The sequence below is a fragment of the Spea bombifrons genome, chromosome 2 (genome assembly GCF_027358695.1).
Source record: "Spea bombifrons isolate aSpeBom1 chromosome 2, aSpeBom1.2.pri, whole genome shotgun sequence".
Lineage (NCBI taxonomy): Eukaryota > Metazoa > Chordata > Amphibia > Anura > Pelobatidae > Spea > Spea bombifrons.
Window position 1 is genome coordinate 23,894,786 of NC_071088.1, and position 283,538 is coordinate 24,178,323.

Below are 283,538 nucleotides of genomic sequence, written 5' to 3' on the forward strand. Positions count from 1 at the left end.
GGTGTGCAGATTTAGCTCCACCCCTCATTTGCGAGTGAGTGGCTGTGCAGCCATAGCTCCGCCCCTCATCTTGGAGTGAGTGGTTCTGCAGATTTAGCCCCACCCCTCATATGAAAGTGAGGAAGAGCAGAATCGTGCCACTGCCTCAGCAGTCCCCTGAAGGCCCAGGGGAGGTGGCCTTTTCTCTCACCCCCTCCCATAAACAATCGCTACCGGTTTTTAGGGGCTTCGCGGTGAATCATATCATATTTTTAGTAATGTAAAGCACAAACATGAAACTCTCCACATGTGGTGCAAGTTGATTTGCAACCTAAAAGCAATATATATATATATATATATATATATATATATATATATATGTATATATAATATACATACACACGCACGCACGCACGCACAGACCCTGACATAGCCTCTACATACACAGATCATACACTCTCTTAATGTCTCCCTATCTTCTCCGGCCACCACTTCCGTGTACCGTCTCCTTTCCCGCAGCTCGGCTTCTGGTTCCTCTGGTTTCTTCGTCCGCTTGTCCCAGCTTGGTTATGGAATGGGGGAGACGCTGTCCCCGTGGTGCACACCGTGGCTCCATCCTGCGGAAGTACTCCAAGAAGCCAGAATATTGTAGACAGATTTGCAGAGAAAGAGAAGCGTTTCCAAAAATCCGTCTGCAATATTCTGGCTTTTTGGAGTACATGCGCAAAAGGGCGGAGCCACGAGAACAGCCTCTCCTCTAATCAGGGGAAAAGGTGTGCACAGAGCCTCCTCCCTTTTTTGAAAGTACCCGGAAAACTGAACTGATACCGGAGGGAGGGGGACAAAGGACAAAGACACAAGAACAAGAAGAGCGAAGACAAGAAGTGGAGCTGCAGGAGAAGTCGACAGGGACCCGGACGTGGTCGGCAGAATGCACAAGTCTACTGGTGACGTAAGGTGCAGCATACTATATACTAAAACATGTCTCAGATTTACATAAAACATGGCTTACGCATGGAGTTGTGAAACGATCCGCTTATATAAGTTGTGGTCTGTATATATATATGTATATATTTATATATATATATATATATACCGTATTTGCTCGATTATAAGACGAGGTTTTTTCCAGAGCAAATGCTCTGAAAAATACCCCTCGTCTTATAATCGGGGTCGTCTTCTAATCAGACCCCAAAAAAATGGCTGGGGCCATGCTGCTTACCGGTCGCGAGCAGCGTCTCTTCCGTTAGAAGCAGGAGGACAGGAAGCTTGTAGCTTCCTCACAGAACTCTATCTCCCCCTCCCTCCTCTGGGGGCGGGGCCAGAGAAGTTGCTGGTACAGCCGGTCCCCTGCAGAAGTCTTCGAGTGAGAGATCTGCAGTTCAGGTAAGGGGGTGGGGGAGGGTTTTTGGGTAAGTATGTGTGTGAATGTGTGTTTGTGTGTGATAGCATGGGTGTGTAAGGGGGGTGGGGGTTGTAGCATGGCATAGGGAGGCTGTAATCCCACTACTATCATCCCCAGGTTCCAGCATGTACTGGCTGCCTTGGCTTGATAGGAGTGTGATTGCTGTTAGCAGCAATCACACTCCTATCAAGCCAAGGCAGCCAGTACATGCTGGGTTAAAAGGCATATCATGGGGCTGAGTGGCATATAGGGGGTTAAAATGCATTTCTGGACCTCCAGAAATGCATTTTAACCCCCTATATGCCACTCAGCCCCATGATATGCATATATACCTCCAGAAATGCATTTTAACCCCCTATATGCCACTCAGCCCCATGATATGCCTTTTAACCCAGAGTGGCATATAGGGGTATAAGGCATATCATGGGGCAGAGTGGCAAATAGGGGGGGTATAAAGCATTTCTGGGGGCAGAGTGGCATAACTGGGGGGGGGCAGGTTGGCAAATAAAAGGAAATTTAAAAAATATATTTACATGAATTAATATTTACTGGTAAAACTTTTTTTCCTATAGGGTCGTCTTATATTCAGGCTTTTTGTTTTTTTCCTAAATTAATATTTTGATTTTGGGGGGTCGTTTTATAATCTGGGTCGTCTTATAATCGAGCAAATACGGTATATATATCTAATGTGCATAGCGAGTCCTCCATCCTATTTACCATACAATGATAAAATTCCTGTATTTGTCACGAGCAGCATTGCGCGTCTTGGCATTAATGATCCTAAGTGCAAATTTCATGATCTACAGCCCAACACGCCAATCTGTGAAAGGCCGTTTTAACTCCTGGCCAAGTACACGACAACTTGGCGTGTGACCTTACCATGTGATAAGGAATGAGGGTTCTTTTCCTAGAAAGGTGTGAAGGCAGTGCGGAGAGTATTTCGTATGACGTACTGGAGGATTTGCGTGTGGGCAACCCCATACCTCAGCTAGAATTTAAATCATTACGGACTAATTATATATACGGAAGCTTCTCATGTTCAGCCATCAGTTGCCTTTTAGGTCCAGCTTTCCAAAGACGCGGTTATTTTATTATTCAGACGCGTTACCCCTGGTAACACGTATATCGAGCCAATAAACAGGACACACATCAGCCAGTTTCAATGCAGCTTTATAAACACAAATGTATTTCACACGAGACAAAACGTGACCAAACAAAAAACAGATTGCCGTGTTTTACATCTCCTAGCGTGTGCTAGTATGAAGAAACCTGTATAAACGTATATTCTGGCCCAGATTATAATGAATAAAACATATCAATATATGATAGATATACTGTATACACACAGACATGATACACTAACCAACACGCAAAACAAACAAATAAAATACACAAAAAACAGGGTATACACAATGACTCCCATAATGCACCAAAAGCACTGAGTCAACGTATAAGTTGTAAACCGTTGAGTAAACATTGAGCTTGTGGTATAAATGCCTTCTAAGTTGTATTTTCGGTACATATTTATTTATATGATATATTTTATTATATTACAATTCCTCCTTTTTTGGCACTGCTAGGATGCTGCCCCATATTGTATTATTTTGCAGTTGTAATTTTATTTAACTCTTCAGGCACCATAATGTCCCAGTCATTACATGGCAATATGAAATGTTGAAAGTTTTCACTTAAATGCTCTCTAATGAAAGAAATGGCCGAGAAGCACACGGACTGAGGCTATCGAGTATAATTGAGGGGTTTTTATTGTCTGTTCATAGGTTGTTAAACTACAAACCCCATAATCCTCTGGCGGACTGGGTATCACATGAGTTTTAGTAATTTAGTAATAAGACTTTGATGCATGATTCCAAATACTCTCAAAAATATCACCTGCACTACAATATCTAAACAGACCAATATACTACAAAGTCTTAATAAATGCCCCAAAGTACGTTTTAACAGCTGTACGCGGGTCAGTTTATTGGTCCAAGGCATAAACGAGGCTCTAAAACCGGAATGGGATCTCGCTACGGATTTTTAAGAACAGTTTTGAAATTGTAAAAATAAACTGGTTGAGCCCAGATGTGTTTTTTTTTAATGTATCTGTTTAGTAATGAATAAGAAAATATGAATCATGCACTGCATTATTTTATTAGACTAAATAAGTATAAAATGATAAAATTCCATTTTCACTCGATTGTGATTAGGAATACACACCCCATCGGGAACCAAATGCGTCACGCTCGCCAGATTTTGGCGCCTTGATTTATAATAAAAGTTTATTTGAAATTTAATTAAAATGTGTAAAAATGTATCCACATAAAAATAGTCAATGTGATTTTTTTTTTTTTATATGAAAATGTGTTTGCTGGCAATCAAAACGCGAAGATGTTATAAGGGCGCTTGAGGACCAAGGGGGAGAAAGTACTCGGTTTGCCGACAGGCCAAAAAAAATGGCTTCTGGCTTACGGGACGTCGTACAAACAGCTCATACCGTGTGGAAAAATCATTGCTTGAGATGTCTTAAAATTATTAAAAAAAAACAAAAAACTTTTAACAGCTATATAAATCATACAAAATTCTGTCCGGTTGACATTGGAATGAAATGTTTGTTCACCTCCCAAAAATACCCACAACACTGTAAAAAAAATACATCCGCGATCAGCTGAGGGATGGAGTCTTGTACGCCGTTATTTCTGAAAGGTAAATTGGTCAATGAATTCATTTTGCTCGCCGTGCACTTTACATAAAGCTTCATATTCTACACGATATCTGGAAGATAAATGAAGAAGAAGTAATGTGATCAAACATCGTATGACTAATGCTCAGCGTCATTGTAATCCATTTACTGGAGTATTAATAGTGACCATCAAATGCAACACAACAGGTTTGTGGTGGGTTGCCTCTTGCTCTACCTACAGGGTATGGCTGACAACAGGTTAAGAATCACCTATAGTCTCCATGGAGCCATTGTATCAAAACAGGATGGATTCTCAGTAGAGGTAAAAAGACCCAACTCCAAGCAGCTCTGAATAACATGAGCAACTCCAAGACTTGATGATTTTTTTAAGGTAAACACAGACCCGCCATCTGACCCCGGTCTCCACGCTGAGGTGAGATCTCGATAGTTTGTGAAGTTCTCTTATAGAAGGTTTTTGATTTAGTTAGGTGGCTAAGAACCCAAGTTTAGAGAATGGACCTGTCAGTCCCGGAAACATTTACAGCTTATTGAGAGATGGGAAGACCCAGATAGTAAATTATAACATATAAACATACCATAAATATAGTCTTGAATAAAGATAAGGAATATAAAACAATTTGTCTCCTCAGATGCCATAACCAATAATCTGTGTAATATCCAATATATATAACCAATAATCTGTGTAATATCCAATATATATAACCAATAATCTGTGTAATATCCAATAATCTGTGTAATATCCAATATATATATATATAACCAATAATCTGTGTAATAATATCCAATATATATAACCAATAATCTGTGTAATATCCAATAATCTGTGTAATATCCAATATATATATATAACCAATAATCTGTGTAATAATATCCAATATATATAACCAATAATCTGTGTAATATCCAATATATATAACCAATAATCTGTGTAATATCCAATAATCTGTGTAATATCCAATATATATATATAACCAATAATCTGTGTAATAATATCCAATATATATAACCAATAATCTGTGTAATATCCAATAATCTGTGTAATATCCAATATATATATATAACCAATAATCTGTGTAATAATATCCAATATATATAACCAATAATCTGTGTAATATCCAATATATATATATAACCAATAATCTGTGTAATATCCAATAATCTGTGTAATATCCAATTTAAAACGAGAGATGCCATTAGAGAGACTTATTTCCATAGATTATTTATTATTTTACATTCCCACCAGATACATCTATATGTTCATCAGAACTACTATATATCAGTCTGTAGAATATTTCCTACAGATTGACACAATGTACCGAAGTCTTGGACATCTCTATTGCCCTAAACCAGGGGTGTCCAAGTTTTTTGTGCAGTGGGCCACTTCATCAGAAATGTATATGTGCGTGGGCCGCACTCATTTTTCACTGAGAGAAAACATGGCCTTTTAGCTTTATAATTTTATGGAAAAAAAAAAAAATAGACAGAATCTTAACTCCTCAGCATCCATATGTACTGGATAAAGATGGCATCAGTGCTCGACAGATAATACAACTGGGATTCCATTACAAAACCTTTACTTTTCCTCCCACTGACGAAAGTCTTGTCCTCTGAAGTGACTACAAATTCAGGAGGGCGTTTTATCTCTTAATAAGTAAAAATTAAATAGTCCTATTTATTCATACAGTAAGTAAAGTACCAGGAAACAGATGACCAAACACACACCAGGACATGCTCTGCCACACCGACACCCAAACACACACCAGGACAGGCTCTGCCACACCGACACCCAAACACACACCAGGACAGGCTCTGCCACACCGACACCCAAACACACACCAGGACAGGCTCTGCCACACGGACACCCAAACTAGCAACAGGTGGTACTCTCGCTCTATAATAAATTTGCAGGTTTTCAAATTCTCGTCCTTGCTAATAAGTCGACGAGGTCTTCTAATAAGTTTATCGTGCCAATCACCTTGAAGAAGTCTGCGGTGAGACAAAAAAAAAGTCTAGCTCTCCACACAGTTCCAACATTTTTTGGAAGATCAAATTTCTTTTTGCTTACTTAACATTCTCACCATCAAAGAAACCGCAAATCTACCCGGGTAATACCGGCTCGAGTACATGCTTTTAAGTTTAGATTTGTCACTGAATATTTAGGAAATTCAATGTTTTTATCTCTAGGAGCTAGCAGCAGGTTCCTTCCAAATGTACAGCTTTTAACGAAATTCATTTTATTACACGAAAGGGACCCTCTAACCATCATACACATTTATATCACATATGATAGCTTCCCCCCCCCACCTTAAATGAACATTTTATTTATGAAGGGTTCATAACCCTTCAAGCTTCTTGGCTTGGAGGGGATGCATTTGGCTCGATCTTTCCAAACAATGCCAACGACCTAAAACCTACCTTTCCTGCTGCATCTTCTTCTCTGCTACTAAAGCTTGTAGCTGCTGCTGCATGGCTTCTCTTTGTTTGGTTATGGATTTTAGTAAATTCCGAGCACCGATAACCTGGAAAAGCAAATGACTCCCGTTTTATTTTCTGAAATACCGCTTTCTTAACATTTTGGGCAGCGAAAGCTATAGAGTTCCACGCACAACCCTCATAGCCGCGCTACACCCGTTGTGAAGAACATGAACTCGATTCCAACAAAAGAAACAAAATACGAGTACGGAAAAAAAAGACGTCGTCTTTATGTACCATGCAAATAAGTCATCGCAACATTTTAAATAAAAATAATGTTTCTAAATATTAAAAATTTTAAAATAAATCAAGAAAATAACATCAGCATTGGCAGCAGGTTAATACAATTTAGGTACTGCCCCAAAGCAATGCTTTTTTTCCTTATTAATGTTGAATCAGCCTGGGCTTTTCTATCAGCACTGTCATATATCTGGAATATATTTACTGGGAATAAAGTTCTAAACTGATCCAAAATATGGAGCAGTCATTTCTCATACAGTCTGGATGGCACTGTGTGTATATTTCGCAATGTTACCCATTTCACAAGATATGTAACGCTATGTGTGCTTTGTGTTTGCCAAGCTGATTGAATCAAATCAACGAGCAGACAAGGGACTGTTCCCAAGACCCAATACAGGATAAAGTCCATCTTTTAAAACACTATCACTGGAATGGATTAATGTACTCTGGTATATTCAGTGTATTTCTTGTACATCTACACAATACAGAGCAGGTAAGAATCCATACATGGCAAGCCAAGAGTCTATAGGCATCGTAGCCGAGGACCAGAAAACTGGATTTGAAAAAAATTATATATATAATATAACACAAATTATCTATTTTCTTTCTTAAAACTGCCATGGACGGGAAATCTAGAAGAACTTTCAGCCCGGTGGTTTACAAAATGATATTGTAATTTAGTTTGAGATAAAAAAAAAAGTCCATCAACTTCAATCTTGATCAGAGCCGGCCTTAGGTGTTCTGGCGCCCTGTGCGGACTACTCGTCTGGCGCCCCCCCATCCCAAAAAAAGAAAGGAATCAAAACTTGTAACAAAACCCCAATCACTATATACTACGCCAAACATTGATGTGGTGTAGGCCTACCACTTCATTGTCTGGCTTAGTAGTAGGGATGCACCGAAACGAATTCTGGACTGAAACCAAAAGTGCAGCATTTACCTGGCCGAAACCGAATATGACCCCCCCCACACACCATAACACATAACAAAACAATTAAATAACAATATTTATATATATATATATATATATATATATATATATATGATTAACAGCAATCACATTCTTATCATGCCCGCAAGATTCCAGGATGTACTCGTAGACTACTTGGCATGATAGGAGTATGATTGCCCTATGTACCCCGTCTCACTCCCTTCTCCCTATCTACCCCCACCTAACTATCTACCCTCTCCCTCTTTGAAGTTCACTTACCTTTCAGAAGTCCTGCGGTGAGGGTGCAAGGCCTCTGCCTCCCAGCTCTGCCACTGTATGGAACAGTATAGCGTGATGGGAGTTATGATGTACTTTAGAGCATAATTATATAATGAAAAATACATTGGAAATGGTACAGCATAACACCCATCACTCTCACACCCTTACCAATCCACACACACATACACCAATCCACACACATACACCAATCCACACACACATACACCAATCCACACATACACCAATCCACACATACACCAATCCACACATATACACCAATCCACACATATACACCAATCCACTCCACACATATACACCAATCCACACACATACACCAATCCACACACATACACCAATCCACACATATACACCAATCCACTCCACACATATACACCAATCCACACACATACACCAATCCACTCTACACATATACACCAATCCACACATATACACCAATCCACTCCACACATATACACCAATCCACATATATACACCAATCCACACACACATACACCAATCCACACATATACCAATCCACACATATACACCAATCCACACATATACACCAATCCACACATATATACCAATCCACACATATACACCAATCCACACGCATACCAATCCACACACATATACACCAATCCACACATATACACCAATCCACACATATACACCAATCCACACGCATACCAATCCACACATATACACCAGTCCACACATATATACCAATCCACACATATATACCAAACCACACATATACACCAATCCACACATATATACACCAATCCACACATATATACACCAATCCACACATATACACCAATCCACACATATACACCAAACCACACATATACACCAAACCACACATATATACTAATCCACACATATACCAAACCACACATATATACCAAACCACACATATATACCAATCCACTCTCACTGTCACTCTATGCTTTCCTACCTTTCCTCTTTCAGTTTCTTTGCCTCCTCTTCGCTCTTCTTCTTAGTTCTTCTGTCTTCTCTTCTTCCGGGTCAGAGGGCACGGAGACCGGTGGGCGCGGCTTCAGTGCTGTGCGCCGGGATCTGACAGCAAACCCCGGCGCACAGCAGCTGTTGCCGCGGGGATCACAAGGGAGCGGTATCGGAGGTCTGTTAAAGACCTCCGATACTGCTCCCTTGCGAGCCTGCTCCTCCAGCGGCGGACATTACTCTGGAGGGGTGCCGGGTGCCCCCATACTGGCGGCAGCGGACCCCGCGGCGGCAGGGGCGTCGGACCGCGCTGCGGCGGTCCCCGCGGCGGCAGTGGCGTCGGACCGCGCTGCGGCGGCGGAGGACACCGCGGCGGCGCCCCCTGGAGTGTGGCGCCCTGTGCGGTCGCACAGGTCGCACACCCCAAAGGCCGGCCCTGATCTTGATTAAGAAGGCAAAACCCCCCAGTTATTTTCTCTAAAAGGGGAAAAAAAAACCTCCCCGACTCTAAAAATAACAATCTAATTTTTTATTGGATCAATAAATAACTTATTACATTCTTATTAACCTTTATATTCCTGAACATTGTACTTTGATAAGAAAATATATCGAATCAATCTAACCCATATTTAAAGGCGTTTATTATCATAGCATAAACTCTGTAGGTAGTGACTTCCAAGTCTTCATTGAACCCTTTTCTTTGCATTCAGTGGCAACTGGATAGTTTTCCATTAATAAAAAGTCTCTGAACTTTATTTTGAAGCTCATTTTCAATATTGCATAATCATCTCTCTTTCTCTTTTACAGAAAGTAACCTTTTATGTGGAACTAACTGCGGCGTTGATCACTTTATTTATTTATTTATTTTTTTTAATATGGGCACCTCTCGCACCAAAATCAATCTTTTGGCTCCATGCCAGACAAGACGGAATCATTGGTGATCAAAGTGGAAAAAGGATGTATATCATCTAGCCCTGGGGTTTTATCCATTTTAACATCATTTAGCAGCTTTTTCATCTTGTCCTGTATCAGCCAATCACATGATTGCTGCAAGTTTGCAACCCAGTAGGCATTCGTTTCTTAACAGGTATACACGGAGGCAAATATTTTAAATGTATATCTTATTTATTTTTACTTTTTTATTTTTTTTTAACAATTCTTACCTTCATTTTTTCAGTCTCTGTTTCTTTAGCAAGCTGGTCGACAAGATCGATTAATCCTCCCACTGTATTCTGGAAATGGCCAACTTCTGCAAACAGATAATCCAAAGAGTGTTACTGATGCAAACGTTAAATCATGAGGACAGGTCAATAACGTGTTGCGGTACTGATGATATTATATTCTTGGAACACACTTTCATTGGGTTGAGTGGAGCAAGCGAGCGAAGCATATTTCAGCACATTTCTAGAACACAATTAACAAAAAAGGGTGATAAAACCTTGATTAGATATGTATAATATATATATCTCACTTACACTACTCCCCCCTGCCACGCTACTGCCTATCTTCTGCCGTCTTTAATCTGGTACCCTAAGATTTCCTGTGGAAGTGCCGTGCATCACGTGACCCAGCTGGGAGCCTCGTGGCCCCTGCTACTCCATATCCCAGCGGGAAAGCATAGGGTACCAGATTCATGATGGCTACCCTGCAAAATTCTACAAGACAAACACACTGACTCGAAATCATACTCACTGCGGTAATCGATAGAGCGGCTTAGTCTTAATCACCCACACTGAGAACTTGACTAACGCAGTTCTATGAAGGAAAGGGTTTCATTGGACAAGCTTTGCTAGAAACAATCAATGTGGTGTTTTGGCAGGTAGAGTCACCCAACATATCATGACAGCCTAATCCCATTGTACAGCGCTATGGAATTTGATGGCACTATATAAAACAATAAATAATAATAATAATGCCAGCCAGTGCTATAGAATTGTTTATTGGAACAAAATTAAATACAATTCCTCAACAAAAAAATCTACATTACTGTATAGAGCACTCACTTTAACACTAAAATACTTGCTTTTGTGTGGGATTCCCCTTTAAGTGCTATAGAGGATATATATATATAATATATTATATATATTATTTGTCTCTTTATTCATGACTTACTGTCTACAAAATCACGACATTCATCTTTCAGTTCTGTTGTTTGTTGCAGGACTTCGGGATCTAAGATGCGCAGCTTGTTCAGGTCATCGAAGTGTAGCCCAGCTTCTGACAACGTGTCTGTCGCCATCGCTCGGGAAAATCACCCAGTTATTCTGTGTATAGAATATGACATCAGAAGGTTAATTACAACTAAACTGATTCTTCACTGATGCAGATTAGTTATTCTCAAATATTTCTTCTTCTTATATGAATACGATTGACAAAGCAGGCAGAACATGCACGCCTACATTGGGAGGCTTCATCCAACCCCCAAAATAAAATGAATATTTATTTATGATTAATAGGTGATCTTATCCCAGTTTGAGTTTTTGCACCTAATTAAGAATGATCAGTAAAGGCACCACTGTCTGATAGGGGAAAATGTGATCCTACAAATGGGTGCTTTTACCATCTGTGTGATCAAGTGTTAAATGTACTAATTCCTCCCCAATGCACGCCTCATGTGGTTACCAAAGGTAGTGCAGTTCTGTCCATCTAGTGGCCAGTTGTAGGAGGGCTGGATAGCATCTGGTCCTCCAGCTGTTTTTAAGCTACAGCTCCCATTATGCTCAGGCAGCGACTTCTTGGCCATTAATGAAGCTGAAGCTCAACAGCATGAAGGGGATTACAGGATTCACGTCTCCGAATTACAGCTAAATATTTGGATTTATTTCTAGCATCATTCATTCATTACATCATCAATATCATCAATAATTAACCACCGTCACTGCAGCACACATCACGTAATAAAAGCAAATGATATTACCGAAGCTGAAACCTTCCGGGCAGACGCTATCCCAGAGCTCGGTCCTCTGTTCATCCAGCCGCTCGGGCCTCGCTCTGTCGCGAATTCCGGCTGCCACGGAGACCGCTGGTTACTGTTTACGAACGTCACTTCCTGGAAAGCATTTCGGGGACCATAGCGACAATAGTCTGAGGAGTCCTGAGCCGCCATCTTTCTCCAGGGAGTGTTCCCACAATAACAGTACAGAGTCAGAGCTCTTTAATCAATACACGTATTTCATCCTGCGTTTTTACTTTTTCGTTATTCCACGAGACTACTAGAGAGTTTTGTGACTATTTCCGCACACTGTATGTTAATAAGGAGTATGTATTTTTAAAGGGAAATGCTACGTCACTCAAATGTACGGGTAACGGGTATACAATAGCAAGCCAGTAAAATGGTTCGAGCATAATGTCAGGCTATAGGTGATAAAGCTCACCGCACCAAACAGAAACCCTTTTCGTGGTGCATTGTGGGAATCGCTGTGCAATTGCGCGCTTTCTTAAGACATTTCTATGGTAAACGACTGGGCTTGAGGACTACATGTCCCATTGTGCAACGCATCATATAGTTCTAAGCACAAGAGACGCCGACAATCACGCCCCACTATGTGAGAGACGGACGCTCGGAGTAGGCGTTTGGTCTGATAGCCATATTTATTAAGGGACATTATATCTCTTGTTTTTAGATCTCTTTTCGGTCATTGGGAGGTTTCTGTGGCAACTGATACCGGAAATGAGCTCATGCAGTGGGGAAAAAAATAATGGGAGAAGCTGCGGGGAGCTGAGCTTGGAGGATCCTGTACGTGAGGCTGGTGGCGGAGCCTGGAGAAGCAGGTGTGTGGAAGTGTCTGCGGGTAGGGGAATGATAACACGGAGGCCTTAGAACTCCATAACAGATGGTTTAAGTAAATAAATGGGGTCGCATCCACTGTAATGTGATGCACTTCTTCTTATGTCCTGTTTACACATTGTACAGTGCTATGGAATATAATAGCGCTATATAAGTTATTATAGGAATAGGTGACCATATCTGCTAAAAGAGCAGTGTTAGTGAACTCTGATTAAAGTAGAGCGATCTGCTCAAACTCTTCATTGATTTGTACGAATAAGTAAATGTCAGTTAACAGATATTGCTTTAATAAGAGCAGTCATATCACAAATACAGCGCTGTTTCCATGGTGATTGCTCCACATTTGGAACCTTGCGTAAATAATTGTACGCTATAAATATGACCAACAGTCGGCTATCGGTTTGGTCCGTTAGGGTATTTGACACGGGGTGGGCCGTTATATATTTAAGTTGGTGGTCACATGAAAATAGTAAGAGCTTTATCTGTTGTAGGGGGTTTGAATTAGTTTTCATGGCTCATCATCCTTGTTTAGCTTGTTATTCTCCAACCGGTGGCCCGCTAGCTGAACGTGGTCCTAGTTATTTACATGGATCTTGCCAAAGACCCTTAACTTCTGCTCTATAACACCATTAATGATTAATGATGTTAAAAGGGGTATCTGGATTCACTTGGGCGTGTATGGGTGTATTTCACATAATCCCATCATTTTAGTTTTATAAAATTACACAAATCATGGTATACACTCTAATAATCTAATTACAGGCACTCTTTCTGTTTCTTCTTCCATCCATAAATAATTGGCGGAAACAGGATGATTAACGTATCTGAACTGGGATTTCCAGCTCTTAATGTTAGCACACGAGGTGTCTCCCAAAGGGATTTGGAGGAAATGTGTGTTTAGAGAAAACGAGTGACTTGACTGCTTCGCTGAAGCGTTCTTGTATTTTGAGGTTTGGTTCCACCTCGGTTTTATAGGACACTAAAAAGAGGTGGCTCTCCAAAGCACATGAAAGTAAAGATGGATAAAAGAGTCTTTAAAGAAGAGCAGAATAAACGCAAGGATTAGGATTCAATCCATGATATAGAAAAAAAAACAGTGAGTTTGACATAATTTGCTCTTGTGATCTCTCTCTAAATCAGTGACCTCACTGGACATTATTAGGAGCTCAAAGGAAGCTAATAGCTTTGTGGCTTGGAGTTCTTTTATTACATAGACCAGTTAATATATCATTTGTTACATCGGTCACTCGATAAACATACAGAAGCAAAGGGGAATTCAATGTCGTTCTTGTATTGAACTCCAAGCAGCAGGGCCAGGTTAGGACGCTTCAAGCAGGAGATCGTTTGGACCTTATCTGGCCGGACGGTTGATTAGCCATAGACTGCGAGATGCAATTGCTCAAGAAAATATTCATAAAGTTGTGGTTTTATACAGTTATTGTTTCATATTTAGGACTTTATTTTTAACTGCTTGTCGTCGTTTTTGGTACAACTAAACTTGGAAGAAGGCTGTGTGCCGTTTTATTGTCAGGACTGATCGTTAATTTTAAAATTTCATTGTTGTTTCCTCTCTGCTGCTGATCATTAGGGTGAAAAAGTGTGGAAAGTTAGCAGGCACCCATATGCTGCTAACTTGAAAGGCCTTCCGCTTGCAGCATCCCACCACGGCGGCACACGTGAAGCCCACTGTGTGCAGAGTCATCGTCTATTTGCAGAGAGAGATGTCCGGAGACACTTGCCTGACAGCCATGTGCCCAGCTTCGGGTGCCAAGCCGAAAACATACAGCTTTAAAGGGGGCTGTCTGGGGAACAAGTATGTGCGGCTCAATGTTGGAGGTTCCTTGTACTACACCACGGTTCAGGTTCTCACAAGGCATGACACCATGTTGAAAGCCATGTTTAGCGGCCGTATGGAGGTCCTCACTGACAAAGAAGGTGAGATAATTACACCCTTGTTGTTCTAGTAATGTTACTGGCTGTACTTTTCCTGACAAGCAATGTATTTTTAAGAGCTTGACATTGGGAAGGATGGTACAGGCGGACATGCGTATGTATTAAGGTAAGAGGTCTTCTGAGAAGCCATTAACCTCTATGGTCTACGGATAGACCGCACTGTAACTGCTTTCAGGAATCAGGCCTGAGCCAGAATTATAATCAATGCCTTTTCCTGTTTTTGAAACAGTTTGATATCCTTACACTTTTGTTGTTCGAGGGCCGGTTTTCTGTATGTGTCCATGCAGTTATTTGTGCCGGGAACATTTTGAAACTGGTTTTTGTTTTCATAGAGCTGCCTTTGATCTATATCTTAATCCAGTGTCTGTGTTTAAAATGTACAGTACCAGCCAGTGACACGCATAACCAGTAAGCCTTTCATTTATGGGCCACCCGGAAACCTCGGGGCCACGGCTTTAAGCTACCGGTGCTCTCCAACTTTGCTTTTTCCTGAATTCTGTACTCCAGCGCTGATTATAATCGGTCTATACCGAGCAATTATAAAGAAGAAAAGACACATTTTCCTGAATAGTTGGTATGTGCCTGTCGGAAAGCACAGTCCTTATCCTAACATAAACATGGTGAGAGTCGCTCGTCCATGTAATCCCACCGCAGGAAACAATGACTAAATCCTCCGTATGGAACAAAGTTATGGTTCAGCTGAAAACCGTCTCTTGTATTCTTCTACCGTCCTGCTCTCTTGCTGAATAACGTAGATGTTTGTACGGTGAGCTGGTCAGGTACGGTGCAGAAGTGCAAAGTGATTAGAGCCTTGAATGTGTCTGCGCTTAACATGTTAATTGCTTGTTACTGGAAAGGAACAATTTAGGACATTCCTTCTACATGACTGCATGTTTTCCCACGAGTTCCACATTTTACCAACGGTAACTTATTTTACTATTTCAGTACTCATCTAATCAATTGTGTCTTATTAAGGAGTTTAGTTGGTTAAAAAAATTAACACCTTTTTCTCCTGATAATCCTGAAAACCACTTCTATAATTATAATATAATTAATATATATTATATTATATTATATTAGTGTATGCACATTCAGGAGAAATGCTTTGCTTTTTGTTTGTATTAGCGGTGAATCGGATTTTCCTAGCCGTCCTTTAGCAGGTTTTCGTATCGTGTAGCAGTTCCCGGATACTGGTTCTGACCAAGTCCTCATCTCGGCTGCACATTTCAAGGACCGCTTTACTCTGACTTTAGAATAAGCTATTACGTAGAAACAGTACTTTTGAACCAAGTGTTGTTTTCATGCAGCCGTGGCACTAAATAAATTGGCGTTTGTTAATCCTAATCCTTGGTCGTGTTGAATGCTATCCGCTTCTATGGCAATGGTCCGCAACACTTTTCACCGTCGGCCTGTGAGTAATGGGAGTGGTAGTCCAATGCATGCTGGCTGACCTTGCTGCAGAGCGTTGTGCAGATGTTAAGGAATGAACACAGTGCTCATTCATAGATCTTTGGATCTTAGTATAACTGCAGAACCAATAGTCAAAATGACGTAGTGATTTGGTTGATATTCTTTGACACGGTATGACGTGGCAGCTTGGGAACAGAAATGAAACCATTTACGATGCTTATTGTAGGATCATTTTTCAAGTGCTCCACTTTTTCTACAGGTTGGATTCTAATTGACCGATGCGGTAAACACTTCGGGACCATATTGAACTACCTTAGAGATGACGCTATTGCACTCCCAAAGAACAGACATGAGATCAAGGAGCTAATGGCAGAAGCCAAATATTACCTCATTCAGGGCTTGGTAGACCGGTGCCAGACAGCGTTACAGGTGAGGATTAGCCCACAATACACATTCCAAAGGCGTGTGACACGTGGTGATCTCATCATGCAGGGGCTCAGCTCATCAGTGCTTTCATCAAAGCTGAACAATTAAAGACTCACAAAGGCAACATTGTTTGAAATACATCAGGCTGAATACGAGTATAAGCATTTGCTTCCATAATATGCAAATTTATTTAAAGTCGCTGTCCTCACTAGTAAAGACGCATGATAATAAATATATATTAATTAAAGGAGCACTTAACCTTAGTTTCATGCTCAATGTCTATGGTGCATTTTGCATGGGCTTCAGTGCATTATACTGCATGCAAATTATAACCGGTATGGTTTAGGTATTAGAATAGAAAATAAGACTAGTTATCTCGCATGTAGGAATGTTTAGGCTTGCATAGCGCTTGTTCCTCCCATCTTTTTGTTTTATTGTTGCTTTGTTATTCAAGTAACATAGTTTAAAGTGCACTAAAATGAACTGTTTCCATTTAACTTAAAAAAAAATAATATATATATATATATATATATATCTTATATAAAACAATATATTTTGTGGATTTTTTTCCAGGATAAGAATGATTCATATGAAGCTGTCTGTAACATACCTATTATTACATCACCTAAAGAAGAAGAAAAACTGATTGAGTCATCTGCCAAGGTTGTCACTCAGTTGTCACTCAGTATGGGAAATTACATTGATTGTAGACCTGTGCAAATAGAACAAAATGATTTGGACAAGTTTTGGTCCATTCATTTTTGGACAAACTAATTTCCTGCCCTTTCAGTTCAGAAGAAAATTTGAGTGTATTTGACATTCGAAAACAAAGTTTGTTGTCCCTCAGCCTCATTAACTCTTTCATTGTCACACACTTTCATTCACACTCTCTGAATGTCTCCCTACCTTCCCCGCCATCAGCTTCTGTGTCCCTGTCTCCTTGACGCACAGCTCCCCTTCTTGTTCTTCTGTCTTCTTCCTTTGCCCGCTTCTCAGTACACATGGCCTTCATGGAGAGGCCATGTCCACAGAGAAGCGGACGAAGAAAGAAGACTGAAGAACAAGAAGGGGGGCTGCGCATCAAGGACACAGGGACACACAAACAAAAATTCTGAGCCCTTTGTTTAGTTTTCGTTTGTTATGTTGGGGTCCCTTCTCGTTTTTGAAATGGCAAATTTTGGTAAAATCCCCATTTTGTACAAATCGGAATGCACAAGTCTAATTTGTTGGGCGTGGACTGGGTTTTCAGGGTGTTTGCTGGCCAGCGAGAGTTAACATTTAAACTGTGTGATGCTGTTGTGTATGATATGGGGCCAGTGCAGCCTGTCTTCTAGATGTGATATTAGGGAGATGAGATGTTCTACGAACTCACATCTTTAAATAAAAGCTAATCCCTGCCAATAAACCCATTTTTAAAAAAAATTCTTCTGTGTAAACTGTTCAAGTATATGTTTTTTGGACTATAGGCCCAAAAATCAAGTCTGTACTATACAATAAAATAATTATTACTTAAATATGCAAAATCTGTAGCAGCTCCCTGGGCTCGTCTATTGAGCTCTGCAGGGTCCATAGAAGCTTGAATCATGCCAAATTGAATGTTAGAGGGTCTGCTGGGTTCAACTGCCAAATTCCTACTGGGATTAATGGGAAACCAGTTTTCAGATAGTTTAATGGCTGCCTAATTTAGCCATGCGGGATTTGTAATTTTGTGGTCTGTATAAACCCTATGATTATTCTGGGATTTGCAAAGTTGTGTCATCACAATATCAGATACTGTAACAGTCCAATCTGTATAAAGTTTAGACCTACTGATATTGGTGTTGCATTAGTTGTTTGAGGCCACTATATAATCCCAATCTCATCTTTTTATGTTTCTCTCCAGCCTGTGGTCAAACTGCTGTACAACAGAAGCAATAACAAGTACTCTTACACAAGGTGGGTTATTCATAGACTGTGGAAAATCCATAATGTTTATTCATGTGTGTAAACCTGGATGTTTGAGACTGGAACTAAATGTACAGGTCACAGAATTGGGTAGAAAACAAATATAAAATAATTGAGTATTTCATATATTTTTCTTCTTTTCCACTACTGTAGCAACTCTGATGACAACCTTTTGAAAAACATCGAGCTGTTTGACAAGCTCTCCCTTCGCTTCAATGGACGTGTGCTATTTATCAAGGATGTGATTGGTGATGAGATCTGCTGCTGGTCCTTTTACGGCCAGGGACGCAAGCTAGCGGAAGTATGCTGCACCTCCATTGTATATGCAACCGAGAAAAAACAGACTAAGGTACTCGATATTCTTCTGGCAACTACTTTATTTTATTAGAAGTCGTTTGTAAAGTAGATAATTGCTTTCCCAACCTGGATGTAATTAGTAACACAGATAAGTATTTGTTTTATGTTAAAACAAAGTGTTTTCTTATATGCCAGTAATTGTCTTAACCAACAATAAATCTTAAGCTTCCTATTATACTACACATGTTAACTTCACTTGGGGTTTGCAGTATTCTCTGCAAAGAGGAAAACCCAGCATTACAGAAAAGTGATATGAATGCTTTGGTGAAGCTGTATAGGAAATGAAACTGTCCCTTTAAATGTAGGGTTGTTTTAGCGAAGAAACTAAGTGTATATGAGCAACCTTCCACTGTCATTGAGGACTGGAAACTAGTCTTTATTCTAGAAAAAGCAGCCATGTCACAGGAATATTACCGTAAACTAATTTTAAAGTATTATAATAAGATTTGTTTTACACATTATTTTATGTATCCATTGTACAGCACTACGGAATATGATGGCACTATATAAAGCAATAAATATTAATGATGTATGAGTGCTAGACAGCTATTTAAAGTGATAGATTAGTTTTTATGCTGAAATTAGTTTTTCTTCATGGCTTTGCTAGGTTGAATTCCCAGAGGCGCGAATCTATGAAGAGACTCTGAATGTGTTGCTGTACGAGACCCCCCGGGTGCCTGATAACTCTCTGCTGGAAGCCACAAGCCGAACACGAAGCCAGGCATGCCACAGCGAAGACGACGAAGGTTTCGAGCTCCGGGACCGCGTGCGCCGTATTCACGTCAAACGATACAGCACGTATGATGATCGGCAGCTCGGTCATCAGTCATCTCACAGGGACTGACTCCGGTCTGGAAACGCAGCAAAGAGCCTCTCTCTGCTTAGTTTTAGCCAAAAACCTCTTTGCAGGACATAATTATCGTTTCCTTGCAATTTAATTCTTACACATGATGTAATATTATCCGCACTGCGGTTTAATGTGAAGCTTGTTTTATTTGGAAAGTGCCATGGATTCCGTTAAGCCTGTTAGATGGAGCAGGGAAAATATTTTGTTTCCTAGCGAACTCTTCTTTGAAAGCAGGATGTTCCATTTGTCCGACACCTATAAATATCTGCTACTGGCTTCTTTTCCATGAGAATCTTAAAACATCTGCTCATCATATTTTTATCATTGCTTATGATTTCATCTCAGTTACCCACAACAGTTAATAATAGTTATGGTGCAGGTTTGACTATTTAAATGCACCGCTATCTCAGATTGTAGCCATTGTTTTTTTTTTTTAAAGGCATTTGCCTGATTTTGACCCTTTTTAAAGTACCAAAACTTCAGGATTTAGTCACCTTAGCGTTTTAATGATTGTGCACATGGATTCATTGGAGAACACCAGCAGTGCCTTATTCTATAAGCAAGCACAGGTATTTACACACATTAATGACGCGCATGCAAGCAATTATAGTCTGCCATGAAAAATGGTTAGTGTCCATAGGCACGGTATGAAGCGTTGGCATGAGAAGTCTTTTAGTTCGCCGTGTATATGGGACTGCAGTAGAACAAGAGCTAGAGATAACAGAATTTCCGAGAAATAAAACCATTTTGCGTGTAATTCCGTTCTCCTTGGATACATTGCAGGTTTTGACTCTATATAGAGTTAGTTGGATGTGGAGCTACTTCTATAGCTTCGGTGAGAATTACGTTTTTTTACTAAGCTTAACTTGATAAAATATTTTTTAATGTTTTATTACTAGCTTTTTAACAGTAATACCTCTAAGCATGACATTTTGTTGCTATGTTGATGATAAAGCCAGAAGAGGTGATTTGGAAAAGACCACTGACCTCTCCTTAACCACTAGTTTAGAAGTAACATTGGTTGCTTTTTAGGGGCAGATATTTTTTTTTTTTGTATATAAAAAGTGAATCTTGACCATAAAGTTTGTTTTTAAGCTTAATGGTTAAATCTCACTTCACCTTCAGCAGAAAACCCCGAAGCACAGCTTTTAGGGGAAATATACTGTGTTTAGGGCCATATGTTTTAAATTTCCCATTGTAGCTCTCCACTCTGATATGTTATCTACTCCTACAGTACCTACAGAATAATAGTTACCTCCTTGAGTACTTCAGTTACAACTATAGAAGATCTCATACTCCAATATCAGTCTTAATTTAAAAAAATATTTTACGTTTTAATTTTTATATCTTGGATATACTTTTCCTTGTAAGACTTGATGTGCTGAGCTGTGTCAGTCCTTGTTGCTGTAGTTAAGTTTTTCGCCGGATATGTTTTTAAGAAACGTGCAGATACTCTTTGCCGCTCTGCGGTAGGTATCCGGTGAAATCATATCTCGCTATTTGGACCTTTTGGGTTTTTAAATATGAAGTCTTCCAAAAGAAATGGGTTTTGTCCATTTTGTAGTAATTACATTATCAATTTTGTTAAAACTCGGATGTAAATATCCAGCTATACTGATAAGTCCCCCGCCAGATGTTTCTTGCAGGCTCCCTTGTTTCTGCTCCCGAGTGCCCTCTATTTACGGTTTAAGATACAGCAGAAAAGGCATATTTTTATCTAGAAAATGTACAGACAGAGAGATTTACTAAGAGGTTTGTTGAGTTTCATGTTATAATATAGATTGGCTCCTACCTCATAGTACAGTTTGTTAGCTATGTTTGTTTTCTTAACATTCCTGGTGTCCAAATCGATATGCCTTTGGAGGCGAGGGGGGTTAGATGTAGGGCAGGACTGCCCCAAAAACCAGGATAATGAGGAAGCATGCATTTGAGTAGATTATATATATCGCGTAAACCTGTTTGCACTATACATTTACTAACAATTCATTTTAAACAATTCATTATCCTGATGCACTTTTTGAAAGGACTGCTTTAAAGTGGCATCAAACTTTTGGAAGTAGTCCAAGGTTACTTAAGACACAGGCAAATTCTTCAGGGAAAATAAAGTAGTGCGCTGCCATCTTCTGGGGTAGCTGCCGGGCTAGAGACAGAAACCCAAATAAATTGGCATGGGTGGTTTTCACACAGATTTGTAAAGTAAAAGGCACTCACTGTGTTACTTGACAGTTTCCACCAAATCACATTGTACAGAAATAGTTGATCATAGAAAGCAGCCTGGAACTTCTAAAGCGCCGTCGGCAAACACAGAAAGCTGTCGAAAATAACATTGGTGTCTTCGAAAGCAGACTTTTTAAAATGATTGTTTTTTCATGGGTTCTGGCTCTTTACATTTGCATGGTCACATTTTTACCATTGCCTATGATGTATTTTGAGGAATTATGCAACTCATTTCATTGCAAGATAGCATTTCATTTTCTTTTTACGTTCAATGAGAGGATATACTCAGCCATGTTTAAGACTTAGAGAACACAAACTTCTTAAACTAAGTTATTTAACCCTAAAGAAATTCTTGTAAATGTTTGACTGGAAAAAACACTAACTTTTTAATAACAATAAAGAATGTGTTTTCACGCGCGTGTCCGTCTGTTTATTCCCCAAGTTCTTTAACGGTGAACTGTAACATTGTGCATGTCATGCAGAAGTACAGCAAGTAAGTGCATGGTACATAAATAGCAATTGGATAGTAAAGACAATTTTAGTAAATGCACATAAGGGATGGTATTTACAGATTAAACGTGACATAAACCCACATAGGTGTATTCCTATTGATGATTGGTCCAGACAGCATTTGTTAGGGTGGGGAAGTAGCGAATGTCCTGAGACAGGTCAGGTAAACTAAATGCCTCCAAATTAGTTCCGGTGAAAATAAGCCAACTTTTGGGAACATGGAAATATTAAAGAGACAGACTGATGTCACCGCCACCCCCTCTGAAGAAGAATACATATTAAAATGAAGGGGAAAAAATCCCTGCCCTTACCTGACAGAAGAAAAGCTCCTGCTGCAGCAGCTCAGAGGTTTCATGCCAGGAAAGCATTCCCATTGAAGTCGGTGAGAAGGCTTGCCGCGCATGAACACTGGGATCTGGACAGATGTCCACCCACCTGCAGCTTTCGCAGAGCCAATGCTCCTCTGAAATGTCCAATTCAGCCTTATTTTCATATTTAAAGCATGTCGGAGTCCGAACGCATACTTTAGTTATTAGCTTTAGAAAACAAATCTTCTGTCTGAGCTTGTCCCCGACTGCCTCTGCTGAAAGCAAGGACTACTTGTATGCATACTTTGTGTACATGCTCGGTAGTACTCCTTTCTAGCCATCAGAGCTGATGTTTAACTAGCATCCGTACAACTGGCTGCAGCGGGAGTGCTAATGAGCATTTTACATGAAGGATCCATAGCTTCTCGAACTATATAAAAGAAATTTAAAGTAATATTGACTCTAGATTAGTCTGTCAATTATAGTCTTGTCATATTCCCTTAATATATGTATTGTAATAAATTGCTGGCGCTATATAAATACAAGATGATGATAACATCTGATCGCTGGCTTTAGGCGGTGGTCAGTCCATGAAGTAGGCAGCCTAGTGTAGCTGATCGCTACCATAAACCTACTGCATAAAAAAATGTTGGTGATTGGGGCCCGATGATCTATTGTAGCCTGGAAAAGAAGAAGCAACAGAGGTGCAAGAAGGTTAGATACTTGCGGAAATTACTTTTTTTAGCCCCATTTTTTTTAACATTATTATTCAATTTAACTCCATCTCAAGTGTGCCCCAGCAAGTTGTTGTGTACTATCAGCTATGTACATACACATATAATGATACATTTACCAAGAGGGATTGGGTCTTTAAAAAAAAAGTTACGGTTATTTATTTTTCTTAGCTTTATACTTTAAAAGCTTTTATACTATATACTATCTTAATTTGTTGCGAAAATATATCTTTCTCTATATAACGTGTAAACGGCTTATGTGGTTCCAATCTAGCTATTGCAGAACTATGAAAATTGATATAGCTTTCTCCATGAAAAAAAGTGTCCCCTTCCCTGGCACTCAGACGGTTAAGGATTTATAAACATGCAGCAGCATGTATTGGGTTTTATAGTCTTAGGAAATGTGTTAAACCAATTGATTTGGTTGGTTTTGGGTCCTCTAGTGCCATCTAGTGGCCTTGGTGTATATACAAAATAGTAATCATTACACATTCATCTACATCTATCGTGCAAGCCAGAATTCTTGTAGTAATAACGCTTACTATTATCTAATTCTTAGCAGAGGGGTTTTCCATCACTTTTTTTCTAACCATACCCATTACAATATATATGTATAAAAAAGTCACCTTCCCAATTTCTTCTATTTCTGCTATTTTGTCCCATTTAATGTTTTCAAATCATACAACTTATTTTGATATAATGACAAAGGTAACGTGAACAACTGCAAAATGCAGCTTTTAAATGATCATTTCATGAAGGTAGAGCTCAAAACCCATATCACACATTTGAAAAAGTTATCGCCTCTGTAAACCTAATAACTGGTTGTGACACCCTTGGCGGCTACAACTGCAATCAAACGTTTGCAATAACTGGCAATGAGTCTTTTACATCGCCGCGGAGGGATTCTGTCCCACTCTACTAGGCAGAATTGTTTTAAATCAGGCACACTGGAGGGATTTCGAGCATGAACTGCATTTTAAGGTCACGCCACAAAGTCAGGACTTTAACTGGGCCACTAGGAAATTAATACATTTTGTTTCATTCAGAGGTGGACTTGATTGTGTGCTTCAGATCATTGTCCTGCTGAATAACCCAACTGCGCTTGATCTACAGGTAGAAAGCAGAATTCACGGTTCCATCAATTATAGCAAGTCACACAGGTCCTAAAGAAGCCCCAAACCTTCCATCAATTCCGACTGTTGGCATGATGCTCGTATTGAGGAATGCTGAGTTAGCTTTATGCCAAATGTAATGTGACCCATGTGTTCCAAAAAGTTCCACTTTTAACACATCAGTCCACAGAATATTATCACAAAAGTCTTAGGGGTCATCAAGACATTTTTTTAGGCAAATGTGAGACAAGCCTTTTGTGGTTTTCACCTTGCAGTTCTTCCTTGGATGCCATTTTTGCAGACTCCTTTTCTTGTGGAATCGTGAGCAGTTCTTTACATGTTCCTCTGGATTATTTTGTGATCTCCTGGATGATTGGTTGATGCGCTTGTGTCAACCAATCATCCAGTGATCTCCTGGATGATTGGTTGACACTTTTTTTAAATCACTCTCGCGGAACTCACCAATACAAGCAATTGCACTTAACAATGTTGCGCTTGCATCACTACTAAAAACACGCTTAATTTTTGTCAGCACAGTCATGCATATTAAAATTATCCAACACATTGAATTGAATTCCCATGAGGCTCAGCCAGACATACTACTTCCATGATGCTGGCTGAGCGTCATGGAACGTGCAGTTTACAGTAGATAAAGCTGCAGAATTAAAGCTGTGAATTACAATTCTATTGATGTTCTGCCAGCCAGGTGTCCACCATGACTAGGCATTGTGGGAGTTGTGAAAACACCTGTCCCATCATCCGCTGTTAACTACAGTTCATATGAGGCTCAGCTAGACATACTGTTTCCACGAGGAAGCCAATGTTTTCCAATTTAACATCGCTGTTCACCTGAGGTTTGCCAAAGAGCTCCTTGACGCTCCACAACACTTCTGGGACTGTGGACTGATTAAACTAAGGTTGAATCGTTTGGGAAGAACACGCAGCACTACGTATGGCGTGAAAAGGGCACTCCATTCCAACATGAAATCATCCCAGTAGGGAAGTAAGTTGGAAGGAGCTGCATTGCTGTCTCTGGGACCGGTCAGCTTGTCATCATTGACGAAGCATTGAATTCCCAAGTTTATGAAGGTATCATGCAGAATAATGTCAGGATGATTATCAGCCACCTGAAGATCAGTAAAAGGTATGTAATGCAGCAGGACAATTGCCCTAAACACCAAAGTAAATCTACTATGGAATTGGCCAGTGGTCTCCCCTGGCCAAGTTGCGGCACCAGGATTTTAAAAGTCGGTACGAGCGACTCTATTGGTCGCCAGCAGGGTCTATCAAAGCTGCAGCGTAGTGCGTACCAAGTTAACCCTGTATTAACCCCTTCTGCAAAAAAAAACGAAAAAAATGAACACGAAGAATGTACACGAAGAGTTGGCTCAATAAATACAATAATTATTCTTGAATGAATGAAAGCAAAATTGTCACAGAAATCAGACAAATATCACTTTCAGAGATATCTATCTATCTATATCTATCTATCTATCTATCTATCTATCTATCTATCTATCTATCTATCTATCTATCTATCTATCCATCTATCTAACTTTAAATTCTGTCATTTTGCTTGTTTACTTTTATTATTCCTAAGGTTGTGTGACAAGGTGTCAAAGCCACAAACTTAACAGGTTGTTACGGGCTGAAAAGTGTGAAAAGTGGGAAAAAAGGCATTACTCAAAGCAAGATGTACAAAACAAATTAACAGAGGATGTCAGATGAAGGTAAAAGTGAAGATGTATGATGTGTTTTACCCCACGGGCTTAATTATTAACAGGAACAAACACCTTGAAGTCACGTTTTCAAAAGGAGAATCGACTCATTAACTCATTAACAATTACTTAGATCAAGCCCAGGTGAAACATCAAAAAGATCTTAAAACTCCAAAGTAAAACCGAAAACATCATTAAATAAAATTGAAATGCAAAAGAAGAAAGCGCTTTTCTATAGTGCCTAGTAAACTTATTCACCCTTTAGACTTTGCTGCATTTTGTTACTGCATAGAATTTAAATTGCTTTAATGCCATTATTTAGCATTTGATTTAATCAACACACTTAGGCGATAAGAATATTTTTACTTGTGACAAGTGTTAAACACAATTATTGGTGGCATAAGTATTCACTCAAGTGCACACTGCCCCACTATGCTTTTTTGTATAGATGATGTTTTCGATCTTTTGGGTTTATTCACTAAAAAGAGGTTAGACAGCAGAGTTTGCAGGGCAGTTGTTTCTTTTCCAACTCCTTGACTTCACTATACATTAGGAAGGTCCAGCCCCAGTGACCTTCTGCTGCAAGAAGAGCTTGGCTGGCCTGTATACTGTATAGGTAAATCAGACAGAGCTCTACAAAGGTTCCTTCTTTTGAATTGTACATTATACAAGGCCAGCTCAGCCTTCCACACAGGTGAAACTTACTGCCGTTGGCCCTTCATAATGAATATTGAGGTATGGTGAAAACCACGATTCTCCAGCAAACTTTCCTGCTATATGTCCCTTTAGTGAATAAACCCCATATTCGTTTATGCCTATTTGGTATCATCAAACCATAACCGATTTCAATATGTGTCTCTCATGATCCATTTGGCAAAATCCAAACATGATATATAAATATCTATATAACATCCTTTTTTTCTTGCAATAGCTTTCTCCAGACCACTCTTCCACCAAGACTGGTTTCTCTTGTTGCAGATCTTTTTTGCTGCTTCAGTTACAGCTGGCCTCATGGTCGCTCCTCTGATTAATGCCCTCCCTATCTGGTTTACAGCTTCCCCTATGTATAATAATGGCTGTACCGAATTCTTTCCCTTGACTAGAATGCAAGTTCTTCTGAGCATGTGCAAGTGTACTGACGAACGCTTCCTGTTTTCAGTAGAAGTAGCTGGGGGAGGAATTAAAAGAGACAGAAGTCTCATTTTCTAACTCAAATAACAAAATGCAATCCACTATACAATTAACATAGCGACAGGGCCTGAGTGCTTCTTTTAAGCAATCAATTCTTTTGTTTTTGTTTAAATGATTGTGTAAAATAAAATGATGGGTTATTTTGCTTGGGCCTGTGACATTTCAATTGTAGGTTCTAACCCTATAATATATGTAAAGGACTATGTGTGTAAATATTTATGTGACGCACTGTATATCATCCCATTTCACCAAAATAGGATTCATTTTTCTATACAAAATATTAGGTTTGGGATTTATACAAAGGCACAAATAAAGCATGATATTTTATTAGCTTTATTGTATTGGAATAAACTATTAACACAATGGGTACTATCACTTTCTTCTTCCTAATACAGAATGGATTGAGCATCATATTGAATAATGGTACCTAGTTGTCTCTGTATTTCAATGGCCTGGCAGCTGCCAATAAAAACATACAAATAGATAATTAATTTTCATGCAATTCCACAAGGATAATATAGCCAAACGCAGCACTAAAAGCGAGGATTGGCTTAGTAAAAGCTTGCGGTGAGGTCCCTCTTTACCCAATATTTTGTCACTTGTAATTTTGTAATATCCTTTGAATGTATGTATTGTAAGAAGCGCTGCGTAAATTGTTGGCGGTAAATAAATAAAAGCTTATAATAATACTGACAAGCTAGAGATCGTTTTCATCTTCTTTATCAGCAAAATAGAAGCTTTCACACACGGCAAAGCACAAAACACCTAGTACTATTATCGAACAAACATGTTCAATATGCAGTATATTGATCATTTCATTGGTGTTTAATGTGCTATTTTCCCTATAATTGTGCAAATATCCACTATTGATTTTTTTTTCCCAAAGGTTAAAGATGCTAGCAATTCCCAATGAAACACTTTGGAAATCTTGATACTACGTTAACCATTCAATACACAATGTTGTGAAATTATTAAAGGCAAATCATTATTTCAATGACCTGCTTACACTACAGACAACTTCCAAGGCGTTCAAAAGAAGATACATTAATTAATTATTTATATTAAAAAAGTCAATAACGACACAAGTCCCCAGACAAAAGAATTGTGGAAATGTAAATGAATGACAACATACATGCAGAGGAACTCTTTCTTCCATCACATACTCCCCAACACCCCAATCCACCCATAGTAAACACCTTTGCGCACCGCTTTGTGGCTGTATAAAAAAATGACACTGTACCCCCCGCGTACCCAAGATCATGGAATCGTAGAAAGTAAGAAACTATTTTATTTTGGTTATTTGTAAAGAAAATGATTGTGCCATGCTGCAAAAGTTAATTGAATGGCAAACCCACTGTGACCTCCACTAGTCCCACAAGTGTTTACAATCTATAATGACCCTGTGCAAGTCTCACATCATGAAACACATACACACAGCACAGAGAACGTACTTTTTTTAAAATATAACTAACACTTGAGCCAGCTGCAAGCGTAAATTGCCTGTTCCAAGGTCGCAACAGAATTATCTCTTGACGGATATGCATTACTCCCTTTGACATGGCCTGTAAAATCATAAGCTGCTCTGAAAAGAAAATATTCTTATGTATTTTTTAATAGTTTTAGTTATCACTAATGCTTTTGCTGATTTGAAATGAAAATTCATTTGGAATTTAAAAAATGATCTAATGCTTTGTCCTTGGATATTACAATTTTGTTCCTTGGAGGTTACAATTTTATCTATTCTCTCTATTAGTAGGTTTACATAAAAAGTTAATTGTGAGTGTGGTGCCACAAAAAAATAGAGAAACAATTATTTAAAATATTGAAAATACCGAACACACAGTATATTTTAGCGTGCATGTTACCAATGCCGTGACATAAGATGGTTCTGTAGGAAGGAACCGAGAAGGTCTCATCCTCAAAAGCATGATTCACAAATCAATCTGGCCTAGGGAGCCAGATCCAGGGGCAGTAGTTCCTCTGCTGCAAAAAACATTGAGGAGATCACCTTCTAGGCTCCTTGGTGTGCCATTTCTCAAGGGAGATCACTGATCTCCCCAGCTGGCCAATTTATAGTACAGAGGACTGTGCTCAGCAGTGAGGATGGTGACCACCAAGGTGGAGCTGCCATGGGAATAACCCAAGGTAAAGCCATTACTACACAAGAACATGGTCAATTGAATTTCACTGTTTTTTACCACTGCAACAACTTTAATGTTTCTTTCAAATATGTGGGCATCTAGGGTTGTACGGCTACATACCAGGGCCCTGACATAGCAGCGGATGTTTTCCAGAACAAAACAAAGTGATATCCTGCAGGCACCCTGGAGCAGGCATGAGACGAAAGTGCAGGATGCTGCAGGCTGGGAGTAGGGAAGATAAGCAGAGTAACAGCTGAAACATAGCAAGCACGGGGGACAGAACAAGGAACAGGGAGACCGAGCAAGAAACGTAGCCAGACAAGACATACATGTACAGGACACAACAAAGGACAGGGAACAAGGCAAGAAACACAGGGGATGGAGAGAGGAGCCGGGATAGTCAGACGCTTCTCCTTTAAGCAAGGATAGGATATCTTAACTGGGACATGGGGAGAGGAGAGAGGAACAGAGATCCTCAGATGATTCAGGGAAAAGAGGGCAAAGGCACATAAGAGACAGAAAAACGTGAATACAGGAACTAGCCTAGGACTATGTTATAACAATTGGAGATTCCATCACATCTTATGGCCATAGTATGCTTAGCCCACCACTACGCCAAAGTACTCCAATATTCGGTGGGTCCTAGCGCTAAACCCTGCCTACTGAATTATTAATAAGTTGAAACTTAACATTAAATATATACACAGAACAGAGATGGACATACCTTTAGACTGCTAACTGAGACAAACAGTCTGAAGCTGAAGCTAAGAGCAGGACTGAAACTCTAGAATCAGAAGTTCAGGACAGAGCATAAGGAAATCAAGGAATGGATTACAGCCAAGGGGGAACTGTAGCGAGACAGGGGAACTGTAGCAAGACAGGGGAACTAGAGAGAAGCAGCTCCGCAGCCTGAATGGGACCTGACAGCTTGCTTTCCTTGTATAGAGGAAATTTGCCTTGCGTTTTGGTTCTGGACTGCCCTTGTGGGCATGATCAGACTCATATGTCGATGGAGATTTTTTATCTGTAATGGCACATGTAAGCTAAAAGTTTGAGAGTCTTCTGGGTAGGAACACAACGTCTGTTCTCAGTTGAGTTGTTTTCAGGGAAAAATCTCCATAGGTACACTGGGAGTGCCAGAGAGCTACACGTAGCTGGCAAGACATCTGTCATATAAGAACATTTGATATTAATGGTTTCTACTGCATAGACAAATCAATAATTTGTGATTCGTAGCCTCTATGAACTTTCAGTTTTTTTTCTATTTCAATGACAGTACTGCACATTACAACCACTGGGGCTTTTAATACAAAATAAATAAGTTGTAAGCTGTAACAGATAAATGAGCTGTAATTCATTATTCGATTTTTCTCTAAGGTTGTTAACTGACCACTTGAGAAGTATGATCATCTTTACAATTTACAGTTTACCAAGTCTCAGAAAATGGAAGTAAAGTAAACACTGTAAAAAGTAATAAACTGCAAACATTACATTTTTTTCCACCAGTAGCATTCCATCTCTGTCTGGTGAAACCTAATAACTGAAACTATCCAAACAGATCTCTAATAAAAACTGGCACAGTAATAAAAAGTTTTAGAAAGCCTGGAGGCTTGGTGATTTATTATACCCACTTAACACGGCTCTTATTCAATATTCAGCTAAAAGAAATCCCAAAGCATTGGATTGTGATGATTTTTATTCCAATAAGGTTATTTAATATAAAGAAAATAAGTTTGAAAAGGAAAGCATATTGTAATATGAACTGAACTGAGGTCCTACCATGACTGTAAAGGTGGTCCTTGGAGATGTGTGTGATAAGATAAGTGTGTGACGGAACAAAACATATAGTCATTTAGAGGATGGCAAAGGGAGTTGTACATGATTTACTTGCATAACCTTTCCTACCGGACAGCAGTATCGCCTGGACACTTACTCCTTTTTTGATGAAGAAGAATCCATGTAAACAATGCTTGCCTACAAATCAAATGCTGGCTCCCCTTTAAAATAAACCTTATTTATATCCATGCATAAGATCAAGGTTATGGCATAAGTGAAGATGCAGGTGTTGTGTTTAAATATACTTAAGATAAACTTTAAGACCAATTGACGTTTTATTGGACTCATATCATTAGTTATGATTATTATGATCATTATTGTTTAGTTTTGTTAATTGTGCAAGTATTGCTTTTATATACACTTTTCTGTAAGTTTCCATTTCTATTGATACTTCTGTTATTATTAATGATGCTAAAGATGATAGTTTATTAACAAAGTTTTCATACGTTCCATGTGTGGTCATCTAATCTGTCCTTGGCATTGTCAGCAAGGTTATTGAAACATATGCTCAACTATATCAAGACATGTTTTTTGATGGCTCAACGGAAGAAGTACAAATAAGTAAGCAAATGCTTTTTCTTTTTTTCAACATTTTTATTATATTTTCAATAACGCAAGCAATAAATACAGGAGTTCTTTCATCATAGTAACAATAGTATGGAATGTCTGCAACATACCACTATTATTGTTGTAAACAAGTGTTATACAATAAAAGTGCATACGATTAATACATTTCAGTGAAGTACATCCTCTTTTCGTCATTGTTAAATATGTTGTTCTGTTAACCTTTTTCAAATGTGTAAAGGACTTTCTAAATAACTGCCTTCTTTTTATATATATTTCCAACCACTAGTTTTAACTCCTCTTGGTGAAGTCATACACTGAGTTAAAATGCACTGAAGCTCCTTATTCTCCACTGTTTAATGTATGAAACTGTTTGCGATTTCCTATTGAAGAACAGCTAACATCTGGCCGCAGCGTTTTTTTCACAAAAAAAAACGCCGTGTGGCCAGTGGCGACTCTAGAAACAATATATAGGGGGGGCACACAAGATACCACAGTCAAACTGGGGGGGCATTAATAATTTCCACCATTAAATCATACCACTGAAAAAACACACACATTATATATATATATATATTGCCAAAAAGTAATGTGCTATGGAATGATACTTTTGTTATTGGACAATACAATACTTGATCATTCAACATGGGAAGCCTGAAGCCACAATTTAGTACGACTAATCCTTGAAATCCTTTAAACAACACAATACCTTAACTTTTGCACTAAATGATTTGCATGTATAGATCAATTGAAATTCACTTGTGATCTCAGCACTGAAGGTATATATCAAATAAACAGAATCAGACATACAAATCCTGTATTTGCAGGTATACAATAATAATATATGAAACGTAGCATCGCAGGTATAGATCAAATAAATACATGGAAACAGCATTTCAGGTATTAATCAACTGAACAAGACATACAAACCCTGTATTTGCAGGTATACATAAATAATGTATGTATGGAAACATAGCATAGCAGATATGGATCTACAGAAGAACACACAAACCCAGCTTTGCAGGTATAGATCAATTGGAATTCACATAAAAACACAGCATTAATGGTATATTTAAAACCCCCTAAATTACAGGCATAGATCACAGGTTGCACACCCAGATAACACACATACGATTTGCCATCTTTGTCCCATATACACCCTGCCTGTGCCATCTTGGTCCCCAAGGCTCAAACATCCTGCAAGTGCCATCTTTGCCCTTCCACAATTATACATCTATGATACGCACAATCACATTAACTCATGCTCTCCCTCATTCAGACAAATCATCCACATATTAACGCATGCTCTCCCTCATTCAGACAATTCATCCACATATTAACTCATGCTCTCCCTTATTCAGACAATTCATCCACATATTAACTCATGCTCTCCCTCATTCAGACAATTCATCCACATATTAACTCATGCTCTCCCTCACTCAGACAATTCATCCATTTTAAGAAACTACACCCCTTGGAGCTTCAAATGACGGGCTACATGTATTTCTAGGACAAAAGTTGAGTGCACAAATAATGATGGAATATGTCGCTTTGGCTAGAAAATATGTTTTTTCTAACCATAGCGACATGTTCATTTGTGTCTTGCGCACTCCAGGTTTGTACTAGAAACACATGCAGCCCCTCATTTGATGGGATGTCTTTTTGCAAATGTGTACTTTTTGTGCCATAATTTAACTTCCTACGTGAGCAGTAATGCCACGTCAAGGCTTCAACCCTAATTACTGACCATTCACACGCCTTTCATATCTCCATTCACTCGCAGAAGCACACACCATACTTTAAATACATTCACTCACAGAAGCACACACCATTCTTTCCCCTTACAATCCCAAAGAAATGATGGTAAAGGGAGAAAAAAAATCACTTTTACAGCAAAAATAAGTTTTGCAGTAAAAATGCAAGGCGCTCCAGCGATGAGATGGTTACTCACGTACCGCACAGGCTAAATGGCTGATTTAAATAATATTTGCAGTTCATCAGGATTTCAAAAATTGCCTCCCTCTACCGTTGGCTAAATTTAACCCCATGATCAAAGGGATCATAGGATTAAAAATTAGTATCGGCCATTTTTAAAAAGGGAATGTGACTTTTTATAGCTATATGATCGCTGTGGTAACATTGGCTACCACAGTGATCATTTAGCTAGAATACTTAAACTTTTTTTTTTTTTTTTTAAGTTAAACTACTTTATGTTTAAATAATTTAATTTGGGGGTCTCTAGGCAATTTTGATCTTTTTATCTGCCTTTAGAGACCCCCAAATCATTTTTTTTACATTTTTATTTTTTTAACTTAATATTTTTTATTATTTTTTTTACAATCTATATACTGTTGGAAAGGCGAGGCGATTACCTTTCCAACGGTATATGTTGGGGGTATGTAGCTGCTTAGATGCCTGAGATACAGGCATCTAAGCAGCATGCCCCCATCCCTCTTTAACTGACAATTGTCAGTTGTTAATAAAGTTGCGCGGTGACATCATCGCGTCATTGCGCGAGACGTCACCGGCAGATCGGGTGGCCCCGGTGATGCCCTTCAGTTTGAGGGGCAGATCGCCGGGGTAGGTGGTGATGGAGGTCCACAGACCTCCATCAAGGTAAGGTAGTGCTAGTGACGGCATGGTGCCGTCGTTAGCACCTGACTGGGACTGCTAGCGGCGGCACCATGCCGTCGTTAGCAGTCAAGGGGTTACAAATTCGGCGGGGGGGGGCAACAGGGGGGGCAAGGAATAACCTAGGGGGGGCAATTGCCCCCCCTTGCCCCCCTGTAGCGACGCCACTGCGTGTGGCTGAATTGGCGTTTTTATGGGCGTTTTTAGCAAAAAAAAACCAAGTGGAAACCTAGCCTAAGTAATGCCATGCATTAGCAGAGTATGAGCATGTCTTATGTACTTTCAAGACAATAAAAAACTTAACAAATTTAATGCACCAAAGAAAGAAAAAAAAACACCCAACAAATGCATAGAGGAGTTTAAAGAGTATAATGTGAACAAATTAATAATTTCAATATAGTATAAAATTTATTAAGTTTGTACCAGCATTCAAAGGATTATATTTTAAAACATATTTAATTGCTGTGTTTGTTCCAGTATGTTTTTTGAGATATTTGTGGTTTTCCTGCCAAAACTCAATGTTTTTAAATTAAACTTCTTGCCTAAACCTATTGGTTTCTATTGTTCTTTGCAGAAGTTATTTTTCTTTTTAGAAATTAAAGTGAATCCATAATATGCACTTTAATGCACATGATAGATATACTTTCATTTAATCTTCAAGTTGAAACCCCTTTTCAAAAGACAGGTATTTTTTTTACCTTATATTCTGGATAATGTCATTAATGACAACATGCATAACTTCACAACACAATGTTCTTTAAGATTAAGGCTTTCTAATGAGTGTTGCATTTGTCATTATTTTAGCAGCTCTTTTGTGGAATGTCAAGCAATCTATGAAATTAGTTCAATAAAGTAAAATGATGCTTTGGTTTCATGACTCATCAGTCTGTTTTACCCCAAGATGTGCCAAACTGGTATTTTTACATTAATTCCTATATGTCAAATTTGCAACTCAATATTTGGTAAAGTATCCGTCATATGCAACCCACGGAGAATAGACTTTTGGCTAAAGGATCGTTATCATCAGATCTACCAGTTAAAGGTTGCTGTTGTTAAAGAGAGCTTGGCTGTTTTTTTGGCTAATAAAACCCTATTTCCTTTCAAAATGACTACAATTTAAAACATTAAATTAATCCTACACAAAACTACACCTTTAGCCTCATTCATAGATGAATCCAGTCCATTTCCCTACAAGACATTGAAGCAGGATCTGATTTTAGATTCATACATCACAATGGGTCTGCATCTAAGTCATAACTCTAACGTATTGATCAGTAACAAAGTAAACATCAGTAACATATGAATAGTAATGTTCGCAGCTGAATCACACCTTTAGGATTGTACCTGGATAAAAATGAGCCAATATATGGCAGATGTTCTCTTTTTGTATACAAATCAACATAGTGACAAGCGTGAACTCCATCACCATCATATCGAAGAAGAAAAAAAGAAGAAAACCACCAGACAATACACATGATTGCTAAAAAGCAGTTATCATCGAAATCCCACATGCTGGGTAACAATTTGTCTTTGTGTTCAATATTTATAAAACTTCACACAAAAGCCACATGAATCTATTCATCACACAAATACAGTGAAGTAACAAAAAGGCAATTAAAGAGCCCAGCAAAATATTATTAAGTTTGGAGTCCTATCAGTGTTCCCCCCGCTGCATGTATTTAGTGAACTATCTAGGGTTGCCATATCAGCCATTTTTTTCAAGGACACACATATTTTAGCAACATGTAGAGATTAGATATATTCTTGCAGAACTGTCCAATAAGTCACCCCAGAACCATCCCAGTATTAGCCTTAGTAAAGGGTAAAGGCCAGCAAGCATGCCTTGTGTCATCCCACTGATAAAACTTCCTACATGTCTGACTATGTGAAGCTGAAACGGTCTTTCAGGCTCACTGAGCGCATCCAGAGTGGCACTAGGTCTTTAGGGTCCCCATGTGAAGGGGAACCACATCTCTCCCACATCCCTGAACTGCCCCTTAGACCAATGGGACCATTTATCAGCTGCCTAATATGATACATAATAGCAGCACCCCTGAGCCCCTCACCTTCAGAGAAGCTGCTAACCATGGATGAACATATTTCACCACGTTTGGACAAATTTGTCCCTCAACATAGTTAAAGCTCTCACAGAGTTGTCAGAGGAGGAACAGAATATAGTGAGTAATAGTATCTATTTTCTAGATGTCGCTTGTGGGACTTGTCAACTGCAAAACTGGGAAAATGAGTCCCTAGTCTTTCTCTGGAATCACACGCCCCGATCTGGGGATATGTGGTCCATTCATTCCTTCCATGACCAAAGCTAGAGGCTGTATCTTCTTGGTCATCCTCAAGAGATGGAGGTGATGGCCAAATGGCTGACCCACCTCCCCCATCAAAACAGAAGTCTTCAGCGACCGGCTCCAATGCAGCACTTCCAGTGAACAAAACCATGTAAAATCAAACATACGCAGAAAAACCACAAAAATGTGCCATGTGCAATCTGATGTGAACCTGTTGTATCCGTAATTTATGAGAACCCTTACAGCCTGACAGTAGCTATCAAGGTTATAATCCATAGGTGAATGGGCAAATTATCTCTGCCACAGGGGCAAGAACTGACATATTCTGCATTAATTAGATGACACTTGAACCTCCAGATTGCTGCACTGTGGATTATGATTTCCACTTTGGATCCAAGTAATTTAAGAAATAGGTTGTCAAAGATGGAGATAGAGGGAACACTGCATATTTTAGGAGTATAAGGGTCATCTCTACAAAACCACTTAAGTACAGCAAAAAAACAAGAATTCAGGATCCATAGAATTATTAAAGTATAAAAAACATATTTAATGCCACCGTGATACACCAGTATCCGGCAATCATTCTGAGCTCTCCAGAGAGGGATATTAGGGGTGCAAAGAGGAGTAGTGGGATTTAGGGCATAAACTAGGACACTTTGGAGGTATGCCCTTACCGGCCCTCCCCTGCCAACTGCTCCAGTTAAAATCACCCAACATTGGCCTTGCAGGTGGGAGCAAATACTTCCCCATGTATTTATTGTTTTATATAGTGCCGTCATATTCCATATACGATGGTGCTATAGAATTATTAATATAAATAATAATATATGTTATATGAATATGGTACATGTCCCAGTAGCTACAAGCATACACCTCCATCACTGAGAGGTCCCAGGCATCTGCATCCAGCCACCACCTCTCTCCGGAAGCTACTCCACACTATTTCACAACGGGTCCTTCCTTAGCCATAATGTGGTGGTTGCTATGGAGACGGTTTGGACGCGTTTAGCCTGCCTCTTTAAAGCTAGTGAGTGCGCCGCAGCCCGTGCCGGGGCGGGGCCGAGAGGACGGAGGAAAGGGGGGACACAGCCCCCCTTGATGTGACGTCACGGCGAGTTCTAGGGAATGACAGCGCCAGCAGCAGCAGCAGTAGAAGAAGCAGAAGGGGAGCATCAGGGAGGGAACAGATCATCGGTCTCAGACAGGCACTGGGGCTCGGGGTATTAACCAAGGCTGCTAAGAGCATCATCTGCCCCCCTAGCATCAGCATCTCACTGAAGGCACCATGAGCTGCTCAGATGATAGTACCAAGGAGAAGCTTCTATGGAACGTCAAGAAGGAGGTAAGGACCTCATACACATGGGCTACATGCATATGTATACAGAGGGAGCTAGAAGGCTGCAGAGGGAGACACCTAGCTTTAGTAGAGTTCATTGATTACACTGATGCACACTGATCTGATGTACAGATAGTGTATACTGTCGGTGTACAAGCCGTTATTGTGTTAATATGTAGATTGGAGCTCTGGTTTGGTATTAATGTACACTTAAATATTCAGTGTTTGAAAGGTAGCTGTAAGTGCTCGTATCATGTAGCCATATGAATTATGTCCATGGATCATGATAACATTTAGCAATGTGTACACATTCATTCTGCATTGGTGATGACGTCAAGCATAGACAAACGGTCATCACCAAACAAAGCCACACTGGGAGACAGGAACACCTTATGATGCTGATTTATAATTGCAGAGTAAATGTCCAGAGAACTGATTGAGGAGATCTATGTATATTTACATATAATGTACTCCGTCTCATTGTGGCCATATGTTTAGTTACAATTTATCAAGCTGTTTTTTTTGTCATAATAAACTGCTCAAAACCTAAACATGAAGAATACAGACTGTCAGATCTGAAAGGATGTTGGTGGAACTTTTGCAGATCTCCCACATTTTCATCCTTAATCTAGATGATTGTCCAAAATAATACTGTAGGGGACAGGATATCTACTACTCTTCATTCAACTAAAAACCCTACAATCCACCTGTGTTCAAGCAAATGCACACTTGTTGATGTATGACACTTGTTAGACAATAATACCCCCTTACTCATTGATGCAGATTCATAGCTCTTCCTTGTTAATATGTATTTGATTTATCCAGAATAAAAACCTTACGACGACCAAATTGGGAGCTGTTATTAAATTGCAACTACCATGAGCCTGAAATAATAATAATAATAATAATAATAATAATAATAATTCCAGTCAGTCTGGAGGTTGATCGTCTTTGGTTTAGACACCTTGTGCTTTATCAGAGGTACATACATGATCCAGACAGAGATGACTTGTACCCAAGGCTCCATCATAGAAACCAGTTTGTGGATAACCTGAATCTCCTTATTCCTTGTGAGTTATGGCTGCATGTGTATTAGTCAACCGGTCCATAACCAGATACTTTCTTGCGCTCAAAAATCAAATCTTGGTTTCTGGTGACTTTGAATAATAGAGATCAGTAAACCAATCTTCTGCTCAGCATCATTTTAAGATGTTCTTCAAGGCTACGTGGTCAACTGGTAACAAAATCATTCATTTTAACCATTTGAATCAAAGGGGTGTTTAATGTTATGTAAACTGGAGCCCTTGGTAGATGCAACATATTTCAGAAGAGTATATATATATATATATATATATATATATATATAATGAGAAATGGATGCATTTGTTCTTGTTGATCTACGTGGATAGATACATCCTCCTTAGACACGTTAATTGTGCTGGCATTAAATCCGTTGTAGTCTGTTAAATAATTTTTGATCGTATTCCTTGATGTTTCAGAAATGGGGAAGGTTAAATGGATTGTATGCATTTCTTAGGTACTTAAAACCAAAGAACTTCAATAAATGATAATGCCGAGTAACCCATGGCATTTCAGCTGATGCATATTGCATACTACAACTTTTATTACGCAGAGCCGTCATTGGGCCAGTGGTTGCCAAACGAAGCTCCAGTGCTCAGGAGCTTTCAAATACATATCTAATGTCTTACGTCTGGGGGCGGGAGAGAATAAGTCACGATAAGATCACGAGAACAGGGCCATCTTCTTCTTCGGTACCAGTATATTTTAATATGCGTTATTGTTATTTTTGTCAGCTATTGTAACAGCGGAATGGAATCTGCTAGCACTATATATATATATATATATTAATAAAAAAAAAGTAATGTCATGTCACGCATTTACAAACTGTCCTAAATTCTCAATAATAGTACATTACTTTAGGCTTTTGGACATCAATTCAGTTCGGCATATTGAATTAATGAGTGCTTTTTGAGCACCTACGCATATTACAGGTGTTCTGCACTCAAAGTGTGAATCATGCTCTAAATGTTTCCTAATGTGTATGTCAAAACGATCCCCTTTTTCACTCTTTCTTTCTCGCTCTCTCTTTCTTTTTTTAGCAGCGTTTAGTAACGACGTGACGTAAGATCATAATAAGGAGCGTTTTACTCTAGCCGCCGCTGGTCACTGGACAAGGCTGAATCCCTATTTGCATGAATCCATCAGTCTCCATAAATACATTGATCACATCCCTGGCGTGCTGCTTTCACGCAGTCCGCCCCGATAAGGGTTCGTGCTTTTCAGTAACCAGCTGCTCTGCCAATTAAAGGGGAACTGTCATGTCTGAGCTAACTGAATCCATCAATGAAAACCATCTCTTGTGAGATATGAGATGTATTATCTTAATTTAAAAGTGCATTTGAAGTTTATTGATTTAAATTCGATGAAATATAGAATTTGACAGCAGATAAGTACCATTCTACCCACCTAGTCGGCCCATATTATCCATCAGCCAGAGCATTTCATGTGAAGTGCTCTTTATTTCCTATGATCCCTTACAGACAATTTTATTGGAATTATATTCTCAGCCATTGTAGGTATTTGTAACAAGCTTCTTAGACTCGGCAGTGTCTTAGCAGACTGCAATTAGACCTACATGCAGTCCATTGCAAAGTTGTTTCCCCAAAGGCATGATATGGCATGAAGATGGCAGCTCTCACATACAGCACAACATAAAACAGAGATTTATTTTGCTGTCCTTTTTTCCATCTTAATTGCACATTGGAGTGCATTTTGCATAGAATCCAGTGCATTTTACTGCAAGCACATTGCTGCAGCCATTCTTTTTTTTCCCAGTATTATTTAACTCCTCCCCCAGCTGCCTTTATGGAAAGCAGGGTGCATACCCGGATATGCTCCTTGCTCGTGCTCAGTAGAACTCCTCATTTCAGTAACTAAAGATTGCACACAGTTATACGCATTAGAGTACATGCAAAAATAAAAATACAGTTTTGGAGACTATTACTTTAACAGACTTTAAAAAGCTGAATATAAATCGTCCTTTTTAAAATCTTACTTATCCTTTCTGTGAGATAATGTCCCCTGTCAACACACAATGACACGCTTGACACATAGTAGTGTGAATGGCTGGTAATTTTACTGATAATATAAGTAATAGACCAATCATCTCACACAGAGCTGTTAGCCTGGCCCTATATCAAAACTATCATTTAATCATTTTTATTCAGCATAAGTTCCATGGATGCCTGGTTATTGGATATTTGGAGCAGAAAACCCCTTCCAACATTGTACTTACCTTAAGGAGAAACAGCAGCTCCAATGCTGCAACTCACCGCCCCCTCTTTTTTCTCTCCAGAAACAGGAGCCCTTTCTGCGCTGGCGCACACAGTGTCTCATTAGATCCCATGAAACACATGTACAAGCCAGCGCTACAGTACAGCATGCGTGTACTGCTAGGCATAGGATGATTGGTGTGCCTCTTGAAAGGTTCTGTATTTTTTATGTCACTTGACCTTCAGACCTTCATATAAAATGACAGATCCAATAACGTGTGTATGTTTAACAAACAGTGTTTTGTCAGCACCTTTGAAAAAACATTTTCAGAGCAACTTTGAAATATACTGAAAAATATGGCATATAAAAAAAAAGATATATATATATATAAAAAAATATTTTAGAGACTAACATATCCATGTTTTTTATAATTATTTTAGGGCTATTGACAGTCCCTTCTTCCTTTTTTTAAAGACGTGATTGCTGGGCATGAGAGCTCTAAAAGACACATTAATGCGTTTATAAACAGGAGAGAATGTGTTCTTAAATAAAATTGTGTAAGCAACAGATTTTTTTTTCTGAATACCTTAATTATTGACCTAAATAGCTATCAATAGTCCCCGCAAAGCTCCGTCCCGATCCATACTTCTAATCAGATGTACAGATTGCCCACTTGGGTGGTTAGGATCCCCGGTGTACCGCTACACAATGGGAGATCTTTACGCTATGATGACACAGCCTCCATAGACTTCACACACACGGTAACACATCCAGACACACCTGAACATACACAAGCACACACACTGATGCCTAAACAAACACACACTAACATACACATACACACAGTAGCACACTCAGACACACACTCACATAAACAGACACACTACTATACCCAGATACACACATTAACATACCCCAGAAAACACAGACACACACTAACAAACACACAAACTAACATACCCGGGCACACTAACATATCCAGACATGCGGTGTTACCTTACCCAGTCCTAAAGAACATGCCTTGGGACGGGAAATTGTCTTCCCTGTCAAAGTGCCACCTGGATCCGTGTAAGGGCCAGTTCTGGGTCCTGCCATCCCAGGAGGTGGAGGGGACTAGGGGCGGTGCCCTTGGTCAGGCTCCAAAGGTAAATACACCAATACATTTAACCATACCTTAGTTGACTATTTGAAATGTTGGGAGCTATGAGCCAAGGAGATACCGTTAGCCTTCAAGCCACTGTTTTGCGATATTCATTTTATGTTACCAAGTAGTAGTAGTAGGTAGAGCGAGAGAGTAGTGGGGTAGTAGATAAATGGAACATCCTGCCAACAAAAGTGGTAGAGGCTAATACAGGAATATTAACATGCATGGGATAGGCATAAAGCTATACTGAACCTTAGATGCCAAGGACTGAGTAAGGTCTGAGTATCCACATCAGGGAAAATGGGCAGACTTGAATGGGCGAATGGTTGTTTTCTGCTGTTAGGTTCTATGTTTTTATCTGGCTTAATGATGTAGGTATATGCAGTGCTATTGAGAGGTTGACATTAAATGTTAATACATAAAAATGACTGACTTAATTCAGTTTTACATTAATAAATCACCCGCTTTGGAAATGATGTGCACATCCATAGTCACTTGCACTGTGTAAACATTTGCTCTCCATTGAACTAATGTCCGTGAACAAGTATTTGGAATTAAGCGGTATGGCGGCTTAAATCATTTTATTATAAAGATGAATTTCTGTAGTAGATGTAATATGCCATGTAGACTAATTTGTGAGCCAAAAAAAATTGTTCAGCTCACCTAAGCATGTCAGGCTAATGAATATCGCACAATCTTTTAAGATACACTTTCTTTAAGCTAGAAGTATTAGTTCAGTAAGGAAGGGGCCATTGTGAGATTGCTCCACTATTCGGGTATTTTGACATATCTAAATTTCATTGGGTGTCCTTCCTGCGAAGGAAAATTATAAAAAAAAAATCCAAGGGACTGAAATTATTTTAAAGGGTATGTAGTGCAAAAGCAATGTGTTTTTCGCTACCTAATCACTTTGTTAGGAGACTGCTTGCCATTACTTCAGTTAAAGACAACTATGTATGATCCAGACATTGTGAATGACCCCCACCTGGTCCCTAAATACTGTGGTGGGAATCGGATCCTTGGCACTCTAGCAGAAGTTGTGCAAGTACCAGTATGACAGCCCCTACAGAGTGTTTCTCACCTTCTTAATTCCTTTAAAATGCTTCAGCCTGCAGGATTAATGCAAATGTGTTGCCAGCTGTTGTGAAAGGTCCAGGGATGATTTTCAGCCCAAGTTTACTCCTGGTCTAGAGGAGTCTCTTTGTGTCTCTGCAGCCGCAAAGCTCCTATATTATAGCTCCCCAAGGGCATACCTAGTGTAGTTGACCCTTGGAGGGATGTTATATTTGGCACCCCCCCAGTAACATATGCACCGGCACACATTTCACACACATGCCAACACACCCCCACACCCTCAAGGTAACACACACTTACACAAACCTACACATACACATTCATGCTCACATACACACCCATGCTCACACACAAGCATTTGCACATCCATGCTTACACACACTTACACCCCCATGCCCACACACAACGATTTCACATACATGCAAACACATTCTTACATATACACATTCATGCTGACACACTTACACATACACATCCATACTCACACACATACATGCTCACATACAAACATTTACACATACCTGTTTACACACACTTATACATATGCATTCATGCTCACACACAAACATTTACACATACATGCTCACTTACACACACACACCCCTGCTCACACACCGACTTACACATAAATGCTCACACACAAACATCTACACTCACATGCTCACACACACTTTAACATACACACCCATGCTCACACATTTACCTAAACACATCCCTGCTTACACTTATAGATACACATCCATGCTTACACACACACTCATGCTCAAACACACTTACACATCCGTGCTCACAAACACACAAATATATCCATGCTCACAAATTTACACATACACATTCATGCCGACACACAAAACACATAAATACAAGATCACACACAAATAGTTATACACTCTAACACCCTTCCTTACCTCAGTGGCAGCAGCTTTCTCTCTGGCACACACATTGTGCGAGCATGGACAAGGATGACCCCTCCTGTCCCCAAATACACCACTGCAGCTTCCTCACACTGTGAGTAGGGGAGCGATGCTTGGCCACACTCACTCCCCACCTATTTCCTGCCCACTCAAGGCTTGTCTGGCACTACACCCTGGTAAAGCTACTCCACCAGAGAAGGAAGAGTTTTGGATTGCCCACCCTGGGGAGTTCCCAGGTATGTTTGTTCTGTAAAGTAACCATACGCAGATGAGATATATTTGAGGACATTTTATTCCTAGAGGCTTTTTCAACTAAAAAAGGAAAACATTTTTAACGCGTTTTTCTTTATGTACCTTGGTTGTCAGTGTCTTTGATACTAGGGTATACTTGGTATTACAATAGCAGCACAGAATGGAAATAATATAAAGTATGCCATAATAATATCAACAAATATATTTAATGTACAATTTTCATTTAAAGTGGAGGTGATTGATGTCTCAGAATTACATATCAAAAGGCAGTATGTGTTATTCTTGTTTCTCATCTGTAGTTGTACCCTATGGCATGTTGTTTTCATTTAACATTTTTTTCCCTGCAGAGTTTTGCCCAAGGCATGCAATAATTATGTTATTGATACTCACCAGCTACAGTCACAAGTGCTTTACTACATTAGCCTGAATGATTAATGCATTCAGTTTTTATTACACACATTTTTGTACGTATGTCACAAAGACCCTTATTCCTGGGTACTACAATATCACTCATCCTTTTTTGTTCAATTAGATGCATGTGAAAGGAAGAATAAGAGAGTTAAAAGGGACACTCTAGCTTTCAGGAAACCTCCTGAACAAAGTATGGATATTAAAAAGACAGTATAAAATCCCTCATACCCCACTATAAAAGAATGGATATATAATTATTCTGTAAGTACTTTTATATGCATTCATCCAAAACAAACAAAATAAAAAATAAAGCAGTTACCTGACAAAGAAGAAGCTGCCCTCCTCCTCTATGGTATGGCTGTTCTTGCCACTGATTGGCTGCTTGAAGCAGTCAATCAGTGGCAGTAATATGCCCCCATTGATCTCACATGGGAGTATATCACATGCAGGTTCATGTGTTTGGTGCGCGTGGCATTTAGCTGGAGAAGGTGGGTAAAGAACAAATGTATGTTCTGTTGAATCCCCACCATTGCATTTGCAAAACGGACCACACAAAAATGTATAGGCATCATGCAGCTATTATATACATTGATGTGCATATGATGCCTGGAGTATCCCTTTGAAGTATTTCATCAGTGCTTGAATATGCATTTTTTAAAACAGCCCCCAAAAATCTAAATGTTTCTCTACCTTCTCTGCCCGCCACTTCCACTTCTGCCAACCACTTCCTCATCATCTTGTCCTTCTTCTATCTCCTATTTTCGTCTGCATCTTCTGGGGTGACATCCTGTCGCCTGATCCTCCAATTGGGTGGGATGTCACAGAAAGCACCTCCATTTTGCCCTAAGGTGAACCCCCCCAAATCACGGGCTTTCCCCCAAATCAGGTTGACATCCTCCCACTCGATTGGAGGGTCGTTAGAGAGGATATCACCGGAAGCACCTTCGTTTGTCGCGTCAGGTTATGTCCACGGAGATGTCAGCGAAAATAGAAGATAAAGGAAGGAAGATGCAGAAGTGGTTGGGAGAGAAGGTAGGGAAACACTTAGAGACTGTGAGAGAGTGAATGATATGTTCCTCTTGTAGAAATACATTTATGGAACATTAAGGCAATCCAACAAACAATTTATAAAATCTCTCTGACATAACAGAGTTAATATGAAGGCATTAAATACACATATCATGTTAATGCTTTCCAAAGCTTTTCTGATGTCATGTTGTGTTCTCCAAATAACAAACAATGTGGCACATCCTTCGTAAATTTACTTTTATAATGTCATGTATGTAGGCATGTACACATTGTATGTCATGGTCCTTGGATAAATAATGCACACATGTATGTATAATAGTGCATTTACAACCTTAATGTTGAAGCGCTAATGAAAACACTTTTTCATTATTCTTATGATGTGCTTGTATTATATAACATTTCTGGTGCCACGTGTCTCCATTTTGAATGTTACTCCACCACGGCTAAGCAGAGGATTAGTATGACAAGCCATTTTAGGAGTCAAAGTATTGATAAACCTTCAGCCGGTATTAGTTGCTATGGACAGAGTCAGGGCTGGTAATGTTAATCTGGCTGCACAGGAGATGAGTGGAATCCTTGCTTAATGTGCACTTGCTTTTCACTTAGCCCATGGTCTCAGCTGTGCTCTGAATGCTTCACAGAACCAACAAATTAACTTATAGGCAAGATTCTGTGCTGGAAAGAGCCGGAAAGCATCGCCTTGCCTTCAACAAGGTCGTGGCATGTATGGGATTATGTATAAAGAGTGACTACTTAAAGTGGACTTATCGCCATAGGAACCAATGCAGTCTCTTTGCTCATTGGAACATTCTTTATTTTAATATATGAAACCATAATTATATAACTCATGCTGATCTAAGAAGGAATCACTGCTGACTTTTCAGATAAGTAGAATGAATCATATGGGGCAAGGACCATACCTAGGAGTCCTCCATATTTCCTCTATAGGCTATGGAAATTAGACCTCAATGCTGGGCATCTGGGCTAGGCCCACTTACGACCCCTTCAAGTCTATTTTGGAAGACCCCCCCATGTCTTGTCTTATATGGAGCAAGGGAAGGGAGGGTTCTGTGGCTTGATTATGGACAGCAGGACCAGGAGTGATATATATTACCGAAACTACTGATTAGTTTGAATATTTTGCCACAGGCACACATTGTTTAGAAAGCCCATTCTATTAAAGATAGAATTTTTGGGCCTATCACCTCTTTTTTTCTCATCAGAAGATTAATTATATCATAGATCTTGTCTTGCACGGTGATTAAGGTGCATAAATTACCCCTTAGAGCAGAACGAAGAATATTCTACCCAAAAGAAAAACAAGGAATGGACAATCTGTTCCCGAAATGCCTTACTTATAAAACTAATCAGAAACCATTAGATAACAGAGTGCGCTATTTCATATTTAAGTAGAAAAACAAATAATTCAGGAAACTAATTTAATATTAAGAAATGCTAATTTATCAGATTAAAACCATGGTAACAGATCTAAAGTAACATTTTCCTATTCCTGTTATATGCTGCCTTTAAACCATTTTCTTAGCGAACAAATGATATATTCTCTTTAGCCATTTCAGAATCTGCATCTTGGTGCTTCTGTTCTTTTAACATATTGTTGGAAAAATATCTTGGCAGAGCGATGTAATAATTTTCTGCTTCCTTTGTGTTAGATGGTTGATGTAAGATGATACTGTCACCTACATAGTTTTTTCGTTATGAATCACCATTACCCAGTATATTGAAGTACAAATTACAGGGTGGAAGATAATTGGAACGGCCTCCCATCAGAAGTGGTACAGGCTAATACGGTGAGGGAATTTAAATATGCATGGGATAGGTGCAACGCTGTCATGAATCAAAGATAAGGCCAAGACTAATTAAGGTCTGAGTCTATATATATCAGAAAAAAAATCATTAGACTAACTGGGCTGAATGGTTCTTATCTGCCGTCAATTTCTATGTTTCCATGTTACAGATTAAGAACTGGAAGAAGCCAAGAAGCCAACCATGTAACTTGGGCCAACATCGTCTATAGGGCACATAGGGCAAAAACCCAGTGGTCCGCTTGGACATGGCCTATTTTTCATATACAGATATCAACATTTGAGCTGATCCGGGTTTCATTTTAAACCCAGTTAACATTAATGCACACTCGACAGCTCCAGCACACACGCTACCACTTAAAGGTGTTTGGTTCAAACATTAATTGCGCTCTCTACCATGTTAAGCAAATAGATCAGAGCAAATGTGTCATTTTATTCTTTCCTCTAAAGGTTTAATAGCATAAAATAACATAGATGTTTTAAGAAGCATTTTTATTTCAACATCCTGTTATTTCTTCCTTCTGTGTCACATGAAAATAAAGCATTTTCTTTAAAAAAAAGTATATTAATAAGGCATTCAGCAGTACTATCAATTACGTCTCCGGCATTGCACATATTGGTTATAAGAATATATTGCAAATGAAATATAACATCTTCAGTGCACTGAACTAAAGTAACCCACAACCTTTATTCATGAATTGATTTTTGTGGGAATGCAAATACACAGCAGGAAAATACCTGAATTGGTTTTTGTTTCAAATATAGGCTTATGTGGATTTACGTAGGCTGAGTAATGATAATTCAGACAGAATAATTAGTTTCAATGCCACTAGTAGGATATTATAACACAATTAAGACTATATTGGTACTTTAACAATGAAAAAAATGGTAAAAAATCAAAGGAAAATGAAACAAAAAATTAATGTGTTTAATTCAAAAGGGGACTAACTTGAACAGCGCAGAGCTCATGTGAAGGGAGAGGAGTGGAGCTTAGTTAAAAATCTGCATGAAAAGTTGGGTTTACTTGATGAACGTGTGTGAGAAGTAGGCCTTAAATGGGTGCGAGCAGAGAACGACTTGGGAGAGTTCAAACGAGCTTATCTGGAGAAAAAGATGTTACAAGCTAAATAAAAGAGGTGAAAGGGGTACTGACTATAACAGAGGGGTTAAACAGAAGCGTCTTTGATGGAGGTTTGTAAGAATGGCAGCAGCATTGCTAGGCCAGTGGTAATAAGAAAAGCATGGGTTGGAGCGGTGATCTAAAGCAACAAGGATGAGACAAGGATGAAAATGAGAAGAATTGAGCAATTCTAGTTGGGAGAGAGGAACAAGGGTGATAAGTTTCGGTAGAGAAAGAAATGGAATGAGGGGGGCTGTAATGCTATGGGACAAAAAGACTTAAATATATGGGGGGGGGAATGGCGAGAGGGAGAGAACGTAGAAGATGAAAAGAGAAAACTAAGAAGGGCATATTGTGACAAAATTGGGAAGTATGAAGAAGGAGAAAGTGTGAAAATGTTGGCGTTAAAGAGAAAGGTATATGTGTATAAAAGAGCGTGGGGAAAATGTATGCCGAGAGGAGAGAAAATCTTTTCTGGTTTGGGGTGGCCAGCAATGCACTGCAACACTGCCACACATGTTAATTTAGTTCATTTGGATCTGAGCCTGCCCTGGATGTTGGCCACATATAAGCTTTATAATTTGTTAGATATCACTTATTAAATGCCCATGTGTTTCCAAAAAATAATTATTCAATCAAGTAAAACTTGATTCTTGAGTAAAAGTCTAATTCTTTATTTTCTTCTGGGAACAGATATTTTTCATATGATGCATGAAAGGTTATAAAATAGGTTTAAAAATTAAAAAAAATACTTCCTCAAAGTTTCTGTGTTTAAAAAGAATATGAAAGAAAAAATAGAGCCATTTAGAACTGCGCTCAGCGCTGAGAACACTCAATTAACTAAATCAGGTGTTGATAAATTCTGATAGACAGCACACGAAACACAAATAAAATAAACAAATCGGTACAGATTACTGAGCATCTGGATGTTAATGGAAAATTTAGTTCCTACAGCGGGAAACAAATATATAATGGAACAACATATAAGCAAATATATAATAGAATAAATATGTGCAAATTAGCAGGACTGGACTCATGGACATCTTTAAATATACCAACGTGTCCGCCATAGTTGTAAACATCCACTGTTTAGATATGCAGCATACGTCAAAATAGAGAAGTTGCCATATCTGAAGTGTAGTCATTCAATAGGAGCTTCAAAGCATCACGCAGCAGTCCCCAATGAATAACAGTCCTGCATAACAGGCAAATGATCTTACTGTAACAAAGCATTCGAATCCTCAGACACTTGTTACTATATATCTCCAGCATGAAAGGCTACATAAATATGTATCAAGAGTAGTTGCTCAAAATGCCATAAATATAAGTCCTTTTCACAATAATGACGGCTCATGTTAGGATGATTGACGTGTGTTTCACCATTAGCGGATCTAATCACCATCGTAATCGATTAGTTATTTATAAGTGTATATCAAATATGTTTATACATTTCAAAAAACGATCAAATCCAGTGCTCAGTAGTGAATATTAATTTTACAAATAAATCTATCAGAATTTATCAATACCTGACTGGATGTTTTCAGCTCCGAGTGCAGTTCGAAACGGCTCTCCTTTTTTCCTTTCATATTCTTTCTATATTATTTTGTGAACCGTCTGCACGCCTCTGTACTTTTGAGGCTGAGCGACAAACGTATTTATTTGTCTATTAGCGCCACCACTCTCCATTAAATATTTAGGTCTATTTGCCTTGGATACTATAAAATAAATGTCTAAGTGGAAAACCACGTTTAAGTCTGCAACATTATTACACGCTTCTACGTGTTACATGTAAAGCCTTCGCATGAGCCTTGACAATGGATACAGACAAACGGATACAGTAATTTAGCCAATAACAGCTTCCAATATCATGGAATCCATTGGGGATAATTTATAAAAAAGCAATTCTGGCGCTTAGAAAGTGGTCTTATCACCATAGCAACCAGTGGAATGCTCCTGCTGCTTGGACCATTCTGTTGGTTGCTATGGTAAGACCACTTTTCAAGCTTTAATTGCTCTTTATAAAAAACCCTCATTGTTCTCCTTAACACAGGGAAGGTCAGCTGAGCTGTTCTGTAAATGCTTATATGTAAGCTACGAAATATATCTGACACTATAATTTAAGAAGAAAGGTCTAAAACCTGTGAAAAATTACTTGCAAATGATTATTTTGTTATTTAGTGTATTATTTGAAACTCTTTCTTAAACTTGTACTTCAAGCTGTTCATAAAAAGGTATATTTTGTGTTAAAGATCTTCTAGATTGCAAGCTTTTTTGAACAAGGCCCATGTCACGCTCTGTTTGTTTTCATATTGTTTTGTCCCAACTTTGCGGAATATGATGGCATTATATAAATCACTAATACCGTATTTGCTCGATTATAAGACGAGGTTTTTTTCAGAGCAAATGCTCTGAAAAATACCCCTCGTCTTATAATCGGGGTCGTCTTCTAATCAGACCTCAAATAGAGGTCTGATTAGGAGACTAAGATCCAGATCCCCCGCACCGCTGCAGGGGACCTGGATCCTCCTGTCGTCGCCCCCCCCCCCACACACACACTTACCGGTGCTTCCGGAGGTGAAGTTGGCAGCGGGGGTTTGTATGCGTCCGTCGCAAATACCTTCCCCGACTGTCAGAGATGAGAGTTCCAGAGTTCCTGATCTCTGACAGCCGGGGAAGGTATTTGCGACGGACGCATACAAACCCCAGCTGCCAACTCCACCTCCTTCCGGCTGCCGCGGAATGAGACGTCAACCCGCTGCCCCGGCAATACAGCAGGAAATTGGAAGCACCGGTAAGTAAGTGTGTGTGTGTGTGTGTGTGTGTGTGTGTGTGTGTGTGTGTGTGTGTGTGTGTGTGTAGGGCATTTCTGGAATGCCTTACACCCCTATATGCCACTCTGGCACTTAGGGGGTTAAAAGGCATATTATGGGGCAGAGTGGCATATAGGGAGGTATAAGGCATTTCAGGAGGCAGAGTGGCGTTAAGGGGGCATTTAATAGAGCACTCTGCCTCCTGAAATGCCTTATACCTCCCTATATGCCACTCTGCCCCATAATATGCCTTTTAACCCCCTAAATGCCAGAGTGGCATATAGGGGTATAAGGCATTTCTGGAGGCAGAGTGCTCTATATAATGCCTTTTAACTCCCTTAATGCCACTCTGCCTCCTGGAATGCCTTATACCTCCCTATATGCCACTCTGCCCCATAATATGCATTTTAACCCCCTAAATGCCAGAATGGGATATAGGGGTATAAGGCATTTCTGGAGGCAGAGTGGCACATAGGGGGTCAAAAGGCATACCATGGGGCACAGTGGCATATAGAGGGTTAAAAGGCATATCATGGGCCACAGTGCCATATTGGTGTGGCAAGCCTGGGGGCAGATGTGCGTAACTGGGGGACAGGTTGGAAAATACAAGAAATAAAAACAAAAAAAAAATATTTTTCTCAATCATAGCTTTTATTAAAAAAAATAGTTTACATGAATTAACATTTACTGGTAAAACTTTTTTCCTTTAGGGTCGTCTTATATTCAGGCTTTTTCTTTTTTTCCTAAGTTAATATTCAGATTTTGGGGGGTCGTCTTATAATCAGGGTCGTCTTATAATCGAGCAAATACGGTAATAAAGGAACCCTTTTGGAAAAAAATACTCAAATAGAAAATTATTGGCATCTGAATGATATGCATAATATAAAGATGCTAGGTGCACTGCGAATGAATACTCTAATCTCATTCTTTGGGAGAATAGAACATTTTATGAGAAATTTATGAATTCCAAGTGATTGTGTCAGTACAGAGTTGGTCTTCTAAGAAGGCCTTTGCATTTTTATTAACCAACTAGGCAGTAAGTTCCAGGAAAACCATAAGCCCTAAATGTTTCTTTATCGCAAATGAACAATTGATGATCTTTTGTAAGTCTAGAATTTCATCAATATAAGGCTAACATTTATGCAACTAGGTATTGCAATATATAAGGGGAGGGTTGCCAGGGGGAAATAAAGCCCCTTCCCCTAATGGTAGAGAGTGCACTTGCACACACATGCACACCCCCGGACCAGCATGTCCCTGTAATATATATATATATATATATATATATATATAAATTTCTCCCCCTCCATATGCTACCATCATAATACATCAACCTCATGACCTTTTCACCATGTAATTAAATATATCCCCCTCCTAAATACCTTGCCATTATATAAATAGATGCCTGATACGGTATGTTGGGAAGTATATTTTAAGACAAAGTTATAGGTTTTATTTAGTTTGAGTATAATTTACATTTGCAATACCTAATGTTTAGTAGGCATGTTGAACCGCATCTTACATTTTGTGAAGCATATACAAATCAGTGGCCAAATTATGCATCACAGTGGGCCGGGGCCGTCCGAGCATTTAGAATTAAATTTCATGGGAGAAGAACCATAAGGCTCATCTATTTTAAATAGCTTAATACAAAAAGCTGCTATAGTAGCCAATATTATCTAGTAGACATGTACAAATGGACCACAAACGATTTGGACAACTTGTTTAGTTAGTTTTTGGCCCGTTTATTTTCGGGCAACAAATTTCCTTTACTGCAAATTCATTTCAGCTGAAAATTTGGGGGCATTGTTCATTCGGGAACAAACTCGTTACCCAGTGCCCACATTAACACTAGCTCAGTCTCACTCATTCTCTCATTCTTTCACACTCTCACTGAAAATATAAAATAAACACACAGCCAGTGCAGTGTATATTACTACTTTGTAAGCACAAAAATGTTATAGAATGAGAGTACCCTAATGTGAAGCTCATACTTAAAAAACACGCCATATAATTTCCAGTTACTTGTAAAGGCTCCCATATTTTACCATGAGGTTGTGCAAGTGTTTATTAGTGGCCGCCTCAGGGAGGTGTATACAGATGGAGCCATGAGCATTTAATGTTGTGCTGGAATCGAATGCTGAATGCTTCCCTTGGTGCACATTTCCATTATAAGAGCAAGTGATCAAAGCAGCTGTGTATGATAATGGATTACGTTATACTTCAGTTTAACTCCCATTCTGACACTGATGCGCTTTTTACTACCCCATTCTTTTTTTAGCCTAATTAGATTGTCATCCACACATCCAAATTGTTACACATTTTTAGGTCACCTAAGGAATTCTGTGAATGTCGTTCTTCTCATAGATTATACGCTTGCAAGAGGCCCTTTTTTACCTACTGTTACAGTATGTTTGAATGTGTGATGTTATTGTCAATTTTGTATTTTGCCAATTTTAATATTATTGTTAATTTTCACTCTCCTTCTTAATGCCGAGGGTATCTTGTAGCTCTTCTGAAAACGTACCTGCCAAATCCACTGGCTTTTCATCAGTAGGTTTCAGGGTTTTGAGGGACCCTGGAGACTGTAGCCAACGAGTCATAGAAAATGTTAATGGAAGATGGTAATTATTGTTTTGTAATTCAAGTTAATCATAATTGGGGAGGACCCCGTCAAATGTAGCAAACTTGCACAAACTAAATATAATAAAATAAGCAAATTGAAGAAAAAGTGAAATGGGGGTCCACCAGGAACTCCAACTTACCAAGAGGGGGTCAATGATTGTCCCTCTCTTCCTCCATTCCTTACATGGTGGAGTGAGGGGTAATTAAATAACGGTGGGATAGAGGTTAGTGTATAAAGAATGCCCCTAAGGGGGCAACTTTGGCCTCCCACCCCTACCCATTGGGTTGATTGGGTTAAGAATAAATTCCCATTTGAAGGTGCATACTATAAACTCAGCCATGCTCCTTTCTTTCATCCCTGTGATGTGAAATTGAATACAAGTTGACTGACCAATCAACATCTTAATGAATCAACCCAAGCTATGCTTTTAATGAACCAGCCATGAAAATCATGTTTGCTTCAGTGTCGTATTCTTGTTGCGTTAAAGTGGTGTTTTCATGAAACAGCTGCTACCACAGTTACTGTATGGTACCTCCCCGAACAGCACAGGTCCTGTATTTTAACCCATAATTAAACATGGCCATATATTTACTTGTAGAGCCAAGGACTATTTGTTCACTGGGAGTTTATACTGGGACAACCAGGGGCATTATAGTGGATAATATACTTTATATACAAAGTATGGGTCAGTACAAAAATATATTGGTCATTTTTTTAGATTTCAACTAGGCTGATATCTCTTTGCCCCAAGTACCAGGGTTTTTACATTGATCTTAAGGACTCACGGCGAGTGTCTAAATTCTCAGGGTCACAAGGCCTGGAGCTTACTGTTTTGTATTCTACTTTGATTTAATATAAAATCATCTCAGTTGGTGATTTTTTTCACTAATGCATCATTCCGAATCTGCACAAAACCCTTAGTCAGACTCTGCAACTTGCCCTGCACGGTACCTGAATCGGAAGATGGGTCTCTTCTATAGAGTATGGTTTCTAGTTTAAATAAAGACATTAGAAAATCTTTCCTAAAAATAAAACGACATAGGTAACCTATGACACCTGTTCAATGTAAATGGGACCCCAGTGTAATCCATTTACATGCCTTGTTAATGCGCATAATAGAGATAAGACAGCATACTGTAACTTGCCTCAATAGCTCTGAATGAATTAGGTACGCAGCTCCTCTTTATTCAACTAAATGATTAGTTGTCGCTGTGTACATCGGGACTTATCTGAGAGCTTTGTAATGATTCACAAATAGCCTCGTGAAAAGAAAATAAAATACTGCGGTGCTCTTACTGGAAGTGACAGCATGAAATGAAAAGAACAGTTTGAATATAAGAATTGGTTAATATACAACATACAGAGCAGGATAATGCAACAACATTCTTCAACAAATGCTCAGTTCTATATTGACTGTATCATCGATCTTCACGCAACAAAAACTGCATTAAACAATCAGGCATATCTCCGCTCTTTCAGATAAACATAAGCACATATTTCAAGATGGCTAAAACATGTTATCTTATATAACCTTAAAGATTACAGCAGTACAGCACTTTTACTGTAAAAAAAGAATAATTTCTAATCTTACATGTACACCACCCATCCCCCAATATCTAGCCAACTTATTTCAGGAGCTGTCGCACTCTAGCAATGTTTTAATTAAAATATTGAGCTATATCTGCAATTTTGAAGTCTTTTTCTTCCATTGTGCTATTGTGCTTTCAACTCAACAACTTTGAAATGCATTGTGAAGGAACAGCCCTAGCAAGGGTTGGCCTAGGCCTTCATAATGTATAGTTTAATTTGTAAGGCGATTTTCAATAATTCTCACTGATTTTACTATGCATTATACATGGTAAACAAACAACTTATATATTCTTCATATTGCTGTCTAATATCACATTATTATATATATAATATTCAGCTATCCTGCAACCTCTTGCTTTAGTGAATCAACCCCAGACAGTCATGGACAGCAACTGGTTAAAGTTTATGTAAAACCTAGTGTATCAACTGATTTATAACTGTATAGTTATAAATCAGCATTAGTGTAGCCCTCAGCCACCGAGCAACAATGACCAGACTTAGTCATGTTGCAATGGTAAACCGTTCTCAGCTGGAGTCTCTACCTACTTGAATAGATTGAATATGATATATTCCCTATAAAGAAATTGTAACAGAAGTCTATGCATATAGATCTTTTGTTTCATGTCGATATATGGCTTGGGAAAGAGAAGTAAGCGGTACCACTCTCGAGGCACTATTTGTCTTTCAACCATTCCAAAAGACCCAGCATCTTATTGTTGCTCACATAAAAGGTGTCTTATAGAAAGACAATGCGTCCTTACTAATGTCACATTAAACCATGCCGTTGTGTGTATTTCATTTAATAATAACTAATACAAATGTATGATATTACAAATTAATGCAAAAAAGGTTAGAAGGGTTCATCGCCGTAATTTATTATAGAATGTGTTGACCCATTGAGAAAATTTTAGCCATTATAATTGTATTCGCATAGACAATGTTCATCAATTATGGCAAGGGTTACTAATAATGAAGAACGTGGGGATCTGCTTGGCTCGTGTTGCATCTCTCATTATGTAACATTATTTGTGATAAAATTATAGAAACATAGATTCTTACACAAGATAAGGATCTAGTATGTGTGGTCTACAATGTTTACAATAAGCCTTTTTTTTCCCGGTAGCGTTGCTTGTCTATATCAGGCATTTTTGAGCCATGTGGACTCATTGCATACATGGTCAGGTCTGGTCATCCTGAGCATAAAAACTAAACATCTGATCCATCGCAGCTTGTAAACTGGATCTGGTGTTGATCACGTTCATTGAATTATTTGAATTCTAACATTTATTTCTATTGTAGTATAGCACTAATTCAGATTGTGCTTGCATTGCTGTCGCTGGATGACCAAAAGAGGTGGGATTTCACTTTTCTATGAAAGCAAGCAGTTCGCAGCCATTGGGTTAGTTGGGATGTGTCATTATCCTTAATAAAGTGTTTAATGTGAAGCCACTCCAGAGAGTGACTTATACAGAAGATTAAGAATGTTTCTAATGAATCTGATGCCAGCTATACCTACTTAATGAATTCTATGTGATTCCTGTCTGTGCTGGCTTTATATCTGCGTCTGTCTGTTCCAAACCCTCTGGGCCTTTTTAAAAGAAGAAAAAAGAATAGCTTATTAGAATTATCTGAAGGAAGTCGGGTATTAGTTATGCATGGAAAGCAGCCCAGCCTTCCTCTGTTAGATGGGAAACCAACCAGAACTGAGGTCACAATGTGGGTTTCCAGAGATTTTCTTGCAGCTTTTGCCCTCTCACTCTACCCACTTGCTAAACAGGACAGCTACAGGTCAAGTGTGAAGGGTCCTCGAATTGTTTTGCTGTTGACATATTAGATTAAGTTAAGATTCACTGGGCAGTTTACAATTATGGAAATATATGTTCCTGAGAACTGGAAAAATCTCAAGACTCCCTTGTTTTTAGAGATGTGGCTCTGTGGTTTATGGAATTGAGTAAGACATTTTAAAGCAAGGTTTGTATTTTATGGAAAGAAACGTATTTATTAAAAATATATTGTTACCTAGAACTTCTTATCATATTTTTACCATATACTTGTTCAACCACGATCCCCCTTTTTGTGTACATATAGGGCTTTATTTTTATAGCTATACTGCAACAAATTGTGCATCACATGGCATAATAGATTGTAAGCTCGTTTGAGCAGGGCCCTTTTGTTTCTGTAACTTTTGTTTCTGGAAGTGAAAAGTTACTGATATAATCTTGGAATGATATAAAATAAATGGTAAAAAGCAACGTTCCTTGCTGGCTTGATTCAGCATGTTGGCTCAATATGTATTTTTGGGGTAGAATGACCTGGTCATCCCTACCCAGATCTCAACTGAGGGGCTGGTCAATGTAACAACTCCATTACAACACCTGGGGGGAATAGCTTCATGAAGGGTGGGGCTAGCCACATGTACAGGCATGATGAACCAACCATGAGGCAGGGAGTAGAGGGAGAAGTTGGCTAGGGACCCGATAAAGTTCTCATCAAAACGTAAAAAAAATATTTTTAGATACTAATATAAAAATCCATTGTGTGATTAACCACTAAGGTAGCTGTATAGGAATATATGGCCTGCTTAGCCATGTGCAATAACAAATCATCTATAAATTATATATACTACCAAGGCACACATTAAAAAACTAAATGTATTTCTGCACTCCCAGAGAAGAATAAGGGAGTAAAAAATTATACCCCAAAACTTAATTGCCTCAAAGATTCACATTTGTATCATTGCTAAACCAGAAGAAGCATAATCTGCATGATAAGAGAAGACTAAGCCAATTAAAATTAGAATCAGTTACATCATTCATGTAAGAATCGATCTTACACACGCCAGCACAAATACATAGAAACATAGAATTTGACGGCCCATATTTTCTGATGTAAACGCTGAGACCTAGATAGTCCTTGATCTTGTCTCCAGAATAGCTTTATGCCTGCCCCATGGATGTTTAAATTCCCTTACTGTATTAGCCTCTACAACATCTGCTGGGAGGCTGTTACATTTATTTACCACCATCTCGGTAAAGTAAAACTTCCTTACATCTAAACCTCTGACCTTGTTAATAATACCTTCCAGGGGGCAAGAGTGGAAAAAAGTATATAATTGGCAAGTATTGGGTAGATTGGTTCTGAAGAAAGCTGGTCAATGGTCCATCATTACACCTAGTGGAATACCCTTCCTTGTTCACTCGGTACAAGAACCTTGAAGAACATCCAAGAGGTAGAGAATTAGTCAATGATAAAACAACCAGCTTTTCCTGGGGGTTACACTTCAGCAAAGTCAGCAAACTGCATTTGGAAATCAATCCTTCATGAGCTCACACAGACATTTATAGGAAATATCAACAAATACATCATCTTTCCTTTAGCTTTATGATTCTAATGTATCCAAAAGCTTATGACATGTAGCTTGATGGTATGTATGTTACTTATTGACAAATTACATAATTTATAGCAATTTGGATTGATACCTTTGTAAACAAAAATCCACATGTATTTACTTGATGCATTCACATCAAATCACTTCCATCAAATAAACCTTAGCAGGTCTGTCATTTTAGTTATTCTCTGAAGATTTGAACACATAAAAATAACTTAAACATTTAAGAAGCTTTTTAAGTTTCTGTGACAGCGGCCTATCAGTATCTGGTTTTGTGTCACATGACATCCAAAAATTACAAACAAAAATTAATAAGTCTAATTTTACTTGATTAAAGAATTATTCCTGGGGATGTGTTGAGACCTGCTATTTCTCTTGGTTGTGAGGATATGACTTCCTGGTTCCATATTCACGCAGATACTCGAGCTTTGAAGTTCTCTGCTCTAATGTGGTTTATGGCCCCCTCGCACGGACCTTTCACCCCTCACGCTGCTCCCATCACTATGCGGCCATCAGATTGTTGGAAATCTAATCTAAACGGCCACTGGGTGCTGATGCTGCCGGCCGGCGCTACTGTAATACTTTATTTATTTATTTTTAATATGGCAAGCAGATCCGGCATATTAAATAAATAAAAAAAGGATTAAAGTAGCTCCGGCCGGCGGCATCAGCACCCAGCGGCCGTTTAGATCAGTTTTCCAGCAGTCTGATGGCCGCATAGTGATGGGAGCAGCGTGAGGGGTGAAAGGTGAGTGCGAGGGGGCGGAGCTTTCACCCCTCACGCTGCTCCCATCACTATGCGGCCATCAGACTGCTGGAAGACTGATCTAAACGGCCGATGCCTGCTGATGCCGCCGTCCGGAGCTACTTTAATACTTTTTTTTTTCATTTAATAGCCGATCCGGCTTGCCATATTAAATTTTTTTTAAAAAAAGTATTAAAGTAGCTCCGGCCGGCGGCATCAGCACCCAGTAGCCGTTTAGATCAGTTTTCCAGCAATCTGATGGCCGCATAGTGATGGGAGCAGCGTGAGGGGTGAAAGCTCCGCCCCCTCGAGCTCAGACTGCTGGAGCACCGGATGTCGTGTCACTGACATCCTGTATACATAGAAAACAGTCTGTTGCTACCTGGGGATGGAGGTCTAGACCCCCCAACAGTGGAAGTAGAAGGTTAGTAAACCAATTTATTTTTGTACAAGCTATATAATATTTTTTTGTATTCGCTAAAAACAAAAAAATAGGTATGTGTGTGTGTGTATGTAAGTGTGTCCCCAGTGTCACTTCTGTCCCCAATCAGCCCCCCATGTCATTGCTGTCCCCAATCAGCCCCTCCCAGCGTCACCTCGTTCCACTTTCGACCCCCCATGTCATTGCTGTCCCCATTCAGCTCCCAAGTGTCACCTCTGTTCCCAATCAGCCCCTCCCAGTGTCACCTCTGTCCCCCTTCAGCCCCCGTGTCATTGCTGTCCCCATTCAGCGCTACAGTGCCACCTCTGTCCCCAATCAGCTCCTCCCAGTGTCACCTCTGTGGGCTGATTCGTGGCACAACGGGCCATTTCACTTGACTTGCCCCCCAGGCCTTAGGCTGCCAGCCCTCCCCTGTTGCTATGTATGACCAACTGAAGCCCAGCTAGGAAAGACCTTTGAGTTGACAACAGATTAAGAGCTATTGGTTGCATGTATGTATGTTCCAGAAATAATGTCACAAAACCGGAAATACAAATACACTCAAAAAGTTACCATTCCAGTACATGCATATTTTTTAACATTGGGTGTATGTTACCATATCTGTAAACCATAGATATAAAACCATCTTATCATGGGGAATATATTATTTATTTATTTTTTAAATAAAAAGCTTAGGTGATGAAAGGTCACTGTGAATATATATAGTTTTTTCTCTTTGTAGTTCCCATGTGTGAATTGTTGGGTTCTTACAAATGTCAGGCGAAGACCTTTCCACTAGCAAGCACCTGGCTCTTTGATTTATTTTTCATAGGAAGGAATAAGTGAAGGAAAGCAAAATTTCTAAAAGGAACAACAATAAATCTGGGTGCATCTTATTTCTAGAGACAACCTTAGGGTCTGAGTATTGTCATACTTCTGTGTGAACATGGGAATGGAACTTTTCCTCAGTAGAAGTTGGAAGTCCAGATGTTACTTACCTTTGACCTCTAGCAATATACTAATTTTCCATTTCTCATTTGTTCATGTTTTATTCCAACCTCTGCATTTTACATTCAAGCTACTGTATAATTTAAATTAATGATCAAATGGTTAAACATTTGTTCCACAATTTAATTAATTTCAGAAATATCACCCTAATGCAACCTGTTTACTTGCACATATTAAGCAGTAAAAATGTTTTTTTTTGTTAGAGAGTTACAGAAGCAAATTAGAACCCGATAGAGACAAATGCCCCTGGAAGTGTTCACGTTTTGATGAGCTGCCAGTGCTGCTTGGATGTGCTGGAGACAAACTGTGGCTTACTTGTCACATTACTTATTAAAGGAACTCAGAAGGAGAGATGCCACGACTTGCTTCATTGTCAAAGCCAAGAAAGTTTTGGCATACTGAATGTGTTCATGAGTTAAGTTGCTCATCTTCTGCTGTGCCTTATGCACAGTATGTATCAGAAAAACACATTTCTATCAAATTAAATAAAATGTTTCCTTTGATCTCCTACATTATCTGGTTGCTGCTGTCTCACAATTATTAAAGGGGGCACAGTTTTTAAGCTGACATTAATTCACGATTGCTGTAAGCAAGATAAATCCAGGTCTAATCAGCAACGTCTCTGGACCAGGGCTGAGAAAAGTATTACAAATTTTTTTGCTGGCGTAACCTTAAAGAGGAAGGTTTTTTTGCCTCCTTAAGCTGTAACTGGCATATGAGAAAACAGTTTCCAATGAAACGAGTTTATTGAGAGCTGAATTTATTGAACAGTTTACAGTATAATAGGAGGAGAGCGACAATAAGCAGTCATATAATAAAATAGGATCAGACTGGTGATCACATTAGGCATGATGACATAGGTGCGCAGACAGATGAATATGCAAATACACGATAAGTTTTTATGCCCACATGGTGTGCATATCCAGATAATGGCTGCACGCTACAGCGGCAGATCAATTGAATATGGGGCGCAGGTGGCCAGTTCAGGCCTGATAATAAATACAGTAGTCTACTGACATTTTCATTGGGGTACAATTGGTATGAATATCACATCATGGAACTCTTACAAGGTCTTTCTTGAATGTCACCATGGCCAAGAATGATCCAATAAGGATATGAGTATCCAGCATGTGAGTATACACATAGGTTCTCATAAATTATGTGCTGCATGTTCTGCACATCCCTATAGATACATACAAGCTGTGATTTGGTCTTGTCTTTGATCATAAAGACACTTAGACACTAAAGACATATATTTAAAAATATTACATATATTTCTTGGGGACATTTATATCCCAGGAAACTCAGATGTGGAAATAAAAGTTACCTATTCCCACCAATTTCTCATTCATCTCTATGAAGGCTTACGGCTTGTCACCTTTTGATAGCTTACCAGTGGTTTGCTGACACGTGTTCTCTCATTTGTAAATGTCTGCTGTTTTAAACACAACCTTTGAGCACAGCATATGGCTAGAAGAGCATGAACCCAAGCTCTAGCTAATGCAAATGAAACTTAAAACAGCATAGAACCAGCAATTGTTTATGGTTTTGGCGAGTCAAAAGGCCCTTCAGGAGACAGTCCCAGTTGTCATGCATTGTCCTATAGTGCCATGTACATACCAGGGAACTTGTGGGCTCCGGCTACCCGGAGCCTTCCCTTGCAGGATGCGGCCAGGACTGCCCACTGACTTCAGGGGTGGTCCCGCCGACATTGGTGGGCGTTCGGATGTCATAAGAAACACCCCCATTTAACGGGGAAATTGGTGGGGACTGGGGCGTGTCAGGACCCCACTCCTGCAACCCGGAGGATTCAGGTGTCGACCTGGAGAACCAGAGAAGCCATGCTTCTCACGGAGTCTTCGGACGAAATTCCCAGGAATGCCCTTGTAGCTTCTCCACTGTCCCACTTTTGGGGCATTGGGGATCGTGGGCTGGTGGGGGAAAACCTCTGATGTTCTCTAGGAGTCCCAGGGAGCTGTAAAATAAATAGAGGTCCTCCATTGTAGCTCCTATATGGCCACCTTGTTATTCTCTGATGCCACATCTCTGACCCCACCAATTTGGACACCTGAGATGCTGGTGGGTATGCAATATGGCTGCCTGGGTTCTGCAGACATGCGCTCTATCACTTAGACTGACTTCTGTTATATCACGGGATGCTGTTACGCGCACAGCATTGTGTGACATGGTACACCGAATTGTGAATGTTTACGCAGCCCACCCAGCAGCTATGTTTGTCATTTTTAACCATCAGTTTTGACAAGACCATTAAACATTCTTACTTATCTTTTACCTGTTGCTTGCCTACTGACTAGCACAATGTATAGGTAAAAAGTTACCCCCTACAAACATTTTCAATGACAAGTGTACTTTAATGGGTTAAAGTTGTAGCTGTTACTCATTCTGTTTGCACGCAGTTGCCATACATAATTGTATTTTACTTCATCATTTTCTTTATGTATTGCATTATGGTTTTTTTTAATCTCCATTTTATTTTTGTAATGGTTCTAAATGATATTCATTTTCAGCTTGTTCCTGTGTGTGGGCAGAGAAATATGTTTGTATGAAAACTTGTTTTTCAACCTGCTGTGATGTGATGATGTAGCCCCCGGAGCAAGCTGATGATCTAGATAACCTCTTTTAGGTTTTAAAGGCAGAAATGTTTCCAAATGGTTTGGAGGTTTTTTTCACATAACTTCCACTCCATTACTCCCTTCTGGATAATTGTTTTTGTTTTATATACTCCATTTTTTTACCTTAATAGCTTGATTTAAAAGACGTGTTTTTTACGTTTTTGAAATCTTGACCTTTTTTTAACTTTAGAAAAAGATATCCAACAAGTAAAACATAGGTATTTGTAAATTGCAGTCGTGGCTTGTGTATAAATTGGATTACTCACTTTAATTCCAATATGCTATTGCAACATCACTGCTTCAGATATGATTGGCATGAACATTGGCAGCAAAGGGCTCTGCTCATAAAGTTACAGGTTGGTAAAACGTACAGCAGTGTGTACCCAAATCATGCAAAAATACCAGAGTATTACACATATTTTGTATTTGTCAGTGACGAATTCTAGCCTAGGCCAACTAGGCATTGGACGGAAGATTTTCTCCTGCAAAACTGAGGAGAAAATCTCCTTCCTGGGTGATGTCCTGTTGCTCAATAGGCCAGTTATAGTGGAAATCTCTGAGTTTTCCCAACTGGCCCATTTAGACTGCATTAAGTTAAGATGGTGGCTGTGGGTCAACCCTAGGCACCGCCAAAGCTAAATACACCAATTGTACTTGTTATAATCTATATCTACAATATAACATCACATAAAATAAGTAAGCTTAGATAAAACAATAACAAGTCAATAATCACTGCCATGATTTCTAAGAGGGCAAGAGGGTCACCTGCTCCAGGTGCCACTAGGTTTACGCCATTTAATTATTTCCCATGTGCTGTACTGGGGAAGCTCTTTACATTTTTTCAGCTCAAAACATTCCTAATTCCGGTTATTATTTGTGCTGTTCTTAATGCCTGTTTTGGTAACTATTCGAAATATATACTGTTTGTACACGCAAGCATACAATAATTTGCCGACTTGAATGCAGCTGAGCTTAGATTGTACGATAAATAGCTTTTTTTTGAAGTGGACCTTGAAATGAATGGAAATGAATTCTTTTCTGCGTTGCTAAGGTGTGACAGAGGGACTTGTGTTATGTTTCAGGCTTATGACATCAGAGGAGAAGGCAGAACGATTAGAATTTCAGATACAGTTCTGTGCGAATTGACGTTCTCTTAATTTATTGCCATTGAGGTCATTACATTTTTTAATTAAGAATTCCAGACCTTTGAGAATATCTCCTCTATTTACTAAATTACTATCGAAATGCAATCAAAGTAGTCTTCTGTAACAGTCTCATTTCCCATATTACAGCAGGCACAGATACATCCAAAACCGAGTTTGTTAAATATTACATTAAAAGACTGCCTTTTCTTTTATTACTGAATTTATCTCACGATGAAATAGTGATGATTTGGCCATTTTTCTACAGGAGCAACAGGAGCATTATGTTTTGGTAAAATTCTCTGCATTCTTTGTTTCTGTATATGAAGGGATAGAGAAAAAAATATAGCAAGTCAGAGGCCTACATACCAATGTATAGATTCCCCACATTACTTCATAGTACTACTCTTCATCCACATTACATGGGTTACAGGGTAACATCACAATATGCTTTTCCGACTGAATGCCCAATCTCTGTCGGTGTTCTGCAAGCACAGTCTTTAGAATTGGAAGACTGGTGGAGACAAACCAGCCAGGAGGAAAATCACACACATGGAGAGATATAGAGAGCAACGCAAAACGCAGGTTATAATTTTTCATAGGCAACTACTGCCAAGCATCAGATTTCATGGTCCATTGCAGGTTTGCATAACTGTAGCTTTAGACAAGATTGCTCTATCAACCTTCACAAAACTTGTACGGACACTTTGCTTATCCCTGACTATAAAGAGCATATGTATTTTAAATAGATATAATATATTTCCCTGAGTAAGAAGCTTCTAATGGATTGAAGATTCCATTCAGCGCGTGCTATCTGCACTTTCTAATCTCAGATCTCAGATCTGTCTTGGGCGTTGGTGGTATTTAAAGAATATTGATGTAGCATCTCGGCTAAGTGAAAGATACACAAAGCAGGTCTTGTGCCTTTTCCATCTAGCCGTATTGTACAGGATTACCAGTGAGTCATAGTAAACCATTTTTGATTTCTGATTCATTTGTTATGTAGAACATATCCCAAGTGTATGTGTGCGTTAGTTTCATTATCCTCCTGACGTCTGCCCTGGCATCCTTTGCTCCTTATGTGATTATTAATAGCAGGAGGATATTGGAGGAATGGCGTTCCTGTCCCTGTCTAAAGTCATTGGCACATAATATATCAACGTGATAAACTAAGTAATTTCCTCCACCAGGTCCATAGCCATTAACAAAGCCCTACTAGAGTGGGCACTGCTGTAGGTGTATTAATTTTTAACTTTAAACACGATTCATCTATCTTTATCTCACAGCAGAAGTTTTATTGGTTACTAAAGTGAGTGAATTTAAACATGGATTAGGCATTAAGCTCTAATGATCAAGGAGCAAATGAGGCTTCAGGAAAAATTAATTTAATAAGCTGTATCTGTAGTTAAAAATCTAGCTTCTTATTTAGGTTTTTTTACTTTTTAATTGCAAAATGTTTTTCCTTTTCATTCATTTAATAGGCTTATGTCTATTTCTCCAGTTTTTGTACGTTTATGTTATAATTAGTTTTGTTATTTTGTGATTAGTTTAGTGTGGGACAAGGGCCCCTACTTGACAGATTCTGTTTTCTTATATTACCGGTGTTCTCTAGTATGGAGATAATGCTGGTCTAAGCATCTTGCTATATATATATAATACAAGTTCAATTAACTGCCTGTTGTCCACTAATCACTAGATGAGCACATGAAACAGGACATTGTCAAGCAGTCCTAATTGGTTAATCATTATGCACACAGAACAGGAGTACAGGCTGGGTTCTGAATTGCATACCGGCAATTAGGTTTTACTTGAGCTGCCAGGATTAGTTCACTCTGCTGGTGTTAAATCATAAATAGTGGAAATAGACGAAAAAGGCATATCTCTCTAAACACTGCTGCACATTGGTAGTGTCAGATACCCAACAGCCTACTGTAAGCATGCATATTATATATGAATATGTTCCCAATTACAAAGCGGTTAACCTTATCAAGTTTCGTGTCAGCCTTAAAAACCCTTAAAATTTGTTAGGAGATTTATTGGTGAAAACTCCCTAAACAGAGACATAAAAAGCAGATAAGAGCAGTGTGGCTCATGTAGTTTCTCACTGCTGTAGGATCTCAGAGGTCTCACTCTTTAGGAGGCATGGTTCCACTTTTGGCCCCAAATCCCCCTGTCCCTCTTTCCTCCCACAATGGTTTTCTTTTCTATTATGTCAAAATATTTGTGTATGAGTATGTATATTTCAGTATGAGCAATGAGTGTTCTATCAGTGTAGTAGAGACCCTGGCAGGTTTTCCTTGACTGCTTCATCATCATTGACAACACTTAAGGAACTTCAAAGAACTGCTTCCTGGTCACTGTGGCATTAGTAAAGAGGGCGACCAGAGTGAGAAGGAAAAATAAATATAATATGACATTAAAAAAGAAATAAAGATTAAAAAAATACAAATTGTAATTTTACCATGAAATTATCAGGGTACCTTGTAGTTACAAGAGGACTACTTAGTCCTCAAGAAGGTCTCTAGTTCTGTTTGAATTTAAACATTTACATGTAGTTTAGCAGTCGTTCCTGTTTCTATCAGTTGTCACCCTCTCAGTATAATCAGGCAGTCTGAATAATTGAAATCAGTTACCTGTATTATATGGGTTCCCTGTGTAACACTAAGTATTGCAACTTGATGAAACCCATTGTAGATTTGCTGTCCTCTATTACCTTAGGCTAATAATATATTTCCCTGTGGAAGACAGCCGGGGTCCATCTTTGTAAAGAAAGATGTAATTAATGGATTGTTTCAAGGGATGTGTACAAAGTTAGAGTAGAGCATACTGATTGATCATGTTCTTGATTAAAGAAGATATACTAAAAGAAGTCAAGTTTACATTAGCTGTGAACCTATTGTTCAGGATCGTTGTGGCAGTGTTACGAACAGGGTCCATACAGACGACTGTAATGACCCAGAACACCCAAAAATGGTCTTCAGGAGTTATTGCACAGTAGCGGAGTCGAACAGGGCCTGGTACAAGGTAACCACACTCCCCCGTGCGTGCAGCACCTAGGGTTGTGCAGCCATATACGAGGGCCCTAACATAGCAGCAGATGTTGTCCGGAACAAACCAGAATGATATCCTGTAGGCACCCTGCAGCAGACATGAGACATGGCACAACAGAGAAATGAGCAGGATGCTGCAGGCTGGGAGTAGGGAAGCTAAGCAGAGTAACAGCAGAAACATAGCAAGCAAGGGGGACAGAACAAGGAACAGGGAGACCGAGCAAGAAACACAGCTAGACAAGACATACACGGTACAGAACACAACAAAGGACAGGGAACAAGGCAAGGAATATAGGGGATGGAGTGAGAAGCCTAGATCCTCAGACGCTTCTCCTTTAAGCAAGGATAGGATATCATATACTGAGACATGGGGAGAAGAGAGAGGAACCAAGATCCTCAGATGATTCAGGGAAAAGAGGGCAAAGGTACATAAAAGAAATACAGGACTAGCCTAGGACTATATGATAACAATTGGAGATTCAGTTACATCTTATGGCCATAGTATGCTTAGCCCACCACTACGCCAAAGTACTCCAATGTATGGTGGGCCCTAGCACTAAACCCTGCCTACCGAATTATTAATAAACTGAAACTAAACATTGACTCTAAACACAAAACCAAGAAGGACATATCTTTACACTGCAGACTGAGACAAACATAACAAATGGGTGGAGCACACCTTATAAATGAAACAGAGCTGAAGATAAGAGCAGGACTGGAATCAAAGAATCAGAAGTACAGGACAGAGCATAAGGAAATCTAATAATGGATTAAAGCAAAGGGGGAACTGTAGTGAGACAGGGGAACTGTAGTGAGACAAGGGGAAACTAGAGAGAAGCAGCTCTGCAGCCTGAATGGGGCCTGACAGGCAGCTTATACTAAATCTCTAGTAGACTTTTCATCTGTGACAGTAGGAAAGAGAGAGCTGTATTCCTCTGGGCTGAGGAGGGTGCCACATTAGGGTCCAAATGCACTTAATCCACCATATAAGAGGTCAGTAGTGAAAACGCTTGGCTGTGTAATACAAACAGGGGGAGGGTACTTGTTTTAAGCATTTGTGAATGTTCAGTGATTCTGTGTATACTGTGAGTCAGATGTGCTCTGGGGTGTAGACTACGTCTCATCCCTCCATTCATTGAATTTCCAACTCTAACCAGTTTATTTATTGCCTGTTACATACCAGTCTTGGCTGGGGTGGGGGGAAGGGTTTACAATGTGCTAAAGCTATTACCGTGAGTTGAAGAAGGTCAGTGTAATTAGAAGGTTTTTAAATATGATGTGGCATCATCTTGACATAATATTATGAGCAAGGCTGAGATTTAAATCTCATTGGTAGAGAGATGAGTCATTGTCCATTACGCTGAAGGCTTGCTAAATTTCCTCTGAAGATCTGCCTTCTGATTCTAGACATCTAATACGGTTCTGTAATAAGTGCCATAATGTCTTGTGTTTATAGATTACTTTCAAAAGACACTGGACACCATGGACCTGTTCCCTAGTTTACACAGTTTGCAATCTGAAAAATGTAAAATGCTTTAATTGTATACAGATACCAAAATTATAGTTAAGGAAATGTTCTTTGATGTACCCCCACTATCTATATGTCACGTTTCATATGTTTTAAAGATATGTAGTATATCTCTTCCTCTTGAAGGATCCGGAAGACCATGTTTGGGACTAATTGTACACCAGTCTTAGTGCCACTGCTCTGTGTATAAAACCAAAATGACCATGCCCAGGAACCCTCATATGGAAGGCTACCAAAGCTGCCCTCTTTTGGCAGAGTGGCTTTGTGAGGGATGGGGCCAGCTGTACTTGGAGGCAGGGCTAGCCACATATTCAGTCTTAAGTGGGAAGGAAGTAGGTGAAAGTGGGCATGGACAGCCATTTGCTCCCTGCCCAGAGAAAGAGTAAAATTTAAAATCACTCAGACACCCAGGAAAGTAGCACTTTACTCAAAGATTCCAGGTCTAATGTGGAAAGTTCTTACGCATAAAAATGACTTATGCAGTGATCTCTGTTCATCGATTACATTTTCATGTGTAATAAATTAATTGATAAGGCTGCAAGGTCTGAACTGAACTAGATTTTCTCTTCTCGCTTTGAAGAACACCTTTCAATAAACCTGCTAGCTGCATGGGTTTCTTAACATTTAGAAACACCACCAGCTAATGCAACAGGATTCCCGTTACTTGAGTTGTTGTTACTCACAAGTGTTGTTACTTGACATTTTTTTGTTTTCTTTAAAGTTCTTGGGTTAGTCCCTTATTTTAAATATATCATTTATCTCATTCCCTCTCCTAAATAACAGCACTTGACGATGCTGCAGCCTTAACCTGATCAGTTTGTTTTCCTAGACCCATATACTATGGCTAACGAGTGACTTGGGATGTTTTCTGTTTTGACTCAGTATTGATTAAGACTTGTTAAAAGGGTGATTTTTATTCCAGAATCAGAAATGTATTCAATGTACCAAATAATTGGTAACCAGTTATGTAACATTACATTTGCTTCTTTCTTTCTTGGTGTGCCCTTTCTCTTCTTCTAGACATTTGGCTGTGAGCACTGTTTTTTTTTAATAATAATAATAATAATAATAATAATAATAATAATAGATAGATAGATAGATAGATAGATATGTGAAAATCTCAGTTCTGTTCCTTACAAATATATATTTCATATTTTTTCTCCATTGTTCTTATATCACTATATAGAACCCAAGCTATGTGAATAGCCCTCAAAGACAATAAACAACAGATTAGGTGATTTTTTCAGCACCTGCTGAATAGAAGGCTACATTTTATTATTTGTGTTATGAGCTAGTCCCCGCACTTACATATATATATATATATATATATATGTAAAACTCTCACACATTGCCCTGAAGATTGTACATTGAAAAGAGTTGGTGCTCACCAGTAATGTCAGGAAAATAAAAGGAAAGGCTTTGTAGTTGATGAACATGGTTTTTCTTTGTAGAAGAGTTTCTTTGAATATACTAATGATTGGAAAAAGGAGTATGTATTATACCGCGTAAAATTATCTTTTTGAAGACCAAAGGACTGCAATGTTTTTTTACATGTAAATAATGTACTTGGTGATGTTTTGATACTTCTATTTGTTCACATGGCTGATATAATATATATATATTTTTTCCCCAAAATGGGTTATTAAACGAAGAATGGAGTGATATATTTTATTGGACTAACATGGAAAAAGATGTAGACTCACATAGGTTTTCGAGACCTCAGATGTCTCTTCTTCAGATGGTGGTGTGCCACAGAACAGACACACACACACGTATATGGATATTATGATATTTATCAGATGAGTACTTAAGGCACAAGCATTGTCACTCACCATCCAAATCTGGGAGAGGGGTCACTAAGATTTATATCATTATAGTGCTTAAGTAATAACAGTTGAATTTGAGTCATATTTATTGTGATATCTAAATTGTTTGTTCTAAATGTATGACTTAACTGTAAATATTAGAAACTGTATGTTCTTACACATGGTGCACGTATTCCTATTGCCAGTTTAGTTTAATTGAAATTGTACAATTTCTGATACGATTGTTACAGTAAATGGGTTTTTATAGCCCTGATATGTTTGTTTACTTTTCAAAACTTGCAAGGGCAATGGGCTGAAAAGAAACAATAATAGGAAAATTAGTAGTAACATTTGATATATAATATAATATGAGCCCATTTTTCTAAATCATTTGTAAGGTGGAGTTTCAGTGTATAAGGTGTATGTAACTTTTCTGTGGGTAACACCTTATAGAAGGTTTCTGTAAATTTAAGGCCGTGTTAAATATTCACTATATGACCAAAAGTATGTGGACAGATTATTGAGTATTGAGAGGTGTTTCAGCCACACTCATTGCTAGCAGGTGTAGAAAATCAAGCACATAGGCAGCGGTCTGCATGGGCAAACATTGGTAGTAGAATGGGTCATACTGAAAAGCTGAAGTGCTCAATGGTACTGTGATAGGATGCCCCCTTGGCAACATGCCAGTTTGGGAATTTTTTGTGGCCTGCTAGATCTGTATATTTCTTTGCACCAGTTTGGAGAAACCGTCCTTACTTTAAAAAGAAGTCCCCCTTTCTGCAAAGAGTCCTCTCTTTGCAGAAAATACATTTGTAAATTCAGAGGCGGGCTGGCCTGTGGGGTAAGTTGGGCTTTAAAGACCTGTCTGACTTGGATTCGGGAATTTGGCAGGGTCATGTTGCCCATGGTGAAAGTGCCACTGCTTGCATGTGCAAGTAGCTAGAAGGAACACTCCGGCACTCCATAATGTTTTTTTTATTCTATTTTAAAATTACTTAAAGAATGCAAGTAGTTTTTGGTTATTTATCTTGAATTTGTGTCACCTGGAACAGTAAGTGTGTCATCTGGCACAAAACTTTGAATACAAGGCAAGCAGAGGGGAGCAGCCTGAGCATATCTGTTTATTAAAGTTTATCAATCTATCATTGCTGACAGAGAATTATCAGAGTTGTTGTTTGTAAACAACCTAAACATGACAGTTCTCGTAAGGGTGAAAATTCAGGTTGCACAGCTGGTAAGGATGTTGGGCAAGGGACGAGAATCTGGATCCTGACAGCTTCTTGGCCGAGGCACATAGCAGCATGCTAACAATAACAGCATGTAAACGTCAGCCTAGAATACCTACATATACATGAAAGACCAGAGAGATCAAGGCAGATGTTTCCCCGGTCTTTCTTTTTGCTTCAGGATCACTAGCACAACCTCTCACAGTGACATCATACAGCGACATCAACATTTACCAGAGAGATACATGCTTAGGAACACTTAAACATGGGAAGGAACAAAGCCTTTAACAAGGGATGCAGTCTATAAAAACATGGGGAAAATCACAGTAGTAACGTAGTAACGCCAGTACGTCCATTAAAAGCACAAAACTTTATTGGTCTTCACACATCCATAAGAACAGGACAAAGACTCAGCATCTGACGCGTTTCACCCATATGGGCTTAATCATATCTGCTCAGTTGCTTTTTTCTTTGATGCCGGAGGGGAAACCGGAAATCGGTGGCAAGAAAGGAGAGTAAAATTGTACCTTTCAGACAGAGCTGGCCCTTACATGGTGGGTCCATGGGATACAAGTGCCACTTTTACAGGGTCAGCAATTTGCATTTGCATGTGTGTGTCTGGGTATGTTAGCGTGGTGACTGTGTGTGTCTGGGTGTGTTAGCGTGGTGACTGTGTGTGTGTCTGGGTGTGTTAGCGTGGTGACTGTGTGTGTCTGGGTATGCTAGTGTGGTGACCATATGTCCCTGCATTCAAAGTAAGCACTGTTTTTTTAATATTACAAGTCCAAATCATAGCCCTATGTAGTCAATATTATACAAATCCGCATAATACCGGTAAATCCTGGTCCCCTGCCTATTCACATTGAATGTGACAAATGTGGCATACCATGTGCTGCCAGATCTCATCATGAACAATTAAAATTTCTCATTGTCTGTGGATCTGCAGTCATGTTATCAACTGTTTCTCTGTGTGCTATTTTGTGGGCTATATTAGAGCAATTTTAGTAGGCAGTCGTTTAGGGTGCTAATATATAGCATCTTCCAAAACATTTTCTTGAAGGCTAAAAAAACAATTACTGATGTCTTTTACAAGCTGTTAAACCATTTTTGTTTGTCATCCTCTAGATTGTATGCTTGCAAGCAGGGCCATAATTATTTATTGGTTTGTCTTAATCTGTCAATTCTAGTTTTGTCATGCTAATTGAATGTATGTATTGTAAGAAGTGCTGTATAATATGTTACCGCTATAGAAATAAAAAATATAATAATAATAATGTAGCTTTTCAATGTGTGATAAGCTAAATAGATCGCAAGCGATCAAACTTTAGCAACAAAAAGAATGTATTTTTTATGTTCCCCAATCCACGTCCATTTTTAAATATATTAGGTGGTGTAGAGCCTTTACTTATGTTTTGATTTTATACTTAGATAAGATTAGATATATTTATAGGAGATGAATGAGATAATTGAACAGATCTATTTATTAGAAGACAGTCACATCTATTTTAGTTTCCTTTAATTGCCTATTAATAGCAACAGAGGAGGTCTTCGGAACCTTGTCCAATTGTGCTCCTAAGTAGAGGCTTTTCTTTTTCTTATTAACAGTGTCGTTTTGTAAATTGGTTAATTCTTTGGTTGCCTGGATACGTAATTGGTTAATGAGTGTGGCTACATGGCTGTCAAATGAGACTTAGATTAGGAGATCAATCTTCTGTTTAAGGGCAGTAGGAATATGTTCTACAAATGATTTTCTGTAGACTCTTGGTGGACACTGGTCATCTTCAGGTTAACAATTACAGGCTCACTGTATCTACATTACAAACAGATGTTCATTTTATTCAAATGTCTCTGCTCAGTTCTAAGAGCATTTACCTCCTCTTTTACTTTTATGAAATCCAGCATTACTTTTATGAATTCAAGAACAAAGTGTGATCTCTGAATATTTAGAATTCCTCAAAAGACATAAAAATGTTTTTCCTCCATGTTGACTAACGACCGAGCAGTAGTTTTCATATCTTTTTTGTAGATGCATTTTTGTGTTCTGATGCCCTCCTGTTATATATTATTAAGCTAAAATTGTAAATACATTATTCTTAGTGATAACATTTAACTTATATTTCCTTTCAATTTTTTGTAGGTGAAGCAGATTATGGAAGAAGCTGTTACAAGGAAGTTTGTACATGAAGATAGCAGCCACATAATTGCTCTGTGTGGTAAGTAGACTTGAATAGTAGTTTTAGTAATCATGACATGATGGAAGGATGCAGCACAATTTCAACCAGGTTCGACGACCTTTCTCAGTAATCCCAGGAATGTCTGATTGAATGAAAACACTACTTTGTCAAGTGACCCTCTTAATGTCCAGGGTTTGGCATTAAGGCAAAGTAAGAAGATGTGTTTATCACTTACATGTGTCTATCTTACCCCTATGTATATTGATGTACAGCTACAAAGTTAGGAAAATGGTTGGGGTTAATCAGGGATTAAGAACCCAGAATTTGTTTAAACAAATAATGTTATCCCTGGTGACCTACCACATGCTAGTTATAGTGCCTAGCTAAATAAAGCAAAAACCTTATACAGTGGTGTATTTAGATTTTGTGCTGCTCTAGGCCCGACTAAACTCACAAGCTCCCTAATCTCCACTTTCTCCTCTTTGAGTTCCACCTCTTCTTTGTGCTCAAACAATTTAACAGTGCCACCTTTGTCCCCATACAGCTTAACAGTGCCATCTTTGTCTCCATACAGCTTAACAGTGACACCTTTGTGTCCAAATAACTTAACAGTGCCATCGTTGTGCCCAATCAGCTTGTCTCTGATATCTTTAGTTAGCCAATAAATGGTATCATTTTAACTATACTTTTCTCCTGTTTTCTCAACGGCTAACACGGTACAAAACCTTTTTATCATCTTTGCCCTAGACACCTTAACAGTGTAATCGTTATGCCCAAATAGCTTGTCTCTGGCATCTTTGTCCCAAAACAGCTTAACAATGCCATGTTTGTGCTCAGACAGCTTAATAGTGGCATCTTTGTGCCCAAACAGCTTGTCTCTGACATATTTGTCCCCAAACGGCTTAGCAAAACCATATCTGTCCCAAAACAGTGCCATATCTGTCCCAAAAGAGCTTAACAGTGCCCTATTTGTGCCCAAACAACTTAACAGTGCCATCTTTATGCCCAAACAGGGCTCTGTCATCCTTGTCTCCAAACAGTTTCCCAGCGTCAACTTTGTCCTTAAACAGCTTCCCAGTACCATCTTTGTCCCCGTCAGCTTGTCTCTGCTTAACAGTGCAGCTTAACAGTGCCAATCATGCTCACACACTTATACATACATATACATACATTCTCACATACAAACACTTATACACCCTAACGTACATATAGTCAGACATGCACACTCCCGTCCTTTCCCTCTCCCTCATCCACTCATTCACCCTGCTACCTCAAGCACATCTTTGCTTCTGGCTGTGAGCCAGGACCTTTACGTTACATGACCCTGCTACATTGGCGGGGGAGGGCGGTGATCCGCCTTGGGTGACATTTATCAGGGGATCCCACATTAGCACACAGGGACAAGCTGCCCCGGGCCAGTCCAAAATTGTTCACAAATGGCTGGTCCTGTTTGCCAATGTGGCATCTCCCCCTAGGAGGCATAGGGCAGACTACGCAATTGCCCTTTAACAGCTGGTAAAGTGGTAAAGTGTAAATGATGCATGTCTAGCATCTCTCTATTTCTGCCCCTCTACTTTTCACATCCATGTCAAAAAGCATTGCCACTAACTTAATTAATTGACAGGGACAAAGCCAATCTTTGGTTTGCCATATTACCCATTGTTTACATTTGCTTTTAGATTGTAAACTGTCAGGAGTAGGGCCCTCCTCATCTTCAGTCTTAGGGTGTCATTGTTAGCCTAGCCTTACTGTTCAGTACATAGTATACATGTTGTATATAGATACAAGATAACATTGCATACTTCTAACAGAAAAAAATACCAGTTTGGACGAATAAAAAATATGATTTTAATAAAGTATCTTCTATACCACCTTCTGTACAAATACAATTTTGTAAGCCATTATGGTGCTTACGTTATAAGCACTTTCTTTACTTTTGATTGTATTAATATATTTTTTTAGGATGGTTGGAAAGCACTACAAACGAGGGTGGGTTTTGGCTGGAATACTTTGGTAGCTTTCCATGGTGCTGAAAATGTCTAATTTTTTGCTGAAAACTCCTACATGGTATAATGAAAAAGCTCAGTGTACATCATCCTTTGCAGATGTATCATTTCGGATTTGCATGCCTTGTTCTAAATTGTTATTATTATAACCTTTTATTTACACAATACCAACAATTTACACTGAGAAACTAGAACAGACAGACTGATACATTAGGGAGAGGGTCCTCCCTGTGAGCTTACAATCTAAATACAGCGTACTATAGAAGGTTAAGCTTATGTTACCACAACTAACTCTCATCTGATTTCCCATAAACTATATAAAATTACATGAGAACATTGTTGAGGTTTCTCCCTTAACTTCGAAAGATGACATATTTATAGCACTGACTTCTATGGAAAAACATATGCATGTCAGTTTTCATAATATCCTGGTTTATTGATACAAATTAGTTACTTTTTTAAGTGGTTTATGCTCCGCAAGAGAAGATCAAAATGAACAGACAATAAGGGGATCAGGCTAAGTGTCACATTTTGTGTATAGTGCCTGATTTTACTATTAAATTCCACAGAACTATCACAAAGTGATCACACTCTCTGTGTGTTAAACCCACTTCTGGTGTTTATTGCCAAAAAGCTCCATTTTGGTTTCATCTGACCATAGAACCCAATCCCATCTCAAGCCCCAGTAGTGTCTGGCAAACTGAAGGCAGCTGAGTTTGTTTTTTGAGAGGCTTTTTTCTTGAAACCAAACAACTTGTGATGTAGGTGAGGCCGGATTGTAGTTTTGGAGACTTTCTGACGTAAGACACAACTAACTTCTGCAGTTCTCCAGCTGTGATTCTCTGAGATTTCTTGGCACTCGAACCATCTTCATAGTGTGTTGAGACAATATAGACACATGTCCTCTTCCAGGTGGATTCATAACATTTTCAGTTGACTGTAACTTTATAATTATTGCCCTGATGGTGCAAATGGGAATCTTCAATGCTTTTGCTATTTCCTCATAGCCACTTCCCATTTTGTGAAGCTCACTAACCTTTTGCTGCACATCACAGTTATTTTCCTTGGTTATTACCCATTGTGATGATTGATTAAGGGGATTTGTTACCTAATATTTATACCGCTGTGAAACAGGAAGTCATGGTTAAACAATTTCCTGTTCCGTAACCCAGGTGTACTAAAAATGTAAAATATTACTGGGAATATACCTATACTATATTCTTCTCATATGAATTCTTAGGGGTGCCAAGAATTGTGACACATATATATTTAACTTTTTTTTGACAAACCTGTGTTGTGTTTTCAAGTGTTTAATATCCATGAGAGTAGTTTTGTGTATTATTTGAAGAAAAGATCAAAGGGTTAAATAAAGGACATTTTTTCTGAGCCTTCTTTGCTCATGTTTACCAAGGGTGCCAATATTTGTGGAGGGCATTGTACTTTGTCTACATTATTTGTTGCTAAGGGGAGTATCTTGACATTTTCAAATAATGATAAGTAATACAGTCTACTTGAAGAGTAATATGCCTCTTTTCCCTTTGGCGTTAAAGGAATAAAGTCATAATGTTTGGGTTGGTTTGCTTTGCGTCAGAGAACACAGGAGTGATTTCTATGCTATTTTCAGGAGTCTTCGCTATTATAAAGCAAGGTCGCAGGGTGAACAGGATTCCTGAGTCAGAGTGACGGGAATGGACTCCATGCATACAGAGATTTTTTTTTCCCTTTGATCTCTTCCGCTTGTTAATCCCTTTTTTTTCTTTCCTCATTAACGTGACTAAAGCATTGCTTTTAGCAGCAGAGTACACAGTGTACCTGCATCTTAGTGTTGAGAACAAGGTCTAATCAGCATACTATGAGCACGAAATGGCACTTTGTACATGAATAAAAAAGGCTAACAGACTAAAACTGGAAACATTTTTATGAGTCTGACATTTTACCAGAAAAAGACCTTACTTTGTCAACCCATATAGTACAGTTTAAGATGATCACCAATATAGTGCCTATTTCTTATCTCATTTAAGGATCTGCTGAAAGGTAATAAAAAAAAACGATCTTGGTAATGGTAAAACTATAGGGTATTTTACATATCATAAACACAGTAAGTCACAACAAGCTAAATTGTTTCTGATGACTTTTTAGGATGGTTATGTTTAGCCTTTGGGTCATAGGCTTAGATGTAACATAAGGAAGTTTTACTTTACTGAGGGGGTGATAGATAAATTAAAAAACCCTTGCAGCAGATGTAGTAGAGGTTAATCCAGTAAAGGATTTTAAACATGTGTGGGACAGGCATAAAGCACTGTACAGTGCTACAGAATATGGTGGTGCTATATAAATATATAATCAGATTGTTCAACAAGGTTCAAAAAAAGATTTATTATAGTACTGTAAACTTTGTTATCTGTGCTGGAATTTGGAAGGCTTCATTCTTTATACAAACTAAACTGTTAAACTTCATAAACCAAATCGTCAGCAAAGCAGTTTTACTCACCGAAAACAAAAATCATAAACTATAGGAAGTTTAAAGAAACTAATTTAGTTATGCTTCAAAGTATGATGTGACCTTTAGACCTTTCGTTACCAGCCACAACAGCAGAGCTGCTCAGGAGCTGAGCTGCAGCCATCTTTCTCCCTTCCAGCGGAAGTGCTATATGGTTAACTGTACATACAAAAGTTTAGTTAAAGACCAAAGCCTTGAGTTTCCCGTAAAATGCAATAACTTGCCCTGCAGCAAAAACAAAGTTGCAGTCATACAACAAGTAACGCAAATAAGAAAAAAAAGGAAACGTAATATCAGATCACTGCCTTTAGGCAGAAATTAGTTCATGGAGCAGGCAGCTTAATATGGCTGCTTGTACTATGGCAATCAAGTATGAAATCAGCTGGCTAGCATGATTCCTTGTTCAGGAACTAGTTGCTGTGACATAACCTGTTCCTTTCCAACCCTTGATATAAAAAAGTTAAATAATAAAAACTTAGACATACTAAATTTATTTGGATAAACTTACTTTTTCCTATGGCAAAACTACCGTATGAAAATTGCCCGAGCCTCCCACAGGGAAAAAAATCTTCTGCACGCACAGCAATCATAGAGTTAAATTAAACGCCGGGGGGGGGGGTGTTGTAAATTAGATACCTCAGTCTATTTTGCTTGTAGCCCCTGAAAAACTGCTTTTGTGTTAAGTGGCCTGTTATATCAATGGCTTGAATCTGCAGTGTAAACAAGGCTATGAAGCTATGGTAACTGGCTGAATCTTACTTTAAAAGGAAAAGATCACCTAAGCGCAGTTCTTTACTCCTAAAGATCGATAATGCGTTTTAAGTAAATAAAGTATTAATCAACCCTGTTTGTTATAATCACCTGGTAGATACAGAAATACAAAAATAAGGTATTGTTTCTTTATTTTCAAAAATGTTTCAAACATTTTAGTGATGATGTGAATAGCAAGTTGTTTGCTTTCTGTGTAATCATTACCTAGATTGTATTTGACCTGCCATTTGCATTACACGGTAATTACCTTCCAGGCCCTTAAATGCTCTGGTGTTTCCTTTATATTTATCCTAAGAATCCCTGACATGGGTTTTGTAGATTTGCTTTGTTTTGCAGTATTTACTGAAAATGTATTATACATTTTATTCATCTTTAATATAGTGCACTCCGTGAAGATCCTCTGCTTTGCTATTTGTTTATTTGTAATATTGAATTCTTGGAAATAAATAAATAAAGCGGGTGAAGTAGTTTACTAATGTGGTAAATTATGTATTGTATAATGGATTGGCAGCATTTCTAATATGTTGTGTGTATGAATAATAATCAGCTTCTTTAAGAAGACTGTGGTGTGTAGAAAATACTTTTCCACTTTTTTCTAGTAATATCTAGAGGTACAGAAACCATATTGCACTGGATAAGACACATAAAGAGAAAACGATTATATCATTTAAATACTTTATAGCCATATTGGTCTAGAACCTTTGTAGCTGGAGAACACTACAAAAGAAGACAGTCCTAGAATAGATCTAAATATAATAGTTACTCTTTTCCAAGGACAAAATTAATAGATCGCTATGTTCTGAAGAGTACTGGCGAGATAAGAGTTGTGAAATATGTGATCATTGTTCTGTATGAATAGCAATATGATACATAGTCTTGTGCTAGTTCTACCTATATATTTCTACAAACATGTAGAGTATAAACACCAGTACAGAGTATTAAAAATCCACCTTATATGAATACATTTGGAGCATGCATCACAGCTTCCTGTTCTTATGATTATTTCTCTCCATTAAAGTTTTTTCTGCCCTGTTGTTGATTTCTTCAAGCAGCCTTTATAATGGCGGGGTGAAGAAAAGGAAGAGAACCTTAGGAGAGGAAATTGATTAGATAAAGCTGGTCCTGCCCCAGGCTGCCACTGATCTCAACTTCCATGATGAAATTAAATATTCTCAAAACATTTGTGCTGATAAACTAACATAAAGCACAAATTATAAGTAGTATCAGTACATTTCTCCTGTTCGTCCTCTTCTGTGTCCTCACGTACATGACAGAAAGTCATGGATCTCAGTTTCAGAGGTCATGCAATTTTCTCTGACCACCAGTTGCTGTGAAAAAAAAGGAATGGTGAAGATAGTTGTGCAGTTTTGGTATTAGGAACGACAAGCCTGGAAGCCTTTCATTGTCGAGAATATATTATGCTAATTATATTGTAGAAAAGAAGAATGAGATATGCCTACAGGTTTAAAAGATCAAAATCTGTCTTCTCAGCTGTGTTGATTAAAAAAAGCCTGGTGGCATGTCTGAGCCTCCTGCTTGTTTTGTCTGTTTGTGTACACGTTCTCAGCTGCAGCCTGCGCTCTTAGTCATGGCAGTCCTCCATCATATTGAGAAACCAGCGGGGTTCTGAGGGTTACGCAGGATGCTTTCTGGATAACATGGAGGATCATTTTGAGCCCTCTTAGTAAATAAAACACCCGTACTTTTTCAAGCAATCGGAGCCTGTATAAAAAAATAAGAAAGTCTTTAAGGATAAAGCTGTATTAGTTACTTGCTGTTTCAGTTATGCCGTTTGCAACATGTAAGGCTGATGTAATTGATAATTCTTATATTCTGGCATGCGCTCGGTTGAGTTGTTCGCAAACTTCTACCCTTCAGTGATCTCAGTGATTGGGGTCCATCCCAACTGTAAAGGTGAGTCCAGACATGGACTTCTTTGCTGACTTGTTCCTAGAGGGATACCAACCATGCTCAACTGACTAGCATGTGTTTACACTACTCCAGCCGAGGCTTGACATTGCACATAGTGATCTTCGGCTTTTGTAGAACTGCTCGACGAGGGAAACCCTTTTCATGAAGCCCCTGACGCAGTTTGCTTGTGCTGACGTTGCTTCTAGAGACAGTTTGGAACTCTGTCGTGAGCGATGGTAAAGAGGACAGGTGATTTTTATGTACTACATGCATCAGCATTTGGCAGCCCCATTTGGCATTTGGCAGTATTGAGTTGAGTTGTTTCAGACAAACCCATTGTGAACAGGAGTATAAAATCAAGCACATAGGCAGTCATCTCCATAGACAAACATTGACTGTAGAATGGATGGTACTACATCATGACTTCTAGTTCTTGGTATGCATCTTTATTTGAATCTGCTTTCCTCTTGGACTTGACTTGAGTTTTCATTGAGTTCAGCTACTAAGCCAAGTATGTCTTTGTTAAAAGTCTAGTCCTAGTGAGCTGACAAAATACACTTCTTAGTTGCTATAATTACATTTTCACTATTTTAAAAGAAAAAAACAGATTTATCTTTAGTTTTTCCACATTTTTCTTATATATTTGACATTTCAAGTGTACCTCAAATATCCAGACGAGTTTAACTGTTTTTGCAGTAAAGATATGATAAAATAGTGAACCTTACATATGTTGTTTGCATCTTCTTCTTGTCACTAAAGAAGTAAAAACTGAAAATTGTTTTAATGAAAAGTGGATACAATGGATTTTTTTTATGGTCGATGTGTTTTATTTGCTTCTACTTCATGAAGGGGTAGACGTCTTGCTTTCACTAGTGACGGGAGCTAATTCCATTGAAAGGTAGCTTCTATTTGGATTATTTTATTATTCATGAATTAGCATAGTCTTTCCTCCTAAATTGATTTGAATATGTTGACACAAACCAAAAGCCGACACAAATTGGATCAGTTTGCAATGGTAAATCACTGCCATGGTTCTTAAAAAGTGTGAATATATTAGTTAATCAAGCATGAGCTGTCCACGAATTCTGGTGCATTAGTATTAAAATTATTATGAGAACATTCAACACATTTATAACTGGAGAAAATCATTTTTTTAATTGACGTAATTGAGCTAAACTGAATATTCTTGTGGGTTACTATAGGGGTGAGTACACAAAAGAGTTAAAAAAGCTGGTTAACTTAATCTTCATACCCTAATAATGCCATGTTATTAATTAAAGGATTTGTTGTACTGTGTGTTAGATCTTTGTCATTAAGGCTGAACTCCTGGTCCAGGGCTCATAATATAATGTGATTTGGGATTTAATTACCTCCTCTGCCTGGAGCCTGTGCTGAATTGTTTATTTTGTTTATATGTTACCTCCATTCTTCATCTGCTCTGTAAAACTCAAATATTAGCCTGCTGACTAGGTTTTATTGTTATAAAGAACTAGATAGATTTATTTCATTCTCCATGCTCTGATAATCCCTGGTTTTATCTTTTTTGTTATAATGTATTTATCTTTTGCTGATTTGCTGTTTTAAATCAACCCGTCATCAAATGGGTTTTGCTGCTCCAAAGGTGTAAGCCCTATTTTGGAAATATAGTGTGTGTATATATATACATATATATATATATCAGCGTTTTCAGTGTTTTTATTGAGCCTTTATGAAGAAAGAAATCAAATTGTTGAGACCAATTAGCAAAAGAACCCATTAGAGGAAACCACTAGAGTAATGTGCAAACACACTCTAACAAATCTGAATTTAGGTGCATGATATCATTTCTCCCAAACCGAGAAATAACCTTACAACCTATAATTGTATTCCTGCGACACATAACAAATCAACTAATGCAAACTGTGAACAAAGGTAAGGAAGAGAAGGCACCTAAATAGCCCTTCAGACAGGTACTGTGCTGTGTTTATGACCCTACTGCAGTAGCCCCACCAGAAGAGGGATAAAAAGTGTAATGTATAAATAAAAAGTGCAGTACATCACAGCGGTATAACACTTAAAGCGATGTATTGCTGTTATGCACTGAGGACTTCTGGGACTGTGTGCTAAGTGTTACTGGACTATATATTTAATATATTTAACCCTTTGTGCGCTAGGGATCGGGGCACATTTTTCCTCTTTTGGGAGGCTGGGCCAATTTTCATAGATTTGCTATAGGTAGCAGTGAAAAGTACATTATTTTCTAAAAATCCCCCTTAGTAAATATATCATGTACATGTAGATCGACATAGATGTAGATTGCACACAAAGACAGTGTAGATGATAAGATAAAGACACAGGGGAACTGCAGTCCACAAAACGTCATACTTTTCTGGGGGTTTTTTGTGTTTTGTTTAAGAAAAATAACTTTATTAAACTGTAGTCTTTTTTAACATTTTTTTTATTTGGTGGGGTTAGAGTGGTGTTGAGGACACCAGATGATCTCACAATGTGTGACGTATTTTTCTCCCTAAGACTCAGTTACTATGGTAGCAAGCAGCCGTATTCCCCTGTCTCCTCTATGCACTGATTGGTGCCTAAAGGTAAAATGTTAGCTTGTTTAATGTTTATCAACTTATGAGAAGTAATTCTAAAAAAAAGTTATTTTTTTGGAAAAAATACACCTCTTACTAAAACTGGCAGAAAAACTTTTCAAAATGTGTCCAATATAAAAATAAGAGTTTTCTTTATACCAAGGAAAAAGTGCTTTCTAATTGTAGTTTGATTACATGTCACAGATACACAGGAGATATACTAGATCCTGCGTGGATGTCGTCTTCAACAAGGCATGAAAGCAGAACGATATGCTAACGCTATGGGGCTCCAGGGAGCCGAAAGGCTCTATCATGTCACTCAAAGTCAAGAAATCCCTAAACATGTTAAAAACCCTAAAACACTTTAATAAGCTGCTTTATCAGTGTACATTTTTGCGACACCAATACTATACGATAACTTTTACATTTTAGCTACATCTGAGATTATAACTGTGCCTTCCTACTAGTACAGAAAGTCCTCATTATACACGTTATACATTGCAGAACACCAATTTCAGTCTGTGGTGATCTTGGATTCATATAAGATCTGGACATTGGACTATAGTAAATTGCAACTGAATTTGAATTGCCACGTACATACTGAATATACACTGCAGAAACTATTATAAAATAGTAATATATAGAGGGCTGGCTCTGGGATCACAGCTGGAATACATTTCCCATGACGCTCTACATATGTTTCCTTTCTCTCAGCCTTGAATAATTTTGCTCCTGACTTAACTGTCTGATACTAATGTTATATTTAATGTTATATGGGTTATATAACTGCCACAAAGTGATATTTAGTTATTTATAAGTGGTTTATAAGAAACATAGTATTTTTACATAAACACATGCATATTTTATATATAAAAAATAAACAATTTTTATACATGCATAGTGCTTTGTATGATACTAAGACAAATGACATAAAGTACGATACTAATTTCTGTTTGGTGGTTTCTTCACCGACTGAGCTCAGTATATAACTCCCTTAGTGTTTCATGGAGAGGAGAGAGAGTTATCAATTTGCTTCATAAATTATCCACTAATGCTCATATCAGCTGCCCTCTAGGGGTAATATTTTACGGCATGTCTAATTCTTTAAGTGAGTTGAAATTGCCAGTGGAGAGCATGAGATTTTAAAGCAAATATTAAATTACCACTTGTCTCCACTAGCTTTTTCCCTATGAATGATTAATGTAGAAATTCAGTTATGCACATTTGAATTTGCTTGATAAATCTTGATTTTGCTTCCCTAAAAAAAGACAGCATCGATTGGTCATTTTGTTCCATTTTAGGCCCCCTGGGACCAATTTGGCTTTAATATATAGTTGTATAAAAGAACATGTAATATCCTGATATGTTTCTTCACTAAGCAGGGAGTCTGCTTGTCATAATGTGGCAGAGCCCTGATATAACTCAATAGATTTAACAAGCAGTCTTCTGTAAAATTGCAGATATAATACTCTGTTCCTTGATTATGTATAGATTGGTCCATGTTATACATACAAAATGCAGCCACTGGCTGACAGCACCCTATACTTAGATTGCCCAGATACACACTACATGAGCATAAAAACATATTTTTTTTGTATGTAATGTATTTCTGTAATATCATTGTTGTTTGTAATGTTTTTGTTTGTAATGTTTTCTATCTGTCATTTAAATAACATTTAAAAAAAAAAAAAAAACGTAATGTGGGTCTGTCGTGTCCAGCTGTCTACTGCACTTACATCGTTAGGCGGCCTTCAAAGGAAGAGACCTCTGAGGTCGCAAGTGCTTGTGTGATTCCACATTTTGTTCCTTGTTGGCCTAATACAATGTATCTCCTTCGACTAAGGACTCTATCTTCTCTTGGACCTGTACTGCTACATCCGTTTTCCTATTAAGTGTACATTTAGTTCTAAATAAAGCTCTTATATTTCACATAGTGGTATATTATATCTAATATTTTACAGAGTGAATACAGAGCTCTGGTGTGGGTTAGTTTTTCTGATAGGGAACTCGTAACTTCTAAGTGATTAATGAAAGTTGTGGTCCAACAACACTTCATTGCCCAAGTATATGCCTTGTATTAGTATTATTAATAATAATATTTTGTTGTTTATAAAGGTGGGAGAGTGCTTGACAGTTGGGAGTGGCTTAGTGCTTGATAGCAGGGATCAGGCATTTTTTTCTGCCAATCAATCAGCTGATATGAATAGCTGGGAAGATGCAGGCACATTTTTTCACTATTGATGCCTTGGTAGCAGGAAGCCATATTAGGCTGCCTGCTCCATGCTGCATAAAGATTTTTTGTACTGCTAGAATGTTTTAAAGCTGCCACTGTCACTGAAGTTAAGATCAGCAGCATTTTTGTACCATGTCATCACTATAGGGTTTAGAGCCACTGTTTTTAACAGCAGATGCTACACTGAGATGCTAAATAGCATATATGTAAATATAAGATATAAGAAAGGTTTAATATCTGGGGTGTTTTTTGCGTTCTTTCACATGTGGGCTATTCCTGGTTTCTTATGGGTTTTTGTGTCACTCAATACATTTGCTCTTCATATTAGGGAATATATTCACATATTTATGTGTCCTACCTTCCCATTTAACAGCACAGGGATGCTGCACAGTTCAAATATTAAGTCTTGTAAAAGGATCTACATTCACTTTAGAGAACACCAGGATTGATAGCAACTTACTTGTATCATCATATTAGCTTAGTGAGTAAATAGACCCCAGTTGTTTTTAGGTGACCTGTTGTTGTTGTTTCTCCCCTAAATAAACACCAGCGCAGTGGCATCTAGTCGAAAGATCACTGTTATGACTAGTACTAATATTCTGCCGTGTAGTAAATTGTTGAAGAACCTACAATTATTAGTTTCCCAGAAATAGCAATATTCATAATTGCGGAACTTGAAAGGATTACTTTGTTCAAATTATGTCTGTGCTTATTTTTTTCTTCCAAGCCATTAATCAGTTTTAGAATAATTGTCTTCTCCATTACTATAATGTGTTATTCTATCAGAAAACGTAGATGGTTTCTAGTGGCGTATCCACCTTTCCTTCTCTTTGTGCAGAATTGTATGTTTTAATGCTTATCACCTAAGTTAGTTTATTACTGATTATAAATATTATACCTAGTATAATTCTAACAATAACAATTCTAAAACAAGATTTTATCTTTTTTTATTTACATGTATTTACAAATGGATCACATGGAAATTTAAAGGGACCGTTCATCTATCAAATGCATTGAAGTGCATATGATGGCTGGAGTGATTCCTTTAATTGTTAGGTGGCACAAAAGGAGGAGCTGATTTGTTACTGTCATTTAAACTTAAAATTAAAAAGATATTTAAATGTTTCTGTGTTTTATGTGATTAATCATTCAGAGAGAGAAGAATAAAAAAATAAACATGCTTAGGTTTATTTCCTTTAAGGAGCACCCTAGCCCACTTTTTATGTAAATTGGAGTCAGAAAATGTACCTTCTTTCTCATTTAACTCCTTCTTGCACATGCTCAGTAAAAACTCCCATTCTAATCAATGGGAGACGATTATCCAACACTAATATGGGTATCCAATGCTAATATTTTGCTAGAAAAAAAAATAAGTAGGAGTGCCACTGAGCATGTGCGAGAACTTTACATACTAAAATATTAATTCCAAAATTAAAAATTGGAAAAAAATACTATTTTAGACACTGGACTGTTACTGTAAAACGCTAGGAGATATATTAATATTTATCATTTATTACAGCTGTTCCCTATCTATTTTAACGCTCTTGTAAACGTGAATTGCACTTTTGTGATCCTTGTTGGGTAATCAAAGTATGTAAAGCTTAGTTCATCAGTCCACAGTTGTGAGTCGTTCCTTTGAGATCTGTAATTTTCGCTACAAACTATATTGGTGTAGAGATGGCAGCGGCACTTAAGGGAAGTGAAGAAACAAATGCAATAATATTGGCTCACTCTTAGTGTCCTTAATTAGTGTGTTTGGCTTGTAGACATTGATGGAATTCCCAGATGGGTTTTAGGGAGGTGGACTGTGCAGACATAGCTACTCGCAGTTGGTAAATTACACTCATAACTCTTCCTGAAACTTTGGACAGCAACAAGGGAGATGGATAGGCTGTTTCTGCAAGCATGTGGAAAGCAGAAACACGCCATTTTTATCATTATTATTATTGTTGTTGCAATTCTGTAGTCTGCTGTTTTCCCTCACTCATTCAGCTCCAGATGATACACATTTCTCCACACACCCTGCCGTACCCCTGAGCACTCAAAGTAGATTTGACTGCATGTATAGTAGCAGAGCTCAGTGACATATCACGGCCTAGGGCAACTAGGCCCTGGCCTAGGCTGGCAGGTTCAGGGGCCGGCAGGAGCAGGTGTTTCAAGCTTTAACGCCTATAGTGCAAAAACTACAGAATAAAAATTAATTAGAGGTTAATCAATATCCAATAAACACCTCTTCTAAGAAGCATTACAAATCGAGGAAAGCTATACTTATTCACACAAGGGTACAACTGATTTACATGCATTGATTGATAACTATTTTATATTCTTGGCACTGGTAGTAACCACAGAGCAGAGCTTAGTATACAAAAGCAGCTTAAAGTATTTATTTATATCAGCATTCTTGGAGTAAATTTGGCTTCCGGGTATCATAAATATTCTTAATAACTACCATGGCATGCATGCTGTGTAATGATGTAGTAGATCACAGATATGTAAACATGAATTATGTATTAGCCTAGTCAACAAAAAAGAAAAATTACGCCATTAGCTAAAATGGATTTGAAAGATTAATTTGGCGCATTTTTTTTACATTTTTTTAATCAATATCCCGATATTTGTTAAAAGTAATGCTTGTTAAGCCTTATACCAGTCTAAGACCGAAGTGTAAGTGTTGTTTGTGTAGAAACATTTTACTAATTGCTACGAGTACCAGTTTGTAGTTTATATACATACCTGGGAACTCTCCGGGTCTCGGGAGCGGGGTCTTGACACGCCCCACTCCCTGCCTTTCCCCCCTTTAAATAGGGGAGTTTCCTGCGATGTCAGCAAGACTGCCCACTGACTTCAGGGGACTGCTAACTGACATTGGCAGGACCATCCACCGAGGTCAGTGAGAAGTACTGGCCGCGTCCCGCAAGGGTAGCCCACGAGTTCCATGGTATGCTTATATATTTGATGGCATTCCATTAATTGTGTCTAGTTGGGATGATATCAAAATGTGAGTACCCAATTTAGACAGTTGAGTCCTGATAGCATTACACTGAGTTTGATATAAAGATGCCTCTCCTGTTGGGAGCTGTCTTCTCCAGTACCCTCACAGACCATCATTTATACTCTATGGATTGGGGCAAGAAGCATTTCTGACGTGTGCAAACAATGTATGGAATTTACAGAACAAACTGGTGATATAAGGTAAAGTATATAATCTTATATTTATATGCAAGTGGCTCTTATTATCTTGTGTAAGGGAAAATCCTTGTGTGCGTTAGGTGTGGGACTTGATTTTTAGGGGCTCATTTAACAACCAAAACTGTACATGTATTTGTATCCTGGGAGAATGATATTGATTTAAAACCTGAAGCAGTAAAAAATTAGAACTTCTTTAAAAAATGTGTACAATTGGTAATGATGCTGGCGAGGGGTGTTTACACAATATTAAAAGTAGCACATTAGTCTTCATTAATCAGCTGGTAGATTGTTTTTTATCTTCAAAGCTTTACTACACAATAAGGATTCTCAGAGATTATGTATTTGAAATGCAAGATAATACTTGTTTTGAGCTTTTGGCTTTACAAAGTGTCATAAGTAGGCTTGCATATAAAATACAGTATATGGTATCACAAATTTGCAAACCTTTAAATATGTCATTCTTTATTGTACTATTATTTGTCGTAAGAATCTTTCACTTTCACATTTGTCATGTAGGAGATTAGAACTCAGTACAAAAGGTTCCCTTTGTCCGTTGAATATTAATTGGGGGTTTTGCTCTTTCAGCCACTGTGTAGTGTGACTGCAGATGTAATCTGTCAAAGTAAAAAACAAGTGTAGGTTAGCAAATCAGGTTTGATGTTCTGTTGGTATATAGTGAGCCAAAACTAACAATCTTCAAGTCTCGAGCTCAAGGTTAGTCCATTATATCTGAGCATAAAATACCAATCGGTGGTGTATTTTAGGCTGGGAATGAACTTGGCCAAAGAGACTAGGTATGGAGGTGCAAAAAATAATATAGATCGCCACAAACATTCCCACTCCCACTATAGAAATTTGCAAATATAGTTATTAGGGAACAGGGGCAGGTCAAGTAACAGGGCAGAGTATTCTGTATTCAAAAAGGAATTTTAACTGTTCCATGCAAATAGAAAAGTACCCATTTGTAGACTCAAGTAAAGTGTAGGACAACAAAAATCCATAATCACCATGTTTATTATGAAACTGGAGAATCTCACTCTAAGACTTAAATCAACATCCTAGTTCCAAAGTCTGAAGATGTTTCTCTACCAGTCAATGTAAACAAAGCTTTGGTCTACCTTGATGTCAAATTTGAGCTCCTGTTGCATACTCACCAGCAACCATTAGAAGGAAAAACAGCTACCCTAGGCATCATGACTTACCAGAAATACCTGTCAAACATTGCCTTGGCAAGTTCACTTCAGTTCAGATGGGAGAAAACTCTATAACCGTTCGGAAAATAATACATCTCTTGTTGTCAGCTCACACCAGATCAAGTAGATTTGATTTGCCCTAAGTATTCTATACTTACTTCAATGAATAAAAAGGCAGAAGAATTGTTCTGTGGTCTCTGTGTATAAGCCTGGGCTGTTTGACTGAAATGAAGAATCTTAGAGAACATAAAGCACTATATTTCCTTTAGTAAGACAGGGAATGGAAATTCCAGCTGTCTGGTGAGGCAAGATAGTCAAGGAGTCTTTAAGGGCCGTCCATAGATGTCTCAAAAATGTTCCTCAGAGTAATTCATTTTATATAAGAGTCCCAGTAGAGACAAGTTATAAATAGAACTGGTTCTTTCCTGTCATCTCAAAATCGTCCTTCTTTCTTTGATGTTTCATTAATGAGAATTAGTTGCCAGAGTTACAAGCGTGTCTGTGATCTGTGAAATGTATTTTTCATCGAAGACTTAAGGAAGACTGTTTTTTTAGTCTTTTTAGCAGAATAATAGCAGGGGTCTCTCAAACCTTGTCTAAAGGCTAATAGTCATTGTAAGTGTCTATATATATATATATATATATATATATATATATATATATATATATATATATATATACAGATCTGTAAACAGCATATTACACAGAGATATGTATATTACATGTATACTCCAGCTGTCATATGCACTTTAATGCTGCAAGTGCATTGGACTGATTGAAGTTTTTGCAGAGAAATAATGCATATTAGAGTATCTCAAATTCTTTTCCTGTCATTATTAGTTGGGCACTTTAATGAAAACCCAAATCTAATCAAAATCAACTTTGAACTAATTCTATGATATTCTCTACTCTCACGTCTATTTTGTTCCATAAATTGTTACTATCGTAACTCATATTAGATTTAAATAAGATCTTTTCTTTAAAAACTATAACAGTCATATCCATTTAAGTGGATTTTATCACAAATATGTGATTTTTACACTGGGGATGGTATATACTTTTAATTACATTTATACAGATTTATAGAACATTCATAGGAATCAATTAATTTCTCACAGTTAAATAATTAGGAAAGGTCTCACCAGCACCTTTCACTGAAAATAAAATTAATTCAAGTTTAAAAAGTTAGAATTTTTCAACTAAACAGAAGGCATCAAAACAGACAGTGATCTTCACCATCTTGGGTTTGTTGGCGTGTCTCTGTAAAAGTATATGGATTTATCTACTGCTTTCAAAAAAATCACAGTGACCTAAACAGTTCTTTTTAGTCCTTATGAGTCAAGTAAAAGTATTTAAACCATACCTCCCTTAAATCATACCTCCCAGCACTCGTATTCTGCCATATTCAACAGAGGGAGATCTTCCCCTAGCTTTTACATCAGGAGAACTGCCTTGACCTACCACCCTAGGCTTAGTGAGCTTAGTCTAGAATATGTTGTTGGCTGTCACAGCCCAGATCAACAGTGTCCATGTGGCCTTCTCTTGACGCCTTGTGGCTACACAAGGTGGCTCTTCCACTAAGGTGGATAAGTGGCCACATCTCAAGACCTGTTCTTTCCTGGCACTGTCTACACCATTCTGCACCTCTTGGCCCCCAAATCAGGGCAACCGAAATGTTGAGGGTTATGTTTTAACCACAGTCAGTGGGACATTATATATCCTGAAAAGAAATCTCTCTAATTGCCATATTTAAACAATTGTATCAGTCCTCAGTAAACCACTGTACCATCTTTTTATGATCCGTTAAGAAAAAGAGCATCTGTTTTACCAAATAAGGCACTGACCAGTGATTCTATAAAGACATAGTGCTTACTGCCTACCCCATGGGATCCATACCATCAGCACGATGTTTTGAAGTATTCAGTGCTGAAACACTGTTGATACAAATTTATGTTGCAGGACAATTGCTACAAAGTTTTTTGTTTTTTTTTAGTTGGATACTATTTTTTATAGGGTTTTCTTATATGGGACTTTATACTTATTAAGCCTGAACCGTGTACCAATATTGATCAGGAGTGTTATATTATTATATGTTTTATTATATATTTTTTGGTATTTCTTTTTTTTCTGTTTAATTAAGCAACTGAGTCTAGCCACAAGGGCCCTGTGGTTTTTTAGACTGACAGTTGTGATTTTATTAAAAGTGGTTTTTATACTGTCACATATATTTCTAGATTTTTCTTATTTCCCTAAACTGCCATTTCCAAATGTCATTGTGGTTTACTGAGGACTGATACAATTGTTTTAGTATTATTCCATATGTTGATTCCACTTATAGGTATAGGTGGTGTTTCAGTTAACCTCGTTATCTTGATCGTGAGCTGCACTGTGTTGTGTGTTTTAATTGCCATATTTGTATAATGTCAGGGCAGGTATGAGTCTTAAAAGAAATTAGGCTGAAACCTAAAATTGTCTCTCTCACCCCTAAAAGGTTTCACTGGTTTTGGTTATGTTTGCCAGTCAAAATATTACATAGCTACTAAAACTCAAAATTTGAATCACTAAACTAAAAGAAGAAATCTAAAATGAAATAATATATCCATATGGTTTTGCAATATAAATACTGTATATACTGTTGTGAGAAGTTGCTCTTAGAAGTCTCCGATATCTGTTGTTCTGGAGATAAAAGCTTCTCAAGAGAAGCATAAACAAAGCAACATAAGCTTCAATAATGCACCTATTATACATATTGAAATACATTATAAAGTAGTAAGGAAGTAAACTTTGTAAAAACAAACAGAAATTCAGAAAAAAATAGACAAGACAATACTTCCCAGTTAGTAACGGTGCTGACATCTATAAGATATAAGGCATACATTCATACACAGTGATGTATCCTTACTAGGGTGGCATTCAATGGGGGCATAACACTCGGGCGATCAGGCTCCCCAGTGATCTGCTGCTTATTGATCTCCCCAACCGTCCCATTTATGCCTTGGAGGCTAAGCTGGCACAATACAGGCTCCATGGATTGCATTAGAAGGCATGGGACACTGGAATATGATGTCCCATCCGAGCATTGCATGCCTTTTAAGGCAGTGCAGATGCCAACTGCGGAGGGGATGCCAAATGCAAGTACATCACAGCCTTGACTTTCCCTTGATGACTGTGGGGTGGGTTAATAGAAGCAGTGAGTTCTCGGTAGGCACAAGAGTGAATTGCAACGACATAGCTGGCCATTGGTCACAATACCATTGGTATTCTTGAATACATAGACTTTGGCCCAGTTGGCAATATTGATCTGCTTTTTTAGCCCACTGGTCCCATATACTAAATAGTTTTGGGGAATTGAGGAAGGACCAACTGAAATCTCTCTCCATTTTGATTTGTAGAAGGATCTGATTCTTAACCTGCTCCTAGGGCAGGGTGGCTAATTTTTTCCAGTTGCGAGCTATTACGGTTTTAAGTACCACAAAACAATGAGTGATTAGACAAGATTCCACCTTCCTTAGGCCAGTCCATATGTAGCAATGCCACCTCTGGTGTCCTATTTAACTTAACTCCAGAAAGCCCTTCAATTAATTCAAAAGTCTTGCGACAGTATCCTTAATTTTTGGTGTCCATATCTAAATTAGTTCCCATTAGTACGGTTTTGGAGATATTCATTTTATAGTTTAATATTAAACTATATGCATTGAACTCCCCCATTAGAGGTCCAAATGAAGATCTAGGATCTCAGACTGTAATTACTATGTCTTCTTCGTATAGATTGATTTTTAATTCTCTACTTCTAGTACGGAAACCAGATATCTTCAAGTTGTTCCTGATGTTAATGGTGAGCGGTTCTATAGATAGAATATAAAGGAGTAGTGAGAGGGGGCACACCTGACGGGTGCCATTACCTAATCTGAACCAGTCCGACCTGGGGGGTTCTTATATAGAGACAAAATGGCATCCAACATCCATCCCTGGTAGCCGAATGCTGACAAAGTATATTCCAAGAACCTCCAATGGACTCTGTCAAAAGCCCTCTCGGCTTCGACAGACATTGTCAGCAACGTGGTCCCCTTTTTTTCTGCTCCATAAGGAAGTCAACCATTCTCCTCACGCTGTGGCAGGAACAAAACCTATCTGGTCGCCGTCTATAATTGAATCCACAATTTTCTTTAATCGCTCTGCCAGAACTGAGGAGAAGAGTTTGACATCAACCTTTATAAAAGATATCGGTTGATAGCTGGTAACATCCTGGGGGTCCTTTCCTTGTTTGAGTATGGGCAGAACATTTGCTCGGGTCATCTCCTCCAAGAAGCTACCCATCCTAACCGCGGCATTAAAAGTTATTGCTAAATGGCTACTAATTTGGTTCTTAAAAGTCTTAAAAAGTAAATTATTGAATCCGTCAGGACCAGGAGTTTTATATTTAACCAAAGTTGTAATTGCTCTGTCCACCTTTGATTGGGGAACTTAAAAAATATTTTTGATCTTGAGAGATTTGAGGTAAGTTTGTTTTAGCTAAGTAAGGTTTTATCTTTTCATCCGATTCCGTTACTTGTAAACTATATAGTTGTTTAAAAAAATCATTCAATTGTTTACCAATTTATTTTAGGGGTCATGTAGCATTTATTTCTGTCCACTCATTTTACAATACGATTAGTCGCTTTCTGTATTTTTAATTTATTAGTGAGCAACTTACCAGTCCTGTTCCCCCCTACAGTAAAACCTTAATTTTAATTTTCTCATGTTCTCTCGGAAGAAGCAGACTGTCATCCGTTCCAGAAATTCAATATTGTCTGTATTATATAGGAGACTGTCTCTTAACCTCCAAGTAGATTTTCGAGGGACCTCATCTTTTAGTTGGAACATCAAAATACTGTGGTCTGACCAAGTGTTAGGAAAACATATTTTTTTAAATGACATTATAAAAAAATAAACTCTTATTTTGAGATTGGTGTTCCTTTAACATTGGTTCTGTTCATCATGCTTATGTTCAATTACCTCACATTATTTTGTAATAAAACACTCCTTATTGAACAAAAACACATATTATTGCTTTCTTAGTGTGTTTCAACCCGCAGTACCTCATGCTCTCTCCAGCCCTTATATCCATTACAAGCTAGATTCTGTGCTCCTGTTAAGCTGCACCAAATGGCTTCCAGTGAAATAACTTTATGTTGTTCCTTTCACAGCACACTAGCTGCGGAGGGGTTTTTTTTAGTTTAATGACTTCTTTAGATGGGAATATGGCCTTTTTATATAGTAACACACTTGAATACATATTTCTTTGATATGTTGCAAAGTCCCTCTGTCCATGCGGCTGTGAAATCTTAGTAAAATAGGAGAGGAAATATTGAATTCTGCTTGTTTCTGTACATAATTCTTAGTATGGAACCATTCTCCCTATGTGTGTTGCAATCTGCTGTCTGTGTTGTATATACACTATTTCTGCGCAGTAAGATCCAGCCATTGCTGATTTGCAGGGAGAGACTGCCATCTCTTAGCTTGGGAGGTGAGATCCTCAAACAGGAAAAAAATATATATTTTTATTATTTACTAGTGCCAATGACGGCTAACATCATAGAAGCATAGAATTTGATGACAGAACTAAGTCGGTTCTTAGTCCTGTCTTAGATTTAGCATAGCTTTATGCCTATGCCATTAATGTTTACATTCTCTTATTGTATTAAAAACTAACTTGCAGCCACAACCATATAATATGAGACAGTAAATAAAAAAACCTATGTATTATTGAGAAAAGTTTCTCAAATTTCATTAGCCAAGTATTCAGAAAGAAAAGCTTATTTTCATGCAGGAACATTACATGATCATGTTACTTCTACTGCTGCACTATAATTGCAACCCCCCCCCCCACACACACACGCACACACAACGATCAAATTATGTCGTTCTGGACCAGGGAGCATCCCCTCTTACTCTTACACCCCAGACATACATAATAAGGAAAACTGGCTCTATACAATATGCCGTACAGGTGAAACCCTAGGCGTCAAGAAGAAAATCCAAGTCACCATGGCAACCTGCTACCCAGGGTGTGTTAAGTCCTGGTATATAGATGGATGGAGATAGATAGATAGATAGAAAGATAGATGATAGATAGATAGATAGATAGATAGATAGATAGATAGATAGATAGATAGATAGATAGATAGATAGATGGATAGATAGATAGATAGATAGATAAATAGATAGATAGATAGATAGATAGATAGATAGATAGATAGATAGATAGATAGAAATAAAGAAATATAGATAGACACAACCATACTTAAGTACCGGTAACTTGTTTAGCATTTTTTGTTTCTGTAACATTATTAATATACCTGGTAAATAGATAATCGGTGAAGCTCTCTGGGTTATTTGATTAAGAAACAATAGTACAAAGACAACATTTTTTAAAGGCTAACGCAATTATGTTGAAGTCAAGCACGCTTACTCCTGAAGATACCACTGTGAATAATGTTGAAATAAGTCGATGTGTCTTTTCTCCCAGGTCCAATGTTTTACACATATAGTCTATTCACCAAGAGTTGGCAAAAAAATTTGAGTTGGCAGCAGCAAACTCACACAAGTCGGACAAAACTCCTACTTGCAAATCCACAAAAGCTAACTCAAATTTTCACACAGAAACAATCAACTGTCAACGTGCATATACGTGCCCGCAGGAGTGTCGAGTGTACGCGAGATGAAAAACAAAAGCAACTGCAAACTCAATAAGTTGCAAGTTTCTGTGAGTTAAAAATGCAAGTTGGTCCCGAGGGCCTACCAAGGGGTAGGGATATAATTGAACAGTGGGGCAGGGGGTAATTAAATCAGCTACAGTATAGGTAGTTTTAAAAAAGAAATGTAGTTATGGTAAAAGCTCTATTCTACACAGATCCAGGCCAAGGAAATGAGGGTATATATTTGCTCCTGCATGACTCTCACAATGTGGCATTTCCACGGAAAATTACAGAATTTGGAATTCTATTACAGAAGGTTTGTGCCAGACACATATTGCACATCTATCACCATGGGAATGCATTTGAGAATTCTGTACTGATTTAAACGTCTTTGGAAAGCTAAGATAAAATGATGCCATCCCTTTTAAGTAAACCAACCCGTTTTACAATAGTCATGTATTCTTTTTAGCTCATAATAAAATGTAAAATATAATATTGTAAATCTGATTAATATACAATGTGGTGAAAATGTGTGTAGTAAGGGCCCAATTTCAAACATCTCGTGGAGATAAAAGGGGTCTGTCGACAGAATCACAGAGAGCATAAACAGTTTCTCTAATGTACCTTTTAAAAATATTGAATCCTTTAATGCAATTGAGCGTCGTAAACACAATAATTATATTAAGTAGAAAACAAATAACTAGAAGAAGACAGATACATATATAGCAATGGCAGAAAAGAATTAATCGGCCCATCTGATCTGCACTTTTTGAATCATATTTTATTTTTCAGCTCATTAGAATTGTTTTATGCACAGCCCAAGCTTTTCGAGTTCCTTTAATGTACTACTGTACTACTTCTGCTCAAAGTCTATTCTACCCTTAGTGTAAGAATTTTCCCACATTACAACTTAGTCTTCTCCGTCTTCTAACATTAAATCATGCACATACCTGGGAACTTCCCAAGGAAGCTATGCAGGCTATCCTTCTATTGGGGGGAGTGGGTTCTTGTAGAGGCTGGATTACATGTACCGGAGATGCTAGCTGTTAATAGGTTAGGAGTGAGCTTGGCCACACATAACTTCCCTGCCTGGAGAACAAAGAAACTGACCTAGAGACCTGGGAAAGCAAGGCTTCACCGAGAGACTCCTGGTCAAACGCAGAGAGTTTCCAGGTATGATCATCCCCTTTCATGCTGGCATGGTATACTCCTTTACAGTTTACATTATAGAATACTTTCAAGGCACCAGACATAACCCTTAAAATATTTGTAGCAGTATTTTATAGAAAGTTGGGTAGGCTTGCTTTGCTAAGCTCCCAATGGAAGGACAAAAATCCTTTACAAACTGGAGTGTAAGAACAAGTACAGTCGATATTAGATTTTGTCATATTCCACTTGACTATTTTAATATCTGTAGGGCATTACTTGGCACATTGGTGCTGCTGTCTTTTTTGGATTTTTTTAATGTCCCAAATTTTTCACACCTTATTGGAAATTATTAGTATTATTAGTATAATTATTTTAGTTGCAGATATGTTGACACTGTAATGAAGCTGGTGATGCTGTCTTTTTTGGATTTTTTTAATGTCCCAAATTTTTCACACCTTATTGGAAATTATTAGTATTATTATTTTAGTTGCAGATATGTTGACACTGTAATGAAGGTGGTGATGCGAATATCCAAAACATTTATTGATGAGGGTTGTTACCTTGTAACGTCTTTTTATTGTCAACATTGTGGACATTTCAAAATATATTGAAATTAATTGCTGCTACATGTAGCAAAATCCAACAAGATTATTTGCAATGCTTACTAATCAACTGACTCTGGAGGATTTAGCCCAGTTAATCTTGGTTATGTTATGGTAATTAAACAGCCAACAAATCAAGAATTTTAATGCACACTTTGAGAAATGTCAGCCGCTCACTGTTGCTAGTCAGCTGCACATTTCTGGGGACGGAGAGGACTTCCATTATTTGTAAGGAGACCTGTACAGTTTCTCTTGTCTTTCATGAAGTCAAGCTGGAATTTGTACGGGTTTGTAAATCTGTATATGAACTGGCCCAGGCAGGCTAGCTATGGTTGACCTCTCCACAAACTTCTGCCCAGTGACTTACTCTGGGCTGACCCAGAGCAACATCCCCAGGCTGCCGTCCTTGCTGCTGAACGCTATGATATGACGTAATAAAAGTGCCCTTTAAAACAGTGTAGGGGTTGAGCTGAGCTGTCACAGCCTTCAAGGTGTAGATGGGCTGGTTGTAATTGATCCATTTAACAATGGCACACCAGGTGGCCAAGAGGTCGGCCTAGGCCAAAATATGTTGCTGCCTTGCCCTATGATTTTATATCATTGCGCAAGCAACAGGCATTCCTCTAACTTCATTTTAGGAAGGTGGGCGTGGTGGGTTGAGCTTGTTCTGGAACTCCTTATGATGGCCCTGACAATAGGTTATGACGAACCAATGCCGGGCAAGTTTGCAGAAGATACATAGTGTGTGAGTACAAATAATTGCATGATTTTACTATTACCATGACGTAAAGTCATGATTTTATTAAAGACACGGAGGCGAGTATTGCTTAACTCTTTCTTTACTGGAAACAAATAGCAGCAAGAAAATATTAACAGAGAAAAAAGTAAAACACAATATGTGGCCCCAACAGCCAATCACCACACAGTATACATTATAAAACCAGTCTCCTCCCGGAAATCATCCTCTTTCTTTGATAGGCGAACTTGATCAGCACCACAAAACGAAACGTCCGCTGTGAACCGAAACCAAAATGCTTGAACGTCCGCAGAAACCAAGACAGGAACGAAGAAAACGCATAACCAGATCACGCTGTAGGGAGACAAGAAAAACAAGAATCTACAGGTTAACTCCAGTGCATGAGAACAGATAAGTAGCAGGAAACCAAGAAAACATAAATGGCATAAACAAACCACAGTGACCCGTCAGTCTCAGACAGAACAAGAGACAAAGAAATAAATAAACAACTAACATCAATCCTATACAAACCATAAGTCATAGGGCGGGAGCGAGACCCACGCAGCGGAAAAGGGTGGGAAGCAATACTCGCCTCCGTGTCTTTAATAAAATCATGACTTTACGTCATGGTAATAGTAAAATCATGCAATTTTATGACAAGACACGGAGGCTCCTATTGCAAGTTCAAAGCTGAGCAACAATAGGAGAGAAAATATGTGATGAAGGTCGAAAATAAAACTCCTTGAAAGTGGATGGCCTGGACCAGTCCGCCGCCTTCATCAAATCCTCCAAACGACCACCAAGACTGATGACCTTCGTGGCAACCGCACTCCTAGAGGAATGGGCTCCAAACACGGAGGTGTCTACCCCAGCAAGACCCAGAACCCTCTTCAACCAACGAGCCAAGGTCGTAGAGGAAACTGGACCGAACGGAGCCCTGAAGGATATAAAAAGGTTGGGGTGAGACGCAGACCGCAACTGTGCTGTGCGCAGTTCATATTCCTTAAGACAAGCCACAGGACACAAAGAAGGAGTAGATGGAAAAGCCGGGTAAGAAACAGACTTGATAGAAGTCTTGGTACGCCTGGATATATTAAAAGTAACACCCGCAGGGTCAAAAGAACGACTGTCAACATCCAAGGCGCGAACGTCCGCTACCCTCTTGCAGGAAACTAGACATAGCAGGGTAAGCAGTTTAGCCGACAAGTCCTTCAGAGAAAGGTCCTCATTCGGCGGCCATGAAGCTAAAAGGGAGAGAACGCAAGAAACATCCCAAGTGGTCGAATACCGAGGACGGGGAGGTCTGCTAAGCCTGGCACCCTTCATCAAACGACAAACCAGAGGATGTTGTCCTATCGGACAACCAAGGAGACCATCATGAGATGCCGAAATTGCCGACCGGTATACGTTGATGGTACGATAAGCTCTGCCTTCTTCAAAGAGAGACGAAAGAAATTGAAGAACCGCATTTAAAGGTGCAGAAGAGGGATCCAAGTTCCTAGCCAAGCACCAACCAGACCAAATTCTCCAAGCTGATCCATAAGCCTTCCTGGTTCCCGGGGCCCACGACGCTGCCAGGAGGCGTGAAGTCGTGTCCGAAAATCCGTGGATCGTCGAAAGTCCCCGGAAAGTAGCCACGCCACCAGGCGCAACGACCCGTCCAGAATCAAAGGATGGGAATGACCCTCCGGACTCAGCAGAAGGAGAGGAGAGTGGGGCAACAATCTGGGTGGATCGATCGACAGCTCCAACAACGGAGGAAACCATGGCTGCGACCTCCAAAGCGGGGTGATGAGCACCAGTTGAACACCCTGGCGCCGAACTTGTAGCAAGGTGCGTGGTATCATGGAAAACGGGGGGAAGGCATATTGGGTGCCCCCGGTCCAATCCTGAGCGAACGCGTCCACCGCCAACGCTTCTGGATCCGGTCTCCAGCTGAAGTACCGCGGAAGTTGCGCGTTGAGTCTGGAGGCGAACAGGTCTGTACAAAAAGGACCCCAGATCGAAACGATAGAACGAAACACCTCCGGATCTAACCTCCAATCGCTGGAATCCCGCAGATATCGAGAATACCAATCGGCCACGGAGTTGTGCAACCCAGGGAGATACTCCGCATGGACCACAATGTTCCTGCTGAGACAGTAATCCCAGAACTGGCGAGCCAAATCCGCCAGGGACTTGGAGTGGGTACCGCCGAAATGATTGACGTACCGCACTGCCGAAACATTGTCCATCCGGAGTCTGACGCAGACGTTGGCATGGTCCTTTGAAAAACTGCGGATTGCAAAGGACCCGGCCAGTAACTCCAGAGAGTTGATATGAAGACCGGCTTCCTCCGGGGACCACCTGCCTCCCGTAGTGAGTCCCTCGCAATGGGCACCCCAGCCGTGAAGGCTGGCGTCCGAATCGATGGTGAAATCCGGACGAGGACCCACGATGGCCTTGCCATTCCACGCTTCCAGATTCCGGATCCACCATTGTAACTCGACCCTCGAATCCGCGTCCAGAGAAACGAGATCCGCATAGGACGCTCCGTCGCGAAGATGAGCGATTTTCAAGCGTTGGAGAGCCCGATAGTGGAGCGGAGCCGGAAAAATCGCTTGAATCGAAGACGTAAGCAACCCCACAATCCTGGCCAGGAAACGAATTGAGATGGTCGGGCGTTGCAGAGCACGAGTCAGTTCCTTGCGAATAGAACGAATCTTGGAAGTCGGGAGACTGAGCATTTCTCGATCCGCGTCCACCACGAACCCCAGAAACTCCATTCTGTGGGAAGGTGTCATACAGGATTTCTCCTCGTTGATGAGGAAACCCAGTTCCGAAAGGAACGAGATTGACAAGCGTAGATGAGACAGCAGAGTGTGACGATCCTGAGCCATGAGTAGAATATCGTCCAAGTAAATGATAAGTCTCACCCCTTGCGTGCGAAGCCACGATACCACAGGACGAAGCAACTTGGTGAAACACCATGGAGCCGACGAGAGCCCAAAGGGAAGACATGTAAAGCGCCATTTCCGCTCTTTCCAATAGAACTGCAGGAGATCCCGCGACTGGACCGCCATGGGAACCGTGAGGTAAGCATCCCGCAGATCCAACTTCACCATCCAATCGTTCCGTAACAGTAAGTCGCGAAGAAGGTGAATCCCCTCCATCTTGAAATGCCTGTAACGTACCAAAAGGTTTAGCGATTTTAAATTGATTACCGGACGAAAACCACCGCCCTTCTTTTGGACCAGAAATATGTTGCTGACATAGCCTGGGGATTCGTCTGAGGCCACTTCTATAGCGCCTTTTGTCCACAGAGAGGTCAATTCGGCGTCTATGAGCAGTTGGTCCTGTTGGGAAAACATAATCGGAGACGGAAGGATCTGCTGATACGGATAAGAAATCAGTTCTATCCTGTAACCCCGGACACAATCTAGGACCCACGTGTCCGCCGTAAGATCTTTCCAAGCTTGGAAAAAATGACGGAGACGTCCGCCCACCTGAAGCGGGAAAGAAGGGATGGTTAGTAGTGTACTCACCATAGGGACGTCGATGACCTCGTCCGGAACCCCTGGATCGCCACGGCCTGGCTCGTGAAGGGAAGAACGGTGAGGGTTGCTTGAACTCCCGACGTGGAGGGAGTTGCGTGAAGGAGCCTCTGGAAGTTCGGGAAGAACTGAAGGCATTACGGCCGGCCAGACGGCCCCTGAATCTGCCGGCCCTGGTGGAGACCCGAGGCTCAAACACCCGTTTCATCGATGATTGGGCTTTGTCCAATGCGGTGAAAGCCCCAACAAATTGACCTAGTTCTTTTATAAAGGAATCTCCAAACAGGAGACCCTGAGCATCCTTACCCGCCTCCGACAAGGCGAGATTGGCCAATTTAGGCTCCACCTTTAGAAGGATGGCCTTACGTCTCTCAATGCAGAAGGAAGTATTAACATTCCCTGCGATACAGATCGCCCTTTGGATCCACCCCAAGAGGGTGTCTGGGTCAACTGATTCCCCTTTCTCTTTGGCATGGGACGCCAATTCAAATAATTTTGTTAATGGGCCAAACACATCCAGGTGTTTATCCTGGCAGGATTTAAGGGCAGACTCTAAACCCTTCCTAGGGTTCCAGCCAGATTTTGCTAAATACTGGACCATTTTTGGATCCACCGAAGGGGTTTCACAAACCTTATTAGGGACAATAGGGCGTGGACATTCCGCTCGTAGTTTATTTCTTGCGGATTTAGACAGAGGACACCTGACCCACTTCTCAAGATATTGGGCAATATGAACAGATGGCACCCATTCTGATGAACGAGGGTGGTGAAGACTTTCAGGGTCAAAAAGGCATTCTCCCTGAGGGTCAAGAATCCCTGGTGAGGATGAAGAGTGAGAGACCCCTGGGTCCTCTTGTTTGGGGGAACCTGGTTCCAAGGAATCAAAAGGTTCCTCATCCAAATCCTCATCAAAATCAGAGGAATCCTCTGGTGGTACGACCTCCTCAGCGGAATCAAGCTCCGAATCTGAGTCCTCGGGGAGTGTCTTAGCACACTTCCACCGCCGTGCCCGTTCTGCCTGGCGCGGATAGGCTCTCTTGCGCGCTGAAGCCACGCTATCTAGGGCGGTATGAGCATCGCCATGTTCAGTAATTCTGGAGGTCGGGGGTTCAAGGTGTCTTTGTTTGGCCACTGCCTTTTTATGTGCTGTCACTTTAAGAGGTGCCGAAGCACCTTGGAGAGAACAGGTATTAATTGCTTGGGCAATAGACTGTGACAGAGTAGATGTCATAGATCCCATAGCAGCCAAAATAGCATCAGACACAGACTTTTGTAAGTCTAAATGAGGCCCAGAAGTAGAAGGGAGACTACTACTCCCACTAGGCACAGGCAAAATCGGTTCTGCTTCCAAATCCCCCAGGGAAATAACATTGTCTGCCTGAGAAGGCACTTCTTTGACAGGCTTAGGCATGATAATAATCGGCAGAAAATAATAATTAATTAATTTGCAGAACAGCCAAGTCAAATCCTAATGCCAAATAGTGAAAACGGGAATATAAGCAAAGATCTTAGTAAGAGCACCAGGTTGGGAGCTTACCCCTGCCTGGGCGAGCAAAAACGCTGTCCGGACGAGAGAGGACGACGGAGAGTATACCAGAGCCGCAGAGCCGCGTGTATGAAAAACCGCGAAGGAGCTGAGGTGAAGCGGCAGCCGCGCGCATGCGCGGAAGACCAATAGAGCGTCTCAGAGAGACGCGAGTAAAAAGAAAACTCTCGGCAGACAACGCCGGCAACGGAATAAAGGAAACAGCAAGTAGGACATATCGGAAGGGAAAGGTAAGTAACGAGGACCGAAACGGAACTCAAAACGGAAGAAAAAACAAAATAACCCTTAACGAAGGGGGAATCAATAAAAGGAGGGCAAAACCAAGACAAAAAAAAAAAATAAATTAGCGAATAAGAACCTGCAACAAATACATGAAAAGCAAACCCAGAAAACGATATAGCAGGGAACCAAACAGAAAAATATATGAAATAAATACTAAATAAATATTCAATAAATAGTCAGGCATATAGAATAACGAAATACACTGGATGATACTTATCTGATCCAGTGAGCAGCAAAGAAAGAGGATGATTTCCGGGAGGAGACTGGTTTTATAATGTATACTGTGTGGTGATTGGCTGTTGGGGCCACATATTGTGTTTTACTTTTTTCTCTGTTAATATTTTCTTGCTGCTATTTGTTTCCAGTAAAGAAAGAGTTAAGCAATAGGAGCCTCCGTGTCTTGTCATAAAATTCAATATTTTCTGGCGTATACTTTAAAAAATGCAATAATTATTTTTTGTGTTGGAAAATCTGTGTGGCATTATCCTCTAGTTATATTTCACACCACTGGATGTTGCTAATCCTAACAAGTTTTGTCCATAGAGACATCTAAAATATCTTAGAATTTTTTTTTCTTTTTATGTTCATTTTTTTGGCTTATGCTTTTTTCCAGATTTCATAAAAGAGATGAGCTTAGTCACAGACAAATGTTGGCTTATTTCTTCAGAATTTGATTAATTTTTATGGAACTATACTGTTTAAGTGTACCGTTGCTTCTTTTTATCCTCCATGTACCTTACCAGTGCCTGATTCACGGTGGAATGTGTGCGTGTTCTATGGTTTATGGAGAACTCGACTGTATGGACAATGTGTTCTCGTTTAACAGGTCACAGGTGTCCTTGCAGAACAGACTGTAAGTAACCTTGCAGCAATCTCTCTTATCTGCACACAAGCCACCCACGAACCAGATCTGATATTACACAATATGCAATCATCGTTTAAGCTGTCAGAAGGATGTCTAAATGAGCCATGTGAATGTTGGTAATTTGGAAAGGCCTTTCGAATGAAAATAAATCATCATGTTTTTCTGCAACTCTTATGAATAATTAAGGTTCAATCTGCTATGCCATTCCTTGAGATACTTTCTTTAATGTTTCGGGAATTTAAGCCCTGTAACACTTTTGTAAAATAAAAATAAATCTTGTAACCACGTAGAGATATATGTTGGCTGTCATTGCTAATTGTCGGTTTGTAAAATATCTTGCCTATGTGTATTTTACTGGGAAAACTAGGTCTGTTTAGAGCAGCCTTCTCCTATTTGTTCTGCTTATAAAAGCAAGCCAGATTATCCTGTTATGGCAATGAAGAGGCTTGATTTTGTTGAAATAACTCGTGTTCAAGTAAAAATTCTTAAACATGTATCCAGTAATCTGTCTCGCTCCAGTGCAGACAGAACTGAAGGCAGATCTCTTGTTCTCGTGAGACTGCATAAAGGCAGTGAATCCATAACTTGTGTAATTTATCTTTGGTACAGAAGCCCAACAGACTAGCAGACTAAAGCACTACTTTTTTTATACCACTGTAAAAAAATGTTTTGGAGAAAATAAAATTTGATTGCAGGGATCTTGCTGTTATGGGAGGTGGGGGTGGCACTCACACAGCGAGCATGCGCTTGTATCCAGCATACAGCCCACATTAAAATTCCATATCTGCCTCATAAGCAGCGCCAAAGGTGAGAAACCTGTGCCACCTGGCACTGTCCATTTGCCCAGTTTGCCAGATGGACAGTCCGTGCCTGCTAGCACTTGCTAGGAATTGCTTTGCAGTAATCATTTGTTCTGTTTAAAGGTGCATTCTAGCCATTGTATGCATGGGATCTCTGAGTGGTCCCTTCACATTTTTTGTGGTCACTGTTAGATTATTCAGAATCTTTCCTTATGCATTTGAACCTTCCCCCGCTTCCTAACTATCTGGCTTGCAAGAGATGCGTTCCCCTGACCACATCTCCAGTTGCTTTCAACCAAGTGAAATACTCAACACCAGTCAGCCCCTACACTGGCTCAGCAAGGGTTTAAGAAGACATTACACCCAGCGCACTCTTCAAGCAGCCAATCAGTGGCGTAAAAACAGGACCATAAGGGGGCATTGTGCTGCACCTCTGGAGCTGCAGCTTCTCCTAATGGTTGGTGAGTTAATTTTATTACAGGTTGAAGGATGCATGTTAAAGTAGTTACACAGTACCTTAATATGCATTCTTCATTGGCAAGGCTGCTTGGGAGACTGGAGTGTTTCATTAAATAAGTAACAACGCTCAAAATTAGTCCTTGGCATACTATTTCTTTACTGAGCATTAAGCCTCCATGCCTACACTTATACTAACTGGGAGTGCAGCCTGTAGGGGGGAATATTAATTTAATGATTTATGTGGCCCTTATCATTTAACTTCTCAGATGTCTCTCTGTAGGAATTTAGATTTAATAAATGTCCTCTCCCAAATTAAATAGCATGTTCAGTTTAAAAAATAATATACAAAGAGAGAAGTTTTGATATTAATAGTCTTAGTGCCATAGGACTATGTGGGCTAATCCATTATTCTTTCTTTACAGCCAAAAGCTCATTTAGTTCAAAGTACATGTATAGTTTTTCACAAAATCAACTTATTTTCCTAAAGTTATTAGAGGTTGCCGGCTAAGTGACTAGTTTGCCAACTCACTTGCAAACTTTAATAAACAACATTTATTGTACTGGTTCTGTCTTCATTATGTGTGTTTTCATTTTGGGATCCAAATTTCTTAAAATTCATGAAATAAGATTTATTTGACTCTGCAAATTTGTTTACGTATTCATTATTTGCAATATCGTTCTACGCGAAAAACATTTCTACAATATTTTATTTATTAAATGTACATTATTGTGTTTGTGTTTCATAATAATAGATTAGTTTAAAATTTGGGTCTCTGTAATTGAGTCTTTTGTTTAAGTTGAGACCCTTTAAGGCCAACATAGGGAAAAAAAATGCTATATAAGTGATATATACCGGTATTTAATTTTTTATAACCTTTCAGTTCCTCAATTTTCTCTTCTTCGGATCTTAAAAAATCATAAAAACAATCTTCAAAAGATTATTTTAGGTTCCATTATTTTTTAAACACTGTGTTGGTCTGTCCTTAAAAAACAGCTCTGTCCCTTTTTAATGTATACTGGTATGTCCATTATACACTATATATATATATATATATATATAGTGAATAACAGTATAACTGCTGTGATAGGATGCCCCATACACTATATATATATATATATATATATATATATATATATATATAGTGTATGGGGCATCCTATGACGGTAGTCCAATGAATAAGACCACTTCAAAATTTGAAAAAAATTACTAATTCAACAATTCTAATAAAAAAAAACACCCAGCGCTCAGAACTCTCAAAATGTTATTGTAATATAATTACATAATGTCTGACAATGATGAGGTTTAGTTTATATGATCTTTAACACTTATTCCCGGGAACAGTGTTTCTGCTCTTGAATGGCAAATTTAGGCACTGTGTATTTTTTTTACTAAAATAATTAGAGATTAAAATAGAAAGTGATATTAAAATTAGATATGATACAATTATAAGGGAACCATTATAAAGAATATATTCTCAACAATAACAAAAACAAAACCTCATAATCAAATGCTCAATTATTTAGTATGAAATGCCATTATTTGGAAAATTAGTCCAATTTCAGTATAGGCTCAATGGGTTTCTAATTCAGAAGTTCAGTATATGAAGTCTATAAAACAATATAATCTACTTACATAAGTATTATTTATTGCTTTAGAAATAATCATTTATAAATTCAATATGTATGATGTCCATACTGGAGCAAAAATGTCCTAAAAAAAAGAGCCACCGTCACGTGACTTTGCCTTGTTCCCTATGAGAGGTTGCATGAAGCTTAGTTAGCTCTACGAGGTTAAACTTGATGGACTTGTGTCTTTGTTCAACCTTAATTACTATGTTGCTCTAAACCAATACACACTTCTCCCGCATTCACCTGGGCAAAGAAGAAATACCAAGTAGAGTCATTTACTGTTATATAATTACATTTTGTTTTATTATGTCACAGTGCCCTTTTCTGCTTGCCTTGTAAATAATCATGTGACCCATATTTGCTCTCTTCTCTCTGTTCGGTAGTTGCTATAGTGATTGTTCCTCATTTAATTTGTTTGACATGTAATTGTTCTTTATAAATATGAGTTAATGTACCTCTAGAGAGATACTGTTGATTAGACCTAGAGCAGCATTGCTTGGTTTGATTGGTTGGCCTTCCTAAGTGCATGAATAAGATTCTAAACGAGAACAAAGAAACGTTTTATTTTTTATTATAGTCAAGCTAACGTTTTTTCCTTCTTCATTTAAAATGAAGCACTACTAAAAATCAGTATGCCAAAAGACACAATGTATTGGTTATATTTTGAACATTTTTGTAACCCGAAAAGCTAGAAAGAAATCTGCCTTAAGACTAAACACCATACTTAAATTTTAGTTGCAGCACATACTTTGTTGACGTGTGCATTTGAAATGTACGAGTTGATTTAGTCGAAGTAATTTGCGTGTCACAGAATGGAAGAGAATATGTCACAAATAACTTAGAGCTATGGTCCCAGTGTAATATTCCATAATTGAATCTCCTCATGACTGTGCTCTGCTAATTATTGCATTTCATATTCTCGTAATCAGTAAGGCCACATAAATACTCCAAGGATGTTCTCTCAGGAACACCGGAACATTTAAATCAGCTCACAGCTGTGATTATGGCTCTATAACTATAGCTCTGCTTGATTTAAATGCCTTGGCGGTGCTGTTATTTTACTCTTGGTTCCTAATGCCATAATAGGCACATGTGGAACTTGAAATGCGAATCATTCCATCCTGTAATTGTAGTATGAAAAAATTCCGGGTTAATTGGGTAATTCCCATCAGCACCTCCTACGCTCTTAGCGTTGTGGACGCTTTCAATACATTTCCTCCTTTTCTTTTATCAGTTTATTTGCGGGAGTTCAAAGGTTACATCTACTTCTACAGTTTTAATCTTCCTTGTACACTATATCCTTACTGTTATGCATTCGGTGTAATTGCTTACATTTATCTAGGATCACATGGTGTTAATATGATTTCTGTTCATAATTTAATGACTTGCTTACTTCATTAGATAATAGATTTACTGACAGTCTATGTAGGCAAAAGTCTTCCTGTAATAAAGATCCTTTCCCAGGCATTGAGCCAAAGCAAGATTGAGACTCCATCGTCCCCTAGACAGGAAAGCAGTAAATGGTTCACTCTTTTTAACAAATCATCCCTAGTCAACACCCCAAACTTTTGTGTGAGGCCTGACCCCTACAGTGGGATATGACATCATATCCTGATATTCTGGAAAGTGAGCTATGAGAGAGGTTTGTATTGTAGATACCCCAGTGACTCCATTTGTAGAGGACCTCTGACTTAGCCAACTATTGCCTAGCTGGACTTTGAGAGAACCCATGAACCAACGCAGATCTTATATCCTTGTAAATGAATTCCCAGAATATTTATTCCCACTAGAGAGAGTTAAGGTTGTGAGAGAGTTCTGTTTTTCAGAATATACATTATTTTAGGAATTGCTGTCGCAGTTTTGAAAAAACATAGAAAAAAATGTTTACAAGAATTGATCAATTTTCCATTATTTTAATATCTCTATGGTTTTCCGCCCCATTATAGTACACAATATGTAGTTTTGGTGATAATGTGACATGTTTAAAACGGCACAGGGTTGCTTTTTCGAAGCTGCCATTGCCACACATGGAGCTATAGGCCATACCTTAAACCAAATGACATACAGTATATAATTAACTTGTGTTATTTGTATCTTGACAGCGGAGACAGCCATCAGTTTGCATTGATCTCTAGGTACCGACAACCAATCAGCTTTGTGGATACAGCGCACCAGTCGGAGTGACTGGTTTTAAAATGATTAATAGGTCTCTCTTGGAAGACATCTTTATTAACTGTGATCTGATAATGCCAGCTTTAAGGCTTCTTCAGCTTAGGAATCAATGGTGTTCATGAACTTCATTGTCATTGATACAACCACCACAATACCTCTCACCCTTTCTCTGTGCCTTATGATTGTCACCCCATTCCCTCAAGATTGTAAGCTTGTGAGCAGGGCTCTCTCCACCAAATGTATCGGTTTGTCTTAGTCTGTCAATTCTCGTCTTGTCATACCCCTTGAATATATGTATTGTATTAAGCACTGCGTAAACTTTTGGCGCTATATAAATAAAAGATAATAATAATGTCCCAGTCAATATCAAAACAATGGAGTAAATGGTAACTTGAGGGCTTTTATTTACAGATCACTGCTGTGTCTTAGCTAATAATTAAAATGAATAAATAATCACAACAGCAAATAATGAGTTTATCATACAATTTGTGCATTGCTTGTATTGTAAGTGCACAGAAACAGAGAATTGAAATATATATATATATATATATATATATATATATATATATATATATATATATTAAGTGAGATACAGTAGTAAGTTATTTCCTTATTTGTGGTAGGGGTAAAACATGTGCAAAACTCCCAGTGGATCTGAATAGATGTAAAACTCGCACAAAGCACCCAGTGGGACTGAATATGTGTAAAACATGTACGAAACGCACAGTGGGTCTGGATAGGTCCTAGATCTCAAAACGCCTTAGGTAGGAAAGGTTTGGCATATCAGCTGGGTTATGATAACATTTGTTTTTTCTTATACATACATATCCATGCTGACATATTTACCCATACATATTCATACTCACACACACTTACAGATACACATCCATGCTCACACACCATTTACACATACACACTTACACATACACATCCATGCTTACACACAAACATGTATGTTCACACAAAGTTACATACACATCCATGTTTACATACACTTACTTACACATCCATGCTTACTCACACTTACACATACATGCTCACACAAAGTCCGGAAGGTCAGACAGAGCAAAACACACACTATGGAGCAAGGTAACTCTACAACCGAGCAGAGAGGAGAGGGCAGGTCACTTTATTTAGGGAACGCCTTCATCACCAAAGCTAGGTGAAATGGTCAGGTAAGGGGTATGCACAGGGTATACGCATGCACGTATGCAGGGACCAGAGCTGTTGGGTGCACAACCCTTCCTCTAGGTAAGGTGAGGAGCCATTACTGTGTAGCGTTGCTGCGGTGTGATATGTCTGTCTCAGAAAGTTTCCACTTCCAAATGTGGATTTCAGTAAAGCAGTCATAGCATAAATCTGACAAAATCCAAATTATGAATTGTCTGTTGTATTCAAGCCGATATTTAACCTGTGACCAGTGGGGAAAAAAAAGGACAATAAGAAGTTTTTAGTTTGTGTGAACATAGAAATGTATCTTTCACCCTAAGACTCTAAGATGTAAAATCCCCGTGGTATGAGTGTATAAAACATAATGTACTGCAATGAATTGCATGTCCCTCTGTCATTTATTAAGTTGCTGTAGCAGTTTATGATGCGTGCATAGCTCTTTTATATCTGTCTTACAACAGTAAAAATGTATTTTATGACCAGTGTTGAAATATTAATGCAATCAGGACTATGTTGAGTATTAAATCTAACTCAAAGTAATTGCAATCAATACAGACAAATAAATAGATAAGATTCTCGTGCCAGAACATGAAATACAATGACAGGATCTCTGAAATCTGCTGAGTATGAAACCAGCTGAGCAATGCACACAACTGACAGATTTAAGAATAGTAAGACATAGTACAAATAACTTAGGTGAATGGTACCAAAGCACATCTTCTACGCTGCTTCTTCTGATCTGAATATTCTGTGGTCAAATAAGGCAACAGACATATTATTCTCAAATAGTATATGCTGCTTACTAACCAAGTCCTATCCGCCACTGTAACAATATTCTAGGAATTAAATAATCTAATTGCTTCTCTAGGGGGTTGGAGACCAGAAAGGTTTATATGATTCACACATCATAAATTTGTGCTACATCATGTGTCTAGGTGAATTATTTTTATCTCTGCCGCTAGTTATTCTTTTTCGTAACTTTAGCTCCTAAGGTGTCTCCAGTCATGTTTCATCTGTCGTCCTTTGACTGGTTAAGTTCTTATGTTTGTCTAATACCTGCCGCTGAAATTGAGATTATCTTGATATTGTCATTTTGCCATTCAATACCTACACTGCCTATAGATAATTTAGGTTTCTTTTCTACCTGTCTATTGAAAATGAGTTGTTGCCTAATAGAAAAATCTGTTTCATTTACTCATTTGTTGGCTAAAATAATCCTCACAAACAAAAATGATAATTACATTTGCATATTTCTATGTATGCCTTCAGCTAAACTATATAAGAAAAAGCAGCCTATTTCCTTGGCCGGGGAGCAGCAGTAAAGATAATTGTTGCCACCACAGCCCACTGGGCATTGTCCGGTTCACCAGATGGCCAGAACGGGCCTGATTATGTACATTTACCCAAGTGTTCTATTGGTCAGTTTTATGTGAATAGCTGGGTTTTTAGGGGACTTTAGAAACGATAATCTTTACACTCTGGAATGTATGAGGGAGCCATTTCCAATACAAATTATGTATAATTATGCATAAATAAACAAGTTTTCCTGTTTTTTTTTTTGTTATGGTGATATACGTTAATGAAAAATATATTTCCTCATCCTTAAGGGGGGTGTAGATTCCCACAAATGTTATTGCGAAAAATAATTACAGTGTAACAAATTATTTGCCACTTTTAATAGGCCAACGTTCCCTGAAAATATTGGTACTGTTCGTTTTTTTCCCGCTCTTTGATGCTCTCACCTTTCGGCCTATTGGTCCAAATATATTGGTACTTAACCAAGTTGATAAATAACACCATGTTTTCTTTTGGTCATGTGTTTCTCTTTAGGAGTGGTGGAGGCATGTCTGTTGCATCTCTTGAAGCGGAGGGCGGCCGGCTTCCTGCGTAGTGATAAAGTTGCTGCATTGTTCATGAAGGTCGCCAAGACTTGCACAACGGCTGCAGATATATGCAAGAAAGTTCAGGACCTGCAGCAGCAGGGGGACGGGAGGTGAGTCTGGCACAGCTGCTGACACTTAGGGGCTTTTATGGTGGTAGAATAAATAACTCAGATTCATCTCTGGGGAACTAACCAACTAACCAATATCTTGAACAGCACCTCTTCATTGTTAACAGCTCATTAATGCATAGTAATACAAACTAATTTGGCATAAAATACTACAGTGAGATGAGCTAAGATATCCAGGACCATCGTTATACCAAATAGGGTATGAGGCAAGCTTCTGCCCCATGACCCCCCAGCACAATCATACCTGAGTATGCGGCGGAGGTTTCATCAGCCGATGGCAGAGATTTCTCCTTCACACATTGCATCCCACCTGCGCATCACCTGCTGGGGCAGACCACTGGGATATGACAGGTGATGTGCGGACCACAATGAACCATTAATGGAGAGGTCTGTGCCAACAGTAAGGCTGTCCTTTTTGTTCTGTGTTAAATATGGTCCCTGAAATATGGTATGTATGTAAAGGTTACTCCCCATCCTCTTATTCACCAAAGGGCATTTTAAAGAAGTCTTTGTACCTGGGAAGGCCCGCAAGACAACATTGTATTGTCCAGGGGAGGGGGACTAATGTATGACAAGCCAATTCCTTGCCTGGTTCTGTCCCTTTCCACCTTCCATCTTCGTAGTGCTATATACCAGGCATGTATATCCCTGCCTCCTCCCAGGACCCATATGATCTAGGAAGAGAAGCGCTCCAGGTTAGACAGCATATCCAAGCCCTATAATATATCCATATGTAGTTAAACTACTGGAAGTGTGATCTTTCTTATAAGCTAAAGTTTAATCATTACCATAATGACTAAGTCTATGGAAAAGTTAATGAATTCAGGTTGAACTTATAGTTATAGTGCTTATGGCTCTTCTACAGTTCAATGTCACAGTCACTCACAGGCTTAGTAGAAAAAAACAAGAAGCAATCCTTCTGGCAGTGTATACGTTAATCATTTCATACAATAATTCTGGCATTTTTACAGTTAAAGGAATATTGGCATGCAGTGCACTCACACAGCTAAATGCATCATAGCATGCAGTCCTCCTGGCAATTATACAGTTAAATCAGAAATATCCATCATTTTGCATCTGGTAACATATTTATGGCTTCATCTGCCTCCCAATTTAAATCTGTAGCAGACATATTTTTGTTTTTTTTTCCTTTGTCTTGTGTGTACTGTCTGTCCTGGTTTTCCAGATTGTTTATGAAACAAGACTTTTTGATAGATCAACCGGAAAACAAGTGTGAGAAGTTCACCCGTAACTATTTTTCAATCTGTCAGTGTACAAGTGATAATAAAAGCTGTACGCCGAAAGACAGATCATTTTAATTATTCACTGGAAAAACAAAGTGATTAAATTGGCTCTTTTCTTAAGCAAAATACTTTGTTTTTTTATGTGGCTCATTTTATTGGTGTTGAGTGAAATTCTAACAACCAGGTGAAAAAATACATTTTTATTTGAGATTCCTTCTAATTTACCTTTCAGCAGCTCTTGTTAGTTACTATTCTATACAACTGGTATTAATGACAACCTCTATCTCCGTAGAGATAAGACACTTGTGGGGTACAGTTTGCATCATTTTATACTCATTTTATTTATTTAGAAAAGCAATATATCTTTATGGAACCAGAATTTAAAGATAACTGGAAATCATTTTGAAATACTTTTTGCAAGAATTAAAGGATGCCAAACTAAAATTTATAAAAAAAATGATTTGTAATATTTTGGTGAAATTAAAAAAGAACCGTCATCTGAAAAAGGGGAGAAAGACTATTTAGAATGATAACATTTCTTAAATAGTCCATTCGTTTCTAAAATAGTGTTAATCACATTTTTTGAGTGGTCACATAAGTGTAATTACCGGATTCCAACCTTTCTGATCCCCTACGTCTAGCTGATTATGCTGCTTCACAGATATACCTGATCATATTACTGTGGGCCAGTGTATCACATATTGCAGAATTACTGTTTCTATTAGGTACAAAACATGCATTTTGACTTTAGTACATAATGCTATTCATGTTAACTATAGTAGCATGACCAAAGCATAGAGCACAAGAAACAGTGATTGCAAGGATTGTGCCAAAAGAATCCTGAGTGCTCAACATACACATGCAATATAAATGCGACATAAACAATTATATATATATATATACATATATATATACTTGCATACCCTGTACATCCACATCTGCCATTCCATAGTACAAAGTGCATTATATTCAATAGGAGTACAGTTGGTATTAACAATAACATTAAGATAGGCAATAAACAATTTGACAATACGATTGACACACATTAAGGCAGGATACTGGTACAGAAGAAAAATAGAGCACTGTTCTTGTGAGCTTACAGTCTTCTGTACTTTATACAAGAGAACACCACGTTTCCACCAACAAGTTCTACCTGTTTGGTGAATAAGAAAACCATAGATGGACCATACCTGAATATATAAAACGCAACTGGTATTAGAAATGCACTTAACTAACTATGGTCCTAAAAGTTGTTTTAGGGGGGGTGTCCTTATTTGTTTACAATTATTTTGTACTTTTCAGTTTTATAGATGTTTTGGTTCCATCCATCATTTGTGTTCCGTAACTTATTACAAGGCTACAAAGCTTCTTCCTTTAGGAGCGTACAATAAATATTTTTTGGACTAGTTAAACGTTATTTTTTACACCATTTATATTATACTTGTCAGTTTGATGATTAAATTGGTGATTAAACTCAACCTCTAGTGAGTTGTTTCTGTGATCTATTTTAATGTATCTTTTTTAAGAAATCCAGATTGTCTACTAGATGTGAGCCTTTAAGCAAAAACATGGATATTAAGCTATTTACCGGTATATAAAATCCTTTATACATAGTTTAATGTCTTGGATGAATTATAGGAATCGCCAGAGTGCTCATTAAGATCTATTTGACCTTAATTTTTTTATTTAAAAGTTAGCAAAGCCCTGAATAATGTGTTAGGAAAGTCTTTAATAATATCTACCCAAAGGACTGTCAGGATGTTCTTGGGGTAAATGAATTTAATTGGGAAGTTAAAAGCACATTGGATAGAAGGAAAGTCAAGGATGATAAAGTGCGCTATAAAGTGTAAGTATCTATACTTCAACAGAAAGCTCATTAAAAACTGGGGGGGGTCATATAGAAGAAGTTTTAAGATGCAAAATTGAGTGCTGACCACTTTTGCACTGGAAAAAAAGCCAGCTTCTTGCTGTTGTAAAGGTATTTGCAATAATTGACATACCTGATCACAACTATTCTACTTATTTTGTCTTCATAATGATCACAACATGTAGATTAGATATGGGTCTGGCATATGGTAGTCGCATGACCGTAAACACTATACTTTGCAGCAGATTGGTATAAAATACATGCACGCCTTATGATGCAACATTACATTACATTTTACTCGTACAGCAGGTTCCTTATCAATATTCGGCAAAAAGAGTAACACAAGTAAGACATACTGCTTGTGTGAGTTTACATTACAATCCATTAGACACACATACCTTTAATTTACAAAACAAAGGCGAGCTTCAGGTCATTTACATCCACACCAAACCAGATTAAGCTGCCAGTAAATGGTTTGAGAAAAATATATTAATCAAAAATAACCTTGTATTTGGACCTTTTGAGCCATACATTTTTTCCCCTTCATCATTTTGCTACAAATCTTTTATCCTTTTTTAACAAAATTTATTCTCACATTGTTGAATTAAGTTACGGTTAATTATTTTACTCCACAACGGATCAGAATAATGTATTTCTCTTGGGACGTTGCAGCCAGCAAACACCTTTCATCTTCATGATCTATCGCTGAGTGACTCACAGTTTGGTAAATGTCCCATTTCTAAAGAAGTCCTTGCCAGATTCCAACAGTAACACAGACTTACCCTATTACGTATGGGCATCCAGTTTGGATAGAGCCTGGACAGCCTTGCCTTGGGGCAGTAGAATACCAGCACTGGTCTTAAGCTCCTAAGCTTTCAAATGTTTTTGGGTTGTGGTGTTAGGTGGACATTCCCTCTGCCCCTCTTTCCTCCCCTGATGTCCCTGCTTTGTGGCAGCTTAGAATTTTTGGTGGTTATCAGAGTATGTATGTAGTGTTCTACAACCCAAAAAGTCATAATAACTGTTCACATGAAAATGAATTTAAAGGAGGCCGGTGAGATCCTCTCTTTCCCCAGCCCTGTGTGCAGTAGAGGCTTATCTTGCAAACTGTTGGGAGGTCACATGGAAATTTTACTCCAGATTGCATTAAGCGTGCTACTTATTTCAATATGATAGGGTAATATTTGGAGCCGCCAGCTAGGAAGGACATTCCTGACTAATTTGTACTTTTATACTGACAGACAAACATGAGTGTTTGGAAGGACAGTGCTCATAACTGTTCAGTACTGAATGTTTAACTAATTCATGCACAATCTTGTAAACCAGATACATTAATTTTGTGCTGATCCTGATTGTCTCCAAGAAAGGTCCAGTCATTCCATTATAGTACATCAGCAACAGTTATTATAGATTTGCAAATTTGCCCCACAGATGAAAACAGATGCTAAATGGAAAAGAATAAAAACAACCGGATAGCATTCAAAGCAAATGATGTTATTTTAATAACACCACATTGTACAACAGTACAATAAAGATCTACATAATAAAGCTTACGTTGTGAATGATAATATGCTAACATATTTCTGCATTAGGAAAATTGCCATGAAATTCCTCCCTTATTTCATCCGGTGACCAGTATGTCTAATTAATTAATTTCTACAGAAAATCCTGGTACAGATCTACAGAACTTGATTTTTTTCTTAATTACAAAAATGATTTTGTTTTTCACCATGGTCATAGCATAACATCATGATGTGATGATGTCATAAACCCCAAGAATGAGCATGTACCTCTGCACACTCGAACCTCTTTCTAAATGTAAAAAAAAAGGTTAAGTAGCCTCTTTTAACCAGGAGCCTTTTGCTATCCCCTTTGTTCTTTCATCACATATACGCTGGCAGGTGACCTTAATGAGTGGATATCATATCATACCTCCGCCGTTCACCCAGCCACATAGGCTGCATTATGGGGGTAAAGCTATTGTGTCAGCAGAGGAATGCTATTGTCCTTATCCCTGGGCTATAAGCTGGGAAGTGGAACGCTGCACAGATCTGTATTCTGTCCATTTTGTGTTTTTCTAGGAAGAACCCCTCTGGTGGTCAAGAGTCCTTAAAAAGACAGGGCTCAACGACAGGAAGGACTGTCGCACTTACCCCACAAGCCCTTAAACATATTTGGGTGCGTACCGCCCTGATAGAAAAGGTACTGGATAAAATTGTGCAATACATCGTGGATAACTGCAGGTAAGCAATAAAACGGTAATACATATGAAGTGTTTTATAATTGTTAACTTATTGTAAAGTGCTGCGCAATGCAATGGCAGTATATAAATTAATATGTAATCATATTATCAAGCATGTCTGCAGACCAAGCAAGTGTAGCAGTGGCAGCGTCTGTGTGTGAGGATCAGGGGATAATACATTAAAATCCAAGTTGTTCCTCAAGTTTCAGAAGAAGGAAAACTCAATACAGTGTATCTGCAACTGGAGACATCAGCTCAAAGTCTCCGCTAGCCAAGTGTTGGACCATACCTCTTGAGTTGCACTAGAGTTGAATCAAATCGCCATCTTCATTCAAACTCATGCTACTGATCATAGGATCATAAGAGGATATTTCAAGACCTCCCTCAATGTCTATATCTATGTACAGTTTAGTGAACACAATGGGGCACTAGGGTTAGTTTTGGGAGTTGGGCATTCCTAACCATTTTTGGTTATACAACGTGATGGTAGTTGTTGGTAACTAGTCACTCCTAAGACATTACTTTATTGGAATAACAATACGCCTCACAATTTGAGGGGTTTTAAATTGACTACCAAATCTGGTCTGGTGCTCAACATAGAGTGGATAATTGGAACATCCTCCCAGCAGAAGTGATAAAGGCTAATACAGTAAGGGAATTAAGACATGCATTGGAAAAGCATATGGCTATCTTGAATCTCAGATGAGATGAACATCTGATTAAGGTTTTAGTCTTTACAGCTGAAAAGTGGGCAGACTAGATGGGCTGAATGCTTCTTGTCTGCTATCAGATTCTTAGCTCTGTGTTCTAGGCCAGTTTGGCTGCTCCATTGGAGCTCCTTGACTCCCAAGTTGACCACAAAACATACAAATAAAAGGTGCAAGTTGCAAGCCAATTTCAACCAGCCCCTACATGTAATTGTGTATGTCTTAAGTATACGTGATCTATATACAATGCCCAATTGGTATAATATATATAGTACTTTTAAATATCAAATATATTTAACTATATGTAAGTGTGAACAGGTGAAGAATTGTTTCCATCTAACTCTATTTATATTTTTAACATAATTTCCTATTTCCACTGGGGGTAAAAGTTTATATTCAAATCACAAATGGCATTTTCCAAAGTCAGTGTATTACTGTCAACTGAGTGTGCAATATTCACTCAAAATTAAACTCGTTATTAAACATGATGAGAACGGAAGGCAAATTAAGTGTAAATTATATAAAAGCACTAGTAAGAAAATTTCCTTTACCAGCTCCTTTAAAACAACTCCCTCCTCAACTGCAGCTTAAAAATTAAGTTCTAATATACACTATGACCCCCATAGATATATACTATTGTTCTCTTTTCTTCACAGCAAATATTATGAGAAGGAATCATTGATGTCGGATGCAGTTTGTGGTCCTATTCTGGCTTCTCTTCTGGGTAAGGACATTGTGTGGGATATTTTGTATAGTGAGCCTTGACGTGGCGGGTGAGCTTAATTCTGCTTTGGCCAATTCATAGAACCAAAACCTCTCATTTATATTATGTTAACATATTTGTTGCCAACTTTATTAGGGTGAGAAGCGCAGACAGTTTTTGTTTTTTCAATTTATGTTTGCAAATATTTGTTTATCAGTATAATATTTGAGCATATGTACAAACTATTAATTTTATGGTTAAATTAAGGGTTAAATGTATCAGATATGTCACTTTTGCAAGGGAGAGTCAAGAAAAAAATCACATCCCAGAAATGTTCTGTTTAACTTGGGCTCAGTTTTTATTAACGTGGTATTTACATTGGGTAACAGATGCCTGTGTCCAATATCCATCCCGGTATCCATCCATTCAATTGGTAGCAATTAGTACTTTTTCCACAAGGTAGATTTAGATTTTTTGGAATTTAACCCGTCTTTTCTTTGCAGTAGGGCCATGTGCTTTGGAATACACAAAGCTAAAAACAGCTGATCACTACTGGACTGATCCCTCTGCGGATGAACTGGTTCAGAGGCACAGAATCCATGGGACTCATAGCCGGCAAGACTCCCCATGCAAGCGTCCAGCACTAGGTGTAGGTAACCTGGTCATATGCTGTGCAGATTATAAATCCAAAACATAAACTTTTCGAGATCTCTTTCCTACTTACAATTTTAGAGTTGAAAAGGATTTATTGATGTAACAGATCCCCCTGTCACCTGCTTAACACTTTGAATGGCTGATGGGTTTAAGGGACATTGGTCCAAGATCATTTATTCAGGATTGAAACTTGAAGTTCAAGTTGAAAATATTATTTTGCTTTTTCAACTCTAATACCAACCATGCAGCTCTGTCACATCCATAGACTGAAGAAGAAACATGAAAATAAGCTGTAATCTGATTGCTATGACCTGTCAAACTAAACTCTGTATGTTAAGCATTTTTTTCTGTATTCCAATTATTATGTGAAATATGTTTTTATCCGTAAAATCATTTAAAATACAAAAATGAAAAAAAGAAACGAGGATCCTACAAGTATGGATTCAAGGCGTTTAATCAGTTGGTGTGAATTTACTTGTAGGTAAAATATAAAAATATAAATTTTATACTAGAGGTGGCACTTTGCCCAGACATTTAGGCACTTCTAGTCCCCCAGGTTGTTGTTTGAGGGAGGAAACAGGTAACAATGTGATCTGCTCTATGGATCGCGAATCCCCGATGTTCTAATTCTGTGCATTGGAGCTATCTGTGGTGCTGAAGGATAGCATTGTATGCTGTGTTGTTTCTGTGAAATGCGTGGATTTAGCAGATTTTTTTTTAATTACATTGAGCCGCTAAATATATATCTTGTAAAAAATAACTCTAGATTGCTGTTAGGTTTATGACCTCTTACCTACAATAACGAACATAGGCAGGATATTTGAATATGTCACACTAAACCATGAAACATTCAATTAAGTTAATACAGTCCTGGATCTGTCCTAGGGTTTCATGTGACAGATCAGCTTTAGTAAGAACTAGTGGTTATAGCAGTGTTTTAATAGGGTATTTGTTTTAATGTGCTCTATGTTATGCCAAATTAGGACATTTATTATGGTTCGTTCTATACCTTGCTTTAAGATTGCGTATAGTTTTCTCTTAGGATAGGTAATTAATTGGTTTATCTGTTCAGTGAGCAATTCATCAAGTCAATGCCTGGAAGCCCGTGTGTTATTGTCTTTATCCTCACATTGATTACTTTTTCCAGGAAAACCTTACTACACCAATGCACAGAGCCATACATTTTGCTATCCCTTTATATTGTGAGTTACAGAATTGTGACACATGCAGATGTGTAGTAAATAATGAATCTGTGTACCTCTTATTGATCTGAACATAAGTAACTTTTATCAAACAGAAGAGTTCAGCACATTTCCCTCTCTAGTAATCATCTTCAGGATCGATAGGTCCAAGCCATGGTTTGTGTTCCAATATTATGGAAAATAAGGAGAAAGAACCCAACTCCTGTTCTAAACAACCATAAAACTAAAGGCATACAATATATCATTAATTTAGTTTTTTGTTATTTGGTGGGGAGAGGGTTCATGTGTCACCCTGCACCCCCCTGAATCAAGAGGAAACGTGCAACTAGTGGGTTTCATGGATCTGCCAGCTGCTGGCTTGCTTCAAGTGTTAAGTCATATAAATGCAAGTTGACAATAGTGAATATGCAGCACCAGATCCATAATTCTCTTATTCTTCATCGGCTATGTCCATTCACTAAACAGCTAGTTGTGGTAGGATTGAACCCTCCATTTTTCTAATGTAACTGTGCATGATGTGGGAGAAACTCACTGATTACTCAGCTCATCTGCCTCACACGTTTAGTTTGTCTCACCTTGAGGATCCATCTAGGCATTCTCTGCATCTCTACTTATCGCCGTGAGAGCTCATTGTGTTCGGTTTCCATGTCCCTCTGTTAAAAAATCAAGATAGCAGCTTCTAGCAGCTGCTGTGATGTGTCAGACTGCACCTAATGAGGCTTTAAACATCCCGATATGACTTTGTCCATAACCTCCTGATGGAAGGATGGCAGAAGATGGTAAAATTAATAGTATATAGTCATAAAATAACATACTATTCCAGTGATACTAAACTCAGTGTCATATTCACTTAAAGACTAATTGCTATTGAATAAGCTCACCTGCAACTTAGATCACCCCAGTTATGCGTGGACTTTTAAGTAGCCTTCAGAAGACTTGGTACCTGCATTAGTTTTGTCTTTGGATGTCTAAAGTAAATATAATATATAGGCTATTTGTCTGGGATCGTAAATATGATGATAAGCCGATAAATCACTTCTTTAAATGAACATATATCCTCTAAGTAATTTATTATCCTATAATATCATAGATTAGGCAGTGGGATATTCAATTCTGTTAAATCTTAGAACGTTGATTAATTAGACTAATTCTTCTGAGCCTAGTGCTCGCTCACTATCAACTGCTTTGCTTTATAATGTAAGAGCAGGGCTCTCTCCACCTAATGTATCGGTTTGTCTTAGTTTGTCAATTCTCGTCTTGTCATACCCCTTGAATATATGTATTGTATTAAGCTCTGCGTAAACTGTTGGCGCTATATAAATAAAAGATAATAATAATAATAAGCTGCACTCCTGCTCTTAGTGATGACTAAACGCTTACTTACAAATCCATCTTTACCAAATGCCACAAGTATAGCCTGAGTGATTATGATTGCCTTCATGTAATTGGACGTTTCCGTAGAAAGATATTGTAAATGTAAAGAAATATCAGTAAAATCCAGTTTCAACACAGACAGGGGAATACGGATACGTTGATCATCTGCAGTATTTTCTGACCTTTGCTGAAATTTGCCTTTGCTTTGGAAAAGCAAATACCATTTGAATTAATTTGATGTGAATGAAGTAAGAGGCCAGTGTGACTCACAAATGGTTATTTATCTGGGATCAAATAAAAATTTACAACATAAAACATTAATTATATGTAGTATAGAAACATAGCTTCCATGCTTGAGAAGTTATCAATTCAATTATGACAGCATTATTTAGATTACTTACCTAACTACTAGAGATGTTTCGGAAATCAAAATGCTATGTTTATAATGCAAAAAGAAATAAAATACCAGGACCATATTTAGATAAACGGACTCATAATTACCATGTCTTGCCTTCCCATTACAACCACGTTCTAATCCCTAGTCTTGTTTATTCTCACTTACATCTCTTACCTGTTACATTTTCTGACTAGTGTTCCGTCTAAGGCGAAAAGTCCAGCTATAACTGTTAGAAAAGTACTTCGCAACACAGCATCTTACGGGTTTGCATAACACATTATGTGCAAAGCTGTGTAATTCATTTTAATATAAATTTTCACGATTTTCGTGTCTGATTTCTCACCTTAGCAGAATTAGGGAGAATAGGCAAGCAAACAGCAGAAAGCAGGTTTTAGATCATGAAGCTCAACGCAAAGCTGCTTACAGAAGGATATTGACATTTCTTTGACAGAGTTCGAAGGAAGGGCTACCAAAATGGTGAATGGCTTGTAGGGTAAAAATGATCAGGAAAGACTAAGGAAACTCAATACCTATAGTCCGTCGGAAAGAAGACACACGAGAGATGTGAGAGAATACTTAGATACTTGTTAACAGGATTTAACAAAGGACAGAAAGGAAGATTATTTCCATGGAGGAGAAATGTTAGAATAAGAGATCATAATGTAAAACTAGAGGGCCAGAGGTTTATATGTAATATAAGGAGGTTTTACTTCACCTAGAGTTGGCGGTAGAGAAATGGAACGGACACCAGAAGTGGTAAAGACTAATTTAAGGGAATTTAAATATATATTTGATAGGCATAAATCTATCCTCAGTCTAAGACAAAGGACTGATTCAATTCTGAGTCTTATAAGACTCAAAATTGGCTGACTAGATGCTCTGAATGGTACTTATCTGCCGTTAAATTCCATGCTTCTATGTTTGTATAGTTCTGTGGATTGTACCCTGTGAGCTAGCACTAGGTGATTGTATGTCACATAAAAAAATCTCAGTAAGCCCTATCCTATTGGCATGCTCCTTGTCAGACACAAAAAGAGAAGGTCACTTAACATATTGGGATATATGTAACGATCATTCATCCATCCATCCATAACATAAGTAGTTTTTCAGCCACTGAGTGTGCTCTATCTAACTGTTTTGTGGCCATAGAATAAAAGAAGTTCAGGCATAGGTGCCGTGTCTGTGCAGGGTGCCCGTCTGCTGGAAATCATAGGTTTAATCAGTCATTTACTGAAAGGTAGCCGTTCTGCTGCTTACCACTGGGGAAGTGAAGCTTTCTACAACTGGCCATTTTAGTAAATTGAGTACACTTAACACTTACAAGATTCGATATGTTTTTACAGATCAAAAAGCGTCATTCCAGTGGCAGCATGTCTGAGGATAAATTTGCAGCATCAGCTAGAGAATACGTGGAGTCGCTTCATCAAAACTCCAGAGTGCATCTTCTGTATGGGAAAAACAATGTTCTGGTGCAGCCAGTAAGTTTCCCGTCACTTAAGGTTTTATCCATAGTCAGCGAATATGGGTCAGATTACTTGATTTTGGGAAGCCTGGCAAAAAAAATTAAACATGTAAACAACCATATTTATTTATTTATTGTGTTATTGTCTTTCCTCTAGAAAGAAGATATGGAAGCAATCCCTGGGTATCTCTCCTTGCACCAGAGTGGTGAGAACCTGACATTAAAGTGGACACCAAATCAGTTGTTAAATGGAACGCTAGGAGACAATGAGTTGGAGAAGAGGTGGGAATCCCAATGCATCCTTTGGGCTATTAATATAGTTCTAGGCAGCAAGTGGTTCTGGAGTTGTTGCTGCATTTGATTTGCAGTGACGTTTTGCTCTCCTTTGGTGCTGTGCTATGTTCTGCAAATTTTTCCTGTATTGTCAGCTAGAATATAGGTTTCTCAACCTTTTTGGTTAATATGTTCTTTACCTATATAACATCCTGTCATAACTGTTAATTACCTAATACCAGAAGGGCACTATCGTAGGGCAAACTTTTAAGAGAGACAGCATGCCATCTATGTGGGATCAGAGATCAAGCGATGCTTGATTATAATTAATATCAAGCATCACTACAGTTTTCTTTGGAGAGCACTTTATTTAACAATCATTAGTATTTGGCTGAGACCTGAAACAAAGAAACCCCATTATCTGTAACTTTGTTGCTGGTGATTACCCTAAGTGCTCTTTTCAGTATTTCACAAAACATAATACAATCTATTAAATTAATTTCTTACCTTTCTTCCAATTTGTATGGAAATTAATTCTTACCTTCAGATGAAGTACTTGACAATATAGAAACATAACTGGCACCACGAACTTTTAATTTTAGTCATTAATGCAGTTGGAGGCACCATGTGGGTATACAAAGGATTAAAAGCATTGAAAAAGTACCAGTTGTATATTGGATGGCCACCAACATTCTTCTAAGAGCAAACAATATACTGGCATTAAAGCATCTTTCTGAGCATGACTTCAAGGATTCTAAATTTTTAGGGACCCTAAGTGCCCAAACCTCATGGATTCTCTGTCTAACAGAAACCAAATGGTTTATATATGCAAACAAAGGAACTAAATACATTTGTTCAATTTTGTTTCTTTCTCCCCATCTCCAGATGGGACCCAATGGATCCAGTGGAGGTTCTAAGCATCTTATATGATATATGGTTCAGTTGAGACTTAGAAACATAAACTTTCATTACCTTTTTTTATTATTTTAATGTTTTAGTGTTTTATTTTGTGTGGGTCCCATCATTTGTACAGCAAGATCTAAAGTCTGAAGACAAGACCTCACATGTTAAAACCTATCTGAGGCTTCTTTATACTGCTGCTCCACTAAAATGTATCACAGATTGTTTTGGCTTTTTTATACTTTGAATACAGTTTACAAAGCTAAACAAATTCCAGGACCCAGACAGGTGACATATGTAACATCCTATAATGGATGCATGCCTTACTTACTCCTTACTTATAATTGTTTACAACCTTGGGGATAATAATCTGTATAATTGTGCATTTATACCTTTTTTCATGAATTAAAATAAATTAAGCATAAGATCGCATCATATAAATTACTACTGTGAATTAGGTGGGATAAAAAATTGTGTCTTGTAAAATATACATTACTTTATGTATTTTATCATTGTTTACAAGCCCTAACTTTTTCCATGAGATATACAATTACAGATGTATATTTAATAACAAGTAATTAAAATAGTGACTGGAGATCATGGATCATGAGGACCTTATTAGATGACACATGGACACGTTGGTCTGTGCGCAATGAGATCTCCGATACACAATAAAAACCGTCCTTCACTTTGTTTTGTTGTTATGTGCGGTAAATAATCACACTCAGAGTAATCTTTTTCCATTTCTCTAGTGTGTTCTGGGATTACGCATTGATCGTACCCATAAGTCAGATCGTCTGCATCCATTGCCATCAGCAGCGTGAGTATTACAGAGTATATGAAGTAAAGCAACCTCATTATGCGGTTTATCTTCACACATTAAATACCACGGGGATAAATGTTCCAGTACACGTGAAATGAGAGGCTAATCTTTGTACAGTCTGACTTTTATTAATGAAATTAAACTCAGAACATGAAGGACAGGGCTAACATAACTGTACATGAATAATCTTCACTTGAAATCTGCACACATTGGGTTTATAAAGTGTTTGGTGTACGTGGGTATACATATATCAGTGGTTTTATTATTTGTACCGATACATACACACCTATACACCATGTATGTGTATATGTACACATGTTCTTTTGCTTCCATGTTTTCCTTTGCTTTATTTATCTCTCTCATGCCCTCACGTTTCCCTGCATTTAATTTCTTTGTAACCTGTGGATTTTCTACCTAGTTCTTTTTTTTTGTTTGTTCTCCGTGCAGCAGAAAGTAAAGGAGTCCTTGTCTTGGTGAGTCAGGATGGCATTCAGAGACCTCCGCTCCACTTCCCCCCAGGAGGTCATCTTCTTGCCTTTCTATCTTGTCTGGAAAATGGACTTTTACCAAGAGGACAGTTAGAGCCTCCGTTGTGGTCCCAACGTGGAAAGGTATGTTTTAGGAACAAAATATGTTTGCTAAAAATACTTTGTGTCTTCAGAAATACCATAGTCACGTGATAAAGCAGTTATTTGTTCTGTTTATACAAAAGGAAACTTGAAGCATTATCTATAAATTCGATGAAATTATGTTTTTGTTTCGCGAGTTCACAGTCAAGGAATGTTCTTCATTCGTATAAGTGAAAGGTTACAAGGGCATATATTCCTTTAAATGTTATGTTGCTTTCAAAAGAAGATAACATTAAGCGTTTTGGTTATTCTAGTTGGTTAGATCCCACAGTATATAAATTGGGTTTCTATTTATTGCATCCATGGTGAAGAATGAAGAATTACGGCCATAACATTTATGTTTTTTTACACCTAAAGTTAAACTTCAGTTCTCCTATTTAGTTAAATGTCCTAATTTTCCATTTTTCATTCCTTTACTGCAAGGCTTTGTACAGCCCATGGGTGCCTTTTTTGTAGCAAATTCGTAGTTTTCAGAGTAACCCCACTTTCCTCAAATTGGTTACATGATTTCTCTAAAAATAACTTTTTCTTTTAGGGGAAAGTATTCCCAAAACTGAGAAAAAGACACAGTTCTAACAAATCGGTTGATATGGATGAGAACATTGTGGAAGAGATATACACAGACTATGTCTTCAGGATCATCTATGCAGGACACAGGCATGATAACAGTAAGATAGCCTCTTAATATTGTCACAATATTAACGTAATTTATGCTAACCATATCATTATTCTATAGGCACAAAAACACTTGGACAAAAATAACAGTATTATTTTAACTTTGTCAGTGATCTGGTTTTTAAATGACTAGTGATAGATATTCTTGGGAAATTAGGATGTTTTTCCTGGTCATACCTCCCCTTGTAATCTCTCTTCCATCTTCAGTGGGGTCAGGTTGGGTCTTGCATTGGCAAGAACATAGCAGGGACTAAGTTGGAAGGAACGTAGCACCATCACCCGATTCCAGATATCACTTAACACTCGTGGAGGCTTCAGTGGAAAAAACAGTGAGCTCTCGGATCTTGTATCAAGTGGTCAATTGGAGAATTTTTTTTTATTTTGTACACCAGGAAGAAATTCTGCAGTTAGCATGCCAACATTTTTAACAGAGTTATTTGCATTGAGACAATATATAGCACACTCAGAAGCCTTTCAACTGGCTTAATTCCATCTGATAATTTTGTTAGGTATGTTATGCAGAGTAATTGGGCCATGGCACAATGTAAAGATCAAATTATCACATTTTATGACACTGAAAAACAGGATTAAATTAAATTAGTGCTAGATGGAGAGGTGATTCTTACATGCCTCGGAACTGTAAAAACTGTAAACTGTAATTGTAAATAAGACAATCAACACAACCTAAATGAAATCCCACACTTATACAATGCTTGGCGTGGAAAGCACAACACATATATTTGTTAAGCAAATGTATAGATACATTTCTGTTGAAAACAAATATTGTCTTTGCATCTCTAGCATCCGCATCTGTGCTCTGGATGCAATATCTTGTAGTTAGCAGTTTATTTTATATAAGGAAAGGCAGTGATGTCACCAAAGGTTCTGAGACATAGAACACAAACAGAGGTGGTTATAACTGAAAGGAACAAGAAGAGGAAAGGGATAAGGGCACTTGGAAAAGACTAATGGGTAAATAATCTACAAATAACCTGAAAACCACACCGGTAGGGAATGGTCACGCAGGGAGTGGAAAATAGGTAGAGAGAATTAAACAATATTCAGATGGACGAGATTTAGAGCGAAGGCCAAAAAGTTGAAGAAGAAAGTGAAGCAAGGCAACATTAGAGAGGTAAAAGGTAGTTGGAGGAAGGGAAATGACTGGATTATTAGAGGAACAGATATATTCTGGAACCCGCAACCAGTTCCCCCACTATTGTATTCTGCCGTCCTGTGGACAGTTATCTGTCCTCTTCATTTACACAGTTAAGTAACAGTCTGTTGTTAGAGACCGCTTTACACCTGGTTTCAAGAAATGCTTTATTATACAGTAATACAACGATTTGCAGCATCTCTATATAATTACCAGTCTAAACAACACAGCAGGTTTTATTTTAAGTGTTTTTGGGCTCCCTCTGAGTATAGCATTTCATGATTATATAATTGTGAGGCATTTAATTAATTCTGTGGTGATTTTGTTTGCTTTTTGTAGTCAATTTTAATTATACAAAAATCATTTTGTTTACATTTTATAGCTGCTTATCATCTTAAATGTTCCAAACATTTATATATTTTTTTTGTTATTAAGCCAGTTACTTTTAATTGGTGAATTGATATTTATCATATGAGGCGACTTTTGATTAGATTTTTTTAATCAATGCTTCATAATATTGAGCTTTTTCTTCGATAATGTCACATATTTAAAGATATGTTTAATTATGTTGATTTCAGTAATTTCTTCATAGGCCAGAGACATTCCACAAGTAGAAGGTAACTGTTTAGCTGAAACATGAACATTATACTTTTTTAGATTTTATTTAGATTTTTTTCAAGAGGTCTTGATGAATACCATTAGGACGAAAATGTGGTGGATTAACTATAGTAACTTTACTATGAAACCATAAAATAGCAGCCTCTTACGTCTTCAAGGGCAAGTCCCATGGAATATAATATATTTTTCTCTCAGACCGTAAAACCTAGTGCTGTATACAGTAATTTTGGTTAGCATTGTCAAAATGCAGTTTTTTACCTTATTCTGTTTCAATAGACTTCCTTTATCTGCAGACCTGGAGGCTGCCATTGTTTTCAGTCATGTGATATTTTGGGTCACCTCCCTGCTCAAACACCACACTGAACTGATTCTTTATGGCAATTCTGATATAGTATGTTTCTCTATAGACATTAATTAGTCAATTTCACGTGTGATTTACCACAGACAGTATTATAAGGAGTCAGGGCGTTGAGTAGGTAAGGCTAAGATAACAGAGCAAGAACACATCCAAATGGCTACTGCCTTGAAAACATTACATGCAAAAACGAGAACTTTTCTGCTGCAAAGAAATGTAGGTGAATTAATATCCGGTGATTACCCTCATGGTCTGTGTCACTATACATTTTAACATTAACCTGTAATCTAGTATCACTGGCAAGTGTATCCTGAATCTAGTCTTTTAAGATATACAGAGACTAAGATAAATAATGACATGATCAGTGACTGATCCCCCCCTCTCTCTCACTCTCTCTCTCTTTATATATATATATATATATATATATATATATATAAATTGTACAAATGAACCAAAATCACATTTTTCGTTTAGTTTTTGGTCCATTCATTTTCTCACACCGAATTTCATTTACTACCCTTCAGACAAAATTCAAAGGGCTTTATCAGCTTGGAAATTAAATTTGTTCTTACTTACCCTCATTCACTCTTTCACACTCTTATTCACTCTGTCTCACACTGTCTCTCATAATCTCTCACACTCTCTCAAAATCCTCTCTGCTAACCACCTCCGTGTCCTGTCTCCTTTTCCATGTCTCTGCTTTTTGTCTTGCATCTTCTTGTTCTTCACTTCTTTTGTATTCTTTCAACTTTTTTGGTCCACTTCTTCCAACTGTCCTCTGCGTTATCCAGGCCTCCTGGAGTCCTTACGCAAACAGGTGGAGCCTCTGCACACAACCTTTCCCCCAATCAGATGATAAGGGTAGATGCTGTCCCCATGGGCCACACCATTGATCAGCCCTATTTGCGGAAGTACTCCAAGAGGCTAGAAAAATGCAGACAGATTCATTGAGAAAGAGAGGTGCTTCTCCGTGGATGTCTCTGAGCTATTCTGGCCTGATTTAGTACTTCTGCAACAGTGCCCAGCCTCTTCCGCATTCATCCAATTGGGAATCTGCATCTCTTTCTCCACTGATCTGTCTGCATTATTCTTGCCCCTTGCAAAATGGCGGAGCCATGGCGCGCCCCATGGGGACAGTCCCTCTCTCCCATTCCTCCAATCGAGGGTGAGGGTTGTGTGGAGACTCCACCCTTTTGCAGAAGCTCTCCATGAGTCCAAAGTGCGGACAGAGGGGACAAGCGGACCAAGAAAGAAGACAGAAGATAGAATACAGAAGAACAAGAAAGGGCAAGGCAGGAGGCGGAGCTGTGGAAATGGGGACACAGAAGCAGTTGGAGGAGACGGAGGAGACATTGAGAGAAAGTTTCAGAAAGAGTGAGTGTAAAAAAACTGCTAAATGAAAATGAAAATTTGGAGTTCTCTGCATTGTTTCCATTTTGGTCCTTCTTCGTTTGTATGAAAATTTGGTCAAATCCAAATGCATAAGTTTAATACATATATATTAAACTCATATACAGGCTGTGCAGTAGACATTTCTCTAAATGACCCACAGGGCATTCTTGTGCTGCCACAGGCTCTGTTGTCCTTGTGCGCTTTACCAGTCTCTGTTGAAATTTTTCTAACCTAGGCCATGCTTCAGTCAAGAGCCCATCAGTAGAATATTATGATCATATATTTGAGATTTAAAAACAAACGTGAAGAAGCCGGTTTCACTTTTTTCCTTGAACACTAAATTGGGTACTGCAACAGGGTTAGGTATCTGAGGCTCTTCAGTCATGTAACCACAAGTTCCATCCTCAAGTCCATCAAGTTCAAACATTCATCTATGCCTGTTGTTGATTGAGTAGCACAACATCTGTAGCTAGTAAATTCAGCAACTTGGTTGTTCCCACTGTAAAGATCCCTTTCCACTGCTATAGGTGAAATCTCAGGTCTCAACTGATGACCTTATGTTCATTGTACAATCCTGCTAATAAACAGGTCTCTGGAGAGCAGGCTCACATCATGGTTGTCTTCATTTCCAATGATGTTTTGACAAACATTTGCTAAATATAATGTGTTAAGTCAATATACATAACGTGTCTTAAGTTCTTTAGAGTAGACCTTAGGAGAAAGTGATTGTACAGAGACTGTCTTCAGTAACCAATGAGCTTGCAGTTTGCCCCTTTTGATTTATACGGAATGTATAGAAACGTAATAAGCAGACTCCAGACCTTTATCTATGCCCTGCCTATCACTGCATATTCCCTGCCAACGGTATTTAAGGTTAATGATGTGTGATGGTGCTAGTGATCCTGGGAGAGGCCTGGGAGGCAAAGGTGCCTTGAGCAGGGCTGCACTGGCATACATTTCTCCCATGGGTGACCAGGACCGATTTAACAATTGTTAGGTGTCTATTTATACCAATATTTTAAAGTGTTCAAGTTTGGTGCATAATTGTGAAAACTGAGGATTTACAGCTTTCACAAACATTTATTCTGCTTTGGTTTTGTTATGTCCTATACTAAGCAATATGGTTTTGTTAACATTTTGCATTGGCATCTTTTTAAACATCTTCACCCTAAGCTCTTATAGATTATGGTGTGCTCTTATAGATTGTAAATCGGAATTGGTCCTTCTAATAACTTATAGAAATATTAACTCCTACAGTGCCCTAGTATTTCTATGCAGATTTGGAATGTCAGTGAAAATTAAATAGAGCAAGGCTTTCTTTTACTGCATTATGATCAACTACACCAAGCCGGAATTATAGTTTTTATCCATAGAACCTGACATTGAAAGACATCCTTGTTTAAATACAGCAAAATCAGTGGTCTGGCCGTAGTAGTTCATATACAACATGCATGCATATATGCATACTTACATGTTCAAACACGGATTTATCAGTGCCTTCCCAGTAAAACCACAACCATAAGCAAAATCGGATAGGGTGCAAGCTGTTATCATCACAAGAATTGCAGTTGGTATTAATTTATTTTATATTAATTTTATATAATAATTATTTATATTTTATCAATTCTAATATTTCAACAGCAAGACACTCTTTCAAATAAATGGTGACCTGCCAGTAATGCGCTGGAAAAATGAACTCCATTTAAGTAAAAAATTACTGGAAATTGAAAAAATAGCTTGGGGTGAAGATTGAATTTTGATGTAAATGGATTCTAATCATTGGATGTGCCTTAAAGTTCTTATTTTTTTGTTTTCTTTTTTTGTTGCACCTCCCCCCACCGCTATTTCCTTTAAGCAGTCACAATTAACTACCACCACTTAGCTGCCAGTCGTTCCGTCTCTGTTGATGATGATGAGGAAGAAGAAGATAGGCTTCACGCCATGTTATCCATGATCTCTTCTCGGAACCTCACAGCTCCTAATACAATGAAAGGTTTTTATCCGACTTCCCTCTTAAACCCTGCGTCTTGCTGTGAAGAGGCATAATGCCCGTTCAACAGATCACAAAGCAATTGTGGTGGCATTATTGGGGGAAATTTTGGGCAAACCTGAGATCAAATTACTTGATTGTGCATTTGTTGGTTTGTTCTGCACTGCTGAGAAATAGGAGTTCAAAAGTGATAAAATGTTTTTTTTTAGTAAATGAGGCCTCATAAATATTCTTTTTTAACATGAAATCATCTGCTACGTCAGGGCCTTGCCAATCCTCGAACTCTGGAATCTTTGTAAGACAAGCTACTAAAGTTACTGTAGTACAATCCATGTATGGCGCTTCACCCAGAGTTTCTAGGCAAAACCTGGAGAGTTCTCATGTATGTATATGCATTATATAGGGCCAACAGCCCCTTCGATAGGAGAAGCTCCCTGGGGTTGGCCCTTTTAAAATACATATCACATAGTGGAATTGATGGGTTGCTAGTTATAATTTGTCATTTGCACTGGACCAGAAAAAAATCATTACAATTTATAGCCTATATTTATATATTTTTATATAGTTTATGTTTTGTTGAATTAATCTAGTGGGTCCTTTTTATTTCCATTTCAATACACAAGCACATTAGTGAGGTAAGCTTTCAGTCACTATTGGCACCTTGCTTGCTATTATTTATATTGTTTGGTTAATAAATACATTTGTTACTTTTTAGTGCCCCTTTAGTATAAATCGTTTGCTACTGCATTAGCAATACTTAATAAAAATGTATTTCTTTGACAGGGACGTTTCCACATCTAGTGTAATTGCTTTGTTTCTGTTTAGTCCCAAAGTTTGTTACATGCTTAGCTCCAACGAGCTTTGTATATAGATTGAATATGGCAGTGGCATTCTTTCTGAAATGTCTCGTGGAAACACAAGCCCTTGCTTAGATGGTCAGGGATGGGCCTTGAAAAAAATGTTACTTTTATAGGGTAAAACTTTGAAATTAGAAAAACATGTAAATTGCCGATCATGAAAATAATTACAAAATAAGACAAATGTAGCCTGCCGCTTGCTAACATTGCTTGCATATAAATCAGGTTTAAGTTATTATATTATTTCAAACATTATAAAAAATGTATATTAAAATACAAATCTTAAAGGTGCAGTTTAATGTCCCGTGAAACCTCACCAATGAAGAAAGTATATGTAATTATATACTTCACAGATACTTTAATACACGTTCTATACTTCTACAGGAGAAAAATAATAAAAGCATAAATAATAAATAGCACACATTACTCTCCAATGTTTTCCCCACTGTTTAGTTGCTGGAAGCAGCCAAACCCTGGCATGAAAGTACTATTGAAATCAATGATTTGTTAGACCCTAAAGAAACTATTGTGCGAGCGAGTGCTGGAGTATCCCGTATCACTATACTGAGTGTGTACATTGGCAAGCAGAAGATGTGTTTGGCCAAAGACAAGTCCTGCGAGCCAAGGATCTGAGATGGATCATGAAATGGAGCACATGCATTGGGGGGGTTATGATGAATCCCTGTAAGCATTTGCAAGGAGAAAACCATTCCTTTAAATGGAACACCAAGCTATCATATGCATTAAAGTACATATGATAAATGGAGTGTCTCTTTAGGGCAAACCTTTAAGACCATATTTATATGTGGAGACAAATAAAATAAAAATAATAAAGAATAATTAGCGGGAACATTCCTTTGGAGATTGTTCCAAGTTTGGGGTCTGGACTTCAGCATAACATACGGTACTAATTGCCACCAAGATTTAAATATATTCTTAACCAAGTACACTTTAATAAAGGGCAAGATAAATATTTTGACTATCTGCCAAAATAGTTTTACACTGGTAAATACACTCTTTCTTTTTAGTTTTTCATTTGTCAAAACATATGGTTGCCATCCCAGTTTTATGTTATTTCTGATTTCAAGGCGTTCTTCCTATGGTGGACTGGGAATGTCCACCTGACATATTCCATTTTCCAGTTATACACTCATTTCACGTAGGTATCTTGTCCCTTCAAGAATTGCATCTCTACATCGCCATAGACAACAGTAGTAATGAGAAAGACGACTAATCCCCAGCACAATTTCTTCCAAAACAAGAATAAATAGCTGATTTATAGACAAGGCAACAGAACATTCACCATATACCAAAAGTTAAAAGACTGATGCAATACTGCATCCAGGGGGCATTAAACGCTATACAAACCTGACAAACAAAATATGAAGGAAACAGTCGCCATAGCAACTAGCCATACAAATTTTCACTTTCACTCCATTTGCACTTTGAATCAGAATTACTCTTTTATTACCTATTTCTCTACTCAAACTGTTTATTGATATTTAGAACCCAAATTATGTTAAAAAAAAATCAAACCACAAAACATCTATTTTTATCCGTAAATATTTTTTTTATTTTTTATTAATGAGAAAATATAGTAGAGATGCATTCAATTTACCGGTATAAGAGTTAAACAAATGCAGTATAGAAGGTCTAATTATTATATAAGATCAGCTGTGTAATTAAAAATATAGGTTTTTAATTTAAAAGGGAGTTTGAGGATTTTACAGTAAAACAAAGGTGTAAAATAACTCAAATATTGGTAATATGGTTGTATTAAGCATTGGTTTTAAGTTGTGTAAGTATTCAGCAAGCAGACTAAACCATCATATGCGTATATATTAAACCTACACCTTATTTATTATGAATGAAACTATATTATTGTATATTTGCCTGTCAAATGAAGCACTGCTTCTACTGTGTAAAAAAACCGGCATCTGGCATCATTTTTTTTAAAAATTCTGTCCCTAAAATTATGAAAATGTCAGTATTTGGAATTCATCCAGAGTGCCCTGCCTCCCGATAATGACATCACTGTTGTCTGCAGGGATTGCTTGCCCTTGTCTGCTGTTGTTTGCAACATGCTCGACCTTTGCATGTGGCCAATCTTGCAGCTATCCAAACAAATGATGAATGGAACAAAATAATGAAGATGCTGTTCACTTATAATTCTTCAACGACTCCGGCACCTTTCATCTGGATCCTTAGGTTCTGTGGGGTTCTGATTTCCATTTTGTAAATTTTGTTCATATTTATTTATTTTTTTCCATGTGGTTTCTTTTTTATTTTATTTCCTGGGCCCATGAAAATATTTAAAACAATAAGCAAGTCCAAAGATTTTAAGCATGTGGTGGGAACATTTCCTTGTTTTTGACACATATTAAATGATGTATATGCAGCAATAAAATTTTGGCCATCCAGCTCCCTCCCTGAAGAATTAAGGTGAAAAGCATTTTTTCATTAATATTCAGCTTTCCTTGCATTATTGTTTAATTTTCCTTTTTTTAGCATGTTTTTATATCGCTGTTATTTTTGCCTGCATTACTTAACCCCCTCCCCCTCTGACATCTGCAACCAAAAGGTAACAGAACATGGTTATTTCTCCATAGAGTTTATTGATCAGAGCATTGCATATGCACTCCGGCTAACCAAACCAGCTCTGAGTAGCCACGCCAGCCTTTAGGTATTGTTTAGCTATAAGCCTGGCTATTCCTTGGCTCTGGAGTAAAGCTAGTTGAAAGTATTTTAAGTTGTAGTCCAACAATAGCCTGAGTCTCACGGTGGGCAAGTCATGGAGTGTAAAGACATGAAATAAATATTTTAGTACCAAATTTCTTTGTTTATATCACTATGGGTTATACGAGGAAGGGGTAGTTTCTTTTACCTTCCATTATTGCTTCCTTTGTACCAAGTATACTTTTCTCATTGCATCTCGTACTTGCTTTGAAGTGCACGAATCAAATAAGACCCCCTTATTCCCTTTGTTCTTCGTCATGTTTCTCATGCACGTATGCTGGATTTTACTTTTTTCTTTCTTTTTTTTAATCCTTTTCCTTGGTGTGGGATCTTGTTGCCAGAAAGATGCTTTATCCCTACAGAGCTGGAAGGCCCAATTGATAGAGAATTGTGAGCTTTAACTCCCTTCCGCTGTTCTGAAGAGGCTTGGCATTTTTCTGACATACATTTCATTTGTTTAAATACTTAATTCATGTCATGGGAGAGCTGAAAGGCCGAACTACAATAAAAATCTGCTTTCTACTCTTTTTGTTGATTATGTAATCTGGGCAAGAAACGTAACATTCTTTTTAAATACAGGAAATTTTATTGTTACTGCCACATCAGGGATTTACCCTATCCCATTATACTATATACCGGTATATTGTGTTCTTGTATATACATCCTTCCTATTTAAATTGGGAGGTTATTTCATACCAAAATAATTAAAATGTATTACTTTTGATAAATATATTGTACCGTTTCTGTAATTTTCAAATAATGAAATTGGCTAAAGCAGATCACTTTATGAATATTATTCAGTGATGATATAGTCAACCTTATCAGACTCTCCTAGGAGTTATTCTTCCTGCCCCAGCCTTTTAATTTACATAAACATACTATGGACATATTACGGACATTGGCCAAAGAATAATTTATTTTATAATTGAAGAGCAAAAAAAATGCATAGAGGGTTTTTTAAGAACATTAGGTCATGCTCAGTGGAGAGACGGTATGATCTAATTTAGTAAATCTTTTTGTTTAACTGTAGATAGGAAAATGTATTAATATGGGGAGGCTAGTTGATGAGTAAATTAATGTATTAAGGGAAATGTTATTAAAAAAAAAAATTGCTCAACATTTTAAGTTTGACAGATGTTTTTTAGAAGTCTGTATATCTTTCTTCCTCCTCTCTAAGGAATCACTGGGAACTGTCATATTTTGCATTTTTTCCTTGAGTAAATACTAAGTTACAACAATCATGGTTAATTTGTATACACACATATCAATTCATTTGGGGTATTTTGAAACGTATTCATTACGTAAGTCTGAGGAGTGATTCCTACCTAACAATGCGTGGACCATTTCGAAATTAGAGAATTGATTTATATTTTGAGGTGATGTCATAGACAATGAGCCATCTACGTTTTTTGGAGAACGGAGGAGATTTATGAGTTTTACGTATTGAACAGACATAAAGGAAATGCAAAAATTATAGATGACAGATACAGTACTATAAAGGTCTCGGAGCCGTAGGCACCCGGTGATTGATTGATATGTCTCTTCAGACTCCAACGATGTGATAGAGATGCAAGGTTTCGGTGCTAATCTTTTACCCTGGCAGCTCAACGAGTTCTGCAGTCAGGGCTCTTCCTGTGTCTCCTGCTCAACCGGCAGTTCTCCGTATGATATTTCCACCTGCTGCAGTTGTGTCCATGACAGGTGAGTGTGCATAGTATTATTTTTTCTCTGGTTTGTGACACAGACAGGTTGAACAAAACCTGTCTCCAAAGTAAGTGCATTACACACTTAAAATTATGGAATTGCATGAAACCACACCAAACATTCTGATATGTAAAATCTTGTAATCAAAGTAAATTTAACTTTTAAATTTAACAACTACACAGCTATGTGTGACTCAAGGGTGTATGAAGTTCAGAAACCCTACCAAAGAAGAAGGGACGCCTTGTCTGACATTACCATGAGCTGAGCACCAACAGAAATTAGTAGGCACTCACCCTGCTGTTCTCTGCTCCAATATTGTGTTGATAGGAGCTCAACATTAAGATTTGAGAGCAAACTTTATGCGTATGAATGAATTAAAAAATGGTTATAGAGGTATTGGTCCAAAAAAAGATAGAGTTTATGTGAATCTCCACATTTTCTATGTGGTCTAATAAAAGCTATCATCTTCTGCTAAAATTTTCCTTATAATTCCAGTATTTAAGACTCCCTGTGACTTGGTCTGCCACTCCTTCTGATCAAGGGACTTCATGCGACTCTTTTTCCATGTTGACTTATTAAGATATATCGCCATCAACTAAAGAACGTGTGTGTATTAGCATGCCAAAAATGGCATTGGGTACCTTCAAGCAGGGAATGCTAGTTTTTTTTAATGGCTCATCATCAACCATCTCAGTGGTTAGGCTCCCCATTCTTATCTCGAAGAGCATCAGTCACACAGTAATATATGTTAGTATATGTTATATGTTAGTATGAATCAGTCATATACACTATACACTACACAATATTCCTTATAGAATTTTTTCACCGTGCCATATGAACCAAAAAATAGTGTATTAACCGTGAAGCAATAATATGCAGCTCATTTACATCCACCCAGATAGCAGGTGGTATGGCGCTCATAGTAAAAGCCTACATAAACCTCACTCTTACAATCTATAGATTTATAGGTATCTCTCTAAGGCAAAATTATGTCAAACAGTTGGGAGCAAAAAGGTATAGCAGGTGTTATCTAACATTATTAATTATGAATTATTTTCATACAGAAAAAGGAGCTTTAAACAGTCTGCCAGTTGTTTAAATATTCCTACTATATAGCACTGCACATCCAACTCAATATACTATCAACAAACAAGCTTGCCTGTGCCACTTCTGCACCCCCTAATCAGCCTGCCTGTGCCACCCCTGCCCCCAATCAGCCTACCTGTGCCATTTCTGCCCCTAGCTTAGTAACTTCATTCATTCACCCACTAGCATTCATTCACCCACTCACCCATTCACTCTCCTGCACTCTCTTACCTCGATTGCCGATTTCCCTGGTCCGGGGGCCAACCATGATGTCTATGCGCCCCGACACCCGCCTAACTCGGGTCTGCTGTGTTTACTGCTGTGGAAAAGAGTTTCCTCATACAGCGCGCGGGCACCACAGCAGTAAGCTGCGGGCTCGCGTTAGGCGGCCATCGGGCCACCCGCACCCCCCTGATGAGTGGCACCCCAGGCGTACAGCCCCCCTGATCCCCCATTTAGGTACACTACTGAATTTACGTATACCTAATGAATACATATCGCCAATGGGTGAAATTTATCTGTACGTCTGATTTTTACGTTTATGCAGGACACCACTGAAACTGCTGTGTGAAAACATGAAAAGACAGATTGTCTCCAGAGCCTTCTATGGATGTAAGTAAATATATAGTAAATATATATCCACACATATCCACACATATCCACATATGTAGGCTTTACTTCTCATTATGTTATCATTCACTTAATCGAATTATGAGTCGAGTTAATGGGTTAACTCTACTGACGGACTTGGATTCCAAGTAGGCTACTTGCTCACACATCTCACAACAATACAGCCCCTGGGGCACTTGCTCCAGGAGTGCATACACGTGACAACATGTGTACTGAGTGGCATTTCCCAACATGGTATCCCAGACGTTACAAAAATATTTAGATAAAAGTTCAAGTATCTACTTCCTGGCAATTAACCCCACACTTACTGGAAGAAGCGGGTGTGTTTGTGGTTTTATGTATGGGGGAACAGGGCAGTAGCCAGGGCGCAAAAAGTGACAGTAAATAATGGTTAAATGAACAACCATGTCTGTTTTTAAATGTTTTTTTATTAAACATAAAATATGAAATCCCAGAGCCCTACAGATATATATAGTATTTTCAGTATACTAGAAAATAAATAGCATGAAGATATACAAGCAGAGGGGGGATATTGGAGGATATGTACTAAAGTATGATAAGCCAGAGTTTATTCTGCTCAACAGACAGGTATGCCAGCTGCCCAGTATCAGTTCATAACTCAGCTGTTCTTCTGAAGATTATTAAAGTTGTCAACTTTTATTATATTAAATTTAAAGGGACAATTGGGGCGGTACACGATTTCTCTTAAAACTTCAAGTGCATGAAGTGTAAAACAAAAACACAGCTGATTTAAAGCCAGCTTTTTCCATGTTTTATAGAGATCCCTGTAGGAATAACCCCTAACGTCTGGGCTATTGGCATGCAAACTAGAGTTAGCACCACTGACCTACAGGTATTAATCTAGATATTAAGAGATCCCTCGCTGGGTCCTGTTTTTCATATAGACTCTACACAAAATTATGTAACCAACCTCAAAGCATGGAAACTAGACTTCATAGAATAATACTTCATACCTCTAATCTATAAATGCCAGCAAGCATCTGACCTACGTGGCAATAACCAAAAAATAAATTACATTTTTCGATGCTTTCTTTCTAATAACAGGGCTTGCCTATTGCCGTCACTTGTCCACTGTCCGGACACATCTCTCTGCCCTTGTTCATCATTCAATTATTCCCCCGGATAAACCAGCAGATGCATCTGGAGGCTTAACCAAAGAAGTGTGGAGCAAATATCAAAAAGATATGAAGGTAAGGGTAAACGTGTTGTATATTCAAAGAGAATGACAAGTATATGATATCCTGGAAATTATCGCTGTTCTCCCAGTTACATGGAAACTGCATTAGCAGTTTGTGAATCACGATTCAACTATAACTCTTCTGCTATAAAATTCATTCAATTCTTTTGTAATCTTCTCTTTTGAATTTTACGGGGAGCTAAATTTCTAGTCAATAAATCTCATTAAAATACATGAATATGCCTTGATATCTCTTAAAACAGTAAATCCTGGATTTATGATGTTATCAAAACATGTTGCATTCAGAGAAGCATTACCAACATTACCATTAAAAGTGTCTAGACTTGTAACCAAGTTCATTTAATTATAAAAGGATACATAGTAGTTGCAGAGAGAGTAGATTACAGTAAAAGTAAAAAAAACAAAAGGGAAAAGATTTGTAGAAATTTGCTAATTCTCTCTCTCACGTTCTCTCACACTGACTCTAACGCTCTATCACATTCTCTCTCACACTCTCTCAATGTCTTCATATGCTCTGCACAACCATTTCCATGTCCTTGTCTCCTTTTCTGCACTATTGTCTTGCCTCATCTTCTTCTCTTGGATTCTTTCTTCTGTTTTCTTTCTTGGTCCGCTTCTCCTCGCTGCATTAACCTAAACTTCTCTAGCACTTCCGCAACGGGGCAGAGCCTTGGGGCAAACCACGGGGCAATGATTCACTTTCTCCAAGGATTTGTCTGTATTATTATGGCCTTTTGGAGTACATCCGTAAAAGTGCAGAGTCACAGCACACACCATGTGGACAACCTCCCCTCATTCCTCCAATCAGGGGAGAGAGTGTGCACAGAGGCTCCGCCCTGTTACGGAAGCACTCCGGGAGACTACGTTAATGGAGTGGATAGCATTGAGAAGCAGACCAAAAAAAGAAGACAGAAGAAGCGAAGAACAAGGAGAGACAAGACAGGAAGCAGAGATGCGGTAAATATGAAACAGGAATATGGAATCAGCTGGCGTAGTATGTTGGGAGACATTGTGGGAGAGCGTGCGAGATAGTAAGAGACGCTGATTGAGAGAGTGAGAGATTATGAGAGAGTGAAGGTGAGTGAATTTAATTTACAAATGGAAAAACCCCTCTGTATTTTGTCCAAACTGAAAGGGCAGGAAGCAAAATTTGTTGTCCAAAAACAAATGGACCAAAAACAAAAAAATCTTTGAAACCTTTTTGGTCCATGTGCAAAATTTTAATATATACACCTGGATACAACAGAAGAGACATGAGGTTTTTTTTTTTAAAAAAAACTATATAATATGTTAATAATATCCATGTAACACACAGGCATTTTGATGATGATTACCGTATTTGCTCGATTATAAGACAACCCTGATTATAAGACGACCCCCCAAAATCTAAATATTAATTACTGAAAAAAAGAAAAAGCCTGAATATAAGACGACCCTATAGGAAAAAAGTTTTACCAGTTAAACTATGTGAACAATTGTTTGTTAATAAAAGCTATGATTGAGAAAAATATGTTGTTTTTTTTTTCAACCTGCCCCCCCAGTTATGCACATCTGCCCCCAGGCTTGCCACTCTACCCCAGAAATGCCTTATACACTCTAAATGCCACTGTGCCCCATGATACGCCTTTTAACCCTCTATATGCCACTGTGCCCCATTATATGCCTTTTGACCCCCCTATGTGCCACTCTGCCTCCAGAATTGCCTTATACCCCTATATGCCACTCTGGCATTTAGGGGGTTAAAAGGCATATTATGGGGCAGAGTGGCATATAGGGAGGTATAAGGCATTTCAGGAGGCAGAGTGGCGCATAGAGGGTTAAAAGGCATTTCTGGAGGCAGAGTGGCATTAAGGGGGTTAAATGGCATTTCACAGAGCACTCTGCCTCCAGAAATGCCTTATGCCTCCCCATTTAACACTCCCTCCCTCTCCCTCCTCCAAACTTACCGGTGCTTCTGAGTCCCCGGTGCTTAGTCCGGGCAGCATGTAGAGCTCTACGCACTTGAGCGGAAGTTGTCTACGTGAATCGTGTAGAGCTCTACGCGCTGCCCGGACTAAGCACCGGGGACTCAGAAGCACCGGTAAGTTGGGGGTGGGGGATAACACAGGAGGATCCAGGTCCCCTGCATCGCTGCAGGGGATCTGGATCTTAGTCTCATAGTCAGACCTATTTGAAGTCTGATTATAAGGCGACCCCGATTATAAGACGAGGGGTATTTTTCAGAGCATTTGCTCTGGAAAAAACCTTGTCTTATAATGGGGCCAATACGGTAATTAAGTTTTTTAAGCTTATAGAAATTCCTCCCATTACTATCATGTAGTATCCCTTTGCCTTAGCAGGTTGGTGTGGAAATAGTTACCTGGACATGAGACTTAATATGTAGAATGGGGTCGGTACTAATGCCATGAACATTGACCACTTAAAAAAAAGAGTGACGTCCAGCCCCGTTTTCTACTAACACTGGACATAATTTGGATAAACATAAAGCGTAATATTCATTGTAATATTCTGACAGCTGTTTCTTTGTTTATTGTGTGCAGAATTACAAGGAGCTTGAGTTGTTGAGGTTGGTATATTACGGAGGGGTGGAACATGAAATCCGAAAAGAAGTTTGGCCATTCCTTCTTGGCCATTACAAATTTGGGATGAGTAAAAAAGAAATGGATCGGGTAAGTAAAATTCCCTCTCTCTTTATATATAAAGATTAGTAGACAAACTTTTTGATTTTTTAGTAGTCATCTGCTGTTTTGTGGTTTTTTTAATAACTGGGAAAATGTTTTTTGTTCTTCTTCTCAGGTTGATGAAGCAATTGCTTCCAAGTACCAGAAAGTCATGGCAGAATGGAAAGCCTGTGAGATCATAGTGAAACAGAGAGAGAAGGAGTCTCACTCTGCCATATATGCCACTCTCTCCTCCGGGAGCAGCATTGACAGCCACGTGCAGCGTTTGATACATAGGGACTCTACAATTAGCAATGATGTAAGAGTTTTCCCTCAAACTGTGAAGCTGATACATTTTTGTCCATCACAAGTAAACAATGTAATTTGAGCACACGCATTTAGTATTATTCTTTTACTTCAGCGTGTAAAAAGTGATGCTTTTGGAGGTAAAAGAACACCCAATGAATGTCAGTGCAGTCCCCAAAAGTATTACTATTTTTATTTACAAAAATACTTTTACGAATTTGCTCAAAATACCTGTTAATGCCAGTGTAGCCTGTATCTAATTTTATCACATTTACACCATGCTTAGCCTTGCACACTTACATACTGAATAGCTTGTAAGTGTTTTTTATAGTGGAAGAACAAGTTTTCACACATAACCCTATATATTATTAGTTTTAGTGGATCTGATACCGTCATGGATATACCCATTTCTAATTGCTTGACTTGAAATTGGCCAAACCTCCCCTAGCCTTCACTAGAGACAGATTTAAAAAAAAAAAAAAAAAAACTTTGCATATATTTGCAAACCTTGACATATGAAAATGGTATCATTGGACAGCCCTGTCTGTCATTGGAGTATTTGATGAGTGTGGGTACACCAACCATTAAGAAGAGAAAGTATGGTTTAAACAAACATATGATCAAAAGTGTGAATTACCTGTGGTCAGGCAGGGGTTAATAAATGCTTCTTACGTTAATATGTAAACCCATCACATACCATTATCTTGTGTATAAAACTGTAGTATTTGGGAAAAGTCACAGATCTCCCTTAATGCAGATTGTTCACTTCATAGTTTGAAGACATCATAAACTTATAGCCAAACCTTTTCTTTGTCCTTCAGGTTTTCATGTCAACAGAAGAATTAGATATATCAGATTTGAAAGGACGGAACGATAAATCATCCAATCCGGCTAATGCTGGTCAAGGTAATACCGTGGTCATAGCAGCAGCAGAACCTCAGCAGTCGGTGGAATTTGACTCTCCAGATTCTGGTCTTCCCTCTTCTCGAAATTACTCAGTGACCTCCGGCATTCTTTCCAGCATTGATGACGGACAGAGCATATGCTTTGAAGAGGAAGAGTCAAGTACAGAGTCTGATAGGACAGAAATGAGTGTGCCTCATGCACGAAAAACCAAGGGAATCCTCAAAATGCAGGACTCTATATGTGAAGAGCAGCTCTGTTCTCAGCTAGAATATTTAAGGACTTCAGAAGATATCTCTTCCTTGTGCCCCACGTCTTATACGGTAAAGTAAATGTAAAGTAAATGTCTAAAATACTTTATGGCATAATATAGTGTACCAATAATGGGACACCCCTGACCATAGGCCATCCTCAGCCTGAATTACTTAGAATATGGGGAGCAGTAGATCTTCTACCTATGTCCTTGTCTGTACACTGAGGACTCACTTGTTCTATCAGGACCTCCATGTAGCAAAGTCAACTTGGTCATGCAACACATGTCATTTACATCAGTCTCAGAGAGGAGGGATAGAGCAGAGGAGGTTGCCCACCACTCAGAATTGCACAGGCCAGCAGGAGACTCAGTTGAGCGCTTGCATCTGTTTGAAGTTTATTGTGGAGCTGTTACCTTAAGGCAACCTCACAGTTTAATGAGAGCTACTCTGCTGTTAACACCACTTTAGCATCACTTCATTCAATCTAATGTTAAAGTGTTATATTTCCTTCATTAGATAGAATTACTGGATACAGTTGCCTTAAATTTGCATCGGATTGATAAAGATGTACAGCGGTGTGATCGTAATTACTGGTATTTCACAGCTGACAATTTAGAAAAGCTGCGGAACATCATGTGCAGGTGGGTCATGTGGTCTCTTAAAGTTTAGAATAATGAGACAAATGGATACTAAAATACATGTGTCTTTGCAATTGTAATTGTAATTAATTGGATAGTCTGGAGAGCTGATGTGACTCCTACACTTTATCCTGTGAATATGTTGCCCCACTAAAAGAACCATGGGCTTCTAAGGACTTGAGAGTTTGCATTTTCAAATAAGTGAATGACTCAAAACATTCATAATCTTAATTCTTCTCTGGCATCAGAATATATATTTTTAGGATTAATACACAGAAATAGGAGGTACCAAATTTCAAAAATATTTCAAATATATTAAATCTTTATTTATGTTACTATGCTAACCATGTTGACTAGTTGTGCAATTTTAGCATTGTTTGTCTGTAAACCAGACATAGTTCCAGGATACTTCTAACCAGCATATCAGAGGAAACTGCAATTCCACAATTGACAATGAATACTCGGAGCAGCTCATGGTCATGTACTAAATGTGGCACAATACTATAGAAACCAATGACATGTTTCTGTTGATGGCTTCAGATTTAGTGCTTTGTTCATAACCCTGACAAGTATTTCCTCTCGATTTCTTTTTGTTTTAAAGCTATGTGTGGGAGCATCTGGATGTTGGATATGTCCAGGGAATGTGTGACCTCTTGGCTCCATTGATGGTCGTGTTGGATAATGGTAAGAGTTACTCTAGTGAATAGTGGAGCAGACAAGGAACAGACAAGGAAAAAGTGGAAGTAAAAACATGCCCCTTATAATAAAATAGGATATTACCATTATCAAGAACAATTATTGCATTAGTACACACTCTACCATTAAACAATGCAATATATTTGTTATCAGCCCCTGCTTTCTCAATGTACATTGTGAATTATCTTTTCTACACTTCAAGGGGGAGCTGCAAACTAGCCCTTATTCTTCGTAAATCTGCCTGTTGTGGAATGAGATCATTTTGGGAAGCTGCACTAAATTCCTCCTTCCGTTTTTATCATTATATGCAATAGGAATAGGAGGTCCCATTGGTACTGGACCATCCATTTAGAAGGAGCTTATCAGCGCCATACTTTCTGTGACACATAGCCTTGTGATTTGAAGGGAGGAGGAACGTGTATGTTCCTTTAGTCACCAGCTCGACATATTTGTGAATGCACCAGATGTTACATAATATCCATGATATGTTGTATTTCACTCATAGATTTGATGGCATACAGCTGCTTCACTCAGCTCATGAGAAGAATGAGTCAGAATTTTCCAAATGGAGGAGCAATGGACACGCATTTCGCAAACATGCGATCTTTGATCCAGGTACGTTAAGACTAAATACTAAAATAATGTTACACAGAATTTATGGGCAGCCTTCTTCTACTTCATGTGTTACAAGATACTCTGGGTCATTATTAGCATCGCCATGGTCCAAATGTTTGAAAAAAGATTATGGTTAGGTCAGTGCCACACTTTAGAGTTACACGGTGTAAATACCTACTGTAGGATGATTCCAGTGGCGCCAAGTCTAAAAAACAAATAATATGGGTCTAGAGCAGCGGTTCTCAACCTGTGTGGCGTGACCCCTTTGGGGGTCGAATGACCCTTTCACAGGGGCCGCCTAAGACCATCGGAAAACACACATTTCACAATATATAATTACATAAATTTTATGGTTGAGGGTCACCACAACATGAGGAACTGTATTAAAGGGTCGCGGCATTAGGAAGGTTGAGAACCACTGGTCTAGAGCATAGCTAATGACATGTCATTGTGTAAATGCTAACAAGCAAGCTATTAAATTGATTCCTGTGATGCCAAGTTTATAAAAAGAAAAGCCACTCTAAAAGAAAAAAAAGTACCTAGCTAATGATGTCATTGTGTAACTTGAAATTACTGCTAAACAAACAAGATATTATCCTAGGTTAGATGGTCCAATCTCAAATTGTAATCCGCCAGTTCCAATGATTTAGACGATTCCGGCTGTCTGTTTCTAATTTTATTTTAGTTTTTAGTATTTGAAACTTTCAATAAAGTTCATATATCAAATAAACACATATTTTACAGAAAATCATGACAGTGTCTTTTACTAACTTTTCCTAGCAATAAGTACCTTTGTTCAGTTGTTTTCTATGAACTTTTAATATTCTGTTTCTTTTTTGAGATATTGGATTCTGAACTATTTGAACTCATGCACCAGAATGGAGACTACACCCATTTTTACTTCTGTTACCGCTGGTTCCTGCTGGATTTTAAAAGAGGTACTTAAAGTGCTCTATATCTGGAGTCTGTTGGACACTTTGTAGGCATAAGGAGTAAATGAGTGACTCAGTCACAAAATGAAATAGACAAGTGCAACGCTCTATAAAGGAAGGGTTGCATAAGACAACATAAGCAAAGTGTACGTGGAAATGGGAAGGGGCAGTTATACCCAGATCTACTCCCTCTATCTACTTTCAACTGTCCTAGGCAATAATTTAATTGTTATTTTTACATGTTTGGTACTTTGTGCTTAATGCTGAATTCTTACACAATATCTCCATGCGCTACACAGTTTTCTGTCTGAGCCACACTCCGCAGAGCCACTTGCTCCTGCACCTTCTTCTGACCCTACGGCACATTACTCTGTCTAGCAGATGAGCGTCCATTGGCACGGATGGAACTGACCCCGCCACCAGCATATGCACTGGTGATATCTACAACACAACATATGCAAGGAAAATAAACAAGTGGCATTTCTACGTAAAATAACAGATTTCACTAAGGAATAACATCAGCGGCCAATGCTGCTTGAAAAATGACACAAGTGACCTTTTAAAGAATCAACTAAACTGTCTTATTAGCCTGAACGATTATAGGTTCTTTATCTCATGACCTTATGACAAGGAGCAAACTAAGGATCAGGGCATATAGTCCAAAAACATTTGCCGCATGTTGATGTGTATCATGTAATTATAGCAGTCCTCTTTACTGAATGTCTTCTATTTTTTCCAGAGTTGCTGTATGAAGATGTATTTGCTGTATGGGAGGTTATCTGGGCAGCTAAACACATATCCTCGGAGCATTTTGTGCTTTTTATCGCCCTTGCTCTGGTAGAGGTTTATCGGGAGATTGTACGAGACAATAACATGGATTTCACCGATATCATCAAGTTTTTTAATGGTATGATTTCTTTTGAACACCCTTAACAAGTTTCTTCAATCCCTTTTGATTGGTCTACTTTTTCTAATGTGCGTGTATATTAAGAACAATATTTAGGAAACCAGTAATTTAATTATGTTGTATTGCAAAGCATGCAATATTAGTGAGGAAGAGTGAAGAATGATGTGTCCAAGATCATGGCATGGGACTCGACCAAATTGCCGGTCTGTGGGGCAAAGAGATAAAGTGCTGACCCTGGAGCAATTGCTCCATGTACTCTGCTATTAATTCAGCCCTAGAAAAACCCATTTCTCTGACTCCTTTCACCTTTAAAACACACAGTAAGTGTGCTCAGAAAGTTATGTCTAGAATGTGGTAAGTACGTAAAAGGTGCCTTTCTGTTTAAAAGTTTAAAAAACATGCTACAAGAGGACAAGCCGGGTGAATTTATGCATCAACCTAGTGCCTGTGCACATGGGTACATATGCAGATAAACAACACGCTGACCTAAATGGGTTCACAACCCAAGCACATTAAAGCTGTGCTTGGGTAATACTGCTTGGATTTTACGGAAACCTAAACAGTCATTTACAAACCTTGTCCCTGGGCCAAAAAATAATCATAATTGCCCTTTTAAATAAAGTACACAAAGTGGGTAGTTGGTAGAAAACAACTTACATCTTAAGAAACACAAGTTGATTTCTAAAAATTGCACATTAAAAATAATATAACTGCCTGTAGAGATCTATGTTGTCATGTATTTTGTAATGCATAGCACCTCTCTATTATATATATAATTTATTATTATTATATTTTTCAATTTCTGCGCTACTCTTAGAAATGGCTGAACACCATGACGCACAATTAATTCTGAGGATAGCACGGGAGCTGGTGCACAAGGTCCAAACTCTTATAGAAAATAAATGAAGATCCCCGTGGCTCAAGTTGAAAGCTGGATCATCATACAGAGGTGCTGAAAAGGCCTTCAACTGTGTCTAGCAGCATCTTAACTTGCACTGTAAATCTATAAAGGACATGATCAGGATATTTTTCACTTGATGTGCTGAATCTTTTACATTTGTAACATAAAAAGAATTCCTCAAGGCTGCAAAACGTTCCGGTGTTTGATAAACCAGTAATTCTGTTTCATAAAAAAAATTATATCTTTATCGTATCAGATCCTGGTGTCCATGTAACAAGAGGGATTTGCCTCAATGTGTGCTAATACGTGTGCACCTTAGAACTTTTTGCTGCTACAGTGGCCTATGACGCCGTGTAATGGGGATGTCCCCCGGGGTGTGAAACCCTCTTCTTTGTTGGCCAAGGAATATACAACATGTCCTCCAAACTACAGAATTCCTCGGAGGTTACATGCCATTGTCAAAATCAGTATGTTTCGTTATTTTTGTAACGCATGCAGTTGTGTCTTTGTAAAATACCACTGTGATGACAAATGAAGGGCTGTGAAGTCATAAAGGCCCAGTGTCCAGATGCAAATGGAGTTTTGGTCCCCTTGGTACACCTACTAAAGTATTTGCTTAAAAAGCATGGTCAAGATCTCTAAACTCAGCCGAGTGTTTCTCAGTATCAGGTCAAAGTAGAAAAAAAGTGGCTCCAAGTGTTCAGTCTGAAGAGCCTCATGCTCAGCTGCCGTTGTCATTTGAAATACACATATATATATTTGTAAAATGCAGCCATTTTGCAATTGTGATCATTCGTTCTGAAGGGTGATATTAATAGGTAAAATAACCTATTTTCTAAAGAATTGCTGTCAAATGTGTCATCTATTTTCTTGATGGAAGGTATATCCCAAAACTGAGCTTCAAGAAGCAAAATGGACTTAAGTGCACAACTCTAGTTTTTATTTAATATTGTATGTTAAAACACAATTTAGGAGAATGCAGGATGGCTGGTGCAACTTAATACTTTAAGTTTATTTCACTCTGATAAATCGAGGACCAGTAGCATTCATCACCCCTATCTACTATCTCAGTTATTATACTGTAAGACTGCAGTATTTTTGCTTCTGTTTGCGGATACTACCATGTTAACATGATGCCCAAATCAAACCATATGCACCGGGTGTGGCTGCATGTATGTTTCTTAAGTGTTATTACTGTAAAGAATTCTAATTATTGTGTTTGTTTCATCATGAATCTTAGGTTTTCTGATTAATTTATATGCGGCAATCAGATCCCTTATGTCAGCTGCTTTGCTTTCATATGCTTCTATTAGTCCAGTTTATTGGTATTAATTGATTAGTGGTCCATGAATCTACCACATCTCTCCTACATGAAGATTATTGAATTCCACAAGGAACTGTGGGGATTTGTGCGCTACACTGGCTACCATACGTAGGAGTTGGGGGATTGGATGGCTTCATGCAGATCTTGTCATTTAGAGACCCTCCTTGGCAACCCAACAATCAGGCCAGTGACTCTAGGATGTTCCCACTGGCGTGTAAGACATTTACAGTAATAGATATAATGCGTTTCTAGCTTAGCCTCATTTACAATGATGCGGGCAGGCCCAGGGACAGCTACTTCTGTGTTCAGGGGTTGTTCTGAGCTTTAGTTCTGCTCCAGCTCATTTCTTCACTTGATTTTCCTGACTTACTCACCTCAATTTAAATTCATTTATCAAGTGACAGGTTTATGGAGACTACAAAACAGGTAATTAATCACATCTCAAGATTTGCTTAACTGTTGCTACACTCCCTGTAGGGCAGGTAATATCATTTTATTGGCTGAAATTAATGTAACAACCTTCTGAGATTCTGCTTAGGGTGTTCTGGCTTGCTGGATTAGTATGACAGTCATCCTGAATGGGTCGTCAGCAGCAGCAAATGTATTTTTTGGAGGTTGTTCATGTGGCACTCGGCAAGGCTTCATCTCTAGAAGGGCATAATAATGAAAATGGATATGTGGAGAAAGTGAAGCAATTCTAAACTTCTCTTTCTCCGTGGATCCGTCTGCATTATTCTGGCCTCCTAGAGCACTTCCGTGTGATGGGGACGACTTCTCCCCATTCCTCAAATCTGGGATGAGGTTTTCCAGTGGTGCGCAACGAGGCTCAGCCCTGATAGAGAAAGGAGAAGAAACTGAGAACAAAAACCAACAAAGACTGAATGCTTGATGGTCAACCAGGAACTACTCGCACTTATTAGGAGACATCCACAAATATTTATACCAAACCTTCCACCAAATAGAGCACAACAGAACAAGTCCCTTGAGAAAACAACTTCAACAGATAAACAAGATTTTCACACTCCAGGAGAACATTAGTAGAATCGATTCCTTCCTGACCCCTAACAGTTGTTTGTCTCACACCAGGGAGAGATTATCTCAGCAACCTAATGATAGTAAATACCAACAATAGCTGATGCTTGAAGACCTATACAATAAAACAAAATTCCTTAAAGAATGTAAGCAGGTGCAAATAGACTGAATAAACCCCAACTTTGTATCTGAGCTCCATAGTCTTAGAGTCTCTAGTAATTGGGGAAACTTGGCACTCTATACCAGGGGAAGAAGTACTCCCAATGGACTCCTTGTACCCACCTCCCCAAAAACACAACCCCTTCCAATGCCGTGGCCAATAGTCTTTACGGAGGAGGCTGGCCCCCAAGGCCAATCCAGAAGCCCAGGGCACAGAGGCTTACATGACTGAGACATTGAGAAATGAGAGAAAGTGTGAAAGGAAGTGACAGTGTGTGCAGGAAACAAAACTGAGATGAAAATTTGGAGCTTCCAGCATCAGTTTCGTTCGTTTCATTGAGGACCCTATTTTCGGACATTTCGAATTAACAAAATTGACAAAAATTAAAACTCTTATAAATCCTAATGCACAAGTGGTGTACTGAAGGTTGAATGAGTAGAATGAGTAGGGGCGGGATAAGCCGGTCTGTTGTGTGGCTGTTGTGTGGCATGCACTGGGCTCAGCTTGCCTCCTAAGGAAAGTCCTCACTGACTGAATAGTAAAAAAAGGAAAATATTTGACCTGGCCAGTATTTCTCTCTTGACAAGCCAGACACGTGCTATGACAACTCACCCAACTATGACAAAAACATTTTCATTGCACCAGTTTATGATATAAGATGTTTGTCGTAGTTTCCTATCTGCTTATGTATTAAATGTTTTGTTGATACATTTAGCTTTTCAAGGAAAAGGCCCATTACCCTTTTCTGTTTTAAAAGGCATTTCTTGTAAAAATCAAGCTCCGCTGCTTCGATTCAAATGTCACACATTCACTGGCTTTATAAAAGCAGAAATAACATATGATCCCACATAACCGGTGTTAAATCCGCAACATCTTGATTTTGTCATTATAAATCGCAATGCTGGCCTTCAAAAAAGCATTATAATCTTCACAAACAGATCTACGTACAAGTGCCAGTTTGAATGCCACTCACCCACATCTATTCCGTATCCCCAACATCTGCATTTATTGTACCCTTCTGTCTTCTCGTTGAATGACAGACTCACAAAGAATGTTTTCATTGATATATACAAATCAGTTTGGCCTTTTTAGATGAAGGCCATGTAAAGGATGACCGGCAACATACTAGACTGCAGAATACCAAGGTCACAGAAGTCTGTGAGGGGTCTTTCTCTTTAAAGTGGACTTACTTACCTTAGAGTTGGACTTACTTACCTTAGAGTTGGACTTAAGGATTGTGGGTTCGCGCATGCTCATGCATCCCACCCAAAAGGATCAGCAAGGCTATAAACAATATATTCTGCTAGAATATCAAGTGTAGTCCCCTAAAACAATGCAGGCAGAGTCTACCTAAGTCTTGGGCTGATAGGATTCCATTGCAGTTTCTACTGAAGGATCATGGGGAGTTAAATAAAATCTGCATGGAAAGCTTTGCTGGATGTCAGAACTATAAAATATAAGTATTAATATCTAAAACATGGAAATTGGGGTACTTACTACCAGGCTGTCTAGATTGCAAGACGTGTTGTGTATACACAGTACATACCTCTCAACATTTCAGGTGTGTACATTGAGAGTGTGAAGCGCTAGACGCATGCCAACCCCATTCACCTTACCTGAAGAGCCGCCTCCAAGCGCTCTGCTGCAGAGCATTGCGAGGAGGCTACGTGGGAGCTGTAATGCACATCTGTGTTGCAACAACACAGACCGCCATTGATTATACAGCTCTCTGGGCCAGTCAGGGACAATCAGTGGATCTCCCCAAACCTTCCATGCTGTCCTAGGCCCCAGTGCCCTAGTCACCACCTCCGCAGCCAGCTTCTTCACTGGATTAAAAGGCGTGCCTTGCCTTTAAGGCATGCAGAGCCAAGATATAAAGCCATATCCTGTGCTCCATGTCATAAATGTGCTTCTAATGCAGACTACGGTGGCTGCGCCGCGTCTGCGCAGCGTCCATAATGTACATGGGCCGGTTGGAGATATCAAAAGATCTCCCGACCCCTTGAGTAGCAAGGCTGGATTTGCAGCAAGGGGATTGCAGCCCTAGGCTTGGGCCTAGTTGGCCTAAGCCAAGCTATACCACCAAGTAGGGCATCTACAGGGGCAGCCTGAAAACCGGGACTTTCGCATGAAGACAGTATGGGAAGTATATACTCTTTTCTTAAAATAGTTTTGCCGTTTTAATAAAACCGTTGAGTATTGCTAAATTAATTTAGGTAATACTTTCTTATGCGGCTGAAGGCTGCCTTCCCCTGGCTATTATTGTGATACATGGCTTAGTCAAGTGTTACGAATGGGAGCTAAGCCATTGATCTGCTCCCTCTGAGGTACTTGCTCATTTTATCCATTAATATCAGATGATATTGCAGCACAGTAGCAGAAGTCATAGCTCTTCTTGTGACCACAGTGCTTCCACAAGTTATCATTCATTCTAAAATCTAAGCACAGCCTTCATTGGCATTCGCTGGCTGAGAGCGATTCAAAGAACATTTCTTGTCCATCTATTTCCAACACTTACGTCAATAGCCTTCGATCTTTATGTTATAATTTTAAAGACGTTCCACTACAAAAAAACATTACTTTCGCTCTGTAGTATGCAAAGCACCTAAATCTTGGCGGATCTGTTATTTTAGTCTTTCCTCTGTTAAGTTATGTAAAAACAACTCAAAAACACAGCATAGTAGCTTTTTCAGTTTCTATGGCAACAATGTATCAGTGCCTGCTTTTGTGTCAAATAACAAGTGTCACCGGTAATAATGACAAATTAGGTATATTTTTACTTGATTAAAGAATTATATCTAGAAAGAGTTCGGGCATTCAGCAGCACTAGGAATGGGGTTTCTGAAAGTAGACTTAGTTGCAAAAGTGTTACGTTGAGCAAGTGGAACTGCAGTTTTAAGCAGTGCATTCTGAAACTTGCAAGTTGTTTATGGCAGATGATGATCCATATAATATAATAAATAATATTCTCCATGGTCAGATGAGTCTCTCCTGTAGCCAATTATTGACGGGAAAGCGCTCCTATGGAAAGTAAACGATAGTAATAACATTGCTTTTTAATTTTAAAAATACATTATTTACCCCAGAATAACTTTTGGCGACCTTCAATTGCATATACCGCTCTGTGACATTATTTTAATCTAACATGCTGCTTTGTATGATTTTGAGCTGTATTTGTTATATTGTTCTATGTAGCATTCATTGTTTTGTTCACATTTATTTATTAAAAAATAATAATTTTTTAAAACTGGAAATAAATTGAAATTAGTGATTCATTGGTTAAATGTTTCACTGTAAATCTCGTTCTAAATAATATCCTATTTGTTAAGGTAAATGAATGAGAAACGTACGCATACTACTGCACCGCAACACACATCAGTAAGATGACAGAGCGTGATAGGAGTTTTAGTACAATATTTGGAATTTGCACAGTATTTCTATTCTATCTTAGCCTCTTTTAGAAGTTGGAGGATAATGTTATTATCACCAGTAGTATGTTCTCCAAACTTCTCTTTTTAAACCCTATACAATCATAAAAATACAGGGCAAGTAGGGGTGGCATCCCAATTTGGTAGCCTGCCTGGGAATTTTTTTTTTTAAGAAGTATTTTATTGGTACAGAAGTTGATTTCCAAAGAGACATAAGAGACAAGCGTATCACAATGGGTTTAAGATATACATACATGCTGATTTAGCCAAAATGGCACAGAATTAGCCAATGACATGGTATCCAACAACATAAGAGATAGTGTCGTCAGGGCTGTGGCCCATAATGTACAACAGAGGGCCAACCATAAGCAAAATCTGATGAGGCCCGGGACAAAACCCAATACAGACAATGGAAAACATATACGAAAAAAGATATGGGAGGGAGGTGGGGGAGGAACAAGCAAGAGAGAGAAAAAAAAGGGATAAGGAGTAGCAATGCCACACGGCCACGGCCAACAGAACAAAGCAGAACCTCCCATGGCCAGCTCTCTCAAATCCACGAGATAGTTGCACGTGACGAAGCAAACTTCTCCAGCCAAGGGCCCCAAATGGCGAGGAATAGATGGGAAGTATCGTGCAGATACGCCATAATCTTCTCCGGTTTTAGCATAATCCATATTTTAGCCTCGAAGCCTGTCTGGGATTTGGTGGCATTTTAAGTATTCATCACAATACACAGCACTTTCCCCGGAGAGACCAGGAAGCTACCGGCCGCTCAGGGATCACCTGGCTGCGATGGCCACGTTTTTCGGGGAGGTGTTATCGGTTTTCTCCCGGGCAGTAGAAGACGACGACGAAGAAGAAGAGGAGGAAGAAGAGGAAGAGGATAGAGAGACCAGGAGGGAGTTAGAAAAGAAAAGGTAAAAGCTGCAATTAACCCGTTCACACCCCGCAGCTAACCTCCAGTAATCATATTACCCCTCCAGGGGCATGCAGCCTCTTATTATCACTTAGAGTGAAAGCTTTGCGGACAAGCTCGGTTGGTCTCCACTCTCCACAGTAAAGACTAGATACCCCCAGTGGCTGAGGGGGGGGGTTAAGTGGTAAAAAAATATGTTTATTTCACAGTGTGGCTTCCTAGCTGCGTATCAATTACATTCATCCCCAGAATTATATTATTATTATTATTATAAATATTATTTCTCAACCAATCAGTGTGTGAGTGAGGACATGGCTCCCAAGTCTCCCTTTTTAGGAGGGACAGTCCCTCTTTCGGACTTAAAACCCTCTGATAGCGTGTAAAAGATATATATTTTCTTTCAAAAATTATATTTTGATCGGCCTAATTCTGAATATATGTATATATATCTGCAGGGCCGGCCGAAGACTTAACGCCGCCTGGGGCGAAGTTTAAAACGCCGCCCCCCCCGCCGACGCCGGGGGGGGGGCGGCATTTTAAACTTCGCCGACCCCATAATCTACGATCCCCCCCCGGTACTTATCTTTAAACAGTCCTGCGGCGAGTCTCCCTGCTCTGCCACGGTGCCGGCTTGTAATGCTGAGCTCTGCATTACAAGCCGGCACCGGGACCGAACAGGGAGACTCGCCGCAGAGGAGAGAGAGAGAGGGGCGCCGAGCGGGTAAGCGAAAACCACTCGGTGCCCCTCTCTCTCTCCTCCGCTTCAAAAAAAAAAAAAAAAAAAAAAGCGCTTGGGGTGGCAAAGTGCCGCCCCTTCTAAAGTGCCCCCTGGGGCAATTGCCCCAGTCTGCCCCATTATAGGGCCGGCCCTGTATATCTGGCATGCTCAGATTAACCTTTGTCTCGGCAATAAAAGCCAACGGGCTGAAAGAAAGATCGACTGTAACTAGTAAAAAAAAATGCTAAAACATGTTTTCATTCTTACCTTATCAGGTGGTAGATATTTATGATAGTCCACTTTTTCATCCTCCCCCTTTGCAATCCGGTATTGCTCCTGCTTTCTGTAATGGAGATAGGCATATATTTTTTTAGAAAATGTATGACATTTAAATGCATTCACAAATAAAGCAGAAGGTAAATGTTTCACCTGCACTGAAAAGAGCTTGGGTGAGTAGGGCAAAGGGCTACAATGGGAATTTAAAGGGACCTCTCAATACAAAATCTAATATATTATGATTAAATCTGTAAGCCACCTTTGGATTTGTAGTTGCTGCCATTTCTTTAAAAAGTTTATTTGGTCGGAGGTCTTTTTGTAAGAAACAAATCAGAAAGAACCCTTTTAGGTACTAAAAGATATCGTTCTTGTATTCCGCACTTGGTAAAGGTGGTATCACAAAGCGCTCTGGCACAGGGGAACTCCTAGACCCTAAAAAAGCAGAAGGATCCCAAAGAAAGTTAAAATTCAGAATTTTAGATCGTGGAATAATACACACTTTTATTTCTCAGAGCGAAATGTATCTACGTGCAGCAGGACATAACAAACCTCTTTGCTGTAGCTGGTTATTGTGCATCAGCTGGTCAACGACTTGTTCCGATATCTCCCCAGAGCCTTCACGGAATAAAACAAAATAAATATTTTTAAAAAAAAAACACATTTAGACTAAGGAAAGAAAGCATTTAGACAAGGCTTAGCTGCAGACACAAGGCTCGGTTCTATAAAGTAAGACTCCATGCTGGAAAACGCCAACTACACCACAGAAAACCACTTGTGTATTACTCTAATCTTTTTTAAAGGTGTTGTTCCACTATGGGTGCCTGATTCTCACGCGAGTGACAATAACATCTTCTACAAAGTAGAAAATTAAAGACAAGACAACTTTACATGATTAAATAATTATTTCTAATAGAGTTTCGGACATTCAGCAGTAAAAAAAGCTACCTTCCTGATGATTACTAGTTATCGTTAAGGTTAAACAGAAGTCACAATCCTTACGTGTTTCAACATATCCCATCAAGGGGACCAAATGCTCCTCTACATAGTTTTCCCGGCCAGGTACCAGGCGCTGAAGTGATGGTGAGTAAGGATTTCCATCCAGATCCACAAGGAATGGTGGTGGCATAAGATGGGGAGCCAGCTGGGTCTGCTCATCGAGGACAAAGTTCCTGTCATCTTGACATAGTGGGCGATAGTCAGTATGAAAAAACATTTGATCTGGAACCTGTGATAAGAAAACAGCGTTCATCTGTTTACTGTAGAATAAACTATCATTCTGTATCATTCTGAATCACCTGCTTTCTTTAAAGCCTGTGTGCCTTTAAACCATGAAATTGAAAACAAATAACACACTACCTTTGCGTATGGTGAATTGCAACCAAAGGCAAAGAACAGGACATGTCCATGCGAGTCCGCACCGGCCAAGTATTGTCCGTCAGGAGAAAATTTACAATCCAATATGGCTCCGAAGCCTTCGTCTTCGTCTTGAATCTGAAAATACGTCGTTATAGTATATTTTAATTTTGTTTGCTAATGGGGGGACAAAGAATAATGCTAGCGAATCAGAATTTCATATTATTACAGCATTAGCTAAACCGTGAACCTTTGGCCAAAAAAAGAATAAAAAAAAATTAGGAGTTACCTTGAAAAGCAATAGGCCCTAAACGGTTCTTACCTTGTTAAAGTAGCGTTTTGCCATCACGCCCTTTTCAGTGTCCCATAAAAACACGTTTCCGTCATGCCCAGCTGATAACAAAATACGTTCATCATTCGGATGAGGCTCCAGCACATAAACATCATTTTGGTGACCCTGGCAAAAATTTTAATAACAAATCATAAATTGGTGCAATCTTTTAATTGTGATTTTCAACAGCCTAGTATTTTTAGTGCTAATAAATTAGAAAATAAAAATATAAAGCATATATATATATATATATATATATATATATATATACCCCATTAGCACGTGCCAAACAAAACATTTTCGTCTTGTTTTTGAAATGTCTGGAGTACACATCATCATACTCCGTTGCCAGAAAACTCCATACATTACTATCATTAAAAAATGATTCCGTATTAACATATTCGCCTATGTATAAGTGCAAACACATAGGAGTCAGTTGTTATTATCCATGGCAGCAGATACTAAGGGCAGCAAAAAATGAACTGTTTAGTTAGAAAGTATCGGATCCGCAGGTCTAAGTTAATTATGTTGTGATGTAAAATCCCACCGGGGTGAATGTAAAAGAAAAAGGTATTCTAGGAACATTAAATATCCAGAAACATATCTTTCCCACCCAGACTTCTGAAGATGCACGCAGGTAAATTCACAAAATCTACCCCCACGCAATTTGTTGGGCTTTAACTTCAACAGCAATTTACATCCAACTTACGGTCAAAACGTGAAGCAGGTTTCCGTTCAGCGAATCCCAAACTTTCAAAAAATGAGCGCTCGTGGCTGCGATGATCATACTATCTGAGCAAGTCCAAGCGAGTGTTAAAACCTTTTGCTTCATAAACCTGTCCTCTTCGCATCTGGAAGTGATAGGGCAAAAAGGTGAAATATTGACTATCAATATGTATAAACCACAGTGTGCCTCAATCACAAGAGGCTCAATTAATAAAAATACAATAAAAAGCGTCTCTAGAATCATCAGATTATTAGCTGCAGAAAACAGAACCAGCAACAACAGCTACATCAATGAAAATGTTGCAAATAAGTTTGGGTTACCTTTCACCGAGGCTTTCTATCATATCCAGAACAATGCTGTTCCATCCGTGTTTGTCTCGCTTCCAGACCAGTGCTGTTCCATCAGAGCTGCCACTTACAAACCTTAAAAAAAGGGAAATATTCCAAAAATATACATTTATACGTTTTCATTTCTTTAACAGACATTTTACGCCCCCCCCCCCCGAGTATACCAAAAGAAATCATGCATATTCACCTCTCTCCTTGGTTTGAGAATTGGATGGTATCAACAACACCCTAAAAAAATATATATATATTTATACATTTAAATAACCAGCATAAAATCTAAAAATATCAAAGTGTGTTTTTATCCAGCCATTGGTAGATAATAGTTAGATATCAGATACATAAAGAAGAACGATTAGTGAGGTGACATTATGTAAGCTCTTAAAATTAACACAATATGGATTTACAGTCAAAACATGAAAAAGTTCCAACAGATTATCCATGCTTACCGAGTGGCCTTCGAGCTCTGTGATCTTCTCGGGAGCTTTGGAACCAAAATAGTAAACTCTAATGGCGTGATCGCTTCCGCCAGCAGCCAGGAACATACCCCCTAGAGAAGGAAAAAACATTCACATAAAGTCGTGTGAAAAACAAAGTACGCCCTCTTTGAATTCTGTGGATTTACATATCAGGATATAACAACAATCATCTGTTCATTAGCAGGTGTAAAAACTAGGTAAATACAAGCAGAGACGAACAACAACACATGACATATTACACTGTATCAGGATTTATTCAACAAAAATAAAGCCGAAATGGAGAAAAACGTGAAAAATTTAATTTTTGGTCCTGCTAAGGAACAGATGATTGTTTTTCGCACAAGTGTAGACCACCTATCAGGTATAGCTCCCGGTTTTGCCCACGTGCAACTCCTTACCAGAGCTGCAGGAGCAGCAAAGGATTTTGGCTCCTGGTCCAGATCTTTCAATGAATTTCAAAGGATGCGGACTGGATTGGGGAGGGATAAGAGTTATATTAGGTTTCTTAATAATATTAAATAAAAAAAAAAAAAAGAAATGATGAAAAATATTTAAAATTACATACTTGAACTGTAAATTGTTGACATCCCACTGCCAAAGGCAAATTGTTGCATCGCCCCCGGCAGACACCAGGTATCTGACTGAGCCTTTGACCAAGGGGCTAAACTAAAAAAAAATGAGAGGAATTAGAGATAATCTATCGAATGGGTCAAAATCCTAAAACATAAATATTTAATCATGTAAACTTTGGCCTCTATTTTTTTGCCAGGATCACTTCATTGTCAAATACCACAAAAAACAGCCAGGGATAGCAGGTTGCCATAGCAACTGAAAAGCGCCTATGTGGTTACGTATTCAGAGAGACTGGAAAAGGTTTATTAATTTAACATGCAATCAACGCTTTCTTCGGGCGGACCGGCACGTTGCTCAAGTATAATGAAGAAACACCGAAACACGAAATTCTATTCTATTGACGAAATTCTATTCATTGATTGCATATGAACACCCTAACATCAAACCCCATTGGCTTAAATAACCTTTCATTTCTTGGTCCATTTCTCCATACCTTAACACCCCCCCCCCCCGACTTAGCACCATAGTTCACCCATAGTCCACATGTCGAGTATCCCAAATGGAAAGAATAGGAAATCAGGAATTCCTGTATTATAATGATATTAATAAAAAAGCTATACTTACGATAAGTGCATTTATAGAAGCCGAATGACCCTGAAGTACAGCGACCGGGGCGCAAGTCCTGAGGGACCAAACTCTGATGATGTTTTCGCAGCTGGTTGATGCGATGAGGGTGTTCTCGTAGTTTACAGCAATCTCAGAGATTTCAGCAGAATGTCCCCTTAAAGTCCAATGAGGTGTCCATCTGTTGCCGACCAGATCTTCAGCAGGTAGTCATTGGAACCCTAGGACAAATTGGGACACTCAGGAAACTCGAGCGATTATCTTAATACATTAACTCTATAAGCCTAGTAGCAGCATGCGAGATCAGAGAAGACCTGCAGAAAAAAGCCGCCAATTCATACGACGATTCTTGTTAATTATTACTATAATCATTTTACAAATATGTTTGTATATTTGTTCCTTGAACTGTAGCATCTCTGTCCGATAACTTCAAATCAGAAAGTACATTAAAAACTATTTTAATATGCGTTGATTGTGCTTTGAAATGAAACATTTATGAGCCCCCCTCAATCATTAAACTTGTAGTTCCCGGCGTACTCACGGTGATAATTCGTCTTCCGGTGCGGTCAAACGCAACGCAGTACACGGCAGTGATGTGCCCGAGAATCTTCTTATGCATCGCCAGACGGTTGTACATGCTCACAGGAACGGCGGCATTGAAGTTGAGAGCGCCGTTTAAGTGTTTGCTGCGATGTACTTCCTCTGTAAACACACAACATGACAATGTTCAGATTACATCAATGAACACAAATGCCCAAAACAAACAGAATTATAGCGCTGTACATACCAACGTTTGGCGGACATTTCATATTAAGAGGCATCTTGAAGGATTTTCCTCCACGAAGAGCGGCCAGTTTATGGCTGTTCCACTGACTGTTCTGGTGAACTTTATAAAGAAAAAGGACATTTTACCAGAACTTTAAATATCCTGCAAAACAATGTATTTTACATCAACCACAAACAATTATAATCAAAAACTGGAGAGAGAGAAAAAGAAATCATAGATCCGTGACGTTGTTAAAGAGTCACAGCAAGTACCAGGAAAGAAAGTATCTTTAAAACGTCCTTCTGATCATATGGAGATATTAAGATTGACTGGTACCCCATGTACGCACTGAGCATTTACCAAAAATACACTTCTAGGCAATGGTTCAATGGCAATGGGGGAAAAAAGCCACATTTTGGCATAAGGCATAGGCCCACGTTCTGAGATTTCCCCGTATAAAAGTTTGTATGAGGTTTTAAGTAAAAAAAAATTCTAGCAGCGTGCAAGTTATCCAACATGAAGCATTTATTTAACGATTTGGATATTAACATATTAGATTATGGGGTGAAAAAGGTTAGCTTATAGCCAGGATTCCGTGTATAACCTGCTTATTAAACGCCATGACCTACCATCTTTGGTGCGCAGAGCCGACTGCTTTCCAACGCCAAGGAAAGAGCTGGTTTTTGGAAGGTTTGATGGAATCTCCTTGTCGAGGACAGATGTTAGATGTTGGCACATGTTCAGGAGATGGTTTGGCGCTAAACAGTCATTGATGGTAATCTGGCAAAGTGAATAAAAGTCATTCATCAGAAATCAATCGGCCAGAAGCGCCGTAAAGCAATGACTTCCAGATCGATATCAATTCTTCTTGCCTTCAGACCTACAGAAAACTTACCATCTCCTCAAAGGTTCGCTCGTGTTCATTACCGAGCCAATCAGCTCTCTTGGGTAGAAGCTAGAATACAAACAGGTGTATTATTTGCACGGCCGGCAAGACGACAAACTTTGCAAACCTTTGGGGTATATAACGATACAATTAAAACATCAAGAGGTTTAACTTTTACTTAAATGCTCATTGAGTAAAATATGAACAAAAACTCGAATCCAGGAGCAATGATCTACACAACTTTGTGAAATATAATGGGGGAAATTTTAGCTCCAAAAAAAAAAAAAAATATATATATATATATATAAATTAATTCAAAATAAATGCAAATAAATAATAATAAAAATAATATAAAAATATTAACAAATGTAATAATAAATAATAATAATAATAATGCTATTAATGAATGATAATAATAAATAATCACAACCATTATAGGCTTCCCATAGTCACAATTTCCAGTTTAGGAGCATAATTGATTCGAGCCTCAATGGATTTAATATAACGGTTCCCTTGCTCCACAGGCATAATGTTTTTTTTTTATTACCAAAATCATTCTTATTTAGCACAAAAACATTATTGTCATTGTTTTCATGTGGCATTATAAATAAAAAATCTACCCCGCTTATAAAAACTAAAACTGGGACATCCATTTAAAATGGAAGCGCTATGATGTAAGGTTACGCTCCATATCAATTTATTACATGATCCTCCTTGAAAAGTACTATATTCTCCTTTAAATTACCCAGGAGCTACTGTACTTTATTGGGGGTTTTAAGTGAAATATAGAATAGTTACCTTGTTGTCACTAATCTCCTGTATCAGCACCTACACGAAAAACATTAAAAACAGAAAATAACATTATTAAAAATGCACATTTACAGCTGTTAAGTGGTCAATTATTCCGCTGATCGTCGTGTTTATTAGATGTGATTTTGTAAATAAATAAAAAAATGCTGGTGTTTGATTTTGTGAATGGCAGAAATGGTGTCTGCTTCGTCTCAGGCGAGAAACCTACTTTAACATACGTGAACCTAGAAATATGTGCAGGCTTTAGAACCTGTAAAAGTACAGAGTAAATAAGTCAAACAAGCTGAATAAGACAAAAATCATTTTTTATATAGTGCCAGCATTTCCCTTGGCGATTCTTACAGTCCTTACATTCAAAGGACTCGCAGAATAAGAGGATCCGATACATTAAGTAGAGAGAGCTCGGCTCACAAGCTTACAATCTAAAAGACTGCTCCCTTTGGGTCAGAATTATACATTTACACATGTGAACAGGATACAGTGAGTGAGTGAGTGAGTGAGTTACTCACCTGTGCCGATTTTTGGCATGGTCCATTAGAAAGATATCTTGCAATGAGGAAAAACAGCTCTAAAGGGGTTAAAAGGAGAAAAAACAGGTCTCAGCAAAACTGGAAGAGACTGCAAAAAATACCCCAAAACACACAGCTGACGCCGGCACCCCCGTGTCACCCGACTCTCCATAACACGGTAAATTCCAGAAACACGGACTGTAGCGTATCCATAGACGGTTAGTATGTAGCGTGTACGTTCCCAGTCATATGAAGCAGCGCTGCACATACGTGCTGATATTACTGACACGTAACGCCATAATATTTACGCAGGAATACACGGGTAACACGGGGTAACACAGCATAACGAAATAACATTGGGAAGCAACGCTGAATATACATATAAATATATAAATATACACATGCCAGTATATTATATATATATATATAAAGCACCATGGGATTTCTGAGGGAAAAACATTTATATATTTAAGGGGTAGTAGAAGTATTATTAAACACTCATCTACAGACACCAGACAAGCCAGAAGGCTTGTTTTTCCCTCAGAAATCTCATGGTGCTTTATATATATATATATATATATATATATATATATATAATATACTGGCATCCGCACACAGACAGGTGTTATCAATTTGAATGCACAGTGGAACAAAATGACAGCACAACTATAAACTACATTAGAAACATAGTCTGCAGCGCTGTATGTAGCGTATCAGTGCGATTTATTAAACGGTATTGATTGGTCGGACACAACTACTCTGATCCAGAACATAAACAGTAATACATGGTAATAAGTTTATTCATAAATATATATACAGAGACAGTGCTGCCGGCAGAAATACTCTTGCAAAAGTGTTATATTATAGACTAAAACTCTCCGCACAGCCTGCAAATGCGATCTGTAAATCTGCCTGTAACGGAAACCACTAACGGTTTTCTGCTGTTTTAGCGTCCCCTCCTGTTATGTGGCAGGGGTATCTTAGCAACAACGTATTTTGTTCGCGTTGTGTGTAGTAGTTATGCTTGAAAAAATAAAAAGATTTTACAACTGCATGAATTAACGCGTGTATTTTACCCCTGTCAACACTCGTGTGTGACGGAGGGTCACGCATGTATTAATTTTATCTTTTTGTGAGGTGAGGGGGGATGAGTGACAGGCGCTTAATGTACCCCCTTAAGGACCAGGCTGTTTTTATTTTTTGTACCCTTTCGTGTTTAGCTGTAATCCCCCCCACAAATAATATATTGTTTTTTTTCCAGGATTATCAAGAATTTATTTTTTGCCTTGGCTGCTAAGCCATTTCCCACCCTGGTGCTAAGCTGGTTTTCGGCATGTTGGTACATCTCACGTTTAAACGCGTTTAGAAGTACATTTCTTGGGAATAAACTATACAAACCATATATTGTTTTTTTCAGCACACCCAGCAAACATTCCAAATATACCATTTTTATATGTGTATGTCTCATTAGGTTTGCAAAATAAAGCCAAAAATGGGAAAAACTTGTAATTTTTCACTTCCAACTCAATAAAAACTAGTTTGTAATTGTATTTTTCTAAACTCTAATATCAAAAGCTGTTTTGTTAAATATTTGTAGTAGGTAACCGGTCTAAAATAAACAGAAATTGAGAACAGTAGACTGTGTTTTTCTAATATTTTATTGCTGAAAGTTAAATTTATTAGACTATCACAAAAGACATCTTTACATTTAATGCATGGCTGCCTGGGATGTTAAAATATGCCAACAAAACTATATATTTTTAGAAACTACACCCCCAGCTGCAGCAAATGAGGTCTTATTTGTATTTGTATCACAAATCTGACGTGCACAACAAATAAGTGAATTTCACACTTATAAAAATAAATAAAAAATTTAATGAAAAGCGGCAAGTTCATTTATGTCTTGCGCACTCCATTCTTGTGCTACTAATACATGCATCCCCTCATTTGATGCGCCAAGGGGTGTAGTTTCTGAAAATGTATACTTTATGTACCATAATTTAACTTCCCAGCTGTCTAGAGCTGTCTAATTGCAGGCATCACCCCTAAATGTTTTAAGACATTTTTTTTACAAGATTTTCAAATCTGCCATATCTGAAGTTATAGTGGTCTAGACATCTGGGAGGTTGAATTAGGGTACATAAAGTACACATTTCAAGAAACTACACCCCTTGGCGCTTCAAATGAGGGGCTATATGTATTTCTAGGACAAAAGTTGAGTGCACATATAATGACGGAATATGTCGCTTCAGCTAGAAAATATGTTTTTTCTAATCATAGCGACACGTTCATTTGTGTCTTGCGCACTCCAGGTTTGTACTAGAAACACATGCAGCCCCTCATTTGATGCGCCAAAGGGTGTAGTTTTTGCAAATGTGTACTTTTTGTGCCATAATTTAACTTCCTACGTGAGCAGCAATGCCACCCTAATTACTGACCATTCACACGCCTTTCATATCTCCATTCACTCGCAGAAGCACACATCATACTTTCCATACATTCACTCACAGAAGCACACACCATTCATTCCCTTACAATCCCAAAGAAATGATGGTAAAGGGAGAAAAAAAATCACTTTTACAGCAAAAATAAGTTTTGCAGTAAAAATGCAAGGAGCTCCAGGGATGAGATGGTTACTCACGTACAGCACAGGCTAAATGGCTGATTTTAATAATATTTGCAGTACATCAGGATTTCAAAATTTGCCTCCCTCTACCATTGGCTAAGTTGAACCCCATGATCAAAGGCATCATGGGGTTAAAATTTAGTATCGGCCATTTTTAAAAAGGGAATGTGACTTTTCATAGCTATATGATCACCGTCGTAACATTGGCTACCACAGTGATCATTTAGCTAGAATATTAACTTTTTTTTTAAAAGTTAAACTAGTTTATGTTTAGGTAATTTAATTTGACCCCCAAATAATTTTTTTTTAACTTTTTTTTATATTTTTATTTTTTAACTTAATATTTTTTATTCTTGCTTTTACAAGCCTTATACCGATTACCTTTCCAACGGTATATGTTGGGGGTCTGTAGCTGCTTAGATGCCTGAGACACAGGCATCTAAGCAGCATGCCCCCATACCTCTTTAACTGACAATTGTCAGTTTTCAATAAAGTTGTGCGGTGATGTCATCGCGTCATTACGCACGATGTCACCGGCCGGATCGGGTGGTTCCGGTGATGCCCTTCAATATGAGGGGCAGATCGCCGGGGTAGGTGGTGATGGAGGTCCACAGACCCCTATCAAGTTAGGGTAGTGCTAGCGACGGTAGACCAAAACACAAGCCACTCAGTTCGTACATTTAAATTGAATGATTTAGTCAAAAGGATTTGGGTCACTCTGTCAGCATTAGCCATTTCCCCCACATTTGCATATTTATATCATCATTCACAGGCCATACAAAATCATCAACTTAAAAATTACCCCTGCATTGTATATCCCCTTAAGGACCGGGCTCATTTTTCGTTTTGTACCCTGTGGGACCGAGGCTGTTTTGACACTTTTGTGGTGCTTGTGTTCAGCTGTAATTTTCTCCTCACCCATTTAGTGTACCCACATAAGTTATATATTGTTTTTTTCAGGACAAGATGGGCTTTCTTCAGATACCATTATTTTGATCGTATCATCTTATTTACTATAAAAAAAATAAAAAAAACATGGTGAAAAATTGAAAAAAAAACACATTTTATGGCTTTTATTTGAAAAATCTTTTACTTACCTAAAAAAGCAAGTAAAAAAACTAGCTAAATAGATTCTACTACTTGTCCTGAGTTTAGAAATACACAATGTTTTTATGTTTTTTTGCTGTTTTTTGTAAGTTATAGGGCAATAAGTACAAGCAGCGTTTTATGATTTCCAAATCTTTTTTAAGAAATCTGGTCAGTCTGCCTCCATCTCCTCTTTGGAATATCTTTGAAGCCCGTTAACTCAATTTAACCCCCTCAAACCATATATTTTTGAAAACTAGACACCCCAGGGTATTCCAAATGCTGTTATTTTAACCCTTTCCATGCACCAATTATAGAACTACTCTTTGTCAAACTTTGTAATAGTAATTTTTTTTTAGGAACATGTTCAGGAACATCTCCTGAGTACAGCGATACCCCACATGCATGGGTTTGTCAGATTGTTTGGCTGGTAAAAGGCTACTTTTGGGACATGCGTAATCCAGGTGGTCATTTGGTCATTCTGCCTCCATCTCCTCTTTGGAATATCTTTGAAGCGGGTGAACTCAATTTAACCCATTCAAACCATATATTTTTGAAAACTAGACACCCCAGGGTATTCCAAATGCTGTTATTTTAACCCTTTCCATGCACCAATTATAGAACTACACTTTGTCAAACTTTGTAATAGTAAATTTTTTTTATTTTTTTTTCACACAAATTGTACTTTAGTTATAGATATACAGGTTCTGGTATATGTAACTGTCAAACAACACCCCAATATGTGTTCAGGGACATCTCCTGAGTGCAGTGATACCCGACATGCATAGGTTTGTCCGGTTGTTTGAGATTTAAAATGCCACATTTGGGAAGTGCGCTTTTTTTCTCCATTTTGATCAGTCTGTACCTATGCCCCATCTTTGAGCTTGGCTACTCCAATTTACCCCATCAGCCATTTTTTTTTATATATTAGACACCCCTTGGGTATTTGAAGTGCTTTTATTTTAACTCTTTGTTGAGATTTTTGAGAAATTTTAGCACTTGCTCAAAATAATAAATTTTATTATTTTATTTTATTTAATACTTTTTTTATATTTTTTTACACATTTTGCTGGTACTGGATGGTTCATCTAGTGACATCACTGCATAATTATTTTTAAATGTTAGCACATTTTTTTTTTATTTTTTTTTCCATTTTTTATTTTTTTTTTAATATTTTACTAATCACATAGTGATTAGAAAGCTGGGTTCCATTGACTTGCTTGGTTGAATGCAGTACCTGTATTCAACCTACAAGTGGAGCCAGAGTTCTCTAGAGGTTCTGGAGACCGTCTAGCGAACTCTTTCATCTTTATTGTTTTTTTTTCCCGGGCCGCCGCCATCTTGCTGATGGCGAAGATCACCGGCAGCGGCGGCTGTGACCGCTCTCCGGAGCGGTCACAGCCCATCCAAAGGTAAGTGTTTGGTGTCGCTGGATGCCTCCTGATCGAGGCATTCCAGCGACACCATTTACACATCGTTGATCGCCTCCTAAACGCTTTTAAAACGGGTGTCCGGCTGTAAAACGGCTGTTGACGCCCCGGGGAGGGGCCACACATGGCCCCCGATGCCGATCTCGGCGTTACTGAATGCCTCGACATCGAGGCTTTGCAGTAACGCTGTTTAAGTGAAGAAAGTGATCGTTGATCACTTTCTAAGCTTATTTCATTTTATGACGGTTCAGGACCGTCAAAGGTCATTTAGTGACCTTCTTGTCATGACGGTCCTGAACCGGCAAAGGTCGCGAAGGGGATATTTATCCCACCATACACATTGTGTATTTTTCCCACCAGACAGCCCCATTGTGTATTGATTTATGTGATGACCCTCAGCCAGCCCTCCATGTAAATGAATGCCCCATTGCCCCCCACACCCGTGTGTATTGTCCTCATCCATTTTCTTTAGGAAATGCTGTGGTTGCAGTGGGATGTGTCCAGGCCAGGGCTTATCTTTGTACAGTATTTCCTCTGTCTCTGTTTTTATATTGCCATTGGCCCTATTCTTTTGTGTTTTAGTTTTTTCCTGCCTCCACCGTTGCTGTTACTGAAGGCACAAGGTGTCTCAGACCCTATTGTCTCAAATAATACTAATGTCTTTTCCTTCACTTATCACGAGTAGTTCTTCTTTCCATAGCTTTAATGTGTCCTGTTCAATCCCCAAATTATTAATATGTTTCTGCTGCGTAATGAGCTTGTATAATGCATAGTCGATGACCTTTTTAATTATGCCCTATATAGGAGCAGCTCAGCCCTTCTAGCAAGAAGTAAGTATGGGCCCTATGTACTGTACCGTCAACACTCCTTCCCAGGAATACTCTCCAATTAAGGAAGAGGCTGCTGGAGACTTCCTCCCGCCTGATGCGCCAAGACAGGCTTATCCTAGTCAAGCAGCAGCTGACCCTCGGCCCTAGCCTCCTGATTGACCGGTGGTGTCACCTGCCCAATCAGAGAGAGGTGAACCTGGACCGTCAGCTGATTGGTTGCTGGAGTCAGCTGACTAGGCTCAGCCAATCAAGGGCTGCCCCTCAGGCCGAGCCGCCTGATTGGTGGGTAGTGTCACCTGACCAGGGCTGACCAATCAGAAAGAGGGGAACCTGGGTCGGCCTCTGATTGGTTGCTGGAGTCAGCTGACTAGGCTCAGCCAATCAGGGGCTGCCCCTCATCCCGAGCCGCCTGATTGGTGGGTGGTGTCACCTGACCAGGGCTGACCAATCAGAGAGAGGGGAACCTGGGCCGGCTGCTGATTGGTTGCTGGAGTCAGCTGACTAGGCTCAGCCAATCAGGGGCTGCCCCTCAGCCCGATCCGCCTGATTGGTGGGTGGTGTCACCTGACCAGGGCTGACCAATCAGAGAGAGGGGAACCTGGGCCGGCTGCTGATTGGTTGCTGGAGTCAGCTGACTAGGCTCAGCCAATCAGGGGCTGCCCCTCAGCCCGATCCGCCTGATTGGTGGGTGGTGTCACCTGACCAGGGCTGACCAATCAGAGAGTGGGGAACCTGGGCAGGCTGCTAATTGTTATTTTGTTATTATTTATGAATTATTATGAATTATGAAATTGTTAAATGAATCATTAATAATGAGAGCCTTTATACGCCCAACATCACTGGCATGGGAACAAACCGGCAGTAGCCAGACGTGAACTTACGAGCAGTGGGATGGAGGTCCAACACCTTAACCACAACTCCAAGCCAGAGATACTGTACTGCGACTGGCTCTGTAGCGTGTTGGTTTAGGTGTTAGCGTTATTTTAGTTTAGATGATTCTTGAGGTTCTGGGTTCAATTCCCTGAGGCTTATTTTTTACATTTCGACACGTAGACCAAGACTTAAGCCACCTTGCCTCTGCCCGTACAAGCCACCATTCTTTAGTTTATTTAGACCAAAACATAAGCCATCTTGAATTGTCTCTGTTTTGTGTTTTTTTCATTTGGTGATTGTCAACAAGCAGGTAGACCAAAACATAAGTCGTCCAGTCTCTGCACCCTTCATGCTACCCTTCTTTAGTTCATTTATTGTGTTTGTGTGGGAGACAAGCTGGGTGACATTCTCATATGGCTATGTAGAGTAATGGTTAAGGAGCCAGACTAGAGTCCATAAGGTCCTGGGTTCGATTCCCTCATGCTCCACCTTGAACTCTCTCTCAGATCTCTTTTACATTGTGCTTTCTTTATTTTTGGTGAGGGAGAAAAAAGCTATTGTTAGCAACCAGGTAGACCAAAACACAAGCCACTCATTTCATACATTTAAATTGAATGATTTAGTCAAAAGGATTTGGGTCACTCTGTCAGCATTAGCCATTTCCCCCACACTTGGATATTTATATCATCATTCACAAGCCATACAAAATCATCAACTTAAAAATTACCCCTGCATTGTATATTTATCCCACCATACATCCTCACATTGTGTATTTTTCCCACCAGACAGCCCCATTGTGTATTGATTTATGTGATGACCCCCAGCCAGCCCTCCATGTAAATGAATGCCCCATTGCCCCCCACACCCGTGTGTATTGTCCTCATCCATTTTCTTTAGGAAATCCAGATGCTGTGGTTGCAGTGGGATGTGTCCAGGCCAGGGCTTATCTTTGTACAGTATTTCCTCTGTCTCTGTTTTTATATTGCCATTGGCCCTATTCTTTTGTGTTTTAGTTTTTTTCCTGCCTCCACCTTTGCTGTTACTGAAGGCACAAGGTGTCTCAGACCCTATTGTCTCAAATAATACTAATGTCTTTTCCTTCACTTATCACGAGTAGTTCTTCTTTCCATAGCTTTAATGTGTCCTGTTCAATCCCCAAGTAATTAATATGTTTCTGCTGCGTAATGAGCTTGGCTGGCCCTGTATAATGCATAGCTAAGTCAATGAGATGTCGCAGACCTTTTAATTATGCCCTATACAGGAGCAGCTCAGCCCTTCTAGCAAGAAGTAAGTATGGGCCCTATGGACTGTAACGTCAACCCTCCTTCCCAGGAATACTCTCCAATTAAGGAAGAGGCTGCTGGATAGGCTCAGCCAATCGGTGGCTGCCCCTCAGCCCTAGCCTCCTGATTGGTGGGTGGTGTCACCTGACCAGGGCTGACCAATCAGAGAGAGGGAAACCTGGGCAGGCTGCTGATTGGTTGCTGAAGTCAGCTGACTAGGCTCAGCCAATCAGGGGCTGCCCCTCAGGCCGAGCCGCCTGATTGGTGGGTGGTGTCACCTGACCAGGGCTGACCAATCAGAGAGCGGGGAACCTGGGCAGGCTGCTGATTGGTTGCTGGAGCCAGCTGACTAGGCTCAGCCAATCAGGGGCTGCCCCTCAGGCCGAGCTGCCTGATTGGTGGGTAGTGTCACCTGACCAGAGCTGACCAATCAGAGAGAGGGGAACCTGGGCAGGCTGCTGATTGGTTGCTGAAGTCAGCTGACTAGGCTCAGCCAATCAGGGGCTGCCCCTCAGGCCGAGCCTCCTGATTGGTCGGTAGTGTCACCTGACCAGGGCTGACCAATCAGAGATAGGGAAACCTGGGCAGGCTGCTGATTGGTTGCTGGAGTCAGCTGACTAGGCTCAGCCAATCAGGGGCTGCCCCTCAGGCCGATCCGCCTGATTGGTGGGTGGTGTCACCTGACCAGAGCTAACCAATCAGAGAGCGGGAAAGCTGGGCCGGCTGCTGATTGGTTGCTGGAGTCAGCTGACTAAGCTCAGCCAATCAGGGGCTGCCCCTCAGCCCGAGCCGCCTGATTGGTGGGTGGTGTCACCTGACCAGGGCTGACCAATCAGAGAGCGGGGAACCTGGGCAGGCTGCTGATTGGTTGCTGGAGTCAGCTGACTAGGCTCAGCCAATCAGGGGCTGCCCCTCAGCCCGAGCCGCCGGATTGGTGGGTGGTGTCACCTGACCAGGGCTGACCAATCAGAGAGCGGGGAACCTGGGCCGGCTGCTGATTGGTTGCTGGAGTCAGCTGACTAGGCTCAACCAATCAGGGGCTGCCCCTCAGCCCGAGCCGCCTGATTGGTGGGTGTTGTCACCTGACCAGGGCTGACCAATCAGAGAGAGGGGAACCTCTCAGCTGACTAGGCTCAGCCAATCAGGGGCTGCCCCTCAGCCCTAGCTTTCATATTGTTATTTTGTTATTATTTATGAATTATTATGAATTATGAAATTGTTAAATGAATCATTAATAATGAGAGTCTTTATATGCCCAACATTACTGGCGTGGAAACAAACCGGCAGTAGACAGACTTGAACTTACGAGCAGCGGGATGGAGGTTCAACACCTTAACCACAACTCCAAGCCAGAGATACTGGACTGTGGCTGTCTCTGTAGCGTGTTGGTTTAGGTGTTAGCGTTATTTTAGTTTAGATGATTCTTGAGGTTCTGGGTTCAATTCCCTGAGGCTTATTTTTTACGTTTCATCACGTAGACCAAGACTTAAGCCATCTTGTCTCTGCCCGTACAAGCCACCATTCTTTAGTTTATTTAGTGTGTTTTTTGGAAGTCAGGCCAGCTAGGACAGTATTGGGGTTTAAACTAAAGGATTGTTTCTCTAACACTAGACGTCCACTCTCTGTAGCGTAATGGATAAGGTGTTTGACTTGGATTCTTGAGTTTCTGAGTTCAATTTCCCAATGTTTCAACTGTGCCTGCTGTTTTTCTTCTTTTTTAAGTAAGCACATAGACCAAAACAGAAGCCATCTTGAATTGTCTCTGTTTTGTGTTTTTTTCATTTGGTGATTGTCAACAAGCAGGTAGACCAAAACATAAGTCGTCCAGTCTCTGCACCCTTCATGCTACCCTTCTTTAGTTTATTTATTGTGTTTGTGTGGGAGACAAGCTGGGTGCCCTTCTCATATGGCTATGTAGAGTAATGGTTAAGGAGCCAGACAGGAGTCCATGAGGTCCTGTGTTCAATTCCCTTGTGCTCCATCTTGAACTTTCTCTCAGATCTCTTCTACATTGTGCTTTCTTTATTTTTGGTGAGGGAGAAAAAAGCTATTGTTAGCAACCAGGTAGACCACAACACAAGCCACTAATTTCATACATTTAAATTGAATGATTTAGTCAAAAGGATTTGGGTCACTCTGTCAGCATTAGCCATTTCCCCCACATTTGGATATTTATATCATCATTCACAGACCATACAAAATCATCAACTTAAAAATTACCCCTGCATTGTATTTTTATCCCACCATACATCCTCACATTGTGTATTTTTCCCACCAGACAGCCCCATTGTGTATTGATTTATGTGATGACCCTCAGCCAGCCCTCCATGTAAATGAATGCCCCATTGCCCCCCACACCCGTGTGTATTGTCCTCATCCATTTTCTTTAGGAAATCCAGCTGCTGTGGTTGCCGTGGAATGTGTCCAAGCCAGGGCTTATCTTTGTACAGTAGTTCCTCTGTCTCTGTTTTTATATTGCCATTGGCCCTATTCTTTTGTGTTTTAGTTTTTTTCCTGCCTCCACCTTTGCTGTTACTGAAGGCACAAGGTGTCTCAGACCCTATTGTCTCAAATAATACTAATGTCTTTTCCTTTACTTATTCATGAGTAGTTCTTCTTTCCATAGCTTTAATGTGTCCTGTTCAATCCCCAAATTATTAATATGTTTCTGCTGCGTAATGAGCTTGGCTGGCCCTGTATAATGCATAGCTAAGTCAATGAGATGTCGCTGACCTTTTAATTATGCCCTATACAGGAGCAGCTCAGCCCTTCTAGCAAGAAGTAAGTATGGGCCCTATGGACTGTACCGTCAACCCTCCTTCCCAGGAATACTCTCCAATTAAGGAAGAGGCTGCTGGATAGCCCCTCAGCCCTAGCCTCCTGATTGGTGGGTGGTGTCACCTGACCAGGGCTGACCAATCAGAGAGAGGTAAACGTGGGTCGGCTGCTGATTGGTTGCTGAACTCAGCCAATCAGGGGCTGCCCTTCAGGCCGAGCCGCCTGATTGGTGGGTGGTGTCACCTGACCAGGGCTGACCAATCAGAGAGAGGTGAACCTGGGCAGGCTGCTGATTGGTTGCTAGAGTCAGCTGACTAGGCTCAGCCAATCAGGGGCTGCCCCTCATCTAGAGCCGCCTAATTGGTGGGTGGTGTCACTTGACCAGGGCTGACCAATCAGAGAGAGGGGAACCTGGGCAGGCTGCTGATTGGTTGCTGGAGTCAGCTGACTAGGCTCAGCCAATCAGGGGCTGCCCCTCAGCCAGAGCCGCCTGATTGGTGGGTGGTGTCACCTGACCAGAGCTGACCAATCAGAGAGAGGGGAACCTGGGCAGGCTGCTGATGTCAGCTGACTAGGCTCAGCCAATCAGGGGCTGCCCCTCAGGCCGAGCCGCCTGATCGGTGGGTGGTGTCACCTGACCAGGGCTGACCAATCAGAGAGCGGGGAACCTGGGCAGGCTGCTGATTGGTTGCTGGAGTCAGCTGACTAGGCTCAGCCAATCAGGGGCTGCCCCTCAGCCCGAGCCGCCTGATTGGTGGGTAGTGTCACCTGACCAGGGCTGACCAATCAGAGAGAGAGGGGAACCTGGGCCGGCTGCTGATTGGTTGCTGGAGTCAGCTGACTAGGCTCAACCAATCAGTGGCTGCCCCTCAGGCCGAGCCGCCTGATTGGTCGGTAGTGTCACCTGACCAGGGCTGACCAATCAGAGATAGGGAAACCTGGGCAGGCTGCTGATTGGTTGCTGGAGTCAGCTGACTAGGCTCAGCCAATCAGGGGCTGCCCCTCAGCCCGAGCCGCCTGATTGGTGGGTGGTGTCACCTGACCAGGGCTGACCAATCGGAGAGAGGGAAACCTAGGCCGGCTGCTGATTGGTTGCTGGAGTCAGCTGACTAGGCTCAGCCAATCAGGGGCTGCCCCTCAGCCCGAGCCGCCTGATTGGTGGGTGGTGTCACCTGACCAGGGCTGACCAATCAGAGAGAGGGAAACCTGGGCCGGCTGCTGATTGGTTGCAGGAGTCAGCTGACTAGGCTCAGCCAATCAGGGGCTGCCCCTCAGCCCTAGCTTTCATATTGTTATTTTGTTATTATTTAGGAATTATTATGAATTATGAAATTGTTAAATGAATCATTAATAATGAGAGTCTTTATACGCCCAACATTACTGGTGTGGGAACAAACCGGCAGTAGCCAGACTTGAACTTACGAGCAGCGGGATGGAGGTCCAACACCTTAACCACAACTCCAAGCCAGAGAAACTGGACTGTGATTGTCTCTGTAGCGTGTTGGTTTAGGTGTTAGCGTTATTTTAGTTTAGATGATTCTTGAGGTTCTGGGTTCAATTCCCTGAGGCTTATTTTTTACGTTTCAACACGTAGACCAATACTTAAGCCATCTTCTCTCTGCCCGGACAAGCCACCATTCTTTAGTTAATTTAGTGTGTTTTTTGGAAGTCAGGCCAGCTAGGACAGTATTGGGGTTTAAACTAAAGGATTGTTTCTCCAACACCAGAAGTCCAGTCTCTGTAGCGTAATGGATAAGGTGTTTGACTTGTATTCTTGAGTTTCTGAGTTCAATTCCCCAATGCTTCAACTGTGTCTGCTGTTTTTCTTCTTTTTAAGTAAGCAGATAGACCAAAACATAAGTCATCTTGAATTGTCTCTGTTTTGTGTTTTTTTCATTTGGTGATTGTCAACAAGCAGGTAGACCAAAACATAAGTCGTCCAGTCTCTGCACCCTTCATGCTACCCTTCTTTAGTTTATTTATTGTGTTTGTGTGGGAGACAAGCTGTGTGCCACTCTCATATGGCTATGAAGAGTAATGGTTAAGGAGCCAGACTAGAGTCCATAAGGTACTGGGTTCAATTCCCTCATGCTCCATCTTGAACATTCTCTCAGATCTCTTCTACATTGTGCTTTCTTTATTTTTGATGAGGGAGAAAAAAGCTATTGTTAGCAACCAGGTAGACTAAAACACAAGCCACTCATTTCATACATTTAAATTGAATGATTTAGTCAAAAGGATTTGGGTCACTCTGTCAGCATTAGCCATTTCCCCCACATTAGCCAGCCCTCCATGTAAATGGATGCCCCATTGCCCCCCACACCCGTGTGTATTGTCCTCATCTATTTTCTTTAGGAAATCCAGGTGCTGTGGTTGCCGTGGGATGTGTCCAGGCCAGGGCTTATCTTTGTACAGAATTTCCTCTGTCTCTGTTTTTATATTGCCATTGGCCCTATTCTTTTGTGTTTTAGTTTTTTTCCTGCCTCCACCTTTGCTGTTACTGAAGGCACAAGGTGTCTCAGACCCTATTGTCTCAAATAATACTAATGTCTTTTCCTTCACTTATCACGAGTAGTTCTTCTTTCCATAGCTTTAATGTGTCCTGTTCAATCCCCAAATTATTAATATGTTTCTGCTGCGTAATGAGCTTGGCTGGCCCTGTATAATGCATAGCTAAGTCAATGAGATGTCGCTGACCTTTTAATTATGCCCTATACAGGAGCAGCTCAGCCCTTCTAGCAAGAAGTAAGTATGGGCCCTATGGACTGTACCGTCAACCCTCCTTCCCAGGAATACTCTCCAATTAAGGAAGAGGCTGCTGGATAGGCTCAGCCAATCGGTGGCTGCCCCTCAGCCCTAGCCTCCTGATTGGTGGGTGGTGTCACCTGACCAGGGCTGACCAATCAGAGAGAGGTGAACCTGGGCCGGCTGCTGATTGGTTGCTGGAGTCAGCTGACTAGGCTCAGCCAATCAGGGGCTGCCCCTCAGGCCGAGCCGACTGATTGGTCGGTAGTGTCACCTGACCAGGGCTGACCAATCAGAGAGAGAGGGGAACCTGGGCCGGCTGCTGATTGGTTGCTGAAGTCAGCTGACTAGGCTCAGCCAATCAGGGGCTGCCCCTCAGGCCGAGCCGCCTGATTGGTCGGTAGTGTCACCTGACCAGGGCTGACCAATCAGAGATAGGGAAACCTGGGCAGGCTGCTGATTGGTTGCTGGAGTCAGCTGACTAGGCTCAGCCAATCAGGGGCTGCCCCTCAGCCCGAGCCGCCTGATTGGTGGGTGGTGTCACCTGACCAGGGCTGACCAATCAGAGAGCGGGGAACCTGGGCAGGCTGCTGATTGGTTGCTAGAGTCTGCTGACTAGGCTCAGCCAATCAGGGGCTGCCCCTCATCTCGAGCCGCCTAAGTGGTGGGTGGTGTCACTTGACCAGGGCTGACCAATCAGAGAGAGGGGAACCTGGGTCGGCCTCTGATTGGTTGCTGGAGTCAGCTGACTAGGCTCAGCCAATCAGGGGCTGCCCCTCAGCCCGAGCCGCCGGATTGGTGGGTGGTGTCACCTGACCAGGGCTGACCAATCAGAGAGCGGGGAACCTGGGCAGGCTGCTGATTGGTTGCTGGAGTCAGCTGACTAGGCTCAACCAATCAGGGGCTGCCCCTCAGCCCGAGCCGCCTGATTGGTGGGTGGTGTCACCTGACCAGGGCTGACCAATCAGAGAGAGGGAAACCTAGGCCGGCTGCTGATTGGTTGCTGGAGTCAGCTGACTAGGCTCAGCCAATCAGGGGCTGCCCCTCAGCCGGAGCCGCCTGATTGGTGGGTGGTGTCACCTGACCAGGGCTGACCAATCAGAGAGAGGGAAACCTGGGCCGGCTGCTGATTGGTTGCTGGAGTCAGCTGACTAGGCTCAGCCAATCAGGGGCTGCCCCTCAGCCCTAGCTTTCATATTGTTATTTTGTTATTATTTATGAATTATTATGAATTATGAAATTGTTAAATGAATCTTTAATAATGAGAGTCTTTATACGCCCAACATTACTGGCGTGGGAACAAACCGGCAGTAGCCAGACTTGAACTTACGAGCAGCGGGATGGAGGTCCAACACCTTAACCACAACTCCAAGCCAGAGATACTGGACTGCGATTGTCTCTGTAGCGTGTTGGTTTAGGTGTTAGCGTTATTTTAGTTTAGATGATTCTTGAGGTTCTGGGTTCAATTCCCTGAGGCTTATTTTTTACGTTTCAACACGTAGACCAAGACTTAAGCCATCTTGTCTCTGCCCGTACAAGCCACCATTCTTTAGTTAATTTAGTGTGTTTTTTGGAAGTCAGGCCAGCTAGGACAGTATTGGGGTTTAAACTAAAGGATTGTTTCTCTCACACCAGAAGTCCAGTCTTTGTAGCGTAATGGATAAGGTGTTTGACTTGTATTTTTGAGTTTCTGAGTTCAATTCCCCAATGCTTCAACTGTCTGCTGTTTTTCTTCTTTTTAAGTAAGCAGATAGACCAAAACATAAGTCATCTTGAATTGTCTCTGTTTTGTGTTTTTTTCATTTGGTTCCTCTGTCTCTGTTTTTATATTGCCATTGGCCCTATTCTTTTGTGTTTTAGTTTTTTTCCTGCCTCCACCTCTCAGACCCTATTGTCTCAAATAATACTAATGTCTTTTCCTTTACTTATCACGAGTAGTTCTTCTTTCCATAGCTTTAATGTGTCCTGTTCAATCCCCAAATTATTAATATGTTTCTGCTGCGTAATGAGCTTGGCTGGCCCTGTATAATGCATAGCTAAGTCAATAAGATGCCGCTGACCTTTTAATTATGCCCTATACAGGAGCAGCTCAGCCCTTCTAGCAAGAAGTAAGTATGGGCCCTATGGACCGTACCGTCAACCCTCCTTCCTAGGAAAACTCTCCAATTAAGGAAGAGGCTGCTGGATAGCCCCTCAGCCCTAGCCTCCTGATTGGTGGGTGGTGTCACCTGACCAGGGCTGACCAATCAGAGAGAGGTAAACGTGGGTCGGCTGCTGATTGGTTGCTGAACTCAGCCAATCAGGGGCTACCCTTCAGGCCGAGCCGCCTGATTGGTGGGTGGTGTCACCTGACCAGGGCTGACCAATCAGAGAGAGGTGAACCTGGGCAGGCTGCTGATTGGTTGCTAGAGTCAGCTGACTAGGCTCAGCCAATCAGGGGCTGCCCCTCATCTCGAGCCGCCTAATTGGTGGGTGGTGTCACTTGACCAGGGCTGACCAATCAGAGAGAGGGGAACCTGGGTCGGCCTCTGATTGGTTGCTGTAGTCAGCTGACTAGGCTCAGCCAATCAGGGGCTGCCCCTCAGCCCGAGCCGCCGGATTGGTGGGTGGTGTCACCTGACCAGGGCTGACCAATCAGAGAGCGGGGAACCTGGGCAGGCTGCTGATTGGTTGCTGGAGTCAGCTGACTAGGCTCAACCAATCAGGGGCTGCCCCTCAGCCCGAGCCGCCTGATTGGAGGGTGGTGTCACCTGACCAGGGCTGACCAATCAGAGAGAGGGGAACCTGGGCCGGCTGCTGATTGGTTGCTGGAGTCAGCTGACTAGGCTCAGCCAATCAGGGGCTGCCCCTCAGCCCGAGCTGCCTGATTGGTGGGTGGTGTCACCTGACCAGGGCTGACCAATCAGAGAGAGGGAAAGCTGGGCCGGCTGCTGATTGGTTGCTGAAGTCAGCTGACTATGCTCAACCAATCAGGGGCTGCCCCTCAGGCCGAGCCGCCTGATTGGTCGGTAGTGTCACCTGACCAGGGCTGACCAATCAGAGAGCGGGAAACCTGGGCCGGCTGCTGATTGGTTGCTGGAGTCAGCTGACTAGGCTCAGCCAATCAGGGGCTGCCCCTCAGCCCGAGCCGCCGGATTGGTGGGTGGTGTCACCTGACCAGGGCTGACCAATCAGAGAGCGGGGAACCTGGGCAGGCTGCTGATTGGTTGCTGGAGTCAGCTGACTAGGCTCAACCAATCAGGGGCTGCCCCTCAGCCGGAGCCGCCTGATTGGTGGGTGGTGTCACCTGACCAGGGCTGACCAATCAGAGAGAGGGGAACCTGGGCCGGCTGCTGATTGGTTGCTGGAGTCAGCTGACTAGGCTCAGCCAATCAGGGGCTGCCCCTCAGGCCGAGCCGCCTGATTGGTGGGTAGTGTCACCTGACCAGGGCTGACCAATCAGAGAGAGGGGAACCTGGGCAGGCTGCTGATTGGTTGCTGAAGTCAGCTGACTAGGCTCAACCAATCAGGGGCTGCCCCTCAGGCCGAGCCGCCTGATTGGTCGGTAGTGTCACCTGACCAGGGCTGACCAATCAGAGAGCGGGGAACCTGGGCAGGCTGCTGATTGGTTGCTGGAGTCAGCTGACTAGGCTCAGCCAATCAGGGGCTGCCCCTCAGCCCGAGCTGCCTGATTGGTGGGTGGTGTCACCTGACCAGGGCTGACCAATCAGAGAGAGGTAAACGTGGGTCGGCTGCTGATTGGTTGGTGAACTCAGCCAATCAGGGGCTGCCCTTCAGGCCGAGCCGCCTGATTGGTGGGTGGTGTCACCTGACCAGGGCTGACCAATCAGAGAGAGGTGAACCTGGGCAGGCTGCTGATTGGTTGCTAGAGTCAGCTGACTAGGCTCAGCCAATCAGGGGCTGCCCCTCATCTCGAGCCGCCTAATTGGTGGGTGGTATCACTTGACCAGGGCTGACCAATCAGAGAGAGGGGAACCTGGGTCGGTCTCTGATTGGTTGCTGGAGTCAGCTGACTAGGCTCAGCCAATCAGGGGCTGCCCCTGAGCCCGAGTTGCCTGATTGGTGGGTGGTGTCACCTGACCAGGGCTGACCAATCAGAGAGCGGGGAACCTGGGCAGGCTGCTGATTGGTTGCTGGAGTCAGCTGACTAGGCTCAGCCAATCAGGGGCTGCCCCTCAGCCAGAGCGGCCTGATTGGTGGGTGGTGTCACCTGACCAGGGCTGACCAATCAGAGAGAGGGGAACCTGGGCCGGCTGCTGATTGGTTGCTGGAGTCAGCTGACTAGGCTCAGCCAATCAGGGGCTGCCCCTCAGGCCGAGCCGCCTGATTGGTGGGTAGTGTCACCTGACCAGAGCTGACCAGAGAGAGGGGAACCTGGGCAGGCTGCTGATTGGTTGCTGGAGTCAGCTGACTAGGCTCAGCCAATCAGGGGCTGCCCCTCAGCCAGAGCCGCCTGATTGGTGGGTGGTGTCATCTGACCAGAGCTGACCAATCAGAGAGAGGGGAACCTGGGCAGGCTGCTGATTGGTTGCTGAAGTCAGCTGACTAGGCTCAGCCAATCAGGGGCTGCCCCTCAGGCCGAGCCGCCTGATTGGTCGGTAGTGTCACCTGACCAGGGCTGACCAATCAGAGATAGGGAAACCTGGGCAGGCTGCTGATTGGTTGCTGGAGTCAGCTGACTAGGCTCAGCCAATCAGGGGCTGCCCCTCAGGCCGATCCGCCTGATCGGTGGGTGGTGTCACCTGACCAGGGCTGACCAATCAGAGAGCGGGGAACCTGGGCAGGCTGCTGATTGGTTGCTGGAGTCAGCTGACTAGGCTCAGCCAATCAGGGGCTGCCCCTCAGCCCGAGCCGCCTGATTGGTGGGTAGTGTCACCTGACCAGGGCTGACCAATCAGAGAGAGAGGGGAACCTGGGCCGGCTGCTGATTGGTTGCTGGAGTCAGCTGACTAGGCTCAACCAATCAGTGGCTGCCCCTCAGGCCGAGCCGCCTGATTGGTCGGTAGTGTCACCTGACCAGGGCTGACCAATCAGAGATAGGGAAACCTGGGCAGGCTGCTGATTGGTTGCTGGAGTCAGCTGACTAGGCTCAGCCAATCAGGGGCTGCCCCTCAGCCCGAGCCGCCTGATTGGTGGGTGGTGTCACCTGACCAGGGCTGACCAATCGGAGAGAGGGAAACCTAGGCCGGCTGCTGATTGGTTGCTGGAGTCAGCTGACTAGGCTCAGCCAATCAGGGGCTGCCCCTCAGCCCGAGCCGCCTGATTGGTGGGTGGTGTCACCTGACCAGGGCTGACCAATCAGAGAGAGGGAAACCTGGGCCGGCTGCTGATTGGTTGCAGGAGTCAGCTGACTAGGCTCAGCCAATCAGGGGCTGCCCCTCAGCCCTAGCTTTCATATTGTTATTTTGTTATTATTTAGGAATTACCAGGGCTGACCAATCAGAGAGAGGGAAACCTGGGCCGGCTGCTGATTGGTTGCTGGAGTCAGCTGACTAGGCTCAGCCAATCAGGGGCTGCCCCTCAGCCCTCATATTGTTATTTTGTTATTATTTAGGAATTATTATGAATTATGAAATTGTTAAATGAATCATTAATAATGAGAGTCTTTATACGCCCAACATTACTGGTGTGGGAACAAACCGGCAGTAGCCAGACTTGAACTTACGAGCAGCGAGATGGAGGTCCAACACCTTAACCACAACTCCAAGCCAGAGATACTGGACTGTGATTGTCTCTGTAGCGTGTTGGTTTAGGTGTTAGCGTTATTTTAGTTTAGATGATTCTTGAGGTTCTGGGTTCAATTCCCTGAGGCTTATTTTTTACGTTTCAACACGTAGACCAATACTTAAGCCATCTTCTCTCTGCCCGTACAAGCCACCATTCTTTAGTTAATTTAGTGTGTTTTTTGGAAGTCAGGCCAGCTAGGACAGTATTGGGGTTTAAACTAAAGGATTGTTTCTCCAACAACAGAAGTCCAGTCTCTGTAGCGTAATGGATAAGGTGTTTGACTTGTATTCTTGGGTTTCTGAGTTCAATTCCCCAATGCTTCAACTGTGTCTGCTGTTTTTCTTCTTTTTAAGTAAGCAGATAGACCAAAACATAAGTCATCTTGAATTGTCTCTGTTTTGTGTTTTTTTTCATTTGGTGATTGTCAACAAGCAGGTAGACCAAAACATAAGTCGTCCAGTCTCTGCACCCTTCATGCTACCCTTCTTTAGTTTATTTATTGTGTTTGTGTGGGAGACAAGCTGTGTGCCACTCTCATATGGCTATGAAGAGTAATGGTTAAGGAGCCAGACTAGAGTCCATAAGGTACTGGGTTCAATTCCCTCATGCTCCATCTTGAACATTCTCTCAGATCTCTTCTACATTGTGCTTTCTTTATTTTTGATGAGGGAGAAAAAAGCTATTGTTAGCAACCAGGTAGACTAAAACACAAGCCACTCATTTCATACATTTAAATTGAATGATTTAGTCAAAAGGATTTGGGTCACTCTGTCAGCATTAGCCATTTCCCCCACATTAGCCAGCCCTCCATGTAAATGGATGCCCCATTGCCCCCCACACCCGTGTGTATTGTCCTCATCCATTTTCTTTAGGAAATCCAGGTGCTGTGGTTGCCGTGGGATGTGTCCAGGCCAGGGCTTATCTTTGTACAGAATTTCCTCTGTCTCTGTTTTTATATTGCCATTGGCCCTATTCTTTTGTGTTTTAGTTTTTTTCCTGCCTCCACCTTTGCTGTTACTGAAGGCACAAGGTGTCTCAGACCCTATTGTCTCAAATAATACTAATGTCTTTTCCTTCACTTATCACGAGTAGTTCTTCTTTCCATAGCTTTAATGTGTCCTGTTCAATCCCCAAATTATTAATATGTTTCTGCTGCGTAATGAGCTTGGCTGGCCCTGTATAATGCATAGCTAAGTCAATGAGATGTCGCTGACCTTTTAATTATGCCCTATACAGGAGCAGCTCAGCCCTTCTAGCAAGAAGTAAGTATGGGCCCTATGGACTGTACCGTCAACCCTCCTTCCCAGGAATACTCTCCAATTAAGGAAGAGGCTGCTGGATAGGCTCAGCCAATCGGTGGCTGCCCCTCAGCCCTAGCCTCCTGATTGGTGGGTGGTGTCACCTGACCAGGGCTGACCAATCAGAGAGAGGTGAACCTGGGCCGGCTGCTGATTGGTTGCTGGAGTCAGCTGACTAGGCTCAGCCAATCAGGGGCTGCCCCTCAGGCCGAGCCGACTGATTGGTCGGTAGTGTCACCTGACCAGGGCTGACCAATCAGAGAGAGAGGGGAACCTGGGCCGGCTGCTGATTGGTTGCTGAAGTCAGCTGACTAGGCTCAGCCAATCAGGGGCTGCCCCTCAGGCCGAGCCGCCTGATTGGTCGGTAGTGTCACCTGACCAGGGCTGACCAATCAGAGATAGGGAAACCTGGGCAGGCTGCTGATTGGTTGCTGGAGTCAGCTGACTAGGCTCAGCCAATCAGGGGCTGCCCCTCAGCCCGAGCCGCCTGATTGGTGGGTGGTGTCACCTGACCAGGGCTGACCAATCAGAGAGCGGGGAACCTGGGCAGGCTGCTGATTGGTTGCTAGAGTCTGCTGACTAGGCTCAGCCAATCAGGGGCTGCCCCTCATCTCGAGCCGCCTAAGTGGTGGGTGGTGTCACTTGACCAGGGCTGACCAATCAGAGAGAGGGGAACCTGGGTCGGCCTCTGATTGGTTGCTGGAGTCAGCTGACTAGGCTCAGCCAATCAGGGGCTGCCCCTCAGCCCGAGCCGCCTAATTGGTGGGTGGTATCACTTGACCAGGGCTGACCAATCAGAGAGAGGGGAACCTGGGTCGGTCTCTGATTGGTTGCTGGAGTCAGCTGACTAGGCTCAGCCAATCAGGGGCTGCCCCTCAGCCCGAGTTGCCTGATTGGTGGGTGGTGTCACCTGACCAGGGCTGACCAATCAGAGAGCGGGGAACCTGGGCAGGCTGCTGATTGGTTGCTGGAGTCAGCTGACTAGGCTCAGCCAATCAGGGGCTGCCCCTCAGCCCGAGTTGCCTGATTGGTGGGTGGTGTCACCTGACCAGGGCTGACCAATCAGAGAGCGGGGAACCTGGGCTGGCTGCTGATTGGTTGCTGGAGTCAGCTGACTAGGCTCAACCAATCAGGGGCTGCCCCTCAGCCCTAGCTTTCATATTGTTATTTTGTTATTATTTATGAATTATTATGAATTATGAAATTGTTAAATGAATCATTAATAATGAGAGTCTTTATACGCCCAACATTACTGGCGTGGGAACAAACCGGCAGTAGCCAGACTTGAACTTACGAGCAGCGGGATGGAGGTCCAACACCTTAACCACAACTCCAAGCCAGAGATACTGGACTGCGATTGTCTCTGTAGCGTGTTGGTTTAGGTGTTAGCGTTATTTTAGTTTAGATGATTCTTGAGGTTCTGGGTTCAATTCCCTGAGGCTTATTTTTTACGTTTCAACACGTAGACCAAGCCATCTTGTCTCTGCCCGTACAAGCCACCATTCTTTAGTTAATTTAGTGTGTTTTTTGGAAGTCAGGCCAGCTAGGACAGTATTGGGGTTTAAACTAAAGGATTGTTTCTCTAACACCAAAAGTCTAGTCTCTGTAGCGTAATGGATAAGGTGTTTGACTTGGATTCTTGAGTTTCTCAGTTCAATTCCCCAATGTTTCAACTGTGTCTGCTGTTTTTCTTCTTTTTTAAGTAAGCACATAGACCAAAACAGAAGCCATCTTGAATTGTCTCTGTTTTGTGTTTTTTTCATTTGTTGATTGTCAACAAGCAGGTAGACCAAAACATAAGTCGTCCAGTCTCTGCACCTTTCATGCTACCCTTCTTTAGTTTATTTATTGTGTTTGTGTGGGAGACAAGCTGGGTGCCATTCTCATATGGCTATGTAGAGTAATGGTTAAGGAGCCAGACTAGAGTCCATAAGGTCCTGGGTTCAATTCCCTCGTGCTCCATCTTGAACTTTCTTTCAGATCTCTTCTACATTGTGCTTTCTTTATTTTTGGTGAGGGAGAAAAAAGCTATTGTTAGCAACCAGGTAGACCAAAACACAAGCCACTCATTTCATACATTTAAATTGAATGATTTAGTCAAAAGGATTTGGGTCACTCTGTCAGCATTAGCCATTTCCCCCACATTAGCCAGCCCTCCATGTAAATGAATGCCCCATTGCCCCCCACACCCGTGTGTATTGTCCTCATCCATTTTCTTGTGCTTTCTTTCTGACACCACCCACCAATCCGGCGGTTCTGACTGTACCGTCAACCCTCCTTCCCAGGAATACTCTCCAATTAAGGAAGAGGCTGCTGGATAGGCTCAGCCAATCGGTGGCTGCCCCTCAGCCCTAGCCTCCTGATTGGTGGGTGGTGTCACCTGACCAGGGCTGACCAATCAGAGAGAGGGGAACCTGGGCCGGCTGCTGATTGGTTGCTGGAGTCAGCTGACTAGGCTCAGCCAATCAGGGGATGCCCCTCAGGCCGAGCCGCCTGATTGGTGGGTAGTGTCACCTGACCAGGGCTGACCAATCAGAGAGAGAGAGGGGAACCTGGGCCGGCTGCTGATTGGTTGCTGGAGTCAGCTGACTAGGCTCAGCCAATCAGGGGCTGCCCCTCAGGCCGAGCCGCCTGATTGGTGGTAGTGTCACCTGAACAGCACATAGACCAAAACAGAAGCCATCTTGAATTGTCTCTGTTTTGTGTTTTTTTCATTTGGTTCCTCTGTCTCTGTTTTTATATTGCCATTGGCCCTATTCTTTTGTGTTTTAGTTTTTTTCCTGCCTCCACCTCTCAGACCCTATTGTCTCAAATAATACTAATGTCTTTTCCTTTACTTATCACGAGTAGTTCTTCTTTCCATAGCTTTAATGTGTCCTGTTCAATCCCCAAATTATTAATATGTTTCTGCTGCGTAATGAGCTTGGCTGGCCCTGTATAATGCATAGCTATGTCAATAAGATGCCGCTGACCTTTTAATTATGCCCTATACAGGAGCAGCTCAGCCCTTCTAGCAAGAAGTAAGTATGGGCCCTATGGACCGTACCGTCAACCCTCCTTCCTAGGAATACTCTCCAATTAAGGAAGAGGCTGCTGGATAGCCCCTCAGCCCTAGCCTCCTGATTGGTGGGTGGTGTCACCTGACCAGGGCTGACCAATCAGAGAGAGGTAAACGTGGGTCGGCTGCTGATTGGTTGCTGAACTCAGCCAATCAGGGGCTGCCCTTCAGGCCGAGCCGCCTGATTGGTGGGTGGTGTCACCTGACCAGGGCTGACCAATCAGAGAGAGAGGTGAACCTGGGCAGGCTGCTGATTGGTTGCTAGAGTCAGCTGACTAGGCTCAGCCAATCAGGGGCTGCCCCTCATCTCGAGCCGCCTAATGGTGGGTGGTGTCACTTGACCAGGGCTGACCAATCAGAGAGAGGGGAACCTGGGTCGGCCTCTGATTGGTTGCTGTAGTCAGCTGACTAGGCTCAGCCAATCAGGGGCTGCCCCTCAGCCCGAGCCGCCGGATTGGTGGGTGGTGTCACCTGACCAGGGCTGACCAATCAGAGAGCGGGGAACCTGGGCAGGCTGCTGATTGGTTGCTGGAGTCAGCTGACTAGGCTCAACCAATCAGGGGCTGCCCCTCAGCCCGAGCCGCCTGATTGGAGGGTGGTGTCACCTGACCAGGGCTGACCAATCAGAGAGAGGGGAACCTGGGCCGGCTGCTGATTGGTTGCTGAAGTCAGCTGACTAGGCTCAACCAATCAGGGGCTGCCCCTCAGGCCGAGCCGCCTGATTGGTCGGTAGTGTCACCTGACCAGGGCTGACCAATCAGAGAGCGGGAAACCTGGGCCGGCTGCTGATTGGTTGCTGGAGTCAGCTGACTAGGCTCAGCCAATCAGGGGCTGCCCCTCAGCCCGAGCCGCCGGATTGGTGGGTGGTGTCACCTGACCAGGGCTGACCAATCAGAGAGCGGGGAACCTGGGCAGGCTGCTGATTGGTTGCTGGAGTCAGCTGACTAGGCTCAACCAATCAGGGGCTGCCCCTCAGCCGGAGCCGCCTGATTGGTGGGTGGTGTCACCTGACCAGGGCTGACCAATCAGAGAGAGGGGAACCTGGGCCGGCTGCTGATTGGTTGCTGGAGTCAGCTGACTAGGCTCAGCCAATCAGGGGCTGCCCCTCAGGCCGAGCCGCCTGATTGGTGGGTAGTGTCACCTGACCAGAGCTGACCAATCAGAGAGAGGGGAACCTGGGCAGGCTGCTGATTGGTTGCTGAAGTCAGCTGACTAGGCTCAACCAATCAGGGGCTGACCCTCAGGCCGAGCCGCCTGATTGGTCGGTAGTGTCACCTGACCAGGGCTGACCAATCAGAGATAGGGAAACCTGGGCAGGCTGCTGATTGGTTGCTGGAGTCAGCTGACTAGGCTCAGCCAATCAGGGGCTGCCCCTCAGCCCGAGCCGCCTGATTGGTGGGTGGTGTCACCTGACCAGGGCTGACCAATCAGAGAGAGGGAAACCTAGGCCGGCTGCTGATTGGTTGCTGGAGTCAGCTGACTAGGCTCAGCCAATCAGGGGCTGCCCCTCAGCCGGAGCCACCTGATTGGTGGGTGGTGTCAACTGACCAGGGCTGACCAATCAGAGAGAGGGAAACCTGGGCCGGCTGCTGATTGGTTGCTGGAGTCAGCTGACTAGGCTCAGCCAATCAGGGGCTGCCCCTCAGCCCTAGCTTTCATATTGTTATTTTGTTATTATTTATGAATTATTATGAATTATGAAATTGTTAAATGAATCATTAATAATGAGAGTCTTTATACGCCCAACATCACTGGCGTGGGAACAAACCGGCAGTAGCCAGACTTGAACTTACGAGCAGCGGGATGGAGGTCCAACACCTTAACCACAACTCCAAGCCAGAGATACTGGACTGCGATTGTCTCTGTAGCGTGTTGGTTTAGGTGTTAGCGTTATTTTAGTTTAGATGATTCTTGAGGTTCTGGGTTCAATTCCCTGAGTCTTATTTTTTACGTTTCAACACGTAGACCAAGACTTAAGCCATCTTGTCTCTGCCCGTACAAGCCACCATTCTTTAGTTAATTTAGTGTGTTTTTTGGAAGTCAGGCCAGCTAGGACAGTATTGGGGTTTAAACTAAAGGATTGTTTCTCTCACACCAGAAGTCCAGTCTTTGTAGCGTAATGGATAAGGTGTTTGACTTGTATTTTTGAGTTTCTGAGTTCAATTCCCCAATGCTTCAACTGTCTGCTGTTTTTCTTCTTTTTAAGTAAGCAGATAGACCAAAACATAAGTCATCTTGAATTGTCTCTGTTTTGTGTTTTTTTCATTTGGTTCCTCTGTCTCTGTTTTTATATTGGCCCTATTCTTTTGTGTTTTAGTTTTTTTTCTGCCTCCACCTCTCAGACCCTATTGTCTCAAATAATACTAATGTCTTTTCCTTTACTTATCACGAGTAGTTCTTCTTTCCATAGCTTTAATGTGTCCTGTTCAATCCCCAAATTATTAATATGTTTCTGCTGCGTAATGAGCTTGGCTGGCCCTGTATAATGCATAGCTAAGTCAATAAGATGCCGCTGACCTTTTAATTATGCCCTATACAGGAGCAGCTCAGCCCTTCTAGCAAGAAGTAAGTATGGGCCCTATGGACCGTACCGTCAACCCTCCTTCCTAGGAATACTCTCCAATTAAGGAAGAGGCTGCTGGATAGCCCCTCAGCCCTAGCCTCCTGATTGGTGGGTGGTGTCACCTGACCAGGGCTGACCAATCAGAGAGAGGTAAACGTGGGTCGGCTGCTGATTGGTTGCTGAACTCAGCCAATCAGGGGCTGCCCTTCAGGCCGAGCCGCCTGATTGGTGGGTGGTGTCACCTGACCAGGGCTGACCAATCAGAGAGAGGTGAACCTGGGCAGGCTGCTGATTGGTTGCTAGAGTCAGCTGACTAGGCTCAGCCAATCAGGGGCTGCCCCTCATCTCGAGCCGCCTAATTGGTGGGTGGTGTCACTTGACCAGGGCTGACCAATCAGAGAGAGGGGAACCTGGGTCGGCCTCTGATTGGTTGCTGGAGTCAGCTGACTAGGCTCAGCCAATCAGGGGCTGCCCCTCAGCCCGAGCCGCCGGATTGGTGGGTGGTGTCACCTGACCAGGGCTGACCAATCAGAGAGCGGGGAACCTGGGCAGGCTGCTGATTGGTTGCTGGAGTCAGCTGACTAGGCTCAACCAATCAGGGGCTGCCCCTCAGCCCGAGCCGCCTGATTGGAGGGTGGTGTCACCTGACCAGGGCTGACCAATCAGAGAGAGGGGAACCTGGGCCGGCTGCTGATTGGTTGCTGGAGTCAGCTGACTAGGCTCAGCCAATCAGGGGCTGCCCCTCAGCCCGAGCTGCCTGATTGGTGGGTGGTGTCACCTGACCAGGGCTGACCAATCAGAGAGAGGGAAAGCTGGGCCGGCTGCTGATTGGTTGCTGAAGTCAGCTGACTAGGCTCAACCAATCAGGGGCTGCCCCTCAGGCCGAGCCGCCTGATTGGTCGGTAGTGTCACCTGACAAGGGCTGACCAATCAGAGAGCGGGAAACCTGGGCCGGCTGCTGATTGGTTGCTGGAGTCAGCTGACTAGGCTCAGCCAATCAGGGGCTGCCCCTCAGCCCGAGCCGCCGGATTGGTGGGTGGTGTCACCTGACCAGGGCTGACCAATCAGAGAGAGGGGAACCTGGGCCGGCTGCTGATTGGTTGCTGGAGTCAGCTGACTAGGCTGAGCCAATCAGGGGCTGCCCCTCAGGCCGAGCCGCCTGATTGGTGGGTAGTGTCACCTGACCAGGGCTGACCAATCAGAGAGAGGGGAACCTGGGCAGGCTGCTGATTGGTTGCTGAAGTCAGCTGACTAGGCTCAACCAATCAGGGGCTGCCCCTCAGGCCGAGCCGCCTGATTGGTCGGTAGTGTCACCTGACCAGGGCTGACCAATCAGAGAGCGGGGAACCTGGGCAGGCTGCTGATTGGTTGCTGGAGTCAGCTGACTAGGCTCAGCCAATCAGGGGCTGCCCCTCAGCCCGAGCCGCCTAATTGGTGGGTGGTATCACTTGACCAGGGCTGACCAATCAGAGAGAGGGGAACCTGGGTCGGTCTCTGATTGGTTGCTGGAGTCAGCTGACTAGGCTCAGCCAATCAGGGGCTGCCCCTCAGCCCGAGTTGCCTGATTGGTGGGTGGTGTCACCTGACCAGGGCTGACCAATCAGAGAGCGGGGAACCTGGGCAGGCTGCTGATTGGTTGCTGGAGTCAGCTGACTAGGCTCAGCCAATCAGGGGCTGCCCCTCAGCCCGAGTTGCCTGATTGGTGGGTGGTGTCACCTGACCAGGGCTGACCAATCAGAGAGCGGGGAACCTGGGCAGGCTGCTGATTGGTTGCTGGAGTCAGCTGACTAGGCTCAGCCAATCAGGGGCTGCCCCTCAGCCAGAGCGGCCTGATTGGTGGGTGGTGTCACCTGACCAGGGCTGACCAATCAGAGAGAGGGGAACCTGGGCCGGCTGCTGATTGGTTGCTGGAGTCAGCTGACTAGGCTCAACCAATCAGGGGCTGCCCCTCAGCCCTAGCTTTCATATTGTTATTTTGTTATTATTTATGAATTATTATGAATTATGAAATTGTTAAATGAATCATTAATAATGAGAGTCTTTATACGCCCAACATTACTGGCGTGGGAACAAACCGGCAGTAGCCAGACTTGAACTTACGAGTAGCGGGATGGAGGTCCAACACCTTAACCACAACTCCAAGCCAGAGATACTGGACTGCGATTGTCTCTGTAGCGTGTTGGTTTAGGTGTTAGCGTTATTTTAGTTTAGATGATTCTTGAGGTTCTGGGTTCAATTCCCTGAGGCTTATTGGTTGCTGGAGTCAGCTGACTAGGCTCAGCCAATCAGGGGATGCCCCTCAGGCCGAGCCGCCTGATTGGTGGGTAGTGTCACCTGACCAGGGCTGACCAATCAGAGAGAGAGAGGGGAACCTGGGCCGGCTGCTGATTGGTTGCTGGAGTCAGCTGACTAGGCTCAGCCAATCAGGGGCTGCCCCTCAGGCCGAGCCGCCTGATTGGTGGGTAGTGTCACCTGAACAGAACTGACCAATCAGAGAGAGGGAAACCTGGGCAGGCTGCTGATTGGTTGCTGGAGTCAGCTGACTAGGCTCAGCCAATCAGGGGCTGCCCCTCAGCCCGAGCCGCCTGATTGGTGGGTGGTGTCACCTGACCAGGGCTGATCAATCAGAGAGAGGTAAACGTGGGTTGGCTGCTGATTGGTTGCTGAACTCAGCCAATCAGGGGCTGCCCTTCAGGCCGAGCCGCCTGATTGGTGGGTGGTGTCACCTGACCAGGGCTGACCAATCAGAGAGAGGTGAACCTAGGCAGGCTGCTGATTGGTTGCTAGAGTCAGCTGACTAGGCTCAGCCAATCAGGGGCTGCCCCTCATCTCGAGCCGCCTAATTAGTGGGTGGTGTCACTTGACCAGGGCTGACCAATCAGAGAGAGGGGAACCTGGGTCGGCCTCTGATTGGTTGCTGGAGTCAGCTGACTAGGCTCAACCAATCAGGGGCTGCCCCTCAGGCCGAGCCGCCTGATTGGTGGGTAGTGTCACCTGAACAGCACATAGACCAAAACAGAAGCCATCTTGAATTGTCTCTGTTTTGTGTTTTTTTCATTTGGTTCCTCTGTCTCTGTTTTTATATTGCCATTGGCCCTATTCTTTTGTGTTTTAGTTTTTTTCCTGCCTCCACCTCTCAGACCCTATTGTCTCAAATAATACTAATGTCTTTTCCTTTACTTATCACGAGTAGTTCTTCTTTCCATAGCTTTAATGTGTCCTGTTCAATCCCCAAATTATTAATATGTTTCTGCTGCGTAATGAGCTTGGCTGGCCCTGTATAATGCATAGCTAAGTCAATAAGATGCCGCTGACCTTTTAATTATGCCCTATACAGGAGCAGCTCAGCCCTTCTAGCAAGAAGTAAGTATGGGCCCTATGGACCGTTCCGTCAACCCTCCTTCCTAGGAATACTCTCCAATTAAGGAAGAGGCTCCTGGATAGCCCCTCAGCCCTAGCCTCCTGATTGGTGGGTGGTGTCACCTGACCAGGGCTGACCAATCAGAGAGAGGTAAACGTGGGTCGGCTGCTGATTGGTTGCTGAACTCAGCCAATCAGGGGCTGCCCTTCAGGCCGAGCCGCCTGATTGGTGGGTGGTGTCACCTGACCAGGGCTGACCAATCAGAGAGAGGTGAACCTGGGCAGACTGCTGATTGGTTGCTAGAGTCAGCTGACTAGGCTCAGCCAATCAGGGGCTGCCCCTCATCTCGAGCCGCCTAATTGGTGGGTGGTGTCACTTGACCAGGGCTGACCAATCAGAGAGAGGGGAACCTGGGTCGGCCTCTGATTGGTTGCTGGAGTCAGCTGAGTAGGCTCAGCCAATCAGGGGCTGCCCCTCAGCCCGAGCCGCCGGATTGGTGGGTGGTGTCACCTGACCAGGGCTGACCAATCAGAGAGCGGGGAACCTGGGCAGGCTGCTGATTGGTTGCTGGAGTCAGCTGACTAGGCTCAACCAATCAGGGGCTGCCCCTCAGCCCGAGCCGCCTGATTGGAGGGTGGTGTCACCTGACCAGGGCTGACCAATCAGAGAGAGGGGAACCTGGGCCGGCTGCTGATTGGTTGCTGGAGTCAGCTGACTAGGCTCAGCCAATCAGGGGCTGCCCCTCAGGCCGAGCCGCCTGATTGGTGGGTAGTGTCACCTGACCAGGGCTGACCAATCAGAGAGAGGGGAACCTGGGCAGGCTGCTGATTGGTTGCTGGAGTCAGCTGACTAGGCTCAGCCAATCAGGGGCTGCCCCTCAGGCCGAGCCGCCTGATTGGTGGGTAGTGTCACCTGACCAGGGCTGACCAATCAGAGAGAGAGGGGAACCTGGGCCGGCTGCTGATTGGTTGCTGGAGTCAGCTGACTAGGCTCAGCCAATCAGGGGCTGCCCCTCAGGCCGAGCCGCCTGATTGGTGGGTAGTGTCACCTGAACAGAACTGACCAATCAGAGAGAGGGGAACCTGGGCAGGCTGCTGATTGGTTGCTGAAGTCAGCTGATTAGGCTCAGCCAATCAGGGGCTGCCCCTCAGGCCGAGCCGCCTGATTGGTCGGTTGTGTCACCTGACCAGGGCTGACCAATCAGAGATAGGGAAACCTGGGCAGGCTGCTGATTGGTTGCTGGAATCAGCTGACTAGGCTCAGCCAATCAGAGGCTGCCCCTCAGCCGGAGCCGCCTGATTGGTGGGTGGTGTCACCTGACCAGGGCTGACCAATCAGAGAGAGGGGAACCTGGGCCGGCTGCTGATTGGTTGCTGGAGTCAGCTGACTAGGCTCAGCCAATCAGGGGCTGCCCCTCAGGCCGAGCCGCCTGATTGGTGGGTAGTGTCACCTGACCAGAGCTGACCAATCAGAGAGAGGGGAACCTGGGCAGGCTGCTGATTGGTTGCTGGAGTCAGCTGACTAGGCTCAGCCAATCAGGGGCTGCCCTTCAGGCCGAGCCGCCTGATTGGTGGGTAGTGTCACCTGACCAGGGCTGACCAATCAGAGAGAGGGGAACCTGGGCAGGCTGCTGATTGGTTGCTGAAGTCAGCTGACTAGGCTCAACCAATCAGGGGCTGCCCCTCAGGCCGAGCCGCCTGATTGGTCGGTAGTGTCACCTGACCAGGGCTGACCAATCAGAGAGCGGGGAACCTGGGCAGGCTGCTGATTGGTTGCTGGAGTCAGCTGACTAGGCTCAACCAATCAGGGGCTGCCCCTCAGCCACAGCCGCCTGATTGGAGGGTGGTGTCACCTGACCAGGGCTGACCAATCAGAGAGAGGGGAACCTGGGCCGGCTGCTGATTGGTTGCTGGAGTCAGCTGACTAGGCTCAGCCAATCAGGGGCTGCCCTTCAGGCCGAGCCGCCTGATTGGTGGGTAGTGTCACCTGACCAGGGCTGACCAATCAGAGAGAGGGGAACCTGGGCAGGCTGCTGATTGGTTGCTGAAGTCAGCTGACTAGGCTCAACCAATCAGGGGCTGCCCCTCAGGCCGAGCCGCCTGATTGGTCGGTAGTGTCACCTGACCAGGGCTGACCAATCAGAGAGCGGGGAACCTGGGCAGGCTGCTGATTGGTTGCTGGAGTCAGCTGACTCAGGGGCTGACTCAGGGGCTGGAGTCAGCTGACTAGGCTCAGCCAATCAGGGGCTGCCCCTCAGCCCGAGCTGCCTGATTGGTGGGTGGTGTCACCTGACCAGGGCTGACCAATCAGAGAGAGGGGAACCTGGGCAGGCTGCTGATTGGTTGCTGAAGTCAGCTGACTAGGCTCAACCAATCAGGGGCTGCCCCTCAGGCCGAGCCGCCTGATTGGTCGGTAGTGTCACCTGACCAGGGCTGACCAATCAGAGAGCGGGAAACCTGGGCCGGCTGCTGATTGGTTGCTGGAGTCAGCTGACTAGGCTCAGCCAATCAGGGGCTGCCCCTCAGCCCTAGCTTTCATATTGTTATTTTGTTATTATTTAGGAATTATTATGAATTATGAAATTGTTAAATGAATCATTAATAATGAGAGTCTTTATGCGCCCAACATTACTGGCATGGGAACAAACCGGCAGTAGCCAGACTTGAACTTACAAGCAGCGGGATGGAGGTCCAACACCTTAACCACAACTCCAAGCCAGAGATACTGGACTGCGATTGCCTCTGTAGCGTGTTGGTTTAGGTGTTAGCGTTATTTTAGTTTAGATGATTCTTGAGGTTCTGGGTTCAATTCCCTGAGGCTTATTTTTTACGTTTCAACACGTAGACCAAGACTTAAGCCATCTTGTCTCTGCCCGTACAAGCCACCATTCTTTAGTTAATTTAGTGTGTTTTTTGGAAGTCAGGCCAGCTAGGACAGTATTGGGGTTTAAACTAAAGGATTGTTTCTCTAAAACCAGAAGTCCAGTCTCTTTCAGATCTCTTCTACATTGTGCTTTCTTTATTTTTGGTGAGGGAGAAAAAAGCTATTGTTAGCAACCAGGTAGACCGAAACACAAGCCACTCATTTCATACATTTAAATTGAATGATTTAGTCAAAAGGATTTGGGTCACTCTGTCAGCATTAGCCATTTCCCCCACATTAGCCAGCCCTCCATGTAAATGAATGCCTCATTGCCCCCCACACCCGTGTGTATTGTCCTCATCCATTTTCTTGTGCTTTCTTTCTGACACCACCCACCAATCCGGCGGCTCGGACTGTACCGTCAACCCTCCTTCCCAGGAATACTCTCCAATTAAGGAAGAGGCTGCTGGATAGGCTCAGCCAATCGGTGGCTGCCCCTCAGCCCTAGCCTCCTGATTGGTGGGTGGTGTCACCTGACCAGGGCTGACCAATCAGAGAGAGGGGAACCTGGGCCGGCTGCTGATTGGTTGCTGGAGTCAGCTGACTAGGCTCAGCCAGTCAGGGGCTGCCCCTCAGGCCGAGCCGCCTGATTGGTGGGTAGTGTCACCTGACCAGGGCTGACCAATCAGAGAGAGAGGGGAACCTGGGCCGGCTGCTGATTGGTTGCTGGAGTCAGCTGACTAGGCTCAGCCAATCAGGGGCTGCCCCTCAGGCCGAGCCGCCTGATTGGTGGGTAGTGTCACCTGAACAGAACTGACCAATCAGAGAGAGGGGAACCTGGGCAGGCTGCTGATTGGTTGCTGAAGTCAGCTGACTAGGCTCAGCCAATCAGGGGCTGCCCCTCAGGCCGAGCCGCCTGATTGGTCGGTTGAGTCACCTGACCAGGGCTGACCAATCAGAGATAGGGAAACCTGGGCAGGCTGCTGATTGGTTGCTGGAGTCAGCTGACTAGGCTCAGCCAATCAGAGGCTGCCCCTCAGCCGGAGCCGCCTGATTGGTGGGTGGTGTCACCTGACCAGGGCTGACCAATCAGAGAGAGGGGAACCTGGGCCGGCTGCTGATTGGTTGCTGGAGTCAGCTGACTAGGCTCAGCCAATCAGGGGCTGCCCCTCAGGCCGAGCCGCCTGATTGGTGGGTAGTGTCACCTGACCAGAGCTGACCAATCAGAGAGAGGGGAACCTGGGCAGGCTGCTGATTGGTTGCTGGAGTCAGCTGACTAGGCTCAGCCAATCAGGGGCTGCCCCTCAGGCCGAGACGCCTGATTGGTGGGTGGTGTCACCTGACCAGGGCTGACCAATCAGAGAGAGGGGAACCTGGGCCGGCTGCTGATTGGTTGCTGGAGTCAGCTGACTAGGCTCAGCCAATCAGGGGCTGCCCCTCAGGCCGAGCCGCCTGATTGGTGGGTAGTGTCACCTGACCAGAGCTGACCAATCAGAGAGAGGGGAACCTGGGCAGGCTGCTGATTGGTTGCTGGAGTCAGCTGACTAGGCTCAGCCAATCAGGGGCTGCCCCTCAGGCCGAGACGCCTGATTGGTGGGTAGTGTCACCTGAACAGAGCTGACCAATCAGAGAGAGGGGAACCTGGGCAGGCTGCTGATTGGTTGCTGGAGTCAGCTGACTAGGCTCAGCCAATCAGGGCGTTATTTTAGTTTAGATGATTCTTGAGGTTCTGGGTTCAATTCCCTGAGCCTTATTTTTAACGTTTCAACACGTAGACCAAGACTTAAGCCATCTTGTCTCTGCCCGTACAAGCCACCATTCTTTAGTTAATTTAGTGTGTTTTTTGGAAGTCAGGCCAGCTAGGACAGTATTGGGGTTTAAACTAAAGGATTGTTTCTCTAACACCAGATGTCAAGTCTCTGTAGCGTAATGGATAAGGTGTTTGACTTGGATTCTTGAGTTTCTGAGTTCAATTCCCCAATGCTTCAACTGTGTCTGCTGTTTTTCTTCTTTTTAAGTAAGCAGATAGACCAAAACATAAGTCATCTTGAATTGTTTTGTGTTTTTTTCATTTGGTGATTGTCAGCCCGAGCCGCCTGATTGGTGGGTGGTGTCACCTGACCAGGGCTGACCAATCAGAGAGATGGGAACCTGGGCAGGCTGCTGATTGGTTGCTGGAGTCAGCTGACTAGGCTCAGCCAATCAGGGGCTGCCCCTCAGCCCGAGCCGCCGGATTGGTGGGTGGTGTCACCTGACCAGGGCTGACCAATCAGAGAGTGGGGAACCTGGGCAGGCTGCTGATTGGTTGCTGGAGTCAGCTGACTAGGCTCAGCCAATCAGGGGCTGCCCCTCAGCCCGAGCCGCCGGATTGGTGTCACCTGACCAGGGCTGACCAATCAGAGAGCGGGGAACCTGGGCAGGCTGCTGATTGGTTGCTGGAGTCAGATGACTAGGCTCAGCCAATCAGGGGCTGCCCCTCAGCCCGAGCCGCCGGATTGGTGGGTGGTGTCACCTGACCAGGGCTGACCAATCAGAGAGAGGGGAACCTGGGCAGGCTGCTGATTGGTTGCTGAAGTCAGCTGACTAGGCTCAGCCAATCAGGGGCTGCCCCTCAGGCCGAGCCGCCTGATTGGTCGGTAGTGTCACCTGACCAGGGCTGACCAATCAGAGATAGGGAAACCTGTGCAGGCTGCTGATTGGTTGCTGGAGTCAGCTGACTAGGCTCACCAATCAGGGGCTGCCCCTCAGCCCAAACCGCCTGATTGGTGGGTGGTGTCACCTGACCAGGGCTGACCAATCAGAGAGCGGGGAACCTGGGCAGGCTGCTGATTGGTTGCTGGAGTCAGCTGACTAGGCTCAGCCAATCAGGGGCTGCCCCTCAGGCCGAGCCGCCTGATTGGTGGGTAGTGTCACCTGACCAGGGCTGACCAATCAGAGATAGGGAAACCTGGGCCGGCTGCTGATTGGTTGCTGGAGTCAGCTGACTAGGCTCAGCCAATCAGGGGCTGCCCCTCAGGCCGAGCCACCTGATTGGTGGGTGGTGTGACCTGACCAGGGCTGACCAATCAGAGAGGTGAACCTGGGCCGGCTGCTGATTGGTTGCTGGAGTCAACTGACTAGGCTCAGCCAATCAGGGGCTGCCCCTCAGGCCGAGCCGCCTGATTGGTGGGTAGTGTCACCTGACCAGGGCTGACCAATCAGAGATAGGGAAACCTGGGCCGGCTGCTGATTGGTTGCTGGAGTCAGCTGACTAGGCTCAGCCAATCAGGGGCTGCCCCTCAGGCCGAGCCACCTGATTGGTGGGTGGTGTGACCTGACCAGGGCTGACCAATCAGAGAGGTGAACCTGGGCCGGCTGCTGATTGGTTGCTGGAGTCAACTGACTAGGCTCAGCCAATCAGGGGCTGCCCTCAGACATATATATATATATTTAAGGGGTAGTAGAAGTATTATTAAACACTCATCTACAGACACCAGACAAGCCAGAAGGCTTGTTTTTCCCTCAGAAATCTCATGGTGCTTTATATATATATATATATATATATATATATATATATATATATATATATATATATATATATATATATATCATATACTGGCATCCGCACACAGACAGGCGTTATCAATTTGAATGCACAGTGGAACAAAATGACAGCACAACTATAAACTACATTAGAAACATACTCTGCAGCGCTGTATGTAGCGTATCAGTGCGATTTATTAAACGGTATTGATTGGTCGGACACAACTACTCTGATCCAGAACATAAACAGTAATACATGGTAATAAGTTTATTCATAAATATTTATACAGAGACAGTGCTGCCGGCAGAAATATACATTATGAGGCCAGCGTGCTGTGGGGGGCACCAAGTGGCAGTCAGGCACCTTTCCTGGGGACCCCCCCGAGTCGCAGTCAGGCACCTTTGCTGCTCTCCAACCGTGGGGGGGGGGCAGTGTCAGTCAGTCAGTCAGCTGGGGGGGGGCGAGTGCCAGTTAAGCAGCTGTTGTGACCCTAAGCTCTGAGGGTGAGTCTGTCACTCATTGAGTCAGCCTGCCCCAACTTATCTAATTACCACTTTCTGGCAGCTCCAGGGGTCCCGTGTCCGGGGGGCGGCTGGGTCCCGGCTGTTCTGCCATGCCGGGAGAGCTCAGGCTCCACCCCTCTAAATTCTCTTGCAAAAGTGTTATATTATAGACTAAAACTCTCCGCACAGCCTGCAAATGCGATCTGTAAATCTGCCTGTAACGGAAACCACTAACGGTTTTCTGCTGTTTTAGCGTCCCCTCCTGTTATGTGGCAGGGGTATCTTAGCAACAACGTATTTTGTTCGCGTTGTGTGTAGTAGTTATGCTTGAAAAAATAAAAAGATTTTACAACTGCATGAATTAACGCGTGTATTTTACCCCTGTCACGGAGGGTCACGCATGTTTTAATTTTATCTTTTTGTGAGGTGAGGGGGGATGAGTGACAGGTGCTTAATGTACCCTCTTAAGGACCAGGCTGTTTTTATTTTTTGTACCCTTTCGTGTTTAGCTGTAATCCCCCCCACAAATAATATATTGGTTTTTTTCCAGGATTATCAAGAATTTCTTTTTTGCCTTGGCTGCTAAGCCATTTCCCACCCTGGTGCTAAGCTGGTTTTCGGCATTTTGGTGCATCTCACGTTTAAACGCGTTTAGAAGTACATTTCTTGGGAATAAACTATACAAACCATATATTGTTTTTTTCAGCACACCCAGCAGATTCCAAATATACCATTTTTATATGTGTATGTCTCATTAGGTTTGCAAAATAAAGCCAAAAATGGGAAAAACGTGTAATTTTTCACTTCCGACTCAATAAAAACTAGTTTGTAATTGTATTTTTCTAAACTCTAATATCAAAACCTGTGTTGCTAAATATTTGTAGTAGGTTACCGGTCTAAAATAAACAGAAATTGAGAACAGTAGACTGTGTTTTTCTAATATTTTATTGTTAAAAGTTAAATTTATTAGACTATCACAAAAGACATCTTTACATTTAATGCATGGCTGCCGTCAATTAAACAGCTCTAGCTGCCTGGGATGTTAAAATATGCCAACAAAACTATATATTTTTAGAAACTACACCCCCAGCTGCAGCAAATGAGGTCTTATTTGTATTTGTATCACAAATCTGACGTGCACAACAAATAAGTGAATTTCACACTTATAAAAATAAATAAAAAATTAAATTAAAAGCGGCAAGTTCATTTATGTCTTGCGCACTCCATTCTTGTGCTACTAATACATGCATCCCCTCATTTGATGCGCCAAGGGGTGTAGTTTCTGAAAATGTATACTTTATGTACCATAATTTAACTTCCCAGCTGTCTAGAGCTGTCTAATTGCAGGCATCACCCCTAAATGTTTTAAGACAATTTTTAACAAGATTTTCAAATCTGCCATATCTGAAGTTATAGTGGTCTAGACATCTGGAAAGTTAAATTAGGGTACATAAAGTACACATTTCAAGAAACTACACCCCTTGGCGCTTCAAATGAGGGGCTATATGTATTTCTAGGACAAATAATGACGGAATATGTCGCTTCAGCTAGAAAATATGTTTTTTCTCACCATAGCGACAAGTTCATTTGTGTCTTGCGCACTCCAGGTTTGTACTAGAAACACATGCAGCCCCTCATTTGATGCGCCAAAGGGTGTAGTTTTTGCAAATGTGTACTTTTTGTGCCATAATTTAACTTCCTACGTGAGCAGTAATGCCACCCTAATTACTGACCATTCACACGCCTTTCATATCTCCATTCACTCGCAGAAGCACACATCATACTTTCCATACATTCACTCACAGAAGCACACACCATTCATTCCCTTACAATCCCAAATAAATGATGGTAAAGGGAGAAAAAAAATCACTTTTACAGCAAAAATAAGTTTTGCAGTAAAAATGCAAGGAGCTCCAGGGATGAGATGGTTACTCACATACAGCACAGGCTAAATGGCTGATTTTAATAATATTTGCAGTTCATCAGGATTTCAAAATTTGCCTCCCTCTACCATTGGCTAAGTTGAACCCCATGATCAAAGGGATCATGGGGTTAAAATTTAGTATCGGCCTTTTTTAAAAAGGGAATGTGACTTTTTATAGCTATATGATCGTGGTAACATTGGCTACCACAGTGATCATTTAGCTAGAATATTTAAACTTTTTTTTTTTTAAAGTTAAACTAGTTTATGTTTAGGTAATTTAATTTGACCCCCAAATATTTTTTGTAACTTTTTTTTTATATTTTTTAACTTAATATTTTTTATTCTTTCTTTTACAAGCCTTATACCGTTGGAAAGATGAGGCGAATACCTTTCCAATGGTATATGTTGGGGGTCTGTAGCTGCTTAGATGCCTGAGACACAGGCATCTAAGCAGCATGCCCCCATACTTCTTTAACTGACAATTGTCAGTTTTCAATAAAGTTGTGCGGTGATGTCATCGCGTCATTACGCGCGATGTCACCGGCCGGATCGGGTGGTTCCGGTGATGCCCTTCAATATGAGGGGCAGATCGCCGGGGTAGGTGGTGATGGAGGTCCACAGACCCCTATCAAGTTAGGGTAGTGCTAGCGACTGCATGGTGCCGTCGTTAGCATCTGACTGGAACTGCTAGCGACGGCACCATGCCGTCGTTAGCAGTCAAGGGGTTAATCATATCATCTAATTCCCTATAAAAAAAGAAAGATAAATAATGGAAAAGCTAATTAAAAAAAACCCTGATGAATAAATTCTACTATTTGTCCGGAGTTTAGAAAAACCCAATGTTTTTATGTTTTTTGTTTTTGTTTTTTCCGCATGTTATGGGGCAATAAGTACAAGTAGAGTTTTTCCAAATCAAGTAATTCTGCCCCTATTTGCTATTTCGGGTATCTTTGAAGCTGTCAAAACCATTGACACCCCTTGGGTATTTTAAATGCTAGTATTTTAACTCTTTCCGTGTCAGGATTTTTGGAAATATACACCACTAATTTTAGCAGTTGCTCATAATAATAAACGTTATTTTTAATTTTATTATTTTTGGACTTTTTTTTACATTTTGCTGGTCACAGCATGTCCTGGGGTGGGTGTTCGTAGCCGCCGAATGCCTCGCTATTGAGGGATTTCAGCAACACCATTGAAACCATTTAAAAACATATTTATATATATATATATATGTAGTTATTTTTATAAATACACTTTAGGAGCGCTTGCAGGACTTCATATTAAAGTACAAAAATGTTTATTAATTTAGGTCATATCGATTTTTCGGTCTCCTACATGGGCATTCCATAGAAAAAATGTGAACACAAATGCCAATTTATACAAAAAAACACCATCCCGTAACCCCCCCCCCATTAAGGTAATAGGCAGACCTATGTAAAGGGATCATTAAAAAACACAAAGAAGGAGCCCATAAAGGTTAACTTTCTAGCAAGTGATAATTGCATCTGCTTGACCTACGCATGTATAAAGCAGTGTAAGACATTACTGTCAATGCTAAATAAATGCAGCAATGCTTTGTGTAAAATGCGTCGGCCAGGCCTTGTTTATATTTCCATCACTCCTGGTTCCTCTTTTATAAGGCAGGGTATAAGCAGGGCATGAGGTTAATTGTCTTTGGGGGGCTTTTGTTCCCGGGGTAGAGAGTGGCATTAGCCTACAGAGTCCAACCCTTAATGACCAGCTATGGCTCCAAAATCCTGCACTTTCCCTCCCTACACCCACGTGGAGCGGGGGCTTAAACATGGGCAAAATAAGTTAAAGATATTTGGGACTCTGTAGAGCATAAGACAATTAACCATTTAAACCATTTACCATACGCTGCCTTTAAAAATGGTGCATTACTGAGTAGTTTGGACTGTCCATCCATTTCGGTGTTTGTGGCTTTCTTGGGGGAAGTAACGCGACCACCGCCACTGTAATGCCTTTGTGACTCTGCAGCATGGCGCGCATGTGCGCACGGAACAGAGCGTGTACGCCACTTCCCCATACAGGGAATAGGAAAGAAAGAGCAAGAATGCACAAACATCATGTTTCACCCTATAAAAGTGCACCAAGCAAATTCATTATTGCTTGGTTATACCAGCTCCCCGGTGCTTGCACCTTCCCGTCCTCTGTTCCCCTTTACCCGTATCCTTATACCGCTTTGTTACTGGTTACCTACGGTTTTTGACCCTGGCCAGCTACCCTGACCAGTGCCTGTCTGAACGTTTACGGGATTGTTGCCGCCTGCCCTCAATCTCTGGACTGTCTGACCATTCTTCAGGCTATTCCCCTATGTGCTGCGTTTAGGGTCCATGATGCTGCTGCTCCTTAAGTGGTCTTCCCACATTCTAGACTGCTCTGACTTCGGTTTCTGCAAGGAGAGTTTGTTCCTGTTTTGGCGATCCATTACCCAACTTACCATGCCGACAGAGGGACAATAAATCACCAAACTACACTAAGTGAAGAAATAGCTTGTGTTCTGGATTTCCATAACATTTTGATATAACCAAGAAAGGCATCTAGAAGAAGAAGAATATATTTTATTTTCAAATTTTTTCTTCTATACACATTATTTGGGCTTTTAGGGCTGTAGAACCCTGCCATACCCTCATACTCAGCAAACATTGGTCTCCTAGAAAAGAAGGACATCAGGGGAAGAAAGAGGGACAGAAGGATATTTCATGTACATTACTAGATAATCCTGCTTTATGTAAAGGGGGTACATAGAGTAACCCAAACCCTCTGTGAGCACCAAAGAAAACGTAAAATAAAGCTGTTAAAGCTGTTGTCTTCATGCACGATCTTATATTTTTTGCCACTGATTGGTTGCTTGGAGCTGTACTTCAATTCAACTTAACAGGAGGACTTTCATTCATGCACACTGGGGTTTGAACAGACCCCCCATACACAGCGTTCACCAAGCCATTGCTGGAGGTGAGTTCATCATGTGTGTGGAGATGTTTTTGGCCGAACATATGTCCTGCGGGGCATTAAGATGGGGGATGGGTGAAGAGGCAGAATCTCCCCATGTACTTGCAAACAAAAATGTAAAGGAGCTACACAGCTATTTTCAGGGCCGGACTGGCCCCCCGGGATACCGGGAAATTTCCCGGTGGGACGAAGAGCTGAGGCACGACCATTGGGTGGTGCGGTGCGTGAACACCGGCCCTTTTAACTTCATGAAACGGCAGGAGAGAACTGTACCTGTGGTGGTCAGCAGCATTTAACATGAAAATGTACTATGTAATGGCTGCTGTAGTCACGCTAACAAGAAAAATATGAGAGCCGACAGTCTAAAACAGATTGTATGCACCTTCTTAGATTTCCCAATAGCACTCTAAAAACGTGATGATCCATGCCTCCAAACTGCTGCCAGGTTTCTGATTTGTGATATGATGTTTGGTATTGAGCCATACATACATGTGCAGGAAGAATAACGTGTTAGCAGAGGTTATCTAGGTGTGAATGAGCTGACATTCACATGATCCTCTAGCTGAAAGCACCAGAGGATAATGAAAGATGGAATTATTTCACAGCCCAAAGCGGCCTACCTCTGACAAGCGTTATGTTTTATAATGGAAGATTCACTAATGAAGATTATTCAGTAGAAGCTAACAGGGAGTTTGACTTTAGGTTCAGAGCTCCAGCTCCCATGATGCTCAACCAGCTATAAGTACATTTCTTTTATTTTAAAATGCTGGCCGGGGGTCTGCCCGTTGGCTGTTTTTCTGACATTCACACCGGCCACTGCAGAAATGCCCTAATCAGTAAAGTGTAAGTATTTTATTTCTCTTAGAGGAAACTTTTACTCACAAACCTCTGTCGTGTACCCAGCAAATATATTTACCATTAAATGTAAAATAAGAATAAAACATGGTTGATTTTTGTCAATAAAAAAAAGCATTAGATGCACATGAATATCAGCGTATTATATGGTTACGGATGGGTTTTATTAATAATGTTTATTTAAAGCAAATCTCTAGTCATTGTTGGTTGGCATTTTCTGCAATAAATGACCTCAGCAATAGAACCCTCCAATTTTGTTTCGTCTGTCTTGCTTTCTCTGACTGGAGTGTTACCTTTCCCCATTAGCACAGTCCTGACCTCCCTGACCTGCCTGACCATGAATGGATTGCAGAATGGTAGAGATAATGGACTATAATACATATGAACACTAGAGGGAGTCATCAGCCGTGCGAGAATGTGAACAGCTACTTCATCATGGTACAAAGGAACATTAAAAAAAAGACATTATTAAGACTACCAGGGCAAGGGGTGAATCAGGAAAATGATACTATTGTTTCTACTCTCATATTAAAATGATAGATATAACATATTCTTCTTTGATATATTAACCCTCCATTACCTGTTGGGCTACATATTCCATCAATATAAGTTTATTTGTGGGTGTTTTGATTTGTTTTGAACAGTCAGGCCACATGTGTTTTTTTTAGGTAACCAGGGCCAGCCCTAGGATTTCTAGCACCCCCATCCCACATACACTTGCTTTCTAAGAGTTGGAGAGAACCTAATGGTGGGACCTCCTGGCTCCTGCCAACGTCGTGTCCTTGGCAGTTGCCTAGTTTGCCTATATGGTAGGGTCCAAGCCTCTCCTAGGACCATTGAAGCCCAATTGTGTGATAGAGTTGGAGGTCTCAAACACAGACGTCCACACTATGGTTACCTCCTGTGCAGTCTGTGCACCCAAAAATGCTGGGCTTCAAGACCTGCTAGCGGAGAGGTATGTGGTGGTTGCTGCACAGATCTGGCAGGTGTTGAGGTGGTCCAAGGGACAACTGCAATATACCTTATGGTAAGCCTGGGCTTTGTGAACCTACCCTTTTTGCAGTAGGAGGCAAGTCTGGGCAAGGGGTCACAAGGGGAGGGTTGTCCAGGACCCAATTTATTCAAACAGCCCTAAAACCTCCATGTGTAAATGATAGATATGTCGATGGGGTCTGCAGTCAGCTATTTGGTGTTCTAGAAAGTGGCATTAAAAAGCATGGGGATGGGGTTTGGTGGCAGATCACTCCATGTTTTTTAACTTGACAATCCTTCTCATACGCTGAATGCCAATGACTATGTGACACGGAACAAGCACTGAATACAAATCAGACACTTCTAAGCCAAGTTTTTGGTTCATTAGAACTTACAATACGACAAAGTTCTCACCAGAATACTTTGGTTGTTAGTTCCCGTTATAGCAAACACGTTCCGTGGCCCTGGCACTGTGATAGAATCTAATTATGAGTTTATACGATTTGCAGAAAGATTGTCTCATCTTATTATGGAGTTGCCTCTCTAGCAAATAAACTCATACGCAATCCCCTTCCCTCTTCTCACCTTTTAATAAAGCCCTCAAAGGGTTTGACAAAAGATCCAATTCCTTTAATAATAATAAAAAAAAAAAACCTCGGAGAGCTCCTGACCCTGCCAGCTGCTTGGAACAGTCACAAACTGGAATTATTTAACTGGCAGACTACAGAGTGCGCCTGAGTCCCGCTGTAGCATTACCTGAAATGACCGTTGTCAATAGCAACAAACACTGCTCCTGAGTAAATTTCAATTAAGCCCTTTTAAACTTTTTTTTCAACAGATTTCAAAGGCAGAAACAACATTCAGGAAACACTGCTGCTGAATGCTTAAGTAGAACTAAATTTTTGCCTCAAAAACGTGTTAACTGGTGAATCTAACGGTCTAGACTGAGACCTCACCATGGACAGTAAATTAGTTAGGCCAGCTGTGCCCCACCGAGAGCCAGGCCCCGTACAGCATTCGGTGTTTGATGGGTGACACCAAAATCCAGCACAAAAACCAGTTTAGATAGTGTGGTATCATCTTGGTGTGGTCTTCATGTTAATTTGACCCCAATTTCAGTAGACCCTACAATGGTCCCCATGAAACGGGTCCATTCCTATATTCTGCCTACTGGGATATATGCCCATGGTTTGAAAAAAAACAGCAATTGCCCCTCCATAACAAAAAATGCAATAATCAGGTCTCTGTTAAACAAGCTTGAGGACAAGCAGTTAACAAACCCTCACTAGATGAGAGAAGGAACCTGAGCTTTTAAATCTTACAGAAAACTATACATGTGGGGTCCCTGGGATTGTCAATTAAAAGTAATGATGTATCAGTTTACAAAATATGGGAGAAATAGAATGAATGCGGGGCATTTACTTGGAGCGTAACTTTTTACAACAGCATTGTGTTTTGTCTGGGCTTTTAAATCTGGGTCATATTCCAAGATGATTAGAGATAACTATATATATAATATATATATATATATATATACACACACACATTTATTTATATCTATTTCCCTCACTGTTTATTGGACTGTGAAATTCTGGACAGAAATTAGAAAATAAAGTTAAGATAAAATTGCTTAAAAAGATTAATGCAGACCCCACAACCTTAAGGGGTGGCATCTATGAAAGACTCAGAGCAAAATCTGTAATTATGAAAAGAAAGGTAAACGATTTGGATTTCAATGCTGAATAAATAACAACTTAAATGGGAACTCCCACCATACTTTGTTATTGTCCTATGGGTGTTAGGAATATATAGTATATAGTATAGTATATATAGTATAGTATATATTAGTTATATGTGTTGCATCTTTATATTAATTACTTGTATTTATTTCTATGTTTCATGCATAATATTCATCTACCCATGACATGTGTAACTAGCCTGCGACCTGGAAGCATTTTGTAGATTGGAACATGGTACCTATTGCATCACACATGATGTCACATGCAAAATAATTGTGTAAATCTTTAAGCAAGCTATCCATTGCTACAAAAGTAGTAAAATGTATATTTGATTGCCACATTATTTTTATTTATTGATTTAGATAGTTCCCCGGCCTACTTAATTTCATCCAATAACCACTTAGGTGAAATATATGCAGTTAGCCTAGCCTTACTATTCACAACCTGTGTGGTAAAAATTATCATTTATTGTTTATATAGCGCAATCATATTCCGCAGCGTTGAACAGCAGCAAAATAAAAACATGATACAATTATTCTGTTCAGTTCATGTTTATTTCCATTTGATATCTTCTTCCAGGCAAATTGTTCATTACATGCCAAGTTCTCAACATGTAGAGCCAGAATTGTACAGCAGGACAGCAAGGATACAATAAGTACAACAACAAAAATACCAGATGACAATCCATTTTTAGACATATAAACCCCAGCATTTTTGGATTTGGGATATTAGGGCAAATATTGGCCATTTTGGGCCTATTCTGTTTTCCTTTCTTTTTACATTGTGATATTCTCTGGTCCAGAAGTAGCCCAGTGGTCGAGGGACTCAGATGAGCTTTTTTGTAGTACATTATTTCTTCTTGTATAATTTGTCCACGATACACCATAGTCTACTAATAACAGAGATGACCTCTGACATTCAGGGAGGTCAACGTGATAACAGAAGGAACAGCTATAAATGGCTCCAACTTGTGACCAATAAGCAGCCCCAAAATCCAACACAAAGAACTTACAAAAACTTTTATGGAATCATTACTATTTTATGAAAAGTCCTATTTGTGGTCACATGACCAGGTCATCATTTGAGGTGGTCGTTTAAATGCCCATATAATCAAAACATGAATTGAAAATATATTTAATATCTATGAACTAAAGTGCTGGTACATAGTTACTGAAAGGCTTTATCTCAAAATCGGTCTGTTGAAGGATGATCAGGAAACAAAAAGTATCCTCACAGTGGATAAGGTTCTGTTAGCAGCAACAAAATATTATGAACTTCGTACCAGAGAAGCGTCCAGTGGCAACTCAGGTCTCTGGGTCACTTTCTTCTTTCTCTGTGCTGGGGAGTGGCATTCGGCCATGCCCACTTACCTTATAGACCCCGGACTGGGGCTAGCCCCACCCCTATGCACGGCTGACACGCCCCACATATGGCTACCCTCACCTCTTTGTGATTGCACTCCCTGGAAGTGGGAGAGCTCCAGGTAGCCTACCGTTGGTATTTCCCGGGTAAGTTTATTATATAAACATCGTTCATTGTAAACAATATACAGTACTAAGAGGTGTTTCAGTCCATTCCCACACAAAGACATAATGGTACATGCCCTATTCACCTAAACCATACAGTTATCAACATATTAAGTAGCTTGCACATTATATTCCTAGCCAACCAAGGTAAGTGAATATAATTACACAAACATAGGCCTTTAGGTAATTATCTAACTATATCTAACCAATACTCATCAACATTTCAGGTGTCCAAATTGGGACATGGGTGAAAAGAGGCTTAGAGGGGAGGAGCCAGTGAGGAAAATGAGAAGGGCTGCGTGAAAATGGGCAGGGTGGGAGGCATTGGCACCCAATCGCCTTACCAGCTTGGCCACCTAGCAACGCTAGCATCGCAAAGGGGCTGTGTGGTACCTGGAAAGGAGATCTGTATAGCAACCTCACTGGGCTAGTCAGGGGGGATCAGAAGATCTCCCCAACTGGCTCATGCTCCCCACCGACCAGAAAAGCGGGACAGTGGGGCAGCTACCCGGGAAAACAGGATACCCTTTGGGTTCTGTCACATGTCCATGTCATTACAACCCTTATAGCAATGCTGCTAACTTAATGTTCAATATCAAGTCTATTCTTACCTCTAGGAGATCCTGGATCTTTGCTCTAATCTCAGGGTGAAAGGGCAAAATCTTAGGGTCACACAGTCGGAAGCTGACTCATTCATACTTAACATTTATCTAATGATATCTAAGAATCATAGTTAGTGCTGTTGACATCAGTATGTCATATCCCTGTTTGAACATGAAATATATTTAAATAATGCCAAGTCAAGGTTTCCATAAGGACCGGTAGTAGCATAATTTGGCTAATGCATTTTATGAGTCGCTACTGATGGGCCATTTAGCTGTTAATATTTAAAGAGTGTGAGGGTCAGCTCATTTGCCCCACTGGGCCATTGGCCTGTGTCTGAGTGGCTAGTCTAGGCACTTATTGATGTGAGCCAACATCTTTATGTTCGGGAGGTTTGTCCACGTACTCAAAACAGAATTAGATCTACACAGCTGTATGTGAGTGTCACAGTTAAGCTCTAAAGCTATGTTTTAAATCGCAGGCATATGCAGATGGAGAAGCCTGAGCATCTTTGGGTGGGGATTAAGACCTTGTGTCCTGTCCTATTTACCATTTATCTGCCTAGTATTCACAGAATGCTTTGGAAACCTTGGACTTTTGTAAACTCAAGACAAGATTGATTTTAGACGGGCTCATATTGACAAATATATTTCACTTTGGTTTCTGTTCACTCATACAGCTGTTTTGAGAGCTATACCATAGGTTAGTAAACAAGAAAAATCAGGACTGTTGGCAGATATGTGTGCCTACAGACAAAGGGGAGGGTATCTGCTTGGTCCCACCCATAAAAGTTTTTCCTTTAAAGCAGCCATGTAAAACCGGCCCTACTAATGACATGGGGGGGGGCAAGAAACTATAAGAACTCAATGTATTCTCAACGTTTAGTCCCAACGTGAAGGGCTCGTGAAATGTTTGATATTCCGAACGGTCTGCTCTAGTTTCCTGGCCCTGTGCCTTTTGTGTAAACAAAACAAATGGATGTTATCTATAGAGAAGTCATCTTTAATGTATTTTAGTCATGATACAGAAATTATAAGAAAACCAGGTCAACTTTTCTGAACAGACAAAGCATGTCTAACATTAAACTCTTCGCAGCTGTGGGAGACTGCAATGTATTGTATGTATCAGTACAAAGCTGAGACTACCCACAGAGAAGGTGCCAATGTATTACAGCACTAGCCCAAACAAATCCCCCCCACCCCCATCCAAACAACATCCACAGTCCCCCCCAAAAAAACATCCCAACAAACCTCAAACAATATCCACGCTTTGAACGCATACAAACTTAGTCCAAAGAGACATATATTTCATACAAAAAACACACGCGTGCATATAGACAATTGCACCATAAGCACAAGAAGCAGCAATGGTCTCAACCTCTAAAGATTTAGCACAAGGTTAGAATCAGGCAGTGTCTGGAACGCCCGCAATTCCCCATCAGTCCTTTTACTAGCTGAGCATGATGGGAATTGTAGTACACAGCGGCTGGGGAACCAGAGTCTACCTATCCCAGTATCATCAGAGCTTATTAACCCCTTTGCAGCCAGTGGTCCAGGCTGTTTTTGTGAATGTTTACATAAGGCCACTTTCGACAAAGGAATATATTGAAATATACGTGTGGTCACCCAATTTAGCCATTTCTGTGTATATTTAAAGTGATGTAAGCAGTCATCTGCATCTCTGATAAATTAATCCTAGAACTACAAATATTTTGGCAAAGCAACTAGCCTCCTACCTTGTTAAATCCGTGTTTTTTTAAAGGAGGCTTTTAAGTGGTGGCAAAAGTATGGGCTATCCTTGTTTAAACAGAGATATATATTTAAAAACTTTTTACATACAATCATTAACATACGAATACATGAGGGCAAGGCTAGAGTGGGGTGGGCATGGTGGGGTAGCTCAGTGGGCCAGTGCCCAAAAATCAGGACTGTTTCCTATGAATTGGGATGATTAGGAGGTATACCGTATAACATACTGTATGCCCATCTTAAGAAAGGAAAGTCTCTCTCTTTCCTCCCGTTTACCATCGTCCCGGTTTCCTAGAAGCTGGGAATGTTTGTTGGGTATGAGTGTAAAAGTCGCAGTAACGTGTAAAGAAACTGCAACAAATGTTTTTAAAATTAATTGTGTAAACGCATCTTTCTTTTTCTTTTTCAAATACATTAATAGCCATCATTAGGCGATAAAATATTGAGTTTGGACAAGGCCCCACCATATCCACTCTTTTACACATACAAACTCTTAAAATGTCCTCCTCGGCCTATTTGAAAGTTTTGGGCTGTCTGCAAGTGCTTTTAGAGTAACTACCCTACCTGGCAAGTGTCATAATTCTCCCTTTATCAGTGTTTTAACCCCAATATCATGGCTGTTAATAGAAGCATTTGCTTCCCACCAGTAAAGATGCAGTTAAAGGTGCCATGCCACCTACTCTCATGAATTAGAATCGACAATCGTAGTCTTAATGAATGCCCAACACCATCAGAAATAATTTATGATCTATTACAAAACAGGCATTCCTAGGTTTTTGCCGTAGAAACTCATCTACTAAAGCCCGATGGCGAGGCTGGATCTGAACATGATAGAGAGGGCAATTAATGGCTTGTCTGAGTAGCATCTATAGGTTATTGGGCACCTAGGAAATCCGTAGCATATGAGAGGTCAGCTGCTTTGCTTAACAAACAAAAAGTGGGTCATTTTATAATAATCATTGATTTAAAGCAGAACAGCCACGTTGCCCATATCATATTTACATCAGACCCGGACTAGCCATTTGGTACAACGGGCCAGCGGGGAGCAGGGAAGCATATGCAGTATCATATGCATAGCCCTAAAGCTACGGCCCTTAAGTGCCAGGCTACATAGTCATCCCCAGTACAGCCCTGGTTTACATATATTTGCAAAAGCACTAAATAGTGAAATAGCAAAACCATCCAGTTTTTTCCAAAACAGCCCCATATCTCTATTCTGTATTTTTCTTCTCACTCTATTTTTTTCAGGACACGCTAATTTTACATTACTCACCAGAACATGTAAAATGCTGCCCTCCATGACGTGAATGGTGACAATTACTGCTCTAGACCCCACGTGTGGCTGGACAGCTCTTTACATTCTGGAAATGGCCGATGTGGTCACCCTACTTTGCGATCTGCTATCCACATATTAACGCCTTTATACAAGGATAGTTTTCTTAAAGAGGGATATTATCAAACACTAAGGGCATTTATATGAAAACGTGCAGTTTACCTTGTACAACGATGGAACTAATATCCTGCGTCGCTGCAAGATACGTTAAATTGCACTCAATATTTTGGCAAGCTGGAGAAACAACTTCAAGAGGAGCAGTCATCTTCACAGCTTTTACCATCCATGACTAAATGTGTTTATTCAAACTACCTACAGCTTGTGCTTTCTTTTAGAAAATAATATTTGTTTGTATTTTTCAATATTAATTGCCATTGTGTATGATTCAAAAATTATTTTTTTCCTCCCCCAGAACCCGGTGCTATCATAAAAACACAGATAATGCGGTTAAGAACCATTCAGGCCATCCTATGTGCCTAATTATGCAGGAAAACCCTTAAATTTTGCTCTGTCCCTCACAGTATTAGCCTCTACCACTTCTGAGACGCTGTTCCACTTACCTACTACTTAGTCAGCCTCTAACCATCTAGTTTTAGACATTGTGCCTTAACATTTTCCTCCTTTGACGTAAAGTTCTATCTTTTACTTTGTATTCCTTCCTAAAAAGGAGGAAGAACTTAACAGGGAGAACAACCAGAGAACAGGACGTTCATTTGGTTGCTTTGTGCTGATCGGCAAAATATAGAATTGGGGAAAAAGTTACATCTGATAATTCCTTGCATTGAATTTCAATGTATAAAGAACATGTATTTTGAGATATTTTAGGGCATCATGGGGAAGTAAAGTATAAATGTTACAAATGCTGTTTCATATAGAACCAAAAAAAACTATTTTTGAGTCCTTGAGTTTATGGTTTTATTTATTTTTTTGGATACCCGCTGTGCTCTTCCATTGGTGCAGCGTAGGCCTCGCGCGTCCAGCCTGCGGCTACACATTACAGCACCAGATCTGCCGCACATGCAGACGCAAAGGCTCAGAGATTTGCCAGGTTTGCCCGATGGCCAGTCCAGGCCTGTCTTCCCAAAGAGGCGCAGGGGAACCCAAGCAAAATTATTTTGAAGCCATCTTTCAAAAGTGCTAAAAATAAATAATGTCTCCACGTAGAGACGTAGAAAAATGGTTATCGCGATAGGTTGATACCCAAAATCTATTGGTAGAGAGCCAAAAAATGGATGCCTGCCCTAGGTAGCCGCTTAAGCTAGTTAACAGTATATGGTAGGACCACCTATGCAAAGGGGTTAAGCAATGTTATTAGTGGAAGCTCGTTTTTTCTTTTCACCATAGGGAAAATCACTTGGGTTTAAAAGAGGAGAGACCTTTCAATGTAAAGTGCCCATGTTTGTATACAGTACTGATCTGCAGGTCTAGAAAACAAGTCATTTCCTGCAATAGAATTGCTAGACACACAAAAAGCCGAGCTTACATTACAAAGTATTGAAAATAAAAACCCAAATACGCGTACCGGTTATATTTCTACATGACAGATCTAGATGGCTACCTTAAAAAAGGCTACCGAGATCTGAAGCTGAAATTCAAGAACGGTATGATTCTTGTTCTGAGTTAACAGACTTACAAAAAGCAGTCGACCGCTAGTTCCCTAATCAATAAATTTCACAGATTGCTGAAACACTATGGAGCATTGTAGCTAGCAGCGGGTCCATAGCGTCTTTTTAACATTTCTCCTAAATAAACACAGAAGGATGCCAGTCCCGTGCATGAGATCTGGCAAATTTACTAAGATTCAGATTCTGTGCATGTTATTGCAGTTAATAAAGGTACCTTTCTTGGCATGGATTTCTGTGGCACTATAATGGAGTTGTCCTGCTTAGTATGGCAGATTGGCTTGGCTGGAATAATACCCCAATGCAACTAGCAGAGAATGTCATTGCTAGGACATAAGAAGTAGACTACACCACAATAACTTTGCTGAATACAAAGCTTCTGTACCACAACTTTTATGACACCTCCCCCCCCCCAATACATAGGTTGGTAGGGTTGACAAAATGGTTAACAGTAGTTTGTAGTTCCAAGAAATGATGGATTAAAGCCCAATGCAAATGGAGCTGAACCATATAACATGGAAACATAGTATCTGACAACAGATAAGAACCATTCAGCCCATCCAGTCTGCCATTTTTTCCTGATGTAAAGGTTCGGACCTTAATCAGTGCTTGGTCTTCTGTTAGATTCAGGATAGCTTTATCCCCATCCCATACATGTTTGGATTGCCTTGCTGTTTTAGCCTCTACAACTTCTGATAACAGACTGTTCCATTTATCTACTAAAGTAAAACTTCCTTAAGTTACATCTAAACCACTCACCCTCTAGTTTTAGATTATGGCCTCTTGTTTTAATATTTTTCCTCTGAAATAAACTTTGTTAAATCCCTTTAAATATTTAAATTGTTATATCACATCTCCCTTGTCTCTTCTTTCCTCCAAGCTATAGATATTGAGTTCTGCAAACCATTTACCATTTTTGTACCCCTCCTCTGAACCCTCTCCATTATGCCAATCCAGAACTGTATATGCTACTATAGTTGAGGCCTGACCATAGATCTGTAAAGTGGCAGAATCACCTCCTTCCTTCTGCTAATAATGCCTCTCGCTATACAACCCAGCACCCCGCTTCTCTTTTCTGACATTTTATTGCATTGTCTGCTTATTCTGAAGTCCTCAGGAATAATTACTCCTAAGTCTCTCTTCTGTTGTCACGGACAGAACAGTGCTCTCAATGCTATATGCTGCCATGGGATTTTTACATCCCAAATGCATTATTTTACATTTATCAACATTAACACGCAGCTGCCACACTCTCGACCATTTTTCTAAGTTACTTAAATTATTTGCCATTTGGGCTTGTTCCACTAGGATTGTCTACCATGTTGGAGACTTTTTTGTATCAAAAAGACAAGCCTTATCATTAAGACCTTCTGTAATATTACTAATAAAAATAGTAAAAAGTACAGGTCCCAATAGTGATCCCTGAGGTACCGCACTAGTAACAAGTCCTTCTTCTAAATATACACCATTAACTGCAACCTTCACTTTACTCCTGTCACTCAAACATTCAAATAGTCATTCAACTATCTTAACATCCAAACGCAAACAGAGTTCTTCCTTCTCCATCTTCAAAGAGATCTCTGACGTCCCAAAAGCTCCTGTAACTTTACGTGTTTTTCTATGTTGGCCCAATAAATAAATGAGTAGTGGTCCCATCCTTTCATGAAATTAAAGCTAAATATGATTACTGAAAGATTTCAAGAGCTACTCCGAAATCATATTGAAAATAAAGCAACATTTTGTCGGTTAAAATACACTTTAAACTTTTTACTTATTGATTGCCTAATGTTTTGAGTTTCTTTTTTTAAAATTGGATTTCTTAAAGGGGTAAGGATGCAACACAGGTCCCTGCAACCTCTAAGGTGCCATATATATCGCTGTACGCTTACATAGCCCTGCTTTGCAGAGGCAAGAGCTGAGTGTTTAATAAAGCTGGAAGTCTGAATCAAGCGTTATGATATTTGTACCAACGTTGTGATCTTACACTTTACCAAAGGCACCAAAACGAAATGATGTTCTAGAGGGCATGGATTCACTTTGCATGGACGGTTTTATAGTTTCTGTTAATGTCTAGATAAAGCTAAATCTGGCATATACATAGCTTTGAACTTTTTGTCATCAGATTTTGTAGATTACAATTGAAGAATTATTATTTGTTATCAATATAGTGTATGCCTAGATATATCAAAATGAGTGTACTTTGAGACAATAGTCTTTCTTCTTGATAGTCTTTCTTTAAGAATGAGCTTCATAAGGTCTCTAGATCATAGTGGTCTGATTGTTTCTCATCTATGGGTCTCTCCACTAACTCAGGTGTTACCGTTGGCCTTCTTACCCTATGATGTCTGAATTCAGTCATTGTTATACCATAGTCTTTCCATTTTTTTTTTTCAGTAATGACTTTCAAGGTATTTTTTCTGGAGGATGTTCATGCTTTGATGCTCCAGAACCTAAGCCTGGAATAATTAGGCTCTTGGTCTTCATGCTGCTGTTTATACTCCCTGACAACCTCTAGGATTTACAGAAACAGTTATACTTAATCTGAGATCACGTACATTTTACACTTTTAATTACACACAAGGCGGACTACATCCAAATAATTACATGACCTCTGAATGCAGGTGGCTGCTGTTATGTAGTGATATCAGAGTAAGGGTGGGCTGATATTTATAGTTACTTGAAACTAATGTGAATTATATACATTTTTCATGTCGGTTTTATGTTTTATTTGGTGTAGATCAGTTAAGAAAACCCAAATTAGAAGCCATAAACAGAGAGGTTATATTTATGGATGTAAAAATTTGGATCTTTAAGGGCCATAATAAAGCAAGAATGTTATGATTTCCCCAAAGTCATGACATATTTATTATGATTTGTCATAAAGTAACTTTTTTTTGGATTAACTTGAAAACCAAAAGTAGACCTTCATGGAATAAATTCTCATCAGAACATTTCCTATTTATCACCAACAGCAAAGCTGACAAATAAGACTGCCCGGGATGAGTAAAGTCATAGCACCACAATTTCTAATTGTGTTTATAAATTGGAAGGCATTACAAGATAATTGTAATAATCAGTTTTATATGAAAACTGCACTATTAGAAACAATGCATATTTTACATGTCTTATCGGCAGACAATTAATGTCACACGTAAGCACATCTGTATGCCTTTCTTAGTTGCCAAATAGCTTGGAAGCTCGTTGCGTACCCAAGGTTGGGAAGCAATAGGAAGGTTTTATGGAAACTGAATTAAACCTGGCAGTTTGCTCATTATTTGAGCAGCAAACCCCTAGACCTTTAATTAGCTATGGAGGATTTGCACTACCTGACAATATTTCTAAGCATCGCTATTTAAATCATACTTACCTTCAATGTACCCCCCAGAAATTACAGGATCAATAAGTGATCCACTGAGTCAAGGAATGTGTTACACAAATGGATTTAGGAGTCTCTATGTCACACAAAAAAGGCAACACAGGGTGTATGTAATGTTTCATATATAAATGCTACATACAGGTCTACTCACTGAAGTCCAAGTTGTCAGAGTTGGTGTTGAGTCTCAGAAGTATCATGACAGCACTCAACAAACCAGAAAAGCAACGTCTATACATATATAATCATCAATACTGTGCTGTTGAGCTTTAAGTGTTGAATCCTCAATCCTCCTGGTGATCTAAGTTGATTTTGTGGAGCTGGATTGCTTTTTCTTCTTGACTGTCAATTATGGCACAATGCTTCGCAACCGGACACAGATTAGGATCGAGTCTAAAGCTGACTTTAATGAGCACGCAAGTCACTCTATTAAAGCCAAATCATGCATGTTGGTCTAAGCAACTTAACCTTTAGTGAACAGACCTGCACACGTAGGGTTATTAGAATCATCTTTTGTGATGGGGATTGTAACATTCAAAGAAATATACTGTATGTATATGGCAAAATGTATATCAGAGATGCCGCTAACCTTACAAAGGCCCTAGAATTCCCTCAAAAAAGCTAAACATGAAAAGTCGTGGTGTAAACGTCTTGTCTTACCAGGGCTGTACAGTACAATGTTTGGTGTTCATCACCGTTACTTGGATAAGAGCCAGTTTCCAAGTCACCTTCTGCTGATACTAGAGTCTACAGGAGGTGCCGCACAACCATAGAGGAATACATTCATTCAACTATTCAAACATTTCAACTTGGTTTTAGTAGAAATACTAAATAGATTAGCACACATGGAAATACATTCTCATACTTCAAATAAAATAAAAAAATAGATTCCCCATTAAATCTCATACAATTAGGTGCATTGAACAGAAAGGTTATTGACGTATCATTTAAGGATCTTAAAATGTTACTTGCAGGAGGGAAGGGCCATTTTTAAACTAAAAATCAAACTAACCACTGAAATATTATCGCACCAACAGCTTTTGACTTTTAGAATACAGAAGAAAGGTTGAATCTTTCCATTTACAAACCAGAAATTCATGCAAAAATGGTATTTATAATAGGAATAACAAAAGAAATAGGTTTGGTGGTTTGGGTTTTTTTTGCCACAAAGCATTCCACCAATACGTTAAAAAAAAAAAAAAAAAAAGTTTCGCCCTCCATCAAGATGAGTATAATGAACCAAAATATGTAAGTCATTTAGACTTATAACTTTCACAGTTTAAATTGTTTTATTTATTAAAACAGGTGTTTGAACTATAGTTGGTATATTGCTTAAAACATCTCTTATATCATATGTATTATGATATAGGAGATTGAAGTAAATTAAACGTATAGTATACTTTTAAATATTTATTTCCATTTATAAATTGAACGCCAAGATGTTGTTCTGTTTTCAGGATCATGAAACTAAATTTGCTTGCTTTTGTTATGTAAGAACTTTTCCAAATTTAGGGTGTGTTTAGCTACATATATATCTTATAAATTCTTTAATTCTAATCTCTCTTCAAACCAATAGTTTTACTTCCCACCCGGTTAATAATATAACTCTTCTTGTAACAGCAGCCTACAATATATTTCTGGAATTTCATGATAATAGATATTAAATTGCTAAAAGAATATTTTGATGTAAAAAAAAAAAAAAAGGCAACAAAGACAGACTGGTAAAATAAGTCAACGTAAAAGGAAATCATGTTAAATAAATAAATTGTTCATTATTTCATTTTTTTTTAAAGTATAATAATCTCTTTAAACAGATGGTGGAAAATGAAGCATTTGTAAATTCATAACAGTGATTCACCCCCCTACTCCAAAAACAAAAAGGTTTTATTAACAGCAATTGTTCTTGATCATTATATATTTATATATAAAAAAAAAAAAATCACAGTGATTGTATGCTGTAACAATAATGAACAGGAATGTTTATCAAAATATATTTAAACCTATAAATAAATACCTAGTTTTACATACATATGTAAACACATATGTAAAGGAATAATAATGGATTTTTTTAAAAGCTTTTTGATTTGGGGGTTTAAATGGAGAAAAAAAAAATCAAGAATTATACGCTAACCCATGATATCGTGTTTTAATAACATACTAGTTGTGGCTTTGAAACATCTATGTAATTATTTAATGCTAATTGCGTGGATAGATCAATGAGTGGTAAAAAGGGACCTGGAGGCGCACATGATCCCTTGGCAATTGCAATTTAACCCTGAATGGCACCACATTGTACTTTAAGTGAACCCATCAACACCACAAGAACGTTTGTCCATTGAAGAGCTTTATACTGACTATAAGCAGTAGGGATTGGCCTGGTAAACGTTCAGAAATGTACTTCCATACATCAAACATTCTGCAATGCGACTGGCACAATATGCTAATTAGGCGTAGCAGATTGATAGAGGTAACATTTAGCAGTCCATACTGTGCAGGCACATGGTTAGCAAAAGGGGTGCATTCACCTAATCCATAGGATCACAAATGCCAGCTGCCAAGGAAATGTGCCAATTTGTATAATGCATTGCCTGCTACATTGTTTCTTTTGAAATGAGTAAATACATTTTGACCGGGTTCACTATTTCAACCATAACAGGAAATTAATGACCAGGACTGGTGGCATGGCTGGATGGGTATGGGATAAATGGGGGTTGGCAAACAGAAGAAGGCAACAGAACGGACCAGGTAAATCTTAACAGCTATAGCTGGAGCCAGGAAGTTTTGAGTATCTTCTTGACATTAATAGTGATTGTATACTATGACACTTTCTGTATGGGAGGTCCTTCTGTCCTTGGTGGGCTAATTCCTTAAGGAAATGACCATAGACCATGTACCTTTATGTCATGTACCTTTCTAGTGCATCACGCTTTATTGAAGACACAGTGTATGCTTTATAGCGTTTCCTGGCAGTTCCATGTTCTGCCCAACAGGAACAGCAGGGCCTTCCTGATCCCCATAACGAAGGAAGTAGAAGCACACGAAAGGATACGGCAGTTAATCTAAAAATGGCAACGTTCATTTCTAAGAGAGCCAACCACCTTCCACCAACACAGCTGAGTAACTTAATGGGGTAAACTAACCAAAAATCAGGAAGGCTGCTCCCACTAACCAACAGATGTCAAGTCTAATAAATTTGCAATGTATATTTTTTTTGCGAAATGCAAGATTTGGGATGATAGTTCTTGGGGGATGTGGGGGGTTGTATATTTGCTTTAAACTTTAAAGCAAGTTTACAAAAAAAAAAAAGAAATGAAACAGTTTCAGTGTTAGGAGCAGCTAAATCTTCCCTACATTCATTAACCCTTTCAGTGCTGCATGAATGAGAGCACATTTTATGCAGATTTATGAAATTTCCATTTCAAATACAGAAAGGGGTGTTAAGAGATTGATAAATGTGTGATACTTTAACAATAATGCCATTATTATACAGTCTTTAAAATATGCTTGCAAGTGGCTTTAAAATATAATGCATGAAGCCAGCAGACTAGAATGTAAAAAAAAATAAAAAAAAAATAAAGTTTTAAACTAGTCAATGAAAAATAAATAAATAAAAGCTATATTGAAAAAAAATGGGAAATTCCATATTAAATCGTCCACTTCAAAAGTGAAACGTTCAGTGCTTGTAGTTAAAATGGTATTGATATTAAGTCACAATTACCTACATAATACTCTGCCCTCTGTCTGGGCATTTGTCACAAAACATTGTAGGCATTAGAAGACATCTATCGGCCAGTTCCTTCCCTCGGGTCCAGTTGCGGTGGAGTTTGAACATGATTATGTTGGATTTGCAGTTTAAATTTATGCTACAATGAGCCCTGTTGGTCAGTCTTGGCCTGAAACCACATAGCCAAGCATTTCTTCTAACAATACTTGCATAGGGTGCTCTGATAACATGTTACAGCTTTGAGTAGATAACAAGCGAATCCCTTTTTTCCTATGTGACTTATTTCCACTCCCCTTGGGATCGTAACACTTAATGAAAAAGTATCGTTTAATGTTTAATTCCTAAATTAATCATGCTTATGATCTCAGAAAGCTGGCCACAATCTATCAATTAGCAATGACAAAACAAGCCATTGGGGTTCACAAAAGCCAAAATGAATTCATTTGGTCTGGATCAATGCATTCATCCTTCCCAAATAATCATGCGCTGGTCCACCAATCCATAAAAGTAGCTTGGACTCTCCATTAAAACCAATTAAAACAAAGTGTATTTTCTCTTTGCAGCTGTGAAGGCTTTAAGCTGTCAGATGCCAGCTTCATCATATCAGGCATACAATTTTGTTAAAGCTACTCAACTGGCACTGTTGAAAATGCTTTTTTTCCCCCCCTGTGTATTTCCGCAGCTGATACTTTAATTAGAATATTCACAAACACCATGTTTTACCCATTCCAATACCTTTTGTCAGAGATTATTATTTTGTATTCTACAAAGCAATGTTAAGAGCAACAAAAACAAAAAGAAAATAAAATAGAATAAAATAAAAAGTTTAAGTAGAGTAGACATTTTTTATAGTCCCATTCTGTATTCATTGGTTATTAGTAGAAATGAATAGTCGTTATGAGAGGCTGCCACAGAGACTGGTAAAATTCCAGCACTTTGGGCCTTAGTTATGGCCTAGGAAACAGCTTTTTTTCCCCAAATTGACTGCGGGCAGTAACCCTGTTTACAGAACGTCTGTTCTTCTCATCCTTGGAACATGACTTGGTAGGAATGTATGGAGTTTTAGGAGAAGCTGTCTGTTTGATACAACATATTTACGTATTCTGAACTCATTCTTACTTTAAGCTTTGAGTGTTTAGGCTAGCTTCAAAGTGCTGACAGGGAACGATGGCATTGTTACCATAGTCACCGGGTTAAGGACAGTTTGCCCAACTAATTGAGGGTGGTGGACCATCTGGGTCCCCACTGTAGGCTTTGCCATAACACCCGGCTGCCCCAGGTTTGTGGTTCCATTAACTTGTGGGTGAGTGATGGTGTGAGCGATGTGGCTCACCATGGGCTGGCTGACCGCAACAGACTGAGGGTAAATGGGTAACTGCTGGCCAAGATGGGTCATGTGATTGATGGTAGCTGGGTGCACAGTGATGTGGCCAATCGGCTGAGCAGCAGTGGTTAGCTGTACAGGGCTTGACGTGGAAGGTGCAATATGAGCAATGTGCTTGGTTTGAGGCCCAGGGATGACATGATTGAGAGTCTGAATGACGGACGCATGAGTAGTGGCAGTATGGGCTATAACTGTGGACTGCACAGTGGAGGCAGCCACAATATGAGTCTGTGCTGGCACCAGGGCCTGAGGCGGGACCAAGGCTTGGTTGGAGATCTGAGGCTGTGTATGGGGGGAGGAAGTTTGTTTCTGTTGAATGGACACGTGCTGAGGCAAAACAGTGGAATGGTGATTGTGGGGAGCTGCACTGGATGGTACCATCTTCAGAAGCTCAGGCTGATGCCTCTTTGTCAGCGAATTCACTGGCCTCTCATCGTCCATGTCTTCATCAATGTTGTCTTCACCCTCTGGAGGTCCAAACAAAACAAAGCAGATCAAAAAGGGGTTGAGGTACATGCCCACTAGGTGTACATCACAAAATATATAAGAAAAACTATATAGCACTGTGTTCTAATTGTCAAATTAGAAAAGGATTCCCAAAATTATTTTCTAAATACATATATCTGAATAAAACTCCTGACCAGTAATCTTGCCTCCAAAATGTCTCCTCTGCTTTAAATATGCTTTAGAAAGCTGCCTGGGGCTGTTTCTATGTGCAGTAGAGATTGGAAGGCGGAGGCTGAACGTGTTACATCAACACCTACATGATTAAAATGTCTAATCTTATTTTTTTAAATTTACCTGCCCTGCCTTCAAATGCCAATCAGAAAGCATTAGTTGACCGTTAGATTGTATTATAAGAATGACATTCTGCCATCTTAAAATGCATGACAACTTTCGCTATACATTCTGCAACACCCAGATCCACAAAAGCGTTCACTGCTTCATGCAAAGCATGCGGATTCGTCTCGACTGATGTGACGCTCATAAAATAAGAGTGCCACGTACAAAAAAAAAAAAAAAGGGTGCAAATAAGTAATGCAGGGGGGGGATTACCATGAGAGAACAGGAAAGGGAAAAAAAGCTATTACAAATATGGAATCATAAAGTATTGTGGTGTTGTATACATTTCAGCAAAAAATACTACATAATTATTCATCCATGAACTAATAAAGTATTTCCCCCTGCCGCAGTCTTCCTTATTAGTGGATGTGCAGCATTCTCCTTTCCTCTCTCAGAGCCTCAGCATTTAAATGAATCAGGGAGTGCTCAAGTTACATTTAAACGCAGAGGCTCCAAGGAGGAGGGTGGTAGGGAAAAGCCCCCCTACACAAACGTAAAAACACGTCAGATTTACATCTGGTAGCAGTTTGGCAAGCCAAATGTACAGCTTTGTATTCCTTCTACTCATTTACTTGATGTCTGGGTATACCTGAAGCTGTGGAGGTAGACGCCTGGTCATCTTCAGGCTGAACGGTCTGACGGACTATTCTATCAATCTCCAAAATATCCATCCACTGGCTGAGCTCGTTCTTCAAGTCTGCCAGCCGCTGCTGGGTAGCTATCTTTTCCCTTGCCAGACGCTCCATTTCATGCTCATATTCCTTTTCTTTTCGCTTCAAACTCTAGGAAAAAAATAATAAAATGATTTATCATCCGCTGCTTCAACAAAATGTAAAAAAAGGGCACCTGGGCGATATTTAGCGAGAGAAAGTCTGGGTATAAACTGTGGAGCAATCGCTACGGAAACAAACAGATAATTCTACTGGCTGCTCAACATTTCATGCTTCACTGATCCCATCAGATGTATTCTCATATTAGGTGTATTTTGGAACATTATTAATTATCACACCTGGCTACTTATTTCCACAGCTTTGCAATTTCTTTATTCTACTTGTGTGTGTATTATATATATATATATATATATATATATACACACACACATATATATGTATATATACACACATATAAGGTGTTAACTATTGACAACTTCACTGAGCAGCACAATAGATTCTCCATTCTTCTTAATAATAATAAAAAAAAACCTAAAGAGTAAGTTATTTAAAAATAAATGGGGGAAAGGATTTTGTGACACACAAGACGAAGAGGCCGCGCGCGGTGCCGCAAAGCTGTGACAGAGATGTGGCCTGTCCCTTTAACACAAACTCCAACCCCCGCCCCTACTCCACCTTGCTGTCTCGCTAGGGCACACACGTGTCAGTAGACACGTCACGGCTCTCCCGGTCTCCGCCCACTTACTCTTTTTGCCGGGAAGCGAGCTGGAGCCGCGCCAGTTTCCGCCCCCCTCTGCCAGCGTGCATTCCATTTAAGGCTCGCAGGCGCTCGCTGCCAAAAGCCGTGCCCAGGGGAGTCTGCGGGGACGCCTCTGGGCCGCGCGTACCAATACAAAGCGAGGAGGGGGGTACTGCGAAGGCCGTTAAAAGGTTTAGTTCACGGCTTCGCCTTAGAAAGGGGGCAAACAAAGGGTTAAAGGTGTCATCCGTATTACATTTCACGGTGTCTGAAAGGCCGAGTATACGCCGGGCGGGGGTCTGCCGCTGGGTGCGCGCCATAACAACCCAGAGCCCCTTCTCATAAAGCACCTCAAGGAGTCGGTAAAATACACGTGTGATATCTGCGTAGTCTGCCTAATTTCTAGCTCGTGTGTATGTATAATATATAGCGCTACCATATTCCGCAGCGCTGTACTAGGGGTAGTCTACACACCACCCTTGACTGTCCTTGTGCGTTCACGCTATATATATATATATATATATATATATATATATATATATATATAATATATATATATATATAATATATATTACTTGTTAGGAACTTTCCAATCGCAATGGTCCATGAAGCGGGTGTCTGCAGATTCAGTGTAACATCCTTCAAGCGCGTCACACATGGGGCACTGAGGGTGCATACGGATGGATTTACAGGTTGGACACCCTTGAATATACATAGGATGGGTTGTTGTTCACATGGCTCTTCTATAAAAACTGAATTGGTAATGCAGATGTCGCTGATTACATGTATATTACATGTATGTGATATCTGCGTGCTCTCTTTACGTTTCGCTGGCGTCCCCCCTCCAGCATTCCTTAGTGCCGGTGTCTGGGACAGTAGGCTGCCGGCGTTACCTAGATGACGCTAAAGGGGTTTATTAAACCTGTTCCAACATGCGCCGTCCAGCAGCACAGAGCAAGCGCTGTACTTAAAGGGGCACTGCAGCCATCATATGCTCTTTAATGCATATTAGTTGAGAGATCCCTTTAAATGTCCTAGGCATCCCCCATGTAAACGCATGAGGGGGTTATGCGGACCCCCATTTACACTCCCAAGATATTTTCCATGCAGGAATACATCTCCAGCTATGGCTTTGCTAACAACGCACGCGGTCAGAGGGGTCTAATAATACCTCTCTGTGAGCAAAACACTCCAGCAAACTTTAACCCCTTAATGACAAAGCCCGTACATGTACGAGGCTCAAATTGCATTGTTTTCAATGGGTTTAGGGACCACCCATTGTCCTTAAGGGGTTAATGGGAGCGCTCCTCTGCCGCTGATTGGCTGCTTCAAGCAACCAGTAGCAAGAATTGTTGGAAAGGGGATATTCAGGTAAGGTATATACCTGAAATATATATATATATATATATATTTCTGCTGTATGCATTTCTTTTTAAAGGGGACAGATATTGATGCACGCCCCGAGAAGTGGAGACCATTAAACAGTTTAAGCAAAATGTAAAGAGATTTAATGAGGAGTTGATAGCGCATCACAGCCACTAAATCAGCTGTCACAAAAGCCTCAAAGGTCTGTCATATCGCTGCTGAGCCCCTGCTAGTGGTACGTAGTGTAATTTGTCACATAATGTATAGAATGTCGTCCACGGAGCAAAAGCTGACAAATATGTTACTGTTATTTTATCATAAAACTGCTGTTCTGTTTCTTCCCCCCGACAATGGAATAAGCAATAGAGACACAATAAACAGTCTCTTCCCATAATATGCAGAAACACACAAGGCATTCCTGTATTAAAACGGCAAACCATAAGCAAACACGTTCTGCATTAATATTACTAGCACGACACACTATAGCAACGCACTAGGAGCATGAATCTGCCGTTTCAGGTTTCTAGAAAAGATTTCACTTGTCATTACGAGGATAATTTCTTCTGCACGAGGGAACCAACAACCGCAGACGTACGTTACGGCCTTCATAGGCCTCATGAGCGGTAAAATCACCAAAAACTAGGTCTCACACTAACTCTGCCCAGCTACTAACTAATATGGTTGGAAAGTAGCAATCTTGGCCTCTAGCCGGTAAACGCTTGTCCAAGTTTCCGCAGACATGACGCCACTTGGGTTTCAGGCCGCAGCGCATGCGCCACAACATCACAAGGCATTTACTGCCAGCTTCTACCTACTTTCAAGGAAGTAATCGGAATATCATCACACTCCATTCTACTCTACGCTGTAATCCATATGTAAAGCCACCCATTGAATATCTACTGGGCTCACTTTTATATACATTTAGAAATGCATTCCCTGTGAACTTCAAATACAATTCTTTATCTTTAATTTATGCTACTATGGGCATTGTAGTACAGACCTTGTGTATTGTATGCAGCTGAAGAGGAATCTGGAATAAAAATTTTTCCAATATTCATCAATATTCTAATATTTAGCAGCTGGATATTAATGGGAGGGGGGTGTGAAATCAATAGAAAGATCAAATACATCTTGCCTGATGATAAAGGTAACGGCTGCATTTTTGCACTCTAATATTTTGCCAGCATATTGTTTTTGCAGCAACACAATCCCTTCTTGTCGTCAAGCTCTGTCTGGCTTTATTTGCTAAACAACGCGCCGATGGCACCCTGGGCAGCTGTGCCGAGCCGTCTCGGTTACTTGCCTGTGCGCAAATATTTCCATTTTCTGTGTATCCTGTAATTAAAGTAGTTGCTGCCGTGTTCACCCTGACCTTGGACCAGCTGTCTGTACAGAAAAGGGGCAATGACTTGGATTTAGGATTACGGCCGACCTGGGTAGCAAGAGTCGAGCCATAAGCGGTGCATACGCTACGTGGTCCGCCGGTGCTGCATGAATAAAGGACGGGGTTGTCCAATGTTTAAGCCGACATCAGACATATTCTTTTGATGTTTCTGTGTGGCAATAATAACATATATAAAAAACCGCTGCTCTTACCTCCAACACTTATAATAACATTCATTTATGTCAGAGAGCTTAATCTTAATACACCAATATAAGCCGCACTTCGCAGCCCATAATTGATTGTTATTTTTTCACAGAAACGCACAAGCCATTTAAAATGTAATAGCTCTGGTTAAAAAGCCACCGTAGGTAATGCGGCTAAACACAAATCCGACAAATAAAACACAGAATTTCACAGCAGACAAGAACCATTCCGCCCATCTAGTCTGCCTAATGTAAAGACTTAAACTTGAATCAGTCCTTGGTCTTATTAGACTAAGGATTGCTTCATGCCTATCCCACCCGTGTTTAAATCCCCTGCCACATGTGCCTGAAGGCTGTTCCACTTATCTACCACCCTCCCTGTAAAGTAGGGCTGCAACTAACGATTATTTTAATAATCGATTAATCGGCCGATTATTTTTTCGATTAATCGATTAATCGGATAAAAAAAACAATATGCTAATTTTTCGTTTATTTAAAAGAATTTAATGAACTGGATGTTAAAAAACAACTTAAAATTTACATTAACATTCTTATTTTGTTATGATGTAATAAAAAACAATATTTTCAAAGTACAAGAACCCAAACACAATATTTATGAAACAAAATAACCCCAAACATTCTGAAAAGAGGTGGACTATTACTGTTCAAGAAACTTTGCCCCAGCACTTTGCACCCAGCACTTTGCACCCAGCACTTTGCACCCAGCCCTGGCACTTTGCACCCAGCACTTTGCCCCCAGCACTTTGCCCCAGCCCTGGCACTTTGCATCCAGCACTTTGCACCCAGCATTCAGCACTTTGCACCAGCACTTTGCACTTTGCACCCAGCCCTGGCACTTTGCACCCAGCCCTGGCACTTTGCACCCAGCACTTTGTACCCAGCACTTTGTACCCAGCACTCAGCACTTTGCGCCCAGCACTTTGCCCCAGCCCTGGCACTTTGCACCCAGCACTTTGCACCCAGCCCTGGCACTTTGCACCCAGCACTGGCACTTTGCACCCAGCACTTTGCACTGTGCCCCTGCACCCAGTCTCCAACTCTGCCCTGCACCCAGCCCTGCCCCCACATTCTGCCCTGCCCCCACACTCACACTCTGCCCTGCACCCACTCTGCCCTGCACCCACTCTGCCCTGCACCCAGTCTCACAGCCTGCCCTGCATCCCCACTCTGCTCTGCACCCAGTCTCACACCCTGCCCTGCCCCCCCCCACCCCCACTCTACTCTGCACCCAGTCTCACACCCTGCCCTGCATCCCAACCCCCACTCTGCTCTGCACCCAGTCTGCCACCCTGCCCTCCCACCCCCACTCTGACCTGCATCCAGTCTCCTGGCCCCACTCTGCCCTGCACTCACATCCTGCCCTGCATCCCCTGCCCCCCCACCCCCTGTGCCGCGGACCCCCCACCCCCTGTGCCGCGGACCCCCCACTGTGCAGCGCACCCCCCCCCACTCACTGTGCAGCGCACCCCCCCACTCACTCTGCCGCGCACCCACACACACACTCTGCCGCGCGCACACACGCACACACACACACACACACACACACACACACACACACACACACACACACACACACACACACTCTGCCGCGCACCCAGTCTCGCACATAAACATTCGCACAGACAATAGACATAAAGAGTACTTACCTCCGCTACGAACTTGTTCCACTTCCAACTTGATAGTAGACGCGCGTCACATCCGTCGTCACGTAGCTTGAAGAAGGCGGAGACTGCAGAGCGTGGAGCAGAAGCGGGGAACGCTGGCGGAGGTAAGTAAAAGGAGCCTAGTGCTCCAACGACGAATCGATCACTCGATTCATCGATAACGGAAATCGTTATCGATGATTTCCGTTATCGATTATTATCGATTTTATCGATTCGTTGTTTCAGCTGTACTGTAAAGTAAAACTTCCTTACATTACCTCTAAGCCTCTGACCCTCTTTTGAAATAAATTTCTCCCCTCTAGCTCCTTTTCCCCAATGCTATATATATTTAGTCTTTCCTGATCGTTTTTATACTGCAAACATTCACCGTTTTAGTAGCCCTTCTCTGAGCAACAGATCGCAAAGATGGAGAAGCGGCAGAGTAGCCCGAAGCTTCTGCATCTTGGTCTTACAGGAAGACGTTACCACTTGGCTCTTCCAGCCATATCCTTTACGTGCCCCGATGCTTCCGGTTAGCCGTCCGTGCCTGTGCTGGTACGCCTAATGGCGTATACTACACGGCCACTGTATGCGTGCTTCACTTCCAATAACTAAAAGTATACTCAGCCTACATCTCTGTTCAATCTATTGCCCCCTTCCCCCTTTTGCACGCTAACCACACTGTGCGTGGAAATGTAAATCAGCAGAATGTGCCCACCGAGGACGCCAGTTTTATTTCCTATCCAATCTGAGAAATCCCAGACCGTTTCCAGGGAGACAGAAACTAGATGTCGCCGTGGAAACTACCTCAACTCAGCAGCTTCTAACAGAAAAATAAAACTGCATCAAAACTGGCTTTCTGGCCTTCCTTCCAACAGTACACGGCATGCGCTGCACACACAGTTATATATACATGTACATTATATATATATATTTATAGATACGCACCCACATATACATACATACATACACTGCCGTTCACAAGTTTGGGTCACGTAGATGATGTCATGGAAAATGTCTTACTGTAACAATTTCAAAAGGGGGTTTCTAATGATCGATTAAACTTGGATTAGTGAACACAACGTGCCATCGGAACATGGGAGTGATAATGGTCCTCTGTACACCTTTGAAGATATTCCTTTAAAAATTCCAGCTTACAACATTAACATCGACACAGTATTTCTGATCAATTTCATGTTATTTTAAAGAGGCGTTTCTTTCAAAAACAAGCAAGTGACCCCAAACTTTTGAATGGATCGCTCTCTCTCTCTCTCTCTCTCTCTATATATCGTCATTGGTTACAGGAGGAGTAAGGATTTCACCCTTCGTTGCAATGCTAGCAACTACAATCAACATTAATTGGGTGTTAAGTGGTTAAATCGTTACCGGTATCCAGTTTAGCATGGGAAGAAATGCAAAAATAATAATAATAATTTAGGGTTTTCAAATACTTTTCTACTTTTGGTAGCAACTGTCAAAAATAACCCTACAGCTCACAGGCAGCCCTGCTATTCTATGCACGTCTGTTGTGATTTCCATGTTTTTAATACATGGCAGGCATTTCTGCACAGAGTTTATAACCAAGTAGTAGCCACTGGGCTTAATGTAGTTACTGGTGTTACTGGTTTTTAACCTGATGATCGAGCCTTCTGTATAATGCCCCTATCCGTGCTGATGAACGACTGTCCTGCAATCTATAATGAGATTATTAGCGTCATAGTTAGCGGGCTACTTGCACTAAATGACATTCTCTCCTGGTTTATTAACATGTTTAGGGGACAACAAACAGCATTAGAAATGTTAAAAAAAACAATGGTAGGATTCAATAAACTAATAATAATATACACGGATCAGCCATAAAATTATTACCACCAAATCAGTCCTGACCCATCGGCATGGACTCCCACTAGACCTTTACACTCACGTGCCCATTGTAGGTACTCTCGGTAGAGGCCAAAGGGTCAGCATGGGCACCCTGACTGGTCTGCAGTCAATGTGTAACACACTGTGTGATCTGACACCTTTCTATCAGAACCAGCATCGACTTTTTCAGCAATTTTAGCTACAGTAGCTCATTTGTTGGATTAGACCACACAGGCCAGCCTTCACCCTCCTCGTGCATCAATGAGCCTTGGCCACTCATGACCCTGTTGCCGGTTCACTGCTTTTCCTTCCTTGGACCACTGCAGACCGGGAACATCCCACAGGAGCTGCAGTTTTGGAGATGCTCTGGCCCAGTTGTCCCACCTTCACCTGTCAGTGGTCATAATGTTATGGCTGATCGGTGTTTTTAACATAATTGCATCAACTAAAACGATGCATTCCTACGAGATCCAGTATTCGCATCGAATGATCCATATGCTAAATTATTCTTATATATTACTTTAATAAAATCTACCGCTTGTATGGTATGAAAAAACACATCATAAAACAGTCCGGCACTGGAATGGTTAAGAATGAGAGCAATAAATAAATAAATAAAGACCTGCCAACCTGTTGCTAGGCAACCAAACAAACACACCAAGCTCCTGACATTGGTTGCCCTATATTACAGACAGCTCCACTTGTCTGGCTGGCAGAGCAGAAAAGTAACCCTTACAATGCTGACTTTTCCCCAGCAATTTCTGCATATTACGGATCCATCAAAACCTTTTGTGCTCCTCAATATTACATCTTTCTAGATTGTAAACCCATCTTTATCTAATGTATCGGTTTGTCTCAGTCTGTCAGTCCGTACCCTTTAAATTAATGGACTGTGAGGAGAGCTGCGTAAATTATTGACGCTACATAAAAGATGACAATCACTTTTATATGTGCTGACGTCACTATACATGTTGAAGGGCCAGTCTGTACTATGCGTTATACTGTTTATTTGCCGGCGGCGTCTATACACTGTGGGATCCTCGCTGTGAGGTTCTAACAGCGCAGTATGGCCCTTGCGGGCACCTGTACTGTCTGAGCGAAGCATCAGAAAGCCAGGAATCCTATAGTTTGCACAATCCTTTTCTGAAGGGTTTAAAAAGAAAAAAGTTTAGTGTCAGTTTTCCGAATATACCGGTATATATATATATATATATATATATATATATATATATAAAAATGCATCAACTAAAAAAGGGACGATATAATGATTTTTAATTTAAAAAAAAAAAAACTATTAAAAATGTTGTGGTCACCAGAACGGCTAAAGCGCTCTAAGCGCACTCATGACATCCCTGCAGCCGAGCAGTGATTGGGAAGCATCAGAACACATGAAATGATCTGCGGCAGCAGACTATCCCTCCCCATTTAACGCCTTTTCTTCCTGGTCTCCGGGAAAGGTTTTTATGTCTTCTGTATTCGCTTCACTAACTCCAGTGTCTGCCAAGCCAGGGCTGGTTTTACTGCTTGTCGATCTTGCTGGTGAAAGTTTCGGTGACCCGCGCATGGCGATGGCTCGCTGACCGGAGCAGGGCCGGGGATCCCTGCAGACTGTCTCACACCGAGACACAAACAGGGCGCATCTTCTCACAGACGTGGCCAATAAACAGAAAAGAACAGCTATGAGAGAGGTGGAATAAAAGCACAAGGAATCCGACTGTGTAATAAAAAAACGTACCTTGTTAAAATAATCATAGCCACATTCCAGCAACTACGTAGCAGTCTCCCTGGACAGGGCTCATGTTATCCTCTAACCTGTTTTAGCTTTAGAGACACAGATTGCTGGCTGGGAAACGATCAGAACACAATAACTATACGTGTTACGCACGAAAACACCACACAACAAAAATCCACCTAAGGAAGTGTGTGAAAGCCGGTGTGTAACACAATCAGTCCCTATTAGTGTGTCGTTCATGTACAAAACAGAATGGAATCTAACTATTATATTATCAGCAGAATATCCAAATACCAGACTTTTCAGTTGTTTAAATATACAATGTCTTTGCACAGAGGGACACATCAGCTAAGCAAGTTCTTCACTAAACTAAAGGGACGCTCCTGCTATCACAATGCATGAGATAGCTGTGGGGTCCCTTTAAATGTGAATGGCGTCCCTAGCATGGGGGGGCAATTTACAGAAGCCCCTCCAATGCATTTGCTCCTTTCCCCGCCCCCTAACTAAATGCCCCAAACAGATCTCTATGCGGCTCAGGGAATGGGAAGTGCTTTATCATTATTATTATTATTATTATTTGGGAAGAATGCAAATTAAACTATTCGTACCAAACTAAACGGATTCTTCTTTGTCGGACATTAGACGGTCCCTTTAATTCAGGCCGTGATGCTGAAGTTATTCAAACATTAATTCACTAACTTCACTATAAATCACGAACGGCCAACCAACTCAAGAGAGAATCTCCTGCCAAAATCGCTGAGCTGGCCCCGAATAACCCCTAACTAATAGGAGGAGAGTTCTTGAACATCGGCTCAGCCGTTACACTTTGATAAAAGCTGGAACGGGCTTCTTGTAAAAGCCGGGTGACATCAGGGAGCAGAAACGCTTAACCCTTCTGCACAACGCTGGGGGCATCCAGTGCGCCTGACACCCCCGAGCTAAACCTTATGTACATCTCAAAAACAGAGTTAAACTGCCATTACATGTATTCTGGAACAAAAAAGGACACCGTATTTTGGGCCACCACTCAGTACCATGTGGGCAACCCGTCAGGTCACCCCAACAACAAAAAAAACGGGTTGTTCAACCAACCTACCGAATTACTTATTTATTTTACTCCACAAAACCCCAAATGTCATAAAAATGATCATTCCCCTTTATCTGGAAAACTGCTTCTCTTGTTTCATATATTCTAGTTAAAGTAGCGATTGTCTGGGCAATAGTCTCTACTTTAAAGAAATTCAGGTTAATTAACCAAGATAGAATCTCCAGCTCAGGATAGGAAAAGCAGCGGAGGGTCCAGCACGTGCCGACAGGACGCGTGGATGTGTTTCTCCAGACCGCTCGAGACTTTCACGTAAAAGGAGTATACTTTGCACATATGCCCTGAAAGCTTTCCAATAAAAGTCAAAAAAATAGCAAATGGGGGGGAAAAAAATGCAGTGACCCAGTTATAAGCTGAGCAGGACCCTCCTCACCTGTAAATCGAATTGTTATACTATTTACTACTAGTTATATCTGGTTTAGAGCGCTATGGGATATGGTGGCGCAATATAAAACAATAAATAATAAGTTGTGCTGTTGACACATATGTACGAAGATGCTGCCAGTCACCCTACTAAAGCATGTGATATGGGACGTACATCTGATACCAAAGGAGTTATTATTAATAGTATAAGGAGCCCAAATAAAAAGGCTCTGCCATCAAAAACATATCTTTCCTGGCTGTCTACGTTATCTTCTTCTTCCACCCCAACCATTGGCGGCTCTGGCATTTCAGACACACTCTGCACAGGTCCCTGAGCCGAGTCGCGGAACCTCCTTCATTTAGTCACCGGGGACATCGCATTCTCAGAAGCAGAGTAAGGATGACCTTAGCAGACGGGGAGTTTCCCGGTAACGGCAAACACTATGGGCGGTGACACCGTGACTCATCCACGCCGGACAACACTGGGTGTGCAAACAAACCGAAAATGTAATTCTGGAGGCAAGGAAATCGGATGGCAACAGACCAGTTTCCTCTACTTAGCTCCTTGGACAGTGACATCATATTTCTGTTTCGGGAAGTATGAATGCCCCTAGCAGCAACAACCGAAAGGGTAGCTGTGGGATCTGGAATTTTTTTTCAATAAAAACCTATTAGGTTTTCATCCACCTATCTGGTGCTCTTTGTTCTGCAATCCGCATTAATGCTTTGGGTATAGCTGGTTCAAATATTACCCAAAGAGCGCTAAGCGTGGTGGTCAAAAGCCGCAGAACTAGCATTATCAGTTCATTTCCCTTCTCCTTATCCGAGGGAGCCCCAAACCAGATTTTGTGAGTTCAGAAGCGAGTACAGATGGCAAAGGTATGTCAGCAGATGCTAGTCCGATATCGGCACCCGAGGATACAGCGCTGTACGTTGAGGGCCAGACCTCGGCCGAACTGGACGCAACGGAAACCTTTGTACTTCCTGAAAAACTGCAGACGCGGCTTAAAAATGAAACCGAACGAGCAGAAAACCTTTGAAGAAACCAGGATCTTAAATGATAAATAAGCCCGGTCTCGGGGACAGATGCGGGTCATACAATTCCATTTTCTTGTCTGAATCCTATTATAATATAGAATACATGTGTTGGAAATAAACATGTGGATATTAAAATATATGAACGCACGTTACAAAGTACTTTAAACATGTATTCTTTTCCTGTCCCCCCCCCAAAAAAAAACAGCTTTACCTGATGAAAAGGTTGCAGCTTGAGAGCTGCAGCTTATGACCCCCTTCCGCATTTATCGCCAGTGTAGCCAATCACTGAAATCAATGCACGTGTTAAGGGGGTCTCACATCTCCCCGCAATATAAATAGCTGGGGGGGCAGGGATGAGTGGAGTCCCTATATGCAATTGCATGCGGGGAGAAATAAAAATGTTGACACGTTAAAGTGCGTTTGATGGCTGGAGTATCCCTTTCATGATCTTCTCATTTATTCATCCTGCGGCCCTCCTCGGATTGTGTGATCCCGGTCCCGGCAAACATGCAGCTCTCTTATGCGGCCTAACGTTCAGAAGAAAAGCAAATATATGCCCCAAATTACCCCGAGATCTGCTTTAATACGTGTAAGCGTAGTGGCACATGCTGCAGAGCCAGAAGCCAGACCACACACGGTGCACACGCCTGTAACTGGCAAGTGGCGCAGAGAAAGGTGGTCCACGGCCCTTCCCCTTATTCATGCCTCCACTCTAAAGCCACGTAACATCTGCAAAAGCAACCGGCGAGCCGAGTATCTGCTTCTACGTTCTGCAGATGATGAGGTCGCCACAAGCCCATATCCCTTCCCCTCTGAGTTAATGAAGCCCGAGGTTGTACAGATCTCTTCTGGCCAGTATTGGCCCGTATGACCATTTAGCCAGAACCCTGTAGCCGGTTTATACAAAGTGACCAGCGGTGTGAATGATTGCCTCTGGAATCGTCACAAACTCCTGGCCCGCTCCACGTTCTCCACCAATAGAATAACTCCGGAAATGTAAAAACCAAAACGTGGTTCCTTATCAGTAAAGAACTGGGGGGGGGGCATCATGTTTCCTGGGGACACGTGGGGTTCTTATACCTCAAAGCTCATTTGTAAGGGTGGTAGATAAGGGGAACAATCTCCCAGCAGAAGTGGTAGAGGCTAATACCGTGAGGTTGCGTAAAAACAAAAGGAGGCCCCCTGATTGCAATCTGCAACGTATTATGCGATGGATGAAATCACCACAAATACGTGGAAATCTACATGTGAATTTGCTGTTTTATCTCAACAAGAGCATCAATAATATTCGCAGAATGGGAGAGTTTGGTGTATTATGGAGTCTGATTAAAGCTGCACTCCGGCCCCCAAGGAGACTTTACTCTGTAACATCGTACCTGCTGAACGCGAGACGTCACAAAGATTCTACACCAATCGTGTTAACCCTAATGGAAACCATCACTTGCCATTATTTAAAGATACATTTAATTGAGTCACCTGCATTCAAGCAGGGATTTCACTCATGATATACTTGTAGAGGCAGAACTACTTGACAATGTCTAATATGATCAGAGCCGTGCAGAATAGGAAGATGTCTGCTCCCCATTGCGTGGCCCTGAGAATCAGGCTGTTCACCCCGAGGCTTCCCATGTATGCATCCGATCTATTACCCTGCAATGAACTTTATCTTTCCTGCAATCAGGGGCTCCATAGAATCCTTTCTATATACATCTAGTACGTTTCCATGGTGGACTGTGCACGCGCCGCATACCCACAACTTACCTAATACCCCCCAAAGCCGCATATCCATAAATTCTCCATTCCCACAGATTTCAATAGGGAGCAGTTTCCTCCAAAGCGATTGGTAGCAAGAAGCTGCTGAATAGTGGAAAGCTGAAGGGGTGCTCCCGGACAGTTAGATGTTACACGTTCTCATATAAAAGGGCTTTCTATGTACTTATTTCGCCCCAGCTGTTTTGGGCCGCTACACTGTCTCTTTAAATGATGCAGTCTAGCAATTCTTACTGTAATCTGTCAAGCAGCCTGCAGGGGGCAGCACCTATCCTCAGCCAATGTGCAACCACAGGCCCCGCCCACCGCCCGACCTCAAACACAGCAGCACGCGCTACGCGTCTCATAAGGCAGAGCGCGCCGCTACCCCCGCCCGCCCCATTACAAGTGACAGAGGGAGGAGCTGAGGCACGGTGACGTCACCCGACTACGGGGCTAGCCATGTGCTCTATGCGCACGTGGACCTGGGCGGAGAGAGCGAAAGAAGAGTACGCACGCGCTCACGCCCGCTATTTATTTTCTCTTATTCACCTAGCGCGTGCTTTGACGTCAGAGGCGGGAGGTGTGGCGTTCGGAGGAGCCCGAAGGGATAGGGATCAAAGTATCCAGTTTCATGTATATTGGCGAGGAAAGGTTGCGGAAGGGTTAACGAGAATCGCGCTTCCTCACCGCTCGCGGGCTCTAAAAGGCGGGTTGTTAAATTGACCCTTTCAAGGCCAGCGAGTACAGGATCGTTCTGGGATCTCCTGTAAACGCGCTTTCAGTATAACGGCCCTGTCTGTTCATTGGAGTAGGGCCAGCTACACACACAAAATACCTGACAATCACTTCAGATTTTAATTATAGAACTTTATAAGCAAAACTGCAAACAAAATCCACCTATGTGAGCTAAAGTACAATCTCATCTTTCAAGCCTGAGAGAGGCAATAATAGAGATGTAACAGTCCCGCCATCTACACAGTTTGTACATGTAATAAACACGGCCATGTACATATATTGTACATGTATATTATGATTTTATTAATTTGCCACCATTATTATGTATTTACTTCAGATGGGAAGCGTATGAGCCGGGCCCTATTTATCTAATGTATCAGTTCTAGTTTTGATGCTTTGAAAGTACGTGCTGTGAGAAGCGCTGAGTACATTGGCAGTATTATATAAGTAAAACATAGTAATAATGTTACTAAAGCATTGAGAAGTAGAATAGAATGTAAACCCCATTAATCACGCTCTCCCGGCACATTACATTAAGTCATGCCGGCTTCCTTGCTTGCACTATTAACGTTTCTGATTTATTTTTATGTATATATATATATATATATATATATATATATATAACCTACGCCCTGGGCACTGTATACAATACTTAGTCCTGTAATCACATTTACCGTTTGATCAGAAATACAAATTGAAGGGCGCTGTTGCATTTTTATGTGCCCCAGGCCAGGCTTAACACAATAAGACTTGGTATTCTCCAGTAACGTCATTTAAGTAGGTTCCGATTCTCAGCTCATTTTTTATCCAAATACGCAATTTTGGTTTTAGTCAAAAACAGGACCATGGAATAATTTAACCCTTTAGCGGCTAACTGAACTCAAACTGTTTCATAAACTGCACAGGCAGTATGAGGTTTTATTATGCAATGTTGAAGGCAGAATATATTACATAATGATAATATGTGGGAAAAGGAGCACGAGGGTTAAAAATAGCTGCATTGAGAAGCAGAGACAGCAGTGCCAGTTCCTGTTTTGTCTATAATAGGTTGCCAAGCTCAAAAATAGAAGTTTACACTTTTAGTTATAATTTCCCTTTAAAATTCCTGGACAGCTGGCTCTCAGATCTATTTGGCCTATAAGCATAGCCCCAGCGTCGTACGTTAGATTTTAGATCAGCGTGGAGGTCGCACTTCATATCGGTAAGCTTACGATCCGGGCCCTTAAAGGCCCATTCCTGGCAGGAACTTTTTACCATAAGGCTAGATGGCAAGCTCATGGGCAGGGTTCTCATCTCCTGATGCATCTATATGTATTACAAATATATTTGTTATGTGTATTAACTGCTCCCTTTAAATTGTACAGCGCTGCGTAATCTGTTGGCGCTTTATAAATAAAATATAGTAATAATAATGCACGGCGCAAAAAAACCTAGGGACAGGTATGATATTAAGAGGAATCATTTTAATTCTTATTGAATATTTACAGGATTGAGGTTACACTGAAGCCGTTATCAGATGTATGCATATGGTTTGTGGCCATGGCAACAGCACTGATTAAAATCCAAAGTGTATATTAACTGGAGCTCAGTTTAATCGCAGCCTCAGGAGCCCCGGTGATGTTGTGCTCATTCAGATCCACCGCTTAGCTATACAGGTCTTTGAGGGGTCACTTAACCTCATATGCAATTAATGACAGGGGGCTTGCAGGAAACATACAGCATCCTACCTCCTTACAGAAGGGAAGTCCTGTCCGTTTTAAAGGGATTCCTTCTATAGATCTAAAATGGCTCCTAGCAGTCATTGTTCTTTTAACTACGGGACAAGGCATTGTGTAGGCTCTCTAGAAATCCTGTCTGTCTAATAGCCTATGGCCACAAAACCATAGTGTATTGCTGGGGGGATGTAATCAATATTATCCAGACAGCCAAAGCAAGCAGCATGAGAAAGATGTAAGCGATCAAGAGTACGTTGAGAAAAGTGAGTGATTAGGTGTAAGCAGTCTATATCTGTAGTACACATGTAAGCCACATTTCAATGAGAGATACATGTAGCCCTCACACGCCTGTGACTAAGTGTACGGTACGGGACGCTGAGCTGACTGCAGCAGGACGGTGAATCGAACACTTCACTGATCGTTTGTAATAACTGAAATCATTTAAAAACTAAGCACAAATTATTTTTTGGGGCGCAATACAAAAGGTTGGGTAAGCATTTTAGAAGCCATGGCTGTCTTGTTCTTGAAAAGTTAGTAGAGTGTAAGAATAAAACTTAACACGCTACTAACTTGTTTATTACGCCCCCAATGCTGTTGGAAAAAAAAAAAATCGGCACCTGCTAATTTTCAACTACAAGGTGCGGTTTGTTGCATGGACCAAAAATTAAGGGGGTTATTTACTCAACCCTTCTGGTAGCTGCAAACCTTCAACTTGGGTGTTGGGCTACTCTATATACACGCAACATATCCAAAGCATGACACACATCTGTCATCATGAGAACGTTACTAGCCAGGCCAGCAGGAGTTAATGGTTTGAATCAGGTCAGAACCCACAGACAAGTGAAGCAAACTGTCTAAAACAAGCAGTAGTCCATGTCTTGGTCGGGCAGCACTGCTGGGTCGTCTGCTTCATGTTCATCCTCCTCCCTTACTGCAGGCCTTTGGCTAGTGTGCCGGTGCTTATGACAGGCCACAAGCCTCTGCCGATGGTTTCATACAGAAACAGCCAGCGGGGAACAGCTCCATTACTTATGTATAAATAACATAGAACGTAACGATGTATTGGTTACTTTCACAAGCATTATGGACACGTAGGAATATCGTTGGCCCAACAAACAGCATTGGCTCACAACTTTTTCCTTCCAAAGCATTCCACTAGACATAAACAGGCTAAGGACTCACAGTGATATGGCGATTACGCAAGAACGCCCACCCCTTCTTTTTAAACTGGAATACCCTTCTGTCACCTTTCAGACTAGGCTGGGCACGGAATGCAGAGCTCTGCCATTTAGAACACGACACCGACGCGTTCTACACTGTAAACGCTGAAGGATGGCCTTTGACTGCCTGACATTCCAGAAAGCTCCAGCACCACAGAGTGACTGATTACACCAGCGTATATAATCTCCATAACGGTAACCACCAGCCTGCAATCCACATCATTTACCAGAGTTCACTTTTCTTTGAAGGCTCTGGAGATTCTATGCAGAGCATGAATGCGGTTTCCTCTACCAATGTACTACAATTCTACATAATAAAATCAACACAATTCCGCAAAGTTACAATTTCTCCCCATTTTTCATTTTAACACATCAAATAATAATGAATGAGGTAATAAACATAGTTGTTTCCTTTTCTATACAAAATGTCCTTTTAAATTGTGTTATTTGAGATAGCCGTCCATTTAGTGGCAACCAAACATACAACTATGCTTCCCAAAATATTTTTAGAGAGTTAGATCTGCTCTATTCGGAAGAGAATTTAAAATTCACAATGCAAAATAAACATAAGGAATAAGGCATGAGTAAAATTAGCAATCCGTTAAGGTGAATACTTATTACATTTTTGTTTTTATTTTGTGCCAGAAGAGGCTGCTGGCATAGCATGCCTACATCATCTATTCATATCTATTTCACGTTTCTTGTGCTCTAACCCACCTCGTGATAGGATATTTAGTTCTATTTCTATATTGACAGTTAATATATTTTGTACATGCTAAATATCCACAATAACCTAATACCAGGTCTTTGTTCTTATACCCGGCACAGAGCATAAAAGGAGGACTAATTCCATACCCCAGTAAAGGCTTGTAAAGGGATCATTGAATGCAGTGTAGGATAATGAAATCACTGCTTTCCAACCTATTGTATTGAGACCTTGGTTAACACATCTTATGGTATTTCTGTAGATGGCAGATGGAAAACACAAACATTTCAAGCAATACTTAGACTTAAAGATCTCCAATGGCAGGACCATGTTCTTTAAAAATGAGTTTTGCGTCACTAAAAGGCTCATCATTTCTGTTAATATTCTATGTCACTAAAGGCTTTGTATGTTAAGTCATAAAGATGCGCCGCAGTATTACCTGGATGTATCTTAGAGCACTTCTTAGCACGCTGAGGTTGGAAGTCTTTTTGTCGTCTACGTTGGGGATGTTTCTTTTCAGCGTCTCAAAGCACTCTTTTAAGTGCGCCCGCCTGTGGGAGAGAGAAGCACATCAGCTAAACAATACTTATATTGCACATATATTGCAAGCAAAACCAAACACAATAACAAGTTATCCCCCACATGCTAAAGTTGACTTGAAAGATTGTAGGATTGCCGCTCAGATTACCGCTTTGGAAGGCACTTCTGACACCCAGAGAGTAAAGTTTTATGAAACGTATACTTTGCAGAAAGATGTGCACTAAGAACATGACGTTGGGGCGCTGATCGACCGAATATGGTTTACAGGATATTCCTGGTCAATGTATGTAAATGTGCATACCGAAGGCAAGGCTTCGTGTCTACTAGGCCTTATTCACAAAAGGCCAGCGCAGATCAAGAAATGTCGCATTCATCAGTTCCCACTTAGTGGGTCTTTATGAATGAACAGCTGAAATGTTTAATTCTCATACAACCTCACAGTGTAGCAAACACACTCACAGTCATGAGAATGCAGAACTATGAATGTGACACAAACCCCAGCTTTGTGTTAACAACAGAGCAAAATACCACACAACAGTGGATTAGGTTGGTTCTGGCTATTAACATCCTGAGTGATAAGTCACAGTCATAGGAAAAAGTCCCACTTAATGTGATTATTATCTATAGTCTGTCCTTGCAGGCCACGGTAAGTCTGTTCTTGCACAAAGCTTGTGAAGCCTGAGTACCACGTAGTAGTATCTTTAGATCACAGAGCATCCATGAAAGGGACCTGAGTTATATATACACACCTGTTCTTCTCCAATTTATTATGGACCTCCCGGGTGCCAGCCCTGCACACGAAAGAGGGGGGAAAAAAAGAGAAAGAACTTTAGGATGTGGTCAAAGATTATCTAATGTTTTAGTTCATAGAATGCTAACAAGTTGGATGTTGCATTATAAATTGGCTCGTCAATGTGTTCCAGTACGCTTTTTAATATGGTGCCTTCTCAACAACATTGAAAAAGCTTTGGAAAGGATGAAGCACCCGGAAGTTGCTGTATGAGGCGACACGTAAGTCCTCACCTCAGCAACATCTAAAAGACTGTGAATTTAAACTTTATCACCTCATTTAAAAGTGTATATTATAGGCCACTATGTTAATACACAAATCGAGATAAATGGTTGAGCCTGGGTGGGCACAGGTGAAGGGTCTGTCCGCTCAAACTGTTCCTCCACTTTCTTTACGTGGTGGCATCTGGCTAGGCTTTGGTCCAGCTCATACCGGGTCCCTGGCTGACCCACCAACCTCTGCATGTTGGTCCTTGTTTCTAATTCAGGTGAAAATTCCTCCAGGTAAGATAGAAATGAAATATTCTGCTTTAAACTGTTAAAGTTATGCAGAATTGAGAATTGTCCTTTCCCCCTCACTATTTTGGCAAACTGTTCCATAAGCTGGGAATGGGTTACCATGCCATTGGAGAAAACTTATTAAAATACTTATTATTATTGAAGGCTTTTGTCTTTCATATCATTCATATGATATTGTTGGGAGTTAAGGTAGAAGCAGAAGACTGTTCTTTATATGACAGCATTGATGGGATTTCCATGTTCTACATGCTTTCCGTTTCATTTTAACATTTTAGAAATTTTGATGGAAAAGGGTATAGATTTAGGACTTTAACTTCACGTTTTCTGTGCTCTTGTCCTATGAGTGCTCTTAATAGCACATTCATTATGTTATATATATATATATATACTCTGATCAATATATACCAACCCATAAATAACGATCTCTTAAATTTATATTTATGATACATATTTGTATTTGAAAGCGCATTTAATCAGTCAAGTGGCAGATGGGTAGCACACACCCTTTTTTCCCCCAAGAGAGGCTTAAGGAAGCAGGCGTACATGACCTTATTTCACTTATGCAAGAAATGACCGCCGTGTTTACTGCAAGAAACAAGACCAGTTTCCTTATTTCGTAATGTACTGGCTGACAAAGTTTAGCATGTGTTGTCAAAGTAAGCTTTGCTTTAAAGTAGAAACCGTATCCAATAATTCATGTCCAGATTAAAAACATTTTCAGCTACTGCTCTGGGACAGGCTTAGAGGACGGGGAGCGCCAAGGATCCTATCGTTCTTGATTAGCAATCCGACAATTAGCAACTCAGCCACTTAAGCCAAACGAAAGAGTCGCTCGCAGCAGGACAGAGCATCTGAATTCATCTAAGACCCCAAAATCTTACAAAGTAAAAGCAAAAAAAGGACTAATCATCGAAACATCCTCCGTTAACTTTCTTTAATACTTTTATTTGCTCAATTCAGTGTTTACCTGGACATGCAATGGGGGTTTTATCCCGAAAGATTTTAGATCTTGGCCTGATCATTAGTACATTGTACAGTCTTATTAAAAAATGCCTGTCCCTCCCTTGATTGCATGTATGTATGCATTAGATCTTTTAAAATAATAAAGCCACATCAGTCAGAGTAATAAAAATGAATCCAAAAGTTGTATGGGCTTTCCCCTCATTTTCTATGAGACCCCATAGATCAAAGAGGGCCCAAAGCAGTTGGTAGTCGGTTATACTGTCGGGCCACCACTGAGTGTCTGCTATTAGCCATCTGCAGGGCCGTTCCCGTAGGTTAACGCTCATCACATAATCACTCTGTGCCTTACCCTCCAGGTCGCCTCCTCTGTTCACTGGTCCTTCCGTCATCTAGGGCAGGAATCCTGAGGGCACCCAGTGACTGGGGGGGTGGCTGTTGCTGTGGGTGCTGAAGGGCTGTTGGCTGCGGCTGTATTGGTTGTTGTTGTTGTTGCTGTTGATGGGGTTGCTGCTGCGGCTGCTGCTGTTGTTGCTGCTGCTGCATGAGGTGATGTTGTGCGATTGCCAGAACGGGAGCTGGGTAATGGTGCAGCTGCTTAGGACTCCCCATGCTTAGAGGGGTGGTTTTGAGGTCAGGGATCATTTGGCTAGCAGGCCGTTGTATGACGGGAGCCAGAGACACTTCTTTGCTCAAAACGGGTGGGCTGACCACAGGTGTGTGACGCTGCACAACAGGTGGTGACAGAGACGCCTGGACTACTGGTTGAGGTGCGCTGGTCACCACAGGTAAGGGAATGACAGCCACGGGGGCTGGGAGGGGTGGAGGCGGTGGTGGAGGAGGGGCAGGGGCCGGTGGAGAGGCTGGATCGGGTGGGACTTGCTTTATTAGCTCATCTGTTCTCACTATACTTTTCTGGTCTTCTTCTTCCTCTTCCTCCTCCTCTTCTTCTTGTTCCACTAAAATATTATCATCATTTTCCTCTGCAGACAACAAAAAAATACAAATTCAGACAGTGGAAGAATAGTGCTAAAGTTTATTTGCTTAGCAGAGTCCATAAAACATATAATTACATTATCTACTTTCAGACCACCTTACTGCAGGAAGGGCTACACCGAAGGCTTGCTTGTTTCTTTGAGCCTGAAAGGTTTCAGGAACTCAAGAGCGATGGGATTTCGTGCCTAATCCTGAGGGTCTCAGGCTACCCAACGTCTGTTTCAAGAACTGCTTACAGTAAAGCCCCCACCCCCATCCGTAGGCTGGCATTTTTCCAACGATCATTCAACGACTCGGTTCTTCTAGGACTGCTCTTTGAACAGTAAATGCGGTGGGATGAACCAGCATAGAGATTCCATTCTATCTTTCTGTTCATGTGTAACGGATTTCCCACCAGCCCAGACCACAAATGCTTTAAGTGCACTTCCCAACATTTCCAATGGACAAAGACGGACAACTTTGCTGTAATGGGTGTGATTAGAAGATATGGCTGCCAAACCTTTCAGACAACTATTGACATATAGGAATTAGACACTTAAATGATGTTGCAATACATGCGAGTGTGGAGGTTATGGCTGTAGAACACGATGATAAACTTGTAGCATGCAAAAATAACAAGGTCCTAGGAAAGAGCCCTTACCATGTAGTAAAACTAACTCATTTACAAAGTCAGCCACAACAAATCAGCTTCCTTCAGAGCAGGATATTAACGCAATGGCGACAAATAACTTGATGGGAAGGCAAAAATATGGATGAATGCCCCTAACCGGCAAAAAAAAAAAAAACTGCAACCAGCCTCAGAAACCTTAACCTTAAACAGGTTTTCTGGTTACACGCAGCCAAATCTGCGCTATGATTTCAAACACCATCTGGAATTCATTTTGAAAGTCATTAGCATGACCTTTTACCTAGTTTCCGAGAAATAACCCAAAAATGCATTTACATAAAAGGATCAATTTACAAGATGAAATTATTTGCTGGCAAGTAACCCCGCGATGACACCTTACATACCCCACTTCAGACCTTAATGGCACGGGCATTATCAAAGAGCCCAGGTACCCCACGTGTACTAAATGGCATTGTGCCACCTAAAGTTGCCTATATAGTATTTGATGGCTGGTCAACATCAATTAGCTTACAGACAGTAATAAGGTAATGGAGACAGAACCTCACGCCTAATAATTCCTTCCACAAAAGGTGTCGCTCTAATGTTCTGCATAGAGAATAAGCGTGCAACCTCGGCAATACAGGAAAGTGGGTAAAGATCTTTCTAGATTGTAAGCTCTTTTGACCAGAGTTCTTTACATCTTGTGGATCTATGTCCACATTTCTCTACGATACACTACATGTTATGCATGTTTAGCCAATGTACAGCACTATTAAAAAATATGATGGCGATATAAGAATCATTAAGTATTAATACAGTTTCTCTAAGCACGTTTACCTACCAGCAGCTACAAGAGTGGATACAAAATCAGACCAGTACAAACAATCTACTAGTTGGATCTTTTATTCTGCATATTTCTTGTGCTTGGATAGTGTGACGTCCCGATTCTAGCTATTACTAGACAGAAATATCACACGCTCACCAACAAACACATATCATATGCCATAGGGTTCCCCAGTAACAATATTGTGATCATGTTCCAATTTTTTTTTAAGTAGGCGAGGGGATGGAAAGTTTTCTTAACCGTCATGTGAGCATTATATCTGGATTTTCTTTCCTCTGTCTTGACCTTCGGGGTGGGGGGGCACAAACACAGTTTGCTCTAAATGCTCTGATATTTATAGGCATAATAACACAAGGGTTTTGTACATAATCGTGTTCAGGATTCATTAGCATTTTAAAAGGTATGATCCACAGAAACGCTAGAAAATACCGACCTATTGGTTATATCAACCTCCATATTGCGCTATGGGGGGGGGGATACCTGTGAGGTCCAAACTTGTTCATACTGCTTCAAGTTTTAATTGCGATACTTCTTAGTGTTTCAGGGCATTTATCCACAGAATACGAGCAAAACGTTAGTTGTAGTCCTAACCCCCCAGGGTTCCATTCTGTACCATGCCAGGTGATTTGGGAGCCAGACACCGCTTGTGCGGAGGGAAGCCGGCGTCTCCTTTTATCTAGATTTCCCGGCTTAGCTCTGCTTTGCACAGAAATCCCTCCGCAGCTGAGTTAGTTGCAGTTTCAGCCAAACCCTTATCCATTAATAGACTACCAGTCAAACTGAAACCGTGTAGAAGTTCAAAAGTCTGTCGATCATCAACACGATAACAACGCCACGGAGTATGCTGGCGATACATAAATCAAATAAATGGATAACAGCCAGTTATTCTTAAATAAAGCACAATCATACAAAACATATACAACCGTCCCATTTTAGAATGAAGTGCACCCCATGTCTCCAAAACAAACCTTATAGTCTCTATTCTGGAATCTCGTGGTCCAAACTATCAAATTTAATTAATTAATAAAATATTAATGGGCGCTTCATTTTGTTCTTAGCAGCCTTATTTTTTGGCAATTTTGTTTAGAACATTGAACTGATGTATAATATAAAAATATCCATATTACACGTGTAAGAAAATAGTATAGAATTAATGTTTTTCACTTATTCCGTGTCATGTACGTTAGACACCGCCCTTGTTTTCTATGGTTGGTAAAAAATAAATGTCACAATGGGTGCGAGGTGAAAGTGAAAGCAAAACTAGTTGAAACTATGTGTGGGTTTGCTAGGAACCCTGTAAGGAGTGTAAATAATTCTGATGCAAAAGAGTTAGCCCAACGCTTTTATTCCTAATACTACGAAGGCAGCCATCTGAAAATGCTGCGTTGAGCGGTGCTTGGCAAATTAACATACAGCACACGCGTGAAAACTGGATGTAATCCGGACCAACGCCACTCAAAATGATCAGAAACTACAGCTTCTAAATACATTAAAAAAAAATTATATTATATACACAATTTTATAACCCTCATTACTAAAAGATCAAATACAATCCATATAATATTTGCTTTTTGGATTTTCTTTGGCACTGTATTTTTTTTACGTGTTCATCAAACGGCAATTATATTATTATTTTGTTCTAGGAGGTTCCTTATGAGCTAAAGACGTTGTGCCGCTGGCCTCTTCTAGTCCTGGTGACTCCCAGCCGGTAACATACGCTGAATGACTCTCATGTGCCAGTCTAATGACTCACGGTCACGGTCCGGACTTTCGGAAGAGAACAGACACATTCTTTAAGGATTTAAAGGGAAAGGCCAAGAAAAAGAGGTCGCCGCAGCAATATGCGAATATTCGTCAACAAACTGGCTTTTAGCTTAATGGCTACTTTACTCATTATAATGGCTAAAGGTTCTCATAATATCGATGCGAACTTACTTCAAAAGCTTCCAACGGGGTAAATTCAACCCTTTATACGTCCAGCCGAGTTTTTGTTCTTCTTGCAAGTGTTTTACAGATATTTGGTTTAAAAATAAAGGACTGTTTTAGACCCCATGCTACCCAAGATTGGGGAGAAGTAACTTAATGGGGAGGAATAATCATGAGGCTTCTTTGAATTGGAAGCTAAGATAACTGCTACCATGGTCCCCCTAAACTAACAATTTTACAGAACCGCCACCCGATTTTATGTATAGGGGACAAACAAGTGAGCTCATGATTTTGGCTCTTCTGGTTCAAGCAGACGTGGTTTGTATGTTGTATGTCCACAAGAACATAAATTAATAGAAATTAAACACGTTCATGGTTTGTCGGAGTTGGAAGCTATACTCTGCTTATCAAAACTACCCCTTTATAGGAAGGAGTGGAAAAAAATAATTTGAAAGCCTGGAAACTGGTAATGGGGACCGGTAGTGTGTGCTTCCCAACGTGCCCTAGATATGTGTTGTAAACCCAAAGTGCCGTTGGCTTTCCATTAGTAATGCCAGAAATCAATGTTCTTGGGTCTTCTGTGCAACGTGATCACCCGTCACCTTTATTTCCTCCTTCACTTTGTAAACTCTCATCACATTTCTTTTCCTGTCCGCACAATCTCACTTCACACCCACCCAGTGACACGCTCAATACCATACAGAAGTGGAATATAACACGTCTTACACGTGAGGAACACAGATACTCATTGCCCTGTACTGTACAATACAGATTCACCAAAAACCAAAGCAACACACACAAGTTATACACACTATAAACGTGAGCAATTTATCATATAATTATACATTATTATAGTTATTGTTATTATAAATATATAATAGTATAATTATTATATAATCAAGAGCCATCACTAGGTCTCCCTATAGCTTGTGTTTTTTGATGAGTGTAGCGCTATTACCAGACCCACATAGGACACGCATAGAGCTGCCTATATCAGAAAGCACCCAGCATCCGCATACAAGAGACTAAGAGCAGGTCGCCGTCACAGAACACTTGCTGCCGGTTTAAGCCAGAACAAGATGCATTATCCATTGAGCTTAAGGGTTAGCCTGTTACATGGCCCAATATGACCTGCTCAATACAATGTTAAGTAGTAGTCAGGGCAGAGACGCCTAAGTACAGGTCTTGCAGGCATATACATGATTAATTGCTTTGACCCAGTTGGCCAAGTCAACGCAAAACAGGAGAGGAGCGCACCTGTCGAGCGCATCCCTGATGCCCCTCCTTTTGTCCTGCTTCCACTCCTTCCCTCTTCATCCAAACTAGGGCACAGGGAACACAGGGAGGAGAAAGGATTAGATGTTCCAACGCAGACACACAGACATATAAACACACACGCTTCTTCCGCAGGGTGCGGAAGGTGACATACCTCGGTATCAGGAGTTAAAATTATTTCCTCTATTTCCAATTAAAATAGATAAGGTCCATAATTCATCGAGTCGTTAACTATCCTGGCTGCAAAGAAAAAGTTCCACAAACATTGACCAACGTATTCCTAAACTGTAGAGTCACATGAAAGGTACCTCGTACGGTAGACAGTATGTTTACTACTAGGGTGGAAGAAGGCAATGACATCAAAATAAGATTGATGGCAGGTCCTGGGGGCCACAGCCCCTTTGCCACAATACAGGTAGCCTATAGCTCCCTGTGCACTACAGTTTAGTGGGCTGGTTAAAAGAGAGGAAAGTGATCTCCCCAGCCTGCCGACTAACACTATGGCTGACGGTGCCAGGTTACGTCCCAGTGCTCAGCCGTAGGGAGGCAGCGCGGAGGGGGAGGCCTTTGTCTTTGGTTAGGCCTAGGGCAACCCTGAAGATACACCATTGTCTATGACATTCTATTTATCAAACTTTGATGCGCTCACACTAAATCAATTAAAGGTTTGTTTGTAAGGACACACAATGATGAGAGCCAACAATAGGTTGGGGTCCAATATGAATTATTCCAATAGTATAATCTATTTTTCATGTCAGGCTAGGTATAGAGGTCATTGTAAATGAAAACACACCACGTATAAATATATATATATATATATTTGAGAAATCCTGCCGGGTCTGCGTCTGTTTCATGTGGTGGAACGGCCCCTTGGCTTAAATCACTGTCCTGAGCACCAGGAGATCCTGATTAAACAGCAGCTCTGTGTGATACGGCGCACTCTGTGCCAAACTAAGTTGTAAGCTATTCAGGTCAGCAATCAATGTTCATTCAGCAGAAATGCTACATGAAAACTACACGGCATAGCCTGATGTGACCCCTCTGCAGGAGGAACGCGAGAGCAGAGGGTCAGAAACACACAAAATACATACACTTTATAAGTATACACACATGAACAATAGCAATGCTAATTAGCACGGCTGAGGCTTTAGCTTGTAATTTTACTGAAAGAGAATGTTTTCATTTCTCCATGATCATACAATAAGCGTGTACTCACACCTTGGGATCGAAAACAGAGGCTCCGATTGACCGCATTGATATCCTTAAATTAGTTGTACTTGAGAATAACTTTCAGTCTACAGTTACTGCCTGTTCTTTGATGATGCTAAAGCCCCACAGCTGCAGCCTGTCTTGATGTCACAAAAAAATCCCTACTTAAAAAATAGTGACCGATCCTGGTAATCTAGAAGCCCTTTCTTAGGAACCGTTAATGGAATATGGTTTCTGTAACAAGTAACTCGTTAGGTCTTTCGGTTTGTTACTCGAGAATGCAGCAGGAGGAAGCGCTACGTTAAAGGGAATGTGGGCGTGAAAGGGTTAATAGCAAAAACCAGCCTGCAGGCTCGCTTGCAGCTCTCCCCGCAGGGCCCAGAGTAACTACAAGGTAACCTCAAACCTGTTTACCTCATGACCCCAAACCTTTATTCGCTGCCACCAAGTTCTGTTTCAGGTCTTTAAAAATACCAAAGGAGGCTTCAGTAACAGCCGTCACTATTCACACTATAGAAAAACAAAAGATAAAACTTCCAAATTATAATAATAATAATAAAAAAAATAAAAAAGGTAAAAGGGATGACTCTGGCTAACCCCAAAACCTATGAGCACAAAGACGGAACTGATTAATTTATATATATCTGGGCATAAATGTCACAGTGTTAATACAAACATAACGAGAAATAACGAGAATATATAAAAAATACATACAAAACATTATAAAAATAAACAGGGATAAAAAACACACAAAAAAAGTAAAATAAGCTGCGGGAATTTCCTGATATAAGTCCCTGGTCAAAGAAGTTGAATAAAGGAAATTCATAGTTTTTCCCCCAGATTCTTATTCCTATAGGGATTCACCTTCTGTCTCCAGGAGATGCCTATTTGCCGTCACATGGCAGGAAAGTGTGCAGCCCAGACACTTTACAACACTCCCAATGAGCTGGGTCGTAAACCCTGACGGATATTTTTATATGCCATATTTAGTTGAGATGGTTCCTTGTACGATAATTACTCTGGGGTGATCAGTCCCCCGTGTTATTACAAGCGTACAGGCACCAAACACCCCATATCTACCAGCTAGTTTCATAGGCCCCCTTTAACCCCCACCTGCCATGTTTCGCCACATCATGTTATGATTCTACAATGGAAACGTAACCATATTTCTCAAATCATAATCCTGAGGATGCCAGGTGCTGTGTGTAACCCAAGTGCCTGGTCCTCTGTGAGACTTTACAGCACCCAGGACAGGACATCTGGCCTTCTGTGAAGATGCTCTGCTTGGATGCTCTTTATGATGGGGGCTGGACAGGTTTCCATATAACATTTACGGCAGGGTGTGGCCTTGCTTCTTCATGCCTTGTTACCCCTTAAACATAGGCATTTTGTATGACACTATGGCCCTCTTTACTCTCCAGATCTCTCGCTTCTAGAATCTTAGAATGTTTGCCATGTTTCAACTGGATGCTATACCACTAAAGGTAACAATATTTTTATATAATGCAGAAAATGTGTTTTTAAATGTCATTGTATAAATAAAATGTTATTCTTCTTCCAGATGCGTTACTCCGTAAGCTCAAACCACACCCCTTAAGTGCCCTTCTTTGGCCATAATAACTAAATGTTAGTGTGTGTGTGTGTGTGTATATAGATATATTTGTATTTCATTAATTAAAAAGACATCCCCAAAACTCCTTCCCTTTGATCTTCAGACCCCGGGTCACTAAAGCACTGCTTGGGCTCTGCAGTTGGATAATCATATGTCTGAAACATAGAACAAAGTGCTTTTCTAGAGCAGAATAAATTAGTGCTACAGAATATATAACCTAATAACACAAGCAAAGGAGGAGCTGCCTCCCAAGTACAATGAGTAATCTGTGCTCTCCAGTGCACCTCAAACTCCTTCCTGTAGCCTCATCCTGTTCTTGCCCGATGGGACATAGCTCCTATAGCAAGCAAGTTACTTTTTGGCCCCTACTGCTTGTACATGAAGCAAGGCTGCTGCTTTTGCTTTCGAATTCCTATTGATTGCAATGCAAGCCAACCAGAAACACACTGAAATCAAGGATAGCCTTAATGCTTGTCTATAAGCTAATGTATAATTTACCCCTTGTCTGTCAGTCCCCATTCCCCTTCAGGATCACGACTGTGTATCACCCCCTAGCCCTGCAGACACGTGCTTGCTTCTGTGGTAATGGGATGGGATTCTTGCCCAAGTCGCTCCACTTAGTTGGCAATTCGAGACATGCTGGCTTCCTTATCGACACCTATTTTGAATATTAATTAAGGTAAACTAAGTATTACTGGGCATTGTAAAAAGTGTCCTTTCTGTAAAACTGTAATTTATTTGGCTTATTGGTTTATGAGTAATAGTCACCTGTAGTAAAAGGACATACATAAGCCTTGAACTGAAGGCCAGGACCTACAAAGAAACTTAATGGGCATGCGCACCTTCCAATCAGCAAGAGCATTCCACTGGTTGCTACGGTGATAAGAGCCCATTTCCAACCGTACTAGAATCACGTTTCATGTCTAATTCCTATTATTTCCTAAATAGAGACTACTTATATTCCTGTAAATATAGGAACGCGGCTCCACAACGAAGAATGGATGGTCCTGCCATTCAGCACTTCTAAGACCATCCACGCCAGAATGTTAAGATTCCCGACTGTACATAAGACTTGGGATGTAGTTATGGACAGCTGCAGCGCTTCACAAATGACGTACACAACTGATGTCATTATAAATGTGGAAATGCCCCAGAAGACAGGAGGAACGTGCAAGTTCAACAGTGCAACTATTTACAAAGCTGGAAGTAAATGCAACTTGACCTTTGTCTGCCAGAGGTGAGAACTGCCACATGTGAATATTATTAGGGAATTCCATAAGTGATTCAATGAGTGTATAAAGCAACAAGACTTATCTAAAATGTAATCACAGCTATGGGACAAGGTTGTACCAGTTCCCAATCATAAGCCTTCCAAACATCATCCCAAAAGTCTTTCCACACAAGAAGACACATTAATATTGAAGACATGGGGGAATTACTACTAATGGTTGACTAATGAACAGACTAGGAAAGTGAACCATTTGTACTATTTCTGTTCAGTTATACGATTCTACCGTACCAATTTGTGTCCTTATTTTACTCCTGTACTAGCAGAAACTGATCCTGAATGTTGTGTTGTGGCTCTGACACATCAGGAATCATGTGACTTTTGCCAGGAATCAGTGTTGCTGATGAAGCAAGACCTGACCCTGTGACCTTCTCAGAACATGTTCACAGCCCATCCCTCCCAATCACACATCCTTCAAAAGGAGAACTTGCTTAACCAGAGATCAGCAAATGCACCAGGTCTGTCATCTTTGACATGAGGACAAAGGCCTATATTGTATAGTAGGATACTTTGGTCAAAAGATATTATGACTATCCATATGATACAGTCGCATAGATGTGGCTTTATTAAATCAAGTGTTTTGCTCTTAACATATGAAACCAATCTTTTATTTCAGTATCTGTTCCAAGTTCTTTTAAGACCACCTCTTAAGATATAACTTAAAAAAACTGTGGCATTTTAGGAATAATGATATTTTGTGTTTCTTCCTGAGCATTGGTTGTGCTTGAAAACACAAAAAATGGATGTATTCACCTTGAACTTCAGGAGACAAAATGAAACAATTTTCCCCAGAAAATTCAAATGTACATCACACTATATGAGCAAAAGCACGTGGGCACCAGACCATCACACCTACACGAGTTTGTTGGAGCCATTTCAAAACCATTGGCTTTAATATGGGGTTGCCCCTCCCCCCCCCATCTTTTCAGCTATATAAGCGTCCGCTTGCAAGAAGACCTGGCTCGCAATCTCCGTTCCAGTTCATTCCCAAAGTGTTGGATGGGGTTGAGGTCAGGACTCTGTGCGGCCGGTCAAGTTCTTCCACACCTAACTCATCCAACCATGTCTTTTATGGACCTTGCTTTGTGGACTCAGGCACAGTCATGCTGGAACAGAAAAGGGCCTTCCCCAAACTGTTCCCAAAAAGTTGGAAGCATACAATTGTCTAAAATGTCTTTGTATTCTGTAACATTAACATTAATCTTCACTGGAACGGAGGAGCCCAAATCCAGAAAAATGACCCAACTCCACCAAACTTTACATTAGTCACTTTGTATTCTGGTGGGTAGCGTTCTCCTAGCATCCGCCAAACCCAGATTCGGACGAGCAGCAGCACCAAGGCACAAAACCAAGTTAAAATGTATAGTAAATGGTTGCAGCTTTTCCTTGCGAAATACATAAATTATAAATACCGCCAATCTAAAAAAAGCTAACGTACCCATTCAGAGATAATCAATCACCGAATAACCGCCTAACTGCCCCCACCAATGTGTCACAGCCCAACACCTGTTACGTTGATATCGCTTCTTCAGGGACCTAGATACGCTCACCACCACCCCTTCCTTCATCACGTAAGGCACTGTTCCTGGGCTTAGTCACTACTTTTTTGTCCAAATCAGGCCCTGCTGAGATTTGTGGCATGCAGTAGCCAGACTAGCTTTTTCTAATCAATTATCTCCCCATCCCACACTTTCAAAGGCTGTCTGAAAGGACAACAATCAATATCTTGACAAGGGGGTGATACCATCTGTAAGCTTAGATAGCAGCTCCCATGGTACACACATAAGGTGGGGTTTCTAACACATATATACTCATTTTACGAGTATCACTGCAAAGGTTTTAGTTGGAAAAAACATTACATCAGCTTTAAATATGAAAGAAGATTTTGAAAATGTCCACTCATGGAGGTTTTTCAGGAAGAACACTGAGAAACGCAGGTTCTTAGTAACAATGCAGGAATGTTCAATCCTATCCAAGAAACACACAGGCACACTTACCCACCCAGAGAAATTCTTCCACGCAAACACCCCCTAAAGTCACACTCTCCCCCTCACTATGTTATGAATCCCACATCACCATTCACATCAGTTCCTCTAAAAATAAATCTGGCACCAGGCACCATTGTAATAAGTTAGATGCTGATTACTATTCATGATCAATGATTAAAGTAGCAGAGACCTCTGTTATAAAGTGTACAATGTACAGCCATAAAGAAACGCTGAGGCAGGAGGGCTCAGAAACCAGATTATTTCATAACCTCGTTGTGTAGAGGCATCAACGACAAGGAATGTTTGTTCAAAGTTTGAGAACTAATTAGCAAGAGTGCAAAGTATAGTCACAAGTAAGCAGATTAATTGTTTGACAGAGGAACTGAACTCCACATCAGAGCAGACCATGTGAAGCTCAAAGTTATGTAAATTAAGACATCATAGGAAACCCTTAGAGCTGCAGGAAGTTAATTGTGTTTCCTGTGATGTCATCACACACTAGATTATGAGATACCAGAACGTTTGTATGAAGACTTTGGAGGGTTCAGGGCCTTTGATGTCATAAGAAAAAAAATAAAAATCAGTGAATTCATCCAACTCAGTAGCTAAAACCCATGGTTGTACTGGTCACTCCAACTCACTCAACTGATCTAATCAGAAAAGCCACTTTCAGATCCAGTTCTGTCTTACAATGTAACACATCTATAAAATTAAATGTGGCTCTTTATCGGCTGGAAAGAGCCTACTTGTTTCAGGATTCAACTGGATCTTACTTGCCGTCAAGCGGTTGTGTTACACACGGTCAGCATTAGCAAAATACCACTTATCGACAATAAGTCTTAGAGATACAGATCCTGTGTGGTTCTTTCATAATGGAGTAACAGGGGAAATTAGTACCTACCCGCAGAAATACCGGACCACTACATAAGATCCTAATGCAGTATGAAACAGTAAGGAAAAAATCTTACACAAAGAATTGCATCCAAGTGGTAAGAATGTATACAGCCTCAATGACAGGGCCCCTACGCATCATATGTAAACTTCATACATGGGAGTTTGTCAGGAGTTTATTAAAAGGTTAGTTTTATCTTGACTGGCAGGTCTACATCTCATTCCACATTTAATAGTTCCAAAGGTAAGACATCATTTTTGTATATAGTTGCCTACTTCCTGTAAGCATATTCCGGCTTAGGACGCCAGTTCTGGAAGGGACAGTAGCCCCATGTAGTGAATACCCAGGCACCTTGCTGCACTACTGCTCAATGGGAAGGGTTGGGCACATCAGCCTGTTGGTAACAGGCCAGTTACAGTACAGTGGTCTATACCTAGACACCATAGCCCCTGTAAGATCCGAGCAATGATGTCATGTTCCGAGGCTGTTGTACTTTTGGGGGCATTGCCTTGGTCATACCTAGGACAGGGACTTCCGTCACACAGCTCTGTCACAGCCTCCACCTCGTAATGCGCACACAAGACAAATAGTAAATCAAATGCTGAAGTTAATGGGTTCTAAACCCCTTCAGCTGTGTGTGACATCTCCGCCATTGAGTTGCAGCCCCCGTTCCTACTAATACAACACGATCAAGGGCTGAAGCAGAGAGATGGGAGTAATGTTCAGCACCGCTCCTGGGCTACTTACTGCCACCTACTTCTATAGTAAGTCTATCACTTATACAACAAGCCCTTTACCCAAGAGATTTTCTAACGGGCAGAAAGCCATACCTACCACCCACTTCAGGGAAGGGTATCATGAACCCTGCATAGGGAATATACTCTGGAGCGAGTCTGGCCCCATGTTAACATTTATAGCCGACGCGCTTAAAGTTCACATTCAGAGCTTGAGTCACTGCAGTTCATTTTATATACGCCCTTTCCGTGCAACAGCACTAAGCTTCGTATTACGTCATCAACCAATTCAAATGCCTGCAGCAATCAAAGCGTTAATCTCTACGAGCTGCAAAATGGGGAAAAAAGGAAGTTCTGCAGCACACGCAACAAAAATATATATTTTTAGAGAGTAATGTTTAGAGACTGCTTCAAATCACAGTCCGCAGTGGCTTCCTGCAGGAGGGGGATTGATGGACTGCAGGTAAAGCCATTAAATTCCATATAACTCTATAATCTCTATAGATCATCATTCAAAGGTCATCAGAATATATCTATCTATATATATATATATATATATATATATATATATATATATATATATATATATATATATATATATATATAGATATATATATAGATATATAAATAAAAATAATCAGCGCTACAGAATTTGATGGCGCTATATAAAAGAAAAAATAATATCATATAATGTATATATTCCTCACATGACAATTAAATTAAAGCTGCATATAATAATATATTATTCCATAGGCTGCTGTACATATAACTTAAAGGCTGGTTGCAGTGAAGAACACGCGTGTATATATTAATCAGATGTGTCCGTCTAAGCTAGCGCTGGCAGCTCATGTGAAGAATACCCAAAGCCTTCCCCATTAGCAATTCAGAAAGCACAGAATGTGCCGCGCCAGCATCCAGACTGAGCTGGGAATCTCAGATTTCGCACTGTGTATGAGCAGGAAGTTGGTTAAGAAGGATTGCCCTGTGCTGTCTGCCCTTCCCCCACTGCTTTACTCCGAAGGCTCTCCCAAGAACCAGAAAGAGCAGCAGGGAAGGGAGAGGAAAAAAAATCCAGACCCTCCTACGCTCCACCCACACCCCCAACCCCCCCCCCGGGGCCAAAAAATTGCAATACCATCACACGCTGTATATAATGGGTGCCAACATACCCCGCAGGAGGGTCGCCGCTGCATGCAGCAATGCGCCGGTCACATAACGAGGGCGGCAAAATATTTTAGCTGGTTTGATCAGCCCACAGACCAGATCTAGATCGTACGCAGACCCCTCTGCCCCAGCCCGTCACTTTTATCTGAATGCACCGATTGTACGACGCGCAGCTCAGGTTGGAGCTCTTTAAATAAAAATACTAATTACGGGGGCCGTATTGGCACCAGAACGACATGATGTGTAGTGCAAGATGCAGGTGAGCACGCTATGGGAGAAGGACCTCTAGAAGTATGCACGGAGCACAGGTTACCCAAACACGCGAGTCATATAACACGCTATAATTAGCAGAGGGAGCATGGATGATCATGAATAAACGATGGCGCGGTTATTCGGTGTACGCAGCTCCCTGAGCTTTTTGAGGACACAGCACTGCATCTACACTGTGAATGCAAAGCGCGGGGGATGGGCTGCGGAGCACCGGCGCTTCCCGCCGCGCAACACAGAACCGTCTATATGAATCCTACAAACGGACGCACGGCGATGAGCCGGACGATCACCTCGCTTGCTACAGAGCGGCCGCGTCTCGTTAGATCGTGCCAGGCCGCTCGCTCAGGGGGGCGCCCGCAGTGTCTCATCCCGTGTGCGCAGCGGCAGGGCGCCATAAAGCGCAGATTACAGCGAGGGAGTCAGGAGTCTAACTGCATAAAGCGCTGTCTGTTTTAAATGTGGGACAAACGTGTGCGCGTCTAGGACACGGAGTCTAGACAGAGGCACACAGACTACCAATTACACGCAAGGAGAGTCCGCGGGGAATCAGCCGTGCAATGTCAGTATACACTGTGCTCATCCTGAAACGGTATAGATTGCAGCTTCTGCACCACGTACACTGCACAGTCACAGCAGCGTCAGTAGTGACAGTGTGCATGGCACTGTGTTGTGAACTTATTGTGATGAGAGCCAGCAGTCAGTATATCAGACCCAGACGCACTCGCCAGCGACATATTGCTGGAAGCTCACAACATCTTAATGCAGTGAAGTCAGCGTTTGATTGACAGGTGTGCTGCGTACAGCCGGCAGTGAGCATCTGTAAAGATTATTTACTCATAGAGCATGTAGCACATATTCCCCAGCGGTGTATAATGGCTAACAAAGCAGAATATTGCACCACATAATTTGGATTTACAGAACAATTTGCGAGGAGGCCCTCGCCCAAACAGCTTACAATCTAGAAGGAGGTGAGGCATATTACACAAGCGGTCGTATCGCGGGGTGAATGTTGTGAAATGACATCACTAGACGTAAGTATAGACTGACTGAAGAGTATGAAGGTAAGAGATGCTCGGCAGCAGCAGACAGACTGGGAAACAGTAGGATGACAGACAATTGTGTATTTGTGTGCATCGCACTAGTAACTGTGTGAAGCGTGTGCGGCCAGGGAGTTGTGTGTCTGCATGCAGTGCCAACAAGCACCAGACGGAGGGTAATACACCTGTATACAGCGATCAGCACACTTGTGAGTCTGTGTAGTATCAACGAGCGATGATTGTGTCTGCCTGCAGTGAGCAGCACAGCAGACGAATTATGTTGTGACTATGCATCGGGGCAGCGTGCTGGGAATGGGTTCTGCGTCTGTGTGCATCGGGGCAGCGTGCTGGGAACGGGTTCTGCGTCTGTGTGCATCGGGGCAGCGTGCTGGGAACGGGTTCTGCGTCTGTGTGCATCGGGGCAGCGTGCTGGGAACGGGTTGTGCGTCTGTGTGCATCGGGGCAGCGTGCTGGGAACGGGTTGTGCGTCTGTGTGCAGCGGGGCAGCGTGCTGGGAACGGGTTGTGCATCTGTGTGCAGCAGGGCAGCGTGCTGGGAACGGGTTGTGCATCTGCGTGCAGCGGGGCAGCGTGCTGGGAACGGGTTGTGCATCTGTGTGCAGTGGGGCAGCGTGCTGGGAATGGGTTGTGTGTCTGTGTGCAGCGGGGCAGCATGCTGGGAACAGGTTGTGTGTCTGCGTGCAGTGGGGCAGGGTGGTGGGAACGGGTTGTGTGTTTGTGTGCAGCGGGGCAGTGTGCTGGGAGCGGGTTGTGCGTCTGTGTGCAGTGGGGCAGGGTGCTGGGAACGGGTTGTGTGTTTGTGTGCAGCGGGGCAGTGTGCTGGGAGCGGGTTGTGCGTCTGTGTGCAGTGGGGCAGGGTGCTGGGAACGGGTTGCGTGTTTGTGTGCAGTGGGGCATTAGCGGGCTGTGCGCAGTGTGGCTCACTTAGAGTGAGGTGTGTGTGTGTACAAAGGGCAGCACCATCTGAATGGGTTGTGTGTTTTGACACAGAGAATCTTTTGTGTGTATGCAGTGAGCAGTGAGCAGCACAATGTAAACGTGTTGTATGTATGCACAGCACTGTACACCGAAGCAGGCAGTTACGTGGATCATGCAGTGTGTGCGTGCAGACAAGCCTCGCTCCTCCCCCACCCCGGCCCTGTCTGTCTCCGGGTCCCGCTCACTTCTCAGAAAACTCCCCTCTGGGGGCGGGACTTCGGCGCACGTGGGGGGAGGGGCGGTCCTTGACACGTCACCAGTACCGTGTAACTGACTCGCTGCCGAAACCTCGGCGATAAACCTCCGTAAAGCAGTCCCGGTGGCCCTGGGTCCTATATACGGGAAGTATATATTGTAGAGGGGCTGCAAGGGCGTAAGAAACCGGGCGCTTTACTGGGTGGGTCAGGAGCCGCGGCCTTGGGATCACCCCGGCAATGAAGCGGTTAAGGGGAGAGGCTGCTTTCAGTCATATGACAACCCATGTCACCGTATTATGCAAAGCCGCTGGCGGAGGATTGCCGCCGCCCTGCACTGGAAACCCAGGGCAGTAACACCGCAGTCTGCCCCAGCAAGGGCAATACCTATATACCCAGGGCAAAACGTGGCTAGACTGTGTTACACGTCATAAACTAACACCGCACAGCCCGCAGCGCTCACCTCACCTCACCCCTGGCAGCAGAGTCCACACTAAATCATTCAACTCCGTGCCAGAGCCGGCAGCATCCACATACCCTGCAATCACACTGCATGCGAGCCAACTGCCCCGGGTACAGTGCAGCACACGCAAACCACGGCTTCTATGGCGATCGCACGTAGACACACATACACCGTATGGGGCATCTCAGACTGGCACATATACACTGTATGGGGCATTTCAGACTGGCACGCATAGAATGTATGGGGCATCTCACACTGGCACGCATAGAATGTATGGGGCATCTCCCACTGGCACGCATAGAATGTATGGGGCATCTCACACTGGCACGCATAGAATGTATGGGGTATCTCACACTGGCACGTATAATACAGGGCAGCCAATTCTTGCAGATGCAGATTACATCGCGCGATTCATACCGGTACCAGCCTGCAGTAAAGCCCCCTCATTACAGCGGGGCGCACTGCAGCCCCACAGTGACCATCAGCCGGTGCCCCACCACTGACATGCCCACTGGCACTACCCCCCAGACTCATGCCCCACGGAAAATGCTAGCCCCTTACCACGTGTTTTCTGTTGCTGCTGCTGGGCTTGCCATTCCAGGAACAGGGCTGCTTGCAGTAACGTCTCCAGGCTCATTTCTCACTCCTCGCAAAACTGATTCCCAATCCGCCGCTACAAAAATCACACAATGAACTGGGCTTCGGCGGTCGGTAACGGGGGGTGGGGGGTTTCCTCTCCCTCCCCAGTGCGGGAAAAAAGCAAATAATAAATAAAAACAAATAAAATAATAACCCAGATCCCCCGCGAATCACCCAGACAAGAAAAGGGTTGCAACAAGATGGCGATGAGTAACAGAAACACAACAAGAAAAAAGGGACTAACAGAGCCCTGAGCTACTACAGGGCGGGGGCGAAAATCCGGAGGCAGGAACCACGGTTACTGGATCGGGGGTGTGAGTCACAAGGGAGGATGCAGCGCTTCGCTTTTGGTTATGTTTTAAGGGGACCTAAGTGCGAGGAGCGCGCAAAGACTCTACATCTCGTGCAGTGCAGGGGTTCGTTTACCTCATTAGCTGCTGTATAAACTGTACACATAAATATATAATACGCATCATATACACGTATTAGCTAACTATATATATATATCCACACACATTATAGATATATGCACGCATATTATATAAATATATCCCTACATATTATGTATACACACACATTATATATATATATACACACAGTAACTACGCCCGGTAACTATTCGTTAACGGTAGGGGAATCCGTTCCTTTCCTGGGCTTGAACTACTTCTATGTAAATGCAGCCCAGCCCACATGTCTCGTGGCCACAGCCCCCTGTGTTGTCATGTGTTTGTGTGGCACATGCATGGTATTGAGGCGAATGACAAGTTGTTAACCCCTTCATGAAACGACGCCAGAGAAGAGCCGGGGTAAACATCTCTCTAGCGCGGCACGCGTCTGCAGTAATAAAACGCACTCACTTTATCCTAGGCAGAAAGAATTTTATCTTTGGTATCAATTCAAGGCGTGTCTGATGCAAACGACTGTAAAGTTATGTGCACCCCCCTGTTTCGCAGTTTCTATTGGTTCAGTCCAGTTCATTGGTAACCCGAGTATTCCCCGGGATTACACACTATGCGCGTCTGTGTTCATGTGAATCCAGTCCGCGCTTTCCAACTGCCCCGCCCCCCTGCAGTGCGTTAGCATCTCATTAAAATATGTCATTCCCAGTTCAGCCAATCAAATGACGGGACAACAAGGCATGGAGCAGCTCCACATGGACGCCCTGCTTTCGCTGACGCCAACAGCCTGCCATTTAAAGGCACACGTAGCTGTCACCGGTCACGCATTCGCCCTCTGCGGGGCGTGCATAGATATTTGTTGCTTATCGTTAAAGTGTCAGTTCCCGCGCCAGCATCGCGTTTACTGCTCGTGAAGGAGACGCATTCCATAAAGATTCCTGCGCGTTTGTCTGAGGAGGTTAAGCAAAGATCATCAGCCAAGCGTTTCCGTCCAGCGCGGGTTCAATAATAATAATAATAATGATGGAGCGGACGTGCTGTTTGTGTCATCCTGGATACTTTGCACGCATGTCATGTGCATTGCGTGCACACAGGTGGGGAGCCTATAGAGCTGTCGTTGTGATGTCGTCACCTGCGCTCATGAACGAGTAAACAGGTCTCATGCGGACACCGAGGAGCCCAGATATCCATCAGGTTGTTGGGAAACTTTGCAGGAGAGTTGCGTTTCAGCTCCTTGACGTCCCTGTACGAAGGGCCGACCCCATTGAGCTTCTGCTCAAGAGGAAGGGCTTGGCGAGCCCTGTATAATGTATAATTAAATCAATGAGATTTCTTCAAAATCCCCTCCTCCATTGAATTATACAGTAGACAGGGCCAGCTCAGCCCTTTACACTGAAGAAAACTGCCAATGCTGGCCCTTCTTAGTGAATAGCAAAGTGAGGGAGTTGAAACCACAGCTCTCCTTCCAACGCTCCTTTTAGAGAATAAAGCCCACAGTTACCTATGTCATATAGGGTGCATGTAATTACCATCCATGTTAGCCATTATCCACTATGCCGGTGCTACACCCAAAATATACAAGGCCTGCACATGCTCGCCCCAGTAAATGTATTGATGTATAAAACAATGCTGTTTGCGCTCTTTTACGTTAATGGAAGACGGGGTAATTGGAGTCGCCCGCATCCTGTGCTGATTTCCAATCGAAGCCCCCCAGTGCATCTTCAAATTTAAAAGGAAGCTGCAGCAATAAAGTGCGTATGATGGCTGAAGCATCCCTTTAACCCCTTAGTGACAAAGCCCGTACATGTACGGCTCAAAACCCTTTGTTTTCAATGGGTTTAGGGGCCGCCCATTGTCCTTAAGGGGTTAAAAAGACCACCACGTTACAGAGAGAGGGTACAGAAGAACATGATTGTAAACAAACAGATCATAAGCCTTGGCCGCGTGCGATGTAATTACGCTGCGATGTACAGCGGAATATATATTCCTCGGCGTGTATGTAAACACAGAACCAATGGCTTTGCCAATTTTGCCCACGGCGTTCTCTGTGCCAGCACTGGAGCTAAAGTATATCCACGAGCGGGGAGACGTGTGCGGCCTGACGTACCTCCTGCATGCGTGGGCCCCGGCCTGATGTTAAAAAAATGAGATCTTCTCCACCACCAGCCACAGAGCGAGGCATATTTACAGAAAAATGTAAAAGTGTGACGCTCAAATAAACAGACTAGGCGAGTCTCGTGCGCTTATCAGTTCCCGGGTAAGTGAATACGCCCCCACACACAGACACGTGGAGCCGCCCCTGTTACCCCGACACCAGGGGGCTCAAACATCACATCCCGGGCTTCATGAGCCTACTTGACCAAGCAGGTACTCATTGTACAGCGCTACAGAATATGATGGCGCTATATAAAACAATAAATAATAGAGAACCACACATCGTCACAAGTATGAGACTTCAAATTCCCAGAAAAACCCCGCGTGTTAAATGAGGTATACTAAGTAGCCATGACACCCTCAACCTGCATTCCAGAGAAACCACTTTAACAGCACCGGGTTCTCGCCGTCACCTTCGCTACATCCAAGTCCTCCCCGTCTCGTTCCGCTCTCTGCCACCCATTAGAGTGTAAGCTTCCAAGATCATGGCCGCCTCCTTCTATACCAACATCTCGATGGGTGTTAGCTATTGTAACAGCGCTACAGATTCTGTTGACGATTTTGGATGGGGAGGAATAGCAAGGGCCGAAGGGGAGCAGCTCTATAATGACAGGTCTGCTAAATGACGCGTGAAGGGTTCTAAACACTTCAGAGTGAGAAATAAATAATCTATACACCATAGGAGCTAAAATACTGGTTTCTCCAACAGGCGAAATAATGTACATTTTGAGATGTAAAACTTGTCATAACCCGATAGCAGGAAGTAAATTGTGACAGAAAATCACTTCCTTAAGATTGCAGGGATAAAAAGCATTTACACTTTTAAATACTATGACTTATGTTAAAATATTGTGAACCTTCACATGTGGAAACTATATATACTTTGGACGGAATGGGGTTATGCATAAAGAGTGATTCTGGTGCAAAGTGTGACAGTTGGTCTTACCACCATAGTAACTACATTAAGGGCCCAAGCAGCCCTGCAGCTTCTCCTAACCACAGGTTGTTTATTTTATTTACAGGGTGAAGAATGCCTCTGGCTAGGTAAGGATCACGGGAAGTGATAGTAAAGTCCAGGCCAAGGGGCTATTATTATTGGGCTTTAATTTGCCTTATCGACAAACACATGCGTGACTCCTCCCGCGTCAGGAGGACGCGGCGTGGGAGCCCGTCTGGCGGTGGAAGGGTTACAGGGTGCGCCGCTCTCCCTGTTTGTCCCCATGCTGGAGGCAGGGCGAGGCCGGTGATACGTTTCACAATAAGGGAGGAGGAGGCGGTGAGGGGATCGCACAACCGCGTGATGTGAGGAGGACGCTCTCCGGGGAGGGAGATCCCGCCTCGCTCCCTCCTCGCTCCACACTGCCACGGCTGGCTTCTTAAAGGGGCAGGAGTCGCATGCCTAGACAGAAGCGCTCTTAACTCATTCAGCCTCAGATTGCTTTCATGTTATTATTCATTATTGTTTTATATAGCACCATCATATTCCGCAGCGCAGTATAATGGGTAAACAGGTCGTAACAAGTAGTATGTAACATAACAAACAACAGGTTAGCAGGGTCCTGCTCATATGAGCTTACAATCTAGAAGTTTCTTAAAGGAGAACTCCCGCCAAATGTCTTCAGATTTAAAATATTGCACCAGTTTATTATTTTTTTTAGTTTTTGGTTAATGAAATGTTTTCAGCTGTACATTAACTGTATGGGTGTATGTGTTCTAGCTGTGCTATCTAAGCTGAATCTGCTACACTTCTTATCACGCTAATGTGTGAAAGCAATAGAATGCCTCAGTCTTAATTACTCAGCTGGACACTCTGAATAATGAATGTCTGTGGAGGAACAGACTTTATAAGTATTGTCATAAAAGTATCAGCTCAGTATGATTGAGCAGGTAGTGAGGCGCTTGCATCGGGCACAGCTGTAAGGGCCACTCGCTGCCCAGTGAGCATCTGCAGGACCGGTTGGCATACCTCACAACTTTCTCCCCCAGTGAATCAGGACGTCGGGGTGGAACTTGAGAAGTATTTGCTACTGAGTGCGCAGTAGCGCTAACATCTGAAGATCCAACCCCCAGCATCCCGATAGGCATGTGCACGATGATATAGGGCCCCAGACACCGAAGAATGCCATCAGGATGCTGTCTTAAATACTTCTGTCCTGCCTAGCCTTGCGGGACAGCGGGGAGAAAAAACTGTGCGCCAGTGATTGATGCGGAGCCTTGGGACATGATGTCATATCCCGGTGCTCAGCATCAATCGGTGTGCGCACTACCACGGAGTGGCAAAGGAGAGGGAGGTCTGAAGTGACAGACACAGACCTCCTACTTCTACAACAAGAAATAAGAAGAACTACAAGGTAAGTATGTGCAGGCATGTATATGGGCAGTGTACACATGCTTATGGACAGGATTGTGTAAGAGTGTGCATATGGACAGACGTGTAAGTGCAGTGTAAGTATAAATAACCTCTGCAAAAATACTGAATTTGCTCGATTATAAGATGACCCCCCCCCCCAAAATTTGAATATTGATTTAGAAAAAAAAAAGCCTGAATATAAGACTACCCTATAGGAAAAACGTTTTCCTGGTAAATATTAATTCACATGTAAACCATTTTTTCATATTTAATAAAAAGTATGATTGAGAAAAATGCATTTCTTATTTTTATTTCCTTTTATTTGCCAACCTGTCCCCTAGTTATCTGCCCCCGGCCTTGTCACTCTGCCCCCAGATATGCCTTAAAACCCCCTATTTGCCACTCTGCCTCCCAGAAATGCCTTATACCCCCTATTTGCCACTCTGCCCCCAGATATGCCTTATACCTCCTATTTGCCACTCTGTCCCAGATATGCCTTATACCCCCCTATATGCCCCCCAACCTAACAATGCATCCCTAGACCTCCGTGTCCCCAGTGCTCCAGACTCCCTGGTGCCTAGTTGGGCTGATGCGTGCGCAGACAACCTCTGCTTCTGCTCAGCGCTTTCGCCAGGGCTTCTATGACTGAGCACCGGAAGGTCACGTCACGCTAGCGCTCCATCATAGATGCCCAGGCAGAAGTGCTAGCAGCAGCACAGGTTGTCTGCGTGCATTGTGCAGATGTCCACTCGCTGTCAGATAGGAGGATCCGGGTCCTCTGCAGATCTGCGGGGGATCTGGACCTTAGTCTTATAGTCAGTCCTCTATTTGAGGTCAGACCTCTATACAAAATGTACAAAATGGTGAAAAACTGGCAAGTGAAGAACATTAGGACCAGATTGGCATGGCCACGACTAGGCGGGCACACGGGATGCACCGCACCCAGACATTCTGGATAGCAGGGGTGCATTGGGCAGGATGCCGGCTGAGACTCCATACATTCTCTGCCGTCAGCTTCTGCGTCCTGGTCTCCTTTCCTGCAGCTCCGTTTCTTGCCTTGCCTCTTGTTCTTCTGTCTTCTTTTTTCATCTGCTACCCACTTCTTTTTTGTCTGCTTCTGCATGAATCCAGCCACCTGGTGCACTTCTGCAAAAGGGCCGAGATTTTTGGAGGCTGGGACACTGTGTAGCAAAAGTGTAGCAATCTCCAGAGAAACCAATTAAATGCGCCCCGCTAGTAGCTCCGCTTTTACCAGTTTATACCTGATTTTGCTTACTATGCACCCAAGCTTCGCATTGGAACCTAATTATAGAACAACAAAAACTTTTTGCAAAGAGGACCAATAACCCTGGACACGTTTCAGTCTCATCTGTGACCATCTCACATATTGCTGTAGGCTGTTAAATCCATATACGATCATTAATGACAGCAGATACAAATTAGAACAGATGTGTGCTACTCGTCTAAGTTCATTTTTTTCTGCGTCTGCCACATTAACGGTGTCAGAAGGCTACAGATGAGATGCGGCTTCTACAGCCTGTTTCATAGCAACACAGCTCTGACAGAGTCCGCGTTACTGGAACCGTTCACGATGATGTGATTTCTGTGCAACAAAACATAGTGCATGTATATTTTTTGGTATATTCTTTGTTTAAATCCCAGACTATAGTAGGTACAGTGAAAACCAGTTTATAAAAAAAAACACCAAAATAATGATAATAAAAAATTATATATATATCTAAATATATATATATATATATATATAATCTTATATCAATGCTCCAGGTAGGTTTGCCTAGTGACGCTAAGTACAGGCATCCTCAACAAAGCAGGACACTTTGTTGGGGCCTTATTAGAGGTGGGACCGGGTACATGGCCATCAATCTACTTATCCAAACACCTTGTGATACATTGCATCAGAACCCTGGAATATGACATCATATCAAAACTCTATGCTTCAATACATCTGCAGAAGGTCACGCAGTAGCTGTGACTGAAGCCTGTACTGCTCAGGTGGTCAGGGGAGGACCTCTGATCTCCCTTACTGGTCTCTGATTCCAGCTGCCAACAAAAGCGTGACAGTGCGGCAGCTCGGCAGAACAGGGGAAAAAATTAGGGCACTTGGGAGGTATGGCAGATTAAATCCCTGAGCACAGCTGTGATTTTATGCTCTGATTTCTCAGAATGATATGACTTCATATTTCCATCAATATGGGTTGGGTTAATGCAAACCAGTAAGGCAGGAACAACGCTAATGTCTTTATTTCACTGCCAAATGTCAATCACTGCCAATATTGATTTCTATAGAGGGTTATACAATAAAGTGGGTTATAGTAAGAGGAGAGTTGTAGTTAAACAAACCAACTGAACTATGCATTAACAAGCCCTATCATTTAGTTAAAGCAGTGAAATTTCTTAAATCACACTCAGGGGTGAGCCTAAGGTTAGTGGCCCATGGGTGCTGTACTTCTTGGGCAACTCCACCCCTCAGTAACTAAAACACGCACACATGCTAACATTTGCTATCTCTCTCCCGCAGACGACTTGGACCGGACCACTCGCGAACCCGCAGTGAAAGGAAAGAGAACATAAGGGGTGGGAGGGTGTGAATAAGATTATGCAATGGTGAGAGAAAGGGTATGTATGTAACAGTGGATGTGCATGTGTTAACATAGTGTTTGTGTGTGTTAGAGAGAGTGTGAGCATGACTGTATGTGCACGTGTGTGTATATACCATGAGAGTGTGTGTTAGCATTAGCATGACTGTGTATGTGTAAGGGTGTGTATTAGCATGAGTGTATACGTGTAAGTGCGTGTATGTAAGTGTGCATGTTGGCATGACTGCGTATTAGTATGCGTGTATCGGTGTAAATGTGTGTTTGCGTGTGCTAGTTTACCCATGTTTGTAGAACAAGTGTGGCTCACATTTTACACACTTACATATACATATATGTAAGTGTGTAAAATGTGAGCCAGTGTGTATGTGACAGAGGAAGCTGGAAGGTGGCCAACAGGATCACTTGGTTTTGCCTGCCCCTCATGGCATTGACCAGTTTGGTGACAAAAAAGGCCCAGACAAACTGTTTGGGGACAACGTTTGACGGAGGCAGTTTGCAAAATGTTACAGGATTTCACACAGGGGGTCAGCTTATTCTGTATTAATGCATTTTTTGCCTTGTCAAGTTTGGTATGTGTTGGTATATTATCAGTGCCGGCCGAAGACTTAACGCCGCCTGGGGCGAAGTTTTAAATGCCGCCCCCCCCCTCCGCCGACGCAGGGGGGGGCGGCATTTTAAACTTCTCTGACGCCATTATTCCCCCCCCCCCGGTACTTACCTTTAAAGAGTCCTGCCAGCGAGTCTCCCTGCTCTGCCACGGTGCCGGTTGGTAATGCTGAGCGCCGGAAATTGACGCCACTTCCGGCGCTCATCATTACAAGCCGGCACCGAGACTGAACAGGGAGACTCGCTGCAGAGGAGAGAGAGAGGGGCGCCGAGCGGGTAAGCGAAAACCACTCGGCGCCCCTCTCTCTCTCCTCCGCTTCAAAACAAACAACCAAAAAAAACGCTTGGGGCGGCAAAGTGCCGCCCCTTCTAAAGTGCCGCCTGGGGCAATTGCCCCAGTCGGCTCCATTGTAGGGCTGGCCCTGTATATTATGATACTTGCCATACACAGTAAATATTATTCCCACATATCTTATGCATTCTTTTTTCTGTTGGTGTGCATGCTTTCAATTATATATTTGGGGACAAAGATGGGCCAGACAAGCTGTTTGGGGGACAAAGATGGCACATGTTGCTTGGTGAAGTCAGGGGGCCCTGGGGCAATTTTTATAATAAGGAGATATGTGTATTTATGGTGAATAACATTCCAGCCATTTCTAGATTCAAAATATGAAACCTCATATATATAGGTATAGGTTTATAATGTAATTAATATTGAAAAACCCTCACCAGTTACTTCGTCAAACTCAATGGGTGAAATGAATGGGTTCAAGGACTGGATGCTCTCTGAATAGATATGCTAAACTACCTGTATTTATACCAATCTTCATCAATAGCATCTACACTGCACTCAGGTTGAGCCTTTGGGTTTGTGTGGACACCTGGACTCAGAAATAGACTAGCTGAAGCCAGGGAATAAAGACACTAGCGGTGGTCAGTCTCAATACACAAAGTTCAAGCCACTTGCTTATAAAGGGTAACACATGCGACACTCAAAGAAGTGTCCTAAGCAACAGATTGGAAGGATTGACCAACCTGTGTTTGAAGCGGAGCCTAAACAGAAGTAAATAAAAGGAATCCAATCTAAGGAGCAAACCCTTAACAATAAGGCTAGTGAAAGAACCCAGTTACGTCTGGAGATGGGTCTAAGACGTCGTCGGTCAGCGTGATTAGTGACAAAAAGCTTTGGATGGGAGCAGAAAAAAAAGATTAAAGCTGGTGGGAATAATGCTCAAGACCTACCAACTGACCTGATTTTATCGAGGTCACAATGGTTTGCAGATGAGCAATATCTCTGAATCCAAAACATTTGGTGGCCTTAAGGGCTGGCGAGTAAAACACAAATCCATTTATTTTAGAAGCCTTTTTAGCACCACAAGGGTGTGATTAAATGATGGTCCATTACAGTTTTGCTTATGCTCAACATACATAATATTAGATACATGCCAACAAGTACATCTGTAGCATTTACTCATATTGCTATCTGAATGGCTGGACTATCAGTCCTTTGTCTGTAAATGCCTATTGGGCATTGATGTTTAGTGAGACATATCTAGGCTACTAGCTGGCCTCCAATTTCATGTTAACATTAGACTCCTTCCTGGCATATTCATGAAAAAGCAGACGTAAATTCAGCTCAATAACATGAATGTCTATAAAAATAAGATATACTTTTTTATATATACGCATGCAAGTAAGGAACTTGATAACTGCGAATAGTTGGATCTTTGAAAGGTTGAATTTAATGGACTTATTTGTTCCCCACATCTTTACGCACTACGACATACAATCCTCACCACAATCGGTTACTATACACTGATCAGCCGTAACATTATGACCACCTGCCTAATATTGTGGAGGTCCCCCCTTTTGCCACAAAAACAGCCCAGACCCGTTGTGGCATGGACTCTACTAGACCTCTGAAGGTGTGGTATCTGGCACCAAGATGTTAGCAGCAGGTCCTTTAAGTCCTGAAAGTTGCGAGGTGGTGCCTCCATGGTGCTATGTGTTCTCCAGGTAAGTGACGCCCATGCACCCAGCCATCTACCTGATGTAAAAGAAAACGTGATTCATCAGACCAGGCCACCTTCTTCCATTGCTCTGTGGTCCAATTCTTATGCTCACGTGCCCATTGTAAGCGCTTTCAGCAGTGGACAGAACCAGCATTTTTCAGCAATTTGAGCTACAGTAGCTCATCTATTGGATTTGAGCACACAGGCCAGCCTTCGCCCCCCACATGCATCCATGAGCCTTGGCCGCCCATGACCCTGTCGCCGGTTCACCGCTTTTCCTTCCTTGGACCACTTTTGTTAGGTACCGACGACTTCAGACCGGGAACATCCCACAAGAGCTGCAGTTTTGAAGATGCTCTGACCCAGCATAGTCTAGTCATCACAATTTGGCCCTTATCAAAGTAGCCCAGATCCTTACGCTTGCCCATTTTTCCTGCTTCTAACACATCAACTTTGAGGACAAAATGTTTATTTGCTGCCTAATATATCCCACCCACTGACAGGAGCCATGATAACAAGATTATCAGTGTTAATTCTCCAGTCAGTGGTCATGTTATGGCTGATCAGTGTATATGATCTCCTACACCTCCGTTTAGATTGAGGACTTGTGTTCCCCAAACACCCACCGAATATTCACAGAAGGTGTCTGTTGTCCAATTCACTGACTAAAAACCAGGCAATTCAAATAAATATATAAAGGCTGCATCCTTCTTCAGGTTACTAACTAATAAGATAAGATTTCTTTTCATGCCCTGTAGAGTTTTAATTTTGGAAAGGAGATTAGAAATCAGATGAAAGTGCGGTTCTAGTGTCTGACGCATTAAGAACTAATATTTTATGAGTCACACCTCGCAGAAGTAGGTCACAGCACAGAGTATGGAGTCACGTAACAAATAGTCCCTTTACCAAGTGATTATCTATCAAATATGCTAATTTCTTAAATATACATGTATTACTGTTTGATTATACAAGTTTATTTAAACCCGCAAGGAATCACCAGAGCTTAAACACAGACTGCATCACATTAAACAGAACAGTCCTTTTCCATCTTATATGTATCGTAACCATGGTCCTTCCAAATGAAGAGGATTAGAACTAATGGGTGTTCTTCAAACTGCATGGGCTTTTGAGGCATGAAGGGTATCCTGACGGTATGAAACATGAACATTTCGTCCAAATGAAGGCCAAGGCTGGCCCATGTGGTCAAATCCAACAGACGAGCTACTGTAGCTCAAATTGCTGAAAAAGTTAATGCTGGTTCTGATAGAAAGATGTCAGAGCACACAGTGCATCGCAGTTTGTTGCGTTTGGGGCTGCGTAGCTGCAGACCAGTCAGGGTGCCCATGCTGACCCCTGTCCACTATCAAAAGTGCTGAAATGGGCACGTGAGCATAAAAACTGGACCACGGAACAATGGAAGAAGGTGGCCTGTTCTGATGAATCACATTTTCTTACGCAGATGGCCGTGCGCTTGTGCGTCGCTTACCAGGAGAACACGACACCAGGATGCACTATGCTAAGGCGGTGGACGCAGTGTGATGCTTTGGGCAATGTTCTGCTGGGAAACCTTGGGTCCCACCATTCATGTGGATGTTACCGTATTTTCCGGCGTATAAGACGACTTTTTAACCTGCCCGATGAGCAGCTAGCCCAACATTAGGGAGCTCGAGGTCTGGCAGGGTTAGGATACAGATCCCCCGCAGTGGTGCAGGGGACCTGCATCCTACTCTCCGATACGCTCAGACAGCCTCCCCTGCCGGCACTTCTGCTCGATGTGCTTTAACAATATCCCTTGCAGGGAATTCCCAGGGGGGGGTCTCGGAAAGGGAGTTTGTTAAAGCACATCGTGCAGACGTGGCGGCAGCGGAGGTTGTTTACGCTCGCCTGTGAACGTCTGCACGGTAAGCTTTAACAACCCTCACTGTGTGAGGGCAGTGTATGTCTATACATGTGTATGTGGACAGGCATATGTTAGGGAGAGCTGACCCACCCAATCCAAGCAGGCTTTGTATACAACAACCAGCCAATCACCAGTAAGGTACATCGCTTGCCGTGATTGGCTGGTTGTTGTATACTGGGTAGAGGGGTAGTCTTATACGGCAAGTATAGCCCAAACTCTATATTTTAACTGGAAAAGTTGGGGGTCGTCTTATACACCCAGTCGTCTTATACGCCGGAAAATACGGTACTTTGTCGCATACCACCTACCTAAGCATCGTTGCAGACCATGTATACTCATTCATGGACATGGTACTCCCTGATGGCATTGGCCTCTTTCAGCAGAATAATGCACCCTGCCACAAAGCAAAAATAGTCCAGGAATGGTTTGAGGAACACAACAATGAGTTCAAGATCACTGCAGATCCCTTATTAAGCTGCTATGAGGTCAGGTTCCCGTTATGTGCGGCAATCATCCCACCTTACAGTCACTGTGTGCTGAGAAGCGGTTGCTTGTGCAAGACAGCACCGGGGCATTTCCTGTGGGGCAAACAATTGGGGTGCATGCAAAAATCCCAAAACCTTAATTTAAATGTTACATTAAGTGTACTCTAGGCAAAGAAGAATATTGCCAATGGGAAATATTACAATGTAGCCTAATGCTGCCACCTTCTGGAAATGAGGGGGATTGAACAATATTATTAAATACTAATTTATGGAGAGTGCAACAAATTGAAGTATTGTAATACATTAATATGTATAATATATTATAAGCTGGCTTTTATACCAATTACACAGGAAAATAAAGGGGTGATTTATACTAGATAGGGTGTGTAGGGCTTTTTTTCCTATCCTGTAAAAAATCATCGTAACAAAAAACCTTTACCCTGTCAGATTTGTTAGCACTGATGCAGACAGTATATCAAAGTTCATATTGTCAGTGAATTCTACAAGCATTACTATTAAAATGTTTTCTCCACATCATAAAACCTTTGCATTGTATAACGGATACATACAGAGTGCATTTGCACTTTCGCGGCATTGTCCATGTCATCTCTGGGTATTTACAAAGGCAATGACCCAACAGCTGCTTCAATGAAGAAACAAAAGTCTATTCACTAAAGAGAGATTTGTGGTTTTAACTCATTTACTTTACTATACATTATGAAGGTCCTACCCCAGTGAGCTTCTGAGGCACCAAGGTGTGCAGGGCGCCACGTTTTGCTCGCCCTGCATGATGCATAGTTAACCCACTCCTTACCAAAAGTGCAATTTTTACCAAATGGGGCTTTAATCGAGATTACTATTTTCCATGTTTGATGTACCCCCCAATTATACCTTTTAGAATATACCGCCATAATAAATACGGCTTTCATTTTACAACCATAGAAACATGCAAAAAAATAATTGTGAAAATACTTTAAAAAAACTATACTAAAATAGTTTTTTTTTTTTTTTTAAAGTAGGTACCACTGATGATGAATAATAACCCAACTTATGTTCAGACATACCCGACTGCGGTAGTGTGAGTCTCTGCGGGGTACTCTCGCAGCAGGACAGGAGAAGGAATGTTCTTAAAATGTTTATTTTCACTCTACGGCCCAATTAAAAACCTCAGAAACAGCTTGTTAATAAACAGCAAATAAAAGAAACCCACTTCTCTTTACACATAGGAGGGAATATGACTCGCTTCCAGAAGCGTCCATCACTGACCCAGAGACTTATTTTCACAATGGCCTATCCCTTAGATTCAAACCGGCAGCACTTTTTAAACCCAATTAATTAAGTTTCCTGATCCACCCGTGCACCGCAGACAGAAAGGCCCAACTCCCTGCCCTTGTTTGGAGGCTTTAACCCCTTGCTGTCTTGTTAGGAGGAAGGGTTTATATGCTTCAACAAACCCACATACATACTTCCCTTCCTTAGTACCCCTTATATTTTATAATACTTCTGGCTTAAGGGGTTTAGGGTAGAGAATTGGGACAAGCGTTGTATTTTTTTTTTTTTTTTTAGATGTAGTGCTAGGGCACGTATATATTTTTGCACTGTGATCAATGCAGTATGGATAGAAATCCATCACGATGACATCACTGGGCTTACTGTATTGTTTACTTATTGTTAAAGTTTTTTCTTGTTCTTTTTCCCTTTATAGAAAGACGGAGAAACATTGAAGGGAAGAGAGTCAGAAACAATCTCCCCTGCCCTGTGATCAGCAAGCAAGGCTCTGGAGACTTGCATTGATAACCGGAATGCATGCAATCAGCCAGCTGGGGAAGCAATCTAGACAGGCCCTGCTGAGTGTCTCCTTTCCTCCAGCGATACCTACTGGAAAGCAATGCACGTTTGCGGGATCTGGCGTTCCCTATGTAATTGTGTACCAACACAGACTTCCAATAGACAGTCTGATCTCCTGTGCTGCGGCACATCCTCATGCCGTAGGGGTACGTCATAAAGGTAATCAGGGTACATGTTTTAGGATGTACCTGTTAAAGCAGTGAGAAATCTGTAGTCTCCTTATCCATTGATTTCCGCATTATACAGGGCAAGATCAGCCCTTCTTGATGGAGAAACTTGCCTGCGCTAGTTCATTCAGAATTAACAGTGAAGTCGGCGAGTTGAAACTACA

At 41.2% G+C, this 283,538-nt stretch overlaps 5 protein-coding genes across 9 annotated transcripts; 2 read left to right on the plus strand and 3 right to left on the minus strand.

Moving 5' to 3' along the window:
- Window positions 1–3,514: 3,514 nt before the first annotated feature.
- Window positions 3,515–12,018, minus strand: IFT20 (intraflagellar transport 20). The gene is made up of 5 exons (XM_053457159.1): window positions 11,894–12,018; window positions 11,089–11,240; window positions 10,140–10,225; window positions 6,501–6,604; window positions 3,515–4,156 (listed from the first exon to the last, which is right to left on the minus strand). The coding sequence occupies exons 2-5, from the start codon at window positions 11,213–11,215 to the stop codon at window positions 4,075–4,077; spliced, it is 399 nt and encodes a 132-aa protein (XP_053313134.1). The 5' UTR covers window positions 11,216–11,240; window positions 11,894–12,018; the 3' UTR covers window positions 3,515–4,074.
- A 648-nt stretch (window positions 12,019–12,666) lies between these two features.
- Window positions 12,667–20,126, plus strand: TNFAIP1 (TNF alpha induced protein 1). 2 transcript variants are annotated; one of them, XM_053457156.1, is made up of 7 exons: window positions 12,667–12,747; window positions 14,352–14,698; window positions 16,386–16,555; window positions 17,126–17,215; window positions 18,435–18,487; window positions 18,650–18,845; window positions 19,461–20,126. In XM_053457156.1, exons 2-7 carry the CDS (start codon window positions 14,485–14,487, stop codon window positions 19,695–19,697), a joined length of 960 nt encoding a protein of 319 aa, XP_053313131.1. In that variant the 5' UTR covers window positions 12,667–12,747; window positions 14,352–14,484; the 3' UTR covers window positions 19,698–20,126. The 2 variants fall into 2 exon arrangements, with proteins under 2 accessions (XP_053313131.1, XP_053313132.1); XM_053457157.1 differs by lacking the exon at window positions 12,667–12,747 and having other exon boundaries at window positions 14,346–14,698.
- Window positions 20,127–38,137: 18,011 nt separating this feature from the next.
- On the plus strand, window positions 38,138–153,404 carry SGSM2 (small G protein signaling modulator 2). Of its 2 annotated transcripts, XM_053457154.1 has the most exons (24): window positions 38,138–38,304; window positions 75,469–75,544; window positions 115,329–115,491; window positions 120,702–120,863; window positions 122,226–122,293; window positions 122,776–122,921; window positions 127,243–127,377; window positions 127,519–127,643; window positions 129,287–129,354; window positions 129,808–129,968; window positions 130,522–130,654; window positions 136,038–136,172; window positions 141,310–141,463; window positions 143,100–143,164; window positions 144,248–144,393; window positions 146,942–147,070; window positions 147,198–147,380; window positions 148,189–148,593; window positions 149,041–149,165; window positions 149,764–149,846; window positions 150,364–150,473; window positions 151,315–151,411; window positions 152,145–152,312; window positions 153,130–153,404. In XM_053457154.1, exons 1-24 carry the CDS (start codon window positions 38,248–38,250, stop codon window positions 153,216–153,218), a joined length of 3,183 nt encoding a protein of 1,060 aa, XP_053313129.1. In that variant the 5' UTR covers window positions 38,138–38,247; the 3' UTR covers window positions 153,219–153,404. The 2 variants fall into 2 exon arrangements, with proteins under 2 accessions (XP_053313129.1, XP_053313128.1); XM_053457153.1 differs by lacking the exon at window positions 136,038–136,172 and having other exon boundaries at window positions 129,805–129,968.
- Window positions 153,405–161,422: 8,018 nt separating this feature from the next.
- On the minus strand, window positions 161,423–205,130 carry LOC128473610 (bromodomain and WD repeat-containing protein 1-like). The gene is given in 20 exon segments (XM_053455860.1): window positions 161,423–161,502; window positions 161,620–161,685; window positions 162,070–162,295; window positions 162,427–162,561; window positions 162,746–162,880; window positions 163,464–163,605; window positions 163,802–163,903; window positions 164,016–164,056; window positions 164,275–164,375; window positions 164,703–164,773; window positions 164,870–164,970; window positions 165,502–165,668; window positions 165,671–165,722; window positions 166,043–166,203; window positions 166,289–166,387; window positions 166,897–167,047; window positions 167,163–167,222; window positions 167,952–167,981; window positions 168,473–168,531; window positions 205,067–205,130. Coding segments are annotated over 20 exon segments (2,043 nt in total).
- A 23,196-nt stretch (window positions 205,131–228,326) lies between these two features.
- MNT (MAX network transcriptional repressor) lies at window positions 228,327–269,051 on the minus strand. 3 transcript variants are annotated; one of them, XM_053457162.1, is made up of 6 exons: window positions 268,762–269,051; window positions 251,053–251,683; window positions 249,182–249,223; window positions 248,332–248,443; window positions 230,227–230,419; window positions 228,327–229,261 (listed from the first exon to the last, which is right to left on the minus strand). In XM_053457162.1, the coding sequence occupies exons 1-6, from the start codon at window positions 268,832–268,834 to the stop codon at window positions 228,546–228,548; spliced, it is 1,767 nt and encodes a 588-aa protein (XP_053313137.1). In that variant the 5' UTR covers window positions 268,835–269,051; the 3' UTR covers window positions 228,327–228,545. The 3 variants fall into 3 exon arrangements, with proteins under 3 accessions (XP_053313137.1, XP_053313136.1, XP_053313138.1); XM_053457161.1 differs by having other exon boundaries at window positions 268,759–269,051; XM_053457163.1 differs by lacking the exon at window positions 249,182–249,223 and having other exon boundaries at window positions 268,759–269,051.
- Window positions 269,052–283,538: the final 14,487 nt, after the last annotated feature.

Excerpts from the sequence above, each read along its gene's own strand:
- SGSM2 (XM_053457154.1), top strand. The coding sequence starts at position 38,248 with ATGAGCTGCTCAGATGATAGTACCAAGGAGAAGCTTCTATGGAACGTC. Across the intron at positions 115,492-120,701 it reads CAGCAGCAGGGGGACGGGAG|GAAGAACCCCTCTGGTGGTC; the intron begins GTGAGTCTGGCA and ends GTGTTTTTCTAG. Across the intron at positions 129,355-129,807 it reads CATCCATTGCCATCAGCAGC|AAAGTAAAGGAGTCCTTGTC; the intron begins GTGAGTATTACA and ends TCCGTGCAGCAG.
- IFT20 (XM_053457159.1), bottom strand. The coding sequence starts at position 11,215 with ATGGCGACAGACACGTTGTCAGAAGCTGGGCTACACTTCGATGACCTG. Across the intron at positions 6,605-10,139 it reads CAGAGACTGAAAAAATGAAG|GTTATCGGTGCTCGGAATTT; the intron begins GTAAGAATTGTT and ends TTGCTTTTCCAG. Across the intron at positions 4,157-6,500 it reads AAGAAGATGCAGCAGGAAAG|ATATCGTGTAGAATATGAAG; the intron begins GTAGGTTTTAGG and ends TTTATCTTCCAG.
- TNFAIP1 (XM_053457156.1), top strand. The coding sequence starts at position 14,485 with ATGTCCGGAGACACTTGCCTGACAGCCATGTGCCCAGCTTCGGGTGCC. Across the intron at positions 16,556-17,125 it reads GGTGCCAGACAGCGTTACAG|GATAAGAATGATTCATATGA; the intron begins GTGAGGATTAGC and ends ATTTTTTTCCAG. Across the intron at positions 18,488-18,649 it reads AACAAGTACTCTTACACAAG|CAACTCTGATGACAACCTTT; the intron begins GTGGGTTATTCA and ends CCACTACTGTAG.
- MNT (XM_053457161.1), bottom strand. The coding sequence starts at position 268,834 with ATGAGCCTGGAGACGTTACTGCAAGCAGCCCTGTTCCTGGAATGGCAA. Across the intron at positions 251,684-268,758 it reads GCAGCAACAGAAAACACGTG|AGGAAAATGATGATAATATT; the intron begins GTAAGGGGCTAG and ends TGTTGTCTGCAG. Across the intron at positions 248,444-249,181 it reads AATAAATTGGAGAAGAACAG|GCGGGCGCACTTAAAAGAGT; the intron begins GTGTGTATATAT and ends TCTCTCCCACAG.